General features: G+C 45.8%; 2 protein-coding genes and 3 long non-coding RNA genes across 19 annotated transcripts in view; 3 read left to right on the top strand and 2 right to left on the bottom strand.

Annotated features, from left to right (window-relative positions):
- LOC125180820 (uncharacterized) overlaps positions 1-1,998 on the top strand; it is a 19,864-nt gene extending 17,866 nt beyond the window's left edge. For both annotated transcript variants that reach the window (XR_010826129.1, XR_007159722.2), the window contains exon 3: positions 1-1,998. This exon is cut by the window's left edge and continues 4,958 nt beyond it. This is a non-coding gene — a long non-coding RNA (uncharacterized lncRNA).
- An 8,852-nt stretch (positions 1,999-10,850) lies between these two features.
- Positions 10,851-78,453, top strand: MVB12B (multivesicular body subunit 12B). 14 transcript variants are annotated; one of them, XM_066981043.1, is made up of 11 exons: positions 10,858-11,000; positions 17,531-17,653; positions 23,820-23,927; positions 27,191-27,287; positions 30,227-30,356; positions 30,636-30,761; positions 43,692-43,789; positions 65,491-65,546; positions 67,668-67,727; positions 77,793-77,891; positions 78,161-78,453. In XM_066981043.1, the coding sequence occupies exons 1-10, from the start codon at positions 10,989-10,991 to the stop codon at positions 77,850-77,852; spliced, it is 870 nt and encodes a 289-aa protein (XP_066837144.1). In that variant the 5' UTR covers positions 10,858-10,988; the 3' UTR covers positions 77,853-77,891; positions 78,161-78,453. The 14 variants fall into 14 exon arrangements, with proteins under 14 accessions (XP_047908873.2, XP_047908916.1, XP_066837144.1 ...); XM_048052952.2 differs by having other exon boundaries at positions 78,062-78,453; XM_066981041.1 differs by having other exon boundaries at positions 77,790-77,891.
- Positions 78,454-124,313: 45,860 nt separating this feature from the next.
- Positions 124,314-128,592, bottom strand: LOC106040754 (uncharacterized). The gene is made up of 3 exons (XR_001210061.3): positions 128,526-128,592; positions 127,934-128,085; positions 124,314-124,624 (listed from the first exon to the last, which is right to left on the bottom strand). It is a non-coding gene; the product is annotated as an uncharacterized lncRNA (long non-coding RNA).
- A 13,984-nt stretch (positions 128,593-142,576) lies between these two features.
- Positions 142,577-253,858, top strand: LMX1B (LIM homeobox transcription factor 1 beta). Its single transcript, XM_048055641.2, has 8 exons — positions 142,577-143,182; positions 143,568-143,754; positions 239,629-239,861; positions 243,514-243,692; positions 244,685-244,762; positions 245,166-245,232; positions 246,212-246,373; positions 248,132-253,858. The coding sequence occupies exons 1-8, from the start codon at positions 143,044-143,046 to the stop codon at positions 248,287-248,289; spliced, it is 1,203 nt and encodes a 400-aa protein (XP_047911598.1). The 5' UTR covers positions 142,577-143,043; the 3' UTR covers positions 248,290-253,858.
- Positions 173,711-177,863, bottom strand: LOC136786690 (uncharacterized). Its single transcript, XR_010826068.1, has 2 exons — positions 177,578-177,863; positions 173,711-173,895 (listed from the first exon to the last, which is right to left on the bottom strand). It is a non-coding gene; the product is annotated as an uncharacterized lncRNA (long non-coding RNA).
- Positions 253,859-278,386: the final 24,528 nt, after the last annotated feature.

The raw sequence follows: 278,386 nt of genomic DNA, 5'->3' as shown, positions 1-278,386 counted from the left end.
ATTTATGATTTCCACCAAGATTTAAAAGCTCATCGCCGGCCTTGTAATGCAGTAACTGATTGCACTGCTAATGTAATTAAGAAAAGATTATGATGTCCACGTGGCACACCAGATGGTGGCATTCATAGCAATCGGCACACACAACTGGCAGACAACTGCACAAGGGCAGTGAGGCTCAGGCAGCTGGAGCGCTTCGTTTCGTGCCACGCGCTCGGGGAGGAGGGGAGGCTTCAGCCGGCCCGCGCCGCGCGGCACCCGCCCCAGGCATGTCCCCGGGGGCCTGGCGCCGCGTGCCCCGTGCCAGGCGGCCCCGTTCCCCCCGCACCGCGGGGCCGCGCAGGGGTCCTGCCCGGTGGCTGCACGCGGCTGCTGCTGGCACCTGTCCCCGCTCCCTGCCCGTGCTCTGCCGGGATGCCAGCCGGGCCACAGGACAGAAAGCAGGCGGCAAGCAGCACCCATAAGTTTCCGAGAGCTTCCCTCACGTTGCCCCCCTGTGGGAGGCGGCCTGCTCTTGCCAAGTGGCGCTGAATTTAACTTCTGGAAATGGAGAGTGCCGCCGCACGGCCTGGAGACCTTGCCCTGGCCGGAGACCCCCCGTGTCTCCTCTGACGTCCTCACCCTTGCTGGGACCCCGCGCTCCACGTGGGCAGGAGAGGCTCCTCCTGGCACTGCTGGGCACATTACGCAGGATTAATGCCCACGCGCTTGTTGGACCTTCTGTTGCAGAAATAATGCTGCAGCTTTGACTTGCTTCCAACAGGGCAAAGGAGAAAGCAGAGTTAACATTCAGTTAGAGCACAGGACTGTTTGCTCTTGGAAGCCGTAATGTATGCAAGGAGCTTGTGTCACCTAAAGCCCATTCAACATTGTGCGTCGCCTTTCCTCGCTATTGCGTGTGAATTTAATAAAGTGGCTCTGACTCATTCGCCCTCCGTGGTGCAGCTGACATAAGTAAATACGCAGGCTGCAACCTCACTGGAGATTTTATACCATCTGTATTTACAACATGAATATTTCAGCAAATTTGACATTTTGGTGACTTCTGTCTTCCAGGTTTAGTGACGACGAGTATCTAGGTCAGGAGTGCCGCAGGTTCACAAGCAGCATCCTGTCAATAATTTAATGCTCTAAGTGCTAAGCAGCGTTAGCAGGACGCACTCCGTCACTGCAGGGTTTGTTGGCTCATTGAGCTGACACAGTTTTGAAGCAACATAAAAACAGGTTTTGATCTCTTGCTGTTGGCCTCTGCCTGAAAAGCATAAAGCAGGAGGCAACCCTGTGGCAGCTATTCTGCTAATGTCACCGTAATGTGGACGCTGTTTTACTGTCACTTTCAAGATGAAAACAGAAGCACACCGGGCAGGGCAGGATGAGGCATTTCTCAGCCCTGTTTCCCACTGCCGGGTGCCGAGGCGGGTGAGGGGAGGAGGCCCCTGCTGCGCCCCGGGGCCCACTGCTACGGCCCGGAGCTGGCGCTGGGCAGCCCCGCGTGGGGCGGGCAGGGGCCTGGCGGTGCCCTGTGCTCCTCCAGGCCCTGCCCGCAGCGCCGTGCCCGGCTGCTGAGATGCCATGGGGCACCTTGCCGCTGGGGTCCCAGATGAGCCCAGGGGCGGTTCACGGGCACGGGGCTGGGTTCTCCAGTTGCCTTTTCTCTGGAGAGTGGCAGGGCGTCCTGAGCACGGCTCGGTGCTCTGTCACAAAAACACCTGCGGCCCCGGCCCTGCTGAGGACGATGCAGGTGCGGAGCCCCGTGGGACCTGATGGCCTGACTAGCCCCACCTGGCCCCGCAGCTGCCTGGGGCCAAGAGCACATTTAAGCACAACTCTGGCCCCACAGCCTGTTTAAGCTGTATGCTGCAGCATGCTGGTACTCTGCCGTGGACCACAGCGTTTCAGATTCTGGCCTGCAGGCTGGCAGCTTGGCCTTGATCCTGTCTCATCCCCATCGAGCTGACCAGCAGCAGGACCTGAGCCTGACCCGTGGGTTGGCTTCCCGGCTTGAACTCTGACCTCGCGCCGTGGATGTGCGTGATGGGCTGCTAGCGGAACTCGGCTGTGGCCCACTTGGGTGCCGTGAGGGCTCCTGGCCAGGCTCTGCCCTCAGCACAGCTCCTGTACCTCTGTGTGCACACACGCCTGCGGTGCCTGCACCCGGGGCAGCTCCTCATCCTGCAGCAGCTCTAGCTAGGGCTGCCCCGGGCTTCCAGGCCAGCACAGCACTGGTGCAACCGTTCCTCCCTCCCTAGTGGGCAGTGTGGCACCTGCAGTATGAACAAAACAGCCAAGAAACAAAGCAAGAGATGAGCTGTTGCAGTAACTCCCTGATTACCCAAAAGATGGAGGACTAGAGTGTCCTACAATCAGACCTTTGATAGAAAAAGAAGTTCTGTGAATAGACCTTCCTGATTCAGGTGAGACTTTTTTTTTCCTTTTTATGAAATCCTGCTCTTGAAGTATTTGCACTGAATAAATGTAGCACTTTCCATATAAAAGCTATGCTTGGCACAAGCCTCTTCTCAGATAGAAAGGAACTGGAGGAGCCCTTCTCTTTCTCACGCCAGCTCATTATTGTGCTGTTGGAGCACGTTACAAACACTGGAAGGAAAGTGTGTTTTCACAATGTATTGAACCTGGCTTTGGTTAGCAAGAAATTGATCCCAGCAGCAGAGGAGGTGTCCTGCCTCAGAAGTGTTGGCTCTGTGCAGATGTGCTTTGAGGGGATCACATTCATGTAATTGTGGAACAAAGACCTTAAAACTTATGTAGGAACAAACTCAAAGCTAGAAAGGAAATAAAATAGGATGCAAAATTATGTATTCAAAGAATAGTTTCTTGTTAGTAATGCTGGAGGATCTGTAGCTTCTACTATCACATGATACCCATCCTCTTGTTCAGCAATGCAGAAATGTTTCTGAAGGAACTAGATGTGCTTCATTTTGGATTCATCTCCTCCCTTGTAAGGATTGTTCAGTGTGTTTTCCTAGAGGAATCCTACAGATTGTTTCAAGTATCGGTATAGATGGAAGGATATTAAAGCAGGTGCTGAGTATGCAGCCATTTCCCTGCTGTCACTTCAGTGTCTATATGGTGGATTGTGCAGGCGGTTGTACCATGGGGATGCTCAGAAACACTCAGTGGGGCCAGGACCATAGTGAGGGGGCCTTAGGTTTTTCATTTGATTCCCTGTTTCTGAGCTCATACCCCTATCTCTGGTCCTGAGCCTCAGCTGTGTAATCTGGCTGTGTCCTGCCCGCAACTGAGGGTGCGGTGAGCCCTTGGGGGGGTGACCTTGTGCCTGGGGACTGCCTGAGCAGGGCTGGGGAGGCTCTTGCTGTTCCTGCTGGCTGTTCAGTAAGGATATCTTCCAATTTTTCTGCTCTCCCAGTGATACTGTAATTGTCCAGTTATGACCAACTTTGGCATCGTTATGCACACTGAATGCTGTCAGATGGATGAGAAGCTCGCTGGGGTGCTAATATGCACAAGCTGCAGTAGCCAAGGAGCCAAGCAGCAGCAGCTAATGCTGCCAGCTGGCCTGGGAATTGTGATGATGGGAGCCAATGCCCTCTGAAAGGAGGGGATGGAGCTTTTGGTGGCACCTGGTATTGCTGTGCTCCTGCACACCTCACAGTGGCAAGGAGTGAGGCTGGTGGGTGGACTGGAGTTGGAACCAAGGGTATTAATTCTTTGGCTGCAGCTTTGTAACCAATATGTTAATTATTTGCTTAGGAAGAATGAAGGGTACTGGCTGTGGCTCTGCTTTCTTAAGTTTAAAGATCAGAACCGTGCTTTTGAGGTCCTGTATCCCTAAATGAAGAAGGGGCTGCTCTTAGAAAGTCTTGCAAAGTTAGCTGAACTGTGACCGACTTACTGTCACTGCCTGCCAAATGGTCACCTATTAAATTATTCACCAGCATTCCCTTATGCAAACACCAGGTCATCTGAATGCTGTCTGCCAGCATGTACCTGTGACAGCAGTTTTGCATCCATAATAACCACTAACCGTGGCTTTTCCCTTCACACATCCCCATGGAGGACTAATTACTGCAGTGAGCAGTATGGGCTGGGTCCAACTCCCTCCTGTCCCTCCAGTGGCCATAGGGACACCCCAGGCCAGCCTCTAGCCTGTACTGGTGGGCCCTGTACTGGTGAGCAGTGAACAGCTGCTGCAGTGACCTGCTCCTGTTTAAAGGAGAGGGCAACTCGTGCCTGAGGCTTTACTCCTGCTTCAAGAAGCCCTGACAGTTCCTGCCCTGAGCCAAAAAGCAAGGCATTTCATCAGAGAAGGTTTGCAAAGAAAACATTATTTCCCCAAATGTGTTCATCATTCAAAATCATTCAAGCAAAAGTCTCTGTCTTACTGTAGCTATTATTCATAATCTGAAAACCTGGGTGTGTGGCAGTTCTTGGTAATTAAGCTGCATACAGGTGTGTTTTTTTCCTATGTTTGGGTGGAAGAGCAGCTACAACTCAGTCCCAGGGTGTCTCTGCAGAACAAATGGGGCTGGTCCTGGCAGTGGGGTCTGGAGAGCCTGGTTTTGGTGCTGAGCCATTAAAATGGCAGCACCCTGGGCAAACTGCTCCCTGTGCCACCCAGGGCTGCTTTGGCCTGGCTTCCGTGTCACAGGAGGGAGCTGATGGAGGTCCCTTTTCCTGGACAGTCTTTGGATGAGGAGTGTCTTGAGCCTGTTCAAAAGGGCCAGGCTGAACACTTGCCCTGGCTGTGGCTGTCACTTGGTGCTCTGTAAATCGCGATTTTGTTGTATGTTGATGTACCTTAGTTCATAACTGATGTGGGCTATAATGCAATGTCAGGGCTTATATTTGGAAATATAGCATCAGTGCTATTTAGTAGTGAGTATAGGATAAAGTATGTAAATTTGAGAAACAGTACATTTTCCTGATAAACTTTGTGTCGCAAAGTGAATCACAAACAATGGTTCAGAGCAATTAGCTATAAAGGATATTTTTAATAATTTCCAGGCGTTACTCACTTGTGATGTTCCAGGTAGTGAGTGCACTTGCAAACAACTTTGTAAATGTGCATGGGGTGGGACTGGAGGGAAGTCAGCTGGCAGGGCTACAGCTGCCTCCCTTGCGGGGTCCTGGACATGTGCTTGCAGGTGCTGGTGGGATGCTGCCCGTGCCTCCCCTGCTCCCATGGCCAGCTCACCCCAGGGTGCCTGACAGCCTGTTACAGGGGGCAGGAGGCAGCGACCTGCAGCTCTGCTGTGCATGGCTGGTCCCTGCCCCAAACCCGACAGGCTCCAGACCTTGACCTGGGGCAAGAGCACAGGTGCTGGCCCAGCCCATGGCCAAGCACCCTCACGTGGGGTGGGGGGGCCCCGATGCCCTGCTGACTCTGGCTGTGCTCACTTGGGCTGTCTCACTGCAATAAGCAGAAACTCGGACTGTCCCTGTGGGGCTGCCATTGAGTAACTGACCCTGCAGCCTTCCCTTTAATTCAGTGAACTATTTAAGCATGTGCTTAAAATTGAACATCTGTTTTAGTGCTTGGCTGACCTGGGGCTAAGTGAGGAACTGATAACACTAAATAGTGTTTTCTTTTTTTTCCTTCTGTATTGAGGCTCCTGCATGAGCTGTGGTGTTGCCTTGGGAGCTGCAAAACTGGCATGAGCGAAGGAGGGGAGTGAGCTGCCTGCTACTGCTGTTCTGAGCAGACATCCAGCCCCCAGCAGGGCCTGGCATGGGGGCTGTGGGGCTCGTGCCTCCAAGCAGCTCAGTCACCAGGTAGGACAGAAGCCAGACCTGAGGGACTGTTAAGGACATCCCACATCAGTGAGCAGAGCTGTCTGTTCTCCATGCATCACCTCTGCACTGATGTCCTGGCCTGAGGGGCCCTTCCTGGTATGCTCGTGTCCGTAGTATGCAGGCATCACTGCACTGTTACTGCTTCTGTCCTCGTGCTTGGTTCTTGGCTTGTTCATGGTTCCTTTGGTACTGTTCTAAGAAGGTTAATGCTCATCGTTGGAAGCAATTACTGGCTGAAGTGGCATGTTCATATGCCTTTCTCACTTATTGATGCTTTCTGTTGGCTGCATGGGGCCCTGAGGTGCTGCCTTCTTGCTGCAGCAGCATTCAGCGCTGCTACAGGAAGCTTTGTGTTTTTAGGGTTAAAATACGATGGGCCTGGTCTGCTCCAGTTGCGTATCTCCAACAAGCGGGTAGGGTGACAGCTTGTCAGATCTTTGTCCTGATACTTGATGAAATGTACCTCTCCCAGTTACACTCCAGTTATACTGGGAGTGCCTGGGTCCAGCCTGAGCTTGCCCCCAGACCTGCCAGCGTGGGGGTGCAGGAGATCGGTGGCCAGGCATCAGTGCTGCAGTTGTGCTGTCTGGAAATTTATGAACAATTCATAAATGTGTTTTACAGACAGCTGTTAGTATGTGCTGAGCAATACTCATTCTGTCAAGGAAAACCAGTTACAGGGTTATAGCCAGGCCACTTAAATATTATGATCCATAATATATAAATAGTGGGCTGAGCGCTGCTGCTGCTTTGTGCGTTAAAGACAGGCCTGTGCATTCTGCTCAGGCTCTTGCAATCCCATACCAACTAGTACTGTCTGCAAGCTGTGTACTCACAAAGATACTTGGTGCTTCTAAAAATCATCCTTTGCACCCTGTCCTGGGGTCACAGCATGCTTACAGTCAAGCTGCGCACCACCAGGCTGTCTGGCTGCGGTCGGAGGGGAAGGTTGGCTGAAGACGTGGTGCGGGTCAGGTAGCAGACCTGGGAGCCGTGCTGCTGGCTGTGGGCTCAGACTTCGGGCTGCTGCTGGGGGTTTTACTTCCATTTGCCCAGAGATGAAGATATGAGGTGAGGCATGCCTTTTCGCTGAAGGGCCTTGCGGGTAGGTGAGCACAGCCACAGCGCCTTGGTAACAAAGCACAGAGCTGACAGAAGAATACGGTGCAGGTTTCAGTTCAGAAATGTCTCTTGACATCATGCTGTCTTTCAGCTGACGTTGTGCACTTCCTTGGTGTTGTGGCCAGACCAAATCGAAACAGATGGAAGAAAATGTCGGTGCGGCAGCAGTGGGGAAGTGGGAGCTCCTGCTCTGCTGGAGCGGCTCGGAGGAGCGGGGGCTGCAGGCCTGCAGCGTGCCTCGCCTGGCTGCCCAGGAGCTCTGCTCACCAAGTGCAGCCTGGCCTGCAGCAGTAATGTGCACCAAGGTATGTCAAACAGCCAAAAACAGGAACTGCTGTAGTAAACTGTACTCTTCCCTGCAGGAAATACCACACAGCCTTCTTGAATAAGAATAAAAGATTAAACTCAAAGTACAATGAAATGCAAAAAATGCTGTGAAATCTGGTGGGTGGTCTTTTTTTTTGATTAGTGAGCTCCTGAAATATTCCTGCATCTCAGGATCATGTCAGTACCTGAAATGCTTTGCGATCTCTTTATTAAAAAGCAACCCACACGCATCCCAGTAGAAGGCAGGTGTCTGCTGCAGAGCTTGCAAGTCTTCAAAAACCTGCCCTGAATGGGTTGTTTCCTATAGTTAAGAATTTGCCATGATTTTAAGAAGTGGTGTTTTAGCTCTATTGCTGTTGACCTTCAGCCAGGGCAATGCAGTGCCTAAGGCTCTCGCTATCTCTGAGGACAGGATGAAGGTTCAGTAACTACCGGGGTACCTGGCAAACCCTGCCTGGGAATCATTAGAGATAAAAGCCACCCAGAGCCCTCTCAGGACACAGTTAGTTTGTGCTTGTGCACTTCCCTCATTCTACCTGTCAGTTGCTATTCTCCAGGATGCACAAGTGGCTGGGAGATGTGCATTGACAGCTATACCTTTCCCAGTTACAGAGGTGCCTAAACTAAAACCTCCACAGGAGATACTAGGGCCTTCTAATTACTTTCAGAATAATCAAAGTTTAAATGAGGAATACAGAAGGGAAGTAGCTGCATGGAGACATTTTGGTGCACAACATTTAAAGGCAGCAGGCTAAACAAATCTGTGTGCCTAAAACCAGGCGGCAGCTGCTGAGCCTTGACCTGCAGCAGTTTCAGCATGCAGCTGAACTCTGGGCTGACTTTCTCTAAAGGCAGGCCTGGGGAGTGGGGTGGGGTGGTGCATGCAGCAGTATGAGCCCGCTGGGAACCAGTGCTGTCCCCGGCATTGGGCCCTGAGGAATGATAGCAGCAGGGGCTGGCCTTGGCTCTGGTGTTTAGCAGGAAGGGTGGTGATCCAAGCTGCCAGAGTGGGGTAACAGAAATAGAGCCCCCCTTCACTGCTAACAAACCTGGCAAGTATGTGTGATAACTTGGAACAATGTTCTGGAGGATGAGAAGGATGAGTGTGTGTTCAGCCACAGCTCCACTGTGATAGTCAGGACTGGCTTAAATTCCTCCTATTCAGCATCCCAAAAACAAGACACTGGTGTGAACTGGACAGTATTTGTGTGACTGCTGAACTCACAGGAGATGTGGCTGAACAAAAAAATAAACACCTTGAAAAATTATGTTAAAATATTCAGTGGATAACATAATTCAAATACTTATACTTTTGAGTAACTTTATGGTGGTAGATTAACCAACTGCAGCATAGTTATTCACATACCTAATACTAAGTGTACAAGTATTTGCTGATTCAGAGCCCGTGCTTATGCTCTGTGAAAGAACACAATAGTGCCTTTCCCTTGGACTCAAAACTCTGCCAAGGCTTCAAGGTCTCTGTATGTAGCAGCTCTGAGCCCTCACCCTGAGCTATGCCAGCCACCCCCAGCTCCAGCGGGGCAGCTGATGCTGTGCCGCAGGGTGGTGCTTGCTGTGGGCAGCTCCTTGCAGGGAAGGAGCAGCTGAACTGTGCTAGAAAGTGACTTGTCTCTTGGAAAAAAATGTTATTGCAGATCATGCCATAGACATGTTGGGATATATGTTTGCAGTGTATCTTAGAATATTTTGTGGATACTAAGCAGCAATTAGTCTTCCTTTGGAATCAATTCATTTCATACTGCTGTGGTAGCAGGGAGGATCTTATTGAAACTCGAGGATTTTTAATATTATTACACTAAAGACTCAGTATCAGCATCTCCATGGGGGAGCATTAGCACACTGTAATGTGTAACAACTTCTCCACTTCAGGAAATCTTGTTGTATTTGTAATAGGGCATTTGGGGCATATATTATGTATGGGACGTATTTCTCTTTTCCACCAGGCATCATCTTTCCTTCTGTCTAAATTACTCTCCAAATAAAGAGAAAGAGGAGAAAAAAAGGCATTGTATTCCTTATCTCTATCTATATTTTAATCTTTGGACCCAGAAGCCACTACGAGCAATCAGGGCTGCATGTGGTAGAAGCCAGAATGCCTTGGTTGAACAGTGAGGGAATAGAGCTGTGGTTAAGAATAGCTGGCTATTACCTCTGTTCAGCAAGTGCAAATCTAACATGCTTTACTGGAGGGAAATGCCAGATAGGATGGGACTGCCATGTTTCTAGGACAAATGAAACTGTGGCTCTGCGCAGGCAGCAGGTGGTGTTTAAGTCTTTAACAGACCTGGGGGATCACCTTGCCCACTGCCTGCCCCAAAGGAATGCCGAGTGATGTCTGAAAGCTGTTTTTAGGTGGTCTTTCAGCTTGATCAGGGACAAAACTGATCTGATTTCTGGAACAGGCTGCCCAGGGAGGTTGTGGAGTCTCCTTCTCTGGAGATATTCAAGGCCTGTCCGGACGCCTACCTGGGCAACCTGCTCTAGGGAACCTGCTTTGGCAGGGGGGTTGGACCCGATGATCTCTGGAGGTCCCTTCCAACCCCTGCAGTTCTGTGATTCTGTGGAAAAACTCCCCAAGCTGTGCTTCACTATCTCATTGTGAAGTTTTTCACCATACCTTTGCAGAATCTTTCTTACTGCAATTCATACACATCACTTCTCAATCTAGCCACAGAGGACATAAGTTTATTGCCCTCCTCTTTAATGCACCTACAAATTAATGTTTCCCCCTCTCTTTTACTTCATCTTTCACCCCATTTTTTTCATTTAACTACTCCAACTCTTTCAGTCTTGCATCAAAGGCTACTGATGTCAGTCCTTACATCAATCTTCCTGTTCTTCAGGTTATTTTTGATGATCTCCCTTGAAGTAAGGTGCTCAGAACTGAATGCAGGATGGCTGCAGGATTAGTTTAAATGATTATAGCTACAGGATACACTGCTGTTCCAGGCTACACTATGATTTGCATTGCCTGCTAATTTAGCAAGTGTGCTCCCAATTTCATCACTGGAATGTGGTGATAATGCCCAGAACACCACAGAACCTGTCTTCTGTGCTGTGAGCGGGCCTCTGATGGCTTCTGGTTGTCCAGCTGCCCTGTCAAACACTTGATTCTCTGGACTGTATCTTCTTAGTTTGGTTTTTGGGCCTTGGTGAGAGGTAGAATCAAATGTATGGCCGAAGTTAAGGAGGCTCCCAGACCTGTGTATCCCCTAACCACCACAAGCTGTCCTCTCAAGAAGAGAACAAGCTCGGTTGGGTGCAATTTGCTTTTTGATCTACAACAGCTGCTGCCGCTCTCCAAGATGCAGCTTGGTTTAGGGCAAGGACTTAAAGAACTACAGTTCTCCGGTTCTTTTTGCTCTGGACGTCACCTGTCTTCCAAGAGCTCCCGGACCGTGCCTCGCGGTGCGGTGGGAGAAACTACTCAGAGGTTTCTGCCGCAGCACAACCCCACAGAGGCAGCGTTTGCTTTCCAAAGTTTCGGGTTTTGCCCCGCGGGGCTCACGGAGCTGCCCCTGCTTCCCTCGGGCCGGGCGCCCGGTGATTCCCGGTCACAGCGCCGGGGGCACCGCTCGAGGGCAGCCGCCGGGGGTGGGGGCCGGGGGTGCTCCCCGCGGGACCCCGTCCCCCCGCGGGGCTTCCTGCGCGCCCCCGGCGTGGGTGTGGCGGCGGGCGCGGCGAGCCGGGCTCGGGTTTGCCTCCGGTGCCAGCCTCGCGTCGGGCCGGTGCGGGAGGAGGGCCGCATGGCCGCGCCGGTGAGTGCGGGGCGGCTCCCCCGGGCCGGGGGCCGCGGCGGCCGGGGCTGGGGCCGGGGGGCGCGGGGGCGGGGGCCGGGGCCTGGGCGTGCGCGGCGGCGGCGGGGAGCGGGGCGCGGCTGAGCTGCGCCGTGCTGCGGCCCCGCCGCTCCGCAGGCCGGGCCCGGGCCCCCAGCCCCGCCGGGCGAGGCCCCGCGCGGCGCCGAGCCGCGGCCTGCCCGCCGCCGCCGCTCCCCGCCCCGCGCCGCTCCGCCCGGGCGCGCAGGCCGCTCCCCCCCCGCCGCTCCTCCCGCCGGGCCGCCCCGCGCCGCCCCGCGCCGCCCCGCCGGGCGATGAGGAGCTGCTTCTGCCTGCGCCGGGGGAGCCGCGACCCAGCGCCCGCCGCGCGGGCAACAGTTAAGTGTCCCCGGCCCCTCGGCACGGCCAGGCCGCCGCGCTCCGGGCCGCGGGACCGGGCCCGGCCCCGTGAGCTCCCGCGGGGCCCGGCCTGGCGCGGCGGGGCCCGACCGTCCCCTCCCGCGGCGCCCCGGCCCCTCCGCGCGTGGGGCCGGGCCCGCCGCGAGGCCCCCGGGTGTCCCCGGGGCCGGGTGCCCGCCCCCGGGGCTCGCTCCCCGCGCGGGGCCGGCGGGCGCGGGGCGGCGACGTTGTCCCGGAGCTGGGGGGGGCACCGCGTGCGGCCGGGCCGGGCTGCCGGGGGCTGCCGGGGGCTCGGGGGCGGCCGTGGGGTCTGACCGAGTCCTCGTGCCCCGGCCTAGCGAAGAGCTTGCTGCGAGCGTTACGGGACTGGTTGGGGAAAATACCCCCAATACCGCGTTTCTTTCGGTCTGTTGCTGCAGGTGTTTGCGTGGTGGATTCGCTTGATTGCTCTTTTTTCTCCCTCACCCGTTCTCAGAGGTTTCTGCTTAGCTGGAAGTGATGGACGTGCGCTGTTTGTCTTTACTGAACAAGCCAGAGAGGGGACACCGAGCTGCCCAAGTTTTATTTACTCACTTCTTACATTGCCGGTGCTTAGGAGTTTTCACTGCGGTTTCTGGAAGGATTCTCAAAGATCCACAGAGCTTTAGTATTTGCTTTCTCTGAGCTGGGATGCTCACGGACTGGTCGTTATAACACCAGCTGGGTCCTCAGCTGAAATGGGGAGCTGGGCTTCAGAAGGTGTTCAGCTGGTCACGTTGAAATTTACATTTATCCATCCTGTATTTATTTTAAAACCAGTGAGAGTGTGCAAACGCAAACCTTGGTGCAGCCTGTCGTGTCCCATGGCAGGCTAGCAGTGCGGTTCAGCGTCGTCCCTGAAATTCTCTGCTTTAGCTATTGTATTCTCTCAGCATACTGGGATGAAGGCTTCGTTTGAGCTTCTGGAGGTGTGAAAATAAATACAAAATGTTCCGGTTCTGCAGTGCACACTTCTCTAAGTGAGTCCCAAGCTTTAAGGCACTGTAGCTGCCGGGGACTTGTCCGCACAGGTACCAAGATAGAAATAACTGAACTGAATGTCACTTAAATTTTGCTGCCCCGGTAGAAGGTCATCTGTGTATGGAAATCTATTTTGGTTTGAAATAGGACACTCCTCGCAAATGGCTGCCCACCTGCTGCGAAGCAATACGAGATCTGGGTTTTGCTCGCTCCCGGCCGAAGTTCCTGTTTCCATTGAGGTCGGTCACAAGCTGAGGTGGGGCGGTCGGTGTGGGGACGCTCCCGGACGTGCCTTCGTTTGGTGAGAGCTGACGCTGAGGTTCTGTCTGCTTGTGACCGAGGCTTTGGGGGTCCCAGCTGCGTGTCCTGCCACGGTCTCCTGTTTTCTGACTCAAACAGTTGTGCTTCAGGAGCAGAAATAGCAGGCCGGCAGGGGCTGCGTCCTGCTCCCGGGGATTGGCAGCCCTGGTGGGAGGACCAGGCGTGCGGAGGGGAACGCCGGGGTACCTTCCGAGCAGTCTGTGCTGTGCTGGCTGTACCCGCCTCCTTCGCGAGATGATGCAGCGATAACCAGAGCACGTGGATGAGTGTCTCAGCAGCGTGTCTGCTCTGGTTTGATAGGACTATTTCCTGCAGAGTGCAGGAGCTTGGGTAGTTGATAGTGGTTTTTTTCAGTTTTGCCTTAGCTCATGGTTTTCTGCTCTGTGGGAAAAGCTAGATAGTGTCACAGTTCAGGGCTTGCAGCTGAAGGAAGAACCAGTAAGACCCTTCTTTCTCCAAGTCCTCTGCTGTTTAACTTCATGACTTGGCCTGCTTTGCTGGCAGCATGGAGTTTCTATGGCAGATACGTCCCCAGGCACTATCTGTTCACCTGCCACCTGCTCCCAAACTTGCCTCACTTGTTGAAAAGGAACACCAAGAGGGGAGAGCGCTCTACAAGCTCAAAATAATGCATTTATTTCTAGAACCGTGTTCCTTTGTTACATGTGTCTCCCAGCCAAAGCTCAGCAGTGCGGGTGGTCAGGTCGCCTTAGTGTAGCGCTCAAATGGACAGTGAAGCCAGGAGAAAAGTTTGCCTAGGATAAACTAATAACATGAGAGATGAGCTAGCGAGAACGCTGGTGAGAGAATGCAGAAAGGATGGAAGCAGACAATGTCGGGGGCTCCGGGTGCCGGGGGAAGGGGCGCTGTGTGTGCCCGTGCAGCCTGCCGGGGGCTGCAGCGGCTCCCGGCAGTGGGAGGCCCGGGCAGCCGAGGCGCGCTGAGGTGCTGGGGAGCGCCGGGTGCTGCCCGCCGCGGGCAGGCGCGGGCCCTGCGGGGCGAGCTGGGGCTCGGCAGCGGGTGGGCCCGGCCCTGGGCGTCGTGTGGTGGCGGATCAAACCGCGGCTCGGGCTGCATCGTGCCCGTGAGGGTTCCCGGCAGTGCCGCTGCCTGCTGTCTGCGCCCCCTCTGCTCTCTGCGCCCCGCCTGCGTTTGCCCTGCGGGCTGGGAGGCGGTAGGGCCGGGCAGAAGGCCGCTTCCTCTGCCTTGCCTACGAGGCTCCACGGGCTGAGAGCTTCCCGGCACGGAGACTTGCGGACACCCGGTTAGCCGCTCTGCGCAGAGCCCGCCCGGTCCCCGCTGCCCACAGAGCGACTGCTGCTGGGGTTGACGCAGGAGCGCTTGCTTCGCTGGTGGGCTGGGCTGGTTTTGCTGGCGTTTGTTCCAGGAAGGTCAGTTCCCGATATTCCTGCCTGCTGCTCTGGAGAGGGAATCTTCCCGCGCTCTCGGGCCGCCACAAGGAAGACACGGCGCCGCTGACCTGCAGCAGTCCGAAACCCTGCGCAGAGCTGGCCGAGAGCGTGGGTGGTGCTCCCGCGGGCCTGGCAGGGCGCAGAGCCTGTACCCCTGTACCTGCCTCTCAGGGTGCCGGCCCATCTCCCGCCCTGCTGGCCGGCGCAGGGCTTCCCCGGTAGCTGCTGGGGGCAGCGGCCGACCCCAGCCAGCGCCGCGTGCCTGCGGAGGCGCCTCTGGGGGCCGGCCTGGGCTGGGGCCGCGCGAGCGGGATCGGGCTGCCCAGGACCCCCACACCTCCTGCCCCCTGTGTCCCAGGCACAGCTCGAGGCTGCCAGAGGTGTTCAGAGCGAAGCTGGCAGCGCTGCAGCCAAAAGCCATGCGTCCTCGATGCCTCGTCCTGCGGGCACCCCGCTCTGCCCTGCGTGCGGGACCGGTGTCAGCAGGGTGCGTGCAGCTGTGCGGGGCAGGGCGTCCTCGGCGCAGGCGCGGCCTCTCCCCGCTGGCTTTGTCTGAGCGGTCCCAGCGGGGCTGGCGCTGCATCCTGTCCCGGGGCTCGTGTCCGGCTTCCCCTTGGTGCTGGGAGCTGGATGTGGCCCTGCAGCTGAGAGCAACCTCCAAGGAGCACGCTCCCAGCTAATGGGAAGAATGTTCTTGTAATTGTTCTGGGCTGTTCCCAGAACAACCATGCGGCAGGAGGAGCAGCAGAGGCCCTCAGAGAGCTCGGCGAGCAGAGCGGAGCGTGGGATGTGACGGGCTGTTCCCTGGTCAGCTGCTGTGAGTTCTCAGCCACCACGATGCTAGGCAGGCGTATGGGTCAAACTTACGTTGTTTAAAGAGAACTTCGTTAAAATAACAAGCTGTCCGATAGGAGTATCTATAGATTCCTTCTCCTTGATATAATCTGTTCTTTCACTGTTTGGTTTTTCTATTATTTTTAAGTTCAAAGGCGTGCTAGAAAAGAAACCAAACTTGCAGCAAGCGCCCTGAGGGAGAAGTGAGTTGTAGCTAATCGTCGGTATGATTGCCCGGCCAGAAACTCCTCTTTGACCTGTGTAGAGCTCAGAAAAACGTTTGTCTGGGTGCACGGACTGGTTTCTGCCGCTCCGTATCTGTTCCAGATGCATCCTTGGTACCACCTACGGACCCCGGTGGCCGTCCGATGGCCGTGCCTGCACTGCTGCGCCTGCTGCTGCCCCTCCTGCGCCTCGCCGCGCCTTCCGCCCGTGCCCCGGCAGGAAGCCCCGCGCCTCCGTGCGTGGCCTCCGCCGCTTCCGCCGTGCAGGGGCTTTGTGTGAGCCCTGACAAAGTGCGGATTGATGCGGTTTCCTCTCCCCTCCCCCTGCCGTGCCGTGCCTCCGGCCCGCGAGAGGCTCTGCGACAGAGCTGCCTTTCTTCCCCGGGCCCAGGGCAGCTTTGGGCTGGGCGGGGTGGGTGGGGTGGGTGCTGCGCCTCTGCCGAGCCCTCCCAATCCTCAGTCCTCCGCACAGCTACCAGAGCGCTGAAATCTGTTGCGTGCTGTTCTTTGGTGCATTGGGGAATACCATCGCTTACCTGAATTGCAGCTCCAGGCGGTCTGACAGAAGCTGGTATCGGCATCCATCACCTCCCAGCTCCTCCCGGCATGTAATAGCAAGTCATCAAATTATTGAGAGTGACTTGGAAAAGTTTCAGGAAACGTGCATTCGTATGAAGAACAGATTGCAAGTTCTTTATTAAAGTCACGTTATGTTTGCTCAGTTCTGCACATTTTAGGCGATTGTTTCCGCATTATTTGCGAGGTATTTTGAGGAGCTCGTGGGCACAGTGCGGACGTGCAGCGGTGCTGGCTTTGAGCAGCACCCGGTGGCATTGTTAGCTGCACAGAGCCCTTCGTTCCCTGCTGGCCCTGACGGCGTGGAGGCTGTGGTGAAGGGAAGGGGGCGAGCAGGTAGGGTTCAGGGGGCCCTTCTAGTTGTGCTTTGGAAGCTTAAATCGTGTAGGTAAGAAAGTGGGCCTGCTTCAGCTGGTGGTGTGTGTGCTGGATGCTTACCAGGTGCTGAAGCAAAGCTCTGTCCTCGATTTGGTTCGTTGGCAATGGTATTTTTGTCATTTTGAGCACTTGTTTCCGTTGTTTTGGACACTTCAGGCAGTCTGCTTGTTTGTGTGGCATTGTCGTTTATACAGGGCCCAGACTTGCTCTTTCTTTGTTGCCTGCAGCACGATGTTTGTTCAGACTGGGCATTGTGAAGTGTAAACCCAGGTCCTGCTGGCACCAGCGCTCTCCTCTGCCTTTTCTAGAAGCAGTAAGTAACGAGCCATCTTCGTGGCCTAGAAGCGCTGGGTGTCATTGCTCTTAGGAGGGAACCGAATGAGGTAGCTCTGGTTCTCAGCTTGCCTGGCTGCTGGGCGGCGGTGCTCCTTCACGCACGGTGCTGCCCTTCTGTCTGCAGGCGCGTGGGGGGCGGTGTCCTGGGGCAGTCCTTCCCCAGAGCCAGAGAGCTCTGGCTCTAGCTGCCAGCCTCTGCAGGAGACCACGTGCTGAGGCAGCGGCACCTTTCCTCCTCCTCCTCCTCAGTGAGCTATTTTGGCAGCTCTCTTGTCCTCACCCCCTGCTTCCAGTAGCAGCATCTCTCCAAATGGGTTGGTTTCACCCGCTTCTCTCCCTCTTTGTGTCTCTCTTTCCCCCGCAGTGTTCAGTGCTCTTCTCCCTTGTTCCTGGAAGATGCTCAGGCCTCTGTCTGCTTTGCATCAGACCATCCTGCGTTGCTTCCTCTGCGTTTCCCTGGTGCTCAGTTCCCTGCAGCAAGCAGAGTTTTGCATATAGTGCCAGATACATCTGTGCTGCTACATGAAAGCGGTCTCATTCAGGAGGGTGCGGTGAGACTGAAGCCTCGCAGGGGAACGCTCACCGTGCCCAATGTCTGTCTCGGATGGGGAACCTCATAACGAACCCATTACCAGCAGATTTCTTGCTGCTTAAAATGGCAGAGCTACTTCAACCAGCCTGACTGGGGGACGAAATTTGCTCTTTATCTGGGAGGGAAGGGATGAACTTGGGTTTTCCCATCACTGGTAGATGGAGACGAGCCCATACTGAATATCCTGGAAACAGTGGAATTAATCTCAGAAGAGGCTGCTGGCCCAAATTCCAAACCTGTTGGGCATTGCACAAATGTACCTTCTTATCAAAAACAAATGAAGGTGCAGAAGGTGTGTCTGGCCTAATCCTTTGTTTAACTTGGCAGTCTGTGGTGTTTCAGCACAAGCACTGTGGCATGCACGCACGCAGGCTCTCGGTGCTCTCTGTTCCTCTGAGGTGCGCTGCCCAGCAGCCCTTTAATTCTGTGCCTTTCTTTCAGGATCAGTCCATGATGCCTGAAGTGCGAGACCTCTCCGATGCGTTGCCTGACTTGCCGATGGATCCCATCACGGGCGTTGGTGTGGTTGCATCCCGGAACCGTGCACCGACAGGTTATGATGTAGTAAGTAGAGCTTTTTCAGCTGCTGTTGCTAATGCTTTGGTTCCTCATTAACGAGGCTTTGCTTTGCTGGGAACAGCATCTCTTCCAGAGAGGGCTTGCCATCAGACGTGTTTTAAGAAGTAATTTGGTAACCAGCTGCCCACCTCTCAGCCCAGGGTACTTAGCAGTGCATTTGCTCAGCGGAGGTTTGTGGGTGCAGTCATGCCACTTCATCTGTGCTCCAAGAGGAGCATAATTACCTGGAGGAGAGGTTTTCAGAAACAGCTGGCCACTGTGGCAAGCAAATTTACTGATCCTAGTAACGTTCATCCTGAAGGATTCCTAAGTATCGCACAAATTACATCTCTGAATAAATGGATCCCACATCAGCTGTTTAATCCCACATATCAGCACTGCACAATAATGATGAGAAGCTCCAGATTGGGAAGCAAATAGCTTCACAACCAGCTGAAATTGCAAGGGCAATTTTGATGGACAGAATGCAAACCTCTAAATTAAGCTTTGGCAGGAGGCTGGGCAGCAGGAAAAGGCAGCTGGATACAGTAGAGACGAATATGTGAATGGGGGGGTGGAGGTCACAGTTTAACGGCTGCTTGTTCCCTGGATTAGTTGCTGTATAGCCACCAACGTGATTGGTTTTTTGCCTATAAAATGAGTGTCCCAAACAGTGAAACATCGTGAAATACTGACCTTGCAGAGTACTGCATGGGAAGGCTTGCCCTGTGGTCCCTTTTTGTGTATCCTGCTCCAGCTGCTCTACGTCACACCTTGGATTTTCAGTGTCACACAGCTTGTGTAATGGAGAGTGGAAACCCATGGACTGCGGCTTTGCTCACACGTTTACAGCTCTGGATCATGTATGATCGCTGGATCGCTGTACAGTATGCCCTGTACAGTGCGAGAAGGAAGCAAATGGATCAGGCTGAAATAAGGGGCGGTGTGTGTGTGTGTGTGAGACAAGGCTCCTGAGAGACCTGGAGGGGTTTTTGCATTTACTGCATTTTTCTGAGTGCTGATTACCTGTGTGAGCCAGGCTGTGTAATTAGCTGCTTGCCCTGATAAAGGAGCATGGGACAATGTGAGAGTTGTGATAACAGAATTGCATTCTGCCTAAATGACTGGGCAGAGAGCGTGCTCACCCCAGATAGCCTGTCTGAGGTTTAATAGGGAACTTTAGCACTAGCACAGTTTAAACTAAACAAGATAAAAGATTCTTCCTGTGGCTTAATCCAATTACAGCGGTGTTGTAATAATGCTTGTGAATGTGGGTTGCTCTCTCCTAGGGGGCACAGAGCGGAGGCTGCCTTTCCTCTGATTTTTCTGTTTTGCTTTGCATTTACAAGGAGCTCTTTTGACCCGGGGCCAGTGGTCCCTGCCGTAGGCAGAGGTGGTGTCTGCTGGCTGCGGTTGCTTTACCTGATGCGTGGCTTCCGTACGATTCCTCCTTCAGCTGTGCGCACGGCAAAGCGGCAGCGTGGCTCCGTGCCTGGGGCTGTGCTGGGCCCCCAGGAGCTGCCGTCAGTGTCCTTGCGCTGCACAGCACCTGCTGTGGTGGGGCTGCTCCGGGGGTCACGAGGCGTCCTTGTGCCCACATCTTCCGTGGGACGGGCGAACGCGGGGCTGTGCTCCTCTTGCCTGGATGTCTGGAAGGGGCTCCTCTGCACGAGGCAGCTGCACCTGGTGTGTGGGGGCACCGCTTCCCCACGACCGCTCTGGAACCCAGCCTACAGCATCTCAAGGCACGGAACCGAGCATGCAGAAGCGTCCCTCTGAACGCAGAGGGCGAAGGCTGTAGCAGGTCGTGAGACGCGGGCAACGTGTGGGCTGGAGCAGTACCAGGCTCTGTGTTTCTCCAGATCTTTTAATAGCTGAAGCACCGAAGACCGGATTTTGCCAACACACATGGAATGTGTCTGAATGTAGATTCCTGAAAATCTGCCCAAACTGGCAAGACTGAGCCCAGAGGTGGGGAGGAAAGGGAGGAGAGATGGGTGGAGGTCTGGGGCCAGGCGGGAGGTGTGGTTCCCGTGCTGCTGCCTCTCGCCGCAGGCTTGCGGCCAGCTGGGCGCCGTGGGTTGCTCTGGGGCTGCTGTGCTGGGGCAGGAGTGGGGGCAGCCCCTGCCAAGGGGCAGGCGGTTCCGCGTGCCTGTTTGCCAAAACAGCTGGCCCAGGGCTGCCAGTAACAGCGTGCCGGCTGCAGGTCGCTGCGCGGCTGGAGGAGCGGGCTGGGAGACGCCTTCCCCACCGCGTGCCGCTCTACGTCCAAGGAATGTCTTCAGCTCTGAGGAGAACGACCTTCCCTGTGGGGTGGGAAGGCGCTGTGCCAGGCGGGCAGGCGCCTGGCTGTTCAGCTCCACGTTCCGCTTCCCTCTGGAGCCCGTCCCTGCCCCCTCTGCTCTCTTGTTCTCTGTTCGTACCCCTCCTGGAGCTCTGGGCCCAGACAGCCCCTTACAGCGGGGCACGGGCTGTGAACTGGAAGAGCCTGGGCCTACCCTTCGCAGTCGTGTCTCTGGAGTGTGTGAATGCTGCGACTCCCTCCCGCTTTTGGTGGTCGTTGCAGACAAGGGGGTGGGAAGAAGTTTGGCGCAGCCACAACAGAGCCAGCCCAGATCTGGGGGTACCACCCCCACTTCTCCCTCGGTAAGGCCAGGATAGAAGTGTGCCCAGGGTGTTGGGCACCATCTCCGCCATCCTGCATGTTCCTTGCACTTTACCGAAGCAGGGAAGACGTGGGCTGGGGTTGCTCAGCACCCATCCTGCTGGGACAGGCCTGCCGCAGTCTCTCCACATCCCTTTCCCTCTCGCGTTACCCCGCCGTGGGCACGTTGCCCTCACGCAGCTCAGGCACGGTTCTGCTTCCAGGGGCGGTGGGGATCCTCCTTGCCTGCAGGAGCCTAGCAGATGATGTAAGACGTTTCCTGTTTATATCACTCTGTTTTCTTTCCCCGTGAGTTTTCTGACAAGTTAATGCATGCTTACATTCCCCAGGCTTGGAAAGAGGCTTCAGCAGGATGGTGCGGAGCCACAGCATTCAGGGTCAATCGCTGGGGATGGAGCCTGCAAGTGTTGCATTTCAGCAGCAGCAGGCGTGGCTTTGCTCGGCGTGCCCATGGGGAGCTGGTGAGGTCCTAGCCCTGGCTGCTTTCTGTTTTGCTGCTTGCATCGCCCTAAGCACTGTGCAGGAGTGGTGAGGGGTGCGCGCTGCGCTGGTAGTGGGCAGCGGTTTGGCTGGGCAAGGAGGTGCCGGAGGAGCCCAGGGGCTCGAGCCCCAGCTCTGCAGGGATGCCTTCCCTGTGGGAGGCAGGAGTAAGGCTGCGGGGAGAGAGCCCCTGCACCTTTCCAAAGACGAGTGGAGTGCTGTGCTGGGTGACTCCCTGGGAAGCTAACTTCAACCGCTTTGAAATTTGAGGAGTTAGAATTGCAGGGTAGTTGCCTAAAAGGGTTTGTGGTGTGGTTTTTCTTTTTTTTTTTTTTGTTATTACTTTTTGAGGATTTTTTCAATGCTGAGTCAGGGCATAGCACTGGTAGGCTCTCACTCCTCTGGGAAGGCAGAGGTGCCAGCTTGTGCACGCCCGTGCTGGAGACTTCGTGCCTTTCAGCTGGCAGAATCAGGTGTCTCTGGGGCAGCCACCTGTGAGGGAGGTGGTGTCAACTGAGGTGTTATACTGCCATCTCAAAGTCACATGTTGTTGTAAGTCATACAGAATTGCTAAAACTTAAAGGGCTTAAAATGCAAAGCTGAATTGGACAGCAACCGGTGTAGAGGTGCCTTTACAGCTTCAGACTGGGTTTGTTGTTACCTGTTGAGTTTTGAGCATCTTTAATGTGGGAACAAAGGAAAAACTGCCTAATAGAGGAGAAAATGAACAGTAGAACTTGAATGATATTGTTAACAAAGTAATTAAATTTGGTTGTAGTCCCTCAAATTGTTTGGAATTCAAGCAGCGTGTCCCTATATGTCAGTGGTTTTTTATGTAATCAGTCTGTTTTCTGAATGTGTTTTTATCAGGACAGACTTACTCTTAGGGGAGGGGAATGCATGTGGATTTTAAGTATTTCTAACTAGCACTTTAAGAAATAGTTGAATTCAAGGAGTAATTAACAAAAATAAAAAAAATGCTGTGTTACAAATTCTACTATTTCAGAATGCCGTGTGCTTCTTTGTGGAAGCCTGGCCACAAAAGCTACATCTGCTATGCAAGAGGAAGGGGTGAGCAGGGGCTTGCAGACAGCAGTTGCCAAAATGCAAAGAGCCAATCCACTTTGCTGCCTTTGCTGATCAGACAATGCTTACACTCTTCTCTCCTGCACTTGGGATAACTGGAGGGTTTTGTCAGCACACAGCTCGCTTCCTGCACTCTGCACAGAGCCTCTGCTTGACAAAACGTGGGTGCAGGCAGTACCAACTAATGTCAGCTGCTTTGTTATCAGGCTGCTGCGTGGCCAAAGTCTTACTCAACGCAGTAGGGGCTGTTAGAAGCAGCTTTTGGCCTGCAGGCCAAGTTTCCTCAATTTCTTCTCTGTGAGGGTGGCACTGAGATTAGGCAGCTTGCTGAGCTTGGGTCTCATGAGGTGGCCCTTGAAGCTGAGCGCGTGCAGCGTAACTCTTCAAGGCGGCTTGTTGGAAGCATTCATCACGTGTTTCTCTCGGGGTACTCAACAAGTAACTCGCGGCTTTTGCAGTGATACCCAATTTTTGGTAGTTAACGGATTATTTTCCTTGGAGTTTACTTTCCTGGCCCTGTTTTGCCTGCTCATCGCTTTCTCCCTTTAAGGCATAATGGCATTATGGATGTTCCTTAGCGGTAGGCGTGTAAGCATTATTAACTCCTGAAGCCTCTCCTGACAGCTCAGAAGAAGGCCAAGCAGTGCTTGCTCCCCTGTTAGCCTTGCTGGTGTGCTGGTGCGAGAGCAAGCTGAGACAGCGAGGTGCGGGCCGTGGCCTTTGGTTCACCGGCCCTGTCCCCGCTGGCAGCGGGGGAGCTGGCATGGGCCCATCTGCAGCCAGGTCGTGCTGTGACCCGAGGCTTGCTCTTGTTACCTCTGATGGGGAGTCCTGGAAATGTCTGTACCTCCACAGAGAAGGTGTGGAAGCTGTTGGCAGGTAAACTGGTGTCGTGCTGTGAAGCAGTTCGCAGAGTCAGCGATTGTATGGGTTAATTTCTTAGGGATCCTGCGGTCAGATGTTTTCTGTTGATTAAGGCTCGCAAGCTCGCTTCCAGTTTATCCTGGGGAGAAGCAACGTCTGGGAGTGGGCTTGAAGGCAATGAATGCCGTTAGGTCTGCTTTCCGTGGAGGTCTGGTGCCCTGGGCAGCTCCGGGCTGGCAGGCCTAGGAAGGAGGGAGGTGTGGGTCGGGGCCGCGGAAGGCAGCAGGCGTACGCTCTTGTGCGGCGAGAAGAGGGGCTGTTCTCCAGCGACGGGTCTGCTCCACAGCTCTGCTGTGCGTGCAGGGCAAAGCCTCCGTAAGAGGAAGGGAAATTGAGGTATGAAAAAGGCATACCCGAGTTTTTCATCTTCCCGAGGGAGCGAAATGCAGGTGCTCTGGTACAGCAGCCCCAGTCCTGCGGTGGGATGACTGGCACAAGGGCTTTGGTTTGCCTCTCTGTTGTAACTGTTGTAGCGCCACCGCTCCTTTGAAGTGACATTTTAATCCAGTTTAAATCATGTGTGAAATCACAGGGAAAGGCTTAAAGATCTGTGTGGGAGTACTTCTTGTCCTAGCCTTTGTCTCGTCAGGAGAAGTGGCTGTGGCTCCCGGTCAGCCCTGGGGCCATCGCTTTGCAGACGGACCTTGTGCTTTGTTGAGATGGACCCCCCCTTACAGCGCGCAGTGTGCCCCTGCACGGGTGGCGGTAACCAATGCCCCGGTATGCTGACTTTTCCAAACTATTGTTTGGAGATTGCAGCCAAAGTTGCTGTTTCCTCATTAGAATAGCTTTTGTCAGAGCATCTTTAATCAATGGACTCCCAAGCGGCAGCATTTTTAGAACTTTTTTATACCTCCTTTTGGAAGTTCTTTGCACTGCACCTTGTGAAGAAACTAATGAGATGCTGTGAGAGTTCGGGCTGCTGTTAATTAGAAGAGGTCTGAAGAAGTAGTCCTGCACATATATTAACTTTATCTTGGCTCACGTCTCCTCTCTCCCTCTGTCTCTTCTTTCCAGGTTGCACAAACAGCAGATGGCTTGGATGCTGACCTCTGGAAAGATGGCTTATTTAAATCCAAGGTCACACGATACCTATGCTTCACAAGATCATTTTCAAAAGAAAATGTAAGTCCATTTGCTGAGTGTCTGCATGATTTGCATCTGTGCCTGGTATGTTCTTACCCGTAAGATGATTCATTTTATTGAGCCAGTTATAATTCAAGCAGGCATTTAACTGTGTTTTGGTGACTAAGGAGGCAAACTGCAATGGCCAGATATTTGTGTTTTGTTTATGTTCTTCATGGAGGGAAATCACTGGCGAAATCTGTAACAAAAATAGCAGAAGAGTGAATGTTTACATTTCAGCAGCCCCCCTTACACTCGCAATGCATGCTGCATGCTCCAAATCCTGTTGAATTTCTAGCTCTAATTACACAGAGAAGCAAATGCTGCAGATAATGTTGACAAAGGAAATGTTAGTTTCTGAATCCAGGGGTATCACACCTGTCTTCTTGCAGGATTACCTTTTCTTTCCTTATTTTTTGTGTTCATTCTTGAAAATTTGGCTACATTGTGCTTATACTACCCTATATTTGTGATCTTCTAGTATGGCTATTAAACAACTGCCAGTGATCAGAAATGAGCTTATGTCTGCCCACATCCCCTGTGGAAGGGAGGAGACCATGTGCAGTGAGAGCCTGACGACTTCTGCTGTGTTCATTTAATCTTTCAGTTGAGGGTAGTGTGAAGACTTCCTCTTTCTGGAGGAGCTATTTAATTCTACAATGAATGCGCTCCATCTAGTGGGTAACTCTGCTTTTCTTGGTGTTCTGGATATTCACAGTGACACAATTGTCGAGGGTACGGAGATACCATTTTGTGTTTTTACCAGCAATGGGAACAGAAAAGTAGCTGTGACTTTGGAGGCTGATCGCAGCTCTTGACAGGAAAAACAAGGGCCTGCCTATTTCCAACATTTGCCCTTTATTCCATGCACTTTCTCCAGATAAAAATAAAGCTCCAGAGCTATGGGAAGTACTGCTTCCTCGGGCGGATGGACGGTAGCTCTGTTTTTTATCCTTTAGTACCTGCAGCAGCAGGAATAGTAGCACCAGAATAGGTAGGGAGGATACTGAACAGAAAGATTTGTGATCATTTGGGTATTAAGTTTATCTGCGGCTACCTTAAATGCAAGGTTGTCAGAAATAATTATGGGATAGTAGCAACTACTGGCTACTGGAGGCAGTGTAAATCCCCCCAGTCAGTGCCTGTTGGGCTTTGGCATGAATCATCTGCTCAGCATGGCATGGGAATATGTTCTTCATATTTATGAGGAGTGAATTGAAGGGGGGGGGATCGAGAGGGGGGTCTCAGCTGTGCAGCAGACGCATGTGCGAGGAGCAGTGCAAGCTGCCGTGTCCCACGCAGGGGTTGTCTCGCAGCCCGTGCCAGGTGGGTGTTGCTGGGCTGCCGGGCAGCAGCCGCGGGCCGAGCTGTGGTGGGACCGCGCTCCTGCGGCTCGCCGCTGCCGAGCCCGATGGGTGGCAGGGAGCTCCCTCTCTTCTCGGGCGCTGGATTTCCTGAGGTTTGTCAGCCCGCCCACACCCGTGAGTGGGTCCTGTCCTGAGGACACTCCTCTATCCAAACTCAGCAGAAGGTGCAGCTCGCGCTGCTTACGGCTGTAGGTTTTGTGTGTGCTTGGGGCCTCTCTGTGAGGCAGAGATGATCGGTAGGTGGTGCAGCCAGCCTGCCAGCCCCCAGGGAGCACACAGCTGACCAGCACTCCCGGTCCTCTGTCTGCAGGAAGGCTGGAGATGCAGGTTGTGTGGCCTGGGAGGAGGAGGGGGCAGATGAGTACCTTTTTTTTCCTGGTGCAGAGCAGCACCTTGTCCCAGAGCAGCCCAGCAGAGCTTTCCATCTCCTCGGCCTGCCCCAGCCATGCAGGGCTGCGATGGGCAGCACCCAGCCTGGGGACCCCAGTTAGCAGAGCGCTGGCTCACCTGGACCTTCGTGTGTTGCTGCTCTTTGGGCTGCAGGTTTTAATGCATGGGGGTGTTTGTTTTTTTTGGTTTTTTGTTTGTTTTTTACAGAACAGTGGGAACTACTCGTCCTGAAGAACATGTTGGCAGAGTAAATGCAGCAGTTACCTGGTTTATAATGGAGACAGCCTGCAGTGTCCCTTTATCAGAACAATCATTCTCAACAGCTTAAAATATTTGACAAATTATAAGGATGTTTTTGGTATTTAAATGTCACGTCTAGGAGACCTGGAATGGTGCATCTCACAAATAGAGGGATGGAGGCAGCCAGGGGCTGTCCAGCCTCGGTTGCTTTGTGCGAGCTGGGGACACAAGCCATGCGTGTGCGCTGGTGGTCAGGGCTGCAGGCCTGGGTGCAAGGAGCTGACTGTGAAATGCAAAACCTCAAAATCGACTCTGGCCCGATCTCCCCTTAGTTCAAAGGCTACAAATTCAAATATGTTTTAAGATAGCTCAGAATAATAACCAGGGAGTAGAGATATGCATGAAATAGTTTGTCTGCCAGACAAAAAATACCTATCAGGGAGGTACCTAGAAACAAGTAACAGTGAAACATTCTGGCAAGTGTGATGGCTTAGGATGAAATTTTAATTTTTCTGTGTTGCGTTTCTGTTTGTAAAGGCTGTGTAATATCTAACTGTAGGGCTTTTTCTTCAACACGTGAATGCAGATTACTGGGAGCAATGTTGGCTTTAATGAGAACTGCAAAGAAAATCTGGTCTCTAAACAATCGTGGAGGCTGTCGTTCTGAATTGTGTTTTTAGCTCTTCAAGCCTTGATTAACAGGGCAAGGCATCAGTTCAGAATTCGTATGGACTCTAAACGAGGCTCTTCAGTCCAAATGGCCTGCTCTTCTGGAGCACGCCTGAGCTTGGAGCTAGAACTGTGTCTGTTCAGTACTAATTAGCTAATGCATGTAATAACTCTGGCTGTGTCTGCAGTAATCATCTTCCCGTAATGCTTTCTGCCATTGCTGTCACAGAAGTGTCGAGTTGCTCTTGCAGCGTGAGCAGTAACGTTACCTGTGTAACGTGGGGTGGCGGAGGTGATACCCTGAGCTGCCGTGTTTTCAAAAAGGAAGAGCTGGGTTCCTCTTCTGAGGATCCAGAAGTACAGCTATGGATGAGATGGCTGAATCTGTGAATGCCAAAAGCTGGCTGGTATCTCGTATTCAGTCACTGTGTAGTTTCTGCGGGAAGGACAGTTCCAGGTGTTGGCGTGGTACCTCCTGGCCTGTTTTTCAGTGGTCAGATGCAATGACAAGGCATCTTGGGATTCAGAAGGGGATAAAAGCTGGGTTTGAACTGGATCACGTTGTAATAGTTGACTGTTTCTTTTCTCTCTTCAAAGAGTCATCTAGGCAATGTCTTGGTTGATATGAAGCTCATTGACATAAAGGACACTTTACCTGTGGGCTTCATCCCCATCCAGGAGACCGTCGATACACGTAAGTTGGTGTCGGTTCCTGCAGTGCCGCGTCTTGGTGGTGCTGCGGGTGGTGCAGGGCTGTGTCCCGGGCAGCGGGATGCTCCGAGTGCTGCTCTGGGGGGCATCTTTAGGGGTAGCTCTTCCCGTGCTCTCCAGGCTCGTTAATACTGCTGCCTGGCTGCCACCAGCTCGCCCGCTCAAGCAGGAAGGAATAGTTTATTCTTCCTTTTTGCAAGGGCGACCTGGGCCTCACGGGAACAGAGCTGCTGTGGTGGGGGATGTGCACAGACAGGTACGAAAAGGAAAGTGGGTGCACATGGGGCTGTGCTCACGCACACAAGACTTCTCACCACCTGTTGCAAACAAACAAAAGCCCAGGTCTTGGCAGGTGCTGCTGAGGATATGTGTTTGAGCTTGCTGAGAGAAGCGATCCAGGGGAAATACTGTCCTCATTTCTGCAAGGCAGAAATGGCCTTCCTGCAGCATTTAAGCAAACTGCTCGTGAACAGGGTCTTCTGATCCCCTGAGACTTGTGGCAGCAGCAGCTGGAGCCATGTCTGGTCACAACGGCCCAGCCTGCAGCAGGCATCGAGTGCTCTTGGCTCGTGGTGCAGAGCAGCCTGGGGCCAGCCCCGTGGGAGCTGTCTGGGAGGGCTGCGGAGCACCGGGTGCTGGTGCTGAGCGCACCGTTACCACACGGGAGCGTAGGCTGGCTGGTACCAGTTCTTTCCAGTAAAGAAATCCAGACTGGTTATGAACAGAAAGGAGGTGTATGGACCTGCTTTGCAGGGGGTAATTCATCCAGATCTGCAGCAGGTGAGGATCATTTTTCAGTCACTACTGACCTGGTTCTGATTTGAACCTGTAACCTAGAAGCGAAAGGCTCTGCAGCCCGTTGCTGAGCCCACGGGTCGTCCCCTTTTCCTGGAGAATTCCTTAGCACGTGTGGCATGGGAGATCCGCACCCGTGGGAGAACTGGACAGTTGTCAGCTGTTGGTGTAGCTTTTGGAGAAGTCTGGGTAGAGAGGTGAGAAGGGACTTTGTAATTAATTTAAAATGCATTGAATTGCAACCCATACAATCTTTAAAGCGGTGGCACTGTCTGTATTAATGAAGTGGTGCATATCCCTGTCTCCATTAGCATGACTGAACACATTTCGATTGTCTGTATATAATATGTTTACTTAAAATTAACTGTGGTTAAGCATGAGTAATTAATGGATCCAGCTCTTAAACCAAGTTTGCTACAGACTGCAGACTCTATCCAAGTGTGAAAGAGACCAAAGACAAAAGCAAATAGTGTACTCAGCTTTATACATATTGTGAAAGTCGAGTAAGAGGCACTAATTTTGTTTAAAGCCAATTTTTTTGGCTATACGTGTTTCTATGTTCTTCTCTAATGATGCATGACTTGTAATAAATACATGAAATATAGCATTCTGTAGTGGTTCTCGACAAAATTTTCAGATGTGGAAGCCTTAAACCCTGGACTCCTTAAATCCGTTTTAGGTATGTCAAAAGCCCTAGTTTACCAAAGCAGAAGGATTAGAGTTCAGGGATGTAGGTAGTTAATATCTCTAAAAAGCATCACTGTTAATCCGAAGTTGCATGCACAGATGCTGTATTGTGACACACCTCACACTGCCTGTACATTTGTTGGTGCTGGTCTGACAGCAGGCTTCAAAGGCCAGGATGAATTGCTTTCTCCAAGGTAAAGATTACGAAACAGCAGGAGCCTACAGAGACAGGACTGCTTACCATCTGTTCAAGTGAGGGCATATTTTTAAACTGGAGAATACTTATTCATATTAAACCGGAGGGTTTTTATTCTTCTCCAAGTGCTTGTTTATACCTGTTGGTTGCTTTCAGACTTTCATTCAGTGTCTGCACTTTTGATTTTTCACTTTATCAGTAAAAGCTTCTGTCGTGTCTTTCAGTTGTCTGCGTTCACAAATGGAACCCTCACCCTGCTCACGTTGAGAGTCCCACAGATTTTTAGGGGGAGGTGGAGCAAATCTGTATCTGTGTGCCAGTACCACGTTATTCTGCAACTGTCCCATAACTGACCATAGTTTGTACCTGCATGCAGACAGATAGTAGGCTTATGCATGAACTCATTATACGGATAAGCCTTAATTGTGGGCTTTGGTTTTTTACAATGAGTAACATGGAAACAAGTGAAATTTCTCTGTGATGCACAGCAAGAAAGGACCGTGCAGGAGATTCATCTGCCCTTTGAACATGGGTCAGCACAGCCCAGTTACCCCGTTGGGGATCCTGGCAATTCTGCTTTTAAAACCTGGTTTTAACCCTGCAAAGACACCAGGTTAGATGTAGTGGGAGTATCGCTTCAGTGCTTGCTGATGGAGTCAGAAGAGGCTGTTAGCACTTAGTAAAAGTCACCTCTTCAAATCTCTCACATCCTGTTAGCCGCTCTGTGTGACAGTGTTTTTCTGCCTGCTTTGGCTGTTTGGAAGCATATCTCAGAACAAACTGTCCACTTGTGTCAGCAGCTTCCAGGTATGTTCCTAGAGGCAGAGCTTGTAGAAGGAATACTTGGGTATCCAGGCCAGTGAGTCAAATGCTGCTTTGGAAAGAGGAAGTGAATATGAGAAGTGTATGGAAGTGGGAAAATCACCTGCCACTTCTGTTCTGTAGTGCAGTGTGCTGTGGCATACGTGATGTCTTGTCTTCCCTACAAAGGGAAGTAGGGAGTACTGGTTTATCACAGTGCCTAATAACAATTCCTGCACAGTGTACAGAGAGCTCATAGAAAACTTCTTCAGTCGTTGAATGGTACCGCACTGTCTGGTTTTCTGACATATATGTTCTTTGGCTCTGGTTCCTGCTGTAATTATCTGCCAAATATCTGGAGAGACAATAAATAATGTTTATACCCTTGTCTTGCATAAAAAAACAACTTCTGTTGTTGTTTTTGTTTTGTTTTGTTTTTACAGAAGAAGTAGCTTTCAGAAAGAAAAGGCTGTGCATTAAATTCATCCCTCGAGATTCTACAGAGGCAGCAATCTGTGATATCCGAATCCTGAGTAGATCTAAGCAAGCCCCTCCTCAGTACACATTCATAGGGTAAGTACCCCTCGCTCTAGAAGCTGCTTCCATATTTGTAATTGTGCCAAGCATCTCCTTTTCCTGTAATTGGTAAGTAGTTGTTTATAAGAGACGAAGCTCGTCGTTGGAAATATTTACATAAATACAAATGTTACTGAGTTTGATATGGGAAGTAACTAACCCTTTTTTCCACTATTTCTTGCTATCCAAGGTGTTTGTGAAATTTATCTGTTTGCTAATTGTGTATGTGTGCAGCATGTGCTTATAGCATTAATGTCTTTTGTGTCAACTACACAGGGAGTTGAACAACATGGGCATTTGGTACCGGATGGGCAGAGTTCCCCGCAACCATGAGTCTTCACAACCTGCTACTCCTGCCCAAGTACCGTCTTCAACACCAACACCAGCTCCTAACCTGCCGAGGTGAGTTTTCTGCTTTCCAGCATCTTCTGCTTGATGCAGTGTGGCATATTGTTGCAAAGCACCTGCATGGTGGAGTCAAGACTAAAAGCACACCTTAGTTCAAATGATTATGTAGTCTGATTTGATAGTGAGGGAATGAGTCATTCTTTCAAGTGTTTGCCTAATTGGAAGTTCTGTGATTGTCATTGCATAAAGCCATATGATTAAAGAAGTCAGAAGGAAGAAAAAAAAAAGCCTTCACAGGAGTGGAAACAGCCAGAAAGCTACACCTTTTCTTTGTTTTGTACTGTGTAAAATTTTTGTAGCTTCCCAGTACACGTGGGTTACCCCGGAGAACGGGTGAGAGCCATAGTAGCCAAGCTGGTTTCCCGCTCCTTGACCAAAGAGAGGGAGAACTGTTCATACAGTCCCTAGTGCAGAGGGAGATGAGTTTTGCTCTTTCTCCAAAATCAGTCCACTTATGGTTTGAAGTGCTGCCCCCCCCCTTTTTTTTTTCTTAGACCACTATGCTCTAGTCTTGCAGTTGACATTGAATACGCAGAGCAGACTGCTCATTGTACCGTGAGTGTCAGGAGGAGGTCATAAGTTGCATGCTGGCAAAGGGTAGGCAAGATCAGGGAAAGAGATGTCATGATTATTAGAGAGCAGATCTTCATTTTCTGTCTGCAAGAAATTCCTGCTTGGGCATATTTCCAAAATAAAGAGAAAAATTATCATAGCAAGAGAATATCGATGGCAGTCCTTAATCACTAAGTGTGGAAGGGTCACTTTATGGCCAAGCAGGGAAGGCTGTAGAACAGCTTCAGAGCTATTGGGAACAGGGCCAAAATTAGAGCTCAGAGCATCAGCGACAGTCTGAAAAGAAGTGTTTACAAGGCTTATATATTTTATAACCTCTTGTTGTACAGTTTATGGTTTACAATGGCTGCAGGGAAATTGGATCAGTTTTGTTTTACTTGCCAAATAAAGCAAATGTCAAAATAGTCAATATAAAATGTATTCTAATTTGGCTGAGTTAAAACAGCCAGCATGCAGTGGAATAATTGAATGTTACATTAATGCCTCCTAGTAAAAACCACCTGTCTGTAGCCAGCTCCACTCTCGTGCCCGGTGCATGATTTACAGGTAACTTTTACACCACCCGCCTGATCTTTCAAAGCATCTTTCATGTCTGTTTTTTACTCTGATTATTTATTATCCAATATATTTTTTAAGAAATAGAAATATATATAAAGGTGCATCCTGCAAATATTTCATTATTACGGGAAACACATGCTACTTGAAAAGCCTTTTCTAATACTCTATCAGCAATGTGATGTTATTCAAGTTTAATGTTTGTGGAAGATTGTAGTCACAAGTAACCTCTTATTTTTACATCACCATAGAGATAGGGGAATACAATGGTAGCCAGTTTGCCATTTTATTCTGTGTGGATATATTTTGACAGGAACTGCAGTGGGTAGCTCTGCTACTGCGAGTGCTAGGACAAAACTGGTGCGCAGTGCAGAACAGATCTCTGTGGAGACCCAGCTGTTAGGTTGGTCAGGTATTTAAGCTATGCAGTTGCTGGCTAGCATTATAAGCAGTTTTAAATTAAGATGGTGTGCTTGGGTGCTTTGGGATAATTGTTAACACTGGATATAAACTAAAGAAGTAAACCACACCAGTGAGCTGCACAGCAAACCTTTCTGCAGGGAAGAACTTCTTGCTGTGAGAGGTCTTTATTTCTGTGTCAGCCATGTTCCCTCCTCTGACCCGTGGTACAAGTTACTGAAGGCAATGGATGGCGGCACATCAGAGTTTTGTTGTGTGTCAGAAGTTTGACCTCCCCAGCTCGCTGTGCGTCAGCAATGCTGCTTCCTCTGCTGTGTCGTGGGGTTATGGCTCGCAGTCAGAACTGCACAAGGGGAAGCTTTGTTTGATATTCTTGCTGGACTGCATATGTTATTTTCTAGCCATTTCTTCTCCTTGGTGTTTAATACTACAGGCATCTGGCTTAATGGTCTCTAACTGCAGCCGTCACGCATCCCAGTGAGGACTGCACGCTGTACTGTGGAACACAACCGTGCCGTTGTGCAGGGCATCAAGCTGCTTTACTGTTTTTTCTCTCCAAATTTTGCAATGGCTTCTTGGCACTAATGGCAGCCTGGAGAAATGCATTTTTAGTTTCCCATCCTAGAAGGCTGCTGCTGAAGAACTGCTTCTGTTGACTTGAGTCACCAGTGAGAATTTAGAGTAACTTCCCTCAGTGCGTCTGCGTTGGAGGCTTGCACTCTCCAGTAAAAATTGATGCTAGTGCTACATTGTGACATCACTTTGGGGAGCAAGTAGGTAAGCCTCCCCCAAGAGAAGAGGTGCTAATAACAGGTGATTCATTTGTTCTTCTGAGTACCTTTGTTTCATCCAGCCTATCACTGACTGCCAGTGCACATGTTGGGGACTTGGAAGAACATGTTGCGAGCATTTGAGCAGTGTTTTAGGGCGTAGCTCCTCACTGGCACAAGCTCTGTCTGGGAATAAGCCAGAGGAGGGTTTTAATGACATGTTCTCCTCTTCATCACAAGTCCACTCTGAGCCTTTTGTGAGCAAGTCCTTCGCTTCTGCAAATGCATGTGGCACCAACCTCAAGCCTCTTTGCTCTGCAGCTGCCTACGCGATGGCTCCTGTTGCAGTTGCAGCGCTGTGAGCCCATGTGGCTTTTTTGGTGTGTGGGTACAGTTCACAACCCTTCCCGTGGTGCTGCAGGAGCCTCTACTGCCGTCATTCAAACGGTCCTCTCACAATTTGTCAGCTGCAAGCAAGATGTCAGTCAGTGCTGCTGAAGTGTGTTTTACAGTGACAGACATAATTGCACTTAACTTTTTGCATGGATGTTATCAATCTGTGACAGATACTTTGGGAAATTGAGCACTCTGATTGCAGATGATGTGTCACAGGCGTTTAATCTTCCTCTCGGAGAGACCAGGATTTCAGTCACAACTTTTACTTGTTGATGTCAGGTTTTGAAAATGTAGATTCGCGCTGACCCTGGGAACCGTTCAGTCATTTAGTTTGCGGGGCTGTCATCTGAAAGGTTAATGGCTTACTAGGGAGAGAGAAGGAAGATCACGCTGCAATTGGCTTGTGTTCACACCATGTGTTACCACGGCTGGGCTCACGGCACTTGGTCCTCCTGCTGTTTGAAGGTCCGACCGCTTCCACCGGCCTTCCTGGGATGCCCGTGGCACATCTCACCCTGTTCTAATGGAAAATCCGAGCGGCGGTGAGGGCAGGCAGCCCGGCGTGCTGGAAGCTCAGGGTGTCCCCGTGCGGCCACGCAGGCCCGGGGCCCTGTGGGCCAGAGCCACCGCAGTGCCTGTGGAGACGAGCGGCGGCCGAGCTGGCACGTGGTCGGCTCCGGCCGAAGAGCAGGAAGGCTGTGGCAGGGTCAGGGCGCTGGGCAGCTCATGGGGCAGCCGGGGGTGGAAGTCCCTTGGCAGCGAGGTGCTGAGCTGCTGGTGCTGGATGGGGTCCAGCTGGACAAGGCTCCGGTGCTCCTGTCCCATCCCTGCCTCTTCTCGGGTGCCCAGGGCTTTCACGCAGAGAGGGGCTGGGCGCTGGGCCCCAGCGTATGCCTGCTGTGCCTGCAATTCCTGCCTATCTGCACAGCAAACGAGCCACAGGAACAGCTCGTTTGTGCTGCAGCTCCCACCCCTGGCAGCTGGCAGCCGTCCCTCCTTGCGTGCCCTCGCGGTGCTGCAAGCAGCCGGTCCCTGCTGCCGGGTGCTCGGCTCTGGGCAGCGCTGACTTGGGGCGGTGCTGCTCCCCGTGTGATCAGGAGATAACTACCCAGCATAACCCCCTGAAATAAGAGCAGGATGTGTAAATATTCCTACCGCTCTCCTATGTACCTTTTAAATAGTTAGCTACTTTGCCTAAGAACAGGGAAATGATTTGCTCCTGTTCCTTTGCTCCCAGCGGAGTTTAACGTTAAGGAATGTAAGGATTTCCTCTCTAGGCAGAGAAGTCTGATTTTCAGATTGACTTGTTTGAACTTTGTCGTGTGAGCTTGGAAAGTGATCAGTGTGTGGCTTTCTGCTGGAGGCCGATGATGTGCAATAGGTGGCAGCTAATAAAGCAGCACCGGCAAAGCCGCGTGTTGGAGACCTACGCTCGCTGTGACGATAAGCCAGTCCCGCTCTGTACAGTGGGTTAACTGCAGGCAAGTGGGAGGCCTTTTACCTTCCCTGTTTTTTAAGCAGCAACGATAGTATTTAGAAATAACTCTTAACTTCTTCTTTGTTTCAAAGAGATTTCATGGAGAGTCTGTAGAGCAGAAGGTTGTGAGGTTTCACTTTCCCCCTCTGGTGAGGAGCAAAGCCAAGACTTCGTGAAGTTGTCGTGGACCAGAGACAGGCACTACTGGTAACCCGATGGCTAGGATGCTTTAGCAGAGTGGTTGGGTTTCCATTAAAGTCCCTCATCTGAATGAAAGACTATCAAATAAGTAGTATGTTGGGGTGGATCTTTTTGGTTTGACTGGAAACCACTCTGAGAAACCTGCCAGTGAAAGCTCTGACAGCTTGATCCTTTCTACAAAGTACTTTGTTCTTGATGGAGATTCATTTTCCAATACGTTTCATCAAAAGCGCTCTAAAGTAAAACTAATTCACAACTAATAAAGTAGATTCTTAGACTATTCTTTGTGCCCGGAAGGCTTAGGTTGGAAATTCTGAGAAATTTCTTCTCAGAACGAGCAGTCAGGCACTGGAATGGGCTGCCCGGGGAGGCGGTGGCGTCACCGTCCTTAAGGAGAGGTTGGACGTGGTGCTGAGGGACATGGTTTAGTGGGTGACATTTGGTGGTAGGGGTTGGACCAGATGATCCTTGGAGGTCTTTTCCAACTTTAATGATTCTATGGCTTGAATGCTCAGATTACTTGTGTCATGAAATAGAGCAAAATAGTCTTAATTTTTATATGATTTATCCTACAAGAGGCCAAGGATTGCACAAGGGCTGGGAATGGAACAAGGGCTTCACAGTAGCTATGGATAACAACCAATGAGACTGAAACGCTCAGCCGAACCTTGGAAAAAGTGTTTTCTGTAGATCCGTTGCAGTTCCTACAGTAAGAAGCAACATTTCAGGCTGAAATGTATGTGATGTGTGTATGCTGTGCAAGTCTGAACCTGATGGTTTGTTTGAGTGGGTAAGGAGTGCTGGCATACATTTATGCAGAGTCTGTTTCACATAAGGAATTTGTTATGAAACTACACTGACCATATGGCTTGCATCCAACTCAGCTGGATGAAGACGTGCAAAAATTGGTCATAGTCCAGTATGTTTTAGTGGCAGAAAACGATGATTAGGAAAAAATGTTTAAACAATATGAGTGGTTTCCAGGCACAAGAATTCCTTGCATCAGTTGAGAAAGAGGGACGTTAACTGTGGTTAGGAAAAGTTTGATTTAGCTGAATTTGAGGATGCATTGAAAAATTTTGGGGAGTGCTCTGACTGAAGAGGCTTCAATATCCTTAGAATCATGAATCATTTTTCTTTACAGAGCCGTGTTCCTGGTGTAGTAATAGTCCTCAAGGCATGCTTCTTCAGGGTGTAGTGTAGGGTCGTTATATCCGAGCCAAAGGTATTCATTCAAAGAAGCTATGTACTTAGTTGTTAAATAAGCCCTGTGGGGGAATTGAGCATTTTTTCCCTAAAACATCTATGTTGTCTCCTATTTAATATGATCTCTGCCACTGTTGATTTGTAATCTGTGCTTTCACCCTGAAGTGTATGCGGTTGTGTTCAGATATTTCCGTCTTTAAATCAATCACTTTCACCATTTTCCAAAACACTTCTCGAGTTTATTGCTTTTAGTGAAGTGTTTGGACTGTCATTATTTATTACTGGCAAAGCGCTGACAACGTGCTCTTCCCAAATGAGTCTTTATGAGGAATATTTGTTTAGCAGGTTCTGTAGGGAGGTGCTGGGGCTGTGCCACAGCACCCCGGAGCTGCGGGCCCTGCCGTGGTGGCGCCAGCCTCGGGCGGGCTGGCGGCACGGTGCAGGCAACGGCGCTCGGGTCGGAGACGCTTCTCCATCGGGCGTGTGATCTTGGGCTTCGTTCTGATTAATTTGATGGAATTTAAAAACCTAGCCCAGGAAACCTGCGCTGTGTGTAATTTATCTTTTTGGAGTATTTCTGCTGTTTGGCAATTTTTCCCTACTGCTTCATTATCTGAAAACTCCTGACTCCAGAGAGCAGCTAGTGAAGGATGTGGAAAGCTGCACTCATCCCACCGCAGCCTCCAGAGACGCTGCGCTGCTCATCTCAGACAACCACTTCATAAGCACTTCATGCTTACAGTATGAGGTCTTAGTTCTTTGATGCAGTCCTCTGCCTATAACAATTTAATGGGCTACAGCTCAGACTTTCAAGCAGTGTAAATTAAACTTGTTGGGCTTTTTCTATTGTTTGGCAGCTGTTCCATCCTAGTTACTTAAATTCTCTGTTCTAAATTAATCCCTGTACAGAGGGAGCCGCAGGAGCTTCGTTCTGCATTAAGCCTTACATTTTGGGTTGCTGGTCTGCAGTAGATCATGCTCCCTTGTTAGCATCGTCGGGTCTTGTTCCGTTCAGCTGGTGAGCGCTCTCGTTCTGACAGGGTAGCGTAACATCATTTTCCCTTGAAACATCATTTTCGAGGCGTGGTCATTTCAGGAGGGGGATGTGCGGCGGCACACTCTGCATGATGCATTGGGTAAGGATGCTGCAGACAGGCCTTTTTCCCTTTTTACTGCTGGGAAAATGAAGTGCTTAAATCTAAAAGTGGAAAGAATCACTTGCTCCCTTTTTCATTCTCTCATGTGTTTGGTCTTTTATAAAATCTGAGTCTGGCACCATAAGCGCTCATTGATTTTTTGGGAAACAGGATATTTTAGTAGTTTGGAATGAGATGAAATGCTTGCAAAGCCCATATGTTGCTTGTTTTAGGCAAAGGGTCAGTAAGGTTTTAGAAAGTATTTAAATATTTGGTTTACACGATTAGAATAGATTGTCTGGAATGAAGTCCATTACCCGAGGTGATTCTTGCCTCGCAGTTTTGTTTTTCACTGCAGTTCTTTTGGGTATGAGGTAGGTGTTCTGGCATAGCAATGCCTGAGCACAGTAAAAGTTAAGAACTGTGAATAAATACTGTAGATGGGATTCTGGACACTGCTGGAGCCATAGATATCTGCTGTGCCATTTTCTGTAAACTACAGTTTGGAAAATACGTTCTGGTAAAGTGAGTGGTCGTGGAGAGGTCCTCTGATTTCTGTCAGCGAAATGCTAGCAGCTCATTTCTTAGAAACGGGCTTTTTCCTCTGCCCGTAGGCAAAGCTTTCAAGTCAGATTATGTTTCTTGAAAAGTACAGCCTGACATTAACTTCTTGTAGGTGTGTTTTTAGCTTTCTGCAGCTTAGAATGTGTTTAATCATTCTAGCTTCAGTTTTTCGTGAGGCATATGATCTTTGCATAATCCATCGATTATGGAAGATAAGATTCTTTTTATTCCAGGATATTCCTGTGAGACTTTACAGTATCTGTGGCACTGTTCTTCATTTAGAATAAATTGCAATCATGGCGGTGGTACATCAAAGAACAGAGCAGATCCAGTTCTGTAGCATGCAATATGCTTTCTGACGTATTTGACAATGTGGGGCAGCTTTTAAGGTTTTGCCTGATTTCTCTACAATGTTTGTCTAATCCAGTTGGAAACCAAAAACTTACTATTGTTCTTTTGCTGTGCGTTGCTGATATTTTTATATGAATTATGAAGCATCCTTTGATATCTGGCATTTCCCCTTATGATCTTTTGTTACTTTTTATGAGTACTTGCTCCCTGACTTCAAAAGCAGTTCATCACCTTCATGCAGACAGTTATTAATAACTTATTTGGAACTGTTGGGCATTCCTGAGCCTGTTTTATGCAAGTTTCTCTCTAGAAACAGTCAAAAAGTGACCATAATGTGTGCAGACCTCGAACCTCTTTTGCTAGCATCTGAAGGATCTCTCTCTCATGTCCTTCTGTTGCTGCTGTGTGTAGATGCAGTCTGTAGATTTAATGAATAAAAGAAAAACTAAAATTAAATGAGTAATTAAATCTAACCTGTCCTGAATTATGGTAATGTGGCTGTTTCATCCTAAATTGTCTGGAAATTTACAATATGTTGGGGAAAAATATTTTTTGTAATGTTCTCTTTCTTTAACCCCTGCTGAAACAATGGGTTTTTTACTTCAGCTTTGGTGAGAACGGGCCCGAAATCCTGCCGTGAGCCTCACCGGGGCAGGCTTCCCTCCTCCCTGAGGGACAGACGGCACCAAACCCGCCTTGTCGCTTGAATTCAGTGGGGAGGAAAAAACCTTCGTTTCTGACAATTCAGAAGGAACATAATTGGCATTAGGATAGTTAATGCGAGTTGCCATTCCCTAACGTTAGAGATTCCACTAAAGAACTAATAATTACTGTTAATATCTTTCAGTGGAAACTTTCAGAGCAGACGAGCACTGGTTGAAGCAGTATTTAACGGCATGCTGCTGGCATGATGCGAATGCAAATAAGCGTTATTAGCCTAATGATTTTGCTGTCGCCATGGCTGTGCGGCAGTAGTGTTGTGAATATGTCATGCAGTACCCGTGAATTTGGAAAGTGTGTCAAAACACAACTTCAATTAGTTTGCTCTAATTATGGCCCTAGAGAGTTCATAACTATATCACTCCTCATTAAAAGAGATTTTCGTATATGGATTAATACAGCACGTAAGGATCCGAGGCAGGGCGGAAGGAGGGTGTCCGCGGAGCGGCGCGGCTCCGGGGCAGTCCCAGGGCCGGCCCGGGGGGCTCCCCCTGCGCCGGCCGGCCGCTGGCTCGGGGTCCGTGCCCCTTGGAGCAGGGCTTCGTCCCTCAGCACGCGGACCTGGTCAGTGATTCTGGACATGTTCTTCAGTTAATTTAAAAAACAAAAACAGAAAACCAAACCAACAAAAAACAACAGCAGCAAAAAAACCAAACCGCCACCCCGGAAACAACACTTGGTGGCAAGATTTGCTTTCCGGCCTGGAAGATTTGCTCTGAGAAAGGTCAAAGAGCATGGGTAGTCAGCAGCCTGCGGGATGCCAAACGCGCGGGTACCTTTTGCAGTGTATTTGTTACATCCTTTAAATATTGTCTTTTTGTGTTGTGTGAGCACGTTCTTCCTTTGCAGAACGGGGAAAAGATTCTTGTGCCCGCAGGTGAGCAGTTGGTGAGGGGTTAAAGTAGTAATTGTTTAAATCTTTCAGGCTTTCCTCCCAGTTCTGTGATAATTTGATGAAGAACTTCACCCTAATTAAATATTCAAATTAGGAATAAGTGTCAATATGGCTTCCCATTGCCTGGAATGATGATTAATTGTATTCAAAACTCTAGTGGCCGCTGTAATCTAAACCAAACCGTTGTTCTTGATTATTTCTGCAACACATTTACCATGTTTTTGTTTTAAAATTTAAACTAGTAATTGATTTGCCATATGCCACAGAGCTGCACATACTTTCACGATATGTGTTTAGGAACTTGGGGACTTTGTAATTGGGATTTTCTTGCTTTTCAATGGCAGCCTCTCTTTCTTTTTTTTTTTGTCTTCTACAATGTAAAATGATTTGGCTTTCACAACGCATAAGGAAAATGCATTATGCAATCAACTGACTAGGTATAAGTTATATTGATCCTGGCTAAAGTTTGCATTAATTTAAAATAAATTAGACTTTGTTTCCCATATTTCCCTACCATGTCACGCTCTTAAAAGAGAAAGGGGGAGGGGAAGAACTGATCTCGTTCTAGCAGTCGTTACCCTCTGTCTTGTGGTCTTACAGCTAAATTTTCTCCTTGGAGAGACCTAGCTCTGCACAGTGCAGCCTGGTAGAAAGGATGAAATACCTGTTTGTCCTGCCTCAGAGAACAGAAGGTGGCAAAAGAAGTGGAGACGTAGAAACAACGGCATTTTACGTTGCTTTCAAGCACCTTCATAACAGTGCTCAGGACGCTCGGCGCTGGAAGGTGACCTGCCATGGGTGGGATGGGCGCTTGTGGCACGGAGAGCCCCGTGAGAGCAGCTGCAGAGCTGCCTGCCCGCCACCAACAAGCATCAAAGCACGCGCCTACCTGTGCTGCTTGTACTTTTCCCCAGCTTGAGGGAGTATTTTGGTATGTATTTTCATGTTGATACATCTGGAATGAAAAGCAAATAGGGTATTATGTCGAGTTAGGAAACGAGGTCTGGATATGTGAACTTCTGCTGCCATATTTGTGTGTGTATGGTCGGAGTCCGTCAGGCTGTGAGTGATTCATTGTAATTACGCGCGTGGAATGCATGCACCTCTTTAACATGTGGTGTTTGTGCAACCTGGTGCTGCCATGCAGACTTGGTAGTGCCCGGGGACTTGGTTGGGGATGTCTTTTGCAAAGTAAGATTTCGGAGCTTTGTTGGAAGGCTGTGGTGTTTGTTCGCGGAACTGACAGCTCTGTAATTTTGCTTACACAATGCCTCTGTGAACTACCTGTGGAGCTGTCCTTTCCAGTCCTGCAGGTCGATGCGATCTGCATGACCGGCTTCAGCAGCATGCGGTGGTCTCTCTGGGCTTGGTGGTGGCTTGCTGAAAAGAACTGTACATATGGAAAAGATTTAGCCTCTTACAGCAGAAGCTGGGATAAACTTTTAAAGTACTCTGCTCAGAAATGGGCCTTTTTAAATAGACCTGCTTTGTTTACTTCCAAAGCATTTCCTGCTGTTTTGTTTAGGTATGAAGAAAACAGTCTGCAGTACAAGTAAGAGAAATTCAAAAATCTTTGTTAGCTGTTTTGATGCCTCAAAGTATTTTTGGATACTGCTAAAAACAAATGAAATGTGTGTAATGCCTACAGGCAGCGGTCTCCTGTTTTAAAGTGTGTTCATGACAAACCTGCCTGTGCTGGCCAAGAGAGTCTCATATGGATTGTGTTTTAAACAGAAAACTGTTAGCCAAATTTGAAAATATTTTCACACCATCTTTTTTTTTGTTGTTGTTAGAAATAGCTCCAGGAAGCACAAGCAAATTCAAACTGATGTTTGCTTTTTCTTATTTTATCCATGCTGTTCGCCATCAGCTGCATCAAGATCTAAAAATATGTAGCTCTTCACAAAATGTGTCCTGTTTTTAAAGGCAGATAATTTCCAGATGATCTGCTCGATAGATAAAACCTGCTAGCTAAGAAAATGGATCTGGTACTACGCTAGAGAATACAGAGGGCTCTTTGTTGCCCATCACAAATACCGTAGCTGCAAAAAAGGCTGCCTTGTTTTCTGGCAAAAGGGCACGCCAAGCATCTCGCCATATTCGGGTGGCTTTGCCTTTTGTGAAGCGGTAGCTGTTGCCTTTGTTTTCATGGTAGAGTAAGTCCCTCTGTGGAGAGGGAGCATCTTCATTATGTATGGCAATGGGGTCCAGAAGATTAACGATAACGTTTTACAGGAATTCAAGTAGACTTGAGGTCAGTTTTAGAAAAAATACAAATTTGAATTAGAAGGGGGAAGCTGGGATCTCTCATCAAAGCATGAGAATCTGTGGGCTGCCAGTAGCAACGTGAGCAAGAAGCCGTTCCTTGGGGAGACCTCCAGGGGAGCTCCGCGCGGCTGCCCTGCCCGGGGGGGCAGAGCTGTGTCCTCTGCCCCGTGGGGTGGGTTGGGCAGCAGAAAAATGTGTCGCGTCCTTCCAAATCCGAGTGCTCAGGTGTCTGGGCGGTTCTGCTGGGTTGTGTCCTGCCAGCGCAACGAGTTTTGGTGAGCAGCGTGGGGCTGGTGTTCGCTGCTTGCGCCGTGTCCCGAGGGTGGCCGGGTCCCGTCCTCCTCAGGGCTGGGGGGGCTGGTGCCAAGGCTCCAGGCTCCAGCAGCGAGGGGTGCGACCACCTTTCTGGCCCCAAGAGCTGGGCTTGCTGTCACCTCCATCTCTCCAATACCACGTTGTTTCTGGGAAGGTTGTCCGTCTCTTCTTCAAGCCTCTGTCCAGGCTCACTGTGTGCTGCGTTTTCCTTTTAATGACCTCTGAGCCACTGAAAATAGTTTCACCTTCACTTCTGTGAGTTCCTGGTTTTTTTCTATTTATAGCTAGCACAAGGAGGATTTAACGGAAGATGTAAAACATGTCTCTGCTGCAGGAAGGGCTGTGCAGAAAGCTGTTGGTAGGCAGGGCACACTTGCTGCTCCACTTAGGGAGAGGCAAGGGGTGACGTTTGGCTTTCGTCTCCTCTGTGGCCAGTGGAGGAAAGCTCAATTTGTGCATCCTCCTCTGCATCGGAGAGCAGGGTAGCGTGCAGCATGCCTTGGTTAAGTCTGGAGCAGACCACAGCCGTTGAGATTTTAAAGGTTTTATTTATGAATGTACTTAGTTTTTGATACAGATCAATCCAAAGCACTCACTAATAGTGTCCTCTGCCTTGAAGGAACCACAGCCAAGTCCCACCGGGTGCGCTTCAGGTGCCTTTTGCTCGCGGGGGGAGACTTGTGCTCGCCAGCCACCATGCGGGTGTTTCGAGGCTGTGTCCTGCTCTGGAGCCCACCTTGCAGGCAGATGCTGCTGCTCCGTAGTGTTTTGGTTGTTGGCTCAGTTTGATGTTCAGTGGGGTGGAGGGGGCTTGCGCCAGGGTAGAGGCCCTGTCCTGCTCACAGCTGGACTGAGGAGCAGATGCAAGCAGCTGAACGGCACTGAGCTGCGATGGTGGAATCACCACCTCTGTCCCCTCACTGTTATTTGGGATCCACTCCATCTCTTAGAAACGTTAAAACTGATGTTTGCGGTTTAACTTGAGCACAACTGTAAGGCAAGAATGAGCTGATAATAGTAGTAGTGTCTTTTGGTCTGTAGAAACATCATGTTGATTTCCCCGTTTCTCTTCTCCAGGCACATCTCGCTAACTCTTCCTGCTAGCTTTCGAGGCAAAAGTCACAGCACTCGCCTGGACCTGGAGCACCAGCACTCAAATTTGTATGCTATATCAGGTAAGCTGGCGCACACAATGGTTTCTCTGCACCTCTAATCAGAAGTGTAACCAGGTAAAGCGGCCCTGTTTGCATAAATAGCCAGATGTGTGGTATCTGTGAAATATGCTTCAAGCTTTTCTGTCAGTGCCATTTAATTGTCAAGAGCATGAGGGGCGCAGAGGGACTCCAGAAAATGCACGGGCACGAGTATTACTGGCAGCAAACATTACTCCTCACAGGGGAGACTGCCGACCTCAGGGAGGGATGCTGCTGCTCATGGGGGCTCTAGGTGAGAGATCTGGTGGAAAGCAACACTGGCACAAACTGCTCCTCATCTTTTTCGTGATCTTCACAGGTGGGTTGGAAAAGATGACACCTCTGCATATTTAACAGGAGGCTTCATCTAGCACTGCAAGGATGAGTTATCATACATGCAGTTCTTTGCTACACTCAACATACCCTAACATTGCTGTTTTTAACAGGTAGATTTGAAATTTGATGTTATGATGTGGGGGATTCTACTTCACTTTTAGAAACGAGGTGCTTGAATGTGCACACCCGTTCTCTCTAGCTGTGACTTTCTCTATGTTAGCCAGTCCTGGCCAGCATGCAAATGCTGGAACTAATGCGTTTCCAGATGCCAGTGTGGGGAGGAAAAAAAAATAAAAAAATAAAACTGCTAGTGAATATTTTTTCTATTTTTAATTTTCACTTAGTCTGTAGGGAAGATGTATGTTTAATAGAGTGGTGAGGCTCAAGCCCATGCCTGTGCCCATGCGGGTACAGGTGCTCTGTTACTGTGCTTCAGGGCCACGTGGTGGGTTCATTTTGGAACTGGGGACCCTGCTGAGCTGTCCCTGACAGCTCTGTTCTTCTGTGGAGGTCTTGCTTTTGAGTGTTTGACTTCTTGGAAGGTGAGTGCGCTGAAAAGGAACACAGCGTGTTTCTCAGGGCCCAGGATGAACACGTGCCTGGGAGCGAGAGGCAGGGATGCTTTACAGAATTGCACCTCTTGGAGTCTGTCGCTGCTGGTGATGCAGAGGGCTGTCCGGAAGCTGTTACAAAGCACTGCAGGACTTTTGTTTCTGCAAACTAAAGGCAAATGCTACGTGCAGCTCTGGCACAACAATGCATTTCACCTGCGTGTTCTCTTATGGGATTATCTCATTCTGTACTTCAGATAAGTAGTGCTGGAGTGCAACATATTTTCCTTAAAATTACTATTTTGAGTAATCTTACAGCTGCACAAGTACTGTGATAGCCATAGTAGAAACACACTTCGCTGCAGTTTTCTCTTTGTTACGACATTTTTGCAAGAGGAAAAAAAATACTAGCTTTAACACTGGCTCTGCAAAAGCTAATGAAGGTAAAATCCCTTCATTTGGCTGAAGCAGATTTTCAGGATGGTTTGGAAACCCACGAAAAGCAGCAGTGGGTTGTACAATAGGTACTTGCTTGTGCATAATCAGAGAAGAGAAGATGGCAAAAAAGTGCCATTCACAGGTCCTTTCTATTAATAGTGAGTGACACTTCTAACATGGGAACATGGCATTAATTCATGTACCATAATCAAAGGGTTATTTAAAAGGTAATCTCTGACTGAAACTGCAGCTTCAGGTTCCTAAATAGATGGAATATAACAATGGCATAATTCTTGTCAGTACTCGTTTTTCTTGTTACTTTCCTGCCCTAATAGATTTAGAAATGTAAGGGAAAGCATGTTCTTGTGTTCACATGAGACCATCCTACACAGAGGATGGGAAAGCTGTTGCTTCTCTCCTAATAAAGCATCAAACGCACTAACAGTGGCAGCAGTTCTACATGAGTGTTACCGGGGATGATCCTGCTTCTGGGACTTCCCATGGACTGCCTCTGCTTGTAGCATAACCAGCCTGGAAAGATGACCTATTTTGCAAAGATCCTGAATGTTTTACCAGGTAATTACAGGCAAAGTACAAAACACACGTGAACAACTGAGCATAGTGTTAGTCCTCCGCGTTTATAGAAGCACATTTCAAAATATATAACTGTACACCCCCCAACGGCACAGGTTCTCCTCCAGGCACATTGTTAGACAGGTTGTGCATACGCGTGCTGTAATGGCTATTGCAGCTGTGAGACGTTTCTGAAGAAAGGCTCTTGTCATATGAAACATCCTGTGCCTTGGCAGGGATCTTCATGCATAACTCCTGACCACTGCAGCCTTTTCAGCAGCTGTGATTAGGTGCTGTGACAATTCCCTTTGCGTGCTTAAACGTTACCAAGGTAGGATAACCCCAAGACGCACAGTGGAAACCATTCAGAAGTTTCCTGTTATGTCGGTGTAGTTTGCAGCCAGTCCCTTTTATCTCTGCTGCGATGTTAGTGTCTCGCTGCAGTGCCATGGCAACGGGAAACTTATTAATGCTTCTGCACTGCCGCCCCAACTGCTCTGCCGGGTTGGGGTTTGCCGCTCTGGGGGCGGTGGGTACGCAGGGAGCGTGGGTTTGCTCCTGTGGGCGGCAGGGAGCCCCGTGGGCTGCGGTGCTGGGCGGCCACCGGGACAGGCGAGGTGACCACGGGCCGGCAGCTCAGGGACGCGGCTCCGGTTCCGCTGCTGCAGAGCAGGCGCTGCCGGCGCGTGGACATGCTGCTGGCTCCCTCTCTTGGCTCTCAGCATAATGGAAGGTTCCTGGTACTGGCACAGGGAAACAAAAGCCATTACAAACAGTCTCCTGCTTTCTAGTTCTGGTGTCACCTCAGTCTGCATTCTTGTGGTGCGAGCAGGATGGGGTGCTGAGGAAGAGAGAGGTAGAAAGGAGGGTGACGTGAGGAGTTGCACTGTGGTCTCAGACACCTAAGACTTTCTCAGTAGTCGTGAAAATGAAGCTCTCAGCGGCTTTCAGCCTGTTTGTGGTAGGTGAGGTGAGTTCTGGCTGTCGAGCCTACCTGGTTCTACCAAAATACGTTTTTGGAAGAAATTGCCGTGTCCCCACTGGAACTGTCCTGTTACTTCTCCATGTATGCAATGTAATTATTACTGCAAACCTGGAAGAAATGGTTCTGAAAGTAGTAGTTAGAGTCTTTAACCAGCTCCTTGTCGTTTCCAGTCTTGGCAATTAAACATTGTGCGACCAGAAAGTTAGGGAGTCTCCTGTTTGCACAACAAACTAATTAATCAGCCTTTGACAAGCTGCATATAGGAAACTATTGCCCTGCCCTCCCAGCACTGCAAAGGGAGCCTTCCCCGTGCCGCTGTATGTAGTGCTGCGCTGTGCCACCGGCCACCTCCTCCACATTCAGCAGGCTCCCGTTCCCACACCGCGCCGTGCTTCCAAGGCCAAAACACAGAATTGCCTATAAGCTGATCTGCAAAAGGTCTCTGGGAGCATGGTGCTGAGGAGCTGACAGGTGCAATAAGCATGTTCAAATGGGCAGCTGCTGGAAGAAGAATGCCTTGCTCTAGACAGACCTGTCGACAGACATTGCTCAGTATTTCACAGCATAGTCTTTCTTCATGGCCTTCAGCTTAATTAAGATGTTGTCGTGACTACATACTGCCTTCATTTCAGACTTCAACATCCTCTGGCTGCATATTGCTTTGGCTTATCAGAGCCACAAGGACAGAGGGAGCCCTCTCAGGCAGCCGCAGTTGATAACGTGCAGGGAAAATTCCTGAATGAAGTGAAAAATTATTTATAATAATGGTACTCAAATAGAAGGGAAATAAGTCACTTTAAAGGTATATAAATTTTTATGATAGTGTATAAACAGCCACAGCTTGCCTTGTCTCCCATCTATCCCTGCAGAGAATGAGGGCAACATCTAGCATAAAGAAAAATATAATAAGAAAACAAAGAAATGAATGGGAAGAGCTGGAGGATTGATCACTCAGTGTATTTGTATATCCTGATGTAAAAGGTGCTGCTGACAGGTGGCCAGGTTTCTTCTGTATAAAACCATGTGTGTGCTGTCAGGGCGGTGTGAGCAGCCTTGTTTCGATTGATGAATTGCCTGCTTTCTTGATTAAACCTTCCGTCACTTAAGAAACAAAAAGCCTGTGTTTGGATGGCAGAGTGGGACATGTCAAAAAAATCTGTCTGCTTTACCTTTGTGCAGATGTTGGGCACAGACTGTAACATGTATTATTAAAATGAATGTGGCATTTACTGTGCATTATTTCTTTCCTGGGAGAAAGGACCTGTAAATTATATGCTAATAATAAGCTTTAACCCTTTTAGAAACCAAAAGATTTAGAAGTGCAAATATTCTCACAGGCAACACTAACTGGATGGGCTTTAATACCACTGACTCTCTGAAGTGAATAAACAGTGTGTTTCAGGCCAAGATGCTGACGCCCCGTGGGAATCTTGCTTCCAGTAAGTTTTCTGCTGTGTAAGTGTCAATGGGTAAACCTTCAGAATTACAGGATTTTCTGTTGGAAGCCTTCAAATTCTGACTACAGGCAAAAGCTGTCTCCCTGCTGGAGGACAAGGCCAGCAGAGGAGAGGTTACACGGCCAGCCAGGCACGACCCGCGTGGCAGCAAGGCAGTGCTCTGCCTCAGGAGCTCTCAGAGCTTCCCCGCAGCCGCATCAGCTCCAGCATTTGATTTAACTTTCAGAATTGCTTTAACCTGCCAGTCAGACATAATGCAACCAACTTGCCATTTCAAGAAAAGGATTAGAGATGGAAGAAAGTCTTAACATTCCTTGCAGCGCATGTGGCAGGATTTTGCGTTAGAACCTAGTGGCTAAGCTTGCAAAATGAGATTTTTACTTTCTCAGCTGTGAGTCCCAAGGAATTACAGGATGGTCCAAGCAGTGTGCTTCCATGTTGTGCAGCTTTTGCCTGCTAATATCAGGTGGGCAAAGCCATCACTGGCTTTGGTGTGTGACCCTGCATACCACTGGGCGGGGCTGTCATTTTTTGGTCCTGAAATCTTACTGTAGCCAGCTTCTAAGTCACATTGCAGGTAAACACGTTTGCTGGTATTCTTGTAGAACAAACTTGTATTGAGTGCCTTATGTTCAAAATTTGTGTAACTTCTGAAACTTGATGCCCTTGGGCTGTTAAGACAGAAATTGCAGTGCATGAAGTGCATCAGATACTTCTGAATGGCCCAGTCAGAATGCGTGCAGAAAATAGTTAGAGCCTCTTTGTATCAGTCTTGTATAGGAAACAAACCTGTGAACTTCTAGACACTGCTTCAGCTTCCATCTCAAAGGCAGAAACCTAGCTTCTGGCATAGAATTCTGTACCTCCAGGGTTACTTGTGTGAAGTAGCTTCCCAGAGAAGCTAGGCTCGGCGTGAGGGATGGGGGACGCTGCCTGCTGCAGGGTGGCACTGGGTGACCTGCTCTTGGCAGCTCACTCTGCGGGAAGGATGCTTCCTTGGGAGCTCTTGGAGGTGGCGCCTCCTGCACACCTCCAGCTTTGTTTGCTTTGGGATCGTGTACCTTTCTTACTGCTCCCCTTCCTCCTCAAAGTGCTTTCTTATTTACCTCTTTATGACACTGTGGACAGGTCAGAACAAGCTTTGTGAAATTAATATTTTTTTTTTTTTTTTTTTTTTTTTTTTTTAAATTAAGACAGAGCCCCTGTGCCACCCAGGTGGCTTTCATCCACCCCAGCACAGGCGCGCGTGTCCCACGTGGCCCATCGGGGGGGCGCGGGCTGCGCAGACGGACGTGATCCGATCGGGCAGCTGGGCTCTTTTGGTGCCGTTTGGGCGCTGCTGGTGCCGTTCCCTGGTGGGCGCGGGTTGGGGCGGGTGCGGTGGCAGCAGCAGCCTTGGCGGAGCGTGGCGCCTGGGCCGCAGCTGGCGGCGGGAGCGCTTGCAAAAGAAGGCTCAGGTCGCAGCTCAGTCTGCTGGCCCGCTGAGGCGAATCTGCACGGCACGAAGCGACTCCAAAGCAGGGGGCATGTGCCGGGGGGACGGTCGGGCTGGCCGGAGGGGCAGGGGGTGCACCCCGCCATGCAGGGCCCCGGGGGCCCTGCGGGCCGCGAGCGCCGGCTGCCGCGGGCTGCGTCGCGCTGAGCCGCCGGTGAGTCGCGGCCAGGAGGCGGCAGGTACGCGGCTCCTCTAGAAAGTTCGGGAGGATTTGGTAAATGGGGTTTCTTCCAGTGTCGGTTTGTAATCCGGGAATGGAAACTGCTGTTAGGGATCTGGGAAAACATCGAAGTCAGTGGGTTCCTGGGGTGGGGAGGGAGTTGCTTTCCTGTAGCGGATAATGCAGACCTTGGCAAGGAGACTCGTAACTTTTTGTGGGTAGCTTTTTCTTTTTTTTTTTTTTTTGAAGGATTTATTTTACACACTGCTCTTATGGTAGCAGTTTGCTTCCAGATTCTCTGTCCTTTCTGGAGCTTGTCGGATTATTCAGCACGGCCTTGAGTCTTGATGCTCTGGTGCTCTGGAATGCACCGGAAGGAAGGTGCCGGGGGACTGGGGGGGGCTGGGGGGGGCTCGCCGCTCTGCTTTCTGGCAGCTCGGATTTTCCAGTGCTCTGCGACTGACTCAAGGGTGCCTTGTCGCACGTGCCACATTAGGAAAAACAAATAAATAAAACCCACTGGTCTTTCTAGATTAAGAAATGGAAGAAAAATGAAAGATTTCGTTACATTTCAGTGCCCATATGTCAACTTCTTTCTTGTTGCAAAATGTCAGGTTATCTATGCTACAACTGCCACTTACTTCTCTTCAATGTACATTTTCTTTTAGAAGATGCTGTATCTTTTATCTGTATGTAATGAGGACAGACGTTTTAATCAGAGGTTAGTCATTTATTTTTGCAAACTATTGTTTTGCTTCATCATTTTTGCAGATAATTAAATGGTTCACTTGGCACAGTGTGTCTGCTTTATTAAAACAGGTAATTTTGAAAAAAAGAAAGATGCTATTTTTTGGATCACTGCACAAGAATTGCTTTTATCTTCATCTTCCTGCATAGTTTCTGGTGGTTTTGCAATACCCTCCTATCTTCACGTATTTTAGTACATTCCTCTCTCTAAAGGGGGAGGCCCTGTGCTATATCCTACTGTTGATCGAGATTTCCACATGTATGTTCTTTGCACTTCTTGAGAATAAAAGCAGAATAAATTTATTTTTGTGACAACGAATTTTAATCAGGATGGTCCAAACAAAAAAACACCAGACAAGTTGTGACACAAGCTTTATTCTGCATCGAAACCTCTACTGGGCTGAGATTAAAGTCATCCTGTTTTTCTGCCCTATTGAAATTTCCAGTCTTTGGACTTAGAGACCTGGATAATCTTCAAAATATAAGAGGTTCTATTAATAACCAGCAGTGCAGGGAGACTGAAGGCTCATGTAAGATGCTGCAGCTGCGTATTTCAGAAAGGGAAATGTAAGTGTTACTTAATACTGTATTTAATGAGATTCAAAGGAGCGTATTTCCTACTAAATTCAGCTCATCTGTGCTATACAGATTTTTTTTGCATGCTTGCTGATGTAGCGTAACATCCCATGTTTTCAGTGCTACGCTCAGGTGGGCTGAGAGCAGACGGTGAAAGATGAAGCCACGAGTTTTGCTGCCTGTATAGTTTTTTTGGGCATGTGATTTTTCTGATTAACCTGGTGTAGTCCAAAGTGAAATTCTGTCTTCACCATCCCATTTTTCCGTAGTTGTATGAAGGTTTTGGCTGCGGAGCCGCTCTTTGTCATGCGTTTAGTCTGTTAATCCCATGAAGCTGCATACTGGTGTGTAAAGTTTCATTTTTTTTTCACGCTGTAACGTGCCAGACTTGGTCTTTACTCGTTTTACTCAGACTGCACGTCCTCCAAGGGAAGTGCTTGTGGATTTCCACCTGGAGGGTTACCTGGTTCCTTGCCCCGCGCGTGCAGGCAGGCGTGTGGGCAGGGGCTCGCACGGTGCTCGCTGTGGGAGGACGCGGTGAGGATGGTGGTGCGGGTGTTGCTGGCAGGGTGCCGTCAGGGCAGTGCTGTCGACCTGCGCTTGCTTGGAGAGACGCTGGCGCGTGGCTGCTCCTGAGGACTTGCACCGGTTGCTTGTGGAGCACAACCTCCGAGGCGGGCTGCGCTGTATTTGTTTTGCTTTCCTGAGTGCCATAGTTTAATTTTTTTTAAATAGGAAGCCGCTATGTGGTTTGGATATTTAAACAGTTATTAACCGAATGACAATTAACAGATTGCATAGACAGATTTTCTTTTCAAAACCTCTGAAATTGAGTACAGTTTGCAAAACTATCACGGCATAGTAATGACAATGAATTTTGATTTCCCGGAACTGATATTAGACTCCTTATTAAACTATGTGCATCTGCTTTTAATTTACTCCAAATAATTGGAAAATGCAATGAAGCTTTCCAATTAAAGCACGGCTTTATGCTGTTTAATAATACCCCCATAATATTATAGCTTATGAAGTGACAGGTGAGTTGGTATATGAATAAAACATAAAGGCAGCAATAAGGGACAGAAAACCAGAGACAGTTGTTGGGGATTTTAAATGCTGGATGTAATTTGCATATATTAATCTCTTCTTTTCAGCCTTATCAGGCGTTCTTCAGTATTTGAAGTTAAAATAGCGTTGACAGGCGGGAGTACGCTTAGTTTTTTCAAGGATTTATTACTTGTATAATTTCTGATCTTTAATAAGCAGATATGACTGATCCTCATAGTTCTATAGAAATCGGTTAATTGTTCCAGATGGCGTGTACTGATTATGCAAAATTACTTTTCACACCATTTTTTTTTTCTGATGGAGTTTGGAGTAAAATTAAATTTTTTATAGCCTTCTTATCATGCTGTTTTACAGTGGTTTTTGCACAGAAGTTGAATTTAATCTACTATATTACATTGACCAGCAGAGTTATTCTAATGTAGTATTTTGTGATTTGACAAAGAATAATAGAACACATTGCTCATTGTTCGTTACTGTGCTGCTAATAAAAAGGAGTTCTAGTGCAGAAAACCAGGCTGTTATTTATGAAGAATGCTTAATTTGCACAGTTAAAAATGCAAAATTGTTACAATGAGATGTTCTCTCTTTTGCATAGAAGATCTGGGCAGAACAAATGAAAATAGTCTTGTTGGTACAGATTTCATCTAATAAAGAAGGATTTTTTTAAAAATAGCTAGTGTGGTTAGACTGTTTTACTGGGAGAAGCAGTCACCCAGGCAGCATGCGCTGAATCCTATCAAGAGGTGTCACCGGTGTTTTCCCTGATCATCGTGATCCGGATATCTCAATGGCATAATTTCGTAAGTGAATAGCATTCATGAAGGTTGCGGGGCTTCATTTATCTAACGAAACGCTGTTCATACACAACAAGCCACACGTGAAGCCCCCTCACTAACCAGGCTACTGTGGTTCGGGTTGGTGTGAACCCGGCCTTCAGAGGAGGTTCCCGGGCCCGCATGCCCGCGGGGCGCTCGGGCTGGGCCCCGCCTGGCCTGGCACCAGCGCCGGGCTCCACCGAATTTCCTCGTTGCCCCCCAGCGTTTGTCGTCCCCTCCCGCAGCCCTGCGTGGAGCGCTGGTCTCTGGCGGCACTGGCACCGTTTCTTCCCGCTGAGAGTCACGCCCGGTCGCTTGGTTTTCCTTCCTTCGGCCAGCCATGGGGTGGTAGTGCCCCTGCCCACAGACGGCTTCGCTGCCAGCGCCCTTCGCGGCTCCCGGCCGTGGGTGCCCTGCGGTCAGGGACGCAGCGTGAGCACGTCCCCGTCCCGGGGGCTGGGCTTTGTCCCGAGGTCTCTGCTGCTGCACGTAGACGCTTGTGGAGAGAGGGGCTGAAGGTATGGTCCAGGGCTGCTGAGTCTGAGACGTCTTATTAATCTTTGAAAAGCAAAACAGCAAATGTTTAAAAAATGACCCTGTGGTTAATGGAATTAAAATCTCCAATTAAATTAGAAAAGTGGGGATACAGTAAATGGACTTTGGTAAAGAGTGCTTATTTTTAACTCAGTAGAAAAAAGACAAGTAATTAACTCAGCCATTAGAAAGCTCAAAATTCCTCCCGTCTCCTGTGCAACGAGAAAATTGTTTTGTGTATACTTTTATATATGTAGGAATAATATATAGGGAAACGACTAATGGCATAAATCAGAAATGATTAGAAAATATTTGTTCTAATGAAGTAATAATTTGGTAGTAATGCTTTTCATCAGTGTAGCTTAAGGCTACATTAAGTGGACAGACTTTATATGGATTCTCTAATTTTAATCTCCAAAATGCTATCTAATGTCTCATTAAGACTTGCATATAATGTATCTTAAGTACAGTCATTAAATATAGTTTAGGGAGATTTATGTTCAGATATTGCTTAAAGATGTTTTAATAGGCCCATTTACTCTGATGATATTAATGAGCTCTTAACACATATTAAGCTTCTAAAATTGGTAGTATTCCTCTCACAGTGAGCAAAACAACTTAGGAATTGTAAATGAATTGGGTGCTCCAATAAGGCTCTTCAGTCGAGTCTGCAGACACCCTCTTGAATCCGTTTCACTCTAAGTATCAGGCTGTGCGCCTGCTGCCTTCCTGCAGCATGCCTTGCACGGGCTTTGCAAGGTCATCCAGACCTTCTGACCAGCGGTTATCTCCTGGGCATGCAAGGGTTAGTGGTGATCATGGGCGCTCCTAGAAGCGTGTATGCCCTAGAGCTGATGTAAACGTGTAAAACGTTACACAAATCTCTTTGCATATTTACTAAAATAAATAGATATTTTAAGGAAAAAGACAGCACAGCCCTAATTTTCATAAATTCTTTGCTTTTGATCATTTCAAGTTAGCATGCAACAACTGTAATTATGTATAATAAGAAATGTTCGTTCCCGTATTTTCACTTTAGTTCCAACTCTGAAAGTTATTGCAAACAAGATGCTCCAGTTTCATCACTCAGCTCTTAAAAAATCCTTCTGAGTTCAGAGACTTTTATAATTACTAAATTGGTTTGTTAGAAGGAGATAATAGCAAATTTCTTCTTTTCATAATTGGACATTTCTTCCCTGTAGGCTAATGTATGCGCAGCACTTGCATACACAATAAGCTGTGCTTTTGAAAAGCCATAACTAGCTAATAAGTGCTGTGGTGTCATCAGAGAGTAATGGTTTGCTGATTAGCATAATTAATGACAAATGGTGGTGTGGAGCTGGTGGATTGGTTTAGCAGATGATGAATGCATCGCAGCCCAAGTTGAATCCTGCCAAGAAGGCCTTGCTGGCTGTCAGCCGTCTGTTCCCGCGCAGGTAGACCTCATCAGTCACCGCCAGGCGTGCCAGTTCGCCTTCGCCGCCGTCCGGGGCCGGGGGGCTCGGCACGGCGCTGCGGGCACCCCTCCGCCCGGGCTGGCCCCGGCCCCGCGCCCGCTGAGCGCCGCTGGGGACCTGCCGGGCGCTGCCGGGGCTGCTGCGCCCGCTGGTGGGCGCCGAGCGTGTGCCGCTCCCCGGGAGGGCAGGAGGGAAGCTATAGGCGACCGCTCGTGCTATGAGATGGGCGCATTTGTCTGTGACTTGATTAATCAGGGCTAATTTGCATTCACAAATGAGACTGATAAAAATGGAGTTACCTTTTCACCTTTAAAGGGGAGGAGGGATTATTTCTAGGTTGTCTCTTTTTAAGTGATAAGCAACTCTTTTACCAGTAAGGATGAAAATACTTAATTTGCATTAGCAAAAGAAGCTAATTATTATATAGTTAATTAGCATCTGGAAATGAGGATTATCTTAATTACAAAGCACAATTTCCTTAATAGCTACAAAACTGTAAGTTTGATCTGTGTGGAGATTGGCGACTATTATTATGTAATTAGTGATCATATTAATGGTGCAATGTATTTAGATATAATTTGCATATGCAAATGAAATTTACCTGATAGAAATATGTGGCTCCACTAATGGCTCTGAGCACTTAAAGTAAATTACATTAGGAGCTCCAGATCCTGGCTCGCCCCGCAGTGGTGCTGAGACCTCTCCTCCTCCAGAAGAGCCGGTGGTGCGGGGTGTGTTGTGAGATAGCGGGGGCACAGAGACGCTGCCCAGCCCTCTCAGCTCCCCGGCCTTGTCCACGTTACGGCTTCTGGCAGCTGAGCGTTCCCTCGTGCAGCGCAGGCATTGCCCGCGCCGTGCTGGCATCCCCTCCTGCATTGAAGGCATCAGCTCCCTGACAAGGCTGCTTTGGCTGGAGAAGTATTGTCCCTGGAGCAAAAGTCGGTGATTTCAGGAAGAAGCAAGCGTTCCGTGATGATGGCAGTAGTGGGCTACTGGGCAAGGAGATGCAAGTCCCACCACCTTCCTTTGTAGCATGCTCGTGATTCCTTTCTGCTCTCCGTTCACATTTGGGGATGCCTCTGTATGGAAAGCATGCCTTTTACGTGACAGCTCATCCAGTGCCTTTTCCCTGCCCTCGCTGGGAGCAAAAAGCTGCATGTATGTTCAAAACAAACAAAAAAATAAAAACACCTTTAAAAGAAAACTGTGTAGAGAGAGAAGGTGCTGCGTACCTGTATCACACAGGGAGCCCCGTGGGACATGTACTGGTTGCACAGCTCGAGGTTGCGGGGTGCTGGTGCTGAGCAGGATCGCAGCTCCCCCTGCGAGTGCCTCTGGCCCCACGGGACCTGGCCCCTGTGCACAGAGGGGTTTTCGAGCCGGGGGATCCAGAAGATCCTCGCACGGTGACAACCTCCCACCTCCGTAGGTGTCTCAGCAAAGGAGAATTAAAGCTTCCAGGGCCAGATACTGTAACAAAATGAAGTGTGTTTCTGTAATATGCCCTGGTTCTAACCTGTGGTACTGAAAATTAGTGAAGTGAAAAAAAAAACCAAGTGCTGGAAGGAAGCAGCCATTACTGAGCAGGATGTTTCTCTCATCAAGAGGGAGAAATTTACAGCTGCCTGCCGGGGAACACTGCAGCTATTGTGGGTGCTTCCTGCGATGCTTTTTGCAACTGTTTGCTCAAGCCTGAGTTCTGTATGCCTGCGTCTCCACTGCAGACAGACATTACAAGTTTAATGACTTCCACGGAGTCTGTCTATCGTTACAGTTAGAGCTGAAAGTAATTGAAAAATGTCTGTGTTTCTCTTCAGCACAAAGACCTGCGTGCAGAGGCTGGAGGAATACCTCTGGTTCGGTGCTGCTGTTCGAGAGGGTCGCTGTCCTTATGTGAGACCTGCTTAAATTCCTCCGCAGCCCAGCACAAGTACCCTGTTTTGTATCTGCTCTGGTCTAATTAATTAAGGGTTGTTGCTTGGAAGCAGCACATGCTTAGGTGTGATCTTTGAAGTTTAGTATAGTGCAGAGACTTCAAAGGAGACATTTTATTAAAAAATAATAAAATCAAGAGCTCCTAAACACTTGCAATTTGAAGAGCTTGTTTGAAGTCTATCCATGTTCTCTGGTGCTGATATAGCCGCGGTACCAAGGTACTATTTAGCTATTACCGTGCAGTACTTAACCTTAACTTTATTTTAAAAAAAAAAAAAAGGAAAATAATCAAAACCAGGAGTATTTTCTCAAGTGTTTTCATGGCTTGATCTAGCAGTAAAGAACTAATTATGTTGTGTCATGAGCTGTGCAGGAAATAGAGAAAATCAAGGCTGACAATCAAATTAGCAAAAATGAAAATTTAATCCAGGTCTGTTTTTTCAATCAGTGTCATTTCAAGATGAACAGAAAAGCTGTAACTGTTCCCATTGCTGAGACTCCTCTCCGCGGTCAGGGAGGCAGCGCTAGGCAGGGCCCGGCTGCACGGCGCTGCCTTCCCGGGAGGCACCAGCGGAGCCCCGAGCGGCTGCGCCTGTCGCTCGACGCCCTGCCCGCGCAGCCCGCTGCCTGCAGCGCCCGCGGAGGCCCTGCGAGCGCCGCTCGGGCTGCCGTGGCCGGCTGGGTACGGCTGCGGGCCACGAGGTGCCTCCGGCTGGGCAGCGTTGGCGCCCGTCAGCACGGCGGGCTGCGGGGCAGAGCGCCTCGCTCCGGTGCAGCAGGATGAGCGCGGAGGCCTTGGCCCGTCGGGCTGAGCCCAGTGGGGTCGTGGCTGGGGGCGGCACCGGCAGGTCCGGACGTCAGGGCAGAGCCCCCTGCGCACCCCGCGTTGTGCCACAGCAGCGCTCGCTGGAGTGGAGCTTGCCTGGAGACTGCCCTGGTCTCCTCTCATCAGCACACTTGACTAACGAGGGGCTGTGTGGGGCCAGCCAACCTGCCGATCCTCTCGGCACAGCCAGCGACAGCAGCCTCTGCAGCGGCGGCACAGATGGCAAGCCCGAGCGACAACGTAAACTACAATATGTCTTGGAGACGCTGTCAGGCTGCCGCGGATTTGTCACGTCGTGGCAGACTCTGGGGTGGGGAGCAACTACGCGTCCCCTGCTCGTGCCTGAGAAGTTGCTTATTGTGGGGCTGCTCCTGGTAGGCTGCAGAGGAGCTGGACGCGAGCCAGAAGAAACAGTGGTCAATTGCTTGATATGTGGGCACTTCATTAAACAAATAAGTGTGCATTTGGGGGGGCGGTGTCTGAATCTGAGGAGCGCAGCCTGTGGCAATCGCAGGCGTTCTGATTGCTGAGGATTTGGCAAGAGCTCGCAGGGAGAGTTTGCTTTTGTTTTCCCCCTGAGATTTTGCTATCATTAGTGATTTGGAAATGCAGAGTGGTGGTGTTCCATCTGGGACTCGGTGCACAGTAGCACAGAGCACACACACATGTTTACTATTCAGGCTGCTATTTAAATTACTGTGTACAGAAATACAGAAGTAGGAGGCTTAGCTGTACATTATGAAAAGAGTGGTTTATTTTGAAAAGCTTGCATCTTCTTCTTGATGCGTTGCAGGCTGTTGTAAAAGGTTTTTTTCTGCACTTGTGAATGGCTTTCCTCTGCACTGAGATCACGTAACATTCCTTCGGTGTCTGATGTCGGTGTCCTGCAGTCCTCTACGTGCGAGTGTAATGGCTGCGGCACGCCCAAGCTCTCGCTGCGGTGCCAGAGCCGTGCGTGCTTCGTAGGGGATGAAGGGCACCCAGCGCTCTGCTGGGGTACTGGCAGTACTGCCCTGTGCCCTGCCTCCTCCACGCACCAGGCACAGGTCCCTCAGGAGAGCAGGGCCTGCCCACCCCATTCCCCCCAGCCGAGTCACTCCCTGACCATGCATAACGTATTGCCCTCGGTTGCCAGAATTGTCTCTTGTTTTTGGCGTGCAGGACAGGATGGCGCAGGGGCTGCGGTCTCCTGTGCATGCGCAAGTTCTGTTGGAAGAGGGTGGGCTGCCCGGGTGCTGTGCTGCCCTCACCAGGCTGGGCTCTGTGGAAAGGGAGAGCAAAACCTTCCAGCATTGCCCTGGGAGCGTGGTGTTCCCGTGTTCATCCAATTTGTCGGTGCTTTCTCTTGGCTTGTGCACATAGCTGCCCGCTCTGATCGCTGGAGCACCAGCAGTCTGTGCTCAGCCTGCCCTAATTGTTGTACATTTCCAAGTTCCTGATGAAAGCAGTGAAGATATTATTTCCTATAGTGTCATGTAGCTGAAAATTAAGTTTCTCTAAGCAGGTGAGCTTTGCTGTTTTATGGTATTACTGTAGGCTGTTCTATGAGATATCCCTTGTGGTAAAACGTAAACACTGAAACAGTGTTTGAGGTCTGGGGAAAATCTGAAGGCTTGTGCGGTATTACAGAAAGCTATTTCTAAAATCTAAGATGATTTAAAATTTAAAAGTGGCAGTAGTACATCTCGTGTTGTGGGGGTTTTCGTTTTTTTGGGGGGGAGGGGGGTGTTATCAATGTTTTAATTTTCGTAGTAATGTAGGAAAATGTTTTGCGAGGGACTTACTTAAATATTTTTAATATCAGAGGTTGAAAATTTGAGTGTAAAAGGCCATGCAGAAAAAGCAATAAAGAAATCCAAAGCTATAAAAGCGTATGGTGAGAATTTAAATGCAGAAACAGCTGTTATTTCCTTGGGAGTTGAGGTATATAAACTTTCCTATGGCTGTGTATCCCCACAATAGTGGTGTGAAGAATTAGCGCTCACTGCAGTGTGCAAACTGAACCTGCCAAGCACTGAGGCAGCTATTCATCTATACCCAGGAGCTAAATATGACAATGTTAGCATTTTTCATTTCCCTGACGTTACCATTAATAAAGCAATGATCCAAAAGAAGCTTTGCTGAGTCTGTTCTTTATGCTTCCATCACTCACGACTAGATAATTTCACACAGGATCGTTTTTAAATTAAATGACGATAAAAGCGCTCTGCTGTCCTGTGTTCACTAGTTCATAGAAGTCTATCAAGTCATTAATGTGTCATGACAAACTGCTAGTTGGATACAAGAGTAATTAATTATTTGCATAAATAACAGGTTGAACTTCGTGCTTTGAACTGCAGTGACATGTGCATAACATCGTGGGCATCTTAAAACCTCTCGTGGAGAGTTCACAGGAGGGGTTAAAACTGAGCCGCGTGTGTGTGTGAAATCGTATCCTCACTTAAAATGGTCAGGAGCTTGGCTTGAGTTTTGATGCTTTTTGTGTTCTTAGGTTCTTCATTAATGGCTGTTTCAAGAAAGCATCTGATCAGTGGAGATTTCAATGAGCAATTATACAGATTTTCATAATCACCATTAATCACCACATATTTTTCAAGATAATTACAGCAATTATTATTTAGATTCCTCTTTTATGTGTACATTGTAGAAAAGAACAAGTGCTTATTACACTGGGTAGTGTAGAGAACTACAGTCTGAAGTTCTTTGTCATCCAGAAACTCATTATGTTAACTGATGCTGCCTGTGAAAGTTCGTCAGCATGTTTAAATTAGGGTAGCATTGGCAGGTCTGATTATTTAAATCTGGTAGCTTTGCTAAAAATATAGTTATTCTAGAAAGATGAATTACTAATTTGACAACTGAGATTTAGTTGGAGTCTGCAGCACAGAAGGCAGCATCTATCGTACGCTTAGAGGAGGGTGACAGTACTTCTTCATATTAAAGAGCGAATTTGTAAGTGAGCTAACAAGTTGTATTTATAGAGCCTAGTTTTGTGGCATGCCCTTTAAAGGCTGATAATAAGTCTTAGTAAATTATGATGAAGTAGCAGCAACCAGGCAGAAGCCGGACGTGCTTTCCTGCGGTCCTGCGTGGTGCCACCAGCCCAGTCTCCCCTCAGCTCGGTCAGGGCTTCGCAGGGAGATGCTCCCCTCCACGGCTGGATTGCAGGAGTGCAGTTCTGGCAGTCGGCTCCTTTTGACTCTTATCTAATTCCAGTGAATGAGCTAATTGGTTCTAACCCTCAGGGAGGAGCTGTTCCTCCCTGAGAGACAATAAACAGCCACTGGAAACATTTTTCTGTCTGAACTCCCTTTTTATTTTTTTCCATTTGGAGAGCGAGCGGTGGAGGCACCTCCCTAATCTGTTGCAGATGCTGTAGCTGTAATTACGTGGAGGGGAGAAGCTGCTCCTCCCGGGACTGCCAGCCCTCCGCAGCGCAGCTCTGCCCGGCCGTGGCCCCGTGCTGGGGGTGCCCACGGCCGAGCCCTGCGGCCGCGGTGAGGGGCGCGGTGCGGAGCTTTCTGCCAGGGCCCTCCGGCTGCTCTTGGCCACGCAGCCCTTGCGTGCCAGGGAGGTGGCAGGAGGCGCGTGGCCGGGGCTCTGCCCCGCTGCAGCTCCTCTCAAAGCCTCAGCGGCGAGGGGCCGTGCGCCTTCGCCTCCGTCACCTCCCTCGTGCGCCCGGAGGTGCGGGCTGCAGGCGCCCCGTGGCAGCGGCCGCTGCTCAGGCCCTGGCTGTGCTTGCCCCTGCTGTGCTGCCAGCCCCGGTGCAGCCCTGGCCTTGGCGTCTCTCCCATGGGCCCCTGATGCTGATAATTAGTTAGACCTTTTCTCTGCCTGTTGTACAAGTTAAAATGGGCAGGGAGCTGCCAGGGTCAGGGGGTGGGAGCCGCTGGCTGCCGTTCCTGCAGGCAGGATAGGCAGTGGTGGCCCGAGGGCACCCCGCCAGGGCAGGCGGCGCTCTCTGGACCCAAAATACAGCAAAGGTGGCCAGTAAGGCATGAGAAGAGTCAAAATCCTTTGAAGCGAGGTGTGTCCCATGCTGTTGTCCTGGCTTATGGAAGCGGCAGCTGTGCACAGCGCCTGGTCAGGCTCGCAGGCGGGCGTGAGGTGGGAACTCAGAGGGGGCCAGATGGGCAAAGCCTGAAAACTGTGGAAAAGCAACAAAGGGCAAGAAAATCTATGTCTACCTGTGTAAAGAGGCTTTTAAGTGACAGGAGCAAGGCAATTTATAGATCTTTAAAAACATTTCAAAGTTACAACCTTTTAAAAATGTCAAAACCTGTATGGGTTATTACATGAGCTTACTCACGTGGTGGTATGAGTAATGCTACTTGCAGTAATGCTGCAAAAAGGGGACTTCACCCACCTCTTTTGTTCTGAATCAGTACGTTTTGCCTTTGGAAAGAGAGTTTTACTTTATCATTTGTTAGCACCAGTTCCTCTTATCCCCTTCTGTTACTGGCTGCTCATCCTGAAAGAGGCACCAGCGGGCACTAAGAAGCGTTGCACAGCTCTTGGCCAGACTAAAACTAGAATTGTAGCTCCAGACCAAAGTGTAGCTGGTCAGTTTTGATGTGAAAACATTAACACCGGGCAGCATCTCAGTGCAGTATTTCTCTCATCAGAGACTGCCAGGAGCGTCTGAAAAACAGTGGAGAGAGGTGTGGGGGGGGGAGGAGAAAAAGAAAGGAATCACAGGCTGCTGCTGCTGTTTATTTACAGCACAACATCAGAACAAGAGACATGGAATTAAAAGCCTCCTACAGTTCCGGTCTCATTTAACTTTATTATGAAATTAACTGTCTGCCGTAAAGTGCAGTTGTACGCTGCCTCGTGGTGTGCGTTGGGAGCGAGCGACGGCACTCGCACCCAGGCCCTGGCGCTGGACACCCCCGGCAGATCATGGTGCAGCGGGGGGAGCTCTCCTATGGCACCTGCCTGCCGGTGGGGGTGCTCAGCCCTGGGGGCTGCTCCCTGGAGCGGGGTGTTTCCCTCTTTGTGGGGTGACGGCGCGCTGGATGCATGGCGTGTGCTCGCACATATGCAGCCCCATCGCTGCGGTGTCGCTGCTCGTGCCGTGTGGCTGTACTCCACCTGAGGGGCGTGGAGAGGTGGTCCTGTGCGTGGAGAGGATGTCTGCCAGGGCTGGGCACCGCTGCTGCACCGGCAGCGATGGAACGTGCTCTGCCACCGTGCGCTCTGTGCTCTAACCGCTGGGAGACGGCGGTGCTGCAGCCTGGCTGTGTCAGGAGAACGCGAGCCCCGCGCGCAGCACCAGCGCTCCCCGGCAGCACCGCCGCTGAGAGCGCTCCTCTCCCGCAGATGGTTTTTGTTCAGATTAGTGCTTCGCGTAGGACCCGTGCCAAGCACTCTCCAAACCTGAGGAGAGGCGTAGTGTGACAGAGACGTTAACAGATACCAGTTCAGCGTTTTGGTGGAACTAATTGTCACTGCATTTATTAATCTTCTTGGATTTGGATTTATATGGCTAAAAGGAGGTCAGGTGCCTCATCCTTGAAGTTGTAAATGTGTTACTTTGGTAACAGTAATTTTGAATCTCTTTCTTCCTGCGCCAAGCGTTAATAAGACCCCACTCAGCACCTTTGAGGGTGAGGCGTGGGGAATGGGGGGATGTCCTTTGAAGCACCTACTTCGGCCTGGGCCATAGTTCAGCCCCCGAGCACTGAGGCAGTAGGAGCTGCCGCTGCCCGCGTGCTTCGGTGCCCCCGGCAGAGCCGTCTGCCTCCAGCATGCTCCACGCTGAAGCCGCCCTCACCAGCTGCACCAGTACCGCCACTGCACCCAGCCTGGCCGTGACGCGGGGGCTGCAGCCGCAGGGAGGAGGCTGCCCCCACTGCCTGGCGTAGCACGGGGCTGGTGGTGCAGCCTGCAAGGACAGCCTGGTAGCGTATTTGGGTAAAGTTTCCCCAGTTGGTGGGTATTTAAATCCTCTTGTCTCCAGTGCCTGGCTGTGGAAGGAACTGTTGAATGAGCTTGTTGTTTTCCGATTCTTCCCTTTAATGTATTTTACAAGCAGCCTAGTGACAGGCCCGATACGCCAGCTCGATGCACGCTCCCCACGCTTTGGGATTGCAGCATTAATAACACACTTCCATGCATCATGCCATTTTTAAGCATGATCGTTATGATAAAGGGCATATACTTAATTACAGGCCTGCTTAATTACAGCTCTGTTGAAGCTCGTTTGTTTAGGAGAGTGCTAATTGTGCTGCTGAGCCCTTGGCACACCCTGCTTTCATCTGCTGCCTTGCTCTGCAGTTCTGAGCTCTGTCAGGACTGAAGTGTTCGGGACCGGTGGAGGCAGTGCTACGGGGGTGGCAAGAGGGGAACATGCAAACGCACCATGGCTTATTCCTTAAATTACTTTACAAAAGCTGGCGTGTGACTGATCAAAGCAGGTTTCTGTCGGGATAACAAATGCAGATGGTCTTTCAGGTTCAAAACTTCCTGGATTTTGTGATGCTGCTTTTCATCTGTTTCCTTTTGTTTCATGTAACACTGCAGCTGCCACATAGCACCTTTGATAATGAAATTATTCCAGTGGAGTGGATTTTTTGTGTTTTTTAAGTTGAAAATATACAAAGTGAGTGTAAAATGCTAAGTATTCTTAAATAGCCGTTATTAAAACACTAACGTGGTAACTCACTGGTGCTGGTGGCAGCTGGGAAACAGCAAGTAGGGAAATGCAGGGTTCGTGCACACACTCTGTGAAAGAAAACCCTATTTGAGGATTACTTGAGGGCATTTCAGGGGTTAAACTTGCTCCAGTTTGAAGTTTTTATTTCTTTAAGAGCAGAAATTTAAAGACTTAAAGGTGTAACTGAGATAAAGCATGTGTATCTGGGGCTGCACTCTGCCTTCGAAATGTGCCCTTCTCAGTCTTGTGTGGAAATTGTAGAGATACATGCTTTAAAAATAAGTGGTTCACTTGTACCGACATGTCCTGTGGGAGGATTTCTGTGAAGTTTCCGAGGTGGTGATAACAAGACAAAAACACTGAACATTGTTGCAATATCTAAGAATAATATACGACATTATAAATAGAAAAAATCCTCTTAACATCGTTATGGTGGTGCTACAGAGAGTGCCTAGCACGGTGACATGTCCTTGTGTCTCTCCAGCTACTTCACTGGTTTCTGTCCTCCAGATGTGGTGTGCATTTTGTTCAAGCTCCATTGCTTGCTGTTGAATTTCCAGTGGTGGCAGCCAGGTATGGGGAGGTGCTTGCTTTGGTTCTGCCCAGCAGTGCCTACCTACTGCTTTGTATTTGGAAACGTGAAAGTTATCTGAACCAGGTACTTTCCTTTTCCTCTGGTTAGGACACCAAGTTAGCTCAGGTCGTTCTGTGTGGTAGCGATAAATAGATGTCTGTCCTTTTAAACTGTTAGTTTTTGTTTTCAGTTTCAAATGCTGTCCTTTTTTGGCAGCAGGACCAAGTTGGAAGCAGACTCAAAACCGAGACCATGAAATTATATGTGGGTAGAGTAGGTAGGGTTTATCGAATTCCTGACTTGGTAGGAACTAACCCAGCTGTCTTGAACAGAGAAAACACTGGGAGATTAGAGGGAGAAAAGATTGGCAATAACTTCTATGAGGTATCAATCAAATGTCAATGCCATGTACACTTGATATGTTGTTGTGAATGTGTGGAGCTGCATGTCAGAAGTGAGCTGGAAATGTGACGTTTTCGCTTGCTTTGTCCCTTACAGCGATGGATGGAGTACCTTTTATGATTTCAGAGAAGTTTGCCTGTGCTCCTGAAGGGGTGAGTTACCTTCATTCTTCTTCCCATGTCTGCAATTCGTCTTTTCATGGAGAGCGATCACATAGCATTGACACAAATTACCAGCTTCTGGGACCTTTTCTTCTGTATGATCTAATACATGCCTTGTGCTTGAGATGACCCATGGTTGCACTTCAGAATACTTTCCTGTAGGGTGGGAGCAGCTTTTGCCAGATCTTTTCTGAAACTGAATTCTCCCAGGAGGTGAGGGTTTAATGCCATTAAAAATAGGAGTGGTGATTTGACCTGCTGTGCACTGGAAACACTTTTAATTTCCTAGTCTAGATTTTAAAGAAAGCTGCAAATACTCAGGTCTCCTAAATTTAACCTGTTGTGGAGACAGCATAGTACAGTCAACCTTACAGGTTGACTTTTTGCACCCCAGAAGCTGAAGGCAGCAGGAACAGCACAGTGCTTGCTGGCGCTGCCGCCCAGCTGCTGCTCTGCAGGCGGCCGCGAGGCTCCCCCCGGCGTGCTGCGCGCCCCGTGGGAGCAGAGCCAGGAGCAGGGCAGGGCGCCTCCGAGCGGGGCCCAGGCTGTGCTGCCCTTGCTTGGCCGCAGCACACAAGGTGCCTGAGCACGAGCGCTGTGGTCCCTAGCGGGTTGGTCCGCGTGCACCACGGCCGAGGCAGGGTTCCCCTTTCCCACCCGCCTTGCTGCTAGATGCAGTGCCCAAAAGGCCCTTGGTGGCAGGAGTGTCTCTGGACAACTGCCTGGGGAGCACCGACAAGGCGGGACGCCCCTGTTTTCTCTGCTCGCACCAAGTGCGACTGGCATCGCCTAAATCCTTCAGAGCTGCCGGCTCTGAAGGAACGCCGGTGATCCTGCACGTGGAGCGCCGGTGGCTGTGGTGCCCCGCAGCGGGGCTGCCATGGCTACGCTGGCAGAAACCCAGTTCTGCGGGAGGCTGAGCCGTCCTGTTCACCGATTCCAGCCTGGAAAGTTTAAGGAGGTGCCTGCATCCTGATGACACCGCAGCTGGACCTCTGCGGGGTGCCAGGGAACAGAAACGGGGATAGAAAAATGATTTTAGCGTTGCTGTTGCCCTCTGGTTTAAGAGATTATTTAAGCCCAGGCATCTCAATTGCAGCAGCAAAACATGCTTGGTTATTTTCACATAGAGCATGTTTCTGAGTGAATTCCCCTTGCAGAGTAGGGTCCTGCCCAGCATGCCCGGGAGCTGCCCAGCGGCAGGGCACGGTGCCGCATCCTGCCCGCTCAGCTCTGAGCACGGCAGCGACTGCAGCCGGTGACACCGACATCCTGGGCAGGGCAGCCTTGCGCCTCACAACGGGCACCCACCCCAGTACCAGTTCAGAATTACTTTTGGGCATCACTGGCCTAGCACTATCTTAAGTTGGTGATGCAGAGCTCAAAGGCTCTGCATCCCATTACCGGTTCTCTAATCCATCCAATCCCTAAAACAATATCTCTTTAAAATAATTTACATTATGCTGTTACAGCAACCACAGAACTGTCAATTGTGTCTGATTTTTCACATCATACTCCTGCTTCATGCATTCTTTTTCTCACTGACACAAGCTGTGTGTGCAGCTGGATGTGGTTTTTCACAACCATTGCTTTCTGCAAGGGTTGTTTATGGGACATTATTCCTAGAAAGCTGGAGGCCCCTGCTGCGAGGACAAATGCAGAAAGATTAGGTCATGCTAATCTTCCTTCAGATCCTTTAGACACCATTGCCACCATATGGTCAATATGATCGAGGTTTTCCACAGCCGGTGCCACTCACACCTGCGTGCTGTGGCCATACAAAATCCATGGGGTATTACAAAGCATGTTCCAGTAACAACTGTCCCATGGCAGGGAGAAGGCTAAAGATTTACCTGTTTAAAGTGACACTGTGATGAGTGTCAGCTGTCCCCATTTAGGGAGAAAGGCATTAGAGCTGTTATCCCTAAACCGCCTTCTGCTGCTTCTCTCTTGTGGTGCACTGAGAAATAGGATTATGCATGCATTTACAGATGGTGCCTCTAAATCTCTGGTGATAGAGTATTTGCTGACTTTAAACAAAACCAAAATCAAAACAACAACAGCAACAAAAATTGGCATTTCTGTTTCTTTTTTATTTTTTTTTCCCACCAGATGCAGCCAGTTGATCTTTTGGGCATCACAATCAAAACCCTTGCAGAAATCGAAAAGGAGGTAAGTACCCAGCCATGCACTAAGAAGTGTCATGAGATCTGTGTTCATTTACTTGTAAGATTTTCCCCCCTGTGGAAAAGGTCTTGTCTTTCCCAAGTCACTGCTGGTAGGTGAAGTCAGTGCTGAGTCAAACAGTAAGTACAGAATTAGAGACCTGTGTGATTTGTGCCAGGTAAAGAAGTGTTAGATGTTGAATCTAGTGGCAAAGTCTGCTGGCCTCCATTTAATTCCAGATGTCTCTCTTATTTAACCTTTCTTTCTCTTTTACTAACAAAACGTGTTTGTTACAAGCAAGGTGCTGTTTGTGTCAGGAAGCAAATGAAGTCAGCTAAGTAGTATAAAGTAAACTACATCATAATTTTTCAGTTAGGATCTGAAGGTAACTTGCTACCAGGAAAAACAACTGGCATTTTTAGGGAATGTGGGTCTTTCGGGAGGTTAGGGAACAGGCAGGAACCAAACTGAGACTGTGTTCCCGAGGGAGCATTTTGGCACATGCATGACTTGGGCTGCATGGTGCTGAGGAGCCACCTGCTCTGCAAGAGCTGCTTCTCAGGTGCATGTCTAAGACCAGGAGGAAGATTCTCAGCAGCATTTGTTTCTTTGAGCATCCTTGGTCACAGATGTCTCTTGTGCAGGCCAGCAGGGTTAAAGGCAAAGAGTAAGAAGGTAGGATAGCAGTACTTCCAGACTCTTCTTGGCTTCTCTGCGCTTTGGTTCCAGTTGTGGGTCCAGTTTCCTAAATCGGAATCATGGAATGGCCTGGGTTGAAAAGGACCTTAAAGATCAGCTAGTTTCAACCCCCCTGCTCTGGGCAGGGTTGCCAACCGCTAGAGCAGGCTGCCCAGAGCCGCATCCAGCCTGGCCTTGAATGCCTCCAGGGATGGGGCATCCACAGCCTCTCTGGGCAACCTGTTCCAGTGCCTCACCACTCTGAGTGAAAAACTTCCTCCTAATTTCTAACCTAAATCTCCCGTCTTAGTTTAAAACCATTCCCCCTTGTCCTATCGCTACCAACACACGTAAGCAGGCGTTCCCCCTCCTGTTTATACCCTCCCTTCAAGTACTGGAAGGCCGCAATGAGGTCTCCCCGGAGCCTTCTCTTCTCCAAGCTAAACCAGCCCAATTCCCTCAACCTTTCTGCATAGGAGAGGTGCTCCAGCCCTCTGATCATCTTAGTGGCCCTCCTCTGGACCTGTTCCAAGAGCCCCACATCCTTCTTGTGCTGGGGGCCCCAGGCCTGCACGCAGTGCTCCAGGTGGGGTCTCACAAGAGCAGAGCAGAGGGGGACAATCCCCTCCCTCTCCCTGCTGGCCACCCCTTTCTTAATGTAGCCCAGGACATAGCTGGCCTTCTGGGCTGCAAGCGCGCACTGCTGGCTCATGTCCGACTTCTCATCCAGCAGGACCCCCAAGTCCTTCTCCGCAGGGCTGCTCTCAAGTTCTTCTTCTCCCAGTCTATACAAATACCTGGGATTGCCCCAGCCCAAGTGCAACACCTTGCACTTGGCCTTGTTGAACCTCATGAGGTTCTCATGGGCCCACTTCTCCAGCCTGCCCGGGTCCCTCTGGATGCCATCGCTTCTCTCTGTTGTATCGACTGCACCGCTCAGCTTGGTGTCATCTGCGGACTTGCTGAGGGTGCACTCGATTCCGTCGTCTGTGTCATTGATAAAGATGTTGAAGAGCACCGGACCCAAGACCCACCCCTGAGGGACACCACTTCTGACCGGCAAGTCACAAAATCTGTCTCCTCTTCCTGCCTTGAAATTTTGCCTGAGTAAGAAAAGAAGGTGGCTGGTTGCCAGAGCTTTTCAGGCATCCGTCAGCACAGCGGAGCGGTGTGGTGGTGACTCTGAACATGCTGCCCAAGTGTGGAAATCGCTGGCAGAAGCACCCAGCTGCCTCGGGCGCTGCGGTCCTGCCATGTGGCACGCCTGCTGTCCTGCTGGGGACCGCCACGGTGTGCTTGGGCAGCCCCAGCGTGTCCTGAGCACGTGGAGCCCAGTGCTCGGGGAACAGCTGCTCAGGGCTGACGGCCCCGAGCCCTTCTGCCTCCTGTTCCCCTCTCGCCAGCAGTCAGCTGCAGGTGCCTTTTGCTAGAGGGGAAGCGCAGTGGCGTTAGATTTCCTGCTGCTGCCCTCTCCGTACTGCCAAGCATGGAGAGGTCTGGGCAGCTCAGTGTGCTGCCTGCAGCCCTCTCCTGAGCCTCTCGCGGGCCTGCAGAGTGTGGGGACCGCTACTGGCCACACTGGTGTGGCTGTGGGAAGAGTGGCTGATACCTGCTGGTTCTCCCCACACCCTCCTGTTCCATTACAGGCTGTGTGTGTTTCGGAGTAATGAAAAGTATAATTATGCAGCCTGTATTCCTTGATGAAGCATCTTGTCTGCACATAGATAGCTGCGCATATAAATATTGTGAATTTCCGCATGGTTTTATTTCCCTTGCAAGCAATAGCACCATTACAACAAATCTTCTGGATTTCCAGAGCAGCAAGAACGTTTTCCCTGGAGCTAGATGCCATTCAAAAATATTCCCAAAGAATTCCAAGAGTTATTGTTCTCTGTCGCCACATTTGCAGATGTATGCACCCATCCTCCAAGCTGTGAAGTGAGCCAAATGAAAGGACCCCACCCTTTCAGGAAAATCAATGAAAATAGGGTGCAAATCCTGTACCGCACACCCAGCCTGCAGCTGAAGTGACGGCGCGCTCAGGCCGCATCTCTTTGCACCAGGCACGGTAACTGCACGGCCGTGCGCTAGGGGGATGTATGAAGCGATGAAGCCCAGCGGGAGCAGAGGGCGGAGAAGGTTTTAAGCTGAGTTCGCCCAAGGTCATGTCGGTGGACGCAGGGCAGAGAGGAGCAGAAGCCCCTGCAGCAGCCTCTCCTTGCAGGGCTGCAGGGGGACCGTGCTTGCTGGTCCTCGTGTCCTGGGCAGGGAGACTGCCCGTGTCAGCGTCCAGGCAGGCGCGATGGTCCCTGCCTGATGAGAGCGGTGCAGGCGTGGGCAGCGGGGCTGGGCGCAGCCGCAGCAGCAGGTCGTGCCGCAGCGCGTGGCCGTCAGCAGCGCGGGCAGGCTGCCGCGGGCCTGCCCTGCTCACGGGATGTTGGCAGAGAGCACCGAGCCTTCACTTCAGCTTGGCGTTGAGCTAAAAGTCTGGAGAGGATCTAATTAGTAAAGCGAGCATCTAATATTAATTATTCTTTTTAAACTGACAAGGAAGGCAGTTCATTTAACCACTTAATTGCTACAAGTTTTCGTAGGCTGTTCTTTGCAAATATATTTAATGAAGAAGTGGTAAATCTAAAAGAGCTTAAAATTTTAATTTTATACAGAAATCTTTTTCCTTGTTCTCGTGTTTGTAGTCAATTCTCCAGAGTGTAGTCACATGAAATGTTCTTTAAATGAACATATTTGCTAACTGGCATGATTTCAGTTTTTAAAACATTGGTTCCAGCAATTAGGCATTTTTTTCAGTTCCCAAATGACTAGAGAAATTCGTCTTGATTATAATTGCTCTTAGCCACGCATATCTAATTTGTGTCTTTTTAAGTGTTAATTAGTAAACAGTTTGAGCTGACATCTTTATGTGTTTGCGTGTTGAAAAATGATGCTTAGTGCTTATTTAGCTTGGGGCTGGTGCTGCTGGCTGTGACATCATGACATTGAGGTGAAATTAATGAAGTCACATTTGCCAATTACAAGGCAGTCTTGAAAAAGAACGACTTCTTGACACGACCTCCCCGCACAGCTTCAGCTGGAGGACGCGACGCGGGCGCCACACGCGTGCTTTGCGTAGTTCCTCCAAAACGGGGGCTCCGCGCGCTTTCGGCGGCGCCCAGCCCCCGGTTGCCGAGCCACCGACAGTTCCCGGTTCCTCCTCCCCCGGCGCCGGCTGCGGGCGGGGAGCGCGGCGAGGCGCTCGCCGGCTTCAGGTGCCCCCGCAGCCGGTCGCCGAGCACCCCCTAGTGCCGCGGCGCCTCGCTGCACGGCCCCGCGGCGGGCGGCGGGCGGTGCTGCGGGGGGGCCTGGGGCCGGGTCCCGGCTGCCGGGGCCTCGCCCGCCCTGCCCCGCCCGTGGCCGCCGGGGGCCGGCACCGCGCGGCCGGGGAGCGCCGAGCCCGCGGCGGGCGGAGGAGCCGGGCCCGGGCCGGCGCCCCGGGGGCGGCCCCGCGGCCGTCGGGCGGCGGCCGGCAGGTGGCGGTGCTGCGGCGCCCGTCGGGCGGCGGCGGCGGCTCCGGCTCCGGCTCCGCTCCGCCGCGGGGCCCCGCTGCCGGTGTCCGCCGGGCGCCGCGTGCGCGGGCCGCGTCCCGCAGGTGCGGAGCCAGGCCCGGCCCGGCCCCGCCGAGAGCGGGGCGGAGCCGAGGCGCCGTGGGCTGCGCTGCGGCCGCGCGGGGGTCGGGGCTCGCTCGCCTCGCCCGCCCGACGGCGGCCGGCACCGCGGGGCAGGCGAGGCCCGCGCCGGGCTCTGGCCGGCTGCCTCGTGGGGAGGAGCAGCGCGGTCGCGTTCCCGGTAGCGCAGGGTTTGAGGGAGGGGAGCAGACTCTCCCTGCGACAGGCAGGCTCTGCAGGCACGGCCTCGACCCGGCGCGGGGGGATGCGGCTGCAGCCGATGCCTTTGCCGGGGCCGTCCTGCCGGTTTTTTCTGCTCGTCGCATTCACCCCGTGCGGGGCACGGGCTGCGGGGTGCTGCCAGGCAGGTGCCCCACCGTTCCCTGTCTCGTTTCTTCCGCAGTACGACTACAGCTTCAGGACGGAGCAGAGCGCGGCGGCCCGCCTGCCGCCCAGCCCCACCAGGTGCCCGCCGGTCCCGCCGTCCTGAGGGGGCCGCCGGCGCCGGAGCAGCCGTGTGCGTGCATACTACTGAGCGGGATGCGGCGCTAGGGGCCCTGCCAGCAGAGCTCTGCTCGTCCAGCCATCGCCACCCACCCTGCGCTGCACCGCCTCCTCCCGCACACGTTGCTCCACGCATTTGGACTGTGCAACCCTTCGGCAGCTGCCCTCGCCCTTGTACGCTGCTGCGGACAAGTCTCCACGTGAGTACGTTACTCAGAGCCTGACTGGCAGTCTCTCGGTTGCTTCTATTTCCATGTACCCTGCTGCAGGACAGTCACAAAAACAATAGACTGTAACGAAGCCCTGTGAACAGCAAGCTGTGAGCTCACAGACAATCGGGAATGCTCAGCAGCGAGCCCTGAGAAAGAGTAAAAGATAACAGCCGGTTAACAGCAAACTCCAGACCTCCTGCCCAAGCTGGCTGCTTTGCTCTCGTCGCCCCACGCACGTCGCTGAGCAGGCAGCACCGAGCCGTGGCAGACACTTCATTGGCCTCCGCTGAGGTCTGGGCATGCAGCAACTCTGCCGTGGCCAGGTTCAACCCCAGACTGTGGTCTTCGTTTGTGCTGTAGGCTCTTGGAGCCGGGGTCACTTGCTCAGACCTGCTTTGGGCCCTATCCCCAGTTGCTGGCAAGGGGGAGGAGCACAGAGATCACGAGCGGCACTGCGGTCTCTGAGGTGAAGCACCTTTGCTTTGCACAGGGTGTCCGTGTGTCTGGCAGGGCCTCGAGTGACAAACGTCCCATGTGTCCTTCTGGGCTGGATGCTGACGGCAAGCCAGCAAGACCCCTGCAATGTCACGCTGACCCCTTGCTGCGGCTGCCTGCTGAGCTGTGGCCCTGCTGACAAGGCAGATGCTGTCACCTGTCTGTTACTTTGGACAGTTTCCTCATTTTTGCCCCGCGAGCTGCTAAAACAGAAGAGATGTGCCTGTTCCCCTTTGCACTCGTGGAAGGAAGCACTGAAGTCTGGCGTAGCGCAGGATGAGAGTTGATGCATTAAACCCGACCTCAGCCTCCTTGTGATCAGTGACCTTAGCTCACTTCTGAGTCAAATGCATGTCTTGGAGAACTCAGTTGCTGTAATGAGTTATTTAGGAATGTCCATCTGACTCTGTGCTGCTTTTTCAAGTCTCTGCTGTAGAACAAAACTACATCATGGCAGCAAAATGGCAATTTTTAAGTGTTCAAATGTACAACTTTTTGTATTGTAAAATACTGATTACCTAACCCTATTGAAACGCAATTGCCATAGTAACAAATAACAGTATTGCCGCTCTCGGTCTGGGCCACATGTATGCCCTGACCTGCTTTGCACTGCTTTTGGTTGATCTTGTATTTTGTAGTTGGACAGAATGGTAACTAACAGTAGGTTTTGTACTGTCGGCTTGTATTTTTTATTTGTACATATGTAAAATATTTCTTGTCCAAAGATTCATTTCTGATTTTAAGGCACCATACCATATCTCTAGGATAATGAGCACAATATACCTTAACATTCAGGATAGCCTGACTCCAGTTACTTGCTTCAACTTCTTCTAATCAGGTGATAATTTTCTAAAACTGCCTCTGTAAAGCAAGGCTGTGCGATTTGAAAGCATAGGCAGATTTGGTTGCAGGTGTGTCATAATTTGGTCAAAAGAGTTAAAGCTATGTCATTTGCATCAACTGAAGGTTTGGTTGACCCCCTGGAAGTGCTCATTTACTTGAAGGTTGCAGCACCATTTTTAGTTCTTATTTATCCTGCAGGAAAGCAAAGCCAGACCTCACTGCCAAGCTTCACAAAGGCTAGATTGATGATGCCGACATCAACAAATGAACATACCATGGCAGCCTGGTCATTCGGCTCAGGTTCACTTGAAGTTCAAATCCACTCTACGCTGTAGTAGTATGCCCATCTCATCCATCTTTTGTCGTTCTGTTTTTCTGCTTGTAATTTGTTCTGTAGTTTTCTGTGGCATCCACTTATAGCTTCTCCTTTAGTGGACACTGCAGGTAGGTCGAAGCTGACTGCAGCAGTGCATTCCTCATAGCTTTGGGACAACGGAGTTGCAGACAGCTGACCTTCCCCGTTACTGATGGTGGGCAAGCAAGGGCTGCAAGGCTAGTGCTAAGCTGCCAGTGCAGAGTCTGCAGAGCTCCAGGGGCAGTTTTTGCTGCCAGGAGATAGGGAGACAGCTACAAGGAGCACCTCCTCCATCCGCGTCTTCCTGTGCTTCCTGCACTGACTGTGCCACAGTGAGGAGCAGCTTTGGTAGCTGCCAAGCTCAGCATCCAGGCGAGCACTTCCTACGTATGTCTTGGGAAAACGGGCGCATAGCTTTGAGTCCCTTCCCATGAGATTTAGCTTAGAGCATCTGGAGATAAAACTGATGCTTTAGTATTTATAGCAACAGTTGCACTTGCTCGGTCTTCTTAGCGATAGTAAGTTCAGCTTTCTCTTCAGTGACCTACAAGAAACACTGGATGGCTCAAAATGCTGCCAGGACATCCAGCTGGGACAAGCATCTAAGAAATCTTCGGGATATATTTGTATAGTTGGTTCTCACTGTCTCTTCTCTTACACTGGCCTAGCAAAACTACTTCAGGGATGCATCTGCAAAGAAACTTGGAAGATAAATTTGGTCTTTACAGCGGGGTTTTGCACCATGGCACTTCAAAGATAGCTGTTATTGAAAGCATGAACAGTACAACTGCAGTTCTGTCTGTATGAGTGCAGTAGAGATGTTTTGAGTAAAGAGCTACAGCTGCTGAAAGCCAGTTGTGCTCTCAGACATACTAACCAGAGGCTAGAAAACTGTGGACATCTCCAAAGTGAGAGGGCTCAGAGTCAATACTCAGAAGCACCATGAGACACACAGCACAGGGTGACTGATTTTACCTTCTCAGTCCACCGATTCTAGTAAGCTTTCCTGCTGCACCTCTGAATTCCACATATCGTGGGCATCAGATCAGCATTTCCACAGGCAGGTTCTATTTGCTGTTCTGTAACTTTTGTACTCTCAGTAACTCACTGCAAGGCTGGTCCTTGCATCCTCACAGCAATGTGCCAGAGCCAGCACAAGCATCCCTCTGCATCTTCCGCCCTCCCTGTCGAATAGGCAAGTGTGCCACCACTGGTCCGGGCAGTAAATATTCAGGCAGCCTGATATTGATGTATGTCTGTGGAGAAGCCTTCTGGGGCATAAGGGGCGGGGATGTGTCAGTGGGAAGCAACAGAAGTGGATTTGCAGAGCTTTACCAAATGTGTTTGGCTACCTTCTTTCTGTTTCTAGAGCAAAACTGGACACCAGGTAGCTTAATCTTGTGGCTGATGCAGAGATTAGTTTGCCAAATTATCCAGCAGATCCATATCTCTGCAACAGAGACAGAAGAGCAGCAGTGAGGGGTTTACTTGCTGTAAAATATACCTTCCGATGTGAGTTAGTAGTGACGTGCTGCCTCCTGGATTTCCCACAGCAAAGAGCGTACCAAGATGACTCGTGGACCGTCCAGGACAGACGGCGATGTCTAACGTGTTAATTATGGAAAGGCAAGAAGTTAGTGCAGAAAGTAATGTAAAGCGTGAACTTTGTGGTAAAATTCAAGTGTGGACTGACTTAGCAGATGTCTTCCTGTGGGAGCATCTCGTAGCTGTAGTTGTATAGGAATAAACTTTGTCAGACTTCGTTCCTTTGACTGTCACTGAGATTGCCCTCAGTGTTTGTAGGAAAGGATCCCTTGTGAGCCTTCTGTGTGGTAGGACGTTGTTAGTAGTTTGTAACTTTGGGCTTGTTGGGTTTCACACCCGCCCCGTGCCCCTGCTGGTTTCCTGAACTCCTCAAACCGAACCTGCGACCTCAGAGCCTGTAGGAAGTGCTGACTGGGCACGGCACTGCAAGGTGGATGCTGGTGGCGAGGGAGCGCGTCCAGGAGCCTGGGCGCCTGCTGTTCCTTGTGGCCCTGAAAATCTCCGCAGCCGAGGGAGGTCGGGACGCGGCGCCCTCCTCAGCTGGCTAGGCCCACATTCGCCCTCACCCCACATCGCGTGGGCCCGTCCGCCCCAGGCCTTGCCCACGCACCGGCGGCTGTCCCACGGAGCAGGCGCGGCGGCGGCTCCCCGGACGGGGCGCACGCGGCCCTGCCGCCCGTCCCGCCTGTGCCACGCCGTGCTGGTGCGCCGGGGCCGGCCTGCTGTGGCCCTGCCTCGCCATCTTTCAAACCGCACACGGCACAGATGGCTGCGTGAAATGGTGCCTATGACACTCGGCTTGGCTGTGTTTTTAAAATAAGAAGAAAGTAAAACTCCTGCTGTGCCCGCCTCACGGCAAGGGAGCGTTGCTGGCGGACTGAGCGCCTGGCGAGGGCGCCCAGAGCCCCAGCCCCGCGGCACGGCCACGTCCCCCAGCAGTGCCCTCGTGCGATGGGGCCGGGCACGCTGCAGAGCTGCCCTGGGCCCTGCAGGCCCTTGCCGGGGGAGTCCCCCTCCTGAAGCAGGTGTCTGCGTTTAAGCATTACCTCAGCCTCCAGCCTTGACGAACAGACGGGGTGTCCCGGCAGCGGGGCAGCCGAGCGGTGTCAGTTAGCTGTTCTGAGCCATAGACCAGCAGCGCTGCAGGTAGGGGGGTGTTCCTCTGTTAATTAAAAAGCTCAGTAAGGTGCTGCTCAATTCATTCAACACAGGGAAACCAAACAGTTTGGATGTTACGGTCATTTATTGTGAAATTCTTTCTAAACAGCGACAGTTTTGAATGCCATCATACAAACGTGAGAGAAACCTTTTATGCAGTTGGAAAGTGTTTTTTTAAGATGCTATGCATTTTGTTGGGTTATTGAAAGTGAATTTACTGTGCATTAATCTAATGAATGTTATTACCTTTTGTATTTATTTTAGATGACTCTCCTGTATTTTACAAAGGGAAGTTTCATTGTGTGATAACTTAGTCTGTATTCTTAATATAATTGTTAAATAAAATTTGTTTTAATCAGTTTATTCTCTGTTTTGCATGTGTATGTTCCTTGGGACCAGCTTGCACATCTTCTGTCTGTATCACTGTTGCGCTGACTTCAGATCTCAAACCTGGATGTTTTGAAAGTAGTTAAAACACATCAGGAGAACGAAACATGAGTTAACGCTTAGTCTGAACTCCGCTGTAGTGTAGCAGTTTCAGCTGTGTCACCTGGAACCGCTTTTATTTCTGAATGAGATTACAAGTTTGTTTGATACAGGTGATGCTTTCTTACAGCAGACTTGGACTTCAGTGAAGCAATTGGCTTTGTACCAAGATGAACGCTTGTTAAGGAGCTAGAACGGTACAGGTGGATGGTTCTAGTGGTGTCCTACAGAGGTGAGTTTTCTTGCCTTCCGTCTCTGTTTGGTTTTGATCGTGTGGAATTATAAATCGTCACTCATATGTGTCCTTGGATTGGAAGGTCTCAGAAAGGAACAGGTACTGCAGGCTTTAATGCAAGAGACTCATTTACAAAGGTGCTTTTTTTCTCTGTCACAACTGTGCAGGTCACCTTCTGCTTCTGCTTGGGGCCAACAGGGACTTTCTGAGCAGTTTTGGTGGGACTTGAGGGCTGAGACCAGAGACGCCCTTTCCTGTGCTCTCAGGCTACCCAGGAAGGTGAAGGACACTGCAAGAGATGTGATCTGAATTCAGACACAGGAGTGATAAAGAAATGGGAGCAGAGGAATCGTGAGCAGTTGGACCAGGAGCTGTGAATCCCTGAGGAGGAGCTGGGGAGCAGCAGTGACTGCCCGCAGCGCCGACAGGTACCCTGACTGACTGAAGCAGGTACTTCCGAGGTGACGGCATGATCCCCACATAGGTAATTCGCTTTTGCTTGTGTTGTTCCCTATCCTTGAAAATAAAATATAAGAAGTCTTGGAAAATCAATCCAAAATGTCTCTGTTAAACTTTGTGCTGCAAAGTCAAAAATCAGTAGTCAAAGTAGCTCAACTGAAGTGTTTTCTGGAGGATAAAGGACCACTCATGATCCCTACGCTGCTGTACAGGCAGTGTCCCAAATATGTGTGGCAATGAGTGTGTTCAGTACAGTAAATGCTGGCAAAGTCAGTGAAACAACTTGTTTATCCTCTATAAAGATTAACAGCTTTAGTGACCTGTAATTATCAGCTGTATAATTTGCATTGTGTGTCATTATAAGGAGGTCAGGTTTAAGTCATGGAGTCAACCTCACAGCTTGGCAACACCAGCGTCTGGGCTTGACTTTCCAGCACAGTCTTTCATTGAATTAATTGTTGCTACCGTGCACGTGCTTGTGCACAGCCGGTCCCTCAGACGGCCTTTCTGCGCAGCGGCACATCCCCTGCTGGGGACGCTGCTGCTGCCGCAGCCCAGAGCGGGGACGGCTCTACTGGGAGCTCCTGGCATTGCAGCAGCGCACAGCAGGTGACAGCAGCATGCAGCAGGTGACAGTAGTGTGCAGCCCGAGTGCAGCGTGCAGCGGGTGAGGGCAGCGTGCAGCGGGTGACAGCAGCGTGCAGCTTGTGTGGGGCTGCAGGGCACCTCGCAACCGCAGCCCCCGGCCCCGGTCACTGGCTGCTGCCCCCAGTGTTGCACAGTGACCTGGCAGCAGGCAGGGCTTTTGGGCAGGGCGTCCGGGCAGAGCGTTGGGGCAGGGCTTTCTTGCCTGGAGGCCACCCAAGTGGCTTCTCTCCTGCGCAGCGTTTCGGCTCGGAGCTGCCCCAGCAGGGATGGAGGCTGCGCGTGGGCCAGGTGGGAGCATTTCTGTAGGCCAAGAGCAGCCCTGCCCAGCTCGGGTCTCCGTGGTCTCGTTTTTTACAAATATTATAAACTGGGATTCTGCAGAAATAAACAGGGTTTTATAATCAACTTTGAAATACGGCCGTGTTTTAAGAGAGGCAGTTAAGGGTGGAAGTGTGAGTTACAGGGAAGGTGCCGTGCTTTTATGACTCACGGTCTGTACTGTGTGGCCCTGCTTTGTGCTTTCTTCGTCGAGTGCTGCTGCCTGAGAGTGTTTTAACGGCACTGGAGGGACGTTGCTGGGACTGGCCTTGGCTCAAGCGCCTGCTGTCAAGTGCGGTGCTGGAGGGCGAAGCCCCTTTGGCGGCTGCCTCGCAGCGGTGGGGAGAAGCCTCAGCAGTGGGCAGGATGGGGAAGGACCTGGCACGGGGGCTGTTCCGGCAGCAGCGAGGGCAGCGCACAGCAGGGGCTGAGCCCTTCTGTTGCACCCTTGTGAGAGCCCTTGGGGGCAAAATGGATTTCTCAGCTACAGAGAGGCTAATATCACCCCATTAGAACTCAAATTTGTTATTCTTTGTGCTAAGTTATTTTTCTGAACTTGACCCAAGTGGTGGCGTACACTATGACCTCTGCCATCTTCTCTCACCCCAGCCAATATTTCTGTCTCACATACTTAGAGTGGCCTTTGAATTAGAGGAGATTAATACCCAAGTTCCCAACATTCTCTTCAGGCACATGTTTTTATAACCTTTTTAAAGCGAGTACCACTGGTTCTGCCAAAAACTAAGAAACTGCACCGTGGAGTTGCTGTGGGAGCCGTCACCGGCACCTGATTGAATGTCCCGGCCGGGGGAGGAGGCAGGCGCGGGGGGCACATAAACCAGAGGGGGCCGGTCCCGCACCACCCCCTGACCTCCGTGGCTACGTGCAGCATTCGGGCGCGTGCACGGCCGCCGAACCGTGGCTGCGCGGGCGATGCCTGCGACCGGCAGCACCGCGCCTGCAGGGTCGGCCGCTGCCTCTGCCGGGGGCTGCGCTCAGCGGGGCAGCGGGGGCAGCGCGGGCTGGGGCTGCACAACTGCTGCGGGGCGGCAGCAGCGCCTCCGGACACGCCGGGCATCCCCGCCGCGAGGTCTCATCCCCGGAGCTCGGCTTGGTTCGTGGTTGGACCCAGCACTGCCCCGGCAGGGCGTGTGCTCCCCTTCCTCTGAGAAGCCGCTCGGAGGCCTCTGGGATTGCTCTGCTGTTGAAATACTCCAGATTTCACCGAAACACCAGTATTTCTGCTCAGCCTCTGATCTTTGTATTTCCCAGTTCAGCTGCTCAGAATCCCCCTGTAATTATGGAATGTTAAAAGATTCTTCACCGAATATCTCTGCCATTTCTGAGGAGTTTCTTCTGGAGCAGCCATGGTCTAAAGAGCCGCAGTGACTGGCGCTGATGTGCTGGAAGGGGGTCACCACCACCGCTGTAAGGAGCAACAGCAACGCTCAAAGCCAGGGGGAGCGGTGGTGTCCTGCCCCCGCTGCTAGGCACGACATCTTTGATGTTTGGGCTGGAGATGCTTGCTCGTGGGCCACAGCCAGCGCATGGAGCAGTGGGGGCAGCTGCACTGCGTGCTAGGGGTCATGGTGTTCAAAAGTAGATAGAAAGAAACCCAGAGCCTCACCTGCCATGTTTCTTGGTGCCAATGCCTGAACAGCATTTCCTTTTGTTATGAAAACCCCTAAGTCTCCATCCGCTGAGCCGTCATTTCCTCCTCAGCTAAAACAACATTCTCTGGTATTTCAGCTCCTTCTCCTGTGCTCATCCCTTCCGGGCAAAACAAATTTAAAATTGTCTGCCAAGGGATTTTTGCCGCCCAGGGGACCGCTCAGCTGCGTGCTGGGAGGGGCGATGGCCCCGAGCCCAACAGGGGCCAGGACGGGACGGGGCAGGCGGCCGGGGCGGCTGGGAGCGACCTGCCAGGAAAGCGTGTGCCACCGTGCGGAGACGTGGCAGTGTCACCGGCTGGCGTGGGCGCTCGGTGTCAGCTGGGTGCGGCCCCTCCGCTTTGCTCCGGGGCTGCGGGACCCAGGGCGGCTGCGTGGAGCGGTCCCGGAGCTGGTTCGTGCTGTGTGCCATTCAGAGAATTTGTTTTCTAAGGAAAGTCAATAAATTAATTGAACTTCGAAGGCAGCCCTTCTGCTCTGTTTCATGCTCCAGTCACTGGGAGCTGCCATTTGTCTCCGAAAATGTGAGCACCTCGTCATTCTTACCGCAAGGCAGGCCTCGTCTCCTGAAGACGGGGAAACAACAGGCGCGAGGGGTGGAACGAAAGCCAGCCAAGGGTACGTGTGGTGTCAGAAAGCTGTGCTGGGCTTTGTGTTTCTGTGGCTTTTTTGTTGGTGTTTGTTTTCTTTTCCCCTTCTCCCTCCTACAGCTTTAAAAATTAACTTGCCCTGGGAATTTCTGAAAATCTTTTCCTTTCTCTGAAATGATTGATAAGCCATGTAACTGATTGTCATGGCCCTGGAGAGGATAAACATCTTCTGCAGTTTAAAATAAAACCTCCTCACTTCTTGGTTAATGAGTGTTGAAAGAAGCATAAATAGAAAAAACACAGGATTTCCATGACTAACAAGATGACCACATCAGTGAATGTTGTTTGGGGTTAAAAATGACTCAGCTTTTGCTTCCCCAGGGTAAGATGTTTTATTCCGCTGCAGGAAAGGCTGCCAACAGTACTTTGAAGGTCTAGCAAAGCCGACATAGCTTGGATTGTGAACTGGGAAGTGTTTGAATGCACAGTTAAAAAAAATAAAAATCCTGAACTCTGCTCCATCTGTGCAGATTTCTGAAGATAAAGGAGCCCACAGCTTTATCCAGCTTGTGCTGACTCTTTTCTTTTCAAAAGCCTTTTCAGATGTTTTCACTTTTCTGCTTGCTTTGTTGAAAGATGTAAAAATTTAAGACAACCACAAAGTAAACATTTCAAAACTTTCTGTTCTGAAAATTAGTGACATTTTCAAAATCCCTTGAATTCCAGTTCTGCATTATCAGAAATGAAGATGTTTGGCATTTCTTTGACAAATTTTCCAGGCAGGATTTTGTTTATTGATAACCTTTCTTTTATTTTTTCAAAGAAAATAGATTTATTATTCGGTAGAAACACTAGATAAGTAGATGTCTTGTCAAAATAAAGCAGGTTTTCTTTATTAGAGTGAAATAGTAATGAACTCATCTGCTTCCAATATTTATAAAGAGTAGAGAAGGCCATTAATTCTACTGCTTGTGAATAAAACCATCTGTGATTTCTTTCCATTTGATGTGTTTTGGTTTTAATATACATTTTTCACAAATAAGTACAGGGATTTTTTGTGAAAATGTCACATTCAGAATCTCATAAAGAAAGAACGCAAAGAGGGGGGAAACGAAATGTTTTGTTAGCTAAGTAATTTCTCACCTTGCACAGAGAATAAAATTCATGCCAACTTTAACACATTAGGCGACAGAATTACATGTTCAGCTCTAATGCAATCCATGACATGTAACAAGGCAAATAGAGTATGTTTGGAAGTTTGTTTTCCTTTGGGAATCGCACAGTACATTTAACCTAATCTGTCCTGACACTTGAATTATAACATTATGAGCTTCTTCAGAGAAGCAAAACGGTAGATGCCTCGTTTTAAAGCAAAGCAGAAGTTAATAAAACGGGCAACATGTCAAGGAGAAAAAGCCCGATCAAATCACGGTGCGGTTCTCTGGAGGAAACAGGTTCTAGGTTGTGTGTTTTTCCACCAGATCTTGGAAGTCTCGTGACGTAGTTCTACTGAAGGTGAAATTTGACCTGTAGAATTTTGCTCGATTAAACCAAAAACTGTGAGAACACCCCAAGTGGGACCACTTTGTAGTTTGACTTGTGAGTGTTAGATCTTAAATTAAAATGAGTATTCATCCAGCTGCTCTGCCGTATTTATATATATATTTTACAGTCTTCCCACCAACTCCTACTACTGAGGCTGTACTATTTCATGGGTTTCCAAAACTATGCCTGTACCCCTTAAAGGAGTGCTGTGCAACACGCTTGCCAATGCCAGAAGTCCCAACCAAGCTCTGGGTAACCCCCGCGGAGGGGCTTCCGCAGGAATGCCGCTGAAGACGCCATCCGCTCCGCTCGCTGCTTTGCTCCCTCCCTGGGGTCCCCAGGAGTGCCCGGTGCCCGCACGGGGCTCAGGCGCGGGAGGCCGCTGTGCCTGCAGGCACCCGGGCACGGCTGCGAGCAGTGAGCGCCAGCGTGAGTAGAAACAACTGATTCTGGCAAGTGCAAAGCGAGTCCGTGGGGATTGCACTGATGATTCACGCAGCAGCCACAAACTGGCGTGTGAACAAACCTACTGTGAAACCCCGTGCGTTACTGCTCCTCTTGAGAAACTGCAGTTTAAAGAAACACGTCTTCCTTTTTGTTTTTTTTTCAGTTAAAACTAAAATGTTACTTTTTGTAATCTGAATAAGGCCTTTCAAGGAAGGCTTAACCCAAATCAGATCAACAGCTAGTACCTGGAGGCTCAGCCTCTGTGCTGTGCTTTCAGCTGCTCGGAGAAGCGCCTCTGGTACCCAGGTGGATGTGGAGCTGCCAACCCATGCAGCTGAGCCTGCACGGTGCCTTGTCGCCCACGCTGAAACATCTTCACTGGCATAATTTTTTTTCCAACTTTTTTTAAATTTAGAGGATATCGATATCTATATATATATATATTCTTTTTTAAGGAGAATATGTTAAATCATAAACAGAAATTCACTGTTGGTTTTCACTGAAAAAATTAGGAAATCAATTATTTCTCCAGCCATTTGGAAAAAGGGGGAGGGAGGAAAGAGAGAAAGAGTGTTTTGCCCCAAATTGCCATGCTCTTTTTAGGCTGCGAGCCCTCTTCTCTGTTGACTGCCTGCGTCAGGACTCACTTTCTCTGCTATTTACTGCAGCTGTTGATTCCTTGGTGTGGCAAAGACCAAAAGCAGGTAAAAGAAGGCATGTTCATTGCCTAGGAAAGTTTTCATACTTACGTCGAACAGGTGAGTCTACCCACTCTTATAGTTTTATAGTTTAGGCTTTGTTTCAGCTGCTTGGGCTTCATCTTTACCAAAATGCAGTGTATTAAAGAAGGGTTCTCTGTCTCTTACTAAATATCTTTGATTCTGCTGTGGATACGATAACAATGTTTTGCAAAATGTGTTTGTCTTCACTAATGCAGAGTAGGAGCTCCTGTTGGAACTAAACTCTTAATCCTTCCTCTGCTGGCAGCTGGCATGTCCTGGTGGCTCCTTGCTCGTCCCCAAGTCTTCTGGGAGCAGACCTGCACCACCACGCAAGTACACGCACTGCTCACAGGAACAGGCCTTGTAACAATTTCACCACTGCACAGTAACCTGACGGTAGAAGGGTTTTCCTGGTGCTTTCAGATCCAGTGCGGTCCCAGCACTCGCGTACAGGCACCGTCTTCGCAGCAGCCGCTGTTTGATGCACAGGCGCAGCACAGCTCTTCTAAGGCAGAGTGGGGGCTGGAAGGAAAGGTTGCTTACAGCCGTTTGATAAGCTTGAGGACACTGCTAGAGGATAAGAACAGCAGCTGTCTCATGCTTTGTGCTGAATGTCTGAATTTCTAGAAATTCAGGACCGGAGTTTGTTACTCCTAGGAAACTAACGCTTGAGGTAGATGACTCAGGACCACTGAACTCCTGCACAAAGGGACCAGTGAAACCCAACAGGTTTCTGGGAACTGGCAGGCATGAAAGTTTATGATGGCAGAGCTGTGGGAGAGCGTGTGTCCCTTCTCCAGGCTGATTCCATTTCCTGCGTTCTCATTCACTTCTTTATGTGCCAAAGAGATGATATATGTCCCTTATTACCCCATTACTGTAACTCCATCCCCTTGTGAAAACCCATTCAAAGCCATGGGGTTAGAACTAGATCACCGGTGTATGGGATTGTGCACTGCAGATCCAGGCAGCAGGAGGTGTAGAGAGAGCATGTGCTGTGCCAACAGGGAATGAATTCTCTCAAATGCCATGTCCCATCCTAAAGACTAAAATGAAGTCAAGCAAGAAAATTAATTGATTTATCTGCTAGTAACTGAGGTCAATAAACACATGGCTCTTACAGAACAAAGGTTATTCCAGCAGGGATTCACCTTACAGATCCACTCCGGTGCCCACTAAATTATCTGATGCAGAAGAGGGGCTGTGAATGCCCAGTGACCTAGCACTGGAACCAGTTAGACAGGCCAGAGACAATCTGGCATAGAACAACGAGGATACTAATTGTTTAGAGCACTTCTTTGACCACATTAAGCTGCACTGTTAGCTGGGCAAGGAAACAAAATCTTTGTATCAACCTTAAAAAGTAACTGATTTTGGACATTAGTTTTAGCAATTTCCAAGAGCAGTCACGTCTTAGATTAGGCCGAGTGTGGGTACTGTTCTGAGAGGTTTAGGGGCACCCTGACCACAGGACTATGCTGGGTGCACCACAGCCAGTCGAGCAATCAGTGCATCTGCAGAGGTGGCCAGGGGAGGACACCTACGATCCTCTCTGGTGTTCTCCTTTCCTGGGACAGAGAGCACAAAACGTGCTGGGTTTAAATGGTCACAAGGAAAATTCACACTGGGCATTAAAAAACCTTCCTGAAGCTGAAAACATCCACGGCCTGGGGAGGCCTCCGTCATTGGCCTCCATCGTTAAATCTTTGCTGCAGTTTTTGAGAGCAACAGAGGTGAAGCCAGGCCGCTCTGGGGGGTCGGGTGAAGTGGTCCGCGGGGTGCCCCGGCCCCCTCCGCAGGCACGTGTCTGCTGTGAGCACACCGCTGGGCAGTCCCCACGGTCCTGGCAAAGATTTTGGATTTAGGTTTGTTTGGGTTTGCTGGAAACTGGGGGAGGGTGCCTACAAAGTCACTGAAGAGTCAAGAAAAGGGAGCCAGGGAAGCTGAAGTGCCATGAGGTCGTTTTAGGTCATTTCCCTGCCAGGGAAATGCTCCCAGCAGGAGTGTCAGAAAATAGACATACTTCAAAAAAATAGGCAAGGGGCCTATTATTGCTATTCCTTGTAATGTGTCCTGCAAAAGCACCTGAGGGCTTCATCAGGATGCGACCCGCAGCCAGGCAGCCTTCACCTGGCTGCCACTCACCCAGTGCCGGGAGGGCACTGGGCGCTGCGCAGATGCTATGGTGAGATGCACCGTGTAAGGACCTGGTGGCAGCAAGCTGAACCTTGCTGCTAAATGGGATTTGTTTCTGCAGTAGTGATTTTCTCGCCTGTATAAAAAATCTCACTCACAATTTTGGCCCCCTCCTTGGCATCCCCAGAGCAGTGGATGGGGCTGCAGCAGGGAGCTGCACGTGTTCGTCGCGGCGAGTGTGTGAAGCAGCAAATCAGCCCAACAGCATGGACTTGTCCGTTTTATAGTGCCTAGCAAGCTCTCCCCTGACTGGGAAAAAAAGTTCTCGTGTCAGAATCAGGCCATGCTCCTGGCAAAAACTGAGAAAGACAAACTTAAGGGCTATGTAAGAATCAATTTGTTTCCTGAGCACTGAAGGGAATGGAGGTGGTTTCCTGTGACTGACTTTTATCTGAATTATGTGAAGATTTTCTGCTCTTTCCACCTACATCTAAATGTTTTCCTGCAGTCTGCTGGCAGTGGCCTGTTGCAGCCAGAGGCAGAAGCCAGCTGATGGACTCAAAGCCCTTAATGCAAACTTTTCGCCTGTTCTAACTTTGAATTCCTTTTTCTGCTCAAATGTCTATTTACATGAAACTTTTAGGAACTTAATTATCCTTGAGACTTCTACCTCTCTGTGAAATCTGGTTTAAATCAGCTAAAAAAAAGGAGTTCAAAGTTATTGGGTAGGACAGGCAGACAGACAAGCATACATGGATCACAGGAACTTTGTTTTCATAGGAAACTAGATTTAAAAAAATCCCACAGCAGTTACCAGCTCTTTCAGTGGCAACCCCCCGTAGGTCTGGCGCAGCATTTGGGGCATGGGGGCTCCCCTCGGCGCAGGCACAGCAATTCGAGTTTATGCTCTCCCTAGAAGTGGAGAGAGACTGGAAGAAAATCTGTATCTCCTTGCCAGGAGGTGACTGTGACTGTGGCAGCAGTGATTCTGCAGCCTGTCTGCTTTTCCCAGCTGGATGCAGATTCATGACATCCCTGCTTTCTTTGGCATGCAAACCTGTACCTAATTTCTTCTGAAAAGGGCCCTGAGGAAGTCAGCAGATGTTATTATTAAAGCATTGAGTATCAACAGCTCCTGAGATATTGTCAGTCCGTTAATGAGCTGATCAAACTGTGGAAAGCAAGGGGTTTCCCAACTTCTTATTAAGGAAAATAAGACCTCCAAGGTTAAAAGACTTCTTCTAAATTGCACCAGGTTTATAGGTTGCAAAATGTTCTTTAATCAGTTTATTCTTAGAAGGCTCTAGCTGTCCAGGCACAGTAGTGGGTGTTATCTTAAATGGTCCCCAGAAGGAAACATTGCAGCTCTCTTCTGGTAGTGGTTGCTGTCATTTTTGCTTGCTAAGTCTTCTTAACAAGCCAGTTCCCCGCAGTTTCTGCAAATCTTTTGTGAATTCTGTGTGCATCACTGACAGCAGCTCTGCCCCGAGACTTCTGCTGATTTGTGAATTATTATGTTCTGTTGTTTAAAAGTTAAACTGACTTTCCTATCAACACATTTGTATTCTCTGTTTGGCAAACCTTAAATCTCAGATGTTTCCCGAGGCTGCAGAAGACACAAGATGCATGAGCAAGCAAGAAATGACCCTGAATCAAAAGTTTCCTTGGATCTCTTCTCTGCATTAACTCACTCCTGAACTATTTCTGTATCTGGGGATGCATAAACTATTGAGCAGATAAAAGCAACGGAAAATGGGTAACCCGTATTGTTGGGTCTTTCGCTTACTGACACGTGATCTGGAAGCTTCTTTGGAGTTCAGCTGCAGGAATGTTTGAAATTTAGACAGGAGTGCTAATGAAATTAGAGTAAATTTGTAACAGCTAAAAGCTTAGGAAAATTATTTATTATTTCTGTAGTTCAGCAGAAGATCATGACTTTCCTTAAAGGTGAGGAGAAGCCGAGACAAATTCTTGTCTTGGGGAGTTTCATTATATCAGGAACGTAATTAAATAAACAGCTATTGAGAAATGATCAAAGACAATACAGAGAAGGCTTACTTTAGTCCTCTCCATCTGCTCACCAATATAAGAAAGAAAAAATAAGGGGGAAGAGGGGCAAATTCCCATCCGGCAGAACCGTTTGGCAGTCGTGGTGTGCCCTTAGCACAGCAAAACACCTTTGTGAGCAGGGCAGGCAGCGTGCCCACTGCCCGCAGAGGCTCAGCTGTCCAGATGCTCATCAACACTTCCTTCTCACCGTGGGTCACCACGCTTCACATTCGTGTCCTAATTTATTTGAGCACAGACATATTTTACCATCTGATAAGCAGCGACTGCTATAAATACGTCTGTGCACTCCCTTTTGCTATGCACCACTGAGGAAGGAGCATGTTGTGATAAATTGACCCTGAAATATAGCGTATGATGAATTTATAAGACGGAAAGGATTGTGTCTTTCTGCTGTGGTTCAGTTACTTATTTCTAAAGGCATCTACTGAACTGTGGCTTCTGGGGAACATTTCTGACATTACCTGTATTTTTAATCCTAACTCGTGTCGCTCGGTGAAACTTTATGGGCACTAATAAACAGACAGACCCCGAACTATGGCTCAGCATCAAAGAAACGTTACTCTTTCCCCACTTGCCCAGCCCTCTGCCCCTTCCCGTTGCTCAGGAGGAGGCAGGAGCCTCCACTCAGCTCAGCCCCGAGGCGCAGCAGGCATCGCGGGCGCGAGGTGCAGGCGAGCAGCCCGGAGCCCCAGGCAGGCTCCTCCTGGCTGCACCAAGCAGCAGCACCCAGCTTGGCAAAGGTCCTGCAGGCACCCCCAGCTTGGCCAGTGGCCCCCATCCTGTATGCGGGGGGGGGGGTCACGGAGCCGTTTCTGTGCTCCCCCTGGAGCCAGCCCCCCTGCAGGGAGCAGAGGCTGGAGCCCATCAGCATCTCTTCGTTCCTTGCTCTGAGTGATGCCCCACATAACCTACAGACACCTTTTTAACCAGGAATGGCCAGCAAATGTTCTTTCTGTATCCTGTACCATTTTGGATGGCTTCAAGTAATAATGTATAACAGAGAAATAATAAATCACAGAAAGCTAGTGCAGAAACAACCTGAACGGTCTAGAGCCAGGTCTGCCTATGGAGGAAGACGAAGGCGTTCACACACGACATACCCAGGAGTCTCACCAGAGCCACTGTCACCACACATAAAGAAAGTCAAACAGGTGCAAGCTTGCAGAGTTGGGCTCCTTAAGCAAAAGTAAAAGGAAGAACCTAAAAAAAAAAAGCCTTCCTCTGTGAGGAATGCTGGATAGTTCTTTTCCCTTCATCGCTTTCAGGTGTAGAGCCAATTAGTAGACATTTGCAGAATGGCTGTGTTAGAGTTGCTGCTGGCTGCGTTTTCTTCCAAACAGTGAGTATCAGCTCTATTTTTTCCTCTTTAAAAGTAGCTTCATAATTAGCCCGCAGTTCTTCAGGAAGAGGCAAAGGCCACGCTGGCTTGGGTTAGATTGTTTTGTTAAATCTCAAAAAACCTGTTTTTCATTAAAGAATGTGTGTTGGCTTCTAGGGAAGTGGCTGAAGACCTTTCCCCTTCCTGGTATTTAAACACTTGTGCATTTTTAAATTTGATTTTCTTTTTCATTTAAAAATTTAAAGCTTGCCTGTCCTTTTGGTTTCATGAAGCCTGAACTGCACAGTGTGTTGCAGACTGAAAGAGCCTTGGCTGTATAAATGTTTTCAATTTGCCTGGTCAGTAACTGAATAGCCCAAGAAGGTTTGTTGAATTAGAGAGAAAAGGCTGTTTTACCAAGCAATGCTGAAAAGTTGCTGGTCTCCACACAAGGCAGAGCAGAAAACTTGCTAAGTGGATTAGGAAAGGTGAAGCGAGCTTTACTGCTTAATGTGTTTGAGAATTTGGCTGCCTTCTTCCTCTCTGTGCAGTAGCTTATGTTTGGTTCATGCTTGAATTTAATTTGAGAAGTGATGTTTCTGGATATCCATAGTCAAATCTGTTTTCTAGGTATGTTTTTATCTTGTTTTGTGCATCCCTCTCGATGTCAGCAGTGTTTCTTCTGTTTCATCTGGTTGAAGAAGCTGCTCTGGCTCTGTAAATCTGAAGAGGCCAAGTAAGCTATATAGATACGTTTTTTTACTTAGCACAATATAGCCGTATCTATGTTGTGTTGTGCAAAACGAACTAAAGAAAGTGGCTCATCATGCAGCTCCTCACTGTGCTGTGAGGCTCATTGCCATAGGTTGTTGTGAGAGATGGAAGTGAAGAAGTTCTCTGAGTGCTGCTAGACACAGAGCCAGCCATTTCTTGGGAAGTTCCCCTTGCAGGCTCAGAGAGATGTTGGTGGGATGCGTACTGCTCTGTTCTCATCTTCTTCGGGCATTTTTCTCTTGGCTAGTGTCAGAGAGCCTTGGCTGGACGAATCATACTTTACCTCTTGTAGTTGCTTTCATGGTTTCCATTAGCAAGTTGTGTGGTTTAGGTGGAAAGTCTTCCTGCAAACTTTGCAGGCAGGAGAGAACGGCAGGAATATCGTTATTGCTGAGTATAGGAAAGTTCTCCCCACCCCTAGCTGGGAGAGACCTGGAAGCCTGCCGAGGCCATCTGCCCCTGTCCATCGGTGTCACCCCTGCTGTACCCGTGCAGCCGGACCTGTGCTTTGGCCGCCTGGGAGCGGAGAGTGGGCGATGCCGGAGGAGCAGGACGCAGCCGCAGGGGCTGCTGTGCTGGCCGGGCCGTCGCTGCTTGGGAGCGAGGTCTGTGTATTCAGTTAAAATAGTGCTATGGTGAAGACTCCAGACACGAATTCCTTGTGAGTTTTTGACCAAAATAAATTTGGAAGGCATTAAAATGGCAATTCTGCACTCTTACCACCCCACATTGTTTATGGTTCCATGTAGGTCACTGAAACCTTAGAAAACACAAAAGCATTTCATGTAGCCAAGAAGGACACTAGATACAGGCACACTTCTGTATTCACAAAACTATTCTGGAAGAAGGAATGTTACAAGAAAAAAATATATGCTAAGATACAGACTTCTTTATTTTTGCGTTATCATAACACCAAAAGGAAACTAGTGCACCTTTTGGCAAATTAGAAACAGGTTTGAGTATTAGACTTTACACTGATGGTACTCGGGTATTAATCCATTAAAGTAATCAAAAGAGCTTAAATAAGAATCTGAAGGCTGCAATATATATGTCAATGAACAAGCTGTAAAACTTCCTGAAAAGGTGATTTCAAAGCCATATTGCCCAAGCTTGGCAAATTGCATATTTAATTATTTTGTCAGTCCCTCTTTCTACTCTAATCTTTTGGTGAAATACCTTTAGACATATGAAATCAGTTAAGATAATTAGGGTATGATGGAATTAGGTGTTACTTGATTTTTAAGAAAGATACCATCCTCTGCCTTGGTATAAAACGTGTGCAGACCCCAAAAGCTAGACTGTATTGTAATGTTTTCTTTTCTATAAAGATCAAAGGTCTCCAGCCCCTTTCAAGATGTTTGCAGAATTTGTTTCCTAATTATCCCACATTTACTTATTTGTGTGCTGGGACATCAGAGTTAACTCTTTGATTGTAAAGATGAGATGGGACAATCATCCAGATGACTGCAGGCCAGCAAAAGTCTTGCATCTCTAAATTGTTTTTTTAGATTACCTGGCTCCACTAATTCTAACATTCTGGCACAGTTAAAAAATCTGGCAGATGAGGTGTTGTGTTTGCTTTATTTTAATACCTCAGTCCTCTACAGCAAAGATTTGTTTTTCCTCAGTAAGAGTTTACACCTTCATTAATATCCTTTACAAGTTTACATACTCTTCGTAAGCAATAGTAAACTATTTAGTCTTTGATTTGTCTGGGAGTTGGAACTGTTTTCACCAAACCTTTATGATCTTTCCATGATGTGGTGCCTGAGTTTTTTCAGGAGAAATTTCTATAAAAGTTTTGAAATTAGAATTTTTTGGCTCACTTCATTGACTTTATTTTCCCCCCATCTAGAGAGATATAAAAGACTGACAGGACACACCAGAAATGTGAAAACAGGCTGTAAGGTTTGCAGTTTCAGTTGTGAAGTTACAAAAATAAAGTTGATTAGAATAGCATGAAATCTATAAAATAAAAAGTAAAATGTTTATAGGGGAAGTCTAATATGAAACATTTTTAAACAATGTGTTTTATTTACTTTTTATACATTTCCTTTCTCATATTCTTTTGAACTTTTTTGAATCTTCTCATATGTTTCCTAATTACATTTGCCTCTACAACTCCTGTCTCTATTTTTTTTCCTTAGTACTGAAGGGGCTGATGGTTATTTTACTTTTTTTTTTTCCTTTACTTTGAAAAATAAAGATGCTGTGTCAAGCTTTTCTGAAGGAATAATCAGAGAGGGGGGGAAAAAAAACCAACTAGATAAACAACAGAATTTAGAAATCATGAATACCCAAACAGCCGTATGAAACGCAAGTGGTTAAGATAATGAGCAAACGACACATGCCTGTCTACTTAAAATTCTTTGACTGGCAAATCCTGAGATCTGGCAGAATCTATAAATCCTCTCTCTTTGAAGACGATCATTCCTACTATTTGACCCCTTTAAAGGCAGCTCACGGCTGGCAGGAAATGCAAGCTGCGGCTTTCGCCCATCCCTGCGGCATCACCAGCTTGGGGCTGCTGCTGGCCCGAGCCCTGCTTGGCAGCGCGTTTGCTCGCTGACGGTGTGCCGTGCTCCCGTGTGGGCGCTTCGGTAGGAGATCTGGGTGTGTGTCGGGGGGGAACGGTCAGCTGCCGGAGATGAGGTGGCTTTGAGTCTGGCAGCCAGCAGCAATCAGAGTCACAGAACCTGCTCGTGGTGGCGGCTCCTTGCTTCCACCGCACGACCCAGGAGCTGGCAGGATTCCCCGGAGGTGGTGCTGGCACCAGCCTGCTGCCGGCCCTCCCAGGGCTGCTTGGATGGAAGTAACGCCTGTACGGCGCTTTGGGGGAAAAACTGCTCAAATGCCACGTGCTGACAGCTTTCTTGCTTTCACCAGGAAGCCCAGCTGGCCTGCTTGTGGTTCGGCGTGCCCCGTTGCTGCTGGGTCTGGGTGCAGGCGCAGTTCAAACTGAATGGGGCCAACCAGGAGCCTGCAAGGCCCAGGAGGCCTATGGACCGTGCTCCGGCCGCGCTCCAGCCCTGCTCAGGGGGACTGGCCTCCTGTCGCCGTCCCCCTCTGTGCCCCTGCCGGGCTCTTGCCCGGCCTGGCACGGCCCTGCCACGCTCGCCGTGCCGTGCTGGCAGCCGGGTGGGTGGCGTTCCTGCAGGCCGTGGTCTCCCCGGGCGCAGCTCGCAGCCGAGGTTTCTGTAGGCATTCGCAGGGCGTTTATTGTCTTATGCTGCGGGCTTCAGCGCTGCTTACCAGCAGACTGGAAGCAGAGCCGCCTGCTGCTCAGCACGGTTCTCGCCGCAGAGCCTGTGCCCCAGCAGCGCCGCCCGGCCCCGCCGCGGGACCCCCGGCCCGGAGCGGTGCCCGGGCACCCCCGGGGCCCCCCAGCTCCTGTGGGCAGGCTCTGCCACGGAGCCCTGGCGGGGGCTGTGCGTGTGCCTCGCCAGCTGCCCGTGGCACTTGGGTGTTCCCCTGCTTTTCTGTGTTTTTTTTTTTTTTTTGCGGTGCTATTTATTTCTTTGCTGTCTTAACTCAGGTATGGGGTTCCTTGAGGGTTCTCTTTCTTTGTCATCTCAAATTCAGGCGAGATTTTCTTCAAAATTCACCATTTTAGTCTTTGCCCTTCATTTTTTTGTTCAGCTTGGAGATTTTTGTTTACCGGTTATTATTTACTGACATAGGGCTAAATTTGTCTCCAGCCTTTGTGTTAGGAACAATTTTCTTATTTACTCAGTAATGAGTTACTTGCTTTTTTCCCCCACCCCAATAAGTCAAGAGTCATTTGATGATATTTGCTCGCTGTTATTTTTGATTTCAATAGTATTACAGATGAGCTTTTATATTATGTAACCAGTTCGGGAAGATTTCAGTGACTTTTTTTTTTAATTAAAATAAAAAAAAATCTAAAACTTCTCAGATGCTTACAGACTTCTGTTGAGCTTAAGTGTTTCCATCACTAATCAATATTTCGTGTGAAGCTTTAGATCATGATGTGTACATCATTCTTCCTGGACAAGTCAAAACATTTAAGTTCTTAATCTCATGTATGGCCACAGTTTTCAAAAACATACAAATCTGAAATGGAAAAGCATCTTCGGTCTTCTAGAGATAGTCCTACTGGAGGTCAAAAAGCTCTCCTAAGCATTTAGGTAAAGGTTTTAAGTAAACTTGGATTTTTAAGAGTCACAGGAGCATTTGAAAAAGTTTTCTCTGTATGTCGTGAAGGGGTACCATAAGTGACTGTATCATTGCCTCTTAAGAAACTGCTTTTGATACCCATAGTAAATGAAGTCTAGGCAGATTCAGATCAAGGCATTTGATCTGGTCTTGTATCAAAGACTGTTAGTCTGAGCTACTTGAGATTTCTAGGACTACATATTTGGCTTTTATCTGCAATTCTGTCTTGATATCCCTTCACCGGGAAGTTGTATTTAGAAAGAAAAGAGTAGCAAGAAAAAAAAAATGCAGAGGCTTTACTGAAGAACTTCTGTAAATTCTGGACTAACTTGAAATTGCTCAGAGATACAGAAGTGCATAGTATTGCCTCAAATGGCAATGCAGAGCATTAACTCTTTAGTTTTCTGCAAGCATTTTCCTTTAGATATACCTACCACATTCCTGGGGGGGGTGGGGGGGGAATTCTCTGCTTGCAGGTATTGCAAACATTGCAACAGAATAAGGAATCAGCAAAGTAATTATTTGAACAATAATGCAATGCAAGAGCTTCAACATGTGTATGTGATATTGCTGCTAGATTGGGGTTGTCTTGAAATGCAGTTTTCATTCCCTTTAATTACTGTGATAAGCAAAATAGCAATTTTCATCAAGCTTTCATGGAAAACCCTAGATACATCCTTGTTCAAATGTTTTGAATAAGCTTTAAAGATTAGAATTCCTAAAGCAAAGCTATCCTCACTGAAATACCTAAGGTATGTTATTACTAGTAAGAATCGTTAAACTTTCTTTATATTTAATTCTAAACAGATTAATAAAATATATTAATTCTATGGAAAGCCTTACACAAATTCATATGAAAGAAAAGGAAAAATTGCTGTGCTGTATTTTCCAACTACTTCAGAGTGTTTAATTGATTGTAACTTATGCCAGAACTTTTAGCTAAAGCAGCAACAAATATATTTGAATATATACAAAATTCACTTAGCATTTATTTCTTAAGCTGGTTAAACACAACTATAAAAATCCAAGCATTTACCTTATTGTGATTAGATGCAGCAGATGCCCTAGAAGGTAAGGCGCAGTGATGTTTCTATGTGCAGTTGAGAAGAAGCCCGTGGAGGATTAGGGTGTGTTAAGTCTCTCTTCAGACAGGTGCACAAACACTTCCCCCTTTTAGGTGCTACCTGCTCTTTACTGGACGTTTATTACAAGTCAATGCAATTTCACAAAGCACCTGCATGCAATAAAAACCTATTACATGTGTGAGGCCTTAAGGAAATTAACGGTTCCTCCCTAGGGATGCATATTTTGTTAAGATGTTTATTACAGATGAAGTGGTCCTGGGGTAAAACATTAACAAGTTGTAGAGTGATAAAAGGAATTTTATCATTTCTCAGTGACATAAATAGGAAGAAACCTTTAACTAAATCTATAAAATTCCTGTTTCCTAATGAATTTGCTTTAACTATTTATTAACTGGATGAACTTGTTCAGGACATGACTTGTTTTTCTTCTTCCTTATCCCCTTCCTCCCTCTGCCAAAAGTCAAGCAGAAGCAATCCAAGGTATTGTCTGTAAACTGATGTGAGCTCCATTGTCCAAAAAAGAAACTTCACCTCAATATCAGTTGTAAAAATAATAATTCTCCTTTGTGAGCTTAAGGCAGAGCCATAAAACTCAGCTCACTCCTGTAATACTGATTTTAGCATTAAATGTAACCTTACATTTCTGTATTGCTATAAATAATGCTAATTCATATATATTGCTATCAATAATGCTAACTCATATATAACACATAAATTGCAAGTTTTATCTTGAGGTTCAGTCCAGCAACTTTTTTGGTTACCATTACAAATGCAAATTCTTTTTTTTTTTTTTTAACACCATATTAACCAACTTTGTCTGTGCACCATTATTAGAGATGAAAGCATAGAATACTGGCTTTGGACTAAGAATGCTCAATCTAATTGAATTATATGAATGTAGTTAAATGTCTACTTCAGAAAGGCTATATTCACTTTCAAGATTAGTTACTCCAAGAGTTAATGGGCTATTTAAACAACATAGTCCAAGAGCCAAACACAGGTGGGCTGTGTTAATAACTTTATTTAAACCGTTTTTTCCCCTTTTGAGAGGCACAAGCCATCCATTAATGCATTCATTAGAGTTTATGGCATAGTTCTGCTTTTCTCCTAATGACACTATCCAGACTCAAACTTGCTCAGCTAATTTAGCCCAGCTGCCCTTTGCCTCTCAGCAACAGGTCTCTTGTTCTTCGCTCATACATGCTGAAGTGTCATGATGATTAGTTTTTGGTCATTGCTACTCTTTGCAATATTCTTTTGTGTATTCTCTGCATCAGAACTTACTTTCCCTTCGTTTTTCTTTGCTGAAAAGTTTGTGTAAAGCAGCTGTTGGAAACGGCATGGTGGCATAGAGGCATCACCACACTTGCTGCAGCACTTGCATTCCAATGTGATTGAGCATAATGGTTTATTACTTTACTCTGACCAAACAAGCTCACAGGTTTCAATATCCCGTTCTGCTGAAGGTATTTGCAGCAGTTCTTTGCAACTGCGACATCTAAGCTTTACCTTGACTTTTCGGTTTAAGATCCAATCTAAAAATGCTTTCTAGTGATGTCATTACAGTTGTAAAATATATAACTGAGGACAGAAGTGCCTGTTTCTTCCAGTAGCTACAATGCAAGTAACCTGTATATGTTTAATAATGAATTCCCCAGGTACCAATGAACATCACAATGAATAAGAATTACCAAAGTGTCACTCAGAAATTAGCAGCCAGGAATTATGTGGATGGATTAGAATCTGCATGGTCAGCTACTAACATTGGCAGAGCTTCTTTTGGAATATTTTACCAGTTTGTTCCTAGGACTTCTGTGTCAGCTCTTGACTTCCACCTTGAAATACTGCCTCTGCCTTATACAAACAGTGAGAGTCGTCTTAACCATTGCCAGATATTGGTATTTGTCCCAGTCTTGTTTGAGAAGGACCACAATGCCAGTGAACTCAAATGACTGTAGGGATGAGCATTCATAGATACTTACTAACAGATGTATTTGCAGGACTAATGGCTTAGAACATTTCTGAACTGGTATGTAGAGATAGGAATACAATTTTAGCGGGAGTGCAGTATGCTGCAGATACCAAATGTTTCTACTTTGTCACGTATCAACGGTATGCAAGATTTCTACTGAGTCACACTCCAGAGCCTCTACACATAGGAATCACAGCGGAAAGGAATTTCCTTTTATTAATCTGGTAAGGTGGTATGTGCACCTCTGACACCATATAAATAGTGACGTACGTTGCCTGTTGGATTGCTTTATGCAGTACATGGTCCCGAGTGCTACTGCTGAGCAGTTCTGTCCAGCCATGCTGCTCATGCTTTGCAGACTCAGCTTGGCACCTGCAGCTGGGGCGGTGCTGGCAGGGATGGGCTGCAGGTGAACTCAGGCCGGACAGGCATCTTGCTAGCCCACCATCTGGGAGGGATCGAGCTTTCTTAAGATTCAGCTGACTTTGCGTGTTGTTGCGCTGCATGTGACACAGGCAGCACACAGCTCCCTCCAAAGCCGGAGTACTCCTTGGCTGTGTGGTGGTCTCCCAGGAGGAACAGAGGGACTGCTTCGGACACCTCAGTGATGCCCTGCACGGCCTGGGACAGGCACCTGTGCCTTCATGCCAGATCCTGTCCATCTCCAGCATCTGCCACAGGAGAGTGGCAAGAGGGGAGCTGTCAACGTGTGGGGTGTGCAAGTCCTCGCATCCAGCCCAAATGCATGACCATGTCAGAGGGGCTTGCTGTCCAACAGAGAGCGCGTTCAGGCCCCAGCTGGGAGGCAGGCATGGTGGGAGCAGATGGGGAGACCAGCACTGGCTGGCTCTGACTCTTTCAGCCGCCTATTTTGGTGAGGAGGTGCTGGCAGCTCAGCCCCAGTGTATTTGAGGACAATGCCCTCTCAGGCAGGTCCCTCCTGTTGCCAGTGCTGCTGCTCCAGGCTGCTGCTCTGGCCCTGCCATGGCAGGGAGAGGAGTGCTACTGGATACAGAGGCAAGTAACCTCTCTTTTCTATCTGTTCCCTTTCCATAGTCCATGTGCCATGAGGAAATCACAGCCAAAATCATGGCTGCTAGTGACGTTTTGTAAATTCAGCTCCTTCTCTTGGAATAATTTAAAAAATGAAAATGGGGAGGATCTGGAGTTGTTTTCTTTGGCATTGTCCTTAGGTATTCCCTTTGTAGCAGTCTTCCTAGGTGAACAGTGGGGCAGGGGACTCTGAGCTCCAGGAACACACGCGCTCCCTGCGGGTGTCACTGTGCTGGCAGAGGCAGTACTTCGCAGAACTGCAGCCACCCAGAAAGAGAAAGGTTAAATGTGCGAATTGGACTGGTGCCCCAGTCCAAAACTGGCCTAGGTCATTTAGCAGCAGGATAGGTGCAAGGTGTTGTTTAGGATCAACACGTCGGAGAAGAATGCAAATACTTTAGCCTTGGTGGATGAGGGGAGTAGGAGACTTTGTATTTGACTTTATTCATTGTAACTAAAGCTAACAGCTAGCATGGAAAAATATAGACCAGAGAAAAATGTGCCAGGTCCCGAGTTCTCTGTTCTGTTTGCCCACCTCTGTCCATCCATTGCTGTGCCAAATAGCTCTTCTGAGGCAGATAAGCAAGTACCTGAATGCCAAGCATCTTCTGCCATGATTAACTTTAAATGTCTGGTGGAAGGAGGCTTTTAAAGAGCAGGGGAGGGCAGGAAAGATGGCAGTGATGAGAATCAGGAACCTCAGGAGTCACTTGCTGGCATTCACATCTGCATCCACCCATTTAATGGTTGAACTTGATGATCTTAGACGTCTTTTCCAACCTAAATGATCCTGTGATTTCTAGGAAACTTTATGCCCATGGATCCAGGTCTTGCCTGCTGTACAAAATGCAAAACAAGTGGCAGGGCACTTTTATTTTTCTCATTCCTTTGACCATCCCAAGAGAGACAGAAATATTTTCACTTGTGGTGAGACATGATCAGGGGCCAAGACCCTGCAGTGAATCTGGGTGCTAAGGCAGATGAGTAACCCAGCACAACATGCTTCCCAGTCTATGTGCTGGATGCTTCGTGCAGTCCTGCTATTTGGCTTAGCAGGGCAGAGCTCGCTCTGCTCCGTGCTGCTGGCAGAATGCAAACTCCTGCACCAGGACATCATGGGCCAAGAGCCCCGTGCCGCTCGGAGCATTGGCTGCCTCCAGCCAGTCATCCGGCACTGCCCACAGCTGGGCCAGCATGGAGCCTGGGAGAACCTAAAGCCCTATTATAAATTGTGTGCTGATTCCTAACATGATACAGGATGACGTGTTGTGTGATAACGTGCATCTTACAGTTCATTAGAGGGCTGCTTCTGAGGCTGCAAAAACAATGAACGGAGGAGGACGAATGAATGGAAGGAAATGAATGGAAGGCTTGAACATGCATAAATCTCCCTGCATACTGCTCGTATATCACAACGTGTAAACCTGCAAGGGAAGGAAACTTTACCTTAAACACAAATTAATCGAATGTTTTCCATACTTCTTCATTTTGGGTGGTCTTAAATTTGTCTTTGATTTACCATGATTTTTCTTTTTTATTCTGAATAATTGTTTTGTGCTGCTCATAACTCATTCACAGTCCCTTTTCATCCTCTGTTCTGGGGCTCCATCTGCATGGAGAAATGTCCACACAAGTGTCAGATCTTTAGAAGAAAAGCTTTGGGTGAAGAAGTAGTGTCTTTGTTTTGCCTTTGTGAACTGCAGTAGGAGCAGAAGTTTTCTGGCTGTGTTCTTATTACGAATGTATGCTGGTGAACAGCCACCACAGCAGTGCAGGAAGGAGCAGGGGGTGCGCTGTGCCTGCCCTCCCTAGCCCCCCTCGTCCCACTTGCCCAGTAGGGATGCTGCTCCTCCAAGACAAAGCAAGTGTGGCACAGGGTAGTGAGGAGGTTGCAGGTCGTCCTTGCTGCACCCTCCTGTGGCTGCAGACCCTGCTCCTCCATCACCCAGGCACGGGGGGGGCATGCCGCAGGCCAGGGCCACCCCTGCAGCAAGGGGAGCTGCACGCAGGTCAGTGCTGCACCTCTGCGGGGCACAGTACATTTGTGCAAGGCCTGAATTGACACTAACAGGGCTATGAAAGGTCTCTGGCAGGTGATACGGTATCTGTTGGCAGCAGCCTGGGTGCTGCCCTGCTCCTGCCGTACAAGGGAGTTGCAGAGAGTTCCCCCTAGGCCCCCAGTTATGAACATGAGCAAGAAACCCCCCTGGGCACATTCTGGACGCTGGTCCCAATGAAAATCGGACAAGCCGAGGCTGGTCATTCGGGATTGTATGGAAACAAAGCTGCTCTGCCAGCAAGGGAGGCCCCCTTCATTTAGCTGAGCTCAGAGCTCCCACTTTGGCAGGCACCCTGCCAGGAGCACATGGGGCCGCTGGCACCTCCTAGCCATGAGGTGGGCACCTACCAGAGCAGGCACCTTGTGGAACTGCCACGTGCAGCTAGGTGAAACCCTGCAGCAGTGCTCGTGTTGCAGACCAGGAGCCATACCACAGCTGCTGTGATGGCCTCACGTAATGAACGTAGTGCACCCCAGCCTACAACAGGAGATCCCCTGGTGATTCGTCATCCACAAATTCTTCTGCAATGTGCTCTCCATAATTTCCGCTAGGCAGAAGTTTGAAAACATTTTCCTCTTTTCAGTACTTTGGTGTGAACTGCTTTATTACTCCAAGGAGCTTGTCTGGCATCAGGAACAGAGTCATGTTGCTGATGCTGCTGTGATGCAAACCATCTGAAAGCAATTGCAACACAAGTCAGGTTTTGTCATCCTGCCCAGTTAACGAGTTTATCCATGTGCTAGGATCCCTGTTTCTAGCAAAGATACCATGTAATTTTGCTCACTTTTGGAACTGCTGTGAGTTGTGCCAGCACAGATGATGCTCTCAGCTGGAAGATACAGGTGAGAGGTATGCGGTTACCCAGCTATGCGGTTACCCAAGTGGTTGCTGCTAAAGCTGCCTTCCCAATAGCAGTGCAAGCGCTATGCAGAAATTTGATTTATTTTTTTTCTTTTATAATTAGCACCTGGGACAGACAGTCAGCTGGGAATCATTGCTTCATTGTGCAGCTCCCTGCAGCTGGAGTGGCAAGTGAATGCACTGTGTGGGCCACCAGCTGGGGTGGCCTTTCCCAGCTGTCTGTCTTCCACTGCGCTGGGCTGCCAGCATTCCTCCCTGCCAGCCACGTCTGTCCTGCAAAGCTTAACTGCAGTCCATTTCAACATTTGCAGAATGATCTTTAACAGATCACACATAAACATCTGAAGTAAAAATACTGTGGGAGGGTTAGTTGCTTTCTTCAGCTGCAAGGCAGCATAGCCTAGAGCAGAGCGACGGCAGTCAGCAGGGGAGGGGCTGCTCCTCACTAATCTCTGAATATTTGTGATCCATGTATCAAGGATTGTATGAGGTCACAGCATTGTTGTTTACTGTTGCCATTATGCTACTCAGATACTTTGTGTATTTCACAGTGTATTTGCGGGCACAGCTGTGTGCACGTGCAGGGGGGCTGGCGGTGCTGGAGGTGTCAGTGCTCAAGGCCAGGTGCTGGCAGCCCCCCTCTGCCACCGGGCTCTGCCCAGTGCCCGGGCTTGCTCCCTTAGGAGAAAGGGAGGGGATGCGGGTGGCACAAGGCTTGGTAGGCCCACAGGTGGATTTGTGGCGTTAAGTGTTTATGAATGAAATTCAGCGTTGCACTTCTCTAGACGTTCTGCAGACAGTCGTGTCCTCACGTTAATCAATATTCCTGAGGTCAGACGTGCTGTCTGGTATGCACGCCTGGCAGCAGGCCTGCCTGCTCCCCCTTGCTCACACAGCTGCTCTGCTTTGCATTGGCTTCCAGGTGGGAACAGGCAAGCTCCCAAGTGCTGGACACCAGCATTTTGTGACTCTGAGAGTCTGACGAGGTTTCCAGCAGTGAGAAGTGAGGAACCAAGCAAGGTCACCTTAGAAAGCACTTATCTCCTGCTGCCCTGCTGCTGGAAGTCGCTGTTGGCCCCAGCACCTGTTTACTGAGCCTCTTACCTACTTAGAGCCAGGTATTGCTCTCTCCACGGCAAGAAGAAAGGGGCTTTGGGGCTGCTGTGACCCACAGTGTGGTAGAGGTCTGTTGGTAGTGGCAAGGTGGGGCAGGAGGCAGCAAAGGAGCAGCCACCCCAGGGAAAAGTGCAAGGTAGCTGAGTGAGCACTGTGTGTTTCATGTGGCATTGCCTCCTCTGCAGAGCCTCTGTGTTACTAATCTCATGCTTAAACCAACTGCATTCTTCACGCAGCTCTTCAGGGCAGCACACCACATCGCTGTTTGTGCCAGACACCTCTGCCCTCACCACAGAGCAGCGAGGAATGTTGTGCTCTGAGGGGTGGAAGTGAAGTCAGTGCAAGCAGAGCCCCTGTGAGCTTAATCCAAGCAGCAGAGCAGAAGACCAGTATGAACATGTTAACTAAAGCGTGCTTGGTCCCACTGCAGGCAGGGGCACGGAGCCGAGCGCTCGGGCAGGGGAGCTGCCCTGGCCTCAGCCTAGCAAGCGCTGCCATGTGCCCAGTGCTGCCGGGGGCACGTCGCTCGAGCTCACCCTGGAGGGCACAGGGTGGGCAGGGGCCGGTCTGTGTCTGTCAGGTGACAAACACACGGAACCTTATGGCTCCCCATACCCCAAATTCCACCTGACCCCAGACCCGCAAACCTGCACAGCCAGGGGCCCCAGGGCCATGCGGGGAAAGGAGCCAGGGTCGTGCCTGGGGAGAGACCAGCTTTCAGCTCAAGCCCAGGTCCTCGTTCCTCCATTCTTATGACCACGGGGATAGTTTTATAGGCTTCTGGCACGAGGTTTTTGGTAAAATGCAATCTATTTCTGCCTCTGTCCAAATGATAAAATGGCACTCTCTGACATACTATAAAGTGACTTGACACTGCACTTGCTCTGTATTAGCTTTTGTGAAGTAATACACTTTTACCAGAAATATGCAAACTTTTGATTTTTTCATAAAGGAAAATTACAGTTTGTTTTATTTTAACTTCTGTTCAAGAATGACACGTTGCAGGCTACAAGTATCATTATCAGGGATTACCAGTTATCCTTTTCTGTTTATCATGGCTTCTTCAGTTCATGATTTGCTTTGGCTTGCCTGGCTTTCTGTAAGCAAGTGAGTTCCCTATGTTTTCTGCAATAATCTGATGATTAATTAATACTCTCAGCAGGTTTGAATGTGAAAACTCACTCTGCAGAAAGGAGAGCTGGGTCCAACAAGCATCTACAATGTATCTGGTTGAATTGGAGCAGGATGTTAAAATTGTAACATCTTGTGACCCTAATGCTTTCATCTGCAGTAGCAATGAAAGAGTTAATGCATTAGTTAAAATGATTTTTAGCGTGGGTCTGAACTGGGGCTGACAATCCATTATTCATAACTCCTCAGAAACTTGTAGCTTAATTCTTTTCTTTTTCTTTCATGATTTACAGAATATTACAACTGTAAGCACTTTGCAGTTGGATTTTTATTGCATACTCCAAAGTGAAGAATTATGATTCAGGATTCATGATGAGCAAATGTGTTCTGGTGTTTGTACATCCTTTTCATCTTCTCTGCCCCCATCTATAGCTTACCCCCTGCTCAAAGCAGGGAACTTCTGCCATGTATAGGAGCGAGCAGTGCTGAAGCAGCTTTGCCATTACACTTAAGAGGTGAAATGCCACAGGCACACATGGAGTAGGAGGTGCTGCACTGCACCCAGAGCAGCCAGCTCTGGATGTGAGAGCTCCTTGCACGTTCTGGCGAGCCAGTGTGTAGGCCTGTGGGGCATCTTAGCAGTGCTGAGACAAAGGATGAGCATTGCAATGGGTCTAGTGCGGCTTTTTTCACAGCTGTGTCCATTTTGCTACTTCACTGCACCCTGAACACCAGATCTGCCCCAAGAGGTGGCAGATGTGAGCCCCGAGTGTGGTCAACTCTTCATTTGAGTTTAAGTTAAATGTTCTGTTCTCCCTGAGGCACAGGTTGCTGGGAGGAGGACTGGATGGAGGCTGAAAAGTTGCCTTCTGCAGCCGCGTGCACCAGGGCATGCCAGCATCCTGCCCAGTGTCAGACTTGCAGAGCAGCTACTTGTTTCTGCTCCACTTAGCTCCTTGAAGATAACTGCAAGAAAGTTAAGGCACTTACAATTTAGAAACACCCCACTTTGTCCAAAAAGCATTTGGGTGCCTCTGCTGCAGCTATCCATGGCTCTGGAAGGACAACTGCAACAAGGGATAATTTTTCATTATGGACAAGAGAATTATGAGGTACAAACGAGTGCACCCAAGAAGATTAATAAATTACTCAGGATTAGCTTCAGTGATGGGTAGATCTGCTGTGTGCAGCATTAGCCTGGCAGGACAGACAGGATCCTGTGCAGTGTTTGTCACAGATCAGAAACACTAGCCCTTTGACAGATGCCACGTAGATCTTCATTTCCAAATTCACCCATCTGAGAAACATCTGTGTGCTTAGGCTGGCAAATCTCAAGGAATGCTCTGCCAAGCAGTCTGCTTCCGCTTTTATAGCTCTGTAATCCTCGCTTGGGATTCCTCCTTTAAAAAGAATAGAAGTATGTACAGCTCTTCAGGAAAACTGCGTAGGTCCAGGAGAAGTCTGTGAAGAAAAGATTCATGGCATGATCAAAAAGCACCCAGGCCCTTTACAGACAGGGCTCAATAGGTGCTCTGAACAGTTATAAATAACAGAAAGGAGGAGGGAACAGATTAAAGAGCCGCGTGTGAGGGGCTGCGCTACGCACAGCTCTGGGGTTTACTCGCTGCTCTTACACAGCAAGACGGCCCCAGGGCCGCAGTAGGGTCACGCCTGAGCAGAGGCATCGCCCAGCACAGGAGGACAATGTGGGCTGTGAGACTGCTGCCATTTGTCAGCCTGAACCACAAAGGGGTTCAGGGCTAAGCTTAGGCGTCTGACATTCAGAGATCTGGAATTGTCCCTGCAAATCCCACCTCAAAATGAGCTCCCTTGCAGAACTTGCAGTGGTTTGGTCATCCAGCATGTGACACAAGTGCTTTGTAAACAGAGCTGTTAGTGTCTGTGCACCAGGCTGGTTGATTGGCATGCAAAATTAAACAGTCACCTGAAGAACTGAAAATACCGGGAGCTTTGTCTTATGCATGCTAAATCCTCATTCCAGATATCCCTGTTTATTCATCCCAGTTCTGTGACATCCCAAGGTTAGCTCATCCCACTGGCAAGACCTTCAGAGCTCTGCAGCTGCTGGTGGGATGCACATTCCTGGAGCCTGCAGCCTTCTGCATTGACATTTGCACTGTTTGTGGATCTATTTTTTATTATTTCACGGAGAAATGATCCCACTTTTTTTACTGATAAATAGAGGGAAAAGTAAGGGTCAGGAGAGAAAATGGGAGAAAATACGCACTGCAGTGAAGCTATACACAGTGAGTATGCAGCTTCACTTTCTTCTGGGTGTCCTCACGGAAGGTCTGTGTGGATTCAACATGGGATGCTCCTCTCATGGGTTTCATATCTGCTTGGTTTGTTTTTTTTTCAGCAATGTTTATGCTGCTTACTCATTAGGTTCACACACTCCCAAAAATGTCACAGAGCATTAAGTGTCAAACACTATTTTGCTCTTCATCCGTTTCTATTTTGTTCCTTCCCTACAAGGTTTCCTTTTGCTATTAAACTGCACAAAGGAACCCAGCTCAGCTTTACATAACTTTCCTCTGTGCATTAACCCAGCTTGCCTGACAGGCCTCCTAGCTGAAACTTAGTCTTTCCTGTGGCTTGGCAGAATGAGAAGCATTCTCAACAGCAGATGTGCACCTCGGTGGTGCTTGAAGCCACCAGTCTGGAATTCCAGCAGGAATGATTCTCCATGCATTTGTCCTCATGTGTAATGAAATGTAGCACTTGCAAGAACTGAGGGAGAACTGAGCCCATATGACAAGCACTGCGTTAGCCTCAAGTTTCCATCAGTGCTTCTTGTTAGAAAGCTCATTATACAGGACCGCAGGACACAAAGATAAAGAAACGTATGTCAGTAGAACACCTAACAGCATCCTAGGCATGAGAAGTAAGCTGTGCATAGGCGGGAAGGGGGACAGGTGGGAGAAGGAGGCTTCAGCAAGTTTACTCCCACCTGCTAGAGTAGAAACTTATTTAACCACAAGAGCTTTTTCCAGGCTGCCTCTACTTTTGGTATGTAGCATTTTGGGAATCCAAAAGTTCATTTTGGAAGCACAACGGCAATTACAGCTCAGAGACAGCCATTGGTACTTGGGTGTTAAGAGCAAGAGATGCTACCAATGTCCATCCTCTCTGCAGCAGCAGCGGGTGCTGGGTACTCAGAGCAGCTCCTTGAGCTGGGCACTGGCTTAGTCCTTGGGAGCCACAGGGACAATGCTCACACAGAGGATGCAGACCAGCAGGGAAGAGGTGTGAACAAATGTACAGGTATCACTTGTCCTGTGCTCTTGAGCAGGTTTAGGGACATGGGAAATGTTCACGCTTTTCTTCCTCCACTTGGCAGCCTGCAGGTGAATTCTCTCAATACCACATCTCTTCCTTGGTCTTTTGTGTGTGTGTGTGCCTCCACCCCTTTTGGAGTCACAGGCTCCTGTGCTAGTTATAAAACACGGCCCATTTCCCATAGAGGATTTTGAATTTGGGGCAATTCTGGGAATAGAGGAGGCTCTGGATTTTCCATACACAACCCACAGCAGTCACTAGGGTTTTTTATGCCTTTGGTTTTTGTTCTCTTTTGAGAGAAACCTTTGGAGGAGTATTAATAGCCTAAGGGCTGCCCCAATTTTTTCCATTTGTACAGGAAAAATAATATTGATGAGGAGGGGCAGATACACCCACAGCACCCTCAGGGCTAAAGATATTTCATAGGAAATTGTTGTTTTCACATAGATGAAAGCAGAATCCCCTCTTTCCCCTGTCCCCCCCATTCCCCACCCCCCCCCCCTTTCTTTTTTTTTTGCAAGTGCATGCAAGGGAACAAGAATAGCCTTTCAGGTGTGCTAATATTTTCCCCTTGGATCCAGGGTCTGTCTTGGTGGAGCTTGCTCTCAACTAGTTTAAGTGAGATACTAAAAAAGAATAGGAACTTATTTTGTTTTTCAAAACATATCCCCTAAGAGCCAGGCCCAGTAGGCTAATGGTGCAGCAGGCTTTGGACTGCTCCCCACAGGCACACAGGGCGATGCTCAGCAGCGGCAGGTCTGGCTCCTCTGGAGCTGCACGACTGCAGTGGTGGCTTTGGAGCCAGGCCAGGGTGGTGGATCACCACAGTGCTGGAGAAACCTCGCCTCATCTCCCTGACCACATCTGGGCATCTACACCATGTTATTTTTTTTTCCTCCTGCCAACAAGGAAGGCAGTGTGTTTTCTTAACATTTGAGGGCATGATTTATAAACAACCATTAATGTGCCCTTAACCTCTTTTTTCATTGTTTAAATTTCAAATTTTTGGATGCAAACTCCTTAAATCAATTCAATATGCTCTGAAGGGCTTTGCTAGAATTTGAGTTGAATTGCTTCCAAATGGAAACACAACACACACACACAAAAGGCATGTCAGTAATTTTAATTGACTCTACACTGTGCATATACTCTTAAATAATTGAAGTGTTTCCAATAGTTATAGATGCTTCGATTTGGCAGTGATTTGGGTACAGGCATAAAAAAAGGCAGAATATAGAAGCATTACGCGAAGTGTTTCACAAGGGATTTGTTCTAGATTTAATTGGGATTCCTGTGAAACCATGCAGAACTTTGGCAACGAAACTGGAAACCAGGTGACCTGCGTGGTAAACCAGTGTGAGTTTTGGTACAACCTGAGTGGCTTTGAGGTTTTGGATGGAAACCAGACAAAATTCCCTGATTTCACCTGATCCTTCTTTTGAATTTTGAGGTCAATTTTTAGCTTGATATAGAAAACCAAATTTAAGGACTCTGAATACAACCCCAAAGTTGCACAAATCCTTGCAGCCTAGAAACAAAGAGGCTGTGCCTGTTTTGGGGCCTGCCGGAATGAGACAGATTCAAAGCTGGTGATTTGAGGTCTGGGCTCTTTCTCCCTGGAGGACCTGCAATGTTCTGAGGTGCTCTGCTGACTTGAACTGCCCTTGGGTTGGCTTCTGCATCAAATCACAACAGACCAGTGATATATTTCTTCACTGTCATGTGGCAGCTCAGCACAAGCCTGAGCTCTGGTTGCAAACAAGAAAAAGTCATCAAAAGAATGGAAAATCCACACCTAAACACCATAAAAATGCAAGGTTTGCTCTCATGAAGTTTTACTGAAGTGAGTTCCTCTTAATCCATTAATACAAATTTTCATATGTGTGATTTTTACAGTTGCAATACTGCTTGAGTAAGAGAAACAAGGTTCCTTGTGCAAAAGCTGCTTTCCTGCGCAAAAAGTGTGCCAACCCAGTGCCACCTTGCAGAGGTGGGTGCTCGGGTTCTGGGGGGCCCTCTGGGGGGGCAGGGGCTGCAGGCAGCAGTGGGTGCCCAGCCAGGGGCTGGTGCAGACCCTGTGCATGGCTGGGAAGCTCCTGTCCAGGGCTGTGTGGGCCATCTCTCTGCTTCTGATCAGCTTTTCTGTCTGGCGATGCTGGTAGCATGGGGTTGTCACCTGCTGCCAAGGATTCAAAGGACCAAAGTGGTCCCCGTGGAGGGTGACGGCAGTCAGGGAAAACTCGGTTTGTAGACACCCAGAGAGGGTAGCTGGCTAAGTGACTGGAGAAGTGTGGGGCTCCCTGCTAGTGTGTATTTGAACTCCTGCTAACAGAAATGCACCAGTGCAGCTACTAAAGCTAATACTCATTCACTTTCATGATAGATTAAGCATTCTAGTTGCATACCAGCAGGATGTGAAATGTCTCTCACTTTTTTTTTTTTCTGCTCGTGTTTATTAGATGTTCCTCTGAGTTCTCTTATTTCCCCCAAAGAAGGAAGTGGTGGTTTAGTAGTACAAACACTGTGAGCACACTAAAGAAATTCCAAAAACATTTCAAACACATGTATGATCATGTGTTAGTTTAGGCTCAGTTTGAAGCATGTCAAGATGCTGCTCAGGGCAGTATCAGAGCCTATGTGTAATCTTCGAGTTTTTCCCCTGCACAGTGAATTTAACAGAAGCTGCCCGAGGTTCTCGTGGTCTGTGCTTCCCCAGCACCAGGCAGGCAGGTGGTGGCCGCTCGCAGGCAGGAGAAGCGCCTCCTGTGCAGTTTGTCCCCTCCGGCTGTGGCTGTGGCCACACTCTCTGGCAGAAACGGTGCTGGCGGTCCCTGCCACTTCGTGGTGCTGGGGCCCAACAGCTGCAGGCAGGCCAGAGGCAGGGCAGAGCCCAGCCACCATCTCCCTTCCACTGCAAGTATGGCCGCGGGGTGAGGCTGCGCAGCCGGCCATCCGTCGCCGGGCCTGGCAGGCCGGGGTTGGGAGGCCGCACACCACCGGAGCCCCACGGCACGGGCCTGCAGCCCCTGGGCGCTGTGGCCTCGGCTCCCAGCTGCCCACAGAGCCATGAGAGGCACAGCACAGCCCAGCAAGTCAGACCTGCACCAGCTCGGCTGTGCTGCTGGGGTTTGCCCGTACGATGCTGCCAATTTTGCAGAAACAGGCCACGTTCGTGCTCTCGTTTCCTGCAATCGGGAGAACAGCCAGAGCTTATTGAAAAGGATAGGGGCAGTGAGCCTTGTGACTGAGTAAAGCTGAGACCGAAGGGAAGGGAAGGGAAGGGAAGGATTGAGTTTGAGGCCCTCAGGCCAGAGCAGGTGGCAAAGGGGAAACTCTGGGTGGTTGTGGTCTGTGGGGGGAGGCCAGGCCCAGCCCCTGCCCGGTGCCTGCAGGGGCTCAGTGAGCAGCAGGTCTGGGCTTGCTCTGCCCTGGCGCAGCCCTGCAGGGCGATGGAGCATCCCCAGAGGGGTATCATGACTGTGTTCACAGAATTGGCTGTTTGGCTTACATATGATGCTGTAAAACTGCATTGCAACTGCAGCTTACTGATTAGTTTTTCATGTGCATAGCTAAAAGTTTTAGATATTTACAGGAGCATTGAACTACTGGTGTAAAATAGATGATCTTCGTGGGTCTGGCATACGTCCCTACGTATAGATGAGAAAAGATAACTAGCTGGAAAGCTTTTTTTAGGAACTTTAATATCCTAAGGTAGGAAAGGCATTCACAGAGTTAAATGTTTAGGAAGGAAATGTTACTTTCAAGCTTCATTATGAGCAAATGTAGTCCTAGGTTAGGTTGCAGTTTGTTCCTGACAAAGTCAGTTATCCTGAGACAGGAGTGGAAGCATGAATCAGTATTAAAAGGAGTCAAAGAGAAGGTGATTTTTTTTGTTTGTTTGTTCTTGTTTTGATTCTATGTGTTATTCGTTCATTTAAAAAGGCTGCTCTTGTTTTACTCTGTTTCTTTGATTTTAAAAACTTTGGATGTGAAATACAGATTCCAGGCCAAATTCTGCCTGTCACAACATATTTCATACAACATTCTTTTCAATAGTTTTCTAGTATGCATAAAATAAGCAAAGTTTGGCTTCAAAAGTGTGTTTACTACACAAAACCATAGAATCTTCAATGGCATAGTAATTTTTTTCCCATCTCACTGTAACTTTGTATCACAACCCACATTTAGCATCCCACAACTAGACTCCATGTTCAGATTTCAAACAGACTTATCAGTGCCACCAGAATCCAAATGACAAAGCAGCAGAGGAATTTGGCCTACCATAAAAAAATAAAATGTCTCTTTCCTGGATATGTAGTGGGTCTGCTGTTTTGAGAGCATGCAATATTGATTTCTAGAGTATGCATTGTCTGCATAGCGGCATGAATGCTATGCTGCATGAAACAAAAGCAGCTCATAGGTTCTTCCATTGTTTCTGCCTAGAAAGAAGACAGTAGGCATGCCAAATGATAGCGTATCATACTCATCAATTTTCCAGACCAAAGTGAAATACCACCTGTTCCTACAACAATTAGTTCATTAGATTTCATAGAACATTGGCATATTGTTCAATCTTCTCATGTCCGCACGCATTCTGCAAATGAAACAACCAGAAAAGCATTCAGGCAGAGAAGAACATCCCCTGGCATGCAAGCTATTCACACTGGGGAAAGATGCTGAGGAAAAAGGCTGGAATTTCCAGTGACTGCAGGTCATGCTGCCCAGAGCACGTCTTGCAGGATGAGTGGACTAATGAAGCACAGAGCACACAGCCACACTTTCTGGGGCTCAGCCAGGAATCCTATGGGATCCTCTTACCCACACATTGGCTGCATGTCATCATCTAAGGCTATATTGTCAGAGTTTCTGAGGCAGAAAAAAAAATGGGTTTTGTGCTCCTTCTATTTCCTGACTTTCTTGTGACTGTGTGCATTTCCCCTCTCCCCAGCCTCAAGGCCAGATTCTAACAAGGTCTAGGATGGATAAAGGACACTGTTCTGGCTGGTTAGGACAGCATCAACCAAACCAGTTAAAGATGCTAACCTTTCTGCAGAAGTAGCAAGACGAACTGTAGACAAATAAAGACAGATTTTCCTTCAGCCTCAGAAGAGAATTGCATTTGAATGCGGAGAGCTTCCTGCAGGTGTGTGTGTGGCAGGAGCCTGTGCTCCTGCAAGACCCCAGCCCTGCAGGAGGGACCCTGTAGCCCTGAGTTGTCCTGGGCAGGGCGCAACAGGGGCCAGCCCCAGGCACTTCTGTCCAGCTGCCGGCCCTGCTGTTGGTGGTTTGCCTGTTCACTCTTACGGCCCACCACACTGAGTAGCTTTTCCCTATGACTTAATTGCCTCAATGTGTCCTCTTGTGTCCTGAGCTTCAAGAACTGGGCCATAATCTGAATTTGGCCAGGAATGAATGGATAGCGAAGCATCTCTGCTCCAGCAGTTGACATGTTTCCAACCTGGAATAATTAGCAAATATCAAGCATCTTGGAAAGCAGTTGACTCCCATTAGATTTCTAGACTGATCTTTGAGCCAAAGGAATCAAATAAGACGTGGTGATGTTGGGAAATGCTTATAAGAGCCAGATTCACCCTTCTTGCATGCTGTATATATGACTGCATTACAAGCACCAAAAGAGCAGCGGTCTTTCAAAAGACATTTCAATAAGTAGCCCCTGATGTATAAAATAATTAAATCCTCTTCATCTCTCTGTTAAATCCTCCCTGTGTTTATCTGTTTTGTGCTAGTACCTCTCCTTCTGAGCTGCCTTGCTGATGCTGGTAGGAGTTTCTGAGTGACTGCAGTCCCTTGTGCATGTTTATGGGTCTGGCTGCACCTACATGACCTGCCCGTGTCCTGGTGCCACCGCCCTGCTCTGCCTCCGCGTAGCTGCTGGCAAAGTCTGGGCGAGGGACCAGGAGGTAGCATGAGCTGTGACCCCAGTAGTCCCCAGGTGCTGAAAGACCCAGGGACTCTGCGCTAGTGCTCTATCCACGTGTTGTGTACTGTTTCTGTGCTCTCCATCAGCCTCAGTAGTAACCAATAGCTATTGTTGAGGTAATTTACCAGGTTCTGGGTAATGCTGGTCACCAGCACACACCAGAGCTGCTCAGCTGAAAGAAGACCCTTGCTTGATTCCTGTTAGGTGGTGGGACCCTTATATAATGCTGGTACAAGACTCAGCATGGGGTGGAGGTGGCTGAGGCATCCCAAGCTTGGGATGGTCCCTGCTTCCTTTGTCTCTGTAGCCCAGGACACGGAAATGCAAAAGCAGGTTCAGCCCCTGCCCAGGTCAGCCCCGTGTGCCTGTGCAGCCCATCGGGGCTCTCACCTCTCAGGTCATGGCAAGAAATACAAGGGGTTTGAGGTTTCTCTCCGCGTCACACATATAGGACATTTGTGTCATACAATTAATTGTCCCCATGGTGCAAATATCCAAGAGGAAATAAATAGCTTTAAAGGTGCATAATGTCTGGGAAGTGTGCTCTGCTCTGATCTCTGGGGAGCAGCTTGATTTCCTGAATGCATTCTGAACCTACCACTTCTGACAGATCGCAGTGTTTCTCCAAGCCATTTGCCCATCAGTTACAGAACCCACTTCAAGCCTGAAATAAGGTTACCGATGTTTTCTAGTATTTTTTTTATTAACCACCTCCACCGTCTTGTAATTTAAAGCACCTGTCCATTTAAATTTTCCTTCTGACCTACTAAATAACCCTGCATGATACATACAATGAAACTAATGGCTTTTGGATGATGTTGTTGAAAACCAGCTTATGAAAAGTGAGTTGAATGAACCACACTGCAGGAAATCCTTTTCATACCCCCTGGAAAACCAAGCTGGAACACCTTTCTGGTTCAGTGTGCAGGGCTGAATTCTTAAACAATTATCACTCACTTTGCACTTGAAAAATGAGGACTGTCTTGTGATTTCTCAGCATTGCTGGTGTCACCGTGCACCCCCTTCCTGTGGCATTTTGTGATAAATGCCAGAGGCTTTGCATGCGCAGGTGCATGGTGAAGCCAAGAGCACTTGCCCACCAAGAACAGATCTGTGAAAAGAGACTGCCTGCTGTCTTCTGCTTCACTTATTCTTATTCTATACAAAAATATAAAGCTTTGTAATTTTATTTTATTTTATTTTATTTTATTTTAAGGAGGAATGGATAGATTCTTTCCAGCTAGGACAAAAGCAGCTTTGTACTTTTACTCCAGTTACTGATTTGCTCACTGTGAATCTTTTAAGCACAAGCTTGGCAAGCTAACGAGAAGGACCAGGTGAAATTGCATTGTTGTGGTGTTTTCCTGGGGACAGGAATGCCTATACAACCCCAGGCTGTGGAAGATGTCACCGTGCACCACTTCAGGATCCTCAGTCACCAAAAGGCTTTCAGTTTTTCAAAGCACTCTGCTGAATGGGGTGACCGTGGCATTACAGGACCTAAGCTGTGGAGTGTGCAGGCTTGTCCTGTTGCACATCACTATGTAAGGGGCAGAAGCGCTGGAAAAGGCCCTTCGCAGGCCACGTAGAAGCAGCTGGGTACTGCTGAGTGTTACAAGTCCTAACGCTGCTGCAATGGCTCCCCTGGGTGCGGTGTGGCCCAGAGCTGCTGTGAGGGCATATGGTGACAGCCTCAGTGGGGACAAATTTACAGAGGCAGAATTACTGTGTTACAGAAGGAGGGGAAAGGCTTGCTTCCAAGATGGAACACGGTAACTGGATTTGCAACCCGAAGTTCTGTGAGCTTTTCACCATTGCCGGGCAGCTACCCTGCAGGCTCTCTTGCAATTTCCCAATAGCAGCAGCAGCAGCAATGAGCTCTGAGCACGGGAATCAGAAGCGTGTGCCTCCCCAGTGGGAAGTGCAGGAGGATCTCCATCAGCTGTCATCTGCGCAGGGCTCCCAGATGCTGCAGAAAGTGCTGGCTGTTGTCAGTGGGGCACAATCGCAAACACAGAAACGGACTTGTTTACAAAATGGTTTCTCTTCGTTTTCTCTAATTGGAAATCATATTTGTAACAGAGCTACTAGAAATGCATAACGCCAGAATTGATTTTTTTTTCAAAATAAATTGTTATCGAAACTAATTTTATTATGGAAAATGTCAGTTCTGGTTGGATTTTTATGATTTCCTTTAGAAAAACTTCTAAAACCTTTACTGCTGTTGCATTTAGATTTAAAAATGTGTTTTTAATTCATAATTTGGTGTAAGAAAAATTAACATTTGTATGCTGAAATCACCCCCAAATGAATATTTCTTTCTTTTTGAATTGAAAAAGAATCTTTTCACTGAATTCTGATTAATTCTAATAAGTGCTATCCAGGGCCTTTGCTATTAAACAGACCAGAGTAGATTAAAATAAGACTTTACAGTCATGTCATCTAGATCAGATGGAATCTGACTCTTTTATGTTATAGAAGCTTTCACAGGGGGATTTTTCATTTTGTCGTGCTTTTCATGGGAAAAACTGGACACAGAGAGAAGTAGGGGTTTGATTTCTTCCAGTCCTGAGGTTTACTCAGACATCGGCTGCAGCAAATTTCATTGTCTTGTTTGGCCACTGGTCTTTGCCATTGGCCCCCAGCAGCAAATTATTGAACAAAACAGAGAGGAAGTCAATGGGGCTGGTGAAGGGGACATGCGCTTGTGCACAAGAGGGGACGGCATGGGGCACATGCATGCGGGTGCAGCTGGTCATCCTGTCTCACAGTGCCTGATAAGAGGGGCATGGGAAGAACCGCTCTGCTAGCTCAAAGTCAGGATTTTGAGCCTTCTGCCACTGTAAGCCAACTTGCTGAAGGTGTTCTCATTTGCTGCACCAGCAGCCCCAGAAGCAGCTATGTGTGCTGCCTCTCACCTGCTTTAATGCTGTGTGCTACCTGCCAGTCCCCCTGAATTTCCCAGCTAGCAACTCTAGCATTTCTTTGCAAACCGGGGTTGCCAATGTCAGACGTCTCTGGCATGCCCCAAGGACTTGCAGAGACAGTGGGCTGCATAACATATGTCCACTGCCCACAAATGAGACCTTTAATAATTTTGTCTGCACAGGTACCAGATAGCATCTGTTGCACCCGGATTAGCTCTGAGGGACGGTCTCTGGCAATATCAGAGCCTAATGCCATCAGAAGGGCTGCACCAGCTGGGATGAAAAGGTTACCTGTTCTGGAGATAAGGAAGGCCCTGGAGCCCAGGTTGTGGGAAGCTGTATTTGGAAGCTGTTCTTAGTAACGGCGTAGGATAACATTATCCATAGTGAGTTACAGATGAAGGTTATGTGGTGCTCCATGGTGTTTTTTGTGGATCATTAGTGACACCCACTTCTGGATTAAATGCAGCATGAAGTACAGATAAATATGTTGGACATTAAGGTGACCATACACAGTACACGCTGCAGGAAAACAAATAGAAAGAGATGAGCCTGGAAGAAAATAATCACAAAAGCAAAGAGGATAGCCAAAATAGAGACCTCAAAAAGTTTTCACACTCAAAGATAGCACACAAGGCCATAAGGAATACCCTGATCAATTCTGGACAATAATCAATTATTTTTTCTCCTCTTTTAAGCAAGAACTTTGAAGCTTTGAAGTGGCAGCACCATTCTTCAGCTGTGGCTCGGGCTCCGCAGCCAGCCATGGGCTTTGCCCTGCAATGCGGTAAAGAGGAGCCTGGCATGCTGCCATTTGGGGGAGCAGATGGATAGGATCAGGTGTGAACCCAGCTGCCATCCAGGGCTCAGGGTCAGTAGGAATGAAGGCTTCTGTGCTTTAGTTCCAGCAGAGATCTGCTTGAGTTTGGAGAGCATCTTGTGCTCAGATGATGCCCAACACAAGAGATGCCTAGCGGACACCCATGGACAGAACTGAGGTCACATAAGCAGGGAGTTTCTGGTTACTCACGGAAAACCACTTCTCCTGAGGGCTGGCCAGGCATTGTTAGCTACACCCTGGCAAGGGCTTGCCACAGGCCTCTGAGATTTGTCACAGCAAGTAAGAAAAAGATAGTTCAAGAGTTAGGTAATGATGTGCGCTGAGAATTGGAGACTGCGGAGATAAAAGGCAACTAGTAGCAAAGCAAAAAGACTGACACCACTTAAAAGGGCAGAAGAAGTAAAATGGCTAGACACATCATAGCCTTAATAGGAAACACATGAGAGATGTTGATCAGAGAATGCTGGCAAACAGATGAGGTCTCTGGAAAAAAAAAAAAAAAAAAAAAAGGAGGAAACAGAAAACAAGATGGAAAGATAAAATTTCAAAGCAAGTCCTAAATGGGTAGCAGTTCCAGCTAATAGGAAGACCTGTAGTGATTTTGCCAAGTAGTACACAGAGAAGCTGATGATCATTAACATCTTGATAAATTTATTATCAGACAATTCAGGCCTGTCAATTTCAATTTCTTCCAAGAGACCAGGGGTAGTCTTATAAAGTTACTAAAAGTAAGCGGATCTCTAACACAACAAATCCTCACTGATTGCATTTGCATACACTAAATACTCAGAAGTGAGCAGCCTGACGATCAGGGGAGCCACCAGTGCCAGAGCTGGGGATGGCGGCCGTGCCACAGTCCCATGCCTGTCCCAATGCCTCCTGCCACCTTGCTGTGTGAGCAACAGTTGGGCCAATGCTCAGCCCTGCAGCCTCCCACCGGCTGCAGTTTCTACCCAAAGCTCTTTTTAACGTTCCTCCAGGAGAACAGCAAAGGAGGTGGGCAGGCTGCAGCAGTGGGTTCAGCCCTTGCATGCGGTGGCTACGGCTGTGGCTCTCACTGGAGCTGCAGTGAGACTCTGGGGACCCAACACTGCCGTGGGCCCTGTTCAGTACCAAGGGGAGGCCCCTCTCCATACACTGAGCCACTGAGCCACCCTGAAGGAAGAAAAACTGAATTTCAGCAATCCTGTCTGCTCCTGCCACCACCTGGAGAGCTTCTCTTGCATTTCCCCCATTGCTTTCGGAGTGATTACCAGGCACTAAAACCATACTGGAGTTGTTAACAGGGCGGGGAGTTACAAACTTGAGACTCAGAGCCAGAAAGACCAAAAAAGAAAAGCAAAAATTGCAATGGAAAAGGAAGAGTTGGCAGTTGCACACGAGGCATGCCTGCTTCACTGTGCTCTGCACACAGGGTGCGTCACAGCCAAGGCAGCATTGTGGGAGCATTCACTCGCTTGCTTTATGGCGCTTGATATACCTTGATTTTTTTGTAATTAATTATTCATGCCTTGCACCATGTTTTACAGTGAGGCTCTGCCACATTCTGAAACTAAAAATAATCTTCTTACATTTTTAATCAGGCTTCGTTATGAATGGCAGATGCTTGAGACTGAAGTGAAAATCATCATCAGTTGTACTTATTGGCTAAATTCCTGCTACACTCAAAGCCTAAGAAAAATCAAACACATTTGACAGCTGGTAGAATGAAAGGGAAGGATAAATCTTACCCTGACAACATATACCATATTTACCATGAGCTGTTAAACTCAAAGAAGCATCAGCCTTCACCCAGAACACCATTATAGCTTTAACGGGATGCTCAAATTATTGTGCACTTATCAGGGGGAAGAGACACTTGCTCTGTGGATGCTACGGTCCTCATTGGCATGGCGCAGCCCCATCCATGTGCTGTGGTGCAGGGCAGGGGGTCTCCTGGCCTTCTGCTCCCTCTGCCTCTTGCAGCCATGCTCCTGGGAGCAGCCTCCAGGTCTTCCTGAAACCTTGTGGCTAGCATGGAGGTGCCAGAGGCGCAGAGAACTCCTGAGCTGCTTGCTTGCTCTTTGCTCTGCAACAAGCTGCCCTTGCTGTCTGTAGGTAAATGCCCACCAAACACGACCTCTTTGGAGCCTCCAAGACCAAGACGCATGGCCATGCTGGCCCAGTTTCATGTGTGCGAGGCAGAACAATGTGATGCTGTGCAGTTGCAGCACTGGGCTGCAGCTGGCCCTGAAGGCAAGGATGGTCAGGGCTGTGCCCCTGCCCTCAGCCATGCGCAGGATAGCAGCACCCCAGCAGTGCCCAGGGGATGCCGCAGTGCCGGGAAGTGGCATTCAGCTCCTGCAGCCCTTCTGTAAATGGGTGACGGTCCATATCTCTTCCATCAGGGCAGCAAGACGATTTCCCAGTAATTCAAGTACAGGAAGATAAAGTTTCAGCTAACTTGTTAACCTGATTGGTGAGCACTAACTCCAGTGTCACATTTCACCCCAAAATAATTGGGAAATTATGATTTGCATTCATTCCATCTTCACCTGCAGGTCAGAGGTCTGCTGCATGTCCTACAGCATTTGAACAGCTGTTTTGAGGTAATGCTAATGCGTACTTTGGAGTCACTTGGGTAAGCTACATCATAGCGAGGCAAGCCTTTCCATTGCACCCCGGAGGGCACAGCGCAGTCTCTGTTCCTTTCTTATCGCAACTAGTTGTGTGACATTATAAAACATTGGCTAACTTTTTGTTGATGCGTATTTTATAGGCTTGTATTGCTTGAAGACTGTCTCTCTGTGAAACACATTCCTAAAGAGAATACTGAATAAAAAAAATATGTCTGAACTAGAAATACATGAGTTACAGAAAAATCCTATTTTACTACCAGAGGTTTGCAGATTATTATATGGATCTGTTTTCACTTGATTTCACACTATGTAGATTTACTAGGTTACAATGAAATATTGGAGTAAAATAATTCTGCAAATGAGTAATGTAATGTGTTTATAATGCAGTGCTCTGTATCTATAGCAATTAGTGTGTAACAAAATATATTTATCTTCCTAATGAGTGTAACAAACCCCCAAATCTTTCACAAAATAAAATTTGTCTACAAAGGGCAATAGAGGTGGCTAACCTTATCAAATTCAGAAATAAGCTACAATTTTATGCTGATAAGAAACATCCACAGTTTTTCCAGGTAGAAAATATTTTATTTACCCAAACATTAGCACTTACAAGCTTCAGGTAGAATTAAAAGATAAAGGCCACTAAAAGCCTAGGTAAGTGCATAAGAAAAGGGCATTATTTAGGTTGCAAGCACACAAGAGACAGCATGTGCTGACAGACCCACGTACCATGGCGCAATCCATGGTCAGAGCAAGGAAAGGTTTTCATCTTTGGTTTCCCCTGCTGTTTCACTGGGACTTCCCTGGCCAATACCTGAGGTGCCTTGCCAAGGACGGTTTGCCAACCAGATCTGCAGCTGAAGCTGCTGTGAGGCAGGTCTTGCCTTCTGCAGTGAAAGATCTGCTTGGCTTCAGCACTCATTGCTTTTCAGTGCTTTTCAGTGCTAGCTAGGAAAATGCTTCACCCTCATTTCTGATGGTGTCAAGAGTCCTTAGCTTTGCAACAGCACGTTTAGCAAAGCAGGGAGGAGAGCCAGCCCATCAGCTTACAGCTCTGACATTTATGTTTATGGGTTAGGAAAGGAAATTGGTCTTTGTGCTCATGCCATGACTGAGCATTTCACCAGCAGCACTCAGCACAGCAACAGCCTCCCCAAACTTGCTTTCCTCTGGCTTAGGCCCTTTTTGGCTTTGGCGTGTGCCAAAAAGTTTGGGAGTTGCCCCACCAAATTCATTTTGTCTCCCAGCCCCTCACCTCCCCACATGCGCAGGTGCCCCCGCTCTGGCTGCCGGATCCTGCTGGGGCAGGGTGGGAGGGGGCCCTGGGCGGGTGGCGGGGCTGCCACCGGGTGCGTGGGCAGCCGACCGCTGCAAGCCACGGGGAGGGCAGCACCTGAAAGCTCTGGCTGCTTTCCGAAACCAACAGTATCCCCACATCTTTGTCTTCTGGATATATGTATTTCCCATGCTATTCACTCAATTGCTTCTCAGTCATGTCTGAGCCATTGAACTGCTCTTGTGTTCAACTGGGGTTTCTTGCTCTGAGGACTCTTCTTTCAATCTGAGGGGCATTTTAAAACTGACATTTTAACTAAGCTTTTGCTTTTGCTTGCTTTAGTATACAGGTGAGGAGTTGTATGAGTTAGGCTGACCCTAACCAACCATCACTACAGGCTATGCTGTACTTCCTTCTGAGCCTAGGACTTCTGCTCAGAGGCAGCACCTCCTCTGTGCCTGACCCTTCTCCGTCTCTGCTGCTGCTTCCCTTTCAGCCCTGTGTAGCAAGAGGCCAAGGCTCAAGAACAGAGTGAAAGCTCTTTCTGGGCAATGTGCAAAGAAGACAACCCCAACCCCAGTCACTACTAAATGCTTTGACTAGTGACTTTAGCAACACCTTAGTGCGCAGATAAACAGCCTGTGCTGGAAACAGACTTCTGCCAGATGAAGGGAGATTAGATGGGCAAGAGAAAGAAACTGGATTTTCAAACTTCACAGAGTGGTTTGTCAATTATGAAAACTATTAAAGCCCCATGCTAGGCAGCACACCAAACCTGCCTTGTGACTGTGGCCCTGCCTGTGGCACAGGTGGGCGTGAGGGGTGCAAAGCCCTGCATGATGCAGCTTGCGTGGGCCTAGGGGAGTGGGGCCCCACCAGCTCCCTCTGTTTGCAGAGTGGCACTTCACACCAAGCCATAGCATAGACAATGTGTAAACTGTTGGGAAAGAAGAAAATGATTTCAGGTTGAGCGCTTTGTCTGAACTTTGTCCTTTTCTCAAGCAAAAGAAAATATTATTTCACCCTTTAAAGAGCCACACATAATAAGAGGCAAAATGTCAAGACCAATGTTGATATAAACCCCCAAGGAAAACAAACATCTATGTGGCTTCTCCAAAAGGTCTCACTTCCTCACCCTTCTCCTCTAGTTTAAACAGATTCAGTAACTGAGGAGGAAGGGGGAGGGAGGGCTTCTCCCCTGGCTGCTGCTGAAGGTCTTCATATGGACCCAGTCCTGCAGCCTCCTCTGGGGGGTCCAGGCCTGCAAACAGCACCAGGTACAATGCGTTCCTGCCCCAGTAAGACCCCTGCTTCTCCTGAGAAAAGCTGTGTGCGTGGGGAAGAGTGGCAAAGCCCCAGGCCCCATTTCACCACACAGGGCAACACAGACTCACAGCAGGAAAATGAACGTCCTGTGCTGCTCAGGAACACGAATGCTTACCAGTATGTTGCTGCTTATAAGGTTGCTGCAAAAATTCCTCAAATCTTACCAGAGACTTGTCCCAACAGAGGAGATGAGCATGCTGAAGTCACAGAATCACAGAATCGAAGGGGTTGGAAGGGACCTTGAAAGATCATCAGGTCCAACCCCCCTGCCAAAGCAGGTTCCTTAGAGCAGGCTGCCCAGGTAGGCGTCCAGACAGGCCTTGAGTATCTCCAGAGAAGGAGACTCCACAACCTCCCTGGGCAGCCTGTTCCAGTGCTCCGCCACCCTCGCTGTGAAGAAGTTCTTTCGCATGTTGGTGCGGAACTTCCTGTGCTCTATCTTGTGGCCATTGCCCCTTGTCCTGTCCCCACAAACCACTGAAAAGAGGTTGGCCAAATCCCTCTGTGTCCCACACCTCAGGTATTTATACACATTGATGAGATTCCCCTCTCAGTCTTCTTTTCTCCAGGCTGAACAGACCCAGGTCTCTCAGCCTTTCCTCATAGGGAAGATGCTCCAGGCCCCGTATCATCTTTGTGGCCCTCCGCTGGCCTCTTTCCAGGAGATCCCTGCCTTTTTTGTACCGGGGAGCCCAGAACTGGACACAGTACTCCAGGTGAGGCCTGACCAGGGCAGAGTAGAGGGGGAGGATCACCTCCCTTGACCTGCTGGCCACGTTCCTTTTAATGCACGCCAGGATCCCATTGGCCTTCTTGGCCACCAGGGCACGCTGCTGGCTCATGGTCAACCTGTCGTCCACCAGGACCCCCAGGTCCTTCTCCTCAGAGCTCCTCTCCAGCAGGTCGTCCCTCAGCCTGTACTGATATGTCCGGTTGTTCCTTCCCAGGTGCAGGACTCTACACTTGCTCTTATTAAACCTCGTTTGGTTTCTTCCTGCCCATCTCTCCAGCTGGTCCAGGTCTCACTGAATGGCAGCACAGCCTTCTGGTGTCAGCCACTTCTCCCAGCTTTGTGTCATCAGTGTAGTTGCTGGGGGCAGACACTATTCCCTCATCAAGGTCGTCGATGAAGATGTTGAACAAGAGCGGATCCAGCACTGACCCCTGGGGAACGCCGCTAGTCACAGGTCTCCAGCTGGACTCTGCGCCGCCCATCACCACCCTCTAAGCTCGGCCAGTCAGCCAGTTCTCAATCCACCTTACTGTCCACTCCTCTATCCCCACACTTTCTCAGCTTTGCTATCAGGATGTCATGGGAGACAGTATCGAAAGCCTTGCTAAAGTCAAGGTAGATGACATCCACTGCTCTCCCCCATCTACCCAGCTGGTGATGCCATCATAGAAGGCAACAAGGTTGGTCGAGCACGCCTTCTCCTTGGTGAATCCATGCTGACTACTCCTCATAACATTCTTCTCTTCCAATTACTTGGAGATGGCATCCAGAACAAGCTGTTAAGTCAACAGACCTATTTGGACCTGTTGGCTTTTTCAAGGAGTTACATGGAATTAGAGCTGGTTGGCTGCTAGCACTGAGAAATAAAGATTTTGTTATATGTAGAATGATTCTATTCTTCTAATATCTTTAGTAAGAGGTAACAGTGAAGTCTGAGGCAGTCTGGAAGGTGTGCTGTGTGCAAGATATATGTGATGTTCCTGGAATAGCCGCAGATACAAAGCCATTGGCTGTGAAATCAGGGACTGGCCTCTTGCAGGCAGATTGAAGCACACTGGGGCTCTGACCCAACAAAATGAGCATGGCAGGACTGTGGTATAAATATACACTAGGAACAATCTGTTGTGATGCTGGGTGTTCAGAGGGTAAGGGTGCAAAGGGTGGAAGGTAGCCTCACAAGCAACTGGGGACATTTCTTGATGTTTCGACTAATGTGTAAAGCTTCAGGTCTGTGAAATCAAGAGCCATCATCTTCTATTGCCAAAGCTGAGCTATAGCCTACAGTTATTAAATGGGAATCTCTGAATGTGAATACATGTGCCAATATTAGTGACATTAACCACCCGAAACGCTTGGCTGCTCTCACTAGAGATGAGCATGGCCTGCTTGTCCAAGCAGCTTGGGCAGGGTCGCATGGTGGCACATCCTTGCTGATGGCCCCACTTCCAGCTGTGTTGCGAAGGCCCCGAGGCATCCTTTGTCCCCACTGTGTTCATGGTTCCCTTTGAGCGCTGCACTCCTCAGCATCTTGATACTGCAGAGGGCCTGGTTTTATATGACACTTGTGCCATTGTTGCGGACAGGTTCAAGCCATTCCAAAGCTATTCAGTGTTTAGCCTGAAATATAAAATTCCCAATGACAAAGTTGTTACCAGCAAGCACAGGCACAGTAATTCCCACCCACAGCAGCAATAACTGTCACATGATGCCACACAAAGTACAGAAATTAATAATTAAAAGCCTTGAACAGGCTATGGAAGAGCTGCGTTATTATGTGCATCAGCAGGAGGATAAATCACAAGTAATTCAGAAGTATATTCCCAGGTTCACTCATAACCATCATGGTATTTGGAGTCCCTTTGGGAGCAATAAACGACATAGAGTCCATATTATAAAAATAAACATGAACTTAAGTGGCAAGGATTCATTTAAACCGAAAGGGAAAAGACTTTACTACTTGTACTATCAGTTTAACATAAGTAGAGCAAGTTTCACTTTGGAGCATATGCCCAGTGCTAGGAGAAGGGCACCACGGCGCAGGGAAGTGGTTGGCAGTGTCTGCTTCTTCTTGAAGCTGTTTGCCCTGATAAGAACCATGTTTTTTCTTCCAACTATGTTCTGCAAAACATGAGCTCTCAAAAGCTCTCTTTGTTGTTCCAAAGTGAAAATAAAAAAGGCAAAAATGAGGCTATTTCCCACTCCTCTTTCATTCAGCCTTTTCTTAAAAGAGTATGACCCAGCCCCATATACAGTATTGGGGTTTTAGCATAGGTGTCATGGGATTTAATAGTGCTTTAAAGTCCCAGTTCCAGGAGCCATGAGGCTATATGGGACTCCCAGTGTTTAATTTAAAATGTGAGATTCTAGTCCCCATACTTAGAGCTAAAAGCTGGCAATATGACTCTGACTGCTCCAAGGGCAGGAGGAAAACTCAAGCATTGCTTATCGATCTTAGTGGTTTTGAGCCAAATGAATGAATTTTAAGAGCTTGATTTTTATATATATATATATATATATATATATATATTTTTTTTTTTTTCCTGAATAAGGGTTTCAGCATTTTGTCCCCAAAAAACTTGCTCAGGTATAAATGAGGACAGGCTTTTCCAATCTCATGTTCTTTTTTTTTTTTTCTTAGCAATAATAATGTCCTAATAAGAATGTCCTGCAGCACAGATCAACAAAATAATGATAATCAAACAATACCACTAAATAAAATGTACAATTTTATCACCTATTTGATTGGTATGCACAGAGGTAGGGAGCAGAGAGGTTGAGGGGAGGGCAGAGGTACGACTTGGCTTCATGGTTAGATTCTTAGCAAAATGGAGAATTAACTCAGAAGAGCCAGGGGAAGACTGAGTGCCAGCACTTGTGAAAGCAGACTGGCACGCGCATCACAGGAAGATTACCCAGAGGCTTGAGCTAACAAGCCTTTCTCTGGCAAACTACCGAGTGATTCAACCCATTCAGTTCAGTGGGAATTTTGTCTGGGCAAAGGCTACTAGATCTGGCCTCATGTACACTCTTCAGTATTTCTGCCCACAAACACTGCCTTTTCTCAGATCTTAACTGCATCTTGCCTCTGATCTTGGGCTCCTCCTTACAGGCTCCATTTCGATTGGATCTGTAAATAAATACAATTCTGATGTGTGGTCTCACAGTGGATTATTGAATGGGATCCAAAATGCTTTTCACCAGTAAGAAGCTAACTTTCCTCTGGGTTATTGTACCCTGTAATTCACTTCACACTTCTGATGTAAAAACCCCATGGGGTAAACATACACAATCACTTATCTTTCCCGTGATAGCATTTTTTTCTAATCTCTTGAAAAATTAACCTTAAAATTATTATTGATGGAAGACAGAGCATGTCTGGTATGTGTAGTGCAGCTCTGCAGCCATGTGCAATCTGCTGTAATATCAGTAGATGGAGCTAAGTGAGAAAAGAAACTTGAGTTTGTTTCTCTGACGGTGCAGGTTTAGCTCTTGATTTGACCTGATTAGAAAAGAATCCTTCATTTAGTTTCTGATGCTTTGAAAGTAATATAGGGAATAGTTACATGTACCTCTGCCAGTGCAATAACCAGTGACAAACAGTGACTTCTGGAAAAATAAAGATTTGGAACCAGTTCATTCTGCAGGATGATACGTACAGGAGACAGCAAAGGGGACAGTTGTATTATTTTTCTGGGAAGTGAAAGATGAGTAATCTGTGAGGGTAGCAATAGGGTTTTGAGCACTGAAATATTCATTCTTTCTCAATGGGCCCTAGAAGGTTATTCAGCTGGGCTTTAATTATCCTCATCATCTCAGAGCTTGATGTGACAGATTTGGGAAGTAGATGTAGAGAACAGATGCAGTATCAATGCTATCATCAACAGTCACAGTCTTTCCCCAGAGAAAATTGCTTCTTCGGAGCCATAGCAGCAGGTGCAATGGAGGTGAAATTCATCCTCCACAGGCGGCTTGCACAAACTTGCTATGGAGATGTCCGGTTTGAACAAACTGTGGTTGATGAATGACAATTAAACATTAACCAATCAGTTTACAAAGCTGTGGCATGCAGGAAGTATCCTCAGCAAAACCCTATTCCAAAAGGCTTAGGGTATAAGAATGTGAATCTGAAAACTCTTAATGCTGCTTGCATTGGTATAAGTGCTCACGTATAAATTTATACTCCAAAGTCATCCGTTATTTTTGTCATATTTTGTGATTTCTGGTAATCTTTTCCAACTTCATGACTGTGATTTAATTTGACTGTACCTTCTTAGCAGCTCTTTTCTTTCATTGTATTGACCATAAGAAAGCATCAGACGAGAACCCAGGAATAGCCCATGTTACTGTTGTGCAAGGTATAATACAGACGATACAGGGATTAAAAAGCAGGAAAAGTAGGACTGAATTCCAAGAGCTGTGATGCCTATGTGGACATATATGCCTTTTCTTTTGCTTCTTTCTGCTACAATATGACAGTAGTAGTCTGTGGGGAGAAAGGATCATAATTGCTTGAAAAACAGTGGAAATTTCCTTTCTGAGGTCTTTTCTGCACACTGAGTACACAGTACATTAGTACCTGTTATACTAAAATGAAAAGCCATGTCCACATTGACAGTCAACCTAGTTCATTGAGAAAGATGTTAGAATGACAATGTTTTGCCCAAGGCATATTTTATAATACGTACCACTCTGCTTGCATCAATGTCTCTCCATGTTTGTAGAAATAAAAATCCTTACTTAGCAAGAGAAATGGAAAACCTGGGAAAAACAAACAAACAAAACCACAACAGCCAAACAAACAGAATTTCTCACAGACAAAAGTCTGTTTTCTATGCAGTGTATTTACTGAATTAATTGATGGTTACCATGAATTCTCTTGCTCAGTCCTCAGTTGTACCTCATTAAGAAGGAAGTGCAGTTCCTTACCTGGCCCAGTCCCTTTCACTCACTGATGGATGCTGCTGGCCCTGCTGAACCTACAGCTCTGCAAAGTTGGGGCTGGTGTGCTTGGGTGAGATCTCAGCAAAAAAGGACAGGAACAATTGCCCCTTGTGAAACAAGGACGGCAGTGCAGAGTGCTGTTAGGGAGCAGAGAAAAGGACTGTCAGTATGTGCAAGCCTCTGAGAAGCTCACAGCGGTTTGTTAAAGGTACTGTTACTGGCACTGAAGTGATAAAGGAGACAGTGTTAAATCCTCCCTGCAATTCAAAGAAACTGAGAATATTTCTTTGTTTAATGTATCTAATTATTTCTAGCTTTTGTTGAATATTGCTTATGTAGATGCTGTTCGTTTTTGAAGTTGCTGGTTTTTAGTGGTCAGCAAACATCTCTCTGCATATTTCTAAGTCCCTGTGAATGTCATATGGTAATAAAGAAAGGCAAGGTGTAATTTAGTATGGTTCTTCTTGTTTCTGTATTTGTTTTGTTTTCAGCATCTGAAATTTAAAATCTTATTAGGAACCTTTCTGTGTAAAGAATAGGGAAAGAAAATAATGTTCTGAGCTGTCTCTGCTATTACCTTCCTCCCTTCCTGAGCCTGACTCGTATGTGATAAGGTCAGCATCACTTAATATCTTGGAATCTTGAGGGCAAAGGCTGCCAGGTATGTCATAATTACCACAGAACATACTTTTACATCATTAGTATATGATCAGTGGTACCAGCAGATGATTTAATGAGGCTTTGGAGGATGCACAGTCTATATAGTTAAATGAGTTTTTAAAACAGAACCTCACCGGATCTGTTGGGCTCTTTGGTTGTGTGTGTTCTGGTGATGGAAGAGTAATGCCAAGGGAGGAACCTGCATGATCTTTCCCTTTTCACGTTCCCTGGAAAGGGCTGAGGGTATTAGCATCAGCACAGGTGGTTGCAGAGGGGTGAGTGGCTTGCTCTTCCTGGGTTCTCTTTTCTGCATGCTGGAGCCAATTGCTGAAACAAATAATCTCCCTTAATGCACATAGGATGCACATGAAAATACTCTATTTCTTCCAAAAGTGTTCAGAAAGCACATAAAAATAGAGTAGAAAGGCAGTTTTAAAAAGCCCTCTAAATTTTCAGCTCTTTTCAAAGTCCATTACTGCACGTAAATTGTGCCTGTTGTGCTCAAATGCAACATTCATTCAATGTAACTGGCAAAAAAAAAAAAAAGATGCTTTACAGTTGTAATATTTATATGCTAAGTGTAGAACATTTGGATAATTACATCCTCATAAATAATGTTGTCAGGTCCATTTCATTTTAACTGTATTGTATTGTTGTTAAATGAAACAAACACTATATTTAAATTTATTTCCCTTGCAGTTCCATTGTTCAGCTTTACTTTGATTTCTTTTAAAAGACAAAGAAAAACACATCCATCCTATACACCAGGCCACAGCCAAAATAAATGCACATCAAATAAGTTTATTTAAACAGACATGCCTATAAAATGTTAACAAGACACCAAATAATTACAGGAAAAGGCTGAAGTCCAACTCCGTACGGAGTCCAAAGGTCTGAATTGTATTTAAGACAGAGATCACATAAAATGTGTATTGACAGTATAACACCAAGTCTCTATCATCAGTGATGCATCCATTTTTTTCAAGGCCAATAAACTTTAATGTGCTAGCAGAGTTGTATCCAAATCACATAAAATACCCTGCCATAGAATGTATAGAATAGACTAAAATTGGTTTTATGGTTAAAAATATTATCCCATTATGTTTTTGTTTTTCTCGCTTCCATTTTGTGATAGAGGCTAAGTTACTTACTACATTATGATATTTTAAATGTTAGTGTTTGTACTACAGAGAAAAACACATCCTTGTCATCAGCAAACAAGTTGTGTTTGTTTAATTAAATTGGGCTGTGGGTTATGCTGATGGCTTCGGGTTCCACAGGGCTTTCTCAGTGGTTAGTTCTGATCATGGGCTACCCGCTCTCTGTGCAGGTCTCCATTAGGTAAGATGCATACCCCGGTGCAAGTAGGGAAAGAGCTGAAGTTTGGGGGGGGGTGAGGGGAGTGGGGGATGTTACTGCAGGATTTAGGCTGCTCGTAATGCCTGTCATCCTTGCTGATTGGTAGTGCTTGTTCATTCTGTGGTTTTCTTTTGTGTATTGTGGTCTAATGTTAGCTTGGTCAAAGCTTAAGAGCCAAGAACTCGTGTGCACTTGAGGTCTCTGGGCTCTAAATAAATGGCTTATTCACTGTTCCAATTTCCTACCTATGGAAAGGGTTAAAACACTCTCCCCTTAGTAGTCTCCTTCAGCTGTTCTCTCCAGTGGTCTGCCAGATGTGGGTGCTGCACTGAGCATGGCACAGCAGTATGTACTCTTCCAAGGTATAGACAGGAGAGAGAACATTGCTGTTTCCCTGCTTGTGGATGCACAAGGACATGATGTACCCAAGGCTGGAAGCAGACAGAGCGTCTCTGCTAAAGCCAAGAGTGACTTGGGTTGCACAGTCAGAGACTGTCCCTTGAGCGCGAATGCTGTTTGTTCTGGCTCCGTGGTCAGGGGCTGTCCGCCCCTTCTCTTTCGGTCTGCACTAGCTCCATGTGGAATGCTCGGCAAAGAAGCTCGGCAGTGTCCCTGGCTCCACACACAAGCTGAATTAACGTTTTACCCTGGAGGTTAAGAAAGTTCTTACTACTTCTGGCTGAAAAAAGGAAAAAAAAAATGATGTGATCGGATGGTACCCTCTGCTTTAGCAACTAGGAATAAAAATAAAGTATGTTTTAAGATCCTATGCCCCTAAACCACTCTTGTGATAATCTTAAAGATAAATGATGTGTTTTTAACACATCGGCTTAGTGATAGGGAAATCAATTTCCTTTCATTGATTTTTGAATGCTCTAATGTTCTTGTCTCCACCTGCTGGTAGAGAGAAGATGATCTGCAGGTCTTGGCCGGATGATGCTAGAGAAACTTTCTTGCCATTTTGATTTGCACTCCAAGAGTCTGATAGCTATTATTTGCATGTAGTAGTCTCTGTAGATATTCAAGGTGCATTGGGATTGTAGGATGCCTGGAATGTATATGTTGGCAGATGTTCCTTTTAAAGTATTTATCTATAGTGAAACCAATGCTGTAATTCAGACCTTTTTCTCCAAGATGCCTATATCATTTTAGAATATATAAACAAGTTTTAAATTGTTTTCCCTGAGCACCAACAGGATTAGAACAGCAGTTTCAGAGGTGAAAGGCCTGTAATTAATACAGCATGCCAATCAAATCCCATCAGTGAAATGCATTTCATTAATATTTGTTTTTTTTACTGTTAAACCATGTTATAAACATTTTAACAGTTCACATCTGTCTCTCATAGAACAATTGTAATTGAAATTAAAATGCTAGTTTTCCAAGGTAATTATATTTTAGAAGTGTATGTTCTTGTTGGTGGACACTTGATGTTTCCAGATGTACATCTCAGCACTGAAAGCTCTGTTTGAACATCAGTAACAACTGCTCTGCATGTCTTTCACCTGACAAAAGGAAACAAAATGTTACCCTTAAAATTCCTCCCCACTTGTACCGTGTTTCAGTCTTCATGGCTCTGTTATCTGCCTCTTCCCAGCCTTTTTCCAGCACCTATATTCAGAGTTTCAGATTGTCTTTGTCATACCCTCCCTCTACCTCTTTGCAGAGAGCCCAGTCCTTGAACAGGAGCTGGCTCTTCCATGCCTATGGCAGAGGTGTCATCCCCTCCAGAAATAATGGGGGTCCTGGTGTCGTCTTATCTGTCCTTGGGTGCTGAATCCAGAGGTATTTTTAAATGACAGCAGTTGCTTCAGTGAGAAGTGGCTTCTCTGGCAACAAGAGATGCTCTAAGAGTTCACAACGACATGTTAATGTTGTGCAACTTTTTTTTTTTCTACCTTCTCTGGCAAACTGAGCATGAAAGTTCAAACTGTTACAGGCTTTACAACTGTCCCTTCCTATTTTAATAGCAGAATCTTAGTACCTTCCTATTAACTTATTTTACTAATTAACCACAATTTTCTTAGTGTCTTTGATTGCAACTCCACATAAAGTCAAGGATAATTTCAAGTGTGAATGATGTCAGGAAAAAAAATAATAAACTGGGGAGTGTGCAATATACGTATGACTTTGAAATCATGTAATTGGCATCTGATGCTTTCCTTGCTTTATCACATAGAGTGATTTCAGAGAAGAATGAATCTAAACGTGTATGACCCTGGATCCCGTCACTTCACCAGCTTTCATAGCTGAGGAAAATGGGACATGAGAATCCCTTTAATATACTGCATTATTCTCCTGAGTAACCTTATAATCTGTAATATAAAGTATAACTACACATCAATACACTCAGTCTTACCCTAATTTTTATGACCAATGGGTTTATTCCTTGACACTAGCAAAAATCAAACCCCAGACACTCATGCTGCTGATATTTAAGAACGTGAGCCTAGCTATCTGTTCCGGGAGGTCCTATCTCAGCAGGCACTGAGGAGCAGGAGCCTAGCTTGTGCCTGGCTCCTGCCCAACACGGGGCAGCTCGCCTGCTGCTGCCGGGGCTGTTGGGAGCTGCTGCAAATTGTGAGTTTCTGCTGGAAGATATGCACAGCTGGGACTGGAAAAGCCTGCAAACGCAGCTCACGGGAGCGAGGAGGAAGGCTCTCTTTCCTTCACACCACCTTCACTCCGAGCCTCTCATGTTCAGCATAGCTCTTAAGTGCAGGCTGAAATGCTGTGCTGCATTGGGATGTTTTCCTGAGCTGAGGTCTTCTAAAGATACGGTGGTCAATTAGGCTTGTAGAACGTATTTTTCCACTTTAGCTCATTAACCCAGTTGCTCTAATCATAATGTTGCATCCCAAATCAGAAATGTGAATGCCTTTATCTACTGGTTTATATGACAGGCTTCTTGGGTCTGATTTTTTCAACCCTTAGCGTTAAGGAAATCCTGATTTAGGAAAGGGGGTGGGGGGAAGGATTAACTCTCTGTGGGTAAGTGACTGAACAAATCATAATTCATGCTAGCGAAGTCACTGCTTCAGAAGTGTAAGATCATCATTTGAGGGGGGAAGTGGGGGAGGGGATGGCATGTATCACCCATGTTTTCAAGTGATTGAGACTGCAACCAAATGCATTCACGTCCACTGAGAGCACATTGAAAATCACTTTGAAGTTCTCCATCCACTCTTCCACTTCACTGCTTTTTAGTCCCTTTTGACCCAGGTTGAAAGGGTGCTCCAAATCTGTGGCAAATGTGACTGCTTTGCCACACTTTTATCAGATGACCTGACAGTTCTTGGGGAATACCTCTTCTCCCCATGTATTATACAAATACTGAACTCCACGGATAACCAGGATATCTCTAGGGGAAGAGGGAAAATGAGACTTCGGCTGGAAGCAGTCAAACCAGCTCCATTGCCCTTTGATTGTTCTCGATTTTCTACGTGCAGAGCTACAGGACACAGGAGTGTACAATAGAGCCGTTTCTCTAGCAAAAATAATGCAGATGCTAGGCGTTCCTCTATTCTGACCAAGAGTAAGAATGGTAAAATAATTAGGGGAGCAAATCTGTGGTGCGAAGAGGAGTGTCAAATTGGCTCATCTGCCATTGTCCAAGTGAGGCTAAAGGTGAAAGTGTTTATTGTTTGTGACAACCTTTGAGCCTTGGGATTAGCTGATTTCTTTTAGGAAAACACCATTAGAAGTGGCGGCTGACTGAAGAGCAATCCCAAACGAGTTTATATACACTTACATTCTGAGATAACAAGAAATAGTAAGTTTTGTGCTTATGAATAACGGCGGGGTGAGGGGGTGGGGGAAGTGTCCTCCCATGCCACCTGGCTCCTCAGGGGGACGGAACTATGAGCAGATAACGCAGTTGAGGAATACGGTGAGGGCAGCTGGTTTCAAAAAAAAAAACAGCAACAAAAGTATAGGGCTGGTATTCGCTGGTCGAAGCCCTGACTTCTAATAAAGACCTCCGAGGGCTGCTCCAAGTCTTGTCTTGCCAGCATCCAGCATGTCAGATAAACGCAGACATGCAAGAGAAAGAGAGAGGACAAGAAAATGCTGCCAGAAGAGCCTGAAGCTTCGTGTGCATCTTTACAGTGATCAGTTGGCATCAGGTGAGAACATGTCATGTTGTGGAATTACATCACGCAACTGCTCTTCATGACAAACTGCCAGATGTGTGTTACAGAGTTTGGAAGCAGTAGCCTGTAAGCAAAATGGATATGAAATGGAGAGAGGCGGGAGCAGCTCCGCCGGCGCTAGGGATTGCACAGTGGAGCAGGGAACGGAGTCTTCCCCACGCAGGTTCTCCTGCCTTTGGCTATTCTGGGTTTTTGCTTTGGCATTTCTCCTTTTTTTGTGCGGCACACACACACCAAGGATTTCTTCCCCTCTTGCTGTACTGTGTGTGCTTGGAGTCCCGAAGCAAATATTTCCACCCCTGCATTCTTTAATGACAGTGCAATAATCACTAATATAAACCAGAAAGGAGCTCTCGGCTTTGCTATTCAAGGGAGTGCACAGACCGGCAAGGTTAACAGCACTATTTATTTGCACTCTTTCTGGTATTTCCCCATTTCATGTGATTATTTTCTATTTAGAAAGCTAGTCCAGGAGACCCACGGCAGAAAAGCCCGACCAGATAATGTAACACAACTGCCTACAACTTATATTTTCTGGTAGCTATTAATAGCTTAGGTAGAAAGTTATACTATCTTATATACAAAGCCCTCTCTTCCTTCTTCCTACGTTCGGTCTTCATTTCGCATTTCTCCCCGTGAGGAGCAACAAGCAGTGCAGGAGCGCCGGTTGTGGCCGTGCAAAAGGGGAGCCCCGTCGACCTCGGCGCAGCTCCGGCAGCGCCGGGACAAGCTTCAGAAGCGGGCGGCGACCGGTGGGCGCGGAGCTCCCGGCGGCTCGGGGGTGTCCCCGGCCCGGGCTCCGCGCTCGGCGTCCCGCCCGCCCCTGGGAGGTGGGCGCTCGCCCCCACTGCGCCCGGGACGGGACCGGCCGGGCCGCAGGCTCCCGAGCAGAGAAGAGGCCGAGGGGCCGGCCCGGCGCGGCGCCGGCACCTGGCGGGGCTGCCGGCGGGCGGCAGGAGCGCCCCGGGCTCGGCGGGCCGGGCCGCTCGGTCCCCGTGCTCGCGGCCCGGGGCCGTGCGGGGCGGGCTGAGCGGCGAGCAGTGCGGCAGGGCGGCGGCGCAGCCCGGCGGACGAGGCCCCGGCGGCCGGGCCCCGGGAGCGCGGGAGCTGCGCGGGCTGCGGCGGAGCCCGGGCGGGCAGCGGAGCCGGCTTCGGTGGTGCACGGCGCCGTCGTGCCCGCGCTCCGCCGAGCTCGGTGCTGCGCGGGAGGAAGGAGAGCGGCCGGGGTCTGCGCTCCTGTCGGCGCAGAAACGTTGGTCGTAAGCGAGCGGCTGCCCAGCCCGAGCAGGAAACGGTTTCTCGTTGTTGGAATCTTCCTTTTCCCTGAAAATCGGGTTTTATTTAGGTTTTTCGATTACATTGTAGAAGCGATCCCGCGGTGCGTCCGCAAAGCCGAGGAACGGGCGGCTCCGTCCGCCCCTCCAACGGGAGCTCGCGTCCCGCCCGGCGGGCAGCATCGCCGCCGTCGGCAGCCGCACACGCGTCCCCGGGACTGCCCCGCGCCAACGGAGCCCCCGGCGCCGCCTCGAGCCGTGGCGCGGGCGGCACGGGCCAGCCGCCTGTACCGGGAGCCGGCAGCACTGCGCGGCGGGCGGAGTGACCCGCTGCTCCCGGCGGCCGCCCCCGCGGGCGCCGAGCTCCTGCCCGGGCAGCCTGGCTCGGCCGTTCTCCCCGGCACAGGGCACTGCCGGCGCGGCTGCCGCGGTACCGCCCGCCCGTCCGAGTGAGGGCCCGACGGCCCGGCCCGGCCCGGCCCCCCCGCGGTCGGCGTCGGCCCGGTGCCCCCTCCCGGGCTGGTCCCACGCACCTGCCGATATGCGGGAGAAAGAGCGGAAGATTCAGGGTCCCCTCGTCCCTTCCCGTCCCTCCGGCAGACCCTGCCGGACGTACGGTGCAATTCGCGCCTGTGCAGGAGGGTCGGCTCCGTGGAGCGGGTCCCGGTTTATAACTGTGGAGGCGGCTGCCCTGGAAATGACCGGTCGCTACCGAGCGCATCCCTCCGAGAGGGAGAGACACCAAGACAGGCAGCTCCGGCAGCCAGGCCGGGTGCGCGGCACGGCTCCCTGGGGCGCCCGGGGCACCTGCCGTGCCCCCGCCGAGGGGGAGGCCATCGAGCCGGGCACGGCCTCCGCCGCGCAGACACAACTCGCTCCCACGGGGTCGGTGGAGCTATGGGCCACGCCAGCACCCCCGGCACTTCGTGGCCGGCGGCTGCGGAACCCCTGGGACTCCGCGGAGGGCCCCGAGGGGGAGTGCGGGCGCTTCGGGCCCGACTTGGCAGCCCGGGTGGGGAGCGACCGCCGCCCCCTCCCGCTGCCGACCGGCGGGGCCGGTGCGGCGACCCCGCAGATGAAAGGCTGCGCTCGCAGGCGCGCCCCGCGCCGGCAGGTCCCCCCCACCCCCCCGCGGGTGCACATGTCAGAGTTCACAGACCTGGCTGCTGCCTTTACAACACTGAGCTGTAAAAGAGCGGATATTAAACCCCTATAATGGATCCAACTCCAAGGAGAGGTTAAATTTCCCAGTGAAATGAAGGTATTTGCCCTGAACTGGGGAAAGAACCCCCGCCCTCCCTCGGGCTGGGAAACCCGTGGAGCCATCAGAACCTGGCGGTAAACTCTGCCCCCAGCCCTGCACCTGGCACCGGGCCGCCGCCGGGGACACATGTGCACGCCACGCCGCAGCCAGCCGGGGGCTCGTCCTGGCCCGGCCGCCCCGTCGGGCCCGGCCGCTCCCGCTCTTCCCCGAGCTCGCGAGCGCGGCGCCCGGCGCGCAGGGAGCCCAGGAGGGCGAGCGCAGGTCGATGGAGCGGGCGAGGATCGACCGGGGCCGAGGACCGGTTCAGTCTAATCCGAGTCGGGACGGGAGCCGGGAGACCTCGCTGGGACCCGAGCCCGGTGTCCGCCGCCGCTGCCCCGGGGACTGAGCCGCCTGCCCGGCGGGTCCGCTGGGCCGGGCGCCACGGCCCCTCCTCAGCGCGGCTGCTGCGGGCCGGGCAGCGCCCGGGTGCGGCGGTGCCTGCCCGCACGGGGAGCAGCTCCTTGGCCGGGGCGAGGGACGCGGCTGCGCTGGTAACGCGGGCCGCGGCCGGCCGCGGGAGCGGGGTGCCTGAAGGGCTTCGAGGGCTGGAGCCGAGGCGAGTGCGGAGGCGCCCGGGACGGCGCAGAAGGGCGCGGCCCGTCCCGGAGCTCCCGGCGCCGGGCGAGCCGCTGGCCCGCGGCGAGAGGGAGGACAGCGCGGAGCCGCGCCTGTCGCCGGGCCGGATCCGGGCGCGCGGGGCCGTGTCTGCGACGGAGTGAGGGACCGGACAGCGGAGCGGCACCGCTCCGGGCCGGTACAGCCCTGACGGGCCCTGGCGCCCAGGCCCGTCCGCGGCGCCCTCGCCCCTCGGGGCGGGCGGAGGGTCCGAGACCGCTGCGCCACCAGGCAGCACGGCGAGGCGCTCCGCCGGCGGAGAGGGGACGCGGAGTCCAACTCTGTCTGCCGCACTGCCCTCAAAAATCCACTTAAAAAAGATGAAGGCACATGCAAATGTGTGGCGCCTCCTTGCTTGTGCCTTTAATCATGGTAAATTGACTATAGTTCCTCCAGGCCCCCCGAAAATGTACACAGCGCGCACCGCACCACAGCAGAGCTGGAACTCCCAGCGCGCCGCGCACATTCACACACGCACCCGCTGCCTTCCCCGGGGCTTTCTGGCGCTGCTCTGAGCAGCTCAGACAGTCCATGTGATCCAGCTTTCTCAGCAATTTTCCTACCCAAAAGCTGCCGTGAAGGGAACAGCGCACAGAGATAGCATCAGGCTGCCTATATCAAAGAGACCCTGCTTAATTAAAATACCGGCTCGGTGCTCGCCGCCTTCCACAGAGCACAGCCTTCGACCGCGGTCTGCCGGCCCGCTCCCGCCGAGACGGCGCGGGGGTTCCCGGGGCTCCCTGGGAGGGGTCGGGCCCTTTGAAAGGCTGCGCCGGCACCGATCACTGCAGGCTCGGGGCGCGGGCCCGCGCCGGCTCCAGGCCACCCACCCACCCACCCGCCGGCTGCACCCCGGGCCGCCTGAGCACCGGTCCTGCTCCCTGGCACTGCTGCGGCCTCGTCGCTGACCGGTCACCTGCTCCACGAGGCTGCCGGGCGAGAAGGGTCCCTGCCCGGGGCCAAGGTGAAGCCCCCGCCCGCTGCGGGCCGAGCCCCAGCGGTGTTGGCGGGCCGTCCCCGCCAGCCGCCCGCGGTGGACGGGCCGGTCCCCGGGGAGGGGCGGCTGCGAGGCGCGGGGAGACACCGCGTGGTTCACGGCGATCGTTTGTTTGTGCTACCGAGCAACAGCACGGTAATTTATTGTTATTGTTATTAGTAACTACACTTTGCAGCTCGCTTACATTTATCCTTCCGAGGGAGGGAGAGCGGGCTGCATCAGTCATCGCCGAGCGCACCCGACGTGCACTCTTCCCGGGCTGCGGAGCCGCTCCGCCGCGGCTCCCGGTCCGGCGACGCCGCAAGTGTCCCCTCGCGACGGCCCAGACCCTTCGGCGGCCTGCGGAGCCGGCCCGGGGGCTGAGGCCGTCGGGGGAGAAGCACCGAACGGCGGGTGGCACCCCGGGCGCTCCGTCGGGCTGAGCCGCGGGCTGCAGAGCCCTTCTGGGGAGAGGCCGCTGCTCGGGGAAGGGCTCCGCGGGTCTCCTGCACCGGTGCGCCCCCGCCGCGCCCGCCCCGAGGTGTGTCTGCCCGCCGTGCGGCCGGGCCGGTGCGCCACGAGCAGGGCCGGGCTCCCTCAGCACCGCCCGCCCCCGCCGCGGGACGGTCTCCGGGCAGCGACGGTTCGGTGTCGGCCGCCTGCCAGCGGCAAAGGCCGTGGTTCCGCGGGGCAGCGAGTCGCGGAGTCCAGCTGTGGATAGAGAAACAGGACAAAGTGAGACGGAGCCGACGGCACCTAGTGCAGCCCCGCGGCACCCCGCTCCCCCCACGTCCCGCGTCCGCATCGCTGCAGACGGGGCCGGTGGCTGCGGCGCCCGGGCCCAGGCGCCCGGCCAGACGAGAGGCTGCTCCGCGCCGGCCGGGAGCGAGCAGAGCGGCCGCCGCCTCCCCGCGGGGCCGCCCCCGGGCCCTGCGCTCGCCGGCCCCGGGCCCCGAGCCGCGGCGCCGGCCCCGGGCTTCCTGGGCTTGCCTCGCCCCGGCTGACCCCGGCCCGCTCTCGGCTCGGCCCCGCACCGCCCGCGGCTCGCCCCGGCCGTGCCGCCGCGCGCCGGCAGGGGGCAGGCTGCACCCGAGGCCGCCCCGAGCAGCAGAGCCGGGCCGGGCCGGGCCGGGCCGGGCCGCGGTCGCAGCGCGGTCGCCGCCTCCAGCGGACCGGGGAGCCCGCCCGCAGCCGGAGATCAGGCTTTGCGCCCGAGGGGCCGCACGCTCCGCATCGGCTCGGCAAAGTCCGCACCCTGCGGAGCTCCCCCCGCACCCCCGCGGGTTGCGGACACCGCTCCAGGGGCAGCGGGCGCTGCGCGTCCCGCGCCCCGACGGACCGCACGCACGCACCTCGGGGAACGTCGCGCCGGGCCCGGCGGGGCGGCCGCACGCACCCCGCCGGGAGTGCAGAAAAAAGCACGGGCACAGACGGGGCTGCACACGCATGCACGCAGCCAGGATGCGCAGACACCCACACACCCGACCAGGGGCTACACGCTCACGCAGAGAAAACGGAGAGGTCCTCTCCTTCCTCTCCTTCCTCTCCTTCCTCTCCTTCCTCTCCTTCCTCTCCTTCCTCTCCTTCCTCTCCTTCCTCTCCTTCCTCTCTTCCTCTCCTTCCTCTCTTTCGTTCAGACCCGGGCCCCCGCCGTCCCGGGCACGCACACGCAGCGCGGAGCACGGCGGGTCTGTCACGCACACATCCGCACACCCGCGGGGAGCGGGTCTTGCCGCGCACCCACGGCCGAGCCCCCCCGGGCTCCGCGGCGCTCGGGCACACGCGTGCACGCGCCTGAGCAGGGCCGACGACGAGGGAAGAGGACGGGAGCGCCGCTCCCACGCGGGCGGTCACCGCCTCATCCTCGGCCGCGGGAGCTGCGCGAATCCACGCGCACAACTGCAGCAGCCACGAAGGTTCCTCAGGTGGATTCAAACCAGCGTTATTTACTCCTATACCCTATTCTTCCCTGCCTTGTTTAGGAAATACAGAAGGGTGACTGGTTGCTCAACTCTTAAAATTAAAACAAAACACCTCAAAACAAAAAGATTTGTCTTGCAAATAAATACGGAATTAGAACCAAGCCACGGGGAGGAGGGGTTGTGTCAGGCTTGGTTATGTTTTATTCCTGTGATGGTTTTGCGCGTGGGTGTTTTAATTGTATTTTGTTTTTCGTTAAAAGCACTTTATAAACCGAATATAACACCTCATCGAATTGTTCTCGGGGTAACAGGCAGGGATAACAATTATCCGGTGCAGTGTTCGTACACACACATGGCAAGAAGTAACAAATCTTTGGTGTGATATTTGTGAGTAAAAGCCCACGAACAAAGATTGAATTATTGCTGTGGGTGCGAGTTTGGGAGGGTTCCCGTTCCTCTCTCAACGGTCCCGCCGCAGAGGATTGGTGTTTTTTTTTGTTTGGTTGTTTTTTTTTAATTTGAAGTTACAAAAACTATTGCGGAAAGGACAGAGGGACTCCCATTTTCCTCGCAATTGTCGAACACAGTTTAACATAGCCGTTGTGTGATGGAGAAAACTGAATCCTTACACGACAATAGGAAGGGAACATAAAAAATTAATGTAAACGAGAAGCTTTTTTTTCTCCGCTGATTGAACTCTGAAATCTAAGCAGCTTTTATCTTGATCTCAGAATTAAATAATCATATATTATTTTTTCGGTATTAGCTACAAAGGTTTTCAGATTTGTATTGTCCCGAACAAAAATCAAATAAGCTCTACTACTTAAAACCCTTTCCAAAATATTTGACTAAAACGTAATTATGAATTTCATTCAGAGATGTTTCTGTACGAAGAGAAAGAAGGCTTTACCTTAAGACCCAGAAAAAAAAGCATTAAGTAATTCAAGTTAACACTTGTCCTGCTTATTAAATATCAATATTTTGGGAGCATTACAAAATAAACTCTCTTCCTTCAGCAGGGTCACAGCATATCACGGGTCACATTAAGAAACCCGGTACTGAATCCTTTCCAGACTTTTATTTCCTTAGATTTAAATTTTTAACGGTATCAGCAAAAAAACAAAAACGAAAGGAAAGCCCCAAACACGGTATTTCAGGAATTCTCTCTCTAGCATACGGAGAGCGGTGGGTATCGCTTTTCTTATATGTTTCTTTCTGAACAAAAAAGAACAGAAGAGCGCGGTAAATTAAAATATGCTTTTTTTTTTCGCACGTGCATATTGTGTGCAAATATGTAATTATATATATAAACACAGAGCATCTACGCGTTCAAATACTTTTGCATTTAAGAGAACGAAACAGTACAGCACATCCAAAGCTCTCTGCAGCCAGTCGCGTTAAACGGTATTTAGACAGTACGTGCGGACACAGCGCTCCCGAGCGCGCTGAGCGCTCCCGGGCACGGCCGCGGGACGGTCCCGCCGCCCTCGGCCCGGGGGTCGGCCCCTCGGAAAGGAGCGGAGTCACCGGACGCTCCCTCGGGCCGGGCCGGGCCGGGCCCTCCGCGCCCGCACGCCGAGCCCCGCGGGGCGCCGCCCGGTAGCCCTGCGGCGGCCGCCCGGCCCCGCGCCGCGCCGCTCCGCGCCGGCCACCGGGCCCCTCCGCGGGCAGCCGGGGCCAGGGCCCCGGCCCCGCGCCGTAGCGGAGCCGGCCGGCAGCGACGGGCGTTAACGGCGCGGCCCCGCGCCCCTGCCCCGTCCCCGCCAGGTGCCGGCGGGGACAAAGGCGCGGCCCCGCCGCCCGGCGGCTCTCGCCCGGGGGCTGCCCGCGGCCGCCCGGGCCCCGCCGCCACCTGCCCGCGGCCCTGGCCGGCGGGCCGCCCGCGCGGCGGGGCCGGCGGCGCAGCTACGTACCCCGGGGCAGGAGCCAGGAGCTGCCGTCGGGCCGAGCTGCCGGCTGTCGGCCGCCGCCCGGCCGGAGCGGAGCCCGGCGGGGACTCAGGGAGCCGCTCGGGGCCGCTCCTCGGCGGCCGCGCTCTCTTCTCCCGGCCGCTCGCCCCAGCCCCGGTCCCGGTCCCGGCCCCGGCCCCAGGACCAGGCCCCCGGCCCGCGGGGGCGCGCCCCGGCCCCGCGCGCTGTCCGCGCGCCCCGCGGCCGCCCCGAGTCGCCCCGGGGGTGCGCGGAGCCCGCCCGCCCCGCGCCTCGGGCGCCGCCGCGCTTCGGGGGCTGCGGGGGCCCGCCGGGGCCAGGGCACTATTTGACGTCGAGGAGACGGATCACCGCGGCGCAGCGATACGGCGCGCACCAATGGAGTTCAAATGTCAGCAAGTTTGAGGAGGGGTGAGGCGCCGGGGGGTGTGTTCCTCCGCCGCGGCCCCTTCTCTAAACGGCGCGGCTCCTCGGGACGCCGCATGGCACATGGGCTGCGGAGCGCCGGGGAAGCCCCGCCGCCCCGCCCGGCCCCGCCGCGCCGCTCCGCCCGGCCCCGGCCCCGGCCCCGGCCCCGGGAGGGCCCTCCGCGGAGGGCGTGGGGCTCCGGCGAGCAGGTGACAACGCGGGCTGCCCAGCGCCGTGTGCGGAGCATGTGCGCGCCTGTGTAGCACGGGCTGCCCCCATGGGCAGCGGCGCCGGCTCCTTCCTCTGCCCCCCGTCTCTGGAAGTTCAGGCAGGAAACGCTCCTCATGTCTCCCAGATAAAAATAAAAGCGACTCCCTCCTCCCAGCAACAGAGTGTCCCAGAGCTCGGCCAGACGCGGGGCTGAGCCGGCCCCGCCGCCCGGCAGCCCGTCTCCCCCGGCCGCCCCGGAGCGCCGGCCAGCGCCGCCGCCTGCCCCATGGATATTGCAACAGGTCCCGAGTCCTTGGAAAGGTGCTTTACGCGGGGCCAGTCGGACTGCTCAAAGATGCTGGACGGTATTAAAATGGAAGATCACCCTCTGCGCTCGGGTCCGGCCACGTTAGGAGTGTTACTGGGTGAGTTGCTGCTCGTTTCTCGGCTATGCCAAAAAGCAAACCCTGCTGCTCCCCTGGCTCCGCTCGGTGCCCGGGGCTGCGCTCTGACGGAGCCCGAGCCCGGCTGGCTGCGGGCTGAGCAGCCTCGCCCCGGGCTGCAGGCGGGCGCGGAACTTTCTAACTGACACTTGCGGGGCGCAGACCTGGAGGCGGCCACGCTCGCCCCTGCCGAAGTCCGAGGCCGGCCGAGCTGCGCTGCTCGCGGCTGCCCGACTCCGGGCGCCGCAGCGGGGCCGGGGCCGGGGCCGGGGCCGGGGCCGGGGCCGGGGCCGGGCGCGAGAGCGGCGCGGGGCCGGGGAGGCGCGGGCCCGTCCCGCCGCTTCACGCCGCTCTTTGCCGTTCCCAGGGTCGGACTGCCAGCACCAGGCCGTGTGCGAAGGCTGCCAGAGGCCCATCTCGGATCGGTTTCTGATGAGGGTGAACGAGTCCTCCTGGCACGAAGAGTGTTTGCAGTGCGCGGTGTGTCAGCAAGCCCTCACCACCAGCTGCTACTTCCGGGACCGAAAGCTCTACTGCAAACAGGACTACCAACAGTAAGAACACTCCGTGCGTCCCGCCGGCCTGGCCCGGCTCAGCCCGGCCCGGCACGGCTTGGCAGGGCCCGGCTCGGCCCCGCGGTGCCCGCCGGCGGCGAGCGAAGCCCTGGCAGCGTGGCCCGGCCCGCCTCGGAGGCACGCTGCGAGACTCGGAGCGTGTTTCTGAGCGGGCCGCCTCTGGCAGCTTCCCACCGCGATCGTGCGAACGCCCAGAGCCCCTCAGGGACGGGGGGCTGCGCCCGTGCCGCGGACCCGGGGCTGCTGTGGGTGGCGGCCCCGGCTAGCGGGGACGCCGGCGCCGAGGCGGAGCGGCCGCCTGGAAATTAACGTTGCAGCGAACGGCGCTGAACGAGCGTTGAGACAAAATGTCCTTCCGAAGGGGGAGCTGCCCGCCGCGGGCTCCACAGCGCTTGGACCCGTTGCGGTCCGGGGTCCTGCGGTGCCGTCGGAGGGGGGCGGCGGCGGCTCGGCGCGACGCGGCCCGGCCCGGCGCGGCCCGCCGCAGCTGTCGCCACCTGGGCTGCGGAGGCACCGCAGGGCCCGTCCGCCCGGGGTCGAGCCCCGTCCCGCCGGCGCCCCGGAGCTGCGCGGGGACAGCCCCGGCGGCCGGCCCGCGGTTAGTGCCGGCCGCGCCCGGCGCCGCGCAGGGAGCCCGGCGGCGCGGCGCCCCGAGCGGGCGGTGAGCGCCGGGGCCCCCGCGCGGGGCTCGGCGGGGCCGTCGGGGCGCACCCGTCGGGGCGAGACCGGGCGCGGGGCGCCCGTCGCCGGCTGCCGAGCCGCTGTCGGGGCGCGGAGGGCGCGCGGGCGGCCGTGCCCGCGGGCCGTGGCCGCAGGGTCCGGCGCCGGCCGAGCCTCCACGGCAGAGCGAGCGCGGCGCTGACTCTTTCCTCCCGCGGCCGGGCGCTCCCCGCGCTTTATTTTATTTACACTTTATCCCCAAAATGTCAGGCTTTGTCGGGAAAGCGGCCCCCCGCCGCGCCGTGTCCTTGTGCGGAGACAGAGCTCCGGCCCTGCGTGGCGTTTGTCCTCCCCTGCAGAAGCCCACTTCATGCTTGTCACCGAAATTGAGGATCCTTTTTGTGCCGGGAGGGGGGCGAACATGGGCACTTCAATCACTAGGACATAATATGGCTCTGCTAGAAGTCTGGCAACAAACAAAGAACAACAACTATTGGTTTGCATCAACTTTTGTCAGGCATTCAGCAGGCTTCCAGAAAGGCCTGAAGTGGCTTAGTGGCAACAATGTGCATTTCATAGCTACAGCATGAAAATCCATCTCCATGGAAACTGGTAGTAAATGCTAACATGACATGCTGAGTATAAATATTGTTAAGGTTATAACTCTTGTATAAATGGCCTAGATAAATGTCCCCCTGTTTAGGAATTACAACAAAACGTGTTATTTCATACTGCAGCCCTTACCAGCATGCTATTAAAGAATCTTACACAGGCCTGGGTACTTCACATGAAAGTAGACCAGAGTTTGCCTCAGCTAGTTTGCCGCAGTCCTGCCCTTGTAGGAACTGAGATTTTAACAATATTTGTATTTTCTCGTACTCGTATTTGGGAAGAATCTTCACATACTTTGTCTTTTACTTCTACACAAAATAAAATACAGCCTACTAGCTAGTGTGGTAGCTCGATGAAAGTTTTGCCAGTGTAGGTAGTATTACCTTTGATATTTTTGTTAATTAAGAAAGAATTTTAAATAGTGTTTAGGCTACCTAAAAAAGCATTGTTTGGCAATGTAAATATTTATGTTTATTATGAATAAATGTACCACTTCGGTCCTATCTTTAGGTTCTGTAAAATAAAGGAGAATATTTTGTGAGTTAAAAAGCAAGATAATAGAGTACTGCTTTGTATTGCTTTGGAAAAAAAAAAGTTACTGACTGAAAATAGAAATGTAACTGGTTCAGAAATTTACATATTATCAAAAGTGTCCCATTGTATAGGGGGGAAATGGGGTAACCAGGCTGACGAGCAATAAAAAGATATCAACATGTTAGCCTTTGTTGAATCCCAGCACCTAGTGTGACATTACATGATAGCCTGCTGTGTGTGCCCCCAAGGACTGACAGCAGAAGTAGCTCATGGAAAGGGGAGGGGAGACATGGTAAATCAAAATTTGTTTTCTCTGAAATTTTATTAGCCCAAAAGAGCAAACGTGAAACTATGCTGAAACTGTTTGCGTGCTTTCCCTGTCTGTAATGTTTTAGGCTTAGAGAAGCATTCTTTTATGATAGCTAAAGTATAGAAATAGCTATAAAGACATGAAAACTATTTTCACGGGCTGTACAATGCAGATGATCAGTTTTATCGGTGTGGAGGGAGGAGTGAAGCCATGAGCAAGTTGTGCAAGTCATCTCCAGCATGCTAGTACAACCGTCATCCAAGACTGTAACGTACCATGATGTATAACACCTATGTGCTAAGCAAATGTGCTTTGGAGTGCAGCGGTGAAACAGTACCGGTACAGAAGAAGACAATATCAGTAAAATCAGGTGCTTTCTGTTATCCTGAATCCTATTTACAGATCTCTGGAAAATAAAATAAGAGGGAGAATAAAGATTACTTAAATATCTTAGTTACTGAAATTAGCTTTAAATAGATTTTTCTGTATGTAGTAATGTAATTTAAAGGTCAGATTTCTCCAGAACTCCCAGGACTATAATCAAGTGCTGTGTGTATATCTTTGGAAAACTGATGTCTCGTCTTTCTAATGAAAGCAAGCTTCTGATGGGTCAGATATCAGACCTTAAACCTTTCACTGGGTCAGGAATGATTACTGCCCATCCTTGGATAAGGGCATTTCACATTAGGGGGGGAGGGTAAAAACATTTTTCTTTTTTTTTTTTTTCCTAATAAAAATGTTGGCTATTTGAAGCTACCCCTATGCTTGGAATGTTAGAATAAATGCTGGGGGAGGTGGATTAGTGGCCCAAGCATGGTTTGAAGTAGTCAGAGGTGCCTGATAAATGTAATTTATTACAAAAATATCATTGGTGTATCAGTGGGACCAGCCTCTATGCTATGCATGAATTTTACACTCCTCTTACAGAACGCAGTTAAACTTTTTTTTTTTTTTTTCATGAGTACATACTGATCTTTTGATTTTACGTGAAGTATTTATTTTGCTGAGATGTAATATTTTGAGGGTCACAGTACATTTGATTGCAAGGCTTTTAAGGAAAAATACAGAGCAGTACAATGGCACCAGGAAGGCTGACTTTTGCAAGCCTGACTCAAACAGAATCTCTTTGATTTTAATGAGAGCTTTGCCAAATTGCAGTATTGTTGCGCATTTGGAACCTTACACTTGAGCTTTTTTTCCTAAAAAAGAAGTTTTCTTTCTGACAAACTGAAACCTTTAGAGTGAATGTTTCTCAAAAATAGGTGTTTGGCAGTAGTTATTTTCAGGTTATTTGCTTAAATGAATTTATTTATTGTATCACTCATAACAGTGCTTCTTGCTACAAAGCATTAGTAATTAGAAATATTACATATCTTTTTCATTTTCATTTTCTGTTTTTTTTTTTTGTGTGTGATTATGCTTTTCTGCTTTGTTTTTGTCTCACTACTGAGTGTTACACAATGATTTGCTCTAGTTATTGCTGATATTTAAAAATATAAATGCTATGAATAGTAACTATTTCAGGTTACATTTTTGCGTATGTAAGTAATAAATATAATTTCTAGAAAGTTCCGTATTCTTTTTGTAGCATTGAAAATAAAGGCTGTGGAGGGGGTCATTTATTCAAGGAACAGGGTAACAATCACAGTTCATATTTCATAATTTTTTATCTATGCATTTTAAGTTTTGCCTAGCGTAAGAAAGAGAAATATTTAGATTTTTGTTAGATTCTTCACGATGTGTCAGGCGTTGTTTTAGCATCATTGTTGGATGCTGTTAATAAAAGTACTTGCCATGTATTTCTGGTACATATTGATACTGTTCTTCATCTTTAGATCCTTTCTTGGCTGTGACTGTACTTACTTTTTATGTAAAATCAGCGTGGAGCAGCATGTACCTAACAGAAAGGAAACAAAATGCTGTGGAACTTCTTTGCTGTGTGTAAATGTTAACCTCTCTAGATTCTGGAAATTCCATCACGAGCGTAATAGTGAGACTTATGTTTCCCGGTTCTATTGCATTTTATATTCAAAATAGAAAAGCTTCCTATTAGTAAATGTCTCTAATTTTCATGAATGTTATTTTTCTTCCAGAGAGAGAGAGTGAGCATTTCTATCATGAGAGCAGGCTGTGGAATGTAGGCAGAATTCGTGGTACAAGAGGTGACTCGAGTTCTCAGATTCTGCTACACGCAGAGTGGGTAATACTGTTTACTAACAGGAAGATTTTATTTGTTTTCAGTTTTACATTTTTTTAAACTGAGGAACATCAGACTTATTGTTATGTTCATCAGTACAATTGTTCATCATCTGAATTTGGTAAAATTTTGCAGAGCAGTGGTGTCCCACTCCACTCCATTTGCCTCCTGCATTAGACTGTCTCTAGTCCTCGTGAATGTGTCATTAGGAAATAGCATAAAACTGATTGAAACTTAGAGATGAGGAGTAGCATAAGCACATACCCAGGACATAGAGTAATGATTAAAGTTATGTCATCCACTAAAAATGCTTTTAAAAGTGTCTGAAATACTCTGGCATTTTTTTCTGAAAAACCAAACGTTCCTGCATTATCAGACATATCAGCCCAATTAAAACGTCTTTGTAAGATCAGGCTTTACGAGCACCTCAAAACAATTCCAAAAGCAGGAGTGTTACAGAAATGTAACTTATTTCTGCAGATGACATCAGCAGAGTAGCCAGAGATTGGGCAGAACCCCCTCAGGTCCCCCCTGCGTCAGCAGGAATTCATCTCCTTGCAGCACGTAGAAGAGGTTGCAGAGGAGATAACTGCGCAAGTTTTGAAATGGCACTGGATCAACAGAGCCAGCGAAGAGAACAGAGTTTGGTTAGAAGTTAGACTGAATGAATAGTAGCAGACATATAGAGTGGAGCATGTTGTAAGAATTTGGGGAGATATTTTGGTTTCCTTCAACAATCATGGTAAACTTACTGGACAAAATAATTACAACAGTTATATATAAATTGTACTTATCCATGGTAGAAAATGATAGGGAAGAACTTTTTGCAATGTAGGCAATATGCAACTAGATTAAAAAGAGGATAATTTATAATATCAAACTTCCATCATTAGAAGAAACAATAAACATGATACACACTGTGAAAATTTCTTCACCAAAATATATAATAAACAGGAGTATTTTGTATTCTGCTAAGAAATCACATCTATTATTTTTTGGCCTAACATTTTAAGCTAGTTCAAAGGCATACATTGCACCTTTTCAGCTATTAGTAATATATCATGATGAAATGTCTGGATTATAATGTATTTTCTTAGATCAATTACGTTATTAGTGTATTTCAATTGTAAATGTATATCTTCCGTGCCTCTGTTGTGGAGCAGCCTATAAAGCATGATATGTCTTAAAACACTTACTGCTCTTGTGATCTTTAAAAGTTGGGGCATATTTAATAACAGTTAGAGTCTGCTTAAATTAGTCAGATAGTTGGGAATAAATTTTCAGAAGAAAAAAAAGGAGTATTTTTTCATAATGTATCTGTTAGTTTTATTTTTCATTCCAGACAAAATCCACAAAACTCAGATTTATACTAAATCTGCTTTTCTTCACTACTGTTCTTGAAACAAGAATTGATTTGATTTTGTTTAATATCTCATTCTACTGGAATGAAGAATGCAGCAGATAAAGTAAATTATTAGACATGAGCTTGAGTTCCCTACATACTCACAGTGCAAGTCAGTGGGAGATTAGAGTGCACAAGAAAAGAGTATGGGGCCTTCAGTGGGTATAATGAAATACATACTTAAAAACAAACACGCTTGCTGTCCTGCATTGTGAAATGAGTGTGTACACGCAGTTAGGCGCAGAGACATACACACACACACGCCTCCCACCCCAGTACCCATACACAAAGAAGCCCATAGACTTCTGCTGACATGCTCAGTGGGGTAATTTTGGGGGGAAGACAGGATTAGTAACATGCTTCTGCTCAGTGGGGTAATTTGAGGGGGAAGAGAGGATTAGTAAAATACTTCATTTTTCTTATCATTGTTAGACTGAAGAGCCGACAAGTACATTTTATGTTTGTTTGGTTTGCACAATACTTCTTGGGCTGTTTGGTTCTTGTGTCAGTTTTGGAAGAATGTGATGTGTAAATGTAATAGTAATATTTCAAGATTTCACAAGTTGCATAATGTTCAGATTCACAAAAAGACTGTGAATTTTAAACCCCAGCAAAATGGAAAAAGAACGTTACAGTATCTTTTAAAAAGGGTGTTTCAGGTCAAAAGACATACTTGCAGGGGAAAAAAAAAAAAAACAAAAACAGGGATAAATGCTGCTTTTTTCCTGCATTATTTTTTCTTGTATGATAAGTCATGTTATTGCTCAGGTAAGGTAAGAAAGCAAGCAAGCAAGTAAATAAAACTGTGAAGTGAATTGTACAGCAATCTCCAGTAAAGGTAAACAAGCCATGTATTACTCTTGGATGGTTTAGTGTGGTGGAAAGATTTTTTTTGGCATGATTTGGGGATGATTGCATTACTCAGGAGGCAAAGATTGACTCATAATGAAATGACAGTGTCTTGTTCATTACAAAATATCAAAACTCCACATTTGTTCTGAAACAAAGAAGAAGGTTAGATGTGTGCGATGTTCACAGTGCGATGTGAACCTTGACAGCTGAGCCACTGGCAGCCAAATTCTGAAATTAGAGGACTTACCGTGGATTTAGATGAGTGCAATTAAGAACACAAATTTCCTTTCTTTAAGTGAATTGGATAAATATATCAAGCAAGCAGGGAAAGATTATTCAATATACACCTTGCAGACCTACGTAATTGTAGTGTGCTGTATCTAAAGCTGTTACTTAAAACTGATTTTAGCTTGATAAAAAATGTTAGGTTTTTTTTTTTTTTAGAAAACAGAAGTGTTTTCTGAATTAAGACGCTGTAAAAATGTAACGGAGATAAGATTATTTTGCAGATAACTTTAACAGCACTGGTAATGTTTAGGGATAGAGACACTACTTCCACTATGTAAACTAAGTAAAAAAAAATCATGTGAACAAATCCATATCTAATGTAAAATAAATACTGAAAGTAAAGTTAGACTTCTGAATTCAAGAATATAGAGCATGAAAGAAAAAAAATGAAGAAAAAAAACTTTTCAGGTAGAACAAGCTGACCTTTGGTTTTAAATATAATGTTCTTTGGTGTTTATAACATGCATGCTAAAATAGATCCAAATATCTGAGTCTTACTTGCCGCGTTCAGCAAAATTATTCACCATTTCCAGATGCTTCTTTAAATTCAAGATAAAATTGAGGCAGATCTTTGACTTTTTTTTTTTTTTTTAATTACTACGATTGCATTTTCTTTAAGTTCCTGAACTTGCTTTGGCTAGACTGTTACTCTTCAAATGAAATTTTGTCTTGCTTTTGTTTTACCTCTTGGTATGCCTGCCTGCAATTGCTTTGAACATATGTTGACAAACTTGTCCAATCGCTCTGACTAAAGCAGTCACAGAGATCAGATCCAGCCACTGGCATCAGCGGGTTTTATAAAAAGTAAGGCAAATTATTGTGCTAGAGTGATGTGAGGAGCAGACGGGGATTTCTGTTCCCTGGAAGTGAGCAGTCAGTTGTCAAAACTGCGAAATAGGCTCTGATTCTTACCAAACAAATTACCAATAACAAACATTGTCTCCTTTTATACAACCGACACATACATAGAATATATGTGTTGCCATTGCCCTTTATTGGGTATTGAATGCACCTTATAAGTAGAAAGCACCATGTGTGGCAAATTACGCAATTGTAATGGAGATTATATAGGAGCTAACCCCTTAAAGTATCTTGTATGCAACATTAAGTATACACTGTCTTTAGAAGATAAAGTGTTCAGATCAGTATTACCAGAGGAACTCAGGATCTGTTACAACTTTTCAAGACTGAGATGGAAATCTACCAGCCCAGCTAAAACCTACCTGCATGTTTCTTATCACGATGCTCAGATTGAACAGAGAGAATTTTACTCTTCTTTCAAAAACTATTTGCCGTGGGCAACTGAACAAGGAGACATTTGCAAGATTGTATTACAGTAAAGGAATTGTTAATATGATTAATTCCAGTTTGTTATTTTGTTGGTTTTGAAATTTTACAGTGATCTTCATTATAGATACAGCAGAACCGATACAGCACAAATTGATTAAATGCCCTTTAATATCAACATAGACAAGGAATAACATATTTCTTAGGAACTTTATAAGGGTTTATACTCCAGTGTTTCTGTAACAAGCCAACACATTTAGAGAAAACACTTGTCACGGAGGTCATTTGCTTTGTTTCCAAAACATACTACATATTTTATTTAGTATGCAAAAAAATTTTCCTTTGCAAATGTTGACATGAACTTGTGAACATGCAATTCCTATTGACTTCAATGAGAGCCATCCTCGCGCATCAAAGGATAGAATTTGGCTCTTGATTTTACTGCAATCAGTATATTATTTATAATGTACAAGCATGCACATGCACTCTCCCAGTAAGAGCTAATAGAATTTATGTGCACATGCTGAGGACCAAATCCTCCTGGTAGCTGTTTAGGAAGTTTGCTTTCATGTGTTTGTTCCTTAGTGCAACCTGAATCAGCATTCACTGATTACAAAAACAAAAAACAGAACTAAAAAAAGAATAGAGGTCTTTACATAATCGTCTACACCAATGCTATTCTTCACAGTTATTACTTTTATTATTATTATTATTATTATCATAGGAAGCGAGCAAATTTGAATTTGCAGAAAAAAATATTAATAATCTCCTAAAGCATTTATTACAACCAGTGATTACTCACTGTTCCATCAGACTGACTCAAACATTGCTACTTCTTGCAGTAGTTTCTCTTTTCAAAATTTAGCACTAATGCATTCCTTGTATATTAGAAAGCATGTTTCTTACAGAATGTGCATGTGAGAGGTGTGACTGGGAACAGTGTTTGTTCTTCAGAGGTCAGGCTCGGCAGAGCGCTGGGCATCGCTGACTTCCACAACCAGAGCTGGGGTCACCAGGAGCTCTGCAGGACCAGACCCTTAGGCTGCCGCATGATACGTGCCAAAACCCATTAGTGAGAAAGGTTACAATTGTCATTAACATCCATTCCACAGAACAGTTGTTTTCAACCTGTGTGATCCTATCCTTCGACATAATCAGCTTGCCTACAGCTAGCATTTTTCTATCACCTGATAGAGCCTACTCCTTTAACTTCCCACTGGAAACAGCTTCTCTGATTTCTAATTTTCTGTTTTATGTCACAACTTTAATCCAGTTTCATGGGAGGGAGGGTGTTTGCTGAGGTTTCTTTTGATAATGCATGTAAAATGAGACAAGTATTTAATTCTGTATTGTACAGAACAGGCTTATTAGTAAATCAGAATAAAGCATGGTAGGAAACCAGGAAACTGAGTGAGTCGCAAAACACAAAAAAATGCAAAACAGAACACTGAAATGACCACAGAATAGGCAAGCTGCCTCCAGTTGGTAGAAGCTTTGGTGCAGCGGGGTACAGCTTTATGTGGTAGTCTGGTAGCTCCAGCACTACCCATAAATATTCAGGATTTTCTGCAGACATTTCTTTGTAGTTAATGATCAGTGTTAAGCAACCTCTACTGCAACAGCTCTTCATTTATATATTTTAGCAGTGCTGTGCCCTCAGAACTGTGGTAGATCTTGGCCAGGAGCAGGCCAACCTTCCTGTCTCTGTGAACCTTGTAGTGAGCTTTTAACGTGGTCAGGAGCCACAGAAGGGATGATTGCAGATGCTGCAGGGAGCTGTGGGAGGACATTGAGCTGGGAGGAGTGAGAGATGCCTCCAGCTGCCCACGGTCCCGCTGCTGCAACACAGGCTGGAGCTGGCTGGGCGCTCAGCCTTGTTTTCACCTGGTTTATTTCTTCCAGCAGCTGGGGATGTAGGCTACCTGGTCCATCCTCCCTGTCAGGCAAATGATGGAGCTGTGCTTGAGCTGCTCGTGAACTGCACATAGATCAAAAGCCCCCAGCTTGGCTCCTCCAGGCTGCGGCAGGGGAGCGGGAGCAGTGTGGGCACACAGGTTGGTGCACACTGTGTGTTTGGGATGCGGTCGCACACGCTGTCTATTCAGAGGTGTCTGCATGGTCATTGGGATGTTTGTGTTTCTGACTTTTCCTCCCCTCTGACCTGGATATTAATAATCACGGCTTGCCAACTGAATTTCCTCTCTATGAAGGTTTGTACAGGCAGGCTTGATTCAGTGCCTATCTGTTGCACTTTTGGAGAGCAGTCCTCATGCTGCCGGAGCTTGTAGCGGGCTGTGGCTCTCGCTGAGGTCAGCAGTGCATTCCTGATGCAGCTGTCACCGGCACACGAAGTGCTCCCTGCACGAGGCTGCTGATGCTGCCAGGTCATTGGCCCCCACAAGGGCCTGAGCTGGCAAATCCTCCCTCACAGGGCTCCCTAAGTAATGCCCTGGAAGCCAACTTCCCTGGCATGCAGTGGCTTGCAGTATCATGCAAGTCCAGGCTACTTGACAGAAAATGTCTAGAGAGAGCTTGGTGGAGCTGTTCACTGCAGTTTTTAGGAATGAGGCTCTTCATAGGCCAAAGCTGCCCCAAGTACCTTGTTTAACATTGCAAGTTGTCCACTCAGTTGGATCTTGGCATGGGCTTCATCTGGCGACGATGAAGGTTTTGCACATGGAGCACGACCCCATGGGTCAGCTTCCCCTCGTGCTAGAGCTGAAGAAGAAAGTGTGATGGGGCCCTACATGAATGCTCAAACCAGCAGTAAGGCTTTAGAAATCCAACCCTTTCCTTCTCTAAATGTCCTGACAATGACAAGCTCCTGTTCTTCACAACTCTGGTGGCTCTGTTGTCCTTCACAAGCTGCTTGTATTCCCTGTGCTTACGTGCACTGGGGAAATGGAAATATTATAATTCTAGTGCTTCAGTCAGCTTCTGATTATTAATGATTAGACTCCAGAGTCATAAAGGAAGAAGATATAGAGAAAGAAACAGCAAAACCTGCCCCTGTGCAGAGCCAGTCTGTCCCAAGTCCCAGTGAATGAGTTTTGCCTCCCACACATGGCTCTCTTGAAACTGTAGAAGAAAAAAAATATTCCGAAGTGATTCTATTGATAGTAACTTCACGACACGTCGGTATGGTTTTTGTTACATGCAAACAATCACACAGACTCGGGAGAATACATGCCTTTCCGTGTTTTTAAATGGCCGTTTTTAGCTTTTAGGTTTCGGTGCTTTAAGCACCACGTAGTAACAGAAGGCGGCCAGGGAAGACTCAGTGAAGGTGGGCGAACCGACGCCGTACGGAGCAAGCCCCCGGACGGGCCGCAAGCAGAGCTTGCGTTCGCAGCTGGGCAGGGAGCGGGGCGGGGGCTCCCGGACCGCTGCTGCCGCCAGCCCTACGGCGCGGGGTGCGGGCCCCGCCGCGCCCGGCAGCAGGCACCGGGGACGCGCTGCCCGTCGGCTGCGCCCGGCAGCACGCGAGCAGGCGGCGGGGGCCGCCCCGGCCACCGCCGCGCCCTGCCGAGGGCCGGCCGCGCTGCTGGCGGGTGTCCCGCCGGCGGCGGCCGCGGGAGGGCCGCCGGGCCGCGGGGCTCGGGCTCGCCTCCCCGCGCGCCCCCGTCCTCGGCGGGCGCCGGGCCTCGTCCCGCGGCTCGGAGGCGGCCCCGAGCCGAGCGGCGGCCCCGGCGGGGCGGGCGCGGGGAGCGCCGGGCGCCGCGCCCCGGCTGCGGCGTCTGCGGAGCGCGGGGCTCCGCGGGGCCCGAGCGCGCTGCGGGGCCCGGCCGCGGGGGGCCCGGGGCCGGGGCCGGCGCCGGCCCGGAGGCACCGCCGGCCCCAGCCGCCGCCCCCGCCGGGGCGCGGTGCTCCCCCGGCCGCGGAGGGAGCGGTCCCGCGCTCCCGCTATCGCCGCGCCCGGCGGCGGTGCCGCCCGTCCGCGGACCCCCCGCGCCGCACGTCGGGCGCGCGGAGGCTTCGCAGCGGCCGGATGCTGCCTCGCTGCCGTTCACACACGCGCGCGAGAGCAATCGCGTGCTTCATCGCATTTTCCCCCGGTTTTCCCGAGCTGCGAGGATGCTGGGCACACATTTCACCTTACAAAAATCGCGAAGGGGCGACAGTACCAGTGCGGTATCCGCGTGCAGCTCATGTTGGCGTTTGCGTGGGCACTGATCCCTGCACCAGATATGACAATGCCCTGTGTGTGCATTCGGGTTTGTGCGAATGTGCTTGTACAAAGACAAGCAATGCTATGGTTTCTTACAGCTGGAACACAACTTGGCAGTACTTGTAGTACAAAATACGGGGGAATACTTGTAGTATAAAATCCAAAATTAAGAGCAATATATGAAACGTTACAAAATTACAAATGCAGTAGAAATATTTGAGGGAATAAATGGAATGTGAGATGTTGCAGCAATGCTATCACTGCTTGGCATCATTGGTTTCAACCTGCCAGGCTTTGTGGTTGGAGCTGTAACACACAAGCGAGCCAGCCCGTAGGAGCAGAAGGCGTTGCTGCCAGCAGCCTCATTGTTCATGGAGGGACACAAGTATGGTGCTGCAGCTGCTGCACCGTGGTTACTCCTGGTTGTCACTGCCTGGTGGGAACCACGGTGGGAGGGCTCTGCATGGAGGACGTGGGGTTTGTCTCACAGCTGCAGCTTGCCACGTGCCCAGCTCTGGGAGAGGTGACACACGTCCAGCTGCTTGCAGGGGTCTCCGAGCTGCTGGGGCACATCCCGTCTGAGCGGAGCAGCCAGTGCTGGCAGGGTAAGCAGCTCCTGTTAGCTTGGCCCTCAGAGCCACGCTGCCTCAGCCTCCCTGCCCGTGCCTGGGCCAGTTCCCCAGCATGGCTTTGTGGGTGTGGAATAAATTAGCCTTGATGGCGCCTGCATTAATTTTATGTGGGAGAATCCCCAGCCATTCCAGGGCAATTAAAGGAAGAGCAGCCTTGCCCAGCACAGCTTCCTTCCCATCCAGCCGCCACTCCTGCTCAAGGAGATGGGAGGACTGAATGATGGGCTGCACTTGGGGCCCTGCCACCTGCCTATTGGCTGCAGTCAGAGCAGGGTGGTCCACGGCCCATGGGGACCATGCTCCTCAGCTGGGACAGGCAATGGGACTGCACGGTGGCTGAGATCAGTGAGCCGATGCTCGTGTTACAGAAAGGATGTAGAACAAGCCCAAGGCAAGCAAGCTGTCTTCGTTTCATACATGTTCCATGAATACTGGTTGTCTAGCATAACTGAAGCCTGTTTGTGGCTTTTTTTTTAACTTAAAAATTCAGCTCATATTTTGGCAGGGGTTGTCTGAGTGCGTAGCGGATACATTCAATGACAGAGCTGTAACAGTCAGTTTGTTGGATGCCACAATTAAACCTCAGCTTTTTCACCCAGCCATTTGAAAGCCAGTGGCAAGTTGTCACTCAGGCAAGAATACTTACAAACAAGGTCAGTGCATAGCCCCAGATCCTAACAATGTGATTTTCATCACCTTACCAGTCTTTGGGGAGTCTTCAGCTCCCATCTGGAAGTACCTTCAACCCTTTCCAGCTACGGATCTTGAAATAACGAGAACAGAGAGAAAACCAAAATTACATGGAGTTTATTGCCATTTCAGAAGGGAAAAAGTGTTTGAAAAAGTTTATTCAGGAAGCCAGGGGAAGTTAAGTGGGAGACATTTGCCATTTCATCAGTCTGTTGGTGATAGCCATTCATGCCATAAATGGCTTGTGTCATTTGATGCCAAAAATAACACAATTTTCCTCCCCAAAGGCCTATAGGGTTTTTTTTTGCAATAAATGTTTATTTGTTAATAATATACTTTAAACAGCCCAGTCTTGACCTCAAGTCTCCAAAAGAATCCATCTTCTCTCTGAAAAATCCTACATAGTTTGTGTAATTTTTTCTGGGAAGGTGTAATTGATGGTGCAGTGAAGGGTAGTGTGTTTGCTTTAACTACTGCAGCTGCGTGGATTAACTGTTTATAAGGGCCTACTGTGCTTTGAATGGCTACTTTCTTAGATTTCAAGCCATAATTGACAGCACTTCCTAATGGTTTTGTGGATTTGCTTAAGTTTGATCAGTAAAAATAAATTTCTGCATTTAGCTCACGCATTGTTCTTTTCTCCTGGCTGTTTTGATATCTTTTAAACATTTCTTTGTGATAGTTCTGTTTCATTGGTTAGCCTACAAAGTGCAGCATTTCAAATGGAGATGACTGATACAACTACCTTGTAGATCTGAGCTTGGGTTAGATCTAGTTCCACATCTTGTGTTGATTTTAGAAGAAAACGTAATAGAAATTTGGGTACATAGAAAATAACCTGTATGCAAATATTTCTGACAGGTTTTCTCAATTTAGTTATTTGGAGTCTCTACAGTTTAGCACAGAACTGACAGGTATGAAATAGGTGCAATTAAATATTTGAAAACATAAAAAAGGATTTTGTAAATATGCTTAATGTAGAAACTGTTATATTGAGAAAAAAATAGTAAGTCAGGTAGTTAATTTATAATATCTTACACTGGTTTGATATTGTCTTCCCAAAAGCTGGAGTTAGGTTTCCACTGGCAAAGTGTTTGTGGAATGTCAGTGGTATGTGATCTACAGCCCAGTAATCTAACAATTGTCTTTTCATTAAATTACCAACTACCACTGATTTAACCAATGTTAAATCATGTTTTTGTTCTACTATCTACCACTCTGATCCTTCTTTCTTATGATTTTTATTTAAATTTTTACTAAAAAAAAAAACAACACACAAAGTATTAAGACACTTGTCAGAATTTTTGCTCGTTCTTAAATGCAAATGTGGTTTTCTTGAAGAAATATATAGGACTTATTTTCTTTAAGAACAACTGAGCTATGGAAGAGAGTTACACGTTTAATTTCTCAAAGCATTCCAGCTTAAAGTGCTAGTTTGTTGTCAGTCAGACAGGCACTTGGACAAAATAAGGAACAGTATGTATAAAATGAATGGAATTTATTTTTTTCTTTAAACATTTTGCATTTGTGAAGCTAAATTATTTGGATAGTATGCACACTTGGGTACCTAGTGTAAAACTTACTTTAGTGGGACACCGTGCTGCTAAATGGCACTAGTAGTTTACACAGAATATGTTTGCAATGCATTAATTGTGACAAGTATATGGTGATTTTAAAAATATATATTTTTGAGAAGCACAGCTTCTAGCTTGGCTTGTCATCCTGCAATAATAAGGTGGTTAATTTTACCCAGTGTCTTCAGCTGTTTACAAGGTAAAGTTACACACACAACTAGTTGAAGAACTAGGAGTCTTAGGGTAGCTAAACTGCATGGCAAATGCTAATTTACTTCCCAGAGGTATTTTCTGGGGCAATCTAAGCCACTGTAACCTGAACAACTCTCCTCTTCTGTTGCTGGCAAAGGCTTGTCTTGTCTTTTTGTCCGGTTTGATTTTTCCAGGACAGACTTCTTGACCTTAAATTTAGCCTCTGTTGGATCAGTCCTGTTAAAACAAGATCAAGTCCAAACTTTCTTTCCCAATTTGAAAATATTTGGAAAATAACTTTAAGACTTTTCACAGCTTCCTGCCATCCTGCAGCTTCTGGCACTGCTGGTGAGTTCGAGCCAGAGCAAACAGCTCTGCTGCTGCTGGTGGGGGCTGCTCCCGTGGGGCCCCGCGGTGTGCACGGGGCTGCAGGGGCTCCATGGCCTGGGGGTGTTTGCAGCTCAGCAGTAATGGCAGCCAGCATATCTTGTCCTGTCTGAGGAGCGGAGCAGAGAGCAGAGGAGAGGTGCACAGGGTGTGCCTCGGCCTGTGGTGTGCACGTGAGCTGCCATAGCAGGCAGTGCATGCAGCGGTTCGTGCCCCACTGCTGACCAGCCTGGCCACGTGGCCTGCCTCACTCATCTCCCAGTGGTGTGCGTGATGGCCTCCAGTGACACAGAGTGATGTCTGGGCTGTCTTGGGAATGTTGGGGGACCACGCATGAGGACATGAGTCCTGTGGTTGCCTGGGGGCTGTGCTTGGCATGGTCAGGATGCATGTGGGCTGCTCACAGCACAGCCACGTGGCTGCGTGGGTGTCCAGCTACAGCATGCCCAAGGACAGCGGCGCCACATCCTCTGCACTAGTGCTAGGGGTCAAGCATCCTGTCACTCTCCTCTGTCCCCAGAAGGCAGCACTGTTCAAACCTCATGTGCTTCCTCTCAGACATGGGAGAGCTTCCATGCTGCCAGGGCTCCTCTGGTCACTCTGGCCTGTGTGTCATGGGCTGGACCTGCCCTGCTCCTAGCCACACAGCAGTGCTCCCTGGCTTATCCCTATGGGCACCAGTGACGTCTCTCCAGGTCCTTCCAAGGCAGTGCGCAGTGACTCATGTGTCAGCATCGGCTGCCTGTTTGTGAAACCAAAAAGAAACCTGAAATTGGCTGAGAGCAAAACAGCCACATCTCTAAGGCTAATATGGATTTGCCACTTTAACAGGATATTAAACGTCCTCCTTTGTTGTACAGAGACTGGGCTTTGCAATTTTTCAGTCTTTTTGCCAGCTTACTTTTGCATTAAAGCAACTGACATAACATTTACCTTTATCCTTGTGCATGAGTATTCCTGCTAATTAATTCAGTAACTTTTGACCTTCTGTTTAAAAGATCACAATTGATGGTGTTCCTGAAGACACTGACGTCCTTCAGGATGCTTAGTCATTCATTTATTATGAACATAGCTGTAGCATGATGGCTTGCATCTTTGTCCTGTTATATTCTTGTAATAGCTAACATTAACAAAGTCAAATGGACAAATGAACAAGAGGAAAAGAAGAAAAGCAAAGGAGCAATTAAATGTAACTTTTCATCATGAAAAGGATTTCACTGGTTTATCTTCTAATAAGATTATGTCACTGACACAAGTACCTAGAAGCCCTTGATTGACAGCCTCCTGTACTTTTATCAGGCAGTGTGACACTAAACCTCAGGGCCTTTTGTCCGATAGAGTGAGCTCACGGAAACTTGCCATCCTAATCCCCTTATTCATGTCAAGCACAGAAAAGAAGTCCTGATCAGATGGCACCTTACAACAGTGTCACCTCCACCCCCTCGTAGCTGGATGAACACTGGACATCTGCTTAGTTCTCTGACTGCACTTTGCTCTGTTGGAGCAGAGAGCTCCTGCCTACTGTATTACACATTCCCACTCCTGACTGCTCTAAGCTGTGATTATTACATGTTTTTGGTGTATCACGCCTTGCACTGCTGTGAATGATTTGCATTTTCTGTCCTACTTCCATCCAGGGGAAGCTGGCTATGTAGTGCAGAAAATCCCAGGGGGACGATAGGAGGATTGTTAGGCTAACTTTTCGCGTTTTAATTTTCTTAGCATTTCTCAAAAGAAGGAAAGACCTTTAGGAAGGTATTTCTTTTTCCTTCATGCCTTTAAGACTATGTCAGGAGATGTATCACTAAGCGTCTACAAACTTTCTGTTGAGAGAATGGAGTAAGTAGAACTAAAAACAAATGATCTTTTCATGACTGTAGGGTCAACATGAGGTGCAAAATATTGTTATTGTTTAGTGGTAATTGTTAATAGGTTTAATATTTTTCCAAAGCTCAGAACAGAATTCTATGTAGTCCTCAAGGTATGGATACCTATAGAATTCGCTCCTAAGTGTTGTAGAAGTCAACAATTCATCCCAATAGATGGTATTATAAGTTTCATAGCTCCAGCTCTTTCTTAGTTGTAGGAATTCCTTTGTGCATATCCCTGCAGTAACCTATTTCAAGTAGGGGTTCCCTGTGGTGCTTTATTTACTTGTCCAACTGTTTGGAAGTCTGTTAGTCTAAAGATCAGATGCTCTGAAACAAATCTTATTACTTTAACCAGCTCTGCAAATTCTTCTTTCTCCATTTTTATTGACTTCTCTTCAGCTAGAACTAATACATGTGCAGCAGGTGGGCAAGCATGTCTCTCAAAGTTTAGCCTCTCAGATTTAACATGAGAAACGATAAATCTTTTTGTTTTTCTTGGAAAATGTGGGAAACCACAGGTATTTGAAGAGTTGCCTCTTTAGTGGATTTGTGAAATTTATACTGGTTGCTGCAATTTTTGAAACAGAAGTCTGGGAAATTTTAAAAGAATGCAAGAATGCTGCATTCTGGTGTATAGACTTTTTTTTTTTTTAAGCTTTAATCAAAAGCAAGGAAAAGAGAAATTTTAAAGTTTTTTTTTTTTTTTTTTAACTTTCATCCAGCGTGGCATTACTGGTAGAGATACTTCAATTAATTTGCTTCAAGCTAGTTTACTCAGCACTACTCACCAGTCTTAGTTTTAGAAGGTGTGTCTAGCTCCTCTGTATTTTTCATATTTATGAACATTTTTTAGTAAGTTTAGATGTTAAAAGTCAGTGCTAATTAAGTGTTTTAAGAAATTATCTTTCAGGAATTCCCCTTCCCCCACCCAGTCTCCTGGCGGCCTTGTGCTCCCCAGTCTGAGCACACATCTGATGTGCAGGAAATAGCTGCATCTCCCATGGCACTTAGCTTCAGCAGATATCAAAGTCCTTTACAAAGTGACTTGCCCAGGGTTCCTGCAGGCTGGGGCCTGTCCAGGGTGCTCTCCTCCCTGGGACACACCATTTCCCATGTCTTCTGAGGACCTGGGCAGTACCAGCCATCAGGATGGGAAAATTCCTGTCTGAGGTGCACAGAGGAGTTCACCACTGTTTCCTCCAGATTTGTTTGTTCCACCTTAAACATCAGTGGCTTTTGTCTTACAGTGCAAGCAAATGAGAATGTACACTGCATTGTTTTTTTAAAAAAACAGCAAGCAAAGGAATCTGGAAAGTAGTGATGCTTCCTTTTGATCAGAGGGCTGGAGCACCTTTTCTGTGAAGAAAGGCTGAGAGGGCTGGGGATCTATCTTCAGCCTGAAGGAGAGAAGGCTCCGGGGTGACCTCATTGCAGATTTTCAGTACTTAAAGGGGTCGTATAAAACGGGTGGAGAAGGACTCTTTACTCAGGTAGATAATGATAGGACAAGGGGGAATGGTCTTAAACTAAAAGAGGATAGATTTAGATTAGACATTAGGAGGAAATTCTTCACTCAGAGGGTGGTGAGGCACCAGAACAGGTTGCCCAGAGAATCTGTGGATGCCCCATCCCTGGAGGTGTTCAAGGCCAGGCTGGATGGGGCCTTGGCCAACCTGATCTAGCGGGTGGTGTCCCTGTCTATGGCAGGGGGGTTGGAGTTAGATGATCTTTGGGGTCCTTTCCAACCCAAGCTATTCTATGATTCTATGATTCCCTTCAGCAGAGCATGTTTTCTTTGAATGCATAGTTCTACTCAAATCTCAAAATCTGTATCAGTTTAGTGGCAGTCTCTATAGTGAGGAAAGGACTGGATGAAGTGATCTGAAAAAAAATAAATTATATATCCATCTAATCAGTAAGGCTGGTGAAGGACTGTCTATAAAATGCCTGTAAACATTTAAGGTCAGTTAATTAACAGCTGAATTGTAGCAGAGAGTGTGATGTCAGAGTGTGCTTGGGGAACAAGTCTTAGTAAAACTATAGACAGTCTTCAAAACAACAGATTTTTCAAAGAAACCCTCACTTAAATGCAAGAACAGGAGTATTTTAACATAAGAGAAATGTTAAATGCAAACCAAAAGAATGCAGTAAGAGGCTGTGAATACCGAAATGTTGAGGCTCTTCACTGCGCCAATTTGTGCATACAAGGCAGTAGCTCAGTCAGTGATGGTTCCTGGTAGGATTTCATGTAGTAAAAACTAACAGGTCTGTTTTATAAGGAAGCAGACAATGCAACATTTTCTGCATCCACCAGAGATAAGCAGACCTTACAATCGGCAGCACGCCCTGCAGCTTTATAAAACAGCCCGTCAGATCTGCTTGACATGTCTTGCCCATCTCTTGAGCAAGCGGGTCAGTAAGCAGGGGAGACAGCGATCCACGCACATGAGCGTGGGGAGGTGCTGCTGCATTAGCAGCACTTGATGCTAAAGCATTCTCATTGAAAGAAAAATAACTTTTGTTTGGGCCAAAAAAAAAGAAAAAGAAAAAGAAAAACCTTTCAGGGATTGAATTTCAGAGCCTCCCTGCCTTTCTCTCAGCCCCCTCCAAAGGCTGAAATGATTTGTGTGCGAGGGCCTGTGACCCAGGGAGGCATTGAACAGCGGAGAAGGGAAACATTTGGAGTTCAGAGGGACAGTGGGTCTTGATGACCGGCATAAGACAATGCAGATGTTTCAGATCAGGAGGTTGCAGATGATGACAAGAAAAGGCCCCCAACAGTCTACAGGCTTGGTTCTTTTCTACAGTCCTTTTTTGTTTTCCTTGATGCCACACCTCACAGGATTACGTTTTTAGGACTTATCATAGAAGAATCTCTGTGTTTATTGTATTGGATAGCTCTGGAAAGTAGGGTGGGATTTTAATTTCTCCCTCGGGAGTCTGTTACAAGGTGTGTGCCATGGGTGTTGGCAGTAGCCGAGCGCACCCAGCCCTGCTGCCTCCTGCCCCAGTGGCAGCTGCAGAGCTGAGCTGTGTGTGCTGCAAGCCCTGACAGTGGCCCACGGAGGAGGATTGTCTGCAGTAGAAGTAGAGCCAGTGGAGGAATAGTTTTTGGACAAGAGTCCAACAATAACTGCATGTCCCATTGCCTTGTCTGATATAAACAGAGATTTCCTGGAAGGAGGACAGATTCTGGGACAAGGAAAGAAAAATACTGGCAGAGGGAAGGAGGAGGAGAAATTGTTCGGGATCCTAATTCAGCAGTAGGTCTGCTGGGTGTCTGTGTGCTGATGGCCTTTGTGTTTCTGCACATGGGAGAATTGGAGAGAAGCCGGGGGGCAGCACCAAATCCTGAGCCTTGGTCCTGATATGTGGGCTTGGCCTGTGTTAACAGCCAGTGAGAAAGTATCTCAGCAGCACAGGGCTAGAGATTAGTTCAGATTTTATGCCTGGGCTGTGCTATGAAAACAGTGTAGCAACATTATATACGTAATATTTACATGAGCAACAGAAGAATGGCGTGGCCTGCCGTGTCCAAGCTGGGGAAGCAGTCCCTGATTGTGGCTGGTTGAAGGCTTACCACTCAAGTAACAGCAGACAGCAGCACTGCTGCGTTTAGGTGTGTGCTGACGTCTGTGGGTTCCCCAAGGCCATGGGAGAAGTCATGTCCGTGCTGCCTGCTGGTAGCACCGGGTATGGGCTCGCTTTACCGGGTTCATGGAGCCTCCTCTTCACCAGTAAATCCCTGAATTACATGTCGGCAGGGAGGAGAGAGGAGAAAGATGTTAAAAATACTGTTTGCTTAAAAAATTATATATAGTCTTTTGGCTTGAGGGGCTGCAGAGGTTGTACAAGGTCCTCCCTGCCACTTGCTAGGAAGAGGAAGGATCCCTATGTCCGTTGCATGCTGCAGCTGGAGGTGAAGAAGGAGCTGTGAGAGAGCCGGGCAGAGTTACCCCCTCCTGCCGCTGATCCCAGCGCAGAGCCCAGGCGTGTGCCCCAGCCCCAGCCTGTCACCGCTGCTCGGGGCACCGCTGCAGAGCGCTGCCTGCGCCCCAGAGCGGCGGCAGCAGCAGTGGATTTACTTCTTGGCACCGCTGCAAGGGGGACTCTGGCTGGAGTGCTTCCAGCAGATGCTGCCAAGATGGAGCCTGGCAAAAGAGTTAGAGTTTCCTAACTGTGACAAATGCCTGCCTGAAAAAAATGTGTCTTTATTTACAAGTGTTGTGTTCAATTAGTCTTATGTTTTGCAAAAGCTATCTTGTCCCTGTAACAGTCTACCCTGCAACTTGAACCACTCCTCAGAAAAAGGCTAGATTTTTTTTTTTTAATGTTTAGGAATCCCATATTTCTGGTGTGCCACAGCTGCCGCCTTTAACCTCTTCTGGTGACACTAATCAATATGGTAACTTCTTGGTTGTAATTCTACCACAGGAGCACCATCAGTTAAGCTTTTCATTACCTTTTTTTACAGTGTTACTGTTTTCTTCTCAGGTATAGCTAAAAAAAAAAAAAAAAAAAAAAAGAAAACCAAAACATGGTCCCTAGAGAACTTCTAGGATGAGGGGTTAAAATTAAGAAAACACTTCCCTGTTCTGTTTTGATTTCAGAAAAAAAGTGACCACCACCTCAGCATGATTTCTCACCAATGAGACTGATACAGCTTTGCCATTTGATTTTGGCACTCCCTGTTGGGCTTATAATAGAAACTGAGCATGGCCTTTATTATCATTACGGTTGAAAGAGCATTAGCAAGGGCACAACTCAAGTTTTGAATATATGCTGGAACATACCCATAAAATATTAAAGAAAAGTTTTCAATAACAATTGTATTTAGAAACAAATTATTTTGGTTTTCCATTTCTGGGCTGTTCTTTGTGAAGCCAAATGGTCGCTGTCCCAGGGATAGTCTTTCTGCAGCATCGAATTTGGGGTTTCAGACACAAGAGAAGCAAAATGCCTACTTTAAAATGGTGCTGAGCTAGCAACAATGCTTCTGAGGCCAAAACAGCTTCACAAAGTACCATCTCTGGTAATCAGCTGATTTTTTTTTTGGGTCATATGTAAATTAAGAACACATCTGCTTTCCATATGTCTCACATACACAGCTTACATATGTTTTTGGATGTATTATCTTAATCATATTTATTGGACAAAGCAAAAAAAATGAAGTTTAAAATATTTTTGGATTCATAATATTATAAAACCAACAACTATAAAGCAAATGAGTCATGTACTACACTCCAGTTATAGTGTACAATTATGGCATGTATTTAAGGGCTATATTTCTTAGCTGGAGTGAAATCTATAGGCAACAATGCTATCTCTCCTGTATTTTTGTCTAGCAGAGATCTAAAGAAAAATTAATTACACTTCTTTGACTGATTGTTATTCTGCTGAAGTATGGTTCTAATCCTTATTAACATTCTCTAAAGTCATGCATGAAATATGACTTTTGCACCACACTCTGTGGCATATGTTTTCTCTTTCCAGAGTATTTTTCAAACTATCTTCAACCCTCACTGCTGTTCATTATTTTAAGATAGGTTTAAAGTTTGCCACAGTCTCAAAACTGATCCAGTACAGAGCGTTGCAAAGGAAAAAAAATGACACATCATTCTGCTCATGAACACAAATTGCTTCTGATTATTTAGCTTTGAATGTTCTCCTCATACTGTTTTTATTAAAAGCCCCAGTATATTTACTCTTGATAGTGTCTTCAATTAAGTTAAAAAGAGTCCCTTTTCTATAGCAGTATGTAAAGAAAATAGTTGTTACAACCGCAAAATTACCGAAAAAACCTGGTTCTAGTAAAGTACTACTTCAGTTCAACAACCACAGCACGAAGTTTGCTGTTTTCTTGTAAACTTTCCAACCATTAGATAAACAGTGTCTGTATCTTCACATAGAAAGAAGCACCCTCTCTTAGTTTAAGGATAGTTGTTTTCTTACAGCTCTCTGCAAAGTATGTACTCCATTAATCCATTTATCAATACAGAAAACTTGCTCTTTCAGAGCTAGAATTACTCTTTTTGACCATTTGTGAGGTAGGTCTTTGCTCAGCGAACAGTTTTGGTAACAAATTGCTAAATGACTTAGGCAGAGCACTCTGTTTCTGTTCATTTGCCTCCTTGTGAGTGCAGTTAATTTAAGCTGTGACAAGGGGAAGGAAAGTTGTTACAAGTGGGATCCTGTGACTTCAGCACACATTGCACACAGCCAGGAATGTTTTCCTTTTCCTTTTATAAAATAATGATTTAGGAAAATGCTCTAAGTTTAGCAGTTTCTGGAGCTTCTATGCTGTTGGCTTCACAATAACTGATTTTTCTTTTGAAAACATTGTCTTTTAATGCTGTGATGTCACAGTCTAATATTGTGCAAAGGCGTAACTGGACTAAACATGTCAGGAACATGTCAGTAACTTTCCATAAATTATTCAGTCTCTTTGGGAAAACCCCTAATTATGTGTTAACTCATTTTCTACTTCAGAGAAGTTTTTGTCTTGAACTTCAGAATCCAATTGCTGGGGAGCTTTTATTTCTTTTTTTTTTTTTTTTTAATTATTATTATTTTGGGGGGTTACTGTATTTCTGTTTAAAACTCTTTGTGTGTGAGCTCTGACAAAGAACTGCAAGGATCTGGCAGGAATGGGATGGTAAAAATCAAAGAATGGACTAGAGGGAGGGTGGAAATGTGCAGGATGCTAGCGTCTCTGCAGAGCTGCACTCTTTCCTCAGCTAAGAGCAACTGCAGTGCATCCCTGAACGAATACTTCACATGCTCCAGGCTATAAAGCTGTTTGTGCTTTGAAGGCAATGGGGTACGGAGGAAAGGACTGTTTGAAACATGTCACTTTGAACTGTGCCGGAGGGTCCCAGGGAGCTGGCCACCTCCGTCCGCCCATGCTCCTTCAGAGGTCTGGTTCCAGGCTGCAAGCCCTGGAGCCAGCCTCATAGTCTGGTCAGGTGGCCCCACTGTGAGATGTCAGGCTGATAAGTGAAAGTAGTGACTTTCTAGGGAAGATCAAGAGTTTACTGCTTGAATTGAATCTCTTGCTATGTGTGTGTAACAGTTCAATATGGCAACAAAAGGGTTTTCCTGCCTGCAGAGACAGATGCTGCCTTTTCAAAATGTTGCTTTACATTTGAAGCCTCAGCACATGCTGTAATAAAGGCCATCCTGAAACTTCAATGGATTGCATCATGAGGAAATGCAGAGAGGAAAGGGGTTTAGGTGGATCTGCAGAATCTTTTATGAACTCATACCCCATTAAAAAAGCAGGACTATCAAGCAGGGGTCAGTCACCGCTCAGAATCGGTGCCATCCTGTGTTTCAGATACAGTAGCACTCCTGCCAAGATGACCGGATGGGTGAGTGGGGTCTGGGACACTGCCGAAACACCACAACTTCTTGTGGAGAAAAGAAAAAAAAATCTTGATCCTATATTTCCTGCCTAAAAGATGTATCATTATTATTAGCTGATATGCAGAAGTTACTGTAGGTACTAGACGATATCACAGTTGCCATACGAAGAAGTGGAAAATAACTGAATCTTCAGATTTGCGTACATCTTCCTGTATGATCAAGACTTTCAGCAGGCTGATGTGAGCATACTTCTTTGGCCATTGTGCTACAGTGCATCACCTTTGCTGCAGTTCTTCTGGATGCTGAAAAGACTTGCAGCCTAAGGAAGCAAGTGACCCGAGGCAATCCTATTATTCGTCCCCCTCCCAAGAGAGGCATTGCGGTAGCACTCGCTGTTTTCTGGGTAGAAAAGGGTGAGAAACGTTTCCCTTGCCTTTTTATTTTAAGCTGTTGCTTTCAATATGCTTTTGCATATCTTTTCTGAAACATTCTGGTGATTAAGCTTTACTTGTATGTGTTTGTGAAAAACAGAACAAATTATTGTATTCTTGTTTATTCTTCAAAGTAAATCTCACAATGTGCTTTCAGTAATGCTGCTATGCTATGGTAGGGAATGGGAGTTGTCCAAAGCAATGCATGAATGCAGTGCGCTGTGACTTAAGAGTACAATTCTTGTGGTTAGAATACAGGGAGTGTGCAAGAAAAAGATATAGAGTAATTCTCATAAGGAAGAGAGGTTACAAAGAAGTATGTGTACTCTGATTACCCATAATGAAAAGAGAACCCTCTGACCTGCAGAAAAGGGTGTAAATCAACAGATATGTTATTTCTTTTTAGTAATTTGCTTTGTGACAATTTTGAATGGAGAAAAGGCTGTAAATTTCTGGTTGTTTTAGTACAGACAGTAGGGAGCAGTACTAAGCTGGCTGCCAGCTAGAGTCATATGGACTGGAAATAATTTGTGCTTAAAAATGTGAGAATTTTTAAAAGAAAATAATTTTGCCTTATCTTTGAATTAGGTTTGTGTTATGCTGGGACTTTGTAGAGGCTAGATTCATAATTTCACATTTTTACAGTGAAATTTTTGTTTCACAGCAGTGTAAATCTGCAGTACTTTCACTGAAGCAGTGCAAAGCCTGTGTAAAGTTTATGCAACTTTATCTAGCACAGACCTTCCAGAAAAAGGCTGTCAGATGAGTGTGAACTCTCAAGCCCCCGATAAAGATGCTGTTATTGAGTATAAATACAGAGTAGTTTTTAATAGCTGTAATTAGTATGTGTTGTTGTTTTAAATGAATAGCAACTGGCTTTGTCTTTCTATTTTGACAGAAGGGGATTTACCTGAGTCACTGGAAGACCTTCAGAAGAGTCAGTGACTGAGGGTCAGAGCGGGTGCCCCCAGCCCAGTGCGCCCCACCAGCAGTGAGGGGGGTCTCAGAGTGGGGAACGGTGAGGCAGGGCAGGGGATTGCTACCCCCTGACCTTGCCCAGCCTTGGGTGCCTCATGATGTGCAGGCCTCCAGGGCCAGGGACTGTGTCTTCAGAAACTTTGGCCTGTACAATTTCAACATTTAAACATTTATTTTAAAGCTTGAATTCAAATTCCTTTTTCCATCTCATTCTCCTGAAGAATGTACACACAGACAACAGTCAGGGTACATCTATTGCTGACATAAATAATGAAATAATGTAGAGAAACAGAGCTAAGTCCATGGGCGTTATTTGTTGCTCTAGTGGAGGACTGTGAGGACAGGGGGTGGTTTCACTGTTCGCTGTGCCATGGGCTGTGTTGCATCGTGCTGGAGCAGACTGCAATCCCTGGACCTCTTCTGCAGACACCAGGAAAACATTTTTTTCTGGAGGAGGTGGGAGAGGATGATGGGGCTTGCTACTCTGTTTGCAGTGTGTGAAAGGGACAAATCCACCACACCAGGTACAGCCAGGCCCCTGTTGGAGGCAGGTAGCTTGGGACCGAGTCAAGGCAAATTCAGGTGTGTGAAGCAGTCTTGGAGGCAGTGTGTTCTCCTGTGTACCTGTGCAAGGTGCGTGGCTGCATGCCTACCTGGGGCAGCACGTGGGAGTGCTCAGACTGCCCGGCCTCCCCAGAGGCTCCTTCTTGTACCCAAGACCAGGGGGACCCAGGAAGGGGATGATCCTCCACCTCTGCCCCTGTGGGGTCAGTGTGGTAAGCATGCTGAGAGCTCACTGAGCACACTGACAAGATCAGATTTTGCACAGAATGCAGAGGCAGCCAAAACTTTCTCCTAAAGCACTGCCAGAGGAGGAGCTGGTTGTGCATCTCCTTTCCTGAGGCAACCAGGTGTGCGGGGTGCTTGGCTCAGCCCCGCACCTTGCTCCTCACCATCAGTACCTGGCCTCAGACATGCTGGTGTGGCAGCCTGCTGGCCTCTGCCAGGTGAGTGCCCCACTGTGTGGCACTGGCCATACTTGGACTCTCACCTGGTGCCTCCTGCTCTGCATGGTGGAGCAGATCTGCAGGAGGGTGGAGGTGGGACCTACCCCCAGACACCTTCTAGCTGCAGGTGAGGGAATTCTACGGGGTTACTGAAGGAGTGTATTTGAATCCCCCCAAGGAGAGGAGAGTTTATCTCTTGTCTCCCATTTCCTTAACCCAGGAACTTGCAGCCCACAGTCTCATTTTTACAGCTTACAAATGAAGACCTCTCCATAGTGCTGTATAGTTGTGTCCTAATTAGCTTTTGCATTGCTGTAGGATAGCATGGGTTAATGTGTGTCCCACAGAGGAAGCAGTGATGTCCCATACAGCTCCAGCAGCTGCAAGGACATCTTCACACTCCACCAGCAAAGTTGCTCTGTCTATTTTGTTCTGGGCACCTCATCTGTCTGCAAAAACAGCACACACAAATAGCACGAGCATCCAGTCTTCACCTTTCTCTTCCTAGGACTGTGGTATAACTGTCAGCTATTGGTATGAAGGCAACATCATCTTGTAGAGGATGCTTTGATTTGCTGCAGATTCTGATATGGCACATGCACACATCCACATGCTTGGGCACAGATGCACGCTGGAGAATGAGTAGTAACATGGTGTGAAGCTCTTTCCTTCATGAGGGCTGAGAACATGAGGCTATGAGAAGACATTTAGACAGGCTGGCCTTGTGCAAGCTGGAGGTGCCTCCCCACTTGCACCAGTGCTTTCACTAGGACTGCTGCCATGCCCGGAGTGATGGGGTGCTGCTGATGGTGCTTCAGTCCCAGAGCAAAAAACTGGAGTGCACATGTGAAGCTGACAGGCTGATTCCTGCACAGTACTGAGCACGAAGGCATTCCTGAGGCTTCCTCAGGACAGGCTGAGTGTCAACTAGCCTCTGTCAGCAGTTCCCAAGCTGTTTCACCCCCTGTCCCACTTCCAGGTGAACTTGACTCTTACGCCCCCACTTTTCTCAGCCTGGGCAAAGTGCCGTGCTGACATGGCTGTTCTAGCTGCAGGAGGTAATCCAAAGCCCCCAAGCATTCCTGCATCCTGTCAAGAGGGAGTGCCCATGGTTTGTAAGTATTGGCATGCATGGAAGATATTGGTGCTGTGGCCTGCAGAGCTCCTGGAAGTTGTTACTCCTGCCAATGCATGCCAGCAGAGCCAGCAGGTTGTTAGGAGAGGTCCTGGTGAGGTGACCAGGGGACAGCCATCAGCCTTGTTGGAACATGTGTGCTGGTGTCTGTAAGAGCACTGAGCTGGACCCAATCCGTTCAACCATATCTGTGCACCTATGCAGTCAAGCTGGTGCACCCCTTTTCAGCGGAGTCCCACTGCATCCCTGGGCAGTGTTCTCTCTCAGTACAGCTCCTCTACAGCTCCTTCATACAGCTTAGGAGCTCCTGCACCTGCTGCTGGAGCGGCTGAGGTTCAGGCCATGCAAGGCTCTAAGGCAGAGAGTTCTCTCAGCCTCCTGATTTTCATGGTTAGATGTTGAGACATTTGGAGTCTCCAGACCCAAACATCATCTAGTAACATGTAAGCAGTATGACTAACATCTGTCACGTGCTGTTTGTTCTCCCAAGTCCTTCTCACAAGGAGAGGCAGAGCAATTCTTTGTCCTCTTTTGATGAGGTTCTTGGACAAGTGGTTATGCACCCAGAAAAGGCAATGTTGAGAAAAGATGGATAGCAAGAAAGAGAGGATTGGGTGAGTCCTTTCTTCTGCAGGAGATTGTGATACAGGTTCACTGAGAAAGTTTTTTCTTCTTCCCTCTCTCTTGTTCATTGACCTCACCACTATCTTACTCATGTGTGACACAACCTGGCTACTGACAGGTATCCAAGCATTGAGTTCCTCTGGAGACAACACACACAAAATTTAAAACTTCTTTTTTCAAGCCATCAGTTGTATTCTACATACAGAAGCAAATAATGGCTGTATGTACATAAAGATGTCGCAGAAGGAGTTATCTTTGTGGGGATCATAAGAAAGGGATCCAGCAGTGGAGATGAAGTGTATCATCACTACCTCTTAGAAATATCCTTGCGACAAAGGTCCCAATCATCTTATTACTCATCCCTGAGCCTCTGCTCTTTTTCTCCCAAGAAGCATAGGTGAGTGCTGCAGCTCCTCATTATTGGCTTCACATGGTGCAGAGCTCTCCAGAAGTTTTAAAATGGAGGCAGGCCCTCTGGTGAGTGTTGCCTCACTGATGTAGTGGGCTGCAGGGCTAGAGCGGCACAAGAGTAGAGCTGCTCTTCAGGGTGTCCAGAGCTTCTAAGCAGATGAACGTGCTCCACTTTGAGAGCACCAAGAAGTTATTTTTGTAAGCAAGCCACAAGCGTTTCTTGGGGCCTGCAGGCTAGTAGTTGTCTGGCTATTGCTGTAGAAAGATGGATTGTCTGTCCAGACAGAAATAGGCATAGAGTGTCCTCCTTACTGCTCCATTGCTGAAGGTCAGTTCCAGAGTGCAACTGAGGATGTGTGCAGAACCAGAGAAGGACATGAGCCCTGGGAAGGAGCTGAACTTCAGGGATGGTGTTCAATGAAACCTCCCAGGAGAACAAGTCTGTGGCATCTCACTACCATTGCAGAAAAGGTATCTGTGAACTTCTCAGTGAATCCTTTAGTCTCTGGTGGTCTGTAAATAAGCATAAAATGCACGTTAGTTTTGGCTCAGGTTTCTATTCTCAGATGAATGAATTTGAATGAACTTGTCTTATCTGTGGAATCTCTCTTGAAGCTGATGTTTGCAGAGAAGATAAATGTGCTGCTGCCTGCCTGCTTGTCCTGACTTAGTCTGTGATGCGCTGAGCAGTGTCCTGGGGGGATTAGGAGGGCTAGAAGAGAGCTTGGGATGTCAGCCTGCCAGGACCTGGTGATGTGACCTGTATCGGTTTCTCCATCAATGATAAGGCTTTGGGTTGCATGTTAGCAGTAGTCTGTCATGGTTGCGATGTTTCCCAACATGTTTTGTTTTAGATGAATGTTATACATTGGTGTCCTGTTGTTGCAGCACCCAAATGAATATATGTACTAGGAGGGAGGAAAAAAAAAAAAACCTTCACATTCATGTGTAGGGAAGTATGCCTTTAGACAGCAATGTTTTTCAGACTAGTTTGTGCAAGTGTTAAACTAGCTTGAAGTTGAGCTGTATTCTGTTTCCAATTCCCTGCACAAATTCATGATTCCGAGAGCTTGTGAAAATCCAAGTCAGAGCAGGCTGTACACTGCAAATGTCACTAAGATGCAATTGTTAAATGTAAACCATAATGATGCTGTTGAAACTGTTTTATAATGTGAGTTCTTACTGTATGTATTCAAACTTATTTAGTATCAATGTCCTTAGGAGGATGCAACATAGTCTCAGATTTTTTTGTCCTATAAACAAAGTGTTTACTAGAGAATTGCTTAAGCATCTTTTAGACTAAGGATTCATTCAAGGTGGAAATAAAATGAACTAAAAATGACTGTGGGGTGAGCAATGAGCAGTCCCCATAGGCCAAATCTCAGTAGGAGAAAACACTTAAAGTTTCTTTAGTGCTGGCAGGTTCAAAAGTCAGGGCTGGTTTCAATTAGCCCGGGAGAGTCTCAGTGATAAACAATTCCTGTGGTCTTGAAGCAAAGGGGCTAGCTGCATGCAGCCATTCTAACTACTTGAGCTGGCCCTATTCCCTCTGCTCTGGGAGTAACTGTCTTTTTGAATGAAGTATTTGTCATCGTTTGTATATGAATTCTTCTGAGTTTTTGAGAGCAAGGAAAATACAAAGCTTTCTGGTTAAGGCATTTTTGGTCTGAAAATCCCCCAGGGTATCAGCATAAAATATGCATGACGTTCATGCAATTTATTTTCTTTAAGGGGCTGGAAAATGTGAGTGTGTGCAGATGTTTGTGTGCACATGTGTGTATGACTGTATGATCCCCCAAGTTCTGCCTGAAGATAAGCTCATGGGAATGTCTTTTTTTTTTTTTTGGGGGGGGGGGGGTAGCTTAGAAAAACAGGTGGAGGGCTGCCACTGCCTGTGACACACCGTCCTGTAGATAGACTGGCGTCTGGGAGTACCCAGTCAGGAAACCTTGTTCTCCTCTGTCCATATTATTTCAAGAGAGGAGACAGGAATTTCAGGTCATGCCAGCTGTGTGTGTGGCATAGGAACCTATTCAAAGCTCCTGGAGCATCTCCATATTTTGTGGTTGCTCACTCTGACAAAGCCCATTGTTACAGCACTTCTGGCAGACATGCTAAAGCATTGCAGTGAGGAGATGCATCATTTCACTAGTGCTTACACTTCATTAACTGTTGAGAAAATAGTTTGGGGTATTGTACATTTTATAAAGAGGTGAAGTGAGACATTAGGGTTAAAAATACTATACTTCATACAAAAAGATCATATGATCAGTTCTTAGTGCTACATGGGCAAGTAGTAAGGTGATAGTTTCTGTGGTTGTTGCCTTGAGCCTTGCTCAGAACTGATGCCAGCTCCTTTCTTCCAGGCCTGCCAAGCCTGTGGTGACTGGATGTGCCTTTGCACTTTCAATTTATTTTCAGGTGACCAGAACAGCTCTCACTGTTTTTTGTTTATTTGTTTATTTAATCAGCACTATCTCTGCATTCAAATAATCTTGAAATAAACTCCCCAATACCAAATTCTGTGTCTTACCAATTCTCAGGAATCATGGTGCTGAATATATTTTTCTAGAATCAACATTACCACATTACAATTCTAAGAACATTGAATGGTCAAATCCAGGAGGGAAAAAAAAAATAGCCCACATTCTCTTGCTGGATTTCTTTCCATATTTTGGAGCTAGCTGTTTTGCTTGTCTGAATTTAAAAAGGTTGAAAAGTCTGAAGTTGCATGGAATACCTTTTCTTCATGATCCTGGATAACTCTATTTAGACTTACTTATTGTTAAAGATTTATAGTAACATGTTTAGGTATTGGTTGAAGGATTATGTATGATTATAGATCGTCAAATGCTCTTAGTAGGTAAAACTTTTTATTTTTAGCCAAAATGCTAAGAAGCATAAGCTTGCTTTTTCTGTTTGAAAATATGTTAGTATTTTCCTTTACTATGGCCAGTACAGCAGAACCTCTTCAAGTGAATCTTGGTGAAAGAAAGAAATTTTTGATGAATGTTTTCTGAGCAACAAAACAAACTGCACGGGATAGTTCAATAAGCCCCATTAAATCATGCACAGTACAAATCCTTTAGAGCAGGAGGATCTATTTTTATCATGTGAGTTTCCATAGCAAAAGCTGATTTAACTCCTTGGGGTGAAGTTCACGCCAGTGCATGTCTCTGTGAAAGATCAAACTCCCTTTAACACATGGATGAGGGACCTGCAGAAATCTTACATCTGGAGTGGAGAGCAGATGTCCATGCACAAACATCCAAGATGTGTACTAAGGAACCTCTTCATAACTATGATATGGTACCTTCACTAGCAGTGATGAGATTTCAGAAAACTCTGCTCAGCAAACATGATGGTAGCTCATCTGTGAGCAAAAACTTTTTCCACTCACCATTTCAGAGCAGAAGGCCTTGCATGGAGCAACTTAGGAACTTTATTCTGGGGGAAAACAGACAAAACAAATTTGGTAGCACTTCAAACAAACAACAGCAGCACTTCTGAGTGCAGTTGTCATAGAAGGAGAATATTTAACAGGGAAAAAACTTCTTGCTTTTCACACTTAGCGGTCAGTCAGACTCCTCTGACATAGGCAGTGTAAGCAGCAAATAACCTTCTGTGAGTAGCAAGTGCCTTGTGCCACTCACAGGTGATCCAGTACAGACCTCACATGTATGCCTTAACCCAGAATCGCATAGCAGGTGGAACTGCCCTGACTTTCTCCAAAATGGATGTTTGCTGTTCAGAAGGGAAACTTATAGCCATGAGACCCTGCTCTGTTCCCAGCGTTGTGTGTTCACAGCAATATTTGTGTACGCTTTCAGATTTATGGAAATCTGCATTTTAAGAAGGCCCTGGTATAGCTGAGGACATTCTGTCTCCATGGCAATGAAGGTGATGTCACAGGTGCAACATCATGTTCTCAGTGCAGCAGCAGATGGGTTGGGAGAAAACAAGCTCATCAGGGTTAACCAAAAGGAGTTTTTGCAGCAGGCAGCCATAAAATTGGGTTTTGTGTAGGACTTCTGTGCCATCTCCATTAAATGATGGATGTGTTGACCTGGGATTTGTGATACCCAAGTCTTGTTGCCAAATCCATCACGGACTTGGGCTGCTTGCGAGGGAGTGGCAGGATTATTTCTCTGGCAGCTATGATTTACAGGGTGCAAACTGAAGCAATTAGGTTCACCTGGACGTGAGTCAGTCGGGATCCGTCCTTCCCCGAGCGGTCGCCGTCTTCCCTCGGCTGTTGCGGCCGCACCGGCTGGCGCTCGAGACCCCGCGCCGCCCCCGGCCGCTGCTGCGGAGCCGTTCGGTGCGGCGGGGCCGGGCCGGGCCGGGCGCTGCTCCGCGCGGCGGCGCCTCCGCGGCTTCCCCCGCTTGTCCGGCTGGAAGGGTCGGCTGGGCCGGCTTGGCCGCGGGGTACAGCCAGCAGCTCCTTACGCCGCACGCAGCTCCTGGAAAGGTTGCGTCCGTTTTTGAGGAATTCGGGAGTAAAATCCTTCCCAACAAACTGGAGGAAACTTCACTGAAGTTATTCCGGGACTGAATTTTGCACGCTGCAGTTCTTCCTACGAGCAGTATCAGCCGAATAGATTCTTTGAATCACAATTCCTTTTTTTGTTGTTATTCTTTTCAAGTAAGCTTTGTGATGAAGTCGTCTTAAAGCAGTACAATATTACATATAAACGTGAGCTGTGATACTGCCACGATATCTGAGTTACTGAGATATGATTTGGTAAAATAATCTGACTGAGAAAGTCCTGTTTCAGGTGGTATATTCTCTCCTTCGTAGTTTTAACATCCATGTGCCAATTCACCCTAAAAATAGATGCTTAAAATGTTTGCTTCGACTCAAAAGAAAAATAAAATAAAGCTGGGTAGCTTTAAACAAATTCAGGTCAAAGTTTGTTATTGGACTTATAGTATAGCAACACAGAAATTAAAAGATAATAGCTCCAGCCTGATTCTTGTATCTCTCACTGTAGTAGGGTTTGGGTCTAAACTTTTTTCACGTTAAACTTCTACTGGAGATTATCTTCAGCCTGAAGAAATTATTCTGAGAGTTCTGCTTAGAAGCCCTGGAATACAAGCCATTTTTAAAAAGGTTATACTGTGATCTAAAATCAAGCAGGATCTTCACTGAATTCAGTATAGGCTCTATTCATTTTAATATGCACAGAATTCATACCAACTTCAAAAAATTTGACTTGTCATGCGTAGATCAAATTCAAAGCAACATGCAGGCTCTGGTGTTAAAATGGCTCGGGGTGTCAGTGTTGAGTTGTTCAGAGTGTATAAATCATATGAATGTGTGATTCTAGGGCTAGTACCTGGGGATTTGCTTGATATGATTATACACACCGCTCTGCTCACTTAGTTCATTTCACGTCTGCCTCAGGAGCGACCTCAGGAGGCGTTTACATTGATTATTTTCCTCACAACAGCCAACACAGTTCAAATAAAGCAGACTATGCATAATTAAAGGCATCATTGCGTTCTCACTCAAAATAGTAATGGGGCAGTGGATCTAATTTCCTACTTAACACAGAAAGGCTGGGCTTATTAACTATTCCTATGATTATTATTTACTAAACTCATTTTAATAATGACCTGTTCTCCCCTCCCCCCCATTTTTTTTCCTTGGAAGACCCAAGCTATTCTGCTTGTAAAGTAAAAGCGTGACAGGGCAGACAGCTGATCTAGAGAGAAGCTAGACACAGCAGCATCACGAAAGACAGGACATCCAGCAGGAATCACACGGCTGAATATTTACACTGCAAGCAAATATTTATGGTGTGCTGCAAGATATGCACCAGTTAGTGTTGCATACAGGAGAGTCATTAAGAAGTGGGGGAAGAATAAGCTCCTGTGTTAGAAATACCCAGGGAGGTCCTTCCCAACCACAGTGATCAGTTTAGGGAGGCAAAAAGGAAAACTCGTTCTGGAACAGCTCATCTTTGATGCCCAGTCTGTGCCCTATATTTGTCCTTGCAAAGTGCTGTTCTGCTCACCTTTTGGGAGGCTGTAAGCACAGAGCAATGAAAGGCCTGAGAAGCTGTTCCTTGTTGCAGGGAGCACCCTGGGTGCACTGCATTGTGGGCACTGTACTGTCAGCACGGCCCAACGCAATTACATTTGAGTTTGCTCATGTGGTGGACAGCTGTGGTTTTCTGACAATGCGGTGGTTAGTGTAGAAGACGCCCACTTTCAAAGCCAGCCTTGTATCTGTTTTTCCTGTGGGAGACATTTTTAGCACTGCCCCCAGACTCTGGCTTGCATGCTTCAGAGGTCTGTTGTGTTCTTATTTCATTAGCATAATAAAATCTGCACCTCCCAGTTCATCCCTCTGAAAAGTGAAGAAGAAAAAAAAAAAGCTCATACACTAACAACACTTGTGTCACAGAAAGAGAAAGTTGGATGATGAGGAGTGGTTGAAGGATTGTGCTGATGGCACGGAGAAGCAACTGACACAGCCTCATGTCAGGCAGAAGTGTGTCTGTCGGCTGCGAGCCTTGATCCAGACACCATGCCCTCACAGCAGGAAATGATTACACCATGCAAGCCCTTGCCCTGAGATTCCTGCTCAGGCAAGACTTGAACGTGGTGTCAGGCTCTAAATTATCAGTTCTCCAGAAATAAATTCACAGAAGTTAAGGCGTTTTGTAAACTGGTCTTCTTATCATCTGGTGGAATTACTAGCCCAAGGATCCTTTGCTAACCTAAAAGTGCCAGGAAGTTTGGGGCTAAATTCTGTGTGAACCATAAAGCAACGAGCTGAGCGCGGGGACTCGTAGTGAGAAAATGTTTGGGCATTGTCTTGTTCTCACCCCTTACTGATTCTGCCTATTGGTACGTATCGTTGGTGGGTGCTCTGAGATGGAGCTGGCTGACTGGTATGCTTTTGCAATATGTGCCCCTCTGGGGACACAAATAACAGTAACTTTATGGCTACTTGTGCATGCTGTCACATGTTTAAATTGTTCAGATTTTATGGGAAAGATAAACATCCACCAAGACAACGTGTTGTTCCTGAAATGTAGGTCAGCCTATATCCTGTAATCCTCGAGGAATAATCCTTCAAATCTCATTACTCTTAGTGAACGAGCACCCACAGTTTTCTTATTTCAGAAATAAACATCTCTACAGAAGTTAATAATACTTCCCGTGAAACAAGAACATCACTAGGTGCGCATGCCCATCCTGTCTCTTGGCTGGTCCTACACTTGTCCACCTAAGTCTATGCTAGAGCTGGCAAGTTGCATCTACTGCTACTGTTTGAGGGCCAGGGAGGTGCATCAGGCCAGTTTGGAGACTTCTCCAGCCTTTGCTCTGGGGTACGGTCCACCAAACATCCCTCTGCTTCTGACTTCCCCAGTGGGACACTCCCCAGGCCTCCAGGAGGGCTGCTGGGGCCGACCTTCTCCCAGACATATTTGCACCACAGGATGTGTGGCCAGGCTGCATCCTGCCGGTGCATGGCGTCAGGTCCCCAGCATCTGCACCCCAAAGGGCCAGGCTGGCAGCTACGTGTCCGGGGCTGGGCACAGTGGTATGGAGGAGCAGCTGTGCAGATCCAGCTGTGGGCTGCCCATGCCTAGAGGCAGTGCCTGTACTGAAGGCTCACGGGTCATGTCCAGAGCTGGGTCCCCTGGGGTACCCTTGCATGGGCGCTTGGCACAGCTGGCGCTGTGCTGGTGTTGTTCGGCAGCCTGTCTCTCAGGTTGTTGGTCCCCAGCCCTCCTGAAATGCAGATCATGAATTGGGTCTGAACTTCTCTGAATGTGAATGGAATGGAACAGTTCATATACGGGGACTGAAAATAAAAAGCCATATAATAATTAGTCCCACTTTTTTTAACTTGAACAAACCAATTAAAAAAAAATAATAATAAAAAAGCAAATGATTGTAAGAAATAGCTGAACAAATTTTTGTAAAGCAAATCACAAACTCAGTTTGCTCCATAGGCTGTTAAATATCTGACAAACTTCTGGTTAGCTTTAGCAAAGACCAATGACAAGTGGGTTATTGCCATTGTAAATTGTATCTAACAGTTTAATAGTTGTAATACCTGGTATGTTCTTTTTAATCATATGTGTCTGGAGTGTTGCAGAACAGGGAAAGCATCTGGATCTGTAGCAGCTGAAGTAGAAAGTTGTTTTTCTGTTTACAATATGACTTTCTGCTCATAAGAACGTTCTTTAAGTGTGTGGTAAGTATGTGCCTCGTGTGTGTGGAGGCTATATATTTAGTGTGTGGTAAAAGGTATATTTTGTGTGCAAATTAAGATACTGGTGGATTTTTTTCAGATTGGAAATGAGAAAATATACAGTAAGCAGAACCCACATTGTTTTCACTGCAAAAGGTTTGTCAGCTGGAAGATGACTTCTGTGCTCTGCTGAAGACATGAGATTAGGGCTGTCTGGCAAGGCTGTGTTGTGTCCACACAGCTTGGGCTTGCTGAACCCAAGCTGTAGCAGCTTAAACGGTTCCCATTCTACAAACACGGAATGGGGAGGGCTCTAGGAATTTAAACTGTCCCAGGCTTCAAGTATATGCCTATTTAAACTCTATAAAGAGTAACTTGTGTGTGACTCTGGTGAAAAGTAAAAGCCATAGGGTTTAAGGAGGTGGATGGTGCTTTTCAGCACAGGCTGACTGAATTGCAGTAGACCTGAAGGACGTGTCAGAAAAGGCAGTGAGACAGATCAAAAAGAGTCAGCTAAAATGGGGTATCAGTGAAATAAATTAAAATTTATTTAATAATTGCAGTATACTCTGCTTTAGGTGTGGGTTTTAGTTCAATAATCTGTGGTCCAGCCCCAGCATACAGCTTTTGTGTGGAAAAGACTTCACTTGGAGTTGAGCAAAGCATGCCGCTTTCCCATGAGTAGGTGTTTCATCATGAGGCCCTGCAAATGTCCCTGCATGTCCCTTACCTCAGGGCAGACCCCAGGGCACAGCTTTTGCAGGGCTTCTTCCTGCCTCCCTTTGCAGGACAAAGAGGGACAGGACTTGCTGCAGACCTTCCCTTTGCAGATCCTGTGGTTTGTCGCTAATCTGCCTTCTACCCTCCCCGTATGTGGTGCAGAGCTGAGAGCAAAAGCATTAACACAGGACTGTTCTGAGATGGAAAAAAAGGTAAAATAATTTCTGTTGTGACTGCTTGCTTCCCTCCATCCTTCACTCTCTCCTTCAGGTGTAGTTTTTCAGAAGTATCCTCTTTCCAAAATCTAGATCTCTGTTAGGATCAGAAGGACCAAATCTGTTCTCTCTCACCCATTGCTTATACAAGGAAGCTGGTTTTGTGCATAGTTCCCACTCAGCATTTTCAGGGTTGGCAGAGTATCCCATAAAGGGTACGCTCCGTTATTCCATGTGATGTGGGCACTTTTGTATATGGCAGGAGGCTGCAATCCCCTGACAGATGTCAGTGCCCATGCAGTCCTGTGCAGGGAAAACTGATACAATCCTACAAAGAGAAAGAGTCAGAGCTGAGATTATCGCCTTAATCCACATGAAAATCTGTCAGAGGCTTCCAGTAGTTGTCCAGTAAATGAGATAAACGAGAAGTAGACATGGCAGTAGATGTTTTGGTAACAAGTGGAAATGCTGGAGGATTTATCAAAGCAAGTTGCCTCCTGTAGCTCAGCTTTATTTCAGGCAGCTGCCCGTGTTCAGTGTCAGTGTTGCCAGATTTCTTCCTCTCCCTTCAAATGAAAATGAGCTAGAAGTATTTTTACTTACAAATGTTTGGAAGAAATTATGGTGAGGAGAAGGGGGGTGGCGGAACAAGGGAAGCCCCTGTGTTATATCCTTTTCTATGGGCAGATAGAATGGGGTCAGTGAGCCTTAGTTTCAGACTGAGAACTTTTTTCCTTCTATTTTTATGCATGAACCACTTTACAATTAAACTCTCATAAAGGGCCTGGATAGGTGGTTACATGAACGCTGATTCCTGCACCTATGATTTCATGTAATTTTTTCAAGCGAAAAGCACCGTCATTGGAAGGTAGAAGAGATCTGTGGCCATCACCAGCCACATTGTCCATTTCCATGGATGAAGTTACATCAACACTGATTTTGACAAAACATGCACTGGAGTTGCAACAAATGCAGTGGTTGTAGACTAAAGCTATGCATCAGGTCAGTGGGATTGCCCATGGCCATCTTGGGCTGTTGTACTTCATACCATTAAGAAATGCTGATATACCTTTTTTTTTGAAGTGGTTTATGCAATACTGCACAATTGCTTTGCTGTTGGTTATTGTTTTCTAGCTGGTAGGCTAATTGTGACACACTTCTGTTTTGATTTGGATTATTTCTTCCAACCCAGTAGGAAGTGGTACCTTGTTTTACTGATCATCAGATGTGGCTTGGGATACTCTCAAGGTGTTCGTATAGCTGAGGTGCAGAGATACCTACCTCAGCTGACTTCTTAAAAGCATATTTTCAGTGCCTTATATTGGACAAAGTTCAAGATGTATCCTGTCACTTAATCCTTGCGCTGTCTTTCACTATATAGAACTGACCAGAGTACATAAGTTGTCTAAAATTTTAGGACAAACAGTATCAGCAGTTATCTAACCTCAGGGAACTGCTTGTATAGAGTAAGATGTAGTTATTGAGTCTGTGATCTGCTCAGTCCTAAAATTATTCCTGGGATCAAACAAGTGGAATTGACTCATAATAATATGGGTCCCGGTAGGCCTAAATAGAAATTGGTTTTCTCAGATTCTTGATTTGTGTTGGTGTTAAACACAATCACTGACACATCATTTGTGTCTGCAGATGTTGACATAGTACTTGTGAAGACCTGAAATGCGGGTAGTCTGCTCTGTTTGCAGCCACGTTGCTTTGTGCTATCCTAGTTTTCCAGCTCACAAAGGAAAAAATAACTGAGATTTGTCTTGTCTTGGGCTGACAGTATAGCCAAGTGATTGCCAGTCCAATTTGGCAGTTTTTAATCATTTTATCTCTGTTCTCTTCTCTCTGGGGAGACAGTCAGTGTTTAGCAGTCTGCTCAGAAAGACCTTGGGGCTAGTTTCAGCGGCAGTGGCTCAGAGCTCCGATTATTAGCTCTGCTCTTAGGAGCACACTGAGATCTTTCCCAAGGGAGTGGTGTGAAAAATTAACACAGGCTTAGAGCAGCAGTGCAGCAGCAAGCTATGTAACTGTAATTACTCCATTGATATTCCTCACACAATAACACTGTCATCAGTCATTTACATAAACTTTTTCTCCATGAAGAGGGAATGGCTGCTTATAACCCTATTGGGTGCTTCCAGAGCATGCATTATACATTTTATTTGCTCTAATTTCAGACTCAAGGCCTGTAGGAACAGAGAGAGGAAACATGCAGTCTTTTTGTTGTTGTTTTTTTTTCTGTTGTAACAGTATGTGCCACTCCACATATATGATTGTGCAAGCAGGCTAAAATGCATTTTGAGAGGATATCAGGAACCATTTCCAGGATTTGAAATGTATATTATAATCTTAAAAAAAAAAAGTATATTTTAAATAAATAGATTTGACCACCCAAGCTTAGTTCCAAATCTCAGTCTCATGCCCTTTTTGCCAGGTCAGGTTCATTAAGTACCGTGCTGTCTGCAGAAGCCAGAACTCAGGACATATTTTTTCTTATTTTTTTTCTTCCAAAGCTACACTTCATTGCTCTGTACCATGCTCTCATGTATCTCCATTTTTCTCAACATGTCCAGAGAGATTGTTTGCCTAACCCACAAAAGCTTTCTTCCTTACAGCAGGTAATTGAAGACAGTAGCAACAAATAAGTGGTTAATAAAATTCACAATTAGCACCATCCTGTCTTTTGCCCGTGTTCCCTTTGTGTCTGTTTATGCAGTGTAAAAGCCAGAGCTACATAAAGCAAACTACATCTGCCCTAGGTCAGAGCCATGCAGAGATGAGCACCTTGCAGCCTGATCCAGTAGGCACTCTCTGGTCCTGATGGGCCATGATTTAAAGTGCTTGTCTTGATCAGCATATTCTGCAGTTCTTTTAATACACATGCTCATTTGAGCATTGGCTAACCTGACACAGACTGGCCCTGTACTTTCTCAAGGTGCATAGGATCATGCAGTCACTGCATCACTTCACCCAGCAGGAGAGAGAGAGAAGAGGTTATTTAGTACTGAGTTCCTTAAAAGAGCATCTTGTTAGGGACAAGATGTTCCTATCCTCATACGAAGAGTGTTAAACTTTTGTAAGATATTTTACTTTCTCTAATTAAAGTCTTCAGAGCCAGATATTCCTGGGGCCAAGGCTAATAATGTATTCAGAAGAATAATAACCCTGTCTGAGCTGCAGCGTGTTTATTGATGGCGCTGGTACCTGACGGCACTGACCGCATCCTGCCTGTGCTCATATGCTGCTGCTTGGTGCTGCACAGGCCTGCAGGGCACAGCATCGCATATTGCTGTCACAGTAAAAATTCTGAGCACTGCAGCAGGACACATCTAGTGGGAAAAAAGGCGCATGATAGTCAAATTTCACTTGCTGAATATTTAATGAAGCCTGCAGTGTTTATTTGGTTAGCCTGTCGATTTTTATCGTTCTGTCAATAGCTTCTCATATGTGGCACGGTGATGATCTTTAGCAGCCTGTCCCCTGGGAGCCAAAGCGCTAAATGCAATTATGGATTTTATACCGCAATGTGTTTGATATTTCCACTGATCTAATTTGCAGTCTGGTAGTTTATTGTTTGGCATTTTAATGGCGTTCAAATGCTATGGAAAATTTGATTTCTCTTTATAATTCACCCTAACATCATTAATGCTGGTAGCTGGATGGCATGGATTTTTAGAGAGCTAAATATATAGGAAAATCATTTTTTTAATATGGACCAAAACACTCAGTTTTAACTAAAAGGAAATCCATGTTCTATTTTTTCCCACACTTCCTCTTTGTCACTTTTCATTGAACATTAAGATTACTTTGAGAAAATGATCAAACAAATGTTAGACCTTGGCAAACAAAATACAGATGCAATGTCTTCTGATGGAGGCTTTGCTGCAGAGCTTAGAGGTCCTGAGGAGTCCTTTGATAGAGAAACAGAATGAGAACCGTCTATTGAAAAGTCTTATCAGATCATTTCTCTTTTCTGTTTCAGACTGCTTTTGTTTCATAATTAATTGTTTGTGTATTTTTTCTTCTGATATAGCTGGCTGAAGCCCTGAGCCAACCATTTCATCAGATGCATACATTTCTCTGAACACTGTGTCACCCCTGCCAAAACAATAAAACAAACAAACAAAAAAACCACCCAAGCCAAAGTTTGATAGTTCTTGAATTTTGGATTTGGGCTGTTGGCACAAAGAAGAGCCACGCAGAACTGCATGGGGCTAGGTGGCTTGGGGGAGTTAATCATAGTGTTATTTTACACATCTACAACACTTTTATTGTGCAGTAACTCATGAGTTATAGGTCCTCTGCAATTGCAAAATAAATCCTTTAATTAACCACCTAGTCAGTAACAATTTAACCTCCTCAGTGTATCTCATAAACTACATCAGCCCCAGATTTATTTAGAATAGTGTTGTACAAGTGTGATATGTTTACATTAAGAATATGCCCTTTGCTATGTTATTGGGAAAAGGAAAGAAATCTGTTTTATATGGTTTCATCCACGGCTTTTAATGAATTTACTGAGAGTTTCTCAAATAGAAGCAAATGTATTTTTCCAGAGTAGTACATGAAGGCAAGCAGTCAGGACAATAACCATTTCATGTACGCAGGTAGCTTCAAGTTTCTGTATACATTGCTTCTTGTTAAGGGCTATTTTACAGACAACAGTGTTGAGAAACCTTACTCTCCCTGCATGTCCAGTAAAAGTCAAACTATGCAGTGACATCTTGACAAGCAACAATTTTTTCTTGAATGCTGAAGAGTTTGTTTCTGTCTTTCAACAGAGGTGTGAACACAAGGCCAGTCAGTGTAATAAATCTTACAGGCTGCCAGAAATAGAGCACGCTTTGTGGTTTATGAGTTTAAGAACATTAAAGAGGTTCATGAGAGTTCCTCTTTTAATGTAACCAAGTAGAAAAGCTGACAAAAATAAGAAGTCAGAAAGGAGACTGAATGAGGTGCCAAAAACACTAATGAATGGGCATAGAACAATCAGCTTTGTGTTTCATAAAAAACTTCAGTGGTTGCACTGGACTGATGGACCTTTTTGATTTCTGAATGAATTTCACACAACCCCACGGATTCTCGGTAGCGTGGACATTGCTGCTTGTGCTGTATTTGGCAGCAGCAACAAAAGTTGATTATATTTGTAACTCACCTCATAGTTCTTTCTAGTATTAACATATTCCCCAGAAGGAATTTTCCCTAAAAAAAAAAGATATTTTCTCTGATTTTGTTAGATGGCAAGAGCAATAGTGATCATGTAGAGGAGAAACTGTTAACTACCATGTTTTCTTGCATGGGGTCAAAGTATCTTGGGGCCCTCGTTTTGTCCCATAGTGACGGTCAGTGCTGTTGGGTCACAGCAAATTTGGGTGTTTGGTTGGCCAGTGCTCACAGAGGTTGCATGGAGGGTACCAGGAGTTGAGTAAATCTCTGCTAGACCCTTCTGGAAGAGTGCCTTTCAGGAAGAACAGTCAGGGATCAAATTGGATTGGCTCCAAAATATCTGTCACAGATGGTGGTCACTCTTCTGGCACTGCAGCCATCAGCAGAGCTGGAGCCTGGACAGCAGCAGCGGTATTTGAGGGAGTGGGGCTGCTGAGCATGCTGTCCTGCCCAAGGCTCAACCCCATGCAGACCCCTCGCAGCAGCGTGTGGTGGTGCCTTTGGGTTCCGCTCGGTTATTCCAGTCTGAGCAGGTGTCCATGGTTGGTTTGACAGGGTCAGACCCCAAAGTAAGCCTTCTCTCTGTGAGATCTGCCAGGCTGACCCTCAGAAAGCAAGCCCACAGGCTTGATCCTCCCTAACTGGGAGCCCATGTCCTTGGTGAGGCTGCACCTTGAGTACTGTGTTCAGTGCTGTACAAAAAGGACATTGAGGCCCTGGAGTGTGTCCAGAGAAGGGCTGTGAAGCTGGTGAAGGGCCTGGAACACAAGTCCTGTGAGGAGCGGCTGAGGGAACTGGGGGTGTTTAGTCTGGAGCAGAGGAGACTCAGGGGAGACTTCATTGCTCTCTACAACTACCTGAAAGGAAGGTGTGGGGAGCTGGGGGTCGGCCTCTTCTCACAGGTAACAAGTGATAGGACTAGAGGGAATGGCCTCAAGTTATGCCAGGGGAGGTTTAGGTTAGAAATTAGGAGACATTTCTTCTCAGAAAGAGTAGTCAGGCATTCGAAGGGGTTGCCCAGGGAGGTGGTGGAGTCACCATCCCTGGGGTTATTTAAGGAAAGGTTGGACGTGGTGCTGAGGGACATGGTTTAGTGGGTGACATTGGTAGTAGGGTGATGGTTGGACTGGATGATCTTGGAGGTCTTTTCCAACCTTAATCACTCTGATTCTATGATTCCATGTGAAAGGCTGGAGAGGATTGGCAGCAGGAGACCATGTAACAGGCAGTCATGGTTACACTGCTGTGAACAAATGAACAGAGTGTCTGCTGAGTACTCTGCAATATTCAGACTATACAAGCAACAATGCTCACTGGAAACAGGCCAAAACATAACACAACTGTGTATACTCTAGCAAGTATATATTAAAAAAAATCAACCCTACTGTCTTATTCAAGCTCTGGCCTATGAGAAAGCCGGGCGCAAGGTCTCTTAAGTCGATGTTTTTGCTTGCAAGAACTAAAGCTAGTGTTCTGTCACACAATTGATGAGAAACCTAGTTAGCAGGAAGTAGAAAAAACGCCACCAAGTTCTGGAGAGAGACAAGCTAATGACATAAGGCCTAGCCCTCCAAGTGATCTGTTACAGATGATAGATGAATGTGCGCCTCACTCGGCAGCGCCACCAGCCTTGCTCCATTCTTGAATATCTGTCAAGATGTTAAGTGGACGACTGCAATCACCAGTGAAATAAGACCTGTGTAATCTGATGTTCCACTTAGAAAAGAAAACAAAATTCCTACCACCTAATATGAGACTACACCAGTCAACACACAAAGGCCTTTCAAGGAGGCTAGGTATCTGATAAAATCTTTACACCTCATTATCATTTGTAATTTAGAGATATGGGTACAGCTGTATCTACAAACAGTGTATGATGACATTTCCAGGGATTTTTATCTGTGACTGCTTCCAGTGAACAGCTCCTCATTCATATATGTACTTTTATATTCCTTTTAATGTGTTTTTATTCAAACTTTATCTTGCTGAGAAGGGTAGACTGCCTACTAAAAATGTCCCTTTGGTAAGAATTTATGTAAATTAGCAATAAAGACAGTCTTCTAGTTCACTGCAGTGGAAGTTTGGTTTTGGTTAATTCAATTTACAGTCAAGTTGTTTTCTACAAGATGGTAAGAAATGGAGATGCTGTTATCTTATAGGGAGAACCTGAGAGAAGCAGCAACAATATGAATGTTAAGTGAAATGCAGTTTTGAGTATTTAGAACAGGACAGACCAGAAACAACATCAAACTCTGTTACTCTTTAATCTGAACCTTCCTGATTGTTTTCACCCACATAGTTTGGATTACGGAGGATATTAGTAAATGTAATTGAATGCACACCAGTTTGCTGTGAAAAAACAATCAGCTGTGTAAGCACCTTGGTTTCCTCAGCATTATAACAGAGGTTTGCAGGATGGATACTGGGGCCTGGGAAAGTGCACCTAGAGAATTAACTCAATGTTTCAGCAAAAAACAGAGTGAAGTAGAAATGATCATACAGCTCAGTTCTGACCAAACATGTGCTCGATAACTTGATGGTGCCAGGCTGGCTTCCAGCCTTGGTTACTTTCTTTCATACACACCTTAGGGATACTGCTTAGGGGGAGCGCTCTGCATGGCCAGGAGCATGTTCCTGGGTGCAGAGTACTGCTTCACCTTCACTGTATGGCTGGCGTTGATGGTGCCCCACCCAGAGCAACCATGCTCCATCTTCCCCTCTGTCTGGGCTCCTTTCCAAAGGAGAACAGGGTGCAGAGAAGGATGACTTATGTCCAGGTTTTATCCCAGAAAGCAGCTAGGGCACAGTTGAGGCACAATATGGGGTTCAGCCCCATCGAGGCACGATGGAACTCACCATCACTGTAGAGGCGCAGCTCCCAGAAGTAGCGCTCAGCTCTGTGTTCTTGGTACAGTGCTGGAAGCCATGCCTGGCTTCTTGCACAGGTCAGCCACTTACTGATACTGACACAGTACCTCCCCTTCTTGCACTGCCCTGGAGCACTGATGTTACTCTGTAGTTCTCTGGGACACACAATCTCATTCCTCAGATGGGTACCTTTTTTTTTTTTTCCCCTGAGTGTACGCTTGCAGAAAATATAGGGCATTACCAGAAAGGAGGCATGAATCACAAAAGTCCTGCTTCAATATCCTCCTAGCCCCACCTTGGTCTGTGTCCAGTGCTGTTGGAGTCAAGCTATGACCTTCTGTCACAAATGTTGCACGTGAGCAGCACAGCACCATCTGCTCTGGGAGCAAGGAGGCACAGCTCTGTAAAGAGGTGCTGAATGGTTGGCGCACAGCCAGTGAGGAACCTCTGGGAGAAATGGGAATGGATCCAGATGTCCAGATCATTCCTGTTTGCGTGGCTCCTTATCTGTGGCAGAGGTAGCTTAAGAGTATGCTTCATCCACAAAATTGTGTCCAAACAAAACTTTTGCAGTAAGGAGTGTCTCAGCACAGCCTTCAGGCAGAGGGGTCCTGGAAACTGGGACCCTGGTGGTGTCCATGTGTTTGTGAGGGTTTCTGAAGTGACCTCCCACACAGCAGCCACATTTGCTCTTCCTGCTCACAAAGAGGTCCTCCTCTTCCTTGCTGTATGTCCATAGGGACGTATCCTGCAGTTAAGAAGTGGGTTTCTCCTTACCTGCAATCAGAGTTCACATACCGAGAGGGCACAAGACAGATCCATCAGCAGTGTACACAGAGGATGCAGGATATTTTGTTTGGGCTTTATTTTATGTGTAGGTCAAATGACATGTAGTTTTTTGAGATAAATTAAGTTTAACAGTTAAAGACAAATATTCCTATGACAAATATATGGTCGTAATTTCTAATAACGATGAAATTTTAAGTGGGACTGAATGCCCTGTAATAGGCAACTCTTTTTTTTTTTTCCAAGCTACTTTCACAGCTTTTTGCTCTTTAACTCTCCCAATGTGATATTACTATCATTTTAGGATTATGTTAGTAAATAAAATGGAGAGATTGACAAGGATGAATTCCATAGTGTTCAGCAAAGATCTTGATTCTAACCTGGTTCAACCACTGGAACTTAAGCAGCCACAAAAATGATAACTGTTGCTGTTATTAGAAATGTCATGAGATTCCAGAAGAAAAGATCTTAAAGAATGAACACCCCCAATAGCCACGCAATATTTCTCCCTTCTTGCTGCAGAAACTTCCATTTTCTCCCTCTGTCCTGTAAGAAGAGGCATGGGCAGGCACAGTGGAGTTCCTCTGTATTGATCTGACCCTTTATGGATGTATCATTTAGAGGAGTCCAGATGTGTTATGCATATTGTACCATGTTCCTTGTTACTTGAGCATTGCTTTTTCTTAAACGCAGTGACTGATGTGGCACAGCTTGTTTCTTAAAAGCCAAGAGTACTGCTGGTGGCGTACAGATGATACATTACATAGCCCTTTTGTAATGCTTTCCTTTTCTCTGCATCCTAATGTGGTTTTTTTTTTTGTTTGTGTGTGTGTGTGTTATTTGTTACTTGTTTATTTTGAAAATTGGTGTAACCATCTTTCATGGTATTTGGCTGAGTTAAATTAAATAGAGTTAAATTTATTCCTAGAGGCTCATACATTATTGTGTTTTGTGTTTTTGATGAAAATAGTAGTGACAACACACCAATGTTTGTCATTGCTGCAGAGCAGTGCTTACCCTGAATCAAGGACTTTTCAGCTTGTCATACTGCTCTGCCAGTGAGGAGTTTGGGGTGTCCCCAGCTGGCCAAAGGGATATTCCATACCATATAGCGTCATACTCAGCAACAAAAGCTGGATTATAGGAGGAAGGGGGGGGGCACTTGGAGTGATGGCATTTGTCTTCCCAAGAAATCTTTACGTGTGATGAGCCCTGCTTTCCTGGAAGTGGCTGAGTGTCTGCCTGCTGATTGGAAGTACTGAGTGAATTCCTTGCTTTGCTTGAACACGTAGCTTTTGCTTACCTGATAAACTGTCTTTCTCTCAACCCATGAGTTCTTGCACTTTCACCTCTCTGATTCTCTCCCCCATCCCACCTGGGGAGAATGAGCGAGTGGGTGTGAGGTACTTAGCTGCCTGCTGGGGTTAAACCACAACAGAATTGTAAGACACCTGTTGTACAGCCCCTCTCACTGTGGGCATGCCAGAACCTTACTGTTTCCATTGTGCAAGTGGAAGGAACAAATAGAGACCTAAATTAAACTGAAAATAGCGATTGAAACACATATACTGTGTTTATTGTATAAAGAGACTGTTCTTGACCCCAAATGTATCTAAGCTGTTTTGGGATTAGTGTGCTGATTATTACTATCTCTAGAAAATTTCCCTGAGAAAATGAATAGGAGGGAAGATTGTTTGAAGAGGACAGGAAAGGAGGAAGAGAGGAAAGAATGAAAGAAAAAGGGAAGGATTCGAGGATGGGAGGAAGGAACAAAGGAAGGAGAGAATGCAGGTTAGACAGACACAGTTAGAGATTAAAAAGATGTAGACGCTTTCTCAGGCACTGTGGGCTGCAGTCCTGGGAAGGAGGATTTGTTTTGTTGCAGCAGAATGGGTTACTGGTATTCTATTACTGTTCTCTTATGATATTTAAAGACTTGCATCCTTCCTCAAGTTTGGGCTGAAGATATTCTGTACATTGTTTTGGACAACATAGTACAATGTGCCATGAAACTGCTTCATGCTGTAGAAAATTGCTAATGCAAGAAAACAGAGCCCCTTTAAAAATCAGCTAATGCTTCATTATGCTTTCCTGGGTCCCTTTTGACCCTGCTCATAAGGAGCAACACTTCCCACAGAATAGTTGCACAGCAGAGAAGCTGTTTGGATTTCTGTTGTGGCTGTTTCCCTGAACCCTCCCTGCTATTATGTGCTTTTGCAGCAGAAAAGAATGCTAAAAAGCATCTCTTACAGTCACTCAACAAAATGCTGTATCAGGGAATTGTACCTCTCCAGTAAAGCTCAGACTACTTTGGGGGAACGCAGAGGAAAAAAAGTCTGTGAGATCTTTGGTGTTCCTTTCATTCCCCTTGCCTGCTCTCCTGCAGTGGCTGCTGTTACTGAAGGAGGAATGCATGGGGGGATTGAGAGAAGGGTTGTCAATGGATGCTGACATTGGTGTGTTCTCTTTGCAGGTGTTATTTGGCCGTTTAGTTAGTCCAAAGTGAGTCACCTGAGCTACAACAGTAAAAACAGAAACTGTAGCTGAAGGAGTAATATACTTCATCTTATGCTAGATGATGTAGTTTTATGTTGGTTTGGGGGGAAAAAAAAAAAACAAAACACACACACACCTGCCCTTTGAATTACAAGTGTACCTGCAGTCTTACACTGACTGGGAGCCATGTTCCCAGTCATTAAGCAATGAAATGCATATTATGTAGCAAAAAAAAGCCAGTTGTTATCATTCCTAATAATATTTGTATTATGGCAGCTTCTGAGGGCCTTGTCTAGATCATGGCTGGGTGCTGTCCAGATGATAAAAGCTTAGACATTGAACCTTAAACTGATGTCTTTGAATCTCTCCACTTTTTGATAAACTGCAGACAAAAAATACGTATAGAAAGACTACCTAAGTTATCAATGAGAAAGTATGTCATAGTGTGCTCATCACATAGCTCATCAGGCCATAAAAATATTTATTTTATTAATAATTGTTTTATTGTTGTAAAAGCATATTCAGTATATGCATAGATATGTTCCAGGCAGAAAGTATAGGTACTGCTATAGGAGAAGATGATTAAAGAATTCTCTACTTTTTGGGAGACTAAAAGTTCACTGAGACAGACTAGCCCTTCTCAGGAGGACAGGAAAATTAGCACAGCAGAAACAACTGCGATGGTGATTCCATAGATATTTTTATGTCTGATAACCTTAACAAGCAGGAATACCTCAGTGATCATGGATAACTTACACAAATAGAGAGATGAGGGAGAGGAGATCTTTAAGATATATGTTCCAGTTGCCATTGCTGTTTTAGCTATAGGCAGAGGTTTGAAAGGAGCGTAAAAATACTCGAAACCAGCGTGACATTTCATGCATTTCTCAAGGTAGTGTAAAGGGGCTCCACATCATTGAAAGTCAGGCAACATAAAAGGTACTTGGACCTTTCTGAAAGGAGGGGGGAAGCCTGTGGTTGTGTTGATAGACTTAAGCCCCTTCTAGCCTCGCTGCAGCTGGGTAAATCTCCCTAGGATTGGGCTGGCTAACAGAAATATTGGCATTCCTTAGTGCTGGGTGAGTGAGTACAACTGATTCATTTCTTTGCTCTGCAGCGTAATTCTAAGCAGCTTCTTTTTAACAGAAAGGATCAAAGTCCCCAAATGAGAATGTGGTGAACTTGATACTTCTCCACAAGCCCAATAGGCATGGACAATATACATTCTGTAACCGAAACCTTTTGGGGTTTGTGTAATACAATACCCTTTCTGTAACCCCCACCCTTTTTCTACATCCTCATGACCCTGCTGCAGCTAAGGGACCGGACAGTAGAAAAACATGTCAAGCATGAAAAGCAGCAACTTGAGGGCAAACATGACCCCTCCGCTGCTAGTTACTGAACTTCTGAAAGTACATCAAGCAAGCAGAATCAGCTAAAAAGGGAGGCCAGGGACACCTCATGTTGTGCAAGATGGGAGGTTAGGTCTTTGCTCTTTAGAACTAAAGTGTTTTGTTTTAATCATGGGGAGAGCTGCTGGCTTGGCACAGTGTGAAATGGATTTAGAAATCCTGAGGAAGGAGGAATTTCTCAAAACAGTAAGGAAAACAAAAGTCAGCAACAGGGAAGAATTGGCCAGCATTTTTACAACAGGAAATGTGGAGGATACTGAAAAGAGAAAATTAATGACACAGGGAGTATGATTCTGTTAGCTGTTATTATTGACACCCCATCATTTCTAAACTATAATGCCAGCTAAGTCCATGTTTCACTTGACACTAACTTAGGTCACATTCGCCTTACCCAGAGGAAAAGAAATATCAAGCAAGTGATCAAAACTTTGTAATAAAAATGGAGCACATCACAAGAATCTCCTTTCATTTTGGAATCTGACAATATGGCTTCTGCAAAAACTCTTTGGGTTGATTGCACCAAATATTTTGCTGCATTTTATTTTCTGAGGTAGGATAAATGTTCCATTATGAGCATTGGAAAATGCTAGCTATACCTATTTTAAACACAAGCGTAATGTTTATAGCCCATAGAGGGATAATTACAAAGTACAAAATCACAGATTTTATAGCAGATTTTCCCACGAGTGCAGTTAGGAAAACAGTATGTGTCATGTAGCCAATTCAGATAATGATTCTGATAAAGATAAACTGAATTGTTTATGATAAGTAATTGGACCTACAAAGGCCCAAATGACACAGTTGAATACACAGGCTTAGAAACTGCACAGGCCAATTGTGCAGCCCTGGATCATGTGCATTAGCTCCTTCTCCCCAGCTGCATTACTTCTGCCCAGACTGTATTTGGCTGGCTTTGGTCTTCCAAATACAGTTAATTTTCTCAGGAATATTAAAGATTTAAAACAGATTTTTTTTTTCTTCGAGACTCCAAGGTGGTGGCTTTTGTGCATCTGTGCTGGAAGGAACTGTGTGTCCATGGGACAAATTAGCAGATTCATGTTTCTCAGCTGGACTGGGAGACACACCTGAAAGCCTGAAAAAGTGAAAAAAAAAAAAAAATCCCCAGAGTTCACAGCTCCTATAGAAGTCCTAGGGCACATTCAGAGCTGAACCATAAAGAATACTAGTCTCAGAAAATACAGCATTGCTTTACCACAGGCAGGAGATTACTTGTTGAGTAGATTATCTCTCTTGAGATAAGACAAAATCCTTCAGACTTGAGTAGAGTATCTTTTCTAACCTATTAGTATATGACAAGATGCAGTTTGGGCCCAGTAAGCCTCTATCAATCACAAGATGAAGTAAAGCCCTAATTATCATTTAATTGCTGCCTTCAGCTTGAACTGCCCTTCTTCACAGCTTTCTGCATCCATTTGAGATTAGGTTGCACTGAAATGAGAACCGTAAAGGGCCTGGCAAAGGTGTGAAATTCCCTGGGTAACTGAATTAATGACAGTGTGCTCCTGCTGCTAGGGGGGTTTCTGTTCTCTATGAAGACAGAATGAGTGAGGGCAAAGGGAAATAATGGGGAATTGGCAACGATAGCTCTCAGCCATTTGTTCACAAAAAGAATGACACAGAACATGCTGTTTTGGCCAAACTCGAGAGGAACAAAGGAAATACAACTCACGAACATTTGATTTTATGCTAATTTTGTGGAACTATGTTGTAAATTTTGTTGAGTAAGAAAATGTAATATGTCCTTGTAGGCCAGTGCAGTTGAGCACGAGCCGCAGATTATAAGCATTGTTAACCATAGTTTTTCTTTTCTATGCTATTCTACCATGACATTTTGAAATTGATTAACATACAGGGTCAGGGTATCTGGGGTTTGGTTTAGTTTTAAAGCAACACTTGTTGTTTTCACATGCCCTGCATGGCAGGTGTGTTTTCTAAGTAAACTGCAGAAGTAGAACAGTGTTTCTCATGATGAAATTCTACCAGCAGCCCTGGCACTGACATTCATCATTAAGACGCTTGTCTACACTATGTAGCTTTACAACATCAAATCCAGTTTCGAAGATAATTACAGGCCATTAGTGCCTGACACATGGAGTTTAATAACAGAGGGTAAATATTGTGGTGATCATTGGAAGTGCATAAATAAATAGATAAACACACAAAACAGAGTTGTCTGGCTTTAAAAATGAGAATGAGCTCCTTAAAACTGGTATTGCCTGAGAAACAGGCATAGTTGGAACTGGTCACTTAACCTCTTTAGATGAAAGACACAGCCCTATGAATCCATCATTTTACTAGTCTGCCTGGCAAGCAAATGCTACTCTTCCTAAACTGGTATTGCATTCCAATTTTTTGCACTGTAGAAAGGTGAACTGCGCAAACCTAAGACGTGGGAGGACATGAGCAGCCCTTCCATCGTTGTTGGTTTCCAGAAATTTTATACATGTTTAAAAAAAAAAAAAGGCATTAATAGCTTGATGGATTTTTAAAATAATACTTTATTATTATTATTTAAAATAATAATAATAAAATGAGTGTTCCCAGCAGCATAGTTGGAATTCCATTTTCCTGACATTTCTTCCTTTTAAATCCTTGCAAAGCCCTTCATAGTGACAGTACTCCCTACAATTTACACACATTCGTTTATCCACTTAATATCAAAGGAGTTCAGAGTCTTCTGTATCTCTGCATACTCTCCTTTCTTACCCATGTGGTTTTACAAGGTGATCACAAAATGGTGGCAGATAAAGGTAGAAAGGTTTCAACTTTAAGTAAAGGGACCTGCTCAGAGATGAGCCTGTTTATCTGGAACAGGAATATCTGGATTTAAGATCAGGAGTGGTGTTTGTCAGGTGGTCCAGGGAAGGTGCCATGCCTTTTCTGATACTGAAGTAACCACATGGGTTTTGCATAGCCTGCGGTGCGGTAATGATGCTTCAGGAAGCAGTGGTGCATCTCCTCTGAGCAGCCTTCGCCTCAGTAGCTCAAATACTCCTGTAGTTAGTGGCCTGGAGTTGGTTCTAAGCATAAGGAAACTTTTATCAGAGTCTATAAATCACTGTCTGTGCAGCATGTCTCTGGGCATTGGGATAGTCAGCTGCTTAGAGCACAAGATGATGAAATTTGAAGAAGCTCTGAGAGTAAAACTTCTGTTCTTGCGAAGGAGCATTAAGTAGGATTTAACACGTTATGACAGGAGAAGGAAGTAGACTTGCCTGTAAAGAACTTCTCTAGAAACAAAATAACCTTGGTGTTAGAGCTTAAGAGATGTCTGAGTCTTCTTTTTTGAGGGTAATAGTAATTTTTTCTAGTAATCGTCAAAGTAACAGTGGAAGGGAAAGGATGGAACTGAGGAGACCTTTATCTGCTAGAGACTTCACTAGAGCTGGTTGTTTTTTTTATTTTAAAATGTCCATTATAACTTAACAAAGCTTATTATGGCTATCTTGCAGTATTTCTCAGATGCTTGAAAAAGCTCCCATGCTAAGACGTTGTATAGAAGGATTTAAGCCAATAACTGCTTTTGCAGCCCACTTATAAATCATATAAAAATTAATGTTCATAACAGGAGAGCTGTTATTGCCTTATCCATGGAACTGCAACATGCTGTTAAGGCATTTATTAATGTATTATAGCAAATGACACCTTAGCTGCTATGGCTGTAGAATATATGCTTATAAACTACAGCAGTGTTCCTTCATCATATTTTTTATGCTAGGACCTGAAGTGCTTGACAAGCTATCTCCACAGCTAACGGAGAAGTCCTCATCTTTGTTATGCAGGAAAAGACAATAAGACATTAAGTGCAATTTGGAACCAGACATCTCTAAAGAGAGGTATTGGACCTCAAAATAAAATGCAGGTCTTTTGGCTTCAGTTCTCTGCTTCAGGTGCAAGTATAGGCATGGTTGTTCAAGGCCAGCCGGCTGAAAAGTCTGTCTCCTTCAGTATCCTGACTCTAATAGTAGTTAGAGGATTTTAAAACATGTTCTTCTCTCCCTTTTTACACTTTGCAAATCTAAGCAAAGTACCAAGAGTTTCCAGGGTGCCCAACAATCTAAAAATAAAGTACTTCTTTCAGTAGCATACTAATTAAGAGGTAGCCTCTTTTTCCCTCCTTTCAGTCATTAAATTAAATGAAATACCTTAAAAAGCAATTAATTCTGACGTTTTTCCTCTCCTGTAGCCTTCTAGTCACAACTGTACCTTTTTTTCCATGTTCTTCTCAATGGCCATGTTCTTAAAACAAATGAACAAACAAAAAAAACCCCACAAACATACTTCAAAGAGAAGCAAATCAAATCATATTCCTCCTGCAGTTCACATTTGGGAGCATCAGGGACTTAACACTGAAACGATAGGGAAGCCTGAGCTGACAAAAGAAGAACAAAAGACATAGGATGTTTCTGAGTGAATTGCCCAGTCTGTTGGTATGAACACCCTTACTTTGGAAGACAGCTTTGGAAAGTCCTCAGAGTACACCTATGGGGAAAATTGGGTAGGTGTGAAACACGCTGTCCTGGTCTGTGCAGCCACTGATGTGACTGTTAAAAGCAATGTTAAGCATGCCACTGGATGTCTCCAGTTTATTCTGTCCAGCACTCCAAGTGCAGTCACTAGGTTTTTTTAAGTGTCTTGTTTCATTGAGTCTGACTGCATGAGGCTGATTTCTGGTTTGACAGAACATCTGTGGGAAGGGCAGTGATTTGAATTCTGTTTGCCAAGCACTGAAAAAAAATCAAATTACAATCAGAACAAGAAATAAGAATCATGTAGTGACTCTGGCAGGTAAAAATAGCAGAAGACAGATAATTATTTCACTTTTAATAGACCACACAAAATTATACTTGCTCCTGGAAAAGCAAAGATCAGTCAGCGGTGTTCAGACTGTGTGCAGTCTGCATGGGTCTTGCAGGGAGTCTGTCCTGAGAGCTTCTCCATACCCACAGTGCTACCACACAGAAGCAGGAGTTTAGATCAACCCAGTATGCTTTGAGGCCTCTGAGTAAATCTCTGTTTTTACTGGGGAAAAAAAAAAAAGTTTATAAGGAATGGGAAATTATTGTTGCGGCTTTTTCCCACATCCTCTGATCCCTGCAAGCTTTGAAGCTGATGGCTTATTACCTCAGAGCATTCACTTCAGGCGCAGCACGAGCCCCGTTTTGTTTGAGCTGTAGTTTGTGTTAGCTCTTTTATCTCTCCTACCTTACCTCAGACTTCAGGAACTGTGGCTGTTACACGGAGAATACTTCTCTGGGGATCACTTTAGCCACACAGCAAAAGTCTCATGGAGAAGTGAGAAATCCTTATCCTTCTCTGGGATGTACAGCAGAAGCTGTTGATCCAGGTGAATTATCCCAAACTGCTCACAGGTACACAGCGTCACCTGCTTGATGACCTGCTGGAACAGTTAGTGCAAGCATGCCCTCCAAGCAGGGTGGAACAAATGCAGCGGGTGTACTGGGGCTGCAGCACAGGTGGCTTGTCTCATGTGGAAGCATCTTCCCTCCAGAGCAGGCAGCCTGCAGGTGATGGTACGCTTTAAAGCAGCAGGCTTAGCTCAACATTCAGTCAGGCTTTCCTGATGCCATTTTATTTTTGGAAAAATAACTTGCACTCTGGCTGCATTAGCTTTCCCCCTTGCAGACTTTGTTACCAAATACACCTTTGCCTGTGTGCCTGGGCTGTGAGGGCAGGGTAGTCAGGGCAGAAGTCTTCTTTGCAGGGTCTGGTGCTCTGTAATTACATCCAACTAGAGCTTTCTGTAGTTAGAGATAGATCCACAGGTCATAGATAAAGGATTAGGATGCTATGTTCTCTTTTAACAAAATAGCTTAGTCTAGACTTAGGAGTTGTGTAAATTTTAGCTAGGCAGAATGAATCAATGTTTTAGGAATATTTAGTAAATTTTTAGATCCATTTAGGACTTTAAAAAAATACAGCGTCTCAAGAATTTGTGTAATATATTGTATTTTTAATGAACATAACTGTGTGGCACAGGCCCTTGTTATTAATTCAGAAGATATTTTTGTCTTTTAAACAGACATTTTATTTTAATGATCAACAGTGCTTTTCCTTAAAAGATCTTAATGTAGATTTTAAAAATAATGATAAAGAGGAAGTAAGAGAAGCTGTGAAATGTCATTCTACAAGCTGGTGCACTGGCATTTCAGATGTGGGTTTCAGACAGTGGTTGTCAGGCCTCCTGCAGCCTCATCACCAGGAGATGCAGGTCTGTGCAGATTACAAGATGATGATTCATTGTAACGTATTAAAATTGAAAAGTTATGTTTGAATCTTTTTACGTGCAGAACAATGGGTTTGGGTCTAGTGTTAAAGCCAAAAAACAACTAACTTCCAGGCTAGATTTTATGCGCATGTATTTTTTTATTTTTTTTTGGCCCCAGTGGGGAAAATGGTGCTTATATACAAGAACAAAATATGATCAGAAATTTTGCTTTTAAAAATAATTTTTTTTTTAGTTTAGCAGCTACTACCATATAAAACTGAGAAATATTTTAAATGTATTTAGGTATCCCTTGTGCTATTTTTTCAACTTTAGCTCCTGAAGGTTTTTTTAAATAATTGTTTATTTCTCAAGAATTCTGATAGAAAGTTTTCTTAGCTCAGCATTTTTTAATTTTATCAAGAGTAATTTATTTTACTTGGGGTCTGATTTGCTTACAATGATGACAATAATTTCCCATCCTTTTCCTAAAAATAATAAAATAGACTCCATAAATGGTGAAAAAGGAGTTTACATTCCCAAGGGAAAAAATCCATCTGTGGAGACGAGTTTCATTAAACTGTTAACTGAAACAGTGAATTTTCAAATTGATTCCATCTTTAGCCAGTGTAGTCAGCACTCTCATGAAGACTGTATTTATGGAGCATTCTTTATTTAAGATAAACAAAAACATAAAAGGAAGCCTCCTCGCCCTTTTTTTGCTTTATCTGGGTCAACATCTCAACCTCTTGATTAGATTTGGAATCTACTAATTAGATATAATTCATTATCTGCAAAAATGAGATCAGAAATCAAGAGCTTCTTCTCAGAATAAGGCGATCTTTCCCCTCATCCATCATGGCTATAAGTAACCAATTTAAAGTCAGACAAATGCATAACCAGCATTATTACCTTGTCATAACTAGTTAGAGAGAAAGACCTGGAATAAGCTGGCATTATAAATGGTTTTTATCACATTATTTTGCAGTTATTTGTCAGCCACTTTGCTTAAGATAAATGTAGAACAATAATCAGATTCTGAAAGTGAACCATGGTCAAGATTTTGTTAATTGCAAAAAAATACTTCTGCAGGCAAATTTTTCTGTAGTAGGGCACAATTTATAAATTTCCTTTATGGAGAAATTGTACTGAACATATCTCTACATTTGGGCTTGAAGATCTGATCGGCCAGAAAATAAGAAAGAGGTCCCCTGCTCTGGAAACACAGTGAAGTCTCACATCAGTCAATAAATAGGGCTGCTTTGACAAATGACCAAAGGAAAAAATCAACTTTTTTTTTTTTTAAAGCATACTGATCTTAATGCAGTATGCCTGTATAATTCAGTGAGTCCTATAACAACACGGAAGAGGTGCTGCAGCTGTGGGAGGCTTCTTAAAAGTGCAAACAGATTCCTAAGGTTACATTTTTGGTAATCACAGATGTCTGTGCTGGGCTTTCTTTGATGGAATGAAGCACAGTTAAATCCCACCTTCAGCAGGATTTTAATGTGAGAACAGCTTTAGGGAGCGACCACTATGTACCTCCTGGAGCAGAGGTGGTGGAGGATGCAAGCTCAGGGACCACAGTGGAAGCTGCAGTGCCACCATCTCTTGAACAGCTGTGGTTTTCCCTGTGACTTCAGTAAACCAAGATCTAAATTCACATTTAAAGAGGCTAGCTGAAGGAAATATAGGGGCAGGGTTCTAGCAATATAAATTCAGAACAACTCTCTCTGCTATACTTTCATTTAGACAAAGAATTACTTCAAATTTAAAATCCTGCTAGAGAGAACAGGATCAAGCAGGATCAGGCCTCAGATCTCTCTATAGAGAACAGGATCAGACATGAATTATTCAAATGTTTTAATGACAATTGGAAACCACCCTTAAAATTTAGGGACTTCAAATGTAGCAGAAGGTTTTGCCAGGTTTGCCCAGTGAGGCCCATAGTCCACACGCAGAGTGACGGGCTGTTTTTCCGTGGGGTCAGGTAAGGAGCTTACATTAAGGACTATTGTTCCTTCTTGTCAGGGGCAAAAAGAGTCTTCACACATCTTTTCCTCTGAGAATAAAAAATATTCTGTTTAGCTATAAACTGAAGCATAAAAGGGTATGGTTTTAAAAGCAACAGAATTACTGTAGTGTTGTGGGGTAGGAGAACACCTATGCTGAGGTCTAAGGATGCTGAGTTATTCAACTATGGTGCAGTGCTGAAATGCACAAAGATGCTACAAAGTCAGCTGATCTGATCACCTGTATTTCCAGGTTTTTATTACACCTTATTTTTACCCCATAGGTAGGCAAAGGCAGTAGCTTGATTTTTGATCTCAGTCACAATACTCTAGCAAGATTTCAGCAGTAGATATTTACTAAATTATTTTTTATAACAGATTTTCACTGAAAAACAGTTATGTATTTTATGTACCATTAGCAGAGCACTGTGTAGGTGTACCTTACTACAGAAAAATATGTAAGGAATGTTTACTGTCTGGGGTTCTTCTTAGTTTTCATAAAGACAAGTCTATTTAAAAGTGTTAATATAATTGGAACTTAAGGGGAAATGTAGCAGGAAAGGGGACAATTGCAAATGACAGGTCATTAAAACCTGAGTTATTCTTCTGTCATCTCAAAGTCTAAGCCATCATTATGCAAAGTAGAGAGGGTTTACTTTCCAAATTTTTACATTTAAATGAAAATTTTGTGCCTTCTGTTAGCCCATGAGTAGCAGTGCAGTAGTTATGTAGACTGAATCTGCTATAGAGTATACTGTTGTCATCCAGACTTCCATCCTGCTGCAGCCTTCAGAAACAACAAAAGCAATTCTAACTGGATGCTTCTCAATGCAGTGCAGTGTTAGTGCTTCTGCCTGTAACACTCTGCTTGGTATACATTTGTGTTTCCAGATAAATACTTTCTGAAAGACAAAGGAATAGTTCCACCTGATTTTTGCATTCCAGGTTCACTTAAAATGGTTGATCAAATGGCAGACTTTAGATGAGTTTTCCTTTTTTTTTTTTTTCTTCTGGTTAATGCAGTTTAAGTTGCTATAGCATGAAAAGACTTGACAAACTGTTAGCATTAATGTACTGAGCATAATGAACACCAACCATACAGCACATGGTGCTTGTCTGCTTATTGGTGAATTTAACTCAGTTTAATTGCAGTGTTACTTACATGATGGAGATATAGTCCTCACAGGGATCATTTGAGGGAGGAATAATGTATTTGTCTAAAACTCAAAATAAAACAAAAAACTATAGCACTACTAGCTGTAGTAAATTATATTTTAATAATTATTATCAAGATAGTATTTGGCTTAAGGTTAAAAAAGGGGCACTTCTGGAAAATAGGATAAAATCTTGCCTGGAGCACAGCCATTGGGACTGTCTTTTTCAAGCTATACTGGTGGCAAGACATTCACTGGAGCACCTGGGAATAAATTGAGTCTGCTGGGAGGAGAAAGTATCTACCCTCAGGGCACGTCAATGGAAATAGAAGGTGACAATGAGCCCAAGGCCTGCTTGGCCATATCACATGGGTCTCCTGATTCTATTGAAGGTATTGCACAGCAACCTGCCCTCTGAGCAAATTTGACACCTGGGAGGTTTTCTATGCAAGTGGGAGGTGTAGGACCTTTACCCTCTAGCACAGAACTAGTGCCGTAGGCAGTGGGACGCTGGTGGTGTTAGAATCTCCTTATGTCTGTCATTTGTACCCTGAACATTGAATATCTTCCTCATTATTCATCCTACCACACTAGAAACAGCTGGTCTTCAAGGGAAATTACCTAATGAATCAACAATAAGGCTATTGTGTAGGCGTGACATTTCTGATAATAAATTATTGCTTTCAGGAGGTTGACCACACTTGTCAGGGTTTTGTGAATTACAAATTCAGCTGCCTTGTCTTATGCTGTTTTACATAAATGACAGCGTAAAGCCTTAGTATTTGACTATAAGTTATTCCCCCAACTTCTAGATCTATATTGTAAAATTTCCTTCTTCACTTGTTCAGAATAATCTTTGGCATTTCCAACCCATACATTGAAATTATATTAATTGGTTTTGAATCAATTATCTTTATTATGTGGTATCTATCTTGGAATTAATTGTGAGCTTAAACATTTCTATATCAGAACTGTAAATAGGCTATAAAAGAAAGGACTGCATTTTTTACTTCACTTAGATAAGCAATGTGTTTATATGTTTCATATGTGTTTACACTTGAAGGAGCAGCTTTTCAGAAATTCAGAAAAATGGTGTGGAGAAAGATCTAAATATTCAAAATTTCAAAAAATATCTGGTTGTAACTACTTAATTTAGAAGTATTTGGCCTATATTAAATATGCTTCAAGGATTATTATTTTAAAGCATGCTTCTTTTTCGCTTGCAAGTGTTATTTGCCTTTTACTTTGCGTATACAGGCACATGACTCGTCAGTGATTAAAAAACAAAAGTCTTTGCTCCCTGTAAACTGAATGCAAATGATACTGAAATTCAGTCAGTATCTGCAACAAATTGTATGTTTTATCTCAGTGGAATTTTGTGGAACCAGTTTCTTAGCTTTTAATGCTATAAGTCTTTTCATGAGTATCCAACAAGTAGAAAAGGACAGCACTTTTGTTTTTTGCCAGATTTCTTGGGGGCAAAATGCATACTTGCAAATATGAATGAAGTGGGCTAAGGTAAGTCAAGCTGGAAAGGAAGTCAGTATTCTTATGCAAGTAGTGGTGGAAGTTAAAAATGAGATCTAAGGGAGGGAATACATGTTCTAGCAAGTATACTGGATTTCAGAAACTCACAGTAACTATTGTTATACTTTTTTTCTTTTCATTGGTAGTTGATATCTCATGTGTGGACAGCGTTGCTGCTTCTGTCCTCTACAGAACATGTTCTTAATTTGATTCAGTAGGGCATTTTAGGGTTGCTATGTAGGGCTCGCTCACTCTAGCACCAATAGTTTTTGTGGTTTTTTTTGTTGTTGTTGTTTTTTAAACAATTTGGGTTTTCAATAGGAAGAAAACTAACAAAAAAACCCCCTGTGTCTACAAAGTGTTTCTTCTGACACTTCCTACCTGAAAGGCAGGAAACCAGTGTACTTTAGTTTTACAAGAGTGGTTGGAACTTTGCCACGTGTCTGAAATAGTGCCAGGATCCCTTCTGTCCAGGGTTTTCTAGGAAGGCTACTTAAAAGTAGAAGAGAAAAACCAACAGTTGTTATCCTCACACCACCACCACCAAAATCCTCAAAGCAGAAAGTCCCCAGGAAACCTGTGAAGTAAAATCCTCCTCTAGGAGGATAGCACAAAATCTTGAATTCACTCGAGAGAGATGCCTGGAGGCAGTCTAATCTAACTCTTAAAACAAAAGTACAGCAGACAAGAGCACTGGCTGTGGTTCTCTGCTGACCCCTTGGCCCTGGAGGGTTTTCTTAAGCCTGCCTTTTCAATTCTGTGAGAACTGTTTTCTTTTTATTTTGTGCCCAATTTGAGGTACACAAAATTTCACTTGTGGGAGCACTGAGCACTCTTACCAGCTGTGAGTACACAGCAGTATCAGCAGTCAAGTTTCTTGTGCCCTCTCCATACAGGAGTTCAAACCAATGGAACATCAACAGCTTCAGTCATTACCTTCCTGTGCTCTCACTTTCCAACATGCAGAAAGTGTCCTGCATAGTAGTTGAATGGGCTTAGCTGTGTGCTCTCTGGGGAAAGGAGGCAACTGCTCCAGCGCCAGGGGTTCATTGCTGTTGTCCATCACAGACCCCAGCACAATGCCATGGCAAAAAGTGCCCCTAGCCACTGGAAGGAGAAACAGCACCTTTCTCCTGGCTGCTTTCCTGATGCCAAGGGTCACGCCACTGCCCATTTATCTGTCCCACTGCATGGGCTGTCCCCAGCTCCTGCTCAAGAGGTACCCCTGTACCCTGCAGCCTGCCTGCTCTGCTCAGTCACTTGCCCTTGGAAAGCATCATCCTAGCAGAGGCTGGGGCTGTTCAGCCTGAAGAAGAGAAGGCTTCAGGGTGACCTCTTTGTGGCTCTTCGGTACTTAAAGGGGACTTCTAAAAAAGATGGAGAGTGACTCTTTGCTCAATCAGATAATGACAGGACAAGGAAGGGAATGATTTTAAACTGAAAGAGGGGAGATTTAGATTAGAGGTCAGGCGGAAATTCTTCACCCAGAGGCTGGTGAGGCACTAGAACAGGTTGCCCAAAGAGGTTGTGGATGCCCCATCCCTGGGAGGTGTTCAAGACCGGGCTAGATGAGGGCCTGAGGAACCTGATCTAGTGGGTGGCATCTGTGTCTGTGGCAGGGGGGTTGAAACTAGATGATCTTTAAGGTCCCTTCCAGCCCAGGCCATTCTATGTTTCTATGATCAGGCCTTAGTAAGTGTTGTGGTTTAACCCGGCCAGCAGCTAAACACCACACAGCCGTTCGCTCACCCTCCCCCCCCCCACTGTCTGGGATGGGGGAGAGAAATGGGAAAGTGAAGCCTGTGAGTTGAGATAAAGACAGTTTATTAAGACAGGGAAATAATAATAACGTGTAAGAAACAAGTGATGCACAATGCAATTGCCCACCACCCGCTGACCGATGCCCAGCCTATCCCCGAGCAGCCGGCCCCCCACCCCGGCCAGCCACCCCTATATATTGTTTAGCATGACGCCAGATGGTATGGAATACCCCTTTGGCCAGTTTGGGTCAGCTGTCCTGGGTCTGTCCCCTCCCAGCTCCTGCTGCACCCCCAGCCTGCTCGCTGGCAGGACAGAGCGAGAAGCCGAAAAGTCCTTGGCCTGGTGTAAACACTGCTCTGCAACAATTAAAACATCAGCATGTTATCAGCGCTCTTCTCATCCTAATCCAAAACATAGCACCCTACCAGCTACTATGAGCTACTTAACTCTGTCCTAACTGGAACCAGGACAGTAAGAGTGAACAGGAGACCTTGTCCAGACAAGGTTTTTGTCCTGTGATGGTTCTTCACATTGGGGATGATGGCTGTGCAGGTCTGCAGCCTTCAGAATTGGTCTTATCCCAAACACCAGCAGTTTGCAAGCAGACTCCCCAGTATTAAATCCCGTGATAGGTTTTGTCAGAGTGTCTGGTAACAGAAAGCTAAACTTTATAAGAAAAGATGTGAGTTACTATGACCTTCAAGCATACTATCTTGGCATCAGTTAGTTAATTGTGTGTTCTAAGTGTGCTGATGGGGATGAGTTAGTGGTGGACCAAGTGGATACTTGTGGACATGTTGTGTTTATAAAACAATATCTGTAACCCAAGCCAGGTACACTAGGCAGCCAAAGGCAGATGTACTTATGCAAATGAAGCTCCCATGAGAAGTTCTGAGCTTGCGAGCCTCTTGCCCTGTGGGTGTTGTCCCTCAGGAGGGGTCTTTCTCACCACCTTTTGCTGTTGGTCCGCTGTGCTTCCTTTATGTTCCTATTTGCCCTGGAAGGAATGTTTGTCCCCCATTCCTTCTGCAAACATTTTGGCTGCATGTGGTACTTGAGCATAGATGTATGGGGAACACACCTGACAGGCTCTGGCAGTCACCCATGTTTACTGTGAGCACCAGAGCAAAGCACAGGTTTGGAGGGTGAGAGGAAGTGAATTTGTAAGTACTTGAGCATGGCGTCTGAGGTTATTGAAAACATCTCAGTTATGCTCTCCGAATTGCTGCTTTGGTTTGGTTAAAGATCATTACTAATTAATCAGGACCTGGTGATTTGCATGAGCACTATTCAGTCATGCTGCAGAGATTAGATGATTGAAAAAAGTGGAAAAATAATTAAACATGTAGATGAAGACTGACCATACACAATTTTGGATTGAGACCATGTTAGTCCAGAAAATTTAGCTAGATGATAGTGATGGCCAAAGTCCTCTCAAACTCTAAAATTTTTCTTCAAATTCATCTAATTTCTGGAGGTCCATTTTTGAAAGCAAGTGCCAGCTGTGCACTTTTTTCAGAGAATGGAAATTCAGGTGAAATAAACAAAGGTGTTGTAATTGTGTCCCATTGTCATTTAACTTTCCCCACCAGTCTTCTGATAAAGACACATTGTATTCAACAGCATACAGACATAACAGCAGTTCTGTCTCCAAAATCTGGCTTTACAGCATAAGGCCTGTTGAGTTTCCATGGCAATGGCCACAAATTCCTCCCCAGCTCTTCAAAGTGAAAGACATATTTGTTTTGCTAGCGCAACTTTGTAGCACAAAAGCTCTCTTTTTTCACATAACACCTGCTAATCTGCACTTGGTCCCTTTGAAGCCTCCTGCTGATCAGAAATTCAAATACATTTTTGCATGCTAATCTTAGTAGTAATCTAGAGTTTGTGTCTTTCAAGTTCTGTCTGTGAAAACAGTTTTCTTTATAAATCGCCAAAAATGTTGGCCCTGCTTGCTCTCCATGGCAGGATGAGCCGATAGGGAAATCACACTGTCAACGGCTTGGGTGCTGATTCTCTCAAGGTACAACACAGCTTGGATGGTGCTATCAAAAAAGGGCTTTTTAACCACCCATTCACTCTTTGTGAAAAGAAGGAGAAAGAGGAGAAGGGGAAAAATAGGGGGGGAAGGGTTTTCATTAGCTCCTTGTGACCACAAGCACGCTGCCGTGTGTGGCTGCCCGACCGCAGCACCGCCAGGCTCACAGAGGCATAGCGCAATGCTTGCAGCCTTTGCTCCTTCATCTGTCATTTTATGCCTTGTTCCTATATATGTCAGCTCAACAAAGGAGTAAGCGTGGCTGGAAAGCTGACCAAATGCATGTTTGCTGCAGTGCTTTTCTGCTCATCTGATGAATAACGAGGCAGCTACAGTGCTGAATGTGCAGCCTGCACGTTCCTCCACGAGATGTGATGGGGAGAGAGCAGCTGAGGCACTGTGCACACAGCACGGAGGCACTGGACGCATGCTGTGCCAAAAGTGGCTGTCGGTGTGGCTGCAGGGACCCCTCGCAGCCAGGTGCCAGTTGCACTAGGTGAGGTTGATGGTGCTGCCCTTCCTTCTCCCCACCTGTGGCACAACGCTGGAGCCTGTGCAGTGACACCTGCTGGGGCAGGGCACCTCAAGCTGGGTGAGGGTCCCTGTGCTGGGGGCTGAGGCCTGGCAGGGGTGGCCTCTCAGAGGCTGTGAAGGCCTGATGCAGGGGGAGACTGTCACCTGTTGGCCTGTACCAGGAGTCATAGCTGTAATGCTTCAGGGATGCTCAGTGGTATCTTGCTTGCATCAGTTGTGAAGGATTCGAGTGGTTTGCCCTGGGGATAGTGCTGTGTGTTGATGATCTACCTGTGTCTAGCAAGCATACTAACCCTGCATCCCACATGTACTCCACCCCCAAACCACTTTTAATTCTCTTCCCTGTGGTACTGCATCTGTGAGTACCTGTGTGAGCAGTCTGGCAGCAGCTCACAATCCATGCTTTGTTACTGCCATGCTCCTTTGTGTCCCAGAGTCCTGAAACAGAAGGGTTTGAGTTTCACTGTAGCTTGGACATGGGTAAACCTCTGTGGCATGGTTATTTTAAATGAGCGTTTCCTCACAGAGCTTTACCTTTTTAAAAATTGTTTATTTTTATTTTTTTTTCCTTCTGCTTGAAGAAAAAAGGAAACCTCCATGGTAAATTTCTTAACTAATACTTCAGAAAATATATATAATTTTTCTCTGGGAGGAGAATAACAGTTTTCCCACGTATGAGACATGTTACATGCTCTGTACTCGCTGAATAGTGCAGGAAGTCGTTCTGTTAAACAATTTCTCTCAAAAAGCCTGAACTGCAGTCTGCAGGAGCCAGCAGACTGACTCCCTCTGATTGCTGAGCTGGGCTGGGCAACCAGCAGCGCTCTGTGCTGTGCACACAGCACGTGGAGGTTTCTGTCTGTGAGTTAAACCATGCAGCTTTTCCTCTATATTCTGAATTTCTTTTTCTTTTTAAAAAAAAACAAAACAAAACAAAACAAACTTCTATAAAAATCTTCATTTATGAAAGCTTATAGTGTATCTCAGGGATGAATTCATGCTTGCCATTTCATAGAGGATCAGTATCAAAATATTTGACAGAGGTTTTTCTGTTCATTTCAGCATCTCACTGATATTCAAGCTCTATTCTATTCAAATTCTCTTCCATTCTTTATGGAGAAGGGTCTGAGTGCACGAGGAGGCTATGGTTTCAGCAAGCAGATAATGTAAGCATGTAATATAAACATAGGATTAATTTATTTAGGCTCTGTGATCTGTCAGACACATTGAGAACTGTTGGCAAAGGTCTGGGGAAGTTCCCACTGCTACACAGCAGCTACAGAGTAGATGGGATGCCTTTCTGCCCTGCTCAGCTGCAGGATCTGTACCCCTGGCCTTGGCAAGGTCCATCCTGTCACCTTTCGTGGCAGCTCAAACCTCTGCCTTGGAAGTCCTATGCCCACAGCTTGCAGAGCCTGTTAATACACCAACATCTGTAACTTACAAAACAAACAAGGCAAACAAGCAAACAGAACCCGCAATGTAAATCTCAATCTGCCTTTATTCTTTTACTTTAGGTTGTGTGTCTTTAAAGGAAAAATGCTGACAACATGATTGCTCACAAAAAAGCCTTTTGAGTCAATGACAGGAGTTCAACCAAAACTGGGAAAACAAAACAAAACAAACAAAAAAAAAAAAACAAAAAACAACAACAACAAAAAAAAAAAACAAAACTGAGAGCTGCACTGATTTTCCTCAACTTTCTTGCTTTTTTTTTTAGTTTTCCAGTAGTTGAGGGAACGTTCAGTATGCCTGGTGCCTTTTGCTGTGAGGCTTGGGTCAGAGTGTGCCTTTGTCTTGGGAAGCAGGCGGTCACTGGTGTCTGACTGGTGAGAATCTGTTGGAGCTTGTGTTTGCTTTCTCTGTAACTGTTACTCTTCAGTCTGGTGAATGTAACTTTAAAACATTATTATCTGGACTGAAAATTGCAGCCAGGCAATACGGGCCTCATGCATCCAGGAAGGGCTTTTTCCCCTTCTGTGGTGAGCAGCTTCAGGATTGCTAACATCTGCAGGCCACTGTGCTTGGGAAGTTCCCAGTTCCCCTCGTAGGCAGGACCAGTTTAATGCCACAGTAACCTCTGCAACCAAAGCAACAGTCACCTCACCTTGAAAATCCTTCTGTATGGCAGAAATCTTTTGGTTTCTGTGCACTCTCATCTATTGATGGGATGTCATTGCAGTAATATTGCTGGGCTTGTTTAGTGTTCAAGATACGAGATCCTGGCAGCTAGCTCTGGGTCATCATCAGGATTTCAAGCCTAATAAATCACAAGGAGTAGTTTTTTTGGTGAGGACTGTGCCTGGTGAAGAGGAGCCGATGCTATATATTTTTCTCCTCTTTAGGAATCTTAGTGTCTTCTCTAATGCAATGGGCAATGACCACCTGCTTCTGCAAGCAGTTATTTGTAATTTTGGTAGGAGTCCTCCTACAAGGAAATATAGTCTGTTAACAGAGTGTATTGAAGTAGCTTTCTGCCTGAGTACTTGCACAGAAGGAGCACTGTGAGAAGGGTCAATGGAGGGACAGCTTCTGCTCCCTTCAGAGACCCTGAAAGTACATTGGTATCTTTGCATTTGCACGTGGTAACTGAAGCACCTGTATTATTCTGCAAAGTATGAACAGCAGCTTATTGACCTTTACAGACTTTTCCAATAGTGACTGTCTTCCCTTGAAATGCAGAGAGCTCAGAGTCTTGAGCTATTGAGGAGTCTAGGACATGGAGCTGCAGGAAATGTCCTGCCAGCATCTCCTCCATTCCCAACCAAGGGGAAGCCTTGTGAATGCACTGTGTACTATAAGATGTTTGTGTCCCACTGCAGAACCATATTCCCTGCTTTCTCCCATGTTGATTGCACCTCTAGCTTCTACTTCCAGTGACCTCACACATATCTAGAAGATTCAGTCTATCTTTTATCACTGAAGCTGATAGGTCCAAAATCTTGATGCTTTTTTAAACATACTTATTTTTTAAAATTAACTATATATATATTTCTAATCTTTTTTATTATAAAGAGTTGATCAATACAGGATGACTGAATGCCCACAACTGCAGTAGTGATAACATGCTTTTTATTGCCTCTTGTGCTGTATCATGCTCTAGTTGCTCTAGCTGCTACCCAAGAGAATACAGTAAGAGTTCTTAAACCTTACGGGTTTTTGTGATCTTCTCACTTGCTATTTATAACTCATTAAGGCTCAGTCGTGATATAATGATATTTCCCCCCACGTCGTATTGATCCCAGTGGGAACGGAGGGCATTCAGCATCTCACATGATCAGACTCTTCACATCGATGTCTCACTGCTCGTTACAGAATATGAGCAAGAAGACGGAGCACTCCTAGATTTTCTTATTCAGACTCAGTTCGAGCTTCGGCTCAGACTGGAGATTTGCTGAGTAAATAGTCTCAACAATAATCTCAGCCTGATTCCAACTAATTAAATCCTGTACAAACATCCCTCTCTGGGCCAATATAGCAAAAGACAACGAAAACACAGAAAACCAGACATAGCTTTCCTCCAGATTTTGCCCAGCCCTTTAATCCTGTATCTTTTGAAAGATAGTAACGTCCGTAAGATGAGGGGTCAGCCTTCCTGCCCTCAGCATCAAGCAGTGGAATTTTTCAATAATGAACAGCTGGGTCACCAGCGACACAAAAGCTGCTGTAATATCCTGTAGGCTTACGGGGCACAACAGAAATCCCAAAGCAAATCACGATGTACACAGAAAGGGACCGTCCTTTTCTATTAAGGAGGCCACTTCAAACCAGTCTCGACACCACCTTTTCTCCAGCTTTTTGGAGGCAGGATTATCCCCTGCGTTTATTTAATCATGCGTTGGGGGGCAGCTTTGATTGCCTTTTTAGAGTCAGAGAAGTTAAAGAACACAGTCTGAAAGCTCTTATTACCAGTACTTCATACGCATGTTCTCAGCTGAGATGTGTTTACAAACAAGTATTTAGATCAGAGAGAATAGTAACACTGCATCCTACCCATGGTTAGGTTTTGCACTAGTTTGACAAAATTGATTTTATTAACCCGACTCCAAGTGTGGTGAGAGCTTTTACCAAAGAGTGGGGGTTGATTTTTTTTTTTTTTTTTAATGAAGCCCCATGGAATTCATGGCCTTTTCCAGAGAAAGAAAAAGTTACGTTGCAGAGCTTTTCCTACAGTACTCAGTAAAGCAAAAAATAAACCAGGGCAACAGGACAAAAAAAAAAAAAATATATATATAAATAAAACTTTTTAATATATTACAAACATCAGTCTGAAATGTATGCAAGATATGTTAGAGATTCCTGATTAAAAGCAGTTTGTGTCAAGGAAGTTACCACTTGCAACATGTAGAACATCTGACAGTGATTAAATGGAGCTAGCTATTAGATTTTTCCTAAAGAAACAATAGTTAAACATATCTCCACAAGTATGAAACACTTTATGTACTGTATCTGGTACACCTCATTTAAATTGACTTAGATGGAACAGACACGCTAAATCTAACTAGTAGGTTATTAAGAATATAAACCTGGTGCCCAAGAATTTACAATCAGTTATATGGGAGGTATCCTGACTTTTCCTTCTTTTCCCAGGGCTTTCATTTACTAAGCATATGCTGTAAAGATGTCACATTTACAGAAAGGGACAAGTTTAGGATGTTTCTTACAAACAGTTTTAAGTTACATACCTGTAGCCAACACATCTTGCTATTCTGTACAGTGCTGTACAGAAAGTCTGTCATGAGCTTCAGAAAATGTGTTAAAGGAAGAATGCACGTTGGGAAGAATAAGTTCATAGTTTATTTTCCAGTTTGCTTACTAGAGACTGTGAATTTTGTCAGAAAACATGACAAAAAATTGTTTTCTACAACATGGCAAGCTTTTCAGCTCTGTTAAACAACTTGGAACTTTGGGAAATATGGTTTAAATGAAGCATATCATACTTCTAATTTCTGATGGGTAATAAAAAGAAGAGCTTAAAGATTCATCCAGCCTGGAGTATTTGATAGTTGCAAATAAGCTGAGTGCTGAAAGTAATAATCATTTTAAGAGTTCCATAAGAATACCTTTTTGACTCTTCCACTTTTGGATCAAGAGGTGTATTTACAAGGTTACTGCCAGGGCTGTACTTACACTTGGGTGCTCTAATACACATTCGTGAATTGCATAGGAAGAACATGCAAGTAAGAAGACTTTGAGATCAGCATTTGAACCTGATTTTAATTAGACTTTTCTATTATTTTGTGAGATGAGTGGGCAGAATTTTTAAAGTAAACCACTGCAGTGCAATTAGCCCAATCAAAATTACTGTTTAGAGTGTGAAAATCATATAAATAGTGTTCATTCCTTTTTTTTTCTGTATGTCACCTACAGTGAAAGGTTTGAAAAAAAAATAATAATAATTGCACTTTCAACAGCCAAAGGAGGTCTGCTTTCCAGGCTGGATTTTAAAGCCCTAACCTGTCTTGCTCACTCTATCTGTACAGTCAAGTCAGGAATTGCATTCAGCTCCTCAAGAGCAGAAGAATGCTGAGGGTCAGTGTTTAATAGGTGGGAAATCATGTGAGCAGTCAGTCCTCCAGGGGTTGAGAGCTAATTTATAGTTAAGTTCAAACTTCTCAAATTTGCATAATATCAAATCTAATTAAATATTAATGAATAGCTTATCTTTCTTTTATATAATCTAAGATAGGCAAAAATTAAATTGGAAAATATTTCAAAAGTAGCGAGAGAAACATTGAAGAAAATGTCTTGAGAACAGGAGATATTTTGCTACTTTTTATTTATCTATTTCATATTTACAAAATCGTTTGAGTTAAAACTCTATGCTGAGTGGTTGCCAAGTGATAGCTTGCCTCATGCACAAAACTGTCAAGAGTTTGGTCTTTTTAATGGGAATCACAACATCACTGGAATTCCAAGGGCTGACGTTGGTCAACCAGAGGATGGACTTAGAGATGTGGCATGTATTCTTCATGGGGTGCCAATAATGGTCATGCTATAAGGAATGACAGTTTTAAAGGTACTTGTTTTCTTGTGGATGGATTTAGTTGAAATGATTAGGGCTTGAAGCTTTGCCAAGCGTTTGCTCTTAATCAAGAGATCATTACTACAATTAGGTGATAGTTTTGACTGGTACACTCTGTGAAATGTCAAGTGTGTGGGGGAAAAAAAGAAACCACAGGGCTAACTGGCGGTTCTGGACTGGGTGTTCAATTCCATGTATATTTATCCTATTCTGTTTCTGCCATTTGACAACTGATGACCAAAGACAGATTATATATGAAACAAGAAAATATTAGGACCTGTAGCATTGTTCTCTGTATGACTGTCAGCAGGGCACAGCTACCGGATGAGCACCAGAAATGATGCTGGTATCTCTGTACCAGGAAACCAATGGAGCAGGCCCTTGCACAGCTGCTGGTCCACCCTGTTCACTAACTCTAAGTGATTCTTTAAAATAGAAATGTAGGAATTCTGTTTCCTCAGCCTTGGTTTTACCGTACTGATTGCTTGGTTAGATCAGTACGATTAGTCATGTTCATTACAAAAGTGATCCTAGTTTGTGCTGGGCACTGCACAACAAAGAAAAGCAGAAAATTGCTATCACAAAGAACTTTGCCTTTCCTGACCAGGTAAAGGCTGTGGAAGAAGGTGTCTTGTGAGCTGGAGAAAAATACTGCATTAGCATCACAGTGCTTTACATGGTGGATCACAGCTGGAAAGGAAGACAAGAGGGGACACAGTAGTGGGATGGGAAGGTATGATATGGCATAAGGAGGTAGAGATTTCTTCTGAATGGAGTTAAATGGTAGAAATTTTAAAAGTCAGACCAGAATCCTTGTGCCTGTCTGAATTTTAGTAGATGATCCTTAAATAAAGTAAAGAAATGTCTTCTGTGAGCAATTACTGACAAAGGTGCAGGACTGGGATGATCCATGCTCACTAATAGTAGACTTGCAGACCAGCCTGCCTTAGTGAGCCCTGGGCACAGCTGCAGAATGGCCTGAGGTTCTGCACAGCCCTGAGGACAGTGGAACTGGGGACTCCCCGTGGCGGGGGTTATGTGCTGTTACCATCACAGGACTTGGAAAGGAGTTCATCACGGTTTAGGTATACATACACACAAAAATGTCTCAAACTTTATAGACCTTTGCAGTCTACAAAAGTGTGCAATGTAATATACTATGCAAGTATGAATGGAAGCTGGAAGGAGGTTCCCCCAACATGTTTGTGGGTTCAAAGCGGTGAGCTGTGCTATCAGCACCTGCCCTGTCGTCAAGAAAAGTAAATGCTCTGGGATGTTTAAATCATCAGTCTCACTTGTCCTCGTGAGATAATCTCCAAGTCACCAATAACTATTTTCTTGCATAGCCCTACCCCAACCCCTCACAATGTGATAACTGTCTCCCCCTAGCCCCAGGTCCCTATCTGATCTTCACTGCTTTTTCTGTCTACGCGGTTGAGGCATTTATACTGAGAATGCTGTGATCACTCCCCCCAGAAATTTATAGGCCTTTCTCTGATTTTTGTTTCCCTCCTGTATTGAGCATGGCTGGTGGATGGGCCAGAACAGCAGATAAAATGGATCCCCACCAGTTAAGAGGCACAATAGGTGCCACCATCCAGATGAGGCTGTACTCAGATCTCACTGGAGAAGATCAACAGGAACAAATGTAGACAGCTCAAAGCCAGCCATGCCCAAGCTGTTTCTGTGCTGTTGTCAAGTTTCATTTATTTCTTGGTGAGAAAATATGAGCTGGAGTTGCAGTATGTGTAGGATCTCTCTCACCTGCTAGCTGTATGCATCATCAGGTACATACTGGGAAACTTGTCAGCAAACCCCCTCTAGCCCTCTGGGAAATGGGATTGTCCCCAAATGGTGGGTGAAACAGTTTTTGTCACTGGCAGCCTACAGTGACTGAGTGGTTGGTGGAGCAGGAATGAAGCAAATCTCTGATAGGATTTCTGGTGTACAATAAGAGTTCATAGCTGGTGTCTGGAAGGGATTAAAATTATGTGCTGTGAAGAAATTAATTCTGTGCCTATTTCTGAATATGTGGAATTCATGGACAAGGCTGTACATTTATTTTATTTTTATTTAGTTTTTATTTTATTTTAATTTTATTTTCTGTGAAACAGATGGGTTCAGGAAGGAGAGTGTGGTGAAAAAGTCAAGTCTGTGGCACTGATTTCTGATCATGATCCCTTTCAGATATGTTTTTCCTAAATGGTCTTTCAAGAGTTGAGGTATTAGGATTCAAGCATTTCTCTTTTCATGTTATTGTTATTATTTGGGTTTGGTAACTTCAGAGCTTCCAACGTATTAGGTGACACCTTGCCTGGGTTAGCAGTGTTCTTCCTTCTGGACTAATATTTTCATCTGTTGAGAGTCTACTTTTCAAACAAAAAATCCATGTGTAGCCCTTTATTTTTTTCTGTTGATGAACCACTAAGTTCTGCTTCATTGTGAGGCAAAGGGTGGTGTGAGTTTTCAACAAGCAATGGTTGGTTATTCTTTATGCAAAAGCAAGCATATTGCACTTTGGCAGTACTGTGTTTCATACTGGCAAGGAGACATTAAACAAAAGCACTTGATTGAGGAAAAAGTGGAAGCTGCCAGCAGCGATCAGATGACAGATATTTTTGTTAGGAAATAATAGGTTTCTCTGATTTCCTGAGAGGTTGAATATAAAGCCTAAAACAAGGGACGGTGATGAAATCCAGGAGAATTACCTCTGTGTATTCTGCTGGAAGAGAGTAAACAAGTACCTATATGCCACCCAGGTACAACAGGCACTGTTTGGACAGCTGTATTGTCCATTGAAAGGTGCTGCTTGATAGTGGCTTGGTGATGATAATGCTAGTTTCATTTAAGGTTCGTATGAAATTGTACATCTCTATCGAGAGCTGTGTTAATAAACCCTATACAGCAGAGAAGTTGGATTTTCTGATGCATACCAGCTACTAATGTGAAACACACTCCAGTGAGAATTCCTTGAAAAACTGCATTTACGGCTGCAATAATAGTAAAAGGTCACCTTGGATCACATTTGCAAAAGGTCAGACACTGGTGGAGATAACAGACCGTACACACAGAGCACAAGTTTGTAGGTTCATTGTAGTTCCATCTGCAGCCACAGCTGAAAACCAACCAAGATTGGATGTGGAAAAGCATTTTTTCTGTATTCATTGATTCTGTGGTGGGAGAGGGATTATTTATGTAGTGAGGAATATCTCTAGGCCTGGTAAAATCTGTCAAAAATGGAAGAAGTATTTTTAAATGCATCATTGTGCTGAGCTACTCTAGTATTTCTGTTCTTGAGATGCATTGGAATGAATGCATACCTTTAAGATGGTAATGCTAACACAGTTTCATATAATAGCTTGTTTCATTCAATATGGCACAAATGCAAAATGTATGTATGCATGCATGCTTTCCAGCTTGACATCTCTACTATAAATCTCATAGGCAGAGGGAATTATTATTCTCAGTTTCCTGGGAAGTTTTCAGTATGAAATGGTTGGAGTTGAAGTGCTTGCACTGGATTCTGCATTCTCAAAAGTCAGTTCTGCAGCAATTTGAGAAACACCAAATTCAGTTGCTGCTGTCCTCTCCATCTCCCCCTAAAGCCCTACCAATAACTAACAAACCTCAAGCACAAAGATAACGAAGTTTGTATGAATGCTGTGTTTCCAGCTGTTCTCAGCCAGATGTGGTGAAAATGTTGCAAACTTATTATCAACGTTGCAGCTTTCTGCTTTAAAGAAAATGCATTCCTCGACAGGTCTCCATAAGTGGAACAGTCCCAGGAGGAATTACCATTTCCATACATATAAGCTGTCTCTCCATCAGGCCTAGCAGAGGTGGTAAGAAAAGGGTTTGCAGGGCTGAGGATCCCATCTAAGAAACTCATATCAGTCATCTTGACCATCTTGCAGACCAGCCTCTATAGTTCTTACATAAATTATGTTATCCACTGCCAGGTAGTTCAGGGGAAGTTAACTCAGTTGTGATGGATTTGTGTTGTTCTGAATGATTCTGCTGATGATATTTATTTGTGTCAGGACACAGTCCACAGACTCCCAGAGAAGTTTGTAATGCTCTTCCCTGCGCAGAGGGTAAATGATGGTCTTCGCCTAATGAATTTATGTTCCATTGTAAGTAAAGCATGTCCTTCTTTCTCCAAATTATCTGCTATCAGTTAAGAGAAATGAGAAGTATCATTTATCTTTGAAAATGAAATGTCAGGACACATGTCACAAGCTCCCAAATGCTTCAGTGAAAGAAGGCAGCATATATTCATGGCTAGAGTCTGCCCTTAAATTTGATCACATTCTCTGTTGGTCCCTAATTCCATCACTGTGACCCTCACAGTATAAGGTGAAATATAAAGCAGCAACTGACAGTAGTTACTGCAGCTGCCTAAAACCTGGCAGGCTTTTACTGAGTACACAAGAGCATTTGGTACCATTTATTGCTAGTCTCTGAAGGATGCAGAGTGATCAGCGTTCTTGGAAATGAATGGACTTTTCATGTTGTTGATTTCATTTTTCTGGATGGACACAGCACTCCTGAAAGTGAGGGATTAATAGTCCCGGCTAGATGCAAGCAGACTGCAGCCAGCACTTCGCACTCTGACGCTTGAATCAGACACTGAGAATAAAGTGTAGGACTCAGAAACTGGTTTCCAAATATTTGACAGAAAACTAACCAATGAAACTCAGTGCTATTCCCATTTCTAGGCTGCCAGAAATATCTAGTAAATTTTCCCAGAGAATCACTTCTGTCAGTGGCATGTCTTCAGCATTACTCTTTCTTAACCCCCTTGTTCTGCTTAAGATTTACCTTTGCCTCTGGGGCAGTTTGATGTTGCTAAGCAAAAAAGAATAGTTGTCTTTCAGGCATGTTTGGGATACTCGTCGCATTCAGGCTGCTAGGCAGACACTTCAAATAGCTTCAGAAGCTGAAATGCTGACTTGGGCTGCTAACTCTGGCATTCAGTTAATTTTTTTGTACAAAATGCAGCAGAGGCTCCAAGGAGGCATCACCAAACAGTGAGCTCTGGTGTTAAAAGACTGTGAGAGAGGGGCTCTTTGTCTGTGCATCACAGTGAGCTGTAACAGAGCCAGGAGCTTAAAACAGAGGCCCAGAGGAGAGGGCCTTGGGGTGGAGGCATTGCAGGTGCCAGGCTGGGGGCACCAGAGGACCTGCCAGCAAGCGCCGTGGCAGGAAGCGGTGCCGGTGGTCTCTGTGCTGTGATCTCGCCTGCAACCGGCAACCTGCCCGGCACTCTTCTGCCGGTGCAAACCCAGCCAGCAGAGACATCAAAGCGTGCATCATCTGATGGCTTTCCCCAGTTCAGTCATGCTTCCCCATGTATTTCCAGCACAGGAACTGCAGTATTAGCATGTATGAGGTGATCACTCACGAATATGTAATTGCTGTCCCACGTAGCAGACCTGGTGCCATAAAGAACGTATGTCTCACATTTCTATTGAAAATGGTAACAGGTACTGACAGAGATCAGCTCCGCCACTTCAACTCTACAAGGTTTCTAGATGGAATATTGATGGATTTGGGCTTAAGAGTGACTAATTAGCATGTAGGATTCCTCAAAAGGGTTAACATGGGATCTTTTTAATTGTCAAAAGAGTTTCAGGCTATTAGTGTTGGCATATTCTTCAATAATCTGTTTTATTTTTACCTGCTGGGAGCTTAATTAAAAAACAAAGAGGCTCAATTTAAAGCCCATTACTATGCTAATTTTGTAAGAACTGGGCGGTGATTAAGAAGCTTTAAAAAGAGGAGTTTAGTTTGCTCTAGGGAATGGGTTGCAGGCAGGTTTTATTTCGTTTCATTAGCTAGCTACAATTATTTATAAACTAAATGGAAATGATATTAAAGAGTAATGAAAAAAACAGCATTTATGTATTATTAAACAGCAGAACTTTTTTTAATTTAGCATCGATGTGTGCAGAGCCTTTATTACTGCAACTTGCAGTTAACGCAGCTAAATGCAGTTGTTAAATATAAGAGGCTTTTTAAATATGCCCATAAATACAGAGCTGTCTGGTTTGCTTTTCCTATAGATCACTAGAGTAAGTTTATAAAGATATCAACATGACAATAACGATGAACTACTGTCTCTTTAAAAAGAAAAAAAAAAGATTTTGAGGCTTTATGCAGGAAAATTTCTTCACAATAAATTGCAAAGATGTATTTTTTTATACTATGTATTTAAGTATTTTTCATATGTTGTATAGTCTAACAGTGCCACAAACTTTCTACTGTCTTTCGCTGTCATGCAAACCCAAAATAATACATGCAATTACGATGGTGCAAAGGGTACCTAGGAGGAGCAGATGTATCAAATGAACATTCAGAAGCTGAAAGCCAGATGAGCACCATCACAGTAAAGGCTGGAAATGTTTCTGTGGATGAAGCCTGTGAAAGGGTGGGGGAGAGCAGCCACAGGAGAGCTTGGCTCTGGCCTGGCTGTATGATGGGGACAGTGGGAGCAGGGAGTCACAGATATGGATACGACCAGAGGCAGGGAGAGGCTGAAAGATTGGCAAGAGCAAGTCTAGGAGAGGATTTGTTGTCAGGCAGCAGTTTTGAACTGCATCCCCAAAACAAGAGGTATCTGTGAAGATGTGGGCAGGGAGGTGGTCCCTGTATTTTCCAGAGGAACTATTAAAACAGGTGCTTTCTACGGAAATAACTCTTTCCTATAAAATGTGTAGCTATCCCAGCCCTTGTGGCATGAATGAGATTTGGTCAGCCTGACTCATCTAGTAGGTAACTTAATTCAGCATTTGAGTTCACACTGCAGCAGTCATTCTGGTCTCCTCAAGGAGCACAAACTCTGTGACGCAGTGACTTAGTGATGCCGCTGCAGTGCTGAAACCCTCTTCACTGCAGTTTGTTGCCAGAGGGCTCTCTTGCCGCACCAGCAATGGGGAGCAGAAGAAAGCCCAGGCCAAGTGTTAGATGTCAGCATTCACCAGGCAGAAGGTCAGGTGAGGAGGAAAGGTGGCCGGAGGTGATGCCAGCCCAGAGCAGCTGGTGTTTAACGTCTAGATGGATCCGTGACAGTCTGGCTGCAGCACGAAGCCTCCAGACACAGGTGGCCATGCTTACCCACAGTGTCTTTGCTCCCATCACAAGGGAGCATCTGCACCCATGCATCTGGTCTTCAGAAAGCCTTTCCTCTTCCGTGTGCCACAGAACGGGCACTCTGTTTTCCTTCTACCCACAGGAGACAGGCAGCAGAGCTTAGGACCGGCCTGGGGCCTCTCTTTCTCAGCTATGGGAGCTGAATCGTGGCTGTGAAACTGTCATGTGTGCAGGCATATGCCATGGGCTGGGTCTCTTACAACTGTGCTGGCTGGAAATGTTATGCGATTCCTGCAGGGAGGAGTTGCACGAGCAGTAGGAGTCTCCAGGCAGCCACACAAGACACGCAGGATTGCAAATGGAGCCACATCAGGGGACTTGGAGAGTGTTGCAGGAATGTAGTAGTGAGGCACCAACCACCTTAAGCTCTGTCTGTCCCAGCTGTATGCTGCTTCAGTGTCAAGAGTGCAATGCTGAGCAGTGGCCCTGCGCTGGCTGTGCTGGATTTATCCTGAGTGCAACCAGATTTGGAGTCCTGCAGGAGACCAACACCTAGGGCTGTCAATTACTCTGCAGATCACTTCCCTGGTGTCACCACTGCCATTGATGCTGTCATAAGCCCTTCCTCAGCCTCACTTGCATGTTACTTAGGGCTTTATTGACTGCTGGAATGGGATGTGCTTCTCATACACGTTGCCTTGCTGAGGAGGTTGAACCTGAAACATGACAATGGCTTACAGATAGCTTCAGCACTGGGCTGAGCAGGAGATGACAGAGAACTTTCCCTTTCTACTTAAATGTCATTAAGAGACCCTTTTGGGGTGCAGGAGGGGGTTTTCCATGAAGGGGACCTCAGTCTGGGCCTCGGTAATGAATTCCATGTACAGTCTACTGGTCAGCTAGCTGGTGGAGGTTCACCCAGCTGTCTCTTAGCCAGGGACAAGAGGAGTGCAAGGCTCACTCTGGGCTCCCCTGAAGTCAGTGGTGGGTCTGTGGGCCCTGCATCCCGCCTGTGGGCACTGACTGTCCCTGGGGCATGCCTGCTGCCCAACTCCTGCCACACCCAAGGATCAGTGAGTGCATTCCCATCCCTGCATCACTGCCTGCTTCAGAACAGCAATGCGCTAATTGCTGCTAATTTTAGTCTGTATTAATATGTGGGGCCAGGAAGTCTGGTGTTTGTGAATCAGTGATGTATTGGTGTCCGTGCCAGGGGAGGCAGACTGCAGGGTGGTGAGGCTGGGACAGCGCCTGGAGTCAGTAACCCCCCAGCCTCTAAGAGTCAGGGTCCTGCAGGAGCCTCCATCTGCATGTCTTGCTCTATGGCAGAGGGTGACAGAGGCCATGCCAGCATCCAGGTGCAGCACAATACCTCTTCACCACACTATCGATTATCCTTTTTTATTTTGCAGACACAAAGCTGTTAGTGCAATAACTTATAAAACTCTGAATTGAAGAATATCATTAAATGATTTGCCCTTCAGAGTAAAAGTTTGCTTTAAAATATAAGCAGAGAAGAATATTTTGATGTTTGTGCTACTTGTAGATGTAAATAGTGCAGTCAGATGGTGATTGTCAGCATGGACCACCATTGCTAGAGAGGTACCCATGAAAGTTAATAATAAGAATTCAAATTTCTCCATGCAAGACCACCACACTATGAAAAAGGACTGCATAAGAGAAGCAGAGATTGAGTATGCATTAATGTTTTTGTGCTGGGACTGAAAAGACTGTAGTCCTTGACTCTGTCACCAACACCAGAGAGAAATAAGGATAATTATAACCTAAGTCCAGGTTTTCAAAGCTAATGGAAGTACTGAAGCCATCAGGATTTGGACTTCTAAACACTTATGGAGTTCCAGGCTATAGAGACTAATACAAACCACTGCAGTAAATGTAAGTCTTTTAACTTATTTTAAGAACTTGCATCAAGTTCCTTTTCTGTTTTTCAAAAATCAGCTGTCAAAGGAGATGAAAATATTTTGTCCTTGTTATAAGTATAGGCATTTGGCACAGAAATAATCCTTTGCTGTATTTTGGCCTAATGCAGTGGGTGCCTGCTATTCTTTCTTGATGTCCTTGGGTGGAAGCTTTTCACATATCTTGTAAACATTATAACCAATCAGAATTAGGACTGCACTGAAAATCTCACCTCTGGGTGGAAAACAGCCACCTGACAACTGAACAGCCCTGGAGCTGCTCACAGCACCTGGCTCTCAACACACAAACTTCAGATTCTTCAAGGAAACCTGAGGAGGTTTGGAGCTATATACTCTCTTTTGATCTGGGTCTGAAAAGCTCTTTTCCCGGTAAACACAAGGATCATTTGCTTTTCTTCAATAGCTGTTACTGGGTGCTGCTCTTGTCACCAATGGCTTTGCTTTCCAGGTACGGGCAATTTTTTCTTTGCAGTAAGAGTAGTAGCTGTGTTGGTGAACAGCAAGTCTGTGCTAAGAGCTTACACATTGTTACCCGCTCTTTGTCCTGTAGAACTGTCATGTCCTAGCTCATAGCATGTCCTTTCTGCTTCATCAGCATTTAGCCCCAACAGTGCATAAGATCTCTATAGTCAACTTCATCTTCTTTCAAGCTGGTGGTTAAAAGTAGGAAATGATCTCTCAGCTGGTGCTGTTGTGAGGGTCCTTCATGAAGGACACCCTAAGGGAACTTTCTGATGGAGCATGCCCTCTTCCACTTACCCATTTTCAGACAAATCTCTTCCCTACCTGCAAGGGAAACCTTACTTGGTGAAGTAAGGGCGATGTAATCCATACTAGGAAAAGAATGGAGATAGATTCTCAGTAAGGAATTTCACGCTGTAAGAAGTTGTGTTTTGTGTGTGTGCGTTTTTGTTTGTTTTTGGCTTTTTGCTTGTGTTTGACTGCATCTGAGAAGTTAAGGGTACAACAACTGCCATTTCAATTTCACTTGTTAAACACTAACACTTCTTTAAAGTTTACATTTCTGTGGTCAGGATTTGCATATTTTTTGTGTTTTGAAAGCATTTGGTAGATACTATTGTCCAAATAAAGACCTTAAAATGAAATGTGAACAAGCAGGGATATTTAGGAAACCCACCCCATTAGTGCATTTATTTGCCTGAGACCTAATTTAGGACTGATTACAGTAGTAACTGGACAGGAAACAGAAAAGAGCTAGCACTTCAAGAGTGAGCAGTATGACAAAATGAGACTATTTTCCTTTATTCTGATGAACCACTTCCAAGTTTACATTCAAGATCTCCTATTTTCCAGACAGAATTTGTGAATTGTCTAGGCAGTCTGACTGTTGTCCTCAGGTTTGGGCTTTTTCATAGTACGTATCTAATAACAAGAGAATTTATAACTGTAGAGACCTGTTTCATGACAGAGCTATTGCTGTTGGTTCTAGAAATTATTTTTAATTATTTTTTTTATTGATTTTTCTCCCATTTTACCTTTAATTCTATAACAACCTTATACTTCTCACAGCAAAATGACTGGTGGGGTATCTTTAAGTTAAATAATTATTACAGTCATTAAACTGATTTTTGATAAAAGAGATAAGTTATGAGAAGTGTTAATATAAAAATTAAAATTATTTGAAGCGCCCTGCACATCTGTGGCTCAAATATCTACAGAAAACAGCAGAACTTATGCTGTAAAAGTCTTTCGTGTGGATCCTTAGTACGTAACAAGGTACAGCATTGTATAGCCGTTTAGGCTCTGTCAAATCAAAGTTCATCATGTTACTTCCACAGTCACATTAGGGAGAGAAGCCTAACAGTACAAGCCTACTGCTTCTGTGAGTAAGCTCAGTGTTAAGCCTAGCCATAGAATTGTCTCTTGAAATAAAGGTCCTACAGCAGAATAGTTTAAAAATTTCTTTCGATTCTGAACAGCAAACAGGCTATCCAGGATCCCTGAGGTCTTAAATGTCCCTTGGCCTTCTTTTGACCCTGTATACACCTTACATTCTTCCTTTAATGATTGACACTCAGTGGGTATGTGCCTTCAGGCATATTGAAGTTGTAGCTGCTGCTTCATCAAAGCAACTGTTTACAGCTGGTTTGAGTTGGATGCCAATAAACAGTATTCTTTTTGTCTCAAAATAAAAAGCAGCTTAAGTCCCTAATGATAACGATTTTGTTCTTTGTAGAAGGAAAAATCAGATAGGTAGGGACGGCCAGACACTCAGCTTCACAAGTCACTTTATACTCTTTATACTTACAGCTAAACTGCTTTTATCTCCTCAAGTGAGTGGGCTATAGATTCTTATCATTGTGGCAGAAGTGATGAGGGTAACATCTTTAGTTGGAAATCATTGGCAACATGTGGAGAAAGCTTAAGATGTTGTCACACTTTAACTTGGTCCTGATCTGTTCAAAGGCAGTTCATACTTTCTAACTGTGCCAGCAGGTAGTGAGAGAGAGTCAAAGACCATCAGAGTAAAATAGATCATGCTTTTCTTTGGAGAGTTTATGACTTTCATAAAGTAGGTACAAAGAAACTGCAGCAGTAACTGTTATTTTCTAAATGAAGAGCTTATGTTCACCCAACCATATTTCATTAACTTGTACACCCAAGCTTCTACATTTCCTGCCTGGTTGGTGCAATGCTAGAAGCCATCTTAAATATTTTAATGCCTATTGTTAGTGAAAAGAGAACAAGAGAAATGTGTAAATCAGCTGTGCCCCTGATGTGTGACCACCTGACTTGTCCAACATAGCAGGTAGCAGGACATAGCCATGTACTGGGTTGTTTTCTGTGGAATTTGCAAAATTTCCAATGCAAGCTGTTTTGTGACTTGTGTTGATGTGAGATCCAAAAGAGTAATCATTTTCCTTCCAGCAGCAAGTAGAGAAAATGCTATCAACACTTTTAATGTTGATTCTTTGAGGGAACAGTAGAAAACAGATTTAGGACAGATCCCTCAGTGAAGCCAGACATTTTTAAAGTCTTCTTCCTTGTGAATGAAGATCCAGTCTTAGTACTGTTGGTATCAAAGTAGCTCTTTTTATTTTTTTAGTACTTGAAGCAAAAACTGACAAAGCTTCTCATCCTGTATTTATCTTTAGCAGATGATCTTAACCTCAGAATTATGGGTAAGTAAATTTCTTTCTATTACAGCAAATATTATGTTTAAAAAAATAAATAATAGTTCATAAACTTTGAAGAAAGGACAGTGCAGCCAGAGCAGGATTTTTTCAGCCAATTATTCAACAGCGCACCGAATTTTGGGGAACATTTACACAACTTTCAGAAATACCATGGGACATTTCAGTGCTTTTATAGAACAATTTCAATCAATACCAAAAGAAAGGAATGTCATATTGATATAATGAGGTGGTGACTTTGTACACCTCCTCCATAACAGGCATCTCTATTTTTTTCCTCTTTGGATGCATATTTGCATGTGTGTACTATGCATACATACACAAAACCAAAAAATGAGCAGTATTGTCCAGCTTTGTCCTACTTAGTTTTCATTTAATTAAAAAAAAAAAAAGTTAATAAAATGTTTAGACAAACCTTTCAGTCTTGTGAGATTAAGAGCATAATCGCCTTTGCATGCCTAATAATGTTGTTGGTATCTTATGGGATTTCATTTTCACACATACAGAATGGTCCTGTGTGATATGTTTAACTGCTGGAATAACTTAAAACCTATGTTAATGTTCCAGGCAAAAGAAGGATCTGGGCATGCAACAGGGCCTTACATGTTGATGGTGATCTTTATGTATGTGTTTAGGCAGTCTCGTATACCAAATACAACTACAGATGCTGATAGCTAAGTCTTTAGGACTTAGTCTTTAGGGCTATTGAACGTATTTGGCCTTACAGAAGCTTGTAGATTTTGGTAGCTCACCGTTAATCAAGAATTCAGTTTAGAGAGCAAGTAGAGTAATCATTCATATTAGAATAATTAGACAAGTATGTTCATTTACATAAAAAAGGATGAATCAGATATTTGGAACCTTCAAAAAAGCCTGTATTGAAAGAGCTATGTATTTTGCATCATAGTGTTAGTAATGTGTAACTGACTTGATGTTAATAATAGTGATTCCATATTACGAGAATAAGTTATCCTTCCTAGGCATTTATGGACACACCCTTAGTCACCTTAGGGTTTCTATTTGTTTGTTTTTGTTTTTTCATACCAGTGTTCCTTTTCCTTTCTCAACAGTCTTCTTTTTTCCAAAGGAAAAAAAAAAAAAAAACTCCTGGAAAATGCCAGTGGACACTTGGTTTTGCTGATTTGTATTATCAGATGATTGAATTTTGTGGGGGAAGGACAGTAAAGAGAAACTGTGAGATGATTGCTGAAAAAAAAAAAGTTTTCATCCATTAAAGGTCAAGCTAATAGAGCATGATTTACAGCAGAATATGGTGGGGACTTTTGTAAGATAAACAGCAACTTTTCATGTTCAGATGGAGATTCTTGGGTTAAATTGCTATCTTTGAGTTCTGAACTTGGAAAGGTATTAAAGTGGAATTAAACCTTTACACAATCCGGCTCTTGTGTCATTCAGGATTTTTTTTCGTTCTGTTTAATTGTACATCACAGCAGGGTTCTGAGTGACTGGTGCTCTAAAGAAATGAGGGGTAGGGTTAAGTCTGCAGCCCACTGCTCTCTGCTAATCCTTCTTGTTCCTTGAAGAAGGATTTACTTTTGCTGCCAGCTTGTGAAAGACTTTCCTCGTCCAGAAGAGATTGTTGTGGCTTTCCTGGGGAGGTGTGGTTGCTATAGCAGGGAGTCACGCCTGGGTATTTTCTCAGACCCTACTGGGAATGGGCCAAAAAAGAGCCGAAGAAGAGTAAAACTGGGGATTAAAAAGTAGAACAATGGGAGACAGGAAGATAGGAGTGGGAACAAATGGGAATTACAGCACCAAAAATAATGCAAAGTGACAAAAAAAGGAAATAGAAAAATAATAGCTGACAGTCTGACTGAAAAGAGAAACACTACAAAAGGACAATTTATTTTCAACAGGCAAAGAAAATAAAAGGGCATTTGGGAACTAAGACACAGGCCAGTGTGTTAAGTTTTTTTATTATTATTATTAATTTATTATTATTCTTACTGTGTTGCAAACATATGTGCATCAAGTATTAAACAAAACTATTCCTCTTATTCCCTTTCTATATCCATCTTTTTATTACAATCTATTTATTCAAAACAAAATATTCTTGGATTTTTAACTGTATTTACTTATCTGCTGTTAAATGATATTTCTAATACTGTCTATCCCTACAGACTAAGTGTAGGATAATTCTGGTCTTTTCATATAAAATATAGATGTTTAGATAATAGCAGAAGAGAGCCAGCTCTCCACTCAAATTCTGTTCTTCAATGATTCTCAAAGGAATAATTGCTTCCAGGGAAATGCCAGTGGGCACTTCTTTTTGCTGCTGTTTACTGGAGACAAATTCTTCAGTTTCTGCCATGGCAATGCCCCTGATATAAATACCTGGTCCTGCCGCTGCAGGGGCCTCGGCCTCTGCCATCATCCCACCACAGTTACATCCTTAAATTGCATTTGCCAGCTCATGGCTACGACATGAAGAGCTTATCTTTAGGATTTTCAGATGCTGCGTTTTGCTCCTAAACCCCTTTGCTCTACAAATAAAAGACAGCCTAATTCTGCAAACATCTGAACTTTTTCATCTCAGTAAAAGAAGCAGAAATTTTCATTCAGACTAAGGTTTATCACATTGCCTTCTTTTTAAATTTTATTTGCAGTCCCACATCTAACAGCAAATCTCTCTGAATGCTTTTCCTGCACCCTACTGCTTTATATATAGGAGAGGCAGAGAGATGTAACAGATGAAACATTTTGTTTATGAAGTGTCTATGTTTTGTTTTATTTCACATGTTTTTGCAATATAGATAACAGATTACACCACAGAGCTCTCATTGCCTTGTGCAATAAAGATACTATAAAGCCTTTCTGGGTATTAATAATAGATTGTGTTGATGAGTTTGGAGAAGCTGGCAATAGACCCCCCACTGTAAAGACATTAACACCACAGGACTAAGGTATCTTTCCCTTGCAAATCAGTTTCTAAATTGGCTGTGCTGATGGGTTTGGGCACAAGCTCTTGTACAGCATCAGTGCAGCAGGCACCGGAAGTTAGTTTGTTTTGTTTTGTTTTGTTTTTTACTGGCAAATAATGTTTCTTCCTATTAATGCTTTGTTGAGACGAAAGGCCCTATGTAAATTCTTTCCCTAAGTTCTTGCCAGCCAAGAAATAACTTAAAAATTACATTTGAATTGCTTTGACATTACTATTTTTTTCTTTAAAAGTGAAGGCCAAAACAGTGAATCACCAACAGTACAGTTCCCCTGCTTATAGGGCCTTTAGGGTCAATTTTTATATAAAAATTATATTAGAAGAATTTCACTTTGTTGTTGGCAATGTAAATTCAACGGAAACTGTAAATTGAGTGTGCCACTTAGAGAAGAAGAAAGATAAGACTTCTCATCAGACTAGTGAATATTCAATGCACTGAAGAAAGCCCTCACAGATCTATTTTATGAAATAAGGCCTCCACTGTACACAGTATAAGTCATTTCATGCACTTGAAAATCAATGAATTTGTACAGGTAGGGAATAAAGATGGATTTAGTTTAATATGTGTAAATAACTGAATGTGAATCCAAAGAAAGAAAAAAAGTAAAAAATGCTGGTTGTCAATAATGAACTTGCTCAGCAGAGATCCAGCAGAAATACAAACACCCCAGCACCTATTATGCTTTCATAGCACTTTGATATAATTAATGTTAAACGAAAAGCACAACAGAAGCCTGTTTACCCTGTTTTTAATTCAAAGACAAAATAACATTATTTCCCAAATGTTTGTGCTGCGTAAAATTATAATTCTAACAAAATCATCGTATTTGTTAATCTATTAGGCTTCTAATTGCAGCCCTGACTTTATCAATTCAGTTGGAGCCCTTAACTTTTATAACAGTTTATATTCTCCAGAACAGATTAGGAGAAAATTGCAGCCATAATCTGTACAGTGCAATTGCCATGCTATAAAGAGGAATGGGAGAAGCTGGGAAGAGCAATTGGATTCCCAAAGGTGGAGCACAGTAGAGCAATATCAGTGACTTTGTAAATGAAAAATTGTTTTAATTCCCTTCTAACAGCAATAATTCGATTCTTCATAAATTTTTCCATCAAAGTGTTGTAAGGAAAAATGCTATAAAATAGAGCTGCATGGCAGTGATAGAAGGCATTGAACAAAGTGGTCAATTAAGGGATGAAAATTAAGCAAAGAGAAGAATCCGTTCTGTCACATTCCGCTTGAAGCAAGAAACTCCTCTGCACTTTACATTTTATGTTTTACTTTATAGTTAAGGAAGATGCAACTTTTCCATTCATTCTGTCCCTACTTCAGCAAGTTGCTTTTGCATGGCGGTGTTGAATTATAGGCATCCTTACATGTTTTACTGAATCCGTTAGTTGCATCTTTTTCATTCATCTTGGAACTGTGAGTTCAATCCTGGAGCCATCAGCAGGAAGAGCCCAAGGGGCCATGGAGTGCACGCTCCCCTCTGCCAATGGCAGCAGCAGCAGAGGGGGCCAGAGGCCTGGGCTCAGCTCCTCGCATGCAGGCAGAGAGCAGTGGCCGTGCAAGGGGCAGCTGTAGGGAGAGGAAACTCACCCGGGTGGAGAGTCTTCAGTAGCTGTGCCTTTTGCAAGAGCAGAGGCTGGTGTTGCTGGTCCAGCTCACAGTGCTGTAGGGCACAGAGGTTCTTGCAATGCTGTCATCCCAGTGCCCAAAGCCTTGGCAGATGCTGAAAATGGACCAAATTCTGTTCCTGTTCACACAAATGGGACCTCTTCCTTTTATTCCAGTAGGAAGGAAATCTCAAGCAGAGGGCAGTATTTTAGCAGTGTGTCTTATGCAAGTCATTGTGTGGGTCAGGCTGGCTGATGAAGGTACAAAGGACCAGTGCTCAGTGTGCAGAGCATCATAGGACTGTAGCTCTCTGGTAACACATGGGCTCGAGCTCCTGCCAGCCTCAGAGCACGTGCATGCATAGCATGGGACTGCGTTGTCTCCATCATTATTTTATCTGTTAGGTTGCTTTTGGGTGGCAGTACAGCATTTCGTGTAAAAAATACAGGTCAAATGTTCACGGGGAAAAAAGGTACCTCGGTGCCACATTTTAATCTAGGAATCCACTTGCACTTTGTGAAGCATAGCTTTAAACGCAAGTGTTCATCAGTAGGTGGTATTCTTAATACAGCGCCTGTGGATAGAGGATTAATAAATACTTTTTTTCAGTCTTCCCTCTAGAAAAAAGGTGTTTTTTTGTGTGTGTGTTTTAGGTTCTCTCTATATACATTTTTTCTAGAAACTTTTAAATTTTGCATTTTTGTACATTTTATTAATACTCAGTGAAATGGAATTAGTTTTCTTTTACTGAAGATTCATCTATGAAGTTGACTTTAATAAACTATGTAATTATTTTTTCTGCTGGGAAATATTTAAAATGAATGGTTTCTTTTTTCTTTTCTTTTTTTTTTCCAAAGCATAAAATTATAATATTTCTGTTCTACTTTGGTGCACTCGAGATGTTTTTAATGTTCAGAATTTAGTGTAGCCAGCAAGTTTTTCTTTTTTTTATGTGCACCCATGAGCTGTAAGATGCTACAGAAATGTTCAAGTCCTATGCTTGAAAAAAAACATGCATAGTATTTTCCCCAATCCATGTCATCTAAAGAACACAGAAGTATCAAAATGTTTTTTGAAGAACAAGTAATGGATGTCATTCATTAGTAATTTAATTTCTTCTCTTAATTAAACTTAGTTGTGTGAAAAGCATAAGATATTTTACTTCATTTCTAACATACTTTTTTACTATTTGAGTGCCAAGTGAACTCCCAGTTGTATATATAGGCATGATAGGGATGTCATATACCAGCTATTATCAGAAAGAAAAGCGTCAGGGTTTAAGACCGTATCTACAATATTTACAAAAGCTCATGACCATCATCTTTGCATATTTATTAAGTAAAGAAAAGGCAGGTATCTGCTGTGGTTTCTTGCAACACACAATATCAGAATAATGCAAAGGAAAATGATTTAACATTTCAGATAATTAGATGGCAGCATCTGTCCTCTCACATATATCAAAGGTGACTTAATAACTTCCTGTTTACTGCTTCATGGCAGAAGTCCAGTAAATAAACAACCTGACTGAATTAGTCTATTTTTATACCTCTGTTCTATATAACAAACCTCTTGAACCACACTTAATATGAACAGCAAATTTCATATAGTACATTGAGATCACTCAGCACAGATTAAATTAGTTATAATAAAACAATTAAAATGTATTTGCCAACAACAGGAGGAAATGAAGGACCTGTGTGAGCAATAGAAAGGTAAAGGGTGGGATGTTGGGATATTATAAGAGCAAACAGCAGAACAGTGATTCTCAGGAGCATAGCAGGGTCAAACTTACAGCAAGATAGCTACGCAAGAGATAATAAATCAGTAGTACATACTAAACACCAGATGGTTGTGCCCATGCAGGAAGGCACAACGGATCATGTAACTGTGGTTGTTCCTAAGGATTACTGATTCATCCTGACTTCACAGGGATATTCTACCAAATAAAATCTTTATGGCCTCTTCCGCTAGTGAACATTTTCATCTACTGTTTAAAGACAGGACCACGTCTTACTGTTTTCATTGCCCCCAAAATATATGCAAAATCAATTTGGTAAGTTCACCCAGTTTAAAATAGTGAATATTTTTTGATATCTAGTACTGTGAATTTGCTTCACAGTGATTGTTACAAATACTTGAATGGACAAACAGGCCATTGTTCCAAGCTTTAGCTCAGTTGAATCCCCTAAGTATTTCAGGCATAGAGACAAACACACTTAAAAACTCCTAAACTTATTGAGTTGTCTTTCAAAATTGTCCAGGCAACAGAATTTATTTATAAAACTCTTGCAATCATTGATTCAAAACAAGGTTTTCTTGTTCTGCTTTTCTCCTTTGTCCTCTTTGAACAATTTTCTTTGGAATGTTTTCGTTGTGCTTAGGAGTCAGAGATTTCCTGGGGCTTCTAATAAAGGCATTTGATTTCCACTCTCCACATACTTTAACAAGTCCAAGGATTTTGAGGTTTGACGTTAACTTAGGAGAGCTGGAGATAATCAGACGGGGGGGGGGGGTAAAAAGCCAGAGTTATGCAAATTATTTGTAAAAAAAAGTATAGAAAGTAAAAGAAATATTTCTTTAAATATGGTTGAGTAAGACAGTCTTTGTCTCAGCACATAATATCTGCATGCTCCCCATCAAATGTATTGCTTTGATTAAAAGCTGCAAAGGGGTGATCTGTAAAGTATTCCTGCTATCCTACACTTCTCAACAGGTTTATTACCATTCGTTTATAAAATGAACAGTCTAATGAGCAGTGTTTTAGGTCACAGATATCAAAGACTGGTCATTTGTCAAGATTAGTTTCCTGTTGTGAGACTGCCTTGTGCAAAAAAAAAAAGTGCATAACCCTGGATTACTTTCTGGAAGCTGAAAAAATACCAATAAACACTTTATAAGATAAATTTAATGAAAATTTTATAATCACAGAATTAAATCCACTACAGTTCAATTTGTGTGAGTGCATGTTATAATGCAAACAGTATCTGAGTACAGATTATGACTTTCTATTATGTTGACAAAGGACAATTTAGAGATATGAAGTTTATGTAGTATTGTCAGACAAATATAACTGTTAATTTGAATGATCTAATATTACATTGACAATAATGTAATTCATTATAACTAAAAGACTGCATTTGGAAACATTACTGTGAAAGCACCACCTTTCTGGCAATAGTCAATTGCCAATAAATAACATGAACTATATTCTATTTGTGTTGGACATCTTTTACTTTGTGGAAAAAAGAGAAAAAAGCACTTGATAAAGCAATATGACATAGAAGACACTAATCAGGTAAACAACACACACCATAGCACAAGGATAAGAAGAAAGAATGTTTCTATGTTCCAGTTAGAAGAAAGGTGAAGGGGCAGTGTATGCTTTCCTACTTAAAATTATTTCTAAACAGTATTATTTTTATGTTTTGACTTTAATTGGATGGTGGCAGATTTTGCAGTTTGCTTGGGAGAAAACTGAAGACTGCTGCTGTCTTAACTAATGCAATACACCATTTATTGCAATACTAGTCCAGCCCCAGCTTCAGAGGCACTGAACCACTCATGTGCTGTCCCCTCTGCAAAAGAGCCGTAGCAGGCCTTCTGTGCCCTGGTTCCCGCAGCCTTTCCAAGGGAAGCTGCCCTTTCTCCTGCACTCAGGTGGCAAAGCAGGAAGGTTTCTGCCTGCTAGCTGCTTCCTACCTGGGCTCGCCTTGTGCTGGGGCGCAGTCCCATGGCTGCCACCCACACAGGGCTGTGTGCTGGTCCAGCAGATCTGCAGTACGGATAGTTTGGCCCAGAAAGACTTACTGCATGATCTCTTGGAGCCAGCATCTCTGCTAGTTTATTCTTTCAAAGAGAAAAAAGTCCTTATGCTTTCAGTATCTGTCAAGAGTCTGGCTTCTGTGGTCTGCCTACAAAGGAGCTTGGTGGAGCAGACATCCTACATTAACTCTTTCTGTGGAAAACCTCCGTGTGAAGTACACTGATCACTCAGCATTATTTTTATTAACAGCATGACCACAGTGCTGGAGTTTTATCATCATTATCACAGCAGTATCACAAAGGGTTTTAGACAGATCACAGTGCAGGATCACGGTCACTTTCCTTCTAAGATTTCTCATACCAAAAGCACTGATTTGAAATGCAAATGAAGTCAGGAACCTGGAAACTGTAGAAACAGAAATGGCAGCAGCATTTCTCGGTCAGGCTGTTACATCTGCAGCCCATCAGAGCTGTTACCACATGTAGGGTCTGTCCCATCCCTCCTGATAGCCATCCATTGAATTTTACTGAAGCGTACACAGGTTAACTGTCACACTAGTATAAATGAACTGATGCCAGTTAGGGGAGCCGGATGCCTTCACACCAGATTTGCTAATCTTCAGATTCTTTAAGTGTGCTCCATCATCACAACAGTCTTCAAACAAAAGATACAAGCTTAATTAAACTGAGTCAAATAGGTTTAAGAAGTTAAATAGAAACAACTTTTTTAAGTGCTTAAAATCTGTTTGCTCTTTTTTTCCCATTGTATTTTAATCCTTTCAGATATGTTATTATGTATAAATAGAAATATTTCCTGCATAGGAATTTACTAGCTAAGACATTGTAATATTTTTGTGATGCTTACTAGTTAGAACATAAAATCATATTTTCCTCTCTTAAAGTTTGTATGTAAGAGCAAAAAAACCCAAACATATAGGCAAACACAATAGACTGCAGGAAATTAAATGGCCTATATACCAGCAGTGGCTGTGGGTCCTGCATGACATCAATTTTCCTTTAATAGATTTAATTCATTATATACCCAAAAAGGAGTTGCTAAGTGTCCCTTGTATGACTTGTGCAGTGCATATCTGTCATGTTGTAGCCGTGATTGTGCAAAGATATACACCAAACCAGCAAGGTTAATAGAGTAGATCTCTTTCATCAGATCAAAAGATACAAATGTAAAAAACACACAAGGTCTTGGGCACTCCACCTTGCTTTGGATGCAGTATGCAAATGTATTTACATTTTCTTTTCCCTCTTACCCATTTTGTGACTCTGCTGTTCTGAAGAGCTAGTGGTTGCCATTTTGCTGTATTTTCTCAGCTCAGACAAAATGGAAGCTTTGGAGAACTCAGTAGCTACCACAGACTGTGTCTTCTAAAATTGATGATATTTGCCTTTTATAAAAATAAAAATTAAAAAAAAAAAAAAGATAATTCTGAGGATGAAAAAGAAAGCAGCATACCTCATCCTAAAAGGTAGAATCTCCTTTTTCCTGTGAACGCATTGGTGCAGTTGTGTTAATTTTATTTTAAAAAATGTAAATATTAATGTACCTTGCACTTTGATGTATTGCCATAAGAGACACTGAATTTCAAATTACCAAAGCCACTATGTGATACAGGGACATAACTTAGCTATTCATCTTTATTTGAAGCAGCCCTCTTCCGAAAAGCTCACTTAGGGAGATTCCCAGTTGCTATTAGAAAAGCAAAATAAAATTAATCTAAATCATTCAAACTTTATCTTAGAAAATTAATGATGGATGAAAGAGGGGGTTAATAAAGGTTTAATAAGAACTAGTCTGGAATATAGCGTATATTCCAGAGCCTGTGATTATAGTGGTAATTTAGCAGATTGTATCGCTGCCTGTCTCTGCCAAAGGATGTTTCACACCATTTAAAATGCACAGTATTCTCTTTGGAGACAGGTTGGTCTGGAATAACTCAACATCCAAAGAAAAGCCATGTTATTTCACTCCTCTCTTTATCAGTTGCATGTGTGTGATTGCATGTGTGTGTCATCTTCTGCTCAGCATTAGCAATAACCTTCCACGCTTTTTTCTGTGTTCATCTGTTAACCTCCTCAGAGACAGACGATACCAGAAAGGGCAAGTCATGAAATCTATTCAGAATAGGTTAAAGTGCTGATATCAGAACTCCTGTACATAAAAATAAAAATAATAATAATAATAAAAAAAAAGAGAGATCAGCGTTTTGTTTTGTTTGCCTTCTTCTAAAAAGTAAATTTAAGTAAATTTGGTTTAGAAGAAAGTTATCCAAACTCTGAGAGCACCTTAATGTTTCTTATCCTGAAGAGGAACAAAACAGTGAGACAAATCTCTAATCCAAAGTGACTGACATTTGAATAAAATGCATGCCTACAATGTTTCCAAGACTAAGGATGCAAGTTTCCCAGTGTACTAAAGTATGAGGCAAGCTGATCTGTAGTTACGTTGAAGAATTTGTTGTATTTAAATTCATGCAGTGTATGATCTGACATTCTCTTTGACTTTACTGCCTTTCTTTCTTACAGGCTGTTTGCTGCCAAGTGCAGTGGCTGCATGGAAAAGATTGCCCCAACAGAATTTGTGATGAGAGCCCTGGAGTGTGTTTACCATTTAAGCTGCTTCTGTTGCTGTGTTTGTGAACGACAGCTGAGGAAAGGCGATGAATTTGTTCTGAAGGAAGGGCAGTTGCTCTGCAAAAGTGACTATGAAAAAGAGAAAGACCTGTTGAGCTCTGTCAGCCCAGACGACTCAGACTCAGGTGAGCTTTCCCACTTCCATCCCAGCTGGAAAAACCACAAAGGTTTGTAGAGCATTTTTACAGAGAAGTATATCCATTTACACATCTACTTTCTCTATACGCAGATGCCACCCATGCAATTTACAGCGCTTAGCAGGCACAGCTGAAAATCCCCAGTCTGTTCTCCTTAACTTAATTTGCTGCTCTCTTAGTAAAGGGCAAAAATTTATTTATTTATTTATTTTTGGTCAAGATTGTGTTTTTCTATGAGAATGTAGCATGTGAATCAGACTGACTTCAAATATCCAAGACCTTGTTTAAAGTGTAGGCATACTTTCCTCCACCAAAAATTTGCTCTGATTTCAGGGAATCTTCTGCACATATACTTTCAACAGTAAGGTACAAAAATGGCAAAAGTAGAAAACATGATTTTTCAGAGTATTCCAAAATATATTTCTCTCTTCCAGTCACAGGCATTAACTTTAAGGAAAATGACAAGTACCACATACACATACTGAGAAGAATCTGAAAAAAAAAAAAAAAAAGAGAAATGGGTTTGTTCCAGCAATAGCATGAGTAGTGCAGAGGAAGCCACTGTGGCTGCACACTTGGAGAGGATGTCTGCATATCAATTCCTGTTAAAGCAGGCAAGGAGACTCACACAAAAACAAAAATAAGAATAAAAAGCAATACCATGGAGCCCATCTCTGAATGATTTCAAATACAATATTTGACTCTCCTTATCTCCACCCAGACTTCTTTCTGGTAGTATGTCTCTTCTATGCTTTCTGATCATTTGTGTTATATGTGTTATTTTGTGTCTGAGCTTCATTCTTGTGTAAACCCAGGAGGCAATCTACATACTGACTCAAGGATAGCTGCTCCATGGTTTGTGTGCTACACGTGGTACAGAAGTGAGGCATGCGAAGCTTGCCTGTTATGGATTGTCAAGGATGTCTCCTACAGGTCCTACACTGTTCCTGATGAGTGCAAACTCAAGGGGTTTGAACTGTCCAGGTTCCAGGGTTGACAGGTTCAATACCTCATTAAAATGCACTGCTGCTAGTCTACAGTGCGAAGTAACCTCTCCCTTTATGGGGACCTAGGGTTTGAACAGTATGATTACAAGTCTGCACCACCTGGCCTGGGGTCTGAGGCAGAGGATCACCATACTGTGCAAAAAGAACTTTTACCTTCTCCTAAAGAAGGAAGTGGAGTCCTCACAACTGACAGCAGCTGATGGGTGTTTTCCCCAAGTTCTCTGCAGTGAGGGAGAAATGAATACTTCCTGTCCTCCACCCACTTCCTAAGGGAAGTTTTGAAAGGGTGAGCAAAGATGCTTGCTGTCTGTCTGGGGCTGAGAGCAGAGTACTGCACAGGATAAACAGTTCACACACTGGATGTGGGTTCTCCAGTCCAAAATCCAGAGTATCTGGCTGCTGTTACAGTGAGGACTGGGTGTCAAGCTCAAGCATTCCCAGGAGAGACAGGATTCCTCCTTCCTGTGCTGTGTATACTCACCAAGACTGGAAACTTTGCATTGCAGTGTGCTCTGGCTGAGTTCAAGACTAGAGACAGTGTGTATGCAGACTGCTGCCAGTCATCATAATTGCTCATTTGTTTCCCAAGAAAATGTCTCAGAAAATCAACAATTACCATTCCATTAAGCATACAAATAACACAAATGTTTGCCTGTAGTTTGGGAAAATACATTATTCCAATTTCACTAGGAATAGTAATTATACTTAGTCTCTAATCTGAGAGCCATATTCACCACATTGCTCAAATTTATATTTTTGTGTCATGAACGCTGTAAGACAAAGGTCACTGCTGACTCAGCAGGATGTGCAGGGCCAGAGCCTTTCTAAATCTCATGTCACAGGGTTTGGTCTCTGTGAATTTGCCTGAGGTGTGTGAGTTTCCTATTTGCCTTTCAGCGTGTTTTACCATCACCAGCTTCAGCAACCTGCTGCAGGCTGTCTGTACCCAGACAAACCCCTTTGAGAAGACCAGTGAGCAGGGCTGTACCCAGTCCTGCAGTGATGAGTGTGGTAATCCTGCTCCTCCCCTGCTGTTCTTGCCAGCAAGTGCAAGTGTGCCATGCTGGGACTGGTGGTTGCTGTTTGCCAGCTGCCTCTGTCTGAGGGCTACATCTGGCACAGATGTGTACTCCTTCACTACTAGATTTTGTATTTTGTGATCAGATGGGCAGTACGCTGCCAAAGCAGTACAAACTAAGCTTGGTTTCAACTTCATTTTCACTTGGCACAAGGCAAGGGGTAGTTTCTTACTCCTGGAGATGCTTTTTTCCCCATTATTCTCTGTTAGCCAAACCCAACCTGAAAAACAAGTTAACAAATTAAATGGGATGTTTCATCTCCCATTGTCTAATACATTGAAAACATAGATCTCACAAATGCCTGTGTGAGAGCAAATGATCTCACATACCCCTGGCTGAGTATGTGTCCTTCTCCAATCTAATATTTATCCATTGGACACAAAAGTAACTCTCCAATGAGCAATATTAATCCTCACAAACCTTTCCTTAGAAATGGCATGCTCGAAAGTTAATAATGTCATGGTTATTAAAATGACTGAACTTCTCTTTAATCATTAGGAAAAAGATGCTTATTAAAGTAAAAGGTGATTAGATTGCTAGGTACATAATAATCAGACCTTAAAATGAATTAAAGTCTAATTTGTTAATTCCCCAAACGTCATCTTTGAGTATATCAAAATTGCAGCGTGTTTCTTAAGGCTGAAGTCCCTAGAATAGTATATTAATGTTTTCTGGAAGAAAAAAAAACAGTAGTCTGATAAAATAAAATATACCATGTTGAAAAGTTTTTCACATCAGAATTTATACTTACTCTTCAAACTTTACCACTGAGATTGAAATTTCCAGTACAATATACTAACACACATCATATCACCAGATCATAAGAATATTTAGAATCTAACCATAGAAAATACAAATAATCTATTTATTCTACACAGGCACATCTATATTTATTTGTATTTGCCAAGCAAGATAAATTTGTGCATGCACATGTAGACACATTGTAATATGCAGAGAAAGGATACTGATGTTTTCCATGGGATGCAGAAATGAGAGGGCAAAGAATATATTTAATATTATCTCCAGAGCTTCAAAATATTCAAAACAATAACTGGAATCTACGCTATATTTAGTGAAACAGACCTTAAGATATTTTGGGAATATTTGCATTTACACTGTTTTGCTTCCCTAGCACCTCTCTGAAACTAGTGCTCTAGGAGAAGATGCAGCTATTCTGTGAAGGGAAAGTGTTGGAAAGCTAGTTGGTGTGGCTGCAAGTGTCAGCAGGTGAGGGTAGATCAGACCAAGAAATGCTGGAAAGGCACCAAGTCTATCAGTGCCCGGTTCCTGGAGATACTGAAGCACATTCTGAGTTTCCACCCCCTGGTTAGTCCCATGCCCTCAATTTAAACTTAGCTCATTTTTCTGCTTTTGTGAAATTTGATTTAGGCAGTGTACACACATTTAAGAGAATTTAAGTAAATTTAAGTCTTCAAATAAACATAGGATAATAGTTGAACCTGTTGACAAGTTTGCAGCTGAAGAGTAGTTCTCACACAGGTTGTTATCTTGGTGGAATAAGCTCGGTTTTATATTCTTTTTATTTTTCACCAGTTAAAAGTGATGATGAAGATGGAGATGTTAAACCCACCAAAGGACAAGTAACCCAAGGAAAAGGAAGTGACGATGGGAAAGACCCAAGGAGACCTAAACGGCCAAGGACAATACTTACTACACAGCAGAGACGAGCATTCAAAGCATCCTTTGAAGTGTCTTCCAAGCCCTGTAGGAAGGTAGGTGCATCATCAGGGACCACCAGTAAGCTCTGACACCAGGCCATGATGGTGACAGGGTCAGGCCACAGGTCCACGTAGGCCCCTGCCCCTTCCCAGGCCAGCATCAGGTACCCTGTGGTGAATGTAGAAAACCAGGCCAGCATATGGCAGTACTCACCCAAATTCCTTCTTATCTTTAAGCAGTTAGTAGCTTGGGATCAGCACAATGTTATTTCTGGGTATTCAGAATGTAACTTAGACTGATTCCTGTGGAGCAATGCTGTTTGCTTCTTGTAAAACACGTAGTAGTCACGGACAGTCAGAGCCTGGGTAAACAAGGGTCTTTGTGCCCTTCTCCTTTCCACCACAGAGGGAGTCACTATCCAGCGAGATGGGTGCACAACCCTAGTCCCACTACTTGTCCTTCCGGTCCTGTTTTTTCATGAAAATTAACCATGGTGTTAATCTCAGTTATAGCAGCTAGGGAAAGGTATGATGAAGCTGATGAAAATCAAATGTCTGAAAAGCCACCTAGGTAACGTTTCCTCCTAAATTTGATTGGGAAAAAATGGAGTTGGATCCCCAAAATTGTCATTGTTGGAAAAAGTGACATTCTCTTGCAGATGTACAAAGTATATCTCTTGGGACAGTGCAATGTGCCTTGTTTTCATTTTAAAGTATCAAGTTCTGCTTAAAAAACATGAAAAGTGTTCATACTAAATTTGTAATTTTTATACAGAACTCATTTATGGGTAAGACAAAAGTTTTGAAATGAGTTAGTATAATTTTACACAGATCAGAGTATTTGTTTAGTATTTATGAAACTGGTAGTGGTATGAAGGGCAGAACTTGCACAAACTGCAAAAATATGAGGGATTTAAAAAAATTAATTATGTACCTGAAATTTTTATTGTAAATACAAACATCTTTCTCTTAATGTAACTTACTAGATGTAAAATAATAATAATAATAATTTCAAAAATTACATCATTAAACATTTCTTCCTTCAGGTCAGAGAAACACTAGCAGCTGAAACAGGACTCAGTGTGCGAGTTGTCCAGGTCTGGTTTCAAAACCAAAGAGCAAAGGTAGGTTGTTTGTCATGTTCTCAAATGTAGAATACAAATTGTCCTGCAATAGAGATTCCTTTCTCCTCCCTGAGTTGTTGTACATATCACAAAGATCCTAGGGACTAAACTATACACATTTTTCATTCTCTGCTTTCTACATCCATAAGAGAAGGGCCACTTTCAAACATAAACATTGAGTTCTTGTCCTCAAAGCAACACAATGTTGGGAGTAAATTTTGCATGCAAATATGAAGTAGAAACTGAAATGTTTAAGCTTAGAAAATAAACTGAACCCACAGTGATGTGTGCATGAATATAAGTGGTCTGTATTAATTGATTTGATATTTGCAAAGAATTTTGAAAGGAAGAAAATGTTTCATTCAGACCGATGAAATTGTTCTGTTCTTCCTCTTTTATTCAGATGAAAAAGCTAGCACGAAGGCATCAGCAGCAGCAGGAGCAACAAAACTCCCAGCGACTAGGGCAAGGTAGGTGATTTGTGATGGAGGTAAAGCAAGGGGAAAAGAATCTGCAGGATTTCTCAAAGTGCCATTCCCACATGGGTGCATAATGTCTTGGAACAGCCATACATGGCATTCACAGCTCTGTAGGTAATGTGCGCCATCATCTGTGGAAGCACACACAGCAGCTGTGTACAAGTGCTTGCCATGGGTTATCCCGAAGTCCTCCCAGGGGGCCAGACCCTGGAGGTGCTTACACAGAAGCTGTTACCACCTCCCTAGAAGAAATATGTGGTACAGAGGAGCTTTCACTGGAGGAAATCTCCTGGAGGCCCACTCCAGGAAGATCCCCCAGTTAGCTTTATTTTCTCATGAAGAAAGGGAACCATGAACAGCTGGGCATCTGCTGACTGCCTGCAAGGGCATCAACATTGCTGCTGCCCTCCTGTGCCCAAGATCATTCGGCAGGACTTGCACAGAGGTGCTAGGGCTTGTCCTGCTTCTTCATGGATGCTGTTAAGGAGCAGCATCCCAAGGCCCTGCAGCCTCATATCCTCTTCTTTACACAGAGCATCAAAACTGTCCTGGTGTTCAGGATCATGGTCTATAAGCAGCACATGAGGCTGTTCTGCATGCTGTCAAGGAAGCACTTATTGATTGTTCAACATGATATCCACTCCAGCTTAGGGAATCATTGTACTGTTGCTGAATTAGCAGTATTAGGCTGGCATCAACAGGCATTAGATGTTATAAGGGCTATGCCAGACACAGGAGACTTTGGGAAGAGATGGTCAAGCACCCAGGAACTCCATAATTATGTAGTCAGAGATTACAAGTCTCTCAATTTACTGTTGAAGGTTGTACTCCCAGACAAGATTGGGAATGCTCCTCTGCATGGCACCTATCTGTATTCCCTCTGATCTCGTGTTCAGTAATGCCACCAATACTACTGTCTGCAGCCTCTTTGTTGCTAAGCAGTGACCGTGCCCTCCTGTGTCTTCTGCAGAAGTAATGTCTAATCGAATGGAAGGGATGATGACATCTTACACACCACTTGCACCGCCACAGCAGCAGATTGTAGCAATGGATCAAAGCAGTTATGGCACAGACCCATTTCAGCAGGGTCTTACCCCTCCACAAATGCCAGGCGACCACATGAATCCTTATGGTAAGGCAAGCATCATTCTGCTGCATCAGAAATAGCAGGGTTTGTATGCAGGTTCACACTACAAAGGTTCAACAGAGTTACTTGCTTTTATAATATTTTTTTCTGGGATTTGTACCAGTCAGTTTTGTGTGTATGTTTTCATGCACACATAAGCGGGTAGAAGAGAGCTTATCCCAGGCTCCAGACACCCTTCAAAGCTACTTCACAGTATAGTTTTGATAAAGGATAAAAACAAGCATCAATACCTCTCCAGCTCCACTTTTTTAAATCACTATCCAAGACATCTAAAAATAAACAGAGACAAATTCTATTTCCCTCACAATTTTTTCCCCTTCCTAGAAGCTCTGGGAAAGTAATGCTTTGAAAAGTTGTCTAATAAGGATAAGTAATCTATTTATTCCAGAATAAATGACCACCCCTCTCAGATCCCTCAGATTGGATGCATGGATTTGTTAAAGAGCAATTCTTGAGCTACTGAGAGATATATCACCACAGGACATTTCTCCTGCATAATTATATTCTCTGTCCAAACTCAAGATGATGGTTTGGTTTTATAATTTCCTGCCCATACAACATCAAGTGAATAGGTACACCAAATGCATCATGAGCATTAAATGCCTAATAATTGATTCTGGACAATTGCAGTGTGGCATTTAAACAAAACTTGAGAGGTTTTCTTGGACTGTGATTATTGGCCTTGCTATTGCCCACAAGGGCCTGTTACATCAGACTCTTTTGTATTGACCAGGAGCACTTCATTGCAGAGTTACATGTGCACATCACTTTCATGAGCATGGATTGCACAGACCAACAAGAAATCTGGCTTGGGTCCGTGTTATTACTTTTTTCCACTGAGGCAAGTCCACAGTGCACACCAGGCAATTTGGTAAATACTGTAAGGAGCTGAGGATATTTGAAGTGCAAATGAGCATTAGACAGCTTGTGATTTTGTTGCTAACAATGTGCTTGGCAAATTCTAAGCAAAACTCATTTGGAAGCATGTTCTGTGTTTTAAAACCAATGCAGGAATTAAAAGAAAGCCATTTTAAATGAAGGCATAAGGAAAAAAAACATTGTAACACTTTTCTAAAGCTCACATTACTTGAGCTAGAGCTCTTTCTGGTACCTTAAGATATGAAGTAAGCTGAAATTCTAGTTGCTAAGGGAAATAAATGGTGCTGTGTTCCAAACCAGCCCCCAGCGAGTGGAATTTTCTGACAAGAAAGCATGTTTACAACTGTAGCTCATTTGAGGCCAGGGAAGTTGGGCCTCCTCCTGGGTCCTGTCGTGTTTGTCGACCTGCCTTTTACCTTATGTGTGAATGAAGACCATTACTGGTTTTGGTCCTCAGGCTGCTTTTTCCTGTTGTTGGGCTCTTAGCGTCTGGTCCTCCTTTCCTCCACGGAGCCCCCGCAAGTGCTGAATCCCAGCTCAAGGAACGCCAGGGACCTTCTCCCCTGACACCATTTGCTTATGTTGTCAGCCAAGACCTGCTTTTGTACTGTTGACTGGGGCATAAATTAGATACTGGCAGGTTTCTGCACTTCTAAGTGGTATTGCTGACAGTTGAACTTTGCAAGTTGATTGCTAGCCTTTCTCTTTATAGGTCAGATGCTTAGAGCCAACTTATGTTAACATGCCAAAACAAAACCAGGAGCATTCCATTTTGCTGCAGTGTGCAACATATGAGCATCCATGTATACTATGTCCTTCTCTGGCTGCACAGAATACAGCTTAACATATACATTTCATTTACAGGAAACGACTCCATTTTTCATGATATCGACAGTGATACCTCTTTAACTAGCTTGAGCGACTGTTTTCTTGCCTCTTCTGAAGTTAACTCCATGCAGGCTAGAGTAGGAAACCCCATTGACAGGCTGTACTCTATGCAGAGCTCATATTTCGCCTCATGAAAATAAAAGAAAAGAAACAGCCGGCGTATATTTAGCCAGTGACTTTTTCCAGTGCAGACTCTACAGCCATATGTTGCCCAGCTCTTCCTTCACAGTGACTCCTGCCGCCTCTGGACTGCAAAGAGCATTTTTAGGAAGACTATATCTGTATGCATATATGTATGTATGTATATATATATCAATACCTACCTACTTACATACATACATATATAAACAAAACACATCCACTGGTCCCATACCCTTGATTCCCAGCTTGCACCAGATCAAGAGAGAAGCGTGGAAGGAACAGAAGACCCTGCTCTTCAGCAGCCTTTTTTTTTTTGGTTTGGTTTGAGCTCATCGTTGTAAAGGAAATGGATTTTGCAGAAAGCTAGACCTTTTCCTCCTTTCTCTCTCCCTTTCTTTTGGATGTTTAATTTTTTTTAAGCCACTGATACTGACATCGGTCAACCACATGAAAAATAAATCAAAGAAACTGGAGATTCCTCCCTTTTCTTACTGCATGATTCATACTATGTTGTGGATAAATTGCCATTTGAACTGTGAGAAGTTAATGTAAATGTGACGTTCAACATTTGTTTCCTTTCTACACTTTTTTTACATAATCTAGATCTGCTGATTAGTTTATAGCCCTTATACATATGATACTGAGGAAACTGGTTAACAGTTATATTTATGGAGAAAGCCAGTGATTTTGTAATAAGAAAGGTCTATGACCCTGGAGAGGAGATGCATGTTAGGGACAGAGGCATTTAGGTTAGTATTGATCTTTATTAATTAAAACTAAAGGTGCTTACAAGACAGAGTTTTATTTATTATTTTTTTTTTGCAGTGTGAGAATAAAACATTTACTTTTGTTTGTAAGTATTTCAGTGCCAAATTCCAAGTCTAGGCTATGACTGGCAAACATGTTGTTCATTCTGTTCTGTTTATTTGTTTTGCATGAGGCATAAATGTGCTATTCTCCATTGTCCATCTGGAATAATTAAGCACTCCTTTAGTTAATTATCTTGCTTCAGCAAGAATCTATGATATACAGTTCTAGCCTGAACCATCAGAAGTCCTGAAATGTGCACCAGCTAGGAAGGAAAAAAAAAAAAAGTAGGAGAGAGATCACAATGGGAGGTTTAGATATACTGAGCTGTAATCTAACAGAAATACTGCAAGTTTCATGCTGATTTACTGTATTTACAGTAAATACTCCAACTAACCTTTTAGTAGTGCAAATGGAAGAACAAGAAATGCATAAATTGAAGGAAATGACCCAGATGAAGTTTGATCATCTCAGATGCTGAAGCTTGAGCATATGTCATATAGGTTTTCATAGGGCATAAAATATCATAAATAATAATAGCATAGTTATAAATATTGCCTGGTGATAATTATAATGTGGAGAGGCAGACAAGTACAGTCATGGTTCTTAGTGGAGAAAACTTCATGGGGAAAATTTGCCAGGGTAATATCAGTAATTATAGGGTGTGTTCAAAATAGAGCTCATGGGGAAAGATTGGCAGGATAGGCCCTTTCTGAAATAAATACCTTTACTATATTGACCATAATATCCAAAAACAAGCCAAAGTGTTGGTTAATCTGATTCCTTTGGGTGAGGACTGGCAGCAGCTCAGAGCAGCAGCCTCCTGGGGAGGCGCAGAGCATTCCATTCACAGGCATGCAGACACTCCCTGGGACCCTGACCCTGGCCAAGGGGTGCTATTCCTGCGTGGGGATGGAAGGAGTGCACCCACTGCACCCAGCCCCAGAGCTCCTCTGCCCACAGAGCCTGGTTCTGCTGGGCAGCCACGCGCCCCTTCGCCCATGCAGCAGGGCTCTCCCTGCACCCCAGAGGGAGGGATGACATGGATAGGTGGTAGGTCCAAGGGAACAGGTAAGATCATGTTCTTCTCCAATATGAAGATGCGGACCGAGAGCGTCAGAGGTTTAGTGAGAAAGCAAATTTCTGTCTTTGAGATAAGCCCATGCATCTTCACACTGTGATGAGGCTAGCACTAGGGGAGAAGACTACATGCATACACTGCAGCAGAGCTAAGCACAGACCTGGAGGTAAACCCCTCCTGCTGCAGAGCAGTGGCCAACTCACCACCTGCCTCATACAGGGCCCTTCATGTGTGAAGGAACCAACATCCCTGTGTGGGGTGATGCTCCCCTTCCTGTAGGTGCCTATTTTATCTCTCCAAGGAGCCTGCCACGCCCAGGGAGGTGGGTCTGTTACTTTTGCTAGTAACCATTCTCTCACTTTCTGGTAGGGATGTGTTTTTTTAGTTGAAGGTTGTGAGCCCCTGGATATGTTTTGAAATTGGAAGAATTTTCTTTTCGCAGCCATTCTTCCCTTTCTTTGCGTGTCAAGATAAATAACAATTTCCTTTCTCTCTTCATGATAGCAAACATAAAGAACTCAGGTGAGCTATACTGCTTGCAGGGCAGAAGGCAAGCACTTTTCATGTAGCACATTATAAACATTTATAACCACCAGTCTCAATGAATTCATAATATTTTCCTCCCCATCCTCCTCCTGTGCTCATCCAGAGTCATAGAAAAGCGTGTTCACCATCTCAAACACACTGGGTTTATAGACTAGACATAAATCTTGCTTTGTCCCTCATTCCTGGCAGGACCAAAATGGCATTTATTGTATACAGAGACTTAAGTGATAACAATAATGTGTCCTACAGTTTGGAGAACTGTCTTGTCCCAACTCTACCTCTGCTTCTGGGCTGGTTGTTGAAAATACAATTGATTTCCAAGGTAAAGAATCCAATATCCCGTTTGATAGCTGAAGTAACCATAATCTTTTGCTGTTCTTTAGATGGTTGTTTGCTACCTTTTTTTTCTTTCATTGCAATGTACCTGTACATACCATCTCCTTTTCCCTTGGTGTGTTGTATGATGATGCCTTAGCTGTTTGTTCCCCCATTTTCTACCACCTCTGGTGCCACAGACACTACACAGTCAAGCCATCTGGCGTGCATAATGCTTCCCTTGCCACTGTGGATTGCTGCTGGTCAAGGGAAGGAATGCATGGTCAGTGATTTCCAGCAGACCCATTAAATCTGGCAAAGGCCAAAGTTCATTAAAGCAAAATAAATGTCACTTTTTTGTGGAATGAATTATCCTACTGGAGTGTGATCATTGTGGTTTTAACCTGGGACCTGCAGTAAAAGATTATATAGCAACCTCTGACCTTTTTGATTTCTGTTTTACTCTTCTGTTGTCAAGGGAAATGTCACCAATCAGGTGAAAGTAAAATGTTTAATGGTCCATATCACAGTAATATCTTATTCTGAGTCAAATTGATAAACCCTTGCCAAAAATTCTTAGCATCTGGCACTTCTACGGAAACCACAAACAATGATTGCACATATGGGAGCTTGAAGGTTAGAGGTCATGACAGCAGTTTATTACATGCACCTTACAGTGATCATTTTCCCTAGGAAATTAACCCTTTTCTAATATAAATGCATCAAGTGAACTCTTCATGGTGTTCCAATCATTGTTTTGGCTAAGCAAGGAATACGTGTTAAGCTAAAGTGGTGACAAGATGCAATTAAGTAAAAGATGATTGATTAGGTTTCAGTGTTTGCTCGATAATGTTTAAAAAAGGTTACTGTGAGATAAGAATGAATACACTAAGTAATAGCTTCCTCAGAGGTCTTTATTGTGCAATTACAAGATCTGTTCATAAAAGCAATGGTAGCACACAGAGTTTTTCCTGCCTTCATGAATGGTTACTGAACAGTGTGGTCATTGAACCCACCAACTGGCTCTCAGCTGAGCAGCAGCATATTTCCATTGCGTGGTTGAATGTCAAGGGAATGATTCCTACCATGTACTGCTCCTTTCAGCCCCCCCTGTTTTTCACAATACTGTGGGATAAAACCCGTATTCTAAGCAGTTAGGGGGCTGGCAGTAAATGTGTTTAGTCACAACATGAAAGACAGTTATGTTGCTGTAAGTAAAAATATAGTGGTTGCACTCACTAAGATTGAAACTGCATCCTAGGAATTTTGATCTTATTTACTTCTTTAAACACTGTCATCAAAAACATCCAGATCACTTAACCCAGTTGCTCCTAACCATGCTGAAGACATGACTCGCATTAGTCTCACGATGGCTGCTGAGTAGGTTCTTCAGACTCACCCTGCACAAGTCTGATGAATGCTACCAGGTCCTTTAAGGAGATCACTGCTGCTTTATCAGCAGCAACTTAGCCCCCTCACTGTGCCATCACTGCATGGGGAAGGGCCTTCATGCTGGCAAACCTTCCAGGGATGATGTGAACCCACTTACCTCTTCATACTGTGCTCAGGACTCCCTTCCAGTTTCCTTAGGGATCAGAAATACCTCCCAAGCCACCTTCCTAGGTGCCCCAGGGAACCCAGCTCACCATGATAGTGCTAGGGATGCTGCAAGCTGGGGTTTGCAAGAGCACCTTCTTCAAACCATGTCATAATAATTCTGGCTGTCCCAAAAAGTCACTAAAAATTAACAGCAGAATGAAAGAGGGAGGGAAAGGCTCTCACAAGCCCCAAGTTTGGTCATAAAAGTGAAAGGAAAGAGAGCATATTAAAGCACATCAAAGCCATGGAAGTTGGAACCACAGTACACAAAGTCTGAAATGCTCAGGGCAGTGCTTTACACAACCTGATGCCCAAACCATTCATGCCATGCATTCACAGAGAGCAGATGTTCCCTGCATGTGCTGGTACATCTTTAGTGTGTCTTCATTCCTCCTCATCCTGGTGGCACTGGACAGCTGACATCTGCACCCACAGTGATGTGGCTAGGGCTTCAGGTTTTGGGTCTGTCTTGCTAGGTAACTACTTACACACTTGCTTAACTTTTGGCAGGTATGTAAAGTCTGTAGACTTTGGTGGGATTTAAGCACAGTCTTGCTCATTTGAGGCCTACCTGAATAAACTGAAACTATTTGCCTTCCTAAAGGATACAGCCAAGGTCCTTTTGGTTCTGCACATCATTCTTCTGTTTAGCAGTGACTGTGAAGGGACTGCCAGATATTTAACATTGGGAACTCTGTTTTTAAGTGAACACCTTATTTTTTTAGCTGTGTATGGCTGTATTACTTGTATATTTATATATTCTGTATTTATGTTATCAAAATGTAGTATTTTGTAGCTGTCTGTTACAATTTGTTTAACTTGTAAAAAAATATGAATATGCTCTCTCATAATTAACCATCTGCCTTTCACAGTAGTTTCCCTGCTCCTTTCCCTCTGCATTGGTAACAAACCACCATAATGTATGTAGATCATTGTCTTTTTTTTATTTTATTATTATTATTATTTAATTACTTGTCATTGTTAAATTATTTATTAGTGTTTTTAAATTTCATTTCACTGATTTTTTTTCCTGCCACCATTGTCTGGCAGCTAAGATACATGAATTTCTCATACATTATGCTTCTTCCTTTGTGCACATGCACACATACACACACAAACACAGTAAACAAAAACAGAAAAAGAAGGAAAAAAAAGATAACACTTCAGTATATTTGTAAATAAACAACCTGTAAACAAAGCAGGATTTTCTTTCAGTGTGCAGTTCTTTCTTTGCTTTTGCAGACTGAAAGTGTTTTCTCTGCAAAGTGGGGGATGGCACCACTGTTTTCTCAGGCAGGATAACCAGGGGATCATTATAACCGACCACTGTGTTATATATTTATTTTTTAGTGATGTGGAACAGTAGTCCAGGCTGTTAATTGAGTGCCCTCCTTTGTTCCAAGGGGAGATAAAGCAAGGGCAAAGACAGGGTCTCCCTTCACACTGTTCTTCAGCCTCCATAGTTTGAGAGCGCCTCCATGGGGATGGGGACAGTATTTTACATATCACCATGGCCCTCAGCCTTCTTTGCATGGGCTGTCTTAAGACAGGCAAAGTCTGTAGGAATTGAAGATGATGCAACCAGACTACTCACACAGCTATAACTCTGTCAGGACCAAAGTGTGTGCGGGGTCTACTTGTTCCTGCTAGTGCTAGGAAGAGAGGCAACTTCTTGCCCACTCACAACATCTGCGTCCTGCATACTAGCCTGCCTCCAGGGCTTACTCTTAAGCATATGAATATGAGCAGTCAACTGCAATAAGCCTAGCAGAAAGCATACCGGGAATACCTGGCATCACGACAAGCTTGGGTGCACTGCCTTGATGCCACCAGCCACAGGCACAGCTGTAGAAGAAAATGGGAAAATACCTCTTAGAGCAAACAGCTGACACCATGAACACAGCATCTCACGCTGGCCCTCTGCTTCATCCATTGAGTAGCAGAGTTCTAGAAGATTATCAGTGTTTCTGATGCATGAACTGCTTCAGGGGAAGACTGTAGTAGTCATTGCCACTGACTGCTGTGGAGAGCTACAGCCTAAGTGGGTGTCCAACTGTCAGATAAGTTTGGGAGGGGGCGGAGGGTGGTAAGAGCTGTTTGCTGCTGTTAATAACATCCTGGGTGCAAACTCCAGCTGTCCTGCTGTTCACCAGGGCTTGGCGATCATCAAGAGAAGGATTATCCAGGGAACCCACTGTGCCTGTGCCCTGACCCTACACATTTCCCGCTGACACCAGCCATCGATGGGATTCTCACCCACTGAGATGTGGTATGGTCTCATCTGTCCGGTTTTGTTGTAAGGCAAGTTAGATATTGTTAATAGGTTTCCTTCAAAGTCTTCCATTTAAACTATTTTAATCTGAGAATTATGATTTCCAGCAAAATGCTGTTTTTCACCCACAGAAAACATATGCTCAGTTTTCCAGAGATAATTTTGATCGTGGGAGAAGTAAAATGGATTTTTTTCAAATAAAAAAATAAAAATAAAATAAAAGACCAAAACCTGCTAGGTTTTCAACAGAAACTATAAGAAAAGGACAATTTCTGAAAGATATATTCTTTAACGGGAAGAAAACAGAGCAAATACAGATATGGAAAGGGAACCAACTCTAGAAGTAGGCATCTAGATAGTCTGGGCCAAAGTTTTTAACCTTCTTTTCTCTGTTTTAGTGATATAGAAATGGCCATGTGATTATTTTTTAAATTATCTTATCCAATGCCATTTATCTTTAAGTGAAAAACAAGCAGTGTTGCTGACTTGGAGAAGCAGCACAAGCAGAAAGGCACAGAGCTGCTTCAGGGGAATGAGGAAAACCCAGCAGACAGCTTGTAATTGCCCAGTATTCTTGGCCTGTCTCCTGAGCAGGTTCTGCTCTTCAAGCTTGATGTGCATGGGGAAAAAAAGCCCACTCAAACAGCATTCACCTGACCTTCCTTTGCAGAGGAAATGAGCTGTTCTGTTGGTCCCTGCCATGGAGTGCTCATATTGGAAAACAGAGGGCTAATATCCTCAATGTTTAGACTCAGAAAGAAAGTCCTCTTAGCTGCTAGTTGTTTCTGGTATGTACAGGCAGCACATAGGGACCAAGCTAGTGTAACAGCCCTGTCCAAGGACCACATACCTGTGGGTCTCTGAGCATCCCAGGTTGCCAGTCAGCGGGTCCATGCGGTTGGGACCAGGAGGTTCTCCAGGAAGAATGGCAGAAGCACAACCAGCAGCCCTGGATAGGTTCAACACAATTGTCCAAAGATGTACGTTTTGCATTAGCGCTCCTCAGAATTGTATTCACACACTTCACAGGCTTCTGCTAAAGCAGCACTGGGTATTGTCAATGAACGTGTAACTGCAGGTCTAGCTGGAAGGAGAAGCAGGTCCTATACCAATGCTGAAATGGTTTGTCTGCTTGTTTGGATGGCTAAGGCTTGTGAGAGTTGCACACATGCTGCAGATGGGCAGGCCAGTTTGGGTGCTCACAGGCACCATCTGCTACCTGTGTCAGGCCAGGCTGTGAGCTAGGAGAGCCAGCTGTGCTCAGCAACTCCTGCAGAAGTGCCCAGGAGTTGACTCACAGGGCAGAAGTCCTAGCAATACAGTGTGTGGAAGCTGCAGTGGTTTCAGAGAAAGCTAACGATAGTTTTCTGGAGCAAAACACACGTGAGGGGAGCCATATTCTAAAACAGACAAGTGTATATAAGTATTACCAATGGATTATAAAGTATTCATCTAGTAATGACAAATTTGAGACCAATATAAAATGATAGCTATATGCTGACGTCTCTGGGGCAATGCAAATGTGGACGTAAACTTCAGCTGAGGTTTGATTTAGTCACATCTGATTATAAGTTGCCATTCCCCTGTTCTAGAGACACTAGATTTCTTTTCTGTGCCTCAGGCATAAAGTCACAAGTTCTATTTTTTATTAAAAATCAAAAGATACGGTTTTATACCTAACCTGTCATCACCAAAAGGGGCAGCCCTGTTCCCACCGCCACTGCCAGTCATACCATTTCAGCACATACTTTGCAGCCCTTGTGCAGCAGGATGCGTTTATCTGTCTGTCTTTCTTGAAAAGCAGTCCATGAAGGATCAAAATGAAAGTGGCTTTCCCAGAACAGCTGCTTAATCTGACCTGAGCAGTGAGTACATGGCTGCAAGAATCAAAGAAAGAAAATGAATGCACAGGGGAAGTGGGACTGGGCAGAGGGAAAACAATCTGTCCTTTTCCACAGCAAGCCACAGTTTTACCGGGGGAAAGTGGTACACCCCAAAAGGAAGATGTTAAGAGAACTGTCCGATCTTTCCCACAGCAGTTCGCACATAAAGTGTGCAGTGTCATGCAGGGTGCAATGGATCAAGAGGTGGAAGCTCAATAACATAATAAAAATAGTTCATAAGTAGTCAAAACTTTTTTTCAGTATTTGTTAATTTAGATCCTAAGGATATCAATATAGCTGCTGAGCACAGATCTCTCTCTGCTAAAACTCTCACTCCAGAACTTGACCTTAAGGACTGATCAATAAATTGTCTTTGTTCCCAGTCAAAACCTTCTTTCCCTTTTGCTGTCCACCTCCAAATTGCATCATCATGTCCCCCTCATGCTTGTTTTTGGTGGAATGTCACTAGGGAAAAATGGATTGCCATTAGCAATTGTTTTTCACCTAAGTCAGAGTTAGCTACTCAAATATTCATGCTCTGCATGCATCTAATATTTATGAAGGAAGAATTACTGAGTTGCCCATAGCCATTTCTGAATCTCCCCAAAAAGGTAGGTGAAAGGGATCAGAAAAAAAAAAAAAAAAGATTAATACATTTGGGGCTTGCTGTTCTGCATTGTTTGTGTTGTGTTTCTCTTTGGTGTCAGTGAGACAGAATGAAGACTGATTTATATGCCACAGCTGTAGCAAACAAAAGAAGAAGAGACCAGGGAAATGGCTAGAGGTAAAAATGCCGGTGCAAAGGGCTAAAGGCCTGCACCTGGGTACTGCTTCCCATGCAGTCTACCCCCCTTGGAGCACCTTGTAAAATCAGATTATCTGCTGGACACAGGAGTTCAAACAGCCCTTCAAAAGATTTGTCTTAATAATTGCTGCCTTATCTTAACTTCTGTTTTTTTATCAGCCAAACTGGTGCTGGGAGGCAGATCCTGAGGATAAGGTGCTGTCACTCTTAATTATTATTACCTCTTATAATGAAAACACATTTGTTCATCCTTCTGTGCACTCAGAAATGGTGTAACTAATGAATGTTTAGTGTTTTATCAATATTTTTAATAACATAAAAGAAACATTATGAGTATGGCCCCACTGTATAAAATGATCATGGATTAAATGCTATTAAATAAAGAGTATACCTGCTTCTCATTTATTTGTATACAAATATAAACAAATTACTCATTAAGAATGAAATACATTTTTATATTCTCAGAAAACCATTCTTTCCTGCAAACCGTATTTTGCAGTTAAGATGTTGTGAGGCTATATTCTGTCACAGGAACATGGTTATTAGCACTAGAAACAACATGTATATTCTGAAATAAGAGAGGTGATAATGTTATTTCTTTGTTTACTTATAATGGGAGAACAGAACAATTCTCTTTGAAAGCACACTAATGAATTTGGCTTGTAGTATTTATCCAAGCAACATCTGACATTTGCATTCCAAACTGTTTTTTCTCATCTTTTGAGAACTAAAATATTAATTACTTGGAAGAAGAGAAAGCACGCCTTTGGTTGTACCTGTGGAAGAAAAGAACTGCTTATATTCATCTCTTTGGTCCACTTCTCCTCACTTGGGTCTGACAGTCCCCAGTGATGGTAGCTGGGCTTGGACACACCTTTGCCAGCTTGACATTGCATTATATTGAGCCCCAGTGTTTCAGTATCACAGCTTCATCTGATCATGTTATGAGCAAGACACATGCTGTAATTGACCAGAGCTGCACCCTGAACTGGAGAGGAAAGAGAATAATACTAAGTGGAGAATTAAATAAAACACAAGGTGTATCAAAGCATTGCATCTTTTCCTACCTCTTGATAGAGTATTTACTTCCCTTTTCTCTACCTCTTCTCTATCCTCTGTATTTACACTCATTCATAGTCTTTTGACCTTCAGTTAATAAGAGGACATCATATTATCTCTTTGTTAACCTAAAAGAAGAAATAGGGTGATATTTTTGTATGCTTTTGAGGTGGTACATCCGCAATGAAATACGGGGACTAACAAGATACCTGCTCACTCAGAATCATGCCTGCTCGCCACTTGTGTCAGCTAGTCACTGATTAACTGATAGTGAATACCAAATCCATTCCTAGCAGTGGAAGATAATGAGAGTTTGATTAGACTCTGGCATAGTCAGATAATGTCCAAAGGAAAAGGACTTCGCATGACAGGCACATAAATGCAATGCTTTTACAACAAGCATTTAGAGGATGACACTAAGGCTGACATAATGGAACTGTGAACAGAGCCCAAAAGGCTTGATTTCAGCACTCCAACCAACGATTTTGGTCAGTGACACAGAGATTTTTCTAATTCTCTAGCTGCTCTGTACCTCCTCTTTGTCAAAAAAAAAAAAAAAAAAAAAAAAAAAAAAAAAAAAACACCTTTCTGTATGCTGTTATATTTAACTTCTTAAGAGACTTACTAACAATTCGAGTGGTTTTGTCAGAGTTGAACCATTGTTTCATAAATTACTGTAGAGATGTGTGAGGTGCTGAAGGCTTTCTTACAGTTTTCTACCTGAAATATTATTTCCTGAATAAGCAATCTACTTCATTTTGGGAGTATTAGGACTATGGCAGCCTTGAGACAACTCTTTCTAAAAGTACTTTTAGGTCTTTTGCTGCTTCATTTCAGTATTCAAAATGTTGTTTTGAAAACTGTGATGAGATAGAAGGGACAAAACAAAGTTGAGAAGCTAGGTAATGGTAGTGCCTAAAAGACAGAGTAACAAAGCAGATGATGGTAACCAGGATAATGGCGATGTAAAGTTATTCTTCTCAGCAAGAAAGTAATCTGCCTAAGACAGGACTGAGAAGAGACAGTATTTCAGTGATTTTGTGTTACCTCCTCCCCACAGATAGGAATCCATATGAAAGTGTCTGTGCATTTGCTTCGAAGAATATGCATGTGCTATTTCACCCTTTTCTACATTCAGAGGGATCCCTGGTGGAGAGGCAACATCCCCCCAGGGTCCCGGCAGAGACCCAGGCTTGGCAGCAGCAGCCTCTCTGACCAGCAGCAGGGCTGGAGGAGGGCCTGGGCAGCTGGCTGTAGGGCAGGAGGAGGATGCAGCTTGCAGCCTCTTGCATAGCCTGTGTGCTGCCCCCTCCCCTCGCACAGTGGGGCCCAGGGACTATGTGCAGGTTCCTTCTGGGATTTGGGAAGAGCATGAGGAGGGTGACGGTGACAGGGTCTGCAAAGAAGCAGAATCTGCACCACATTGCTCTCTACTTCTGTGCAAGGTATTTTGGGGAGTGTCTGGAGAAGAACACTCCTCTTCTTAGTTGTCTTGCCTCCAGTCTGATACTGAGACTTCTAGGCATGAATTTCCCTAACCCAGTCCTGGGGACAAGCCCTGCTCACATAGTGGGGTGGGGAGCTTTCCCCAGGTACACACATGAAAACAAGCAGTGCTACACAGGCTCAGCCATCATGCTCGCTACTGCAGATGTGTACACGGTTCACTGCATTAAATGTTTTTCTAAGGAAGGTGTTTCACAACACACCAGTCTCTATTATTAAAATGAGGAACATGGGATATGAAACGCCTTTTCCTTTTAAACACCCATTCTATAATTACCATGCCCTCTCCCTGCTGGAGGGAGTTTGTCTGTGGGTGTTGTGTAATGGTTATTAGCTGTACACCTACAGACAGCAAAGACAGGCAGTTCTCTCCTAGGCTCTCCACCACACCTCCCATGTTACCAACACTACTTATTCAGGCTTGTTTAATTTGCTTCTTTGTTCAACTTGTAACAAGTAAACTGGTGTCCAGCAAAACACAATGAGTTACTACTGATCAGATGACCAGTGATCTATACTAGCTGTGGCAATCCCTCACACCTGTGTTGTCAGATTAACATTGATAAGGAGCCACTGATAAGCCCTGCACAGAAGTGCTCCCAGTGAAGCCTGTGGATTTCCTTGATCTTTCTTTACACTTTAGAATTACGCGAAAACCTTTTGCTTTAGAACAGAGTAATTATACTCCCAGTGGCAACAGTCTTTCTTGAAGGACACATCAATGCCTGTCTGCTGCTTACTGAAGTAGGCTAAATATATGTGACCAAAAAAAAAAAATTACCACAATGACCTGGATAGCCTAAACTCTTTTTTTCATTACTCTGAAGAGGGACATGCCCCAAAATCTCTACACCAGATAGAAACAAAAGTATCTTTGAAGCGAGGTTACTAATAGGCTGACAGTTCCAGGGGTGCATCAGAGAAAACATCTCATACAGTGATACAGCCTGTATCTGAAATCTATATACACAAATAAGGACATTTCTGCTTGTTTCTCCTGACCCTCAATATCAGTGGCTTGAAACAGAAAGTTGGAACTAATCTGCCAGTCATAGGTTATCTGCCTGTCTAACTTCCAATGGGAAACAGGAATGCGCCTCAACAGCTGCACTTCACGATTGCTTCTTCCTTCAGTTTGCAATTTTTTTCCTGAGAACACCGGCAAATATAGCCTTTGTCTGTGTACCAGTTCACTCTTTGTTGTTTGTTTGTTTGTGTTGAGTTGTTGCATTTATATATCTAATTCTTTAAAAAAAAAAAATCCTGTCCTTACTGATGGTTAGTTGGTTAGCTTGCAAAATGCTTAGATGAAAAATGCTAAACAAGTACGAAATCTGATTACTTTTAGAAGGACTGAAGCAGCAGTGACATTCCACATGCTACTGGTACGTTATGCTTTTGCAGTTCTGATAAAAAGAGACTTCATCTACAGCCAAATATAGCCAGACATAGTATAATCTTCAATTGTTGCAGTGTTGCAATATGCAGAATATAATAGACTGCAACTTTCCACAGGGAGGATCAACCGTCTCAACTTCCTGGTAAATCTGCATTTGACCTGTGTTTCTGTGAGACTAATACATTTTAATGACATTTGTAGCAGAAATTGCCTGTTCCTTCACTTTCTTAATCTCTGAAACTTTTGAGAGACCTTTCAAGCATGGAAGATTTCTGTAAGACAAGGGAACATGCATGAAAAGGAACAGGCTTTTGAAATCTAATCGTCTCCAGCTTAAAATAGAGGTAGTACCAGGCTGTTGACAGTAGGTCTCTGAAGACTTTCAATATACTTTTTATTCCATGGCTCTGGCACCACATAGGAAATTAATTCAGCGACAATATTTTCATTAGATTATAACCCAAGTTCTCAATCTTAGGCACATTTGTATGCTTGTAATACATTATAATTACTTGTAAAGAATAAGTCTGTGTGCTGGTTGGTTTATTGAATATATTAAATTAATGAATAAATAAATTTGTCTCCATGCTGGGAATGCCACTCGAAGTCAAAACTTGCCGCAGAAGGAACCAGAAATGCATTCATTTGTGGTTTTGGTAAATTATACGGTATGTATTGTAGGTGGACTGTTTGGTTTCTCACAAGAGTGATGACTGAAAAAAACTCACCCTTTTTTTTCCTTTCTTTTTTTTTTTTCCCCCTAAAGGACAGAAGTCAACTGCATGAAGAGCCTTTTTCTTTTTCCTTTTTCTTCCTCTCTCTTTTTTTTTTTTTTTTTTTTGGGGGGGGGGTTGTGGAGAGAAGGGGGTAAATGAGAGCTCATTATCAAGTTAGTCAGGAGTGTTATTCTTTCTGCCTGAGCTCAGCACCTCACATGGTTTTGCTATGATAGAACTCTCAGAATGTTGACTTACTCTTCTACTTTCACTTATTTCTGAGTTACACAGAGTAGAATGGAAACAACATATACATGAATTAAATTGTGATAATGGTGGATAAAATTGGCAGGTTTTAGTATTATGTAGTTTCTGCCCGTACTGTGCACTTTTCTGTTTATCATGTCATATTTCATTAACAAAAAAAAAAAAGTTGCTTTTTGCCTAGAAAAAGACATTAGAAAGGACAATTTTTCTGAAAAGTTGGAAAATTCATTATTTTTGAAGACAGCTGTTGAATTTTCAGAGCACAAATGAAAAGTTTCTCTGTTCCCTCAAATTCAGAACTTTCACAAAACGTCTGAAAAAAAAAAATCAGAAAAAGCCTTCTCCAGTGGTTTGTTTAGTAATGTGTTTCCTACTGTTTCCTTTTCATAGAATTATTTTCTTCTCTGGCCCATAAGAGAAAAAATTGCAGGTCTTAGCATGCAAGAACACCAACGTGGTATTCTGGCATTAACACCAGCTCTGTTCCCTGGAGCACTGACTCTCAGAGTGCTTTTGTTTACAGGGAAATGCTCTTTGTTTCTCAGAACCATTGCATCCCCTTCAAGAGTCCAATTTTCTGATGAAGTGTCTTCCAAACTCCAAAATGCTGCTGCTTCAGGTACCTTCCTGATAGTGGGATCCTGTGACATCAAGAACAATGTCTTCAAAAGTGCTTACAGTGAACATGGAAAAGAGCACCAGGGATTTTATACAGAAAAAAAATAATTTCTTTTGCCCCTCAAAGAAAACGGAGGTGAGTTTCCAAGGGAAAAGAAGATAGGCCTATGGTGCTGGAAAACTGTTATATGGGACAAGGGGCTTGATCATAAGACTGAGGCAAAGAGAGAATGGAAATTTCTCTTCCAGACTGTTGAAACAAAATCAGTGGAACAAGAGGATGTTTGTGTGTGTGTGTGTGTTGTTCAGGCTGCAATGCTCCGTTGAAGATCTTCACCCATGTGAAAATACATAACCCCTGTCAACCTGCCAAGTGAAACTTTGGGTGATCGGCTGTGTAAATGCTGGTAGCACAGGATAAAGCTGCCTTTGGCTACTTTCAATTACACGCCCAATTCTTTTAAGACTTCTGAATATTCGGGAAAGGAGAATATGCAGAACTTGTTTGTTTACATCAGATTGTGCTGTGTTTTCAGGTTTCTCAACTGCCTTTGGAGCATGTGAGTACAGCCCTTGCCCTTCCCCTTCCACATACCTGGCAACTTTGTCAATACAATAAATGAATCCTCTACAGAAGAAGGGAGTAATGTCAGGCTGATATTGTACAGGGTTTCGTCATTTCAACAAAGTGGGAACTGGAGCAGAGACAGGCATTAAACAGCAAATGCTTTGCAAAGCAAAGTGTCAGATACTGGTACTGCAGTGATGATTCAGGCAGCCCCGGGGGCATTACTTATGTGTGTGCTGGGATGGGTTGAGGAAAGTGTCGTAACTAAGGGCAGATTTTAGTCTTTAATCTTTCAGGTACTGCTGGAAGCATGGCTAAGTACTGCTGGGTTTGGGTGCTGGGTAGAACAGTTGGAAGTGAGTTCAGTGACTCCACCGAGACAGGATAGATATCACCAGGGTTTGCAAGGCCCTTGGCTGTCCACTGCACAGCAGTTCTACTGCCAGGCTCATCAGCAGCCTAAGTACACTGCAAGCATTATTAGGAAGTTTTGGCAGGAAGTTCTAAACATCTCACTTTCTTCAGAACTGAAATATTTTTCATAGATCTGGAAGCTTTCAGAATGGCCTGCCTGTGCAAGTATCTTTTTTCCATAGATGATTGTAAGTGAGGTCTTTTGGATGAGGAACTTACTGAAGTTGACAGCTTAGTTGCTTTGAATTTCTGTACAGCTTTCTGTTCTGCACCAGGGTGATGCTGAGCCTGCCCTAATTAGCCCAAAGTACTGTAGGTACAAAACACACAAATTCATTCTCATGATACCTGGCTTATCTCTACATAGACCTGCTGCAAAGACATGCCCATGAGGGGCGTCACAGTAAATTTCTGGACTTTAATTTCCATGTTCGAACTATTATTCAAGCTTGTACACCAAATCCATTATCAGTTTCATCAGTTTCCAGCTTCCATTAAAGAACAGTGTACCTTTTTCTTTTCTAATCTTCTCAAAAGATACAGTAGTGTTGAGGTGATTAAAAGGACATACTGAAGAGCCAGACCACTAAAGCCTACCTCCAGATGTCCAGGATTTAACAGTTTAGAACTGTTATGCCTTCTGACAAACCCATCCAGAGTCCCTAGTCCTTGTTTTTACTGGAAACTGTTTTTCCTTGTTATTTTACTTGTACCAATGAGACAACCCACTCAGAAAGAAACTATTCTGAGGGGGTAAAGACTGTGCTGCTCCTGGTAGCAATGCCAGTGCAGCTGTTACCTCGATTATCTGTCAGATATGAGTTTCCAAAAGCTGGAGCTGGCATATGCAAGTCTGGAATATTTGTGTTTCAGTACCAAAAGCAACAATTATACCACAGGAAGAAAAACAAACCTCTGCAGACTAAGTAGATGAAAATGAACAAGTTTAATCAAAGCAATTGTATAATATTTTATCAATCAGCATTATTTTGCTTTGCCAAACTTTACGTTATAACACTAGAAGAAAATGGAATTTTTATTCCAGTGAAAATCTGGTAACCAGGAATGAAAATCAGCTTTCCAAAGCGTGGAAAAAAAAACAAAACTAAAAATGGTTAGTTTTGACGCAAGTGCACAAATGACTGGTTAAAGCTTTTACTAATGAAAGTACAATGATAACATTAGAATTCAATTGTTCAATTGGATGGGACCTACAAAAACCACCAAGTCCAACTGCCTGACCACTTCGGGGCTAACCAAAAGTTAAAGCATATTATTGAGGGCATTGTCCAAATACCTTGAACACTGACAGGAATGGGGCATCAACCACCTCTCAAAGAAGCTTATTTCAGTGTTTGACCACCCTCAGGCTAAAGACTTTTTTCCTAACATCCAGTCTGAACCTCCCCTGGCACAGCTTTGTGCTGTTCCCCCACATCCTGCCATCAGTTATCAGGGAGCAGAGACAGGCACCTCCATCTGCACTTCCCCTCCTCAGGGAGCTGTAGAGAGCAATGAGGTCGCCTCTCAGACTTCTTTTCTCCACATGAGACAAACCGAGTGTCCTCAGACTCGCCTCACAAGACAAGCCTTCCAGCCATTTTACTAGCTTTGTTGCCCTTCTCTGGATGCATTCAAGTATCTTAATTTTTTTTTATATTGTGAAGACCAGAACTACACATAATATTCAAAGCGAGGCTGTATCAACATTAGACATAGCAGGAGAATCACCTCATTTGACCAGCTGGCTGTTCTGTGTTTGATGTACTCCAAAAAGCAATCAAAAATGAGTATTTTAATATAATTTGAAATTAAATAAAACATTTACCTGAAAAGACATTTCTAGGTAATCATTACTTTACTTTTTCTGAAGTAAAATTAAGAACATTGGTCTGAATAAGACCAATTTTTCCCAAAAATATCCTTACAGAAATACAATATTTTCCATAAACCTGTCCTGATTTTTCTGTCTCTTTCCTTATTCATAAGCGTATAAAAAACAGTCTTCTTGCTTCACTCTGACAACCTGATGATTTCCTACACCTTATTTTCTCCTAAATAAAATATATCCAACTTTTATTTTGCAATATCAAAGTCTGACCTAGATCCTTATCTGGGGCAGAATGGAGTCTGAAGATTGCATACAGCTTCTCACTAAATAATGAGAGGCAGCTTTTCCTTATCGATTTGGGTATCCAGGCTCTGCTAGTGACATCCTGACACAGCAGTGGTAGTTCCTGAAACAATGTGCAGTTGGCATTCTCAACTTGGCTTTCCCTTGTCCCCAGGTGTGAAGGTCCAGGCAGTTTTAGGCAGTTACATCTGTGTTGCCCATAGGAGCTGAGCATGGGGAACTGCCCATCCCATGTCCATACCGCGGTTTCTGCTCCCAGGAGTTGAAGCCAGCTCAGAATCAAAAAATGAGCAGAGTCACAGAGCCCTGTGTGAACAGGACAGTGCCTTAAAACAGACCATAAAAATAGGAACTATGAATAGCCCACTTAATACACTATAAAAGAAATTCTGAATTACATGCAGGTATTTACAACACCATTGCGTATTAAGTTTAGAAAGAAGCAGAGAAAAAAAGTTTTAGCATGTTCTCCCTAAGATTTTGTAACGAGCTAAGTTCTGCAGCAACTTTCAGAGAAGTAGTCTCTGTTCACAACACGAAGCGCTGCCATCAGAGAAGGCATTTAAAAGCACTACATTTCGGGGAATATAATTTATTTTCAGTAAAGCTGTCAAAGAGCATAGCTGGTTATTCCAATCAGACAGAAAAGGCACGGAAATGTTTAATGAATGAAAAAGATTCTTTTGTTGAAAAGAAGTTTATATTTAAGGACTGTAGGGGTGGATAGGGGAAAAAATGGAAGCACCAATTTAAAAAGAAAAGAACATTTTATCCTCTGTAGCTGGCATGCCTGTGACATAATCAATGTCTTATATTTTTAAAAATCTAAGGGTATTTATGGTGTTTCTTGTCCAATTTTGTATGAAAATCAAATAGTCCACCCCTCTGTACTTAGGTCTTCACATCATTTGTCCTCCAAACTTGTTATCAGTGCTAAGAGCATGAAAAATGACACACAAAGGAAAACACAAGTTTAAGTGATAAGCATTGTTACTGAGGTGTGCAAAGTTTACTAGCACATCCTGTCTGACAGCAGCAAACTTAGAAGAACCTGGCTTTGAATGATGCAGAATACAGTTGATTATGAATCTAGGATACATACTGTGATCAATGAAAAGATAAGTGATCTGTGCCACCTGACATAAAATAGATGCACAGTCTATGCACATGGGTATAGAGCGTGAAACAGTATTCCAGGTAAGGCGTATTTGATAAAAGTGCCCCATGTGCTCCACCTGTAGGACATCATGAAATCAGCATTTCCATAGTTACGCAGCATGCACAAGAAAATGCCTGTAATGGAGGAAAGGACAGCATACTCAGGGAACAGGAAGCATTAAGAGCAGAACCTGCCATGTCTGCCTGGAAGAAAACCTTCCTGCTGTTTTTGTCAAATGCCAATAAAGTCACATGCTATATGGCAAGAAGCTGCGGCTTCCAGACTGGCATTGGCATGGAAGATCACAGAGTCACAGAATGGTTAAGGTTGGAAGGGACCTCTGGAAGTCATCTGGTTCAACTTTTCTGCTCAAGCACGGCCACCTGGAGCAGGTTGCCCAGGACCATGTCTAGGCAGCTTTTGAAGATCTCCGAGGAAGGATACTCCACAACCTCTCTGTTCCAGTGCTCTATAACTCACACAGTAAAGCAGCACTTCCTGATGTTCGGACAGACCCTCCTGTGTTCCAGTTTGTGCCCATTGCCTCGTCCTGGCTCTGGGCACCTCTGAGAAGAGCCTGGATCTGTTCTCTTTGCACCCTCCCTTCAGGTATTTATGGACATCGATAAGATCCCCCCTGAGCCTAGTCTTCTCTGGGCTGAACAGGCCCAACTCCTCCAGCCTCTCGTCACGGGAGAGGTGCTCCAGCCCCTTGGTCACCTTGGTGGCCCTCTGCTGGACTTCTTTAGTATGTCCACGTTTCTCGTGTACTGGGGGCCCCAGAACTGGACACAGCACTCCAGGTGTGGCCTCACCAATTCTGTGTAGAGCGGAAGGATCATTTCCCTGAACCTGCTGGTGATAATTTGCTTAATGAAGCTGAGAATACAATTAGCCTTCTTAGCAGCAAGAGCACGTGTTCAGCTTGGACTCTTAGGTCATTTTCTGCCAAGCTGCTTTCCATCTGGATTCACCCAACATGCTCTGGTGCCTGTGGTTGCTCTTCTCCAGATGCAGGATTCTACATTTCTTCTTGTTAAATTTCATGAGAACTTTTTGTCAGCCCAGCTCTCCAGCCTGTTGAGGTCCCTCTGGATGGCTGTGTAGGCCTCTGGTGAGTTAGTTACTCCTCTCAGCCACAGCTCTTGTTTGCATTTCAGAGCAAAATTTTCTCAAGGATTAACTGTTCTTGAACAATTTTTCCAATATATGAGGTATAAATATTTTTTTTCTTCCCAATTAGAAATGCAGGTCTTTCTTGTACAAACACTGTGGCCTGCAAAAGGAAAATCTTGCTCTCCAGTTACGGCTTCAGCAAACCTTTGGTCCATTTCTAAAGGTGCTGATGTAATACAGAGTTATGCTCCATAGGGCAACCTCCTCTCCAGTACTTCGGCCCTGCAGAGCAAAAATCATTGGTACATTGCTGCTTTTGCAAGGTTTGGCTTTTGTGTGAGTTCATTCTCCAGAAAATTAGCTTGGAAGAGTTCAGGGCAAGTCCTTTATTTTCTGGTGCAGGAATAAGAAAGAATATTTGTATCAACAGGCAGGCTCCATCTCAAGTAAGCATGGTCTCTCCAGTCAAGACTCACTGAAGTAACCAAAGGAGGAGCAACAACAGATGAATTCACAGGGAAGTGTGTTTTTTTTTTCAACACAGAGAACAAAATTTAGAAAGCCAAACTGGTACTAGAGAAATCACTGCTGGACTGAACTAACTCGCTTTTATATGATGACTTCTGTTTTTACTATTTTCAGCCTGAAAAAAAAATAAAAATAAAAATAAAAAAACTTTCACAAATATCCTTTACCTTTCCTCAGTGGCTATTTCCCTTTCTTTCTCACACTATTTTTTTGGCTTTCCTTTGATATGTCTCCTGGGAGAAAGGTATTACTGACCAGCTCTTCTCACCACTTACAGCATGTAGTTCAGCAGCTTATTGATCTAACAGCTCTGTCACCCTGATTAATGCTGGAAAACTCTTAATTCAGGCAAATGCTTCTTGCAGGCAACTTCAGACAGTAACTCTTGACTCTTCTTTCATAAAAGAAGCAAAGAGTTTGTACTTGGATAGTGTGTGTGTGCACCAGAGACCTTGTCTTTTTCTAAGGTAACAACAGCCATAACCAAACAGGTCCCAAGTCCACAATCAATGCTGGTAATACTCTGGCAGGAAAATAACTGACCTTTCTGGCCTCTTTGTTTAAAAGACTCACATTGTTATCTGTGGTGGCAGGTGAAGTCAACTCCCAGACTAGCAGTCTGGTCTGGAACAGGAATTCTTAAGTGCAGTCCTGCTTCCAAAGGGTAGTAGGCTTCAAAAACTCATTTCATTACTGTTCAATATGTGCTACTTATTGATTGTTCCTCCTGACAGACTACAGATTCTGGGGTCTGAATCTTTCCCAGCTCTTTTCCTAGTCTGCTCCAAATCCCAGCTTGCTTACTATTTTTTCCTGTAGTTAATAGGTTATTCCCTATGCACTGTTCTCATGGCACTTCTCAGATCTGGCCTTAATTGACTCTCTTAATTTCTACTATTCCTATTTCCAAGTAAGATAGTGCCTATCTTGTTTTTGTTTGTTTATTTTATTTTACTTTACTTTATTTTATTTTATTTATTTTATTTTAATCATTTACACCTGGATTTTGCAACAGACTTTTGTCCCCCAACTTGTGCTTCTAAGAATGTATGTAAACATCTGAACTAATTTCTATCAATTTTTTTTTCTTTTTTTATAATTAGCCACCAGTGAGCTGATACAGATATCTAAATTTTATTTTGTAATTTGATGTCCTGTTGGTGAGGGTATCAAAGTTCTAACACACAAAAGCAAATGCAGGTAAGCCTGGCTCTTGTTCAAACATCAGAAAAAAGTGTGTCTCCAAGATAATTCATCCTGGGGACATCAGATTCATGCCTCAAAAAGGATGTTCTGACTTGCTGTGTAATCTAATCTGTCCCTTAAGTTTTCAACATACTTAGCAACATCTGATGAAGTCGTTCATATTAGTACTGCAATGTTGTTGGTTAAAAAGAAGCCCTAGGCTTATATTAGGCTTGCTGGAGTCCCTCTGTCAAAGAGTGGCTTCCAAAACTCCACCCCTGATCAGACCACATCAGTGCTACGTTTTTCACACATCCCATACACCACTGCATTAGTTTTGTATCTCAGGTCAGAAATGTAGGTGCATGTACCACATAAGATGGTTGATTGTCACAGTTCCGGAATCCATTGTATTGTCTATTAGTCAGTCAATATACATCTGCCTGTGATGACTCCATAAACACAGTTCTGATGAAAACAGCTGTTGTTCAACCATATCAAGCACATCATACTCACTCTGAGCATCTTGAGTCACTCAGAGCCATGAGCAGAATTTAAATGTTTCAGTTTCATAGCTCACAAATTCAATACACAAAAGTACACAATTTCAATGTGTACTCGGTTTCTATGAGTAAAATTGGGGAGGGTGAGGGATGTCTATTTCTAAATGTCCATACTCACTGTACAAGTTCCCACCTACATATTTTTATTTTCTGCTGTGCTGCAGTTCTCATGGTCTATTTTCTGCTGTAACTAAGTCTAGAAAATTTAGATTTATCTATTCTAAACAGGTACAGAAAGAAACTGGTGTAGAGATTAAACTTAACACACACTACCTGCCCAACATCTTCATGTGTACTAACAAATGGACAAATTTTTCAACTACCAAAGTAGGTAGATGCCAGCTGAAACTTTTTGTTTCCTCCAAACTTTCAATCATTAAAATAGGACAAAGTGTATCAAAATCTGAGAAGAGACAGGTTGCATTTGTGGATGTCAGGAATACTTTTAGCTATAATTAACCCAGCAAGCCCTTTTTGAAAACAGGTAAAATATTTGTTAATCTCCAGACCATAGCTATCATAATTCTTAACGTGTTTCTTGCCAAAGTCTTTATATATTACAGAATGTGTAGCAGTAGGTTAAATTATTATACCTGCCAATGGCAGAGTTTTTGTTCTTGGATGGTGCCAGTGGAGTTCCTTTAGCCATACTACTGTGCTGACTCATCAGGCTGTGGTTGTACTCAGGAGTCCCATATGCTTTGAAAGCATTTAGGACTTCCATTCCCCAGGCCAGAAGGAAACTGTGCATGTCACTGTAGAGGGTTTACGTGGCAAGGTTTTTGTAGCAGGGGGTCATAGGGGTGACTTTGAGATGAAACTAGAAGCTGCCGCATGTTAGATAAAGGTCCCACTGCTGACCAGAGCCTATGGTCCCCTGCAACCAAAACCTTGCCACGTGAACCCACTACAGTCACAGAGAACAGGCTGTTCCAGAGAGATAGATAAGCTGATATCTCACTTTCCAAGAATATACCAGACATCCACATGACATCTCTGTTGCCATCAGGGAGCTTTGAATCTGAGTCCTGCACATTACCAGTACTGTTCTACTGTGACAGCAAGAATACTTCAATTTTAAGCATCAAGCTAGTTTCTAAACTGCTATGTGAACATTCTCCCCCAAAACTTGCATTTGCAAATATGAAACTTTTTTATCTCTGATTTATTATCAGTTTGCCTGCCTAGGTCACCTGTGGATGTGCCTGTCAGCAGTGGCTGTGGCTCTTGTAAGAATGTAAGAGCAACACCATTGGATTTGTCCAGCCCAGCTCCTTTAGGCAGCATCTGGCTCAGTTTTGCTACCGAACCTACCACAGCAGCAGGAAGCTCTGTGTGGACTGCAATGCCCTTTATGAAGGTGGGTATTAAATGGGTAGCTAGACTGTGTCCTATTCCACCCAGTAGTGGCTTTGATGCCAACAGCACCTGAGCTCATGAAGTTATCAGGTGGCTCCTTCACAACCACACAAAGCTGTAGGAGAAATGGCAGAGGCAGCAGAGGATACTTGAGGAAGGAAGATCAATGGTCCCTACCCTGCAATATGTTTCAGCTAGAGCTTAATGGGGTCAATCCCACAAGTAACTGCAACTCAAGGATGAAATTTTGTGTAAGACTGGGAGCTTAAACAAACTGGGAAGGAAGTGTAAAGATATGTTCTTCTGCCATTTCAGCATGGACACAAAAAATTGATGTTGAGACAGCATACGAGTGCTTTGATCACTGCTGATATATTTCATTTGAGAGAGACCATGGTATTTCACATAGCACTGAGATAATAGGCAAGTAACTCAAAGGTATAATAGAATATAAACTTCAAGAATTTTGAGTGCAAAAAAAAAGAGTACAGAAGTATATATAAAGTATGGAGTTCAAATATTTGTTTGAACTACTCATTTTCAAAAATCTCCTACTAAGAATCTATTTCGAGTGGTTTAATAATTTCCTATTAAAGACCAATTTATTCTTTAATAATTTGCTATGAAGAATTTTATATAATCCACTAGTAATAAAGCGTTCGCAGACAATGCCATAGAGAATAGTTGCAATCTTTCTCCCTTTCAAAAGTGTCTTTTGAATAGTTTTAAGTTGCAACAAAAAATTATAAAGCACTATGTTACATAATCAATCACAGTAAATTCTCTGTGTATGTATGGAATTCTAATAAAGAACATTACCGCTGTGTAGTTTACATCCTACTCTTTTGTGTGTGATCTCACATGGAAGCTAAACAGGATAGAGAGAACAAAAAACACTTGCCATGTGGTGGGTAAAAAAAAAAGAGGAGACAACACACAGATAAAGAGCTGAATAACAGGAACACCTTTATTATGGAAAGAAAAACAAACAAACAAAAAAAACAACAAAAAAACCATAATGTTCCATTGAACTTGGAAAACAAAAACAAAAACAATACAAAAAAATTGTAAATACAGCACTTATTAGAGCCCACTGTGAAACCCATCACAAATTTTTACTCCTCTGCAGGAAATATTTTCCTTTCTTCTAATACTTCCATGGACTTTTTCATCCCCGTATTCTGGTGAAACTCTGAATGGTTTTCAGTCAGCTTTCAGTATTACTAATGTTCGATTTCAGTGCAAGGCTAGGGGAGGGATAACATTATTCAGACAGTGAGAGACCACACACTAGTAAGAGATTAGTTCTTAAAAAAAGTTATATGCTCAGTGCTTCATGAAAAACTGAGGTTACACACACAAAACACATTTTAAAGCCTCCCCTCGCCTCTTGCCTCTCACGGAATCCTCAGAGCAGAACCATAACAGAAAACTGTTAAGGGAAAAAAAAATCCTACAGTCCTAGATGTTCCTTCTTCTGTTTTCTACCTGAACAAATATGCAGTGTGAGCTGATTAGGCACAAAGGCACTTTTCTCTGAGTCTAGCTATCTTCTGTACATCAGGGATGACACTGAATTATTCAGTTTGCCCTGTCAGCCCATTTATTCATACAAAGTTATTCAAATACAAAGTATTTCATACTTTGGTTGCTCTACCAATGTTGTCTGGTATCATCAAAGTCTATAGGATTTTTAATGTAATCACAACCCAAAAGCTGAAAGGAATGTAATGGGAAGGAAGAGCAGTGAGTTTCAGGGAAATGAGTTAGACACACTATTTTAATTGATATTCAGTAGCATTTTGGCACTTAGATCGTAGAAGCCCTCTGGAAATCCTAGACCAGGCCAGGGGGTGATCCATTTCAGCACCGTGCTTAGTAGTTTTATCCTCAAACAATTTTAGTTAGGGACACTCCCAACATCTATCTCACAAATTACATATGGAGTCACATCCCCTGCAGCACTAGTAAGATATTGTATCATGCATCTTTTCCAGCTTATGACTGGAAAAGATAAGATCTGAAAAGAATTTGGTGGTGAGGTAGGTGATGAAATTCTGCTGCTATGTTAGAATATTTCAGGAAAGAATTGTTGAGTCCTGAATATATATTCAATTCCACAAGCATCTAGGTACTTTTGGACAGGGACTACAAGTGTTCATATGCAGATAGAACACCCTAACTATCAATAATCCAATGACATTCAAAACTCAGGAAACACATTATTCCAAAATCGTAAATGGACTAAGAGTCATCCATAGCTTTAATATTATATGCAAGAGAATTTGAGATTGGTTATGTTGGGAAAGTAAAAAAACATTTGTCTCAAGTTTTACTTGTGTGTGTATAGGTAAACACAACTCAAATCAGCCCTTTACTGCAAGGGGCTGCACCTGGGCAATCCTGGACAAGACTACAGACTAGGAGAAGAACTCATTGAGAGAAGCTCTGCAGTGAAGGACTTGGCGGATGAAAAGCTTGACATGAGTCAGCAGTGCGTGCTTGCAGGCCAGAAGGCCAACTGCATCCTGGGCTACATCAACAGAGGAGTGGACAGCAGGTCAAGGAAGGGGATTGTCCCCCTCTACTCTGACCTTCTGAGACCCCACTTGGAGTACTGCATCCAAGTCTGGGGTCCCCAGCAAAAGAAGGAATTTCATCTGTTAGAACAGGTCCAGCACACAGGTCCACCACAAAGCTGATCAGAGGGCTGGAGCACCTCTCCTATGAAGAAAGTCTGAAAGAGCTGGGGCTGTTCAGCCTAAAGAAGAGAAGGCTCTGGGATGACCTTATTGCAGCTTTCCAGTTCTTTATGGGGGCTTATAAAAAAGCCTCAGTTACCATACCTAAGAGTCATATAAAACAAAATAATTTTGCCTGATCCCTCCTTCACCTCTTTTTGCTAGGTCCAATATCATTCCTACGTGCCTGCATGACATGCTGGTTGACCACAGAAGTAAATACTCAAGAAGTGACAGTACTGTTAAGGCACTTACTGCATACCTAAGGAATGAAGACAGGTCATTTTTTCCAGTGTTCAGATCCTGCCTGTCCTGTACGAGTAATATTATTTTAGGTCTGGTAGTTCCCAATGTGACCTGCATAAATAAAATAAATAAAAAAAATGGAGAGCAACTTTTTGCTTTGTCAGATAATGACAGGACAAGGGGCAATGGTTTAAACTAAAAGAGGGAAGATTTATTTTAAGTTTAGGAGGAAATTCTTTACTCAGAGGGTGGTGAGGAACTGGAACAGGTTGCTGAGAGAATGCGTGGATGTCCCACGCGTATCCCTGTTCAAGACCAGGTTGGATGAGGCCCTGAGCAACCTGATCTAGTGGCTGGTATTCCTGTCTATGGCAGGGGGTTGGAGTTATGTGATCTTAAATGTCCCTTCCAACGCAAGCCATCCTATGTCTCTATGATTCTTTAAAGATGCTTTTCAGCCTTCACTGTCCTCTGCACTGAGAAGTTATTCAGCAGCAGAGAGGAGGGGGAAGGACACCACCGCTGTTCTGACTTTTCTCTAGCTCCTTGCATATAGTCTGGAAAAGGGCATATTTTTATTTAACCCACAGCACTTGGCACTGTATCTTAGGTGTTCAGTGCAGATGTGAACATGGATGGTTTCTTAGACTGATATGCAGAATAAGTTGAGTTTAGCCACCACTTATGATAAACTGCACAAAAGGAAGCTAGATATTGGTAGCAGTGTGCTTTAAGGAAATGAGGATGTTATGCACTGATTTGCTGTAAGGACCAGTAGGGCAAACTGTGGAGAAGAAGGCAACAATGTTAGGTCCTAATGAGACAGGCATACTTTGTACAGCTATCTCTTGCTGAGACACAAGTGGGGAGAAAGTGGATCTGCTAGGATATGCCTGCTGGCTCCTAAGCTGGGAGAAAAGTAACCACAAAAATACAGAAACGGAGAGTGGAAAAAATTATCCTGTTCTTTTAATGCACCTACATCAAACACATTGGGAAGCAATGTTCCAGCACTCTAAAACAGAACACTATTTTCTGATCATCATTTTCTGACAGGTTGTCCATTTACAGATGAGTCAGACCTGCCTGTTCACTCTTGCATGGAGAGCTATCTGCCAGAGGCCAGGAAGAACTGGTAAATTAACTTGATGTCTTGCACCAGGTCAATCTGTTATCTGAACATGGACCAGGACTTTGCTTTGCGAAAAGGACCCTGCCTGACAAAATCTTACAGTCGGGCAGCACAGCTCATATAACTAGCTCCCACTACCCCACCAAAAGTGTGGTTTCAGGTCTCGTGTCTGAAATATTTCTTTCTCATCCCTTTTATGTCACCACACATCTATATTTCTAAGCGGAGGCATTATCTCTTCTTCCGTTTTACCTTACAATGAAGCAAACCAAACAAAGAGGTATCAAGCCCCTGAACATCAATGGAGAGAATACATGCATATTCCAGAATTTCCAAACTATAGACTTAACATCCTGAGATGCAACAAACACAGCTTTCCTATTGTCTGGGTGACACCAGCTGAGCTGAATGGAATGGACCAGGGGCGGGGGAGAGGAGGATCAGCTGTGGGCCTGATCCCAGCTGCATCCAACCAGCTTTGTTACAGGCAACAAAGAGCAGAAGAAAAGACTTTTGTCTTTTATTGCAAGAGCAACCAACCTCCATCTCACTGGCAGGGGTGACGATTAACCGGAGAGGATTCATTTATTGTTTGGCACTCAAGATCTCCCAGCAGTAGTCCACTCTAGTGTGCTAAAATAATGGGAGGTGCCTTGTTTTTGTTAATGACTCAGTCTCTCTTTGTCTCTCTCTGTGCCAGACTTCACAGCCTGGAGGAGCTGGTTGGCAGTGTTGGAGAGATCTCACTGAAAGATGACTATGGAAAAAAGATAGAGAAAATGTGTGAAAGAAATTGCCACGACAGGCTGAAGATTGAAGTGAGGTCTCCTTCCAGTGAACCTGGAATAAGCAAGCAGTGCTGGGTTGACAAGCATTTCATGAAGGCTCTAGCACCCCATTTATAAAATCTCTTTTGGGACAGCTAGCAACATAGGCTACTTATATCAGGATCTATAGCCTGGAGTTTTATGGAAGAACTCTTGAACCCTGCAAAAGGGCATAACACGAGAGTTAATACAACACAACTGCAGCAGTCTGTACACTTTTCTGTAAGAGCAGGAACTTCCCATCAACTCAGCTGGGAAAGAATGAATCTTATTCAGGGACAGAGGTTTGTATCACAGAAGCCTGCTACCAGACACATTTTCCTGATACTAGTCCTAGTCTTCTGCTGTGGATCAAGTAATTTTTGTATGAGTATTTTTCTTTGGCTAAAGAAAAAAAAGATATTTAACCAAAACAAACTTGCTGCCAGCAAATGTCAGTCTTAGCTTCTTGGGTCTATATTATAAGCACCAGCTACCAATTTCTGACTGTCATTTACTTTTTACTGCAGAGGTACCTCACACATTGACACAGATCTGGCAGTGCCGGCGCTTTGCCATCCTGCTGGAAGCAAGCATGTGCAGTCCTCCAAGACATGAAAGCAACTTAATTAGTTCTAGTGCTAGAAGGCACTCACAGAAATATTTTAAATATTCTCTTGCAACATTTGTTCAGGACTGCAGGAAAATTCTTCCCCAAAAATATTTTCATTAGTTCAGAGAGTAGAGAAATAAAGCCTCATAAGACTTAAACCTTGTTTGGTTACCAGCCTGCCTCTGCTCCAAACACTTAAAATTTTCCTCCTCCACACACAAGTAACTCAGTCACTTGAACAGAGCCTGCAGAGGGTCAACATCCTTATTTCATCCAGTTAAGGCTGTGAAGAAGGGCAAGAGAACCATGCATCTTTATTAAGGAAAGCTTTGAAATATGCTTTTAAAAATCTTTGCAAGATTTCCAAATAGAGGATAAATTTTATGTTTTGTTATTCATTTTTTTTAAATATGTGGATGCTAGTGAAAACTGCCTGACCTGTGGCCTGGACGTGATCTTTCATAGCACTAGACAACAGCCCCAAACACAGATTTATTGCACTGATACCAACCCTTTGGATGCAACTGCCCACCAATGAGTTCCCATGCTCAGCCTCAGACAACAGTGTAGGAGTTGGCAATCTCTGAGGTACCTGACCTCAACCAGCACAGCCCAGTGGCTTCCATACATGGCTGTTCCTAAGTGAAGATGTT

The sequence above is a fragment of the Anser cygnoides genome, chromosome 20, assembly GCF_040182565.1.
Source record: "Anser cygnoides isolate HZ-2024a breed goose chromosome 20, Taihu_goose_T2T_genome, whole genome shotgun sequence".
In the NCBI taxonomy this organism is placed as follows: domain Eukaryota; kingdom Metazoa; phylum Chordata; class Aves; order Anseriformes; family Anatidae; genus Anser; species Anser cygnoides.
Note: the sequence above shows the minus strand (reverse complement) of the source record. Positions and strands in the feature narration are given on the sequence as shown.

Excerpts from the sequence above, each read along its gene's own strand:
- MVB12B (XM_066981044.1), top strand. The coding sequence starts at position 11,333 with ATGAGGAGCTGCTTCTGCCTGCGCCGGGGGAGCCGCGACCCAGCGCCC. Across the intron at positions 30,357-30,635 it reads CCTCAGTACACATTCATAGG|GGAGTTGAACAACATGGGCA; the intron begins GTAAGTACCCCT and ends TCAACTACACAG. Across the intron at positions 30,762-43,691 it reads CCAGCTCCTAACCTGCCGAG|GCACATCTCGCTAACTCTTC; the intron begins GTGAGTTTTCTG and ends TCTCTTCTCCAG.
- LMX1B (XM_048055641.2), top strand. The coding sequence starts at position 143,044 with ATGGATATTGCAACAGGTCCCGAGTCCTTGGAAAGGTGCTTTACGCGG. Across the intron at positions 245,233-246,211 it reads CTCCCAGCGACTAGGGCAAG|AAGTAATGTCTAATCGAATG; the intron begins GTAGGTGATTTG and ends TGTCTTCTGCAG. Across the intron at positions 246,374-248,131 it reads CGACCACATGAATCCTTATG|GAAACGACTCCATTTTTCAT; the intron begins GTAAGGCAAGCA and ends TTTCATTTACAG.